Source organism: Myzus persicae, unplaced genomic scaffold, assembly GCF_001856785.1.
Source record: "Myzus persicae strain clone G006 unplaced genomic scaffold, MPER_G0061.0, whole genome shotgun sequence".
Taxonomy (NCBI): domain Eukaryota; kingdom Metazoa; phylum Arthropoda; class Insecta; order Hemiptera; family Aphididae; genus Myzus; species Myzus persicae.
In genome coordinates, this window is record NW_019103278.1 from 1 (window position 1) to 223,775 (window position 223,775).

At 29.7% G+C, this 223,775-nt stretch overlaps 20 protein-coding genes across 44 annotated transcripts; 8 read left to right on the forward strand and 12 right to left on the reverse strand.

The window, feature by feature from the left end:
- Positions 1-2,200: 2,200 nt before the first annotated feature.
- LOC111034156 (eukaryotic translation initiation factor 2 subunit 2) lies at positions 2,201-6,084 on the reverse strand. 2 transcript variants are annotated; one of them, XM_022315227.1, is made up of 8 exons: positions 5,934-6,084; positions 5,290-5,440; positions 4,791-4,933; positions 4,592-4,709; positions 4,490-4,522; positions 3,813-4,020; positions 3,473-3,746; positions 2,201-2,656 (listed from the first exon to the last, which is right to left on the reverse strand). In XM_022315227.1, exons 1-8 carry the CDS (start codon positions 5,949-5,951, stop codon positions 2,612-2,614), a joined length of 990 nt encoding a protein of 329 aa, XP_022170919.1. In that variant the 5' UTR covers positions 5,952-6,084; the 3' UTR covers positions 2,201-2,611. The 2 variants fall into 2 exon arrangements, with proteins under 2 accessions (XP_022170919.1, XP_022170920.1); XM_022315228.1 differs by lacking the exon at positions 4,490-4,522 and having other exon boundaries at positions 5,934-6,082.
- A 294-nt stretch (positions 6,085-6,378) lies between these two features.
- Positions 6,379-14,168, forward strand: LOC111034141 (disintegrin and metalloproteinase domain-containing protein 10). Of its 4 annotated transcripts, XR_002604495.1 has the most exons (17): positions 6,379-6,654; positions 6,710-6,982; positions 8,542-8,742; positions 8,812-9,065; positions 9,130-9,276; positions 9,402-9,597; positions 9,704-9,888; positions 9,950-10,124; positions 10,182-10,359; positions 10,424-10,601; positions 10,659-10,892; positions 10,962-11,078; positions 11,214-11,378; positions 11,441-11,537; positions 11,850-11,931; positions 12,158-12,312; positions 12,437-13,409. XR_002604495.1 is itself a non-coding variant. In XM_022315196.1 (16 exons), exons 1-15 carry the CDS (start codon positions 6,597-6,599, stop codon positions 11,927-11,929), a joined length of 2,538 nt encoding a protein of 845 aa, XP_022170888.1. In that variant the 5' UTR covers positions 6,379-6,596; the 3' UTR covers positions 11,930-11,931; positions 13,718-14,168. The 4 variants fall into 4 exon arrangements, 3 of the variants coding, with proteins under 3 accessions (XP_022170888.1, XP_022170890.1, XP_022170889.1); XM_022315196.1 differs by lacking the exons at positions 12,158-12,312; positions 12,437-13,409 and adding an exon at positions 13,718-14,168; XM_022315198.1 differs by lacking the exons at positions 12,158-12,312; positions 12,437-13,409 and adding an exon at positions 13,718-14,168 and having other exon boundaries at positions 11,441-11,504.
- Positions 14,169-14,930: 762 nt separating this feature from the next.
- Positions 14,931-34,815, reverse strand: LOC111034143 (collagen alpha-1(I) chain-like). Of its 2 annotated transcripts, XM_022315200.1 has the most exons (56): positions 34,299-34,815; positions 32,135-32,447; positions 31,542-32,071; positions 31,410-31,450; positions 31,055-31,136; positions 30,714-30,916; positions 30,523-30,612; positions 29,985-30,083; positions 29,412-29,457; positions 28,905-28,966; positions 28,455-28,518; positions 27,998-28,074; positions 27,740-27,778; positions 27,524-27,587; positions 27,293-27,346; positions 26,971-27,068; positions 26,791-26,845; positions 26,583-26,645; positions 26,372-26,425; positions 26,196-26,240; positions 25,956-26,000; positions 25,855-25,890; positions 25,660-25,754; positions 25,392-25,466; positions 24,768-24,813; positions 23,911-23,955; positions 23,675-23,745; positions 23,528-23,582; positions 23,395-23,457; positions 23,116-23,195; positions 22,965-23,018; positions 22,684-22,738; positions 22,559-22,594; positions 22,148-22,264; positions 21,974-22,045; positions 21,872-21,907; positions 21,703-21,792; positions 21,247-21,326; positions 21,109-21,145; positions 20,879-20,968; positions 20,652-20,730; positions 20,455-20,518; positions 20,053-20,097; positions 19,947-19,992; positions 19,757-19,828; positions 18,811-18,863; positions 18,654-18,743; positions 17,713-17,794; positions 17,395-17,457; positions 17,209-17,262; positions 17,065-17,127; positions 16,862-16,995; positions 16,618-16,807; positions 16,379-16,557; positions 16,096-16,317; positions 14,931-15,997 (listed from the first exon to the last, which is right to left on the reverse strand). In XM_022315200.1, the coding sequence occupies exons 1-56, from the start codon at positions 34,600-34,602 to the stop codon at positions 15,851-15,853; spliced, it is 5,244 nt and encodes a 1,747-aa protein (XP_022170892.1). In that variant the 5' UTR covers positions 34,603-34,815; the 3' UTR covers positions 14,931-15,850. The 2 variants fall into 2 exon arrangements, with proteins under 2 accessions (XP_022170892.1, XP_022170891.1); XM_022315199.1 differs by having other exon boundaries at positions 31,542-32,447; positions 34,299-34,814.
- A 5,322-nt stretch (positions 34,816-40,137) lies between these two features.
- On the reverse strand, positions 40,138-48,490 carry LOC111034144 (serine/threonine-protein kinase PAK 2). Of its 4 annotated transcripts, none has more exons than XM_022315203.1 (11): positions 48,312-48,490; positions 48,065-48,173; positions 47,785-48,001; positions 45,728-45,739; positions 45,088-45,247; positions 44,554-45,010; positions 44,293-44,479; positions 42,407-42,599; positions 41,805-42,001; positions 41,596-41,733; positions 40,138-40,269 (listed from the first exon to the last, which is right to left on the reverse strand). In XM_022315203.1, the coding sequence occupies exons 2-11, from the start codon at positions 48,118-48,120 to the stop codon at positions 40,186-40,188; spliced, it is 1,701 nt and encodes a 566-aa protein (XP_022170895.1). In that variant the 5' UTR covers positions 48,121-48,173; positions 48,312-48,490; the 3' UTR covers positions 40,138-40,185. The 4 variants fall into 4 exon arrangements, with proteins under 4 accessions (XP_022170895.1, XP_022170893.1, XP_022170897.1 ...); XM_022315201.1 differs by having other exon boundaries at positions 47,785-48,007; positions 48,312-48,489; XM_022315205.1 differs by lacking the exon at positions 45,728-45,739 and having other exon boundaries at positions 48,312-48,489.
- Positions 48,491-53,046: 4,556 nt separating this feature from the next.
- LOC111034152 (leucine-rich repeat-containing protein 45-like) lies at positions 53,047-57,462 on the reverse strand. Its single transcript, XM_022315219.1, has 5 exons — positions 56,906-57,462; positions 55,123-55,386; positions 54,854-55,032; positions 54,348-54,476; positions 53,047-53,334 (listed from the first exon to the last, which is right to left on the reverse strand). Exons 1-5 carry the CDS (start codon positions 56,998-57,000, stop codon positions 53,177-53,179), a joined length of 825 nt encoding a protein of 274 aa, XP_022170911.1. The 5' UTR covers positions 57,001-57,462; the 3' UTR covers positions 53,047-53,176.
- Positions 57,463-58,006: 544 nt separating this feature from the next.
- On the forward strand, positions 58,007-60,427 carry LOC111034157 (TGF-beta-activated kinase 1 and MAP3K7-binding protein 1-like). The gene is made up of 8 exons (XM_022315230.1): positions 58,007-58,103; positions 58,163-58,406; positions 58,477-58,609; positions 58,682-58,925; positions 58,981-59,140; positions 59,197-59,296; positions 59,377-59,581; positions 59,643-60,427. Exons 1-8 carry the CDS (start codon positions 58,007-58,009, stop codon positions 59,810-59,812), a joined length of 1,353 nt encoding a protein of 450 aa, XP_022170922.1. The 3' UTR covers positions 59,813-60,427.
- A 1,601-nt stretch (positions 60,428-62,028) lies between these two features.
- LOC111034139 lies at positions 62,029-63,517 on the reverse strand. Its single transcript, XM_022315194.1, has 3 exons — positions 63,361-63,517; positions 62,281-62,744; positions 62,029-62,208 (listed from the first exon to the last, which is right to left on the reverse strand). Exons 2-3 carry the CDS (start codon positions 62,739-62,741, stop codon positions 62,094-62,096), a joined length of 576 nt encoding a protein of 191 aa, XP_022170886.1. The 5' UTR covers positions 62,742-62,744; positions 63,361-63,517; the 3' UTR covers positions 62,029-62,093.
- A 346-nt stretch (positions 63,518-63,863) lies between these two features.
- LOC111034138 (acidic leucine-rich nuclear phosphoprotein 32 family member A-like) lies at positions 63,864-70,190 on the forward strand. Its single transcript, XM_022315193.1, has 7 exons — positions 63,864-64,403; positions 66,213-66,356; positions 66,426-66,545; positions 66,651-66,766; positions 66,831-66,898; positions 66,964-67,281; positions 68,807-70,190. Exons 1-7 carry the CDS (start codon positions 64,356-64,358, stop codon positions 68,848-68,850), a joined length of 858 nt encoding a protein of 285 aa, XP_022170885.1. The 5' UTR covers positions 63,864-64,355; the 3' UTR covers positions 68,851-70,190.
- Positions 70,191-72,184: 1,994 nt separating this feature from the next.
- LOC111034137 (hydroxyacyl-coenzyme A dehydrogenase, mitochondrial-like) lies at positions 72,185-73,579 on the reverse strand. Its single transcript, XM_022315192.1, has one exon. It carries the CDS (start codon positions 73,306-73,308, stop codon positions 72,379-72,381), a length of 930 nt encoding a protein of 309 aa, XP_022170884.1. The 5' UTR covers positions 73,309-73,579; the 3' UTR covers positions 72,185-72,378.
- Positions 73,580-74,328: 749 nt separating this feature from the next.
- On the forward strand, positions 74,329-79,351 carry LOC111034149 (nedd8-activating enzyme E1 catalytic subunit). The gene is made up of 3 exons (XM_022315213.1): positions 74,329-75,188; positions 78,466-78,643; positions 78,723-79,351. Exons 1-3 carry the CDS (start codon positions 74,580-74,582, stop codon positions 79,259-79,261), a joined length of 1,326 nt encoding a protein of 441 aa, XP_022170905.1. The 5' UTR covers positions 74,329-74,579; the 3' UTR covers positions 79,262-79,351.
- On the reverse strand, positions 75,806-76,901 carry LOC111034150 (39S ribosomal protein L23, mitochondrial). Its single transcript, XM_022315214.1, has 4 exons — positions 76,698-76,901; positions 76,358-76,563; positions 76,200-76,279; positions 75,806-76,137 (listed from the first exon to the last, which is right to left on the reverse strand). The coding sequence occupies exons 1-4, from the start codon at positions 76,709-76,711 to the stop codon at positions 75,973-75,975; spliced, it is 465 nt and encodes a 154-aa protein (XP_022170906.1). The 5' UTR covers positions 76,712-76,901; the 3' UTR covers positions 75,806-75,972.
- A 3,786-nt stretch (positions 79,352-83,137) lies between the features above and the next one.
- Positions 83,138-125,898, reverse strand: LOC111034140 (desert hedgehog protein). The gene is made up of 4 exons (XM_022315195.1): positions 125,590-125,898; positions 122,902-123,298; positions 99,939-100,188; positions 83,138-84,984 (listed from the first exon to the last, which is right to left on the reverse strand). Exons 2-4 carry the CDS (start codon positions 123,241-123,243, stop codon positions 84,263-84,265), a joined length of 1,314 nt encoding a protein of 437 aa, XP_022170887.1. The 5' UTR covers positions 123,244-123,298; positions 125,590-125,898; the 3' UTR covers positions 83,138-84,262.
- Positions 125,899-151,752: 25,854 nt separating this feature from the next.
- LOC111034153 (ring canal kelch homolog) lies at positions 151,753-157,621 on the reverse strand. 6 transcript variants are annotated; one of them, XM_022315221.1, is made up of 12 exons: positions 157,387-157,621; positions 156,039-157,294; positions 155,748-155,976; positions 155,494-155,669; positions 155,324-155,420; positions 153,628-153,702; positions 153,119-153,275; positions 152,935-153,047; positions 152,586-152,879; positions 152,392-152,517; positions 152,073-152,328; positions 151,753-151,991 (listed from the first exon to the last, which is right to left on the reverse strand). In XM_022315221.1, exons 2-12 carry the CDS (start codon positions 156,146-156,148, stop codon positions 151,804-151,806), a joined length of 1,821 nt encoding a protein of 606 aa, XP_022170913.1. In that variant the 5' UTR covers positions 156,149-157,294; positions 157,387-157,621; the 3' UTR covers positions 151,753-151,803. The 6 variants fall into 6 exon arrangements, with proteins under 6 accessions (XP_022170913.1, XP_022170914.1, XP_022170912.1 ...); XM_022315222.1 differs by having other exon boundaries at positions 151,755-151,994; positions 155,494-155,639; XM_022315220.1 differs by having other exon boundaries at positions 151,755-151,994.
- Positions 157,622-163,233: 5,612 nt separating this feature from the next.
- On the forward strand, positions 163,234-168,154 carry LOC111034160 (E3 ubiquitin-protein ligase TRIM33-like). Of its 6 annotated transcripts, none has more exons than XM_022315233.1 (9): positions 163,234-163,442; positions 163,932-164,095; positions 164,186-164,352; positions 164,419-164,511; positions 164,685-164,833; positions 165,338-165,448; positions 165,507-165,701; positions 165,769-165,890; positions 165,950-168,154. In XM_022315233.1, the coding sequence occupies exons 1-9, from the start codon at positions 163,282-163,284 to the stop codon at positions 166,063-166,065; spliced, it is 1,278 nt and encodes a 425-aa protein (XP_022170925.1). In that variant the 5' UTR covers positions 163,234-163,281; the 3' UTR covers positions 166,066-168,154. The 6 variants fall into 6 exon arrangements, with proteins under 6 accessions (XP_022170925.1, XP_022170930.1, XP_022170926.1 ...); XM_022315238.1 differs by having other exon boundaries at positions 163,327-163,438; XM_022315234.1 differs by having other exon boundaries at positions 163,329-163,642.
- LOC111034162 (dnaJ homolog subfamily C member 9-like) lies at positions 167,995-171,062 on the reverse strand. Its single transcript, XM_022315239.1, has 5 exons — positions 170,735-171,062; positions 170,465-170,617; positions 169,171-169,296; positions 168,896-169,107; positions 167,995-168,832 (listed from the first exon to the last, which is right to left on the reverse strand). The coding sequence occupies exons 1-5, from the start codon at positions 170,826-170,828 to the stop codon at positions 168,644-168,646; spliced, it is 774 nt and encodes a 257-aa protein (XP_022170931.1). The 5' UTR covers positions 170,829-171,062; the 3' UTR covers positions 167,995-168,643.
- Positions 171,063-171,298: 236 nt separating this feature from the next.
- Positions 171,299-184,240, forward strand: LOC111034159 (nuclear pore complex protein Nup214-like). Its single transcript, XM_022315232.1, has 19 exons — positions 171,299-171,602; positions 171,674-171,806; positions 172,558-172,766; positions 172,825-173,015; positions 173,079-173,290; positions 173,346-173,469; positions 173,531-173,712; positions 173,771-173,955; positions 174,296-174,357; positions 176,148-176,239; positions 176,317-176,546; positions 176,617-176,804; positions 176,873-177,025; positions 177,097-177,285; positions 177,357-179,939; positions 181,114-181,247; positions 181,318-181,413; positions 183,687-183,879; positions 184,083-184,240. Exons 1-19 carry the CDS (start codon positions 171,564-171,566, stop codon positions 184,108-184,110), a joined length of 5,223 nt encoding a protein of 1,740 aa, XP_022170924.1. The 5' UTR covers positions 171,299-171,563; the 3' UTR covers positions 184,111-184,240.
- Positions 184,241-186,366: 2,126 nt separating this feature from the next.
- LOC111034151 (helicase POLQ-like) lies at positions 186,367-191,992 on the forward strand. Of its 3 annotated transcripts, none has more exons than XM_022315216.1 (15): positions 186,367-186,891; positions 187,501-187,799; positions 187,876-188,054; positions 188,112-188,403; positions 188,473-188,675; positions 188,735-188,883; positions 188,960-189,087; positions 189,149-189,261; positions 189,538-189,678; positions 189,886-190,341; positions 190,560-190,655; positions 190,805-190,978; positions 191,399-191,527; positions 191,601-191,735; positions 191,801-191,992. In XM_022315216.1, the coding sequence occupies exons 2-15, from the start codon at positions 187,625-187,627 to the stop codon at positions 191,906-191,908; spliced, it is 2,478 nt and encodes an 825-aa protein (XP_022170908.1). In that variant the 5' UTR covers positions 186,367-186,891; positions 187,501-187,624; the 3' UTR covers positions 191,909-191,992. The 3 variants fall into 3 exon arrangements, with proteins under 3 accessions (XP_022170908.1, XP_022170910.1, XP_022170909.1); XM_022315217.1 differs by lacking the exon at positions 186,367-186,891 and adding an exon at positions 187,161-187,372; XM_022315218.1 differs by lacking the exons at positions 186,367-186,891; positions 191,399-191,527 and having other exon boundaries at positions 187,159-187,799.
- A 1,447-nt stretch (positions 191,993-193,439) lies between these two features.
- On the reverse strand, positions 193,440-197,998 carry LOC111034147 (clathrin light chain). Of its 5 annotated transcripts, XM_022315208.1 has the most exons (8): positions 197,681-197,978; positions 197,286-197,444; positions 197,093-197,155; positions 195,677-195,721; positions 194,295-194,393; positions 194,116-194,227; positions 194,015-194,026; positions 193,688-193,900 (listed from the first exon to the last, which is right to left on the reverse strand). In XM_022315208.1, the coding sequence occupies exons 2-8, from the start codon at positions 197,431-197,433 to the stop codon at positions 193,711-193,713; spliced, it is 669 nt and encodes a 222-aa protein (XP_022170900.1). In that variant the 5' UTR covers positions 197,434-197,444; positions 197,681-197,978; the 3' UTR covers positions 193,688-193,710. The 5 variants fall into 5 exon arrangements, with proteins under 5 accessions (XP_022170904.1, XP_022170900.1, XP_022170903.1 ...); XM_022315211.1 differs by lacking the exons at positions 195,677-195,721; positions 197,093-197,155 and adding an exon at positions 194,499-194,528 and having other exon boundaries at positions 197,681-197,998; XM_022315210.1 differs by lacking the exon at positions 197,093-197,155 and having other exon boundaries at positions 197,681-197,993.
- Positions 197,999-205,057: 7,059 nt separating this feature from the next.
- Positions 205,058-209,611, reverse strand: LOC111034145 (tuftelin-interacting protein 11). The gene is made up of 12 exons (XM_022315206.1): positions 209,503-209,611; positions 208,290-208,509; positions 208,081-208,234; positions 207,924-208,017; positions 207,668-207,860; positions 207,305-207,494; positions 207,013-207,228; positions 206,692-206,942; positions 206,170-206,366; positions 205,869-206,090; positions 205,504-205,796; positions 205,058-205,391 (listed from the first exon to the last, which is right to left on the reverse strand). The coding sequence occupies exons 1-12, from the start codon at positions 209,609-209,611 to the stop codon at positions 205,140-205,142; spliced, it is 2,391 nt and encodes a 796-aa protein (XP_022170898.1). The 3' UTR covers positions 205,058-205,139.
- A 318-nt stretch (positions 209,612-209,929) lies between these two features.
- Positions 209,930-210,761, forward strand: LOC111034146 (mitochondrial import receptor subunit TOM7 homolog). Its single transcript, XM_022315207.1, has 3 exons — positions 209,930-210,186; positions 210,437-210,485; positions 210,601-210,761. The coding sequence occupies exons 1-3, from the start codon at positions 210,084-210,086 to the stop codon at positions 210,614-210,616; spliced, it is 168 nt and encodes a 55-aa protein (XP_022170899.1). The 5' UTR covers positions 209,930-210,083; the 3' UTR covers positions 210,617-210,761.
- Positions 210,762-223,775: the final 13,014 nt, after the last annotated feature.

Here is a 223,775-nt window from a genome sequence, read left to right on the forward strand (position 1 = left end):
ATTTGCAAAATGAGTACATAATTTTCAAAAAAATCGGTCATGGTGGGGGGGCCAACTTCACGCACGTGATAATTGTTGATAATATTAAACTCATATATATTTATTTAAGATAATTTGATACAAAATATTTGACCACAAGAATAGTTAGTAGAAATATAGAAATTAGAAATATATTCAAATCAGACGCGTACACAAAATATTATTTTTTGGAGAAGTTTTGGCAGTCTTAGGTTATACATATTTTCTGAAATTTCGAGGGAGTGGGGTGCTTCAAAATCAAATCAGTACCTAATCAGTGCCATATATTATACCCACATGGTCACAGTATAGCCATCGTTAATCTTATTATTTATTTAATTGTGACAATTGCAAAAATATAATATGTACGTGTAAAAAATTATTAACTCTAGAGGATCCATTAAACTAGACTTTATTTCAAGAAAAAAAAATTTGAATTACTTCTTCTTCTTCTGTACATTTTTCAGATTTGTTTGTCTTTCCATTGGTTTTGCCACATTATTAATCCCACTCTGACTTCTGAGGTTTATTAAAGCATTTTCATACATTGATGAAGCACTCAATATGGAATCATTATTGTATTCCTTAAGATTTCAAGTGCTATGACTTATTTTAATTGTTGATTAAACCTAGTTCCTAACCTTAAACCTTGTAGTAAAAATGTAAAATACTATCAAGGAAAGAAATAAAAATTGATATTTGGTAGTATTCTTCAGGACACATTTTACTTAGTTGTGTTTAATCTATAAGTTTGTCTTCCACTTACAAGTGGTATTTTTATTTCAATATTTACTTTAGTAGCAATTGAAGTAACTCATTAAATATAACTTTGAAATGGTTGCCAACATCTTCCGAACAGCTTCTTAATCTCCTTTTACTACAATGATATCAGCTAAATAATTAGGTAAAAAAGTTGATATTGCCGATGGGGGGTGAGGCCCATTCTCCCCGAATGGCCCAGTGTCTCACCATTGAGTATCCAGTAAACATATTTAAAAAAATGATGGACCCCTAGAAGTTTTTTTACAAGTTATGGCCTTGACCACTGTGCTCAACCAGATTGTAAGTCGTAATGTTGAAACAGATTTTTCCGTGACAAATGATTCACACCTAACAGCTTCAAACAATTTCTCTGAACACGACAGTCGTCAAACTATTATTAATAAAGATAATTAATCAAACAAATTAGAATTATAAATAGTGAACCTAGAGCACCTATCGGAAAACCCATGTATGTACAACACAAAAATAAAAGATGAAGAATAATGAGAATTTGCAATTAAACGATATCGAGTAAAATATTATATAATATACAGACATACAGTAATAATAAATATTATACTAAATAGTTTTTTTTTTCGATTCTTGGGGTGCATGGTGTTCATGAACTAAGATCAAAAACCAAAAAGTTCCAACAAATGAATAATATTGAAATTGAATTATAAAATAAAAAATAGTTACCTATACCTTTACATGAAATTTAGGAATCTATTGCTCTAAGTAGATAGTAAATATGTAATCTACATAGTATGAATTAAAATTAGTTAATTTTCTACTGCCAAATTGGGCATAAACACCAGAATAAAAAAGAATTGTAATTAAAAATGTCGGAAACATTCTACTACTATCCTTATCATAAATGTAGTAAAATCTTGAACCAAAAAAAACAAATACGCTACACTGTCCTAAAATAGTTTTAAATAACTTAAGAGGACACCAAGTCCACATGTGTTGTCTCCATGTTACAAATGTAAGTATGACATATTAAATAGTTTTCAAAAGTTCCAATATTGTGTAATAATTATTAATAGAAATAATTGTCTCATTACGAAACTAAAAGATAAGAACATAATCTATAATTTTTTCATTGTTTTTTTACAATATTTAAAATTTTTTTTAAATGTATGAACATTTTTAAATTGATGAGCTTAACAATTACAACAAATTAGAAACCTAAAAATAAAAATAAAATTAAAGATAATATTCTTACCTTTAATTTTTATAATAGCTCAATTTACTCAATCAATAAGTTTAATACACAAAATTAGAACTGATAAACACAAATTTAAATGCAGTCTGTTGTACATTTGTAAGACAGAACAATTATGTGGGTGTAACCTCTAAAATTATTAAATTCCAATAAAAACAAAAACAAAATTTATTTCAAAATGATCTACTATAATTTTCACTCAAAATAAATACAAATTTTAATTATTTCTCTGTTATTAGTTCAGTCCCATTTACAAAAGTTTTAATAATAATGTAGTTTACATAAATATTAAACATAGAAGTAAATTATTGAAAGACATTAGCTAAAAAAGCATTTAACTATGTTTAATTTTTTTGTATAATATAATATAATTTTAAAATGGTTATAAAAAGTCTGTTTAAAAATGTTTAAACGTGTTTCAGTAAACATATGGAACTAGGCAATATAAACATTTGGAAAACAAAATTTAGATTGTTTTAATATCTGTAGGGTTTATTATAATAATAATAAGAACATGTTTTTGAAATTTGTAAAAATGTGATATTTATTTTATTATATTTTGCTGAACTAGTATAGCACGCAAGAGAAAATATATTATAAAATTTATGCAGTTTTTGCTCTGATAGCTGCACGTTTTCCGGTTACGGCCTGTAAACAAAATTAAAATATTAAATAAATAATAAATAATAGGTAAATACACGAGATATTTCAATGAATAATTAATCAAAATTATATAATTTAATATTTTATTTGGTAGATATTATAGGAAGGAATTTTAGGTATTCGTTTTGAGTATGACCAATTTAAATTCTGTAAGAACTGAGTTGAAAATATATAAATTCCTTTTAATATATAAAGAAATATTTTGCTGAGAGTACTATACTAGTGAATGAATGAAAAATCAGACCATTTAAAAAATATTGACTATATTTATTTAATTGTCCATCATTTGGAAAATTTTGTATTTTCTGTAAATGGAGCAATTGAATTTGTATGATCAATATTAAAACAATAAAATCCAAGATCTTAATAAAAATGCATGTAACTTATAGAAATCAATTGACACACCATCAAGCTGAATAATTCTGTTCGATTATAAAAAACCTAACTGCTCTATAACAAATTCTAACAAATTGTTCATATGTTTTATAGAAGATATAAAAAAAATGTATACTTAATATATTATAGTTTATGTAATGTGATTTTCAACACATTTTAATTATATATTCTTTTACTACATTTAAAACTCTAGGTAGGTCACACACTAAATAAAAGTCAAATTGATAATAGCTTTTGACTTAACAACTTATTCCATAATAAAATAAAATATTATGTTCATTTTAAAATTGAGGTAAATCATTAAGTTTTGTACTTATGAAATAGATCTAAGTGCTTAACAATATAATTTTTAGAAAAAGATTTACTATTAAAAATTTTTTTTATAAAAATATGTTTATTTCTTACCTGGAAACCAGATTTAATACTGGCAACAGAACATCGTGAACCACAAGTTTCACACTGCAAGAAAAACAAACGAGTGTCTTTCTGCAAGATGGTTTCAGGTGAACGACATGTATGACAGGTAACATATTCTTTAATATATCTCCTGAGTACATTTTCAATTTGTTTTTGCTGAAAACGACCTTTGATTATAAGCTGGCTATTACCGTCCACTGAACCACTGGTACCTAATTCAGCTAACAAGAAATCTAACAAATGTTTTGGCTGACGATGCAAACTAAATAATAAATAAATTATAATAAACATATTATCTTAGAATCAAGTGTTTACAATATATTCTTACGTTTTGCATATTTCTGTAAAGTTTGCAAAAGATGTTTTTTTGGTACCTATCCGAACTACTTGTGGAGGGCGCATAACAAATTTTTGTTTTTTACCCGCAACCATATCAGGATTTTTTTCTCGCATTATCTCAAATACTCTAGTTAAAAGTTCATCATAAGTGTAATCACGATCAGAACCAAACCACGTGTGGCTTTCACCATCAGTTGCTAGAAAATAAAAAAAATATGTAATACCCATGTTACATAACAGTGACTGATTTAATTTATAAATTGTTTGCTTTTGTACAATAATTAACAACCTACAACATATACTGAACATACTTGGAAATTATCTCAGAGAATCTTATTAATATATGAAAAATCAAAGTACACTATATTTATTGCGGAACAATAAACAATACATGTATGAAATCGTCATTAAATCTTATGGGTTTTTGAGCCCAATTGGTCTTAAAAGGTTTGTTAAATTAAGTGTAGAGTATACCCACCTAGCTTATAGTTTACTTAACTATTCAATATTTACGATGCATATCCTAATTTTGGGATATTGAGGAAGAATATATCTACAGTTTCCAAAACGAACAAAATTGGCTGTAGAAATACTATTAGATAGTTGTTTCAGATTAAATAAAAAAAGTTCTCTACACAATAACTTTAACCTCATCAAAACCCTTACCAGACTCAAAATTCCACTGGCCATCGTTAAAGCATGTAAATTTGAATAAAATCATATAATGGATTGTCAACCTTATTTAATGAAAAAGTAGAAAACACTTACTGTCATCAAATCTGTCACCTTTCTTGTCCATTTCTTCAGCAACTAATTCATCTATATCCTTCTTCTTCTTCTTTTTTTTTTTTGTTTTTGAAAAGTCCATATTTAAATCAAAATCATCCTGCAATATAAACAATAGTAAATAAATAAAACATTTATAAAGTGAAAAAGACACTTTACTAAGTATTTTTTAAGAACTTACTTCCATAGCCTCTCCCTGGCCATCACCATTTTCCATTGCTGATGATGTATCAGGTAATGCACTCTCTAAATCATCTAAATTTATGGTGACCTTTTTTTTCTTTTTCTTTTTCTTACCGAAGTTGTCAAGATCCAGGTTTCCATCTATATATAAAAATTACATAAACCTTTTTAAAAGTATAAATAACATTATTAGTTAGAACAGAAGCATATGAAAAAATGTACAAATTATAGCAAATGTAATGGATAGAATTTTCACATAAATTATGTCAATTCAAGTAAAAGATTACTCAGATTGCAAGTTTCACTAGTAATATTACAACTATAGATATAAATAAATACAATGTCAAATTAAATGGAAGTGTATACTGTTATAATATTTGAGGATATCTTTCTAGTCCAGCTATATATTCACACACAATAGTTAATAGTTTCAAATTTTTGTTATAAATGAAATCCCAACATACAAATTTGAATAGTTATAAATAATAAGTAATTACCATCATATTCATCAGGATCTGGCACAGGTTCTTGGTTTTCTTTATCTAATGTTTGTTCATTAATTCCATCAACACCAGTTTCAGAAGCTAAAGCACTGTCCAAGTCAAACTTCTTCTTCTTCTTCTTCTTCTTGATGGAAGGATCAAATAACTAAAAATTATAAATAATATATTTAATGAGAGTCAACAGGAGTTAATGTAAAGAATTTCAATGATAATAAAATAATTATGATACAATAATACACACAATATAGGTTCATATTTCTCACCTAAAAAGTAGAATTTTACAATTACATTCAAATTGTAAGAAGTAAACACTACTTTTAAGGTCAATTAAATATCAATTTGAATATGCACTTTCAGAAAAATATTTTCCAAAAAGCATACTTACACTTTATATAAATATTAATTATTATTGGTATTTACCTAAACTTCAAAAAATATTAGTTCAAATAACGATTATAGAGGCAAGAATGAACATTATCATTAAGTTGTAATAAATCAAAAAATAACACTCATGCGGTAGTTCGTATTTAGATAGTTTAGATTTTTGGCCAATGATTAAATTATTGACAACGTTTAACATAGAGAACAACAAAAATTATAAATAAAAACATTACTTAGGTACACTTGATGATACTTACAGCTTCTTCTTCAGTCATTTTGAATATTCTTTACTTCTTTATTAATATTAAATATAATATAAAATTTAGACTTAAATATTGGACGAGTTAAAGAAATAATGTGGCAACTAAATACTGATGTAGTGATGTGTGTGGAAAAATGTTGCATCAGCCCCAACTAGCCAATGTGGCCAATGGAAGGAAATCGTACGATATGTTTTATCGATACAACTTTTGAGGTATTGATAAAAAAAATCTATATAAATTATAGACTGAAATTATTTCAACACAAATGATTTGGTTGATAATTAATGAAGTTTAAAGGTGAAAAACATTTAGTTAAAACTTAAATTGTATTATAAGTTTTACAATATTAACAATATTCAAATACAACGTGATTACATTATTATTGTAATGGCGATACTGTACAGTTTTATCTATTTTTTTTTGTTATTATCGCAAAAAAAGAATAACAATAAAACAAAAGAATATTTTCACTGGAGGCCTGTCAAAATGGAAATCCGGAAATTGTCATTTTCTTGATCATTTATTAATTGTATTAATAACTTATCTTAAAAAAAAAATCATTAATCCATTTGATACCTCAAATATTTTAACTTCTTATTAAATGTAAAAAAAGCCAAATTTTATGCCTGTGATCAAATATTTTATTATTCTATTAGCATGTATACCCTCAGCTATATGGCCGTTGTGCTCTTGATAATCACCAGTAATATTCAAGGTAAACTGTTCATATCTGTTTCTATGATTTGGATTACATTTATTTTTAACATTAGGTAAGCGTCTCAGCCAGTATGTGTCACATTATGAGCCTGTTACATATGATCCTCAACACTTGGCCCAGAGTCATAATAGGGCCAAACGATCAGTGACTAATAGTGACAGTAATGTGCATGTAACATTTAAGGCGCATGGCCATCACTTTCGACTTAGACTCCGTCGAGATATTGAAACATTTTCAAATGCCATGGAAGTGTTGGATAGTTTTGGCAATCAAATACATCCTAATAATATTGATACTTCACATATATACCATGGACACATTGTTGGTAAGTTGATATTTGATTATTTCTATTAATTTGAGATTAATATTTGTTCCACAGTAGTGTTAATCCTATTAACCTAATTCTAAAATGTCTCATTTTAATTTAAAGAAATTGTCTAACTATGTATAGATTTTTACTTAAAGACTAAACCTCAGGTAGCTTATAATTAGCTACCTATAAACAATATCCATACTATAATCTCTATCTTACATGGATACATATTAATATATTATCAATATTGTAGGTATGTAGAATAGTTGAAATATGATTGTCTTAGAAATAATAGGTTATGATTTTACAATTTTTTTTTAAACTAATTGTTTTTAGTTTTTATTGGTTACTTAAAAACAAAAATTAATTTTAGTTTAGTACTAAATTTATGTTTATTTATAATATTTTTTAAGGGCTTAAGTAAAATTTTTAAGTATGTTCCCACTGAAAAATGGTAGTCATACGGCATAAGTACTACATGTAACTGATAGAGAATGCTCTTTTATTTGACAAACAGTTTTGTTTGATTACTAAATTATTGAACTGTTATTTATATAGTTCTTTGTTTTTTTCAATTTCGATTTTAAATATTTTAGACTTATGTCACTACTCAGTTGTAATATGAATTCATTTTTAGAGCGAACTGTACATTTTATCCATTAAATATTCATTAGGTACCCAATTTTTTATTAAATAAAAATGTATGTATTACCTTTGTTATAATTCTTCAATAAAAAAAAATACCTTAAAAATTACAACTATTTGTAAACATCTAGAATGTTTACAGCTAGCAATGTAAATAATTTCATATAAGTACAATATACCTGTTACTAATTATGTTATGATAATTCATAATTGTGTAACTTAGTGGATGTCACACCCGGGAGATATGTTGTCTCTGTCTTAAAAATATACAACCCAAAAAATGTGCATTTAACAGTGTAGTTAGCTTTAATATAAAAGCTGATTTTTTATCCAATCGAAGTAAGGAAATTGTGTTTTACATTCGTTTTTGCTTTGCTTCAATTTTTGAGTAAGTTACGGTTAAAATAATTTAGCAGTTTAAAAATGCTCATAACTAGCTTAAATATAAAAACTGATGACAAAACATAATGAATATTCTTACCTTTAAGTTATATAATAATTAATAAGTCAACTAACTTTAATCTTAAAGCTGACCATACAAAATTGGTTCTGTAAAATGTACATTTCTTATGTTGTTCCTTATATTAAACAAACATTCAGGTATTATGTGTTCTAAAATTAACACAATTTTAATATTTAAATAGATCGCAAGGTTATATACAGTTATATACTTGTGCAATGTTAAATGGTATAATTATAAAATTTACTAATTAAAACGATTATAATTTGAATACTTAACACTTAATAAAGACTTGATTCTTATTTGTTAAAAATCTAGATAACAGAAATTCTAAATTCTCAACTACTTATTATATTATTTTATTTCTTTTAATTACTACAAACTTATTAGTTGTAACAACTTAACTCGTAGTAGGTTTATGATGTTTGATAACATTTACCCCAATTTTATTTTTATTTCTTAACAGACGAAGCCAACAGTGTAGTATTTGGGTCAATTATTGATGGAGTTTTTGAAGGAAAAATTATATCTCCGAAAAAAGGAAACTATTTTATAGAAAAATCTAGAAAATATACTCATCCCCATGGTCACCTTAAAGACAGTGATAGTTTTCATTCAGTTATCTATAAAGAAAATGATGTTGATAATCCATATCATAACTCTTCTAGTAAGTAGTATTAATTAATGTTATTAAATTTGAATATGAATATAACCTTGTATTTCCAAAATATTACAGGTCATTTTAGCGGATGTGGAGTTACAGGATCTACAAAACAAAGTATGGAAACTATCCAATATTCTGGTAGTCCATGGAATATTCAACAACAAGATGAAGAAAGACCTGCCTATAAATATACAAGACAAGCAGCTGACAAACACCATTATGGACCTGTTAGAACAAAACGTGCTACTAAACCTAAAGAAGAACGCAACACTTGTTCATTATTTATCCAAACTGACCCTTTATTGTGGAAACACATAAAAGAACAAGTATTTAAATTAATATAATTATATATTTTTTTATATTTTTTTCAAATAAATACATTTCTTATAGGTTGGCTATGATAAGACAAAGACAAGAGAAGAGATATTATCATTAATAGCTCACCATGTAACTGCAGTGAATTATATCTACAGAGATACTAAATTTGATGGACGCATTGAACACAGGAATATTAAATTTGAAGTTCAAAGAATAAAAGTAAATATTTGTATAGCCAAATATTTTTATTTATTTTTATTATAATATGCATTTTTAATATCTATTAAAAGGGTTTCTGAAATAAATAATCTATAAGTTACTATTGTATTACTATTTTTGTTTAGATTGATGATGATGAACCTTGTGACCACAAATGGGCTGGAGAACAAAATCCATTTTGTATGGAAAATATTGATGTTAGTAATTTTTTAAACCTACATTCATTGGGAAACCATGAAGACTTTTGCCTAGCATATGTTTTTACCTACAGAGACTTCACCGGAGGAACCTTAGGTCTAGCTTGGGTCGCTAGCGCATCTGGTAATTGAGTTTGTTTATTGGTAGATTGTTGATTATATCTACAAAAAAAAAAGTTCGTTTTTCCGATTTGAGTTGATTATATGAAATGTATTTTATTTTTCATTAGGTGCATCTGGTGGTATTTGTGAAAAGTATAAAACTTATACAGAAACTATCGGTGGTTTATATCAATCAACTAAACGTAGTTTAAACACTGGTATTATTACATTTGTTAACTACAATAGCAGAGTGCCACCCAAAGTTTCACAGTTGACCTTGGCCCATGAAATTGGCCATAATTTTGGATCGCCGGTTTGTATAACACATTTAAATAAAAAATGTCCATGTTTTCTAAAAATGTTTTTATTTACAGCATGATTATCCTTCAGATTGTCGACCCGGTGGTTTAAGTGGTAACTATATCATGTTTGCATCTGCTACTAGCGGTGATCGCCCAAACAACAGTAAATTTTCTTCGTGCAGTATAGCTAATATCAGTAGTGTATTAGATGCTATACAAGATAATAAAAAAAGGAATTGCTTTAAAGGTTCATATAAAAACTTTATTTGTAATAATTAAATATTAACTAAAAAATTTTATACAGCCAGTGAAGGAGCATTTTGTGGTAACAAAATTGTTGAAAATGGTGAAGAATGTGATTGTGGATATGATGATGATGAATGCGATGATAAATGCTGCTATCCCAGGCAAGTTGCTGATCGAGATAGATTCCGTAACATCTCAGCTAGAGGTTGTGCCCGTCGAGCTCAAACTGAGTGCAGGTATGTGAAATAGAGACTATTAATCAATAACAATAGTTGTACTATAATAATATTACATTTTTAGTCCATCTCAAGGTCCATGCTGTTATGCTGATACCTGCCGTTTCATTCCATCTAATCGAATGGTTACGTGCCGCGGTGAAGATGTTTGTAGTTATAGTTCTAATTGTGATGGTACCACACCAGAATGTCCAGTACCACCTCCTAAGCCTAACAAAACCCGTTGTAATGAAGGGACACAGGTTAGTAAATAAAAATGATTACAAGCTTAAGTTAATTTTTTTTTTTGTTATGTTAAGCTTTGCATCAATGGTGATTGCACTGGATCTATTTGTTTGGAGTGGGGTCTAAACGAATGTTTTTTGACCTCACAAATCATACCCAATATTGACAAACGCAAATTGTGCGAGTTGGCTTGTATGAATGGTACTGATTTACAAACCTGCAGGTCAACTAGTGAATTTGCTGCTGCGGTTAACTTACCTCTCGGTGGCATTAGTTTAAGGCCAGGATCACCTTGTGATAATTTTCAAGTAAATTATCAATTATCATAAATGACTTCATAATTATGAAAATGCTTAGTAATGTTATAATTTCTTTAGGGTTACTGTGATGTATTTTACAAATGTAGAGCAGTTGATGCTGAAGGGCCATTAGCAAGATTAAAAAATATGCTCCTCAACAAACAAACACTTCAAACTCTCCAACAATGGGCTTTAGTAAGTGATCATTTCAAATGTTCCTAATTAAAATAGAAATTTTATGAATTTTAATTTGAAGGACAATAATATTAACTAGAGTTACAAGAGTGACAAGCAATATCAAATTTAAATTGTTTTTTTTTTTATTTTTAGGAAAATTGGTGGGCTTGTATGCTCATGGGTGTTACATTTGTAATTATAATGGGAGTGTTTATAAAATGTTGTGCAGTACACACACCATCTTCAAATCCTAAGAAAACACCTGCTCGGAGATTTAGTGAAACATTAAGACGACCCATTACAACCTTACGTAGAATGGTAATTTATTGATATTTTAACTATTATATTGTACTTGAAACTAAATCTACGTTTTTATACAGCGACACAATCCTCAGACATATGTATCACAGCCCAGATCAAGTAGAGTTCCAGCTCATGGATATGGTGAGGGTAGAGGTCATTATTATGCACCAAGAGGTAGTACATAACTGGAATAATTTTGGATATTGGTTTTTTATTTTGATATATATATATGTTTTTGAGCTAGATACACTATATTTTTTCTGACCATTACAATTGCATTGGCAACAAAACCATAACTAAGATAATTGTTTTATACTTAATAGTTATATAAATTAATTATTTTTTGATTATATAAATTATTTTCTTAACAGTTTTGCTTTTCCAATAACAGCAACCACCAAAGACTATATATGATTGAATGTTTTACCTTCTTTTTTCTACTTTTTATGGATGTGAGAAGATATTTTATCTTTTATAATTTTGCAGCTTCTGCACCCCCTGCACATGGTCATTCAGATCGCCGTAATGCATTTCCAATGAGGCATCAGCCGCAGCATAAAGTGTGATAGTAAGTTTATTTATGCATCAAAACTACTTTTTAAATTTTAAGTCTTATTAGAGATGGGTTAAACAATTAATTTAACTATATTTTTAAAAAATCTTGAAAAAAAAAATATGTAGGTAGCCCAATTTTCTCATATTTTTAAACGTATAGATTCTTTTAGTTTACATGTTAATCTGTAATGCAAGCATGTTTTTCAATTGACTTTTATTCTCATTTTATTTTATACTAGGTATATCTGCTGTATGGCCTGTATTGTTGGCGAGAACAATTTTAATTATTCTCCAACAACTATTTCCATTCAAATTGTAATAGATTTTTTAATTCTGAAATCGGCTGTTGAAACATTATAGTCAAAACACCAGACTAAAAAATAATATTCTTAAGGTATTTGCAACTGATTGTTGTCACTATAGATTCTTTTCTTACTTATATATAAAATATTTATATAATACATTTAAATATGTATAATGTATATAATTGAATAAAAAGTATTTGAATAATTTTCCAGAGATAAATTTAATTTGGGACTAAATTAAATAATTCAGTCATTCAGATGTTTATCCAATGAAATAATAAGATTGACCCATCAAACATTACTATCTAGGACAAACTGTTTGGAGCTTTGTGAGGGAAAGGCAGTGATTCTTAAACTTTTCAGATTATGGAACACATAATTTTATAAGATTTTTGCAGATCACAGATGTAAAATAGTACTTATATGATATTATATTTAAAATTACATACATATCAGTTTACATATTATTCAATAGAAAATAAAATAATTGTAAAGTACTAGCAACCAAATAACAGCCCCTCGGTTACTCTCAATAACAAAACTATCCCTAGAGAAAATTCTGTAAAATATCTAGGTATTCATCTAGACCAAAGATTAACATGGGCCACTCACATCAAAACCAAAAGAAAATCAATGAAAATAAAACTTCATAAACTTCGTCAACTTCTTCGTTCTAAAATATTACTTAGTGGCAAAACCCTTGTATACAAACAATTAATTTGTCCTGCATTGACATACGGTATAGAAATCTGGGGCTCAACCAAAAACTCAAATCTAAATCTTCTCCAATCCTTTCAGTCTATCAGTCTCCGTCTTCTGACAAATGCACCTTGGTATGTTAGTAATCATACAATCCATAAAGACCTGAATATTCCAACTCTTCTCACCCTCGCTTCAACACACTATAAAAAATTGCATTCCAAAACAAATAATCATCCAAACCCACTAATTTCTAACCTCTCCTCTAAGACTCTTCCGGATAACCCTCCCCGTCGACTAAAACAAAATTTGCCTAGTGATTTACTTCGCTAAATAATTACAAAAAAAAAAAAAAACCAGTTTGAAGTAGTGTCAATGGACGCACTCTTCAGTCAAGCCTCCAAACACATTTACTTATTGTTTTATTTTATTACAGATTGTAAATTTATTTATATTATAAAAAATTATTTTAATAAAAAAAAAAAAAGTACAAGCAAAGATGATGAAACAAATATTCCTCTTTATAAACGTTTTATTCTTAAACTAGTTTTCAAATTTAGGCAAAATACTTTTCTCTAAGTTCACTAACATCAACAGAATACCAGTTAAGAACCACCTAGAAAGGCTTGATTAGAATTTCCTCCAATAATAATTATTTCCTTAGTTAAGATCCGATTATGTTTAATACATAATACAAATTTCATGATTGGGGTACTAAACGCTTTATAATGTCTACTGTATTTATAAACTAGATAAATAAAATATTTGATTTATTTATATATATTTTTTTTTTAGTTGTCAAGTTTGGCAGCCCTAAACCAAAAAGTTGATAACGTCAGTCCGAAATATTCGGTATTCTTATCATCGTGGTTAGAAACTATTAAATTTATTTATTTATGTATTATTATTATTTTTTTTTTTTGTACATAGCCGAATGGAACCAAAGTGATTGAATATTTATATAAAACTTTATAGTTGTACAATCACCCTGTGAGAGGTGCTGATCACAAACAAAGGCAGATTATAATTTGACATTTATATATTATATATTTTTTTCATTCCTTACTATAAGCATTTTTTTTTTACAAATTTCTATGACTTATGTATCTCATCTTATATCAAGATTGCACATATTATATGATACCTCTTTATAAAGTTCCTCAAGTATGAATCTAGAATCATGTAAATTATAGTGACACTTAACAATTTTTTTTTGTTGGGTTTATTCTTTTTCTTTTAATAATAACAATTTAACTTCTACAATTTGTTAGTAGAAAAAACATTGGAAAAATTGGTACAAGTTTCATTCTTTTATTTGACATGTTGTTTTTTTTTAATTTTATTTTTGCTCATTATTTTATTATGATTATTGATCATATATCATGTATATTTTTTATACTATCTGCCTTTGTTTGTCTGATATTTTTCCCACCAAATATTTTATTTATATAGAACAGAAAAATATTTATATAATTATAAAATATCTTCCTAATATTTATGTAACACTTGAACAAAATATTACCTACTTAAAATTATTTCGTTTCACAACTACTCATTAATTTATCATAATAATTAATAAATTAGTCTAAGTGTATGACAAATATATGTTTTATTGAAAAAAAAAGACATTTTTTAATATATAATATTTATACATACATATAATAATTATGAATTAAATGTGTAATGTGTATAATAATAATAAAATGGGGCGTCCTTAAAATATTATGGTTGTTTATCAAGTAATTTATTTATTAAGTTAAGTTATTTCTAATACTTGTGTTAAAACCAATAGAATTTACTCAATTTAGTTATATAAAATTCTCTTTTATGGGCGCCTTAAAAATTTGACCATAGTTTAATTAAGTTACTCATAAAAAATTTTGTTTTCCTACGTTAATAAGCTTATACATAATTTTAAGCTTCTATTGTTTCATTGACCAAATTTTAAAAAATGTTAACTGCCCTACCATTTTAGTTTTTACTTTATTTTTACTATTTTATATTATACATTTTTTTTTTAATTTTATGACAAAAATGATTGTGTTTAACTGGTTTGTTGTGCTATTTAAAGAAAACTGGCCAAATGATAACTGTTTTTTTATTGGTACTAAACACATTGAACTCAAACATATGCTAAAACTTTGACCAATTCCATAATATCATAGAAAAACATCTATTATTTGAATCCAGTTGTATATAAAAAAAATTTTTTATCCATTCTGACCGAATGTGTAAAAAAACAATTACAAAAGATGCTTATTATGACAATTAATTACAATAAATGATACACATTACCTTGCATTCATCTCTGATACTTAAGTTTTGAATCCTTTTTGGAGTAATATATTTCCATCATTAAATCTAATCTTATGAAAATGTATTTTTATTGAAATATAATAAGTACTGCCAAGATTATATTTGCTGTAAAATTATGATGTATAGTTTGTTGTGTGTAGGGGAAGTAAAGCCACCCGCCACTAAGGTTCTTAGCAATAAACAATTGTATCGGGGCGGTACCTAATGGATTTTTTTTTACAACTTTAAAAATGTACACCAGACAGGTAATCCCTAGCACATTACTTCAGCAGTACCATTATGAAACTTGAAATGCTGATAAATGGGTAATTGTAGAATAGAAAGAAGATTAAATATTCTATTTTTATGGGAATATGTGTTCTTTTTGGCAATTGAGTAACTTATGGGTTAAAACTTAGAACAATAATTCTCTGTACTGGGGTTGATATTGTATATCAATTTATATATATTGCTAAATGATTTATCATAATTTATAAGAAACATTTTTTTAAAACATTAAATGCAACCTAAAATTTATTTTTATATTTTGATGAAAATGATTGTATTCAATTATTTTGATGTGCTATAGATTCTATAGAAAAAAGTACCCATAATTTATGTTTTTTTTTTTATTCATACAAAACACACTGGACTCAAATGTATACTAAAACTTTGTCCAATTTCATTAAAGTCTCGTAGAACAACATCTACAATTGGTAAGCGAGATGGGCGATCAGTGGTATAAGAAATTGTAGTTTTTCTCCATTCTTCTGATCGAGTCTACAAAAATAAATAAAAAATTATGAGATATTAGATAAAAAAAAATGTATCATGCATTCATAACTATGGTGCATTTTTACAAAATATGATACACTTGCCTTGCATTCATCTTCAATAGCAGTGTATTTCATTTTTGGATTTCCTCTTGGAGTAATATCGGCATCATTAAATCCAACTAATTTCAATCCTTTTTTGTATGATCTGTTTTCAGCATCAAAATAGCCAATTGTTTTTTTACAGTGGTATGTTAAATTCTGACTTGCTGATTCTGACAATAGTTGTAAAAAACCGATTTGATTGCTATCAGCTTTGTATGATATCTAAAAGCAGGCATTCGATTTAAATTGGTTTTATATTTTTTTACTATTAGATATTTACAACCTGTCCAGTATATCCAAATTCAGATAGCCAAATTTCTGGTTGAGGATTTCTATTTTCAAAATCTATTGGGCCTATATGATCTGGTTGAGGTTTTACGCATGTGCTCTTCGTAATATGATCACATCGTACGAGTACCGCGTCACGAACATCTCCTTCATTAGGATCTACCCAATATTCTCCTATATAAAAATAATGGCATTTTATTAATTGACCCAAAATTATTGAAATCATTTTCCTACCACTTTCGAGGTCGGGATAAGCAGCATATAAATCTTTACACGTCTTGGCTGGGTTATCCTTTTCGCCGTTTGGTTTCTTAAACTTCTCAAATGACGTTTTCAATTTTTTATATGCATTGAATATCAATTCGCGTCTCTCCGTTTCTGTCATTTTGTCAGGTTGATCTTGATGTGTTCCATCATTTGGTCCCTATTTCAATTCTATGTTAAATATCTTTAAAAAATAGTTTATTTTATATCTTACCTTGCTATGTCCTTGTGTTAATAAAGCTGTTAGTGCAGCCATGTCATATGCCAATGCTTCACCTGGAGGACCAGGCGGTCCTGGTAAGCCAGGTGCTCCGGGTGTTCCATCAGGACCTCGTTCACCAGTTAGTCCTTAAATATTTTTTATGTTTTATTACTTCAACATTTAAAGAACTATATCTACAACAATGAAATACTAACCCCTGGGACCAGGTTGTCCCACTAAACCTTGTAACCCAGGATTTCCATCTTGTCCAGGGGGTCCTAATTAAAATTGCAAATTATTTTTAACTGCATTATATGTTTATATTAATTATACTCATAAAAAAGTATAACTTCTATTACCTTTCGATCCTGGTTCACCAACAGGTCCAGGAGGTCCAGGATACCCAATATTACCTAAATAAGTAGGTAATAAGTGACTGCATATTGATAAGTCATACAATATTTTTTTTTTAAATATTATAAAGCAATGTTGATCTACAGTTGTGGCTTGTGTTTTACATAAGATTTAATTGTTTAATATCTTACCTTTTTGACCATCAGCACCTGGGGCACCTGGTAGTCCTTGCAAGCCCATTAAGCCCTTATGTCCTGTATAAATTATAAAGTCATAAATAGTTACATTATGTAAAGCAAACTATATTACTTAGATGCTTAAAAAATGACCAGTGGATGTCTTAAACATTGTTTTAATATTGTAATATTCTTAATTTTTTAATTCTCACGCAGTTAAACACATAACTACTTTAACTTAGATAAAAAAAATACATATCGGTAGTTTGGTATCTATATTCTTTATGTAATCTTACTAAGTGTAACATAATATTCTGTAATGTAACTTATTACCTTTCATTCCTTCAGGGCCTATGTCTCCTTTATCTCCTTTTTCTCCTTGAACTCCTGGCGGTCCTGCTTTACCCCTTTGGCCCTAAAATTAAAGCATACTAGAGTAATGAGTGCATGTATGTAGAAACTAGAACTAACTAAATTGCAAAGGTGGGCAAGTTAATGAAAAAAATTAACTTTTGCAAGTTAAGTTAATTCAATAAAATTGCCTTCAGTTAAGTTAAAAGTTACCCCCCCCCCCCAAAAAAAAAATAACTAGTTAAGTTAAAAGTTAAGATGCAAAATAAAATTAACTTAACTCAGTTAAAAAAGTTAATTTTTTTTTCAAGTCACAATAATCATAAATTCATAAGCCATACATTTACCTAGTATTTTGATTTATACAAACATTTACCAAGACGCTTAATACTGTGCAAACAGGACTTAAAATTATTATTATAAATTGTATATTGTATATATTATTGATATCGCCATAAACACTATGATATTTATTTTTAAGCCGGTTTTTAGATCTATGCTTGGAGAGACGAATTAAAAATCGGATTATTCAATACCGAGTAGATCATTATAAATAAAACTCGTGAAAATCGCCAGTCCAAACAATATTGTCAATTATCATTTATCAGTATTCTAATCATTACTATTTAATAGTGTAGATTAAAATATAATCTGATTATTATGAATTGATGATATTATAACATTAGAAAAATAAATTACCAAAATCGAAAGAATAAGTTTTGTATGTTTGTTCCACGTGATATAAAAAAAATTAAAATTAACTTAACTGTGCCATAATGATAATTAACTTTAAAAAGTTAAGTTAAGACAATACAAAATTTAACTGAATAAGTTTAAAGTTAAACAAAATTAACTTTTTAACTTAACTTTAACTTTTTAACAAGTTAATGCCCACCATTGCTAAATTGACTTTTTAAGCTTACAGGAGGTCCTTCTACACCTTGTGGACCATTTTCACCACGTAAACCTCGTTCACCTGGGGTTCCGGATGGACCGGGTAAGCCTTGTGGACCCTATATTATAATATATCATAATGTAAAAACACTTGTGTTTATTTTGCTATAGTAACATATAACTTACAATCATTCCTGGTGAACCTGGACTACCTAGATTACCAGGTGATCCAGGTGGACCTGAAATTGTATAAATTAAACAAAGAAATTAATTTGTTTCATAAAATCATATTTCTTTTGATAAAAAAAAAGTAATAAATAGATATAGGATTTTGATACATTTCGCACATTTTTATTTTTATACCTAACATCATACAATCAAGAAATTCTTTGGTCCAAAAGAACTCAAAGAAATATATATTGCTGACTAGGCTGTAGGTTTTTTTTATTGTAGGTACAACGTTAAAAGAACGTCACTTTTATTTTGAATTTTTCGTTTTTTATATGAATTTTTACATGATTACATGATTACATACAATTTGTACTTTGGAACTTTAAAACATAATATATTATATATTTATATACATTTTAATACATTTTAGATTCTATGTGGAGTGATAAATGTATTGGTTTTACGTATGTGTTTTATTTTCTTATTGACATTTCAACTTTTTTAGTTTTTTGCGATTTATGTTTGATCAGTGCTGTTTTTAAATCAAAAAGCTTTAAAAAATAACAAATTTTTCCCTTATATTATTCTTATAGAAATTAACAGATATAGAAAGTACAGTCACAAATAATATATGTTAGAACTTTAAAAGCGTGTTCAAATTTTGAGATTGACAATTCTAAAAGTTTATTTTGATTATTGTCTAAGGTTTGAAAATATAATACAAGATTTTTCATATGTTTTTTAACTGACATTAAAATAAAAGCTTGACGTATAATCTATTATATTCGTATTACCTATAATCTCAAAAGTTGCAGACACCTAAAACTATCATTTAAAGTATTCTTAGTTATAGTTAATTTGATTTTTTTAATTTTTAGGCCTGGTGATGCAATTTTTTTTAATTCAGCAATTTCATATCTCTAGTTAGTAGTTCTAAAATCTGAATTTATTAAGACTCTACCTTTATCTCCTGGTCTTCCGCTGATTCCTGGAGTTCCAGGTAAACCAGTAGCTCCATCTTGACCTCTTTCACCTACAATATATATAGTGATTACTTATTTTAATTATAAATAACGTACTATTAAAAAATATTTCACTATTATACTTAATTAATTGTTAGGTAGATATTAAAAAGTTTATAAACTACAAACCTTGAGGTCCCGGAGAACCTGGAGGACCAGCTAAACCTTGAACTCCCTATAAATGATAAAAAATTTGTTAATTGCAATTCAAATGAATTTAGTAGTTGTGTAATACCTGTGAACCATCTGATCCTGGCTTTCCTGGAGATCCTTTATCACCCTTTTAATAAATTTAAATAAATTTGTATAATTTGTTTTTAGAAAATATGTGCAATGATTAAGTATTTGAATATATTTAGATATAATGTATTTATTATTATTATTATTGATATTTCATCATTCATATACTAATAGACAATTTTTAAGGATGTATAAACTTGCATATAGCTTATTTTTATTAAAAAAGTTAAGAATTATGTTTAAAAAATGTTAAAATAATATTTTAAAATGTATTGAACAAAAGTAATAATATTAAATATTATACCTAAAATAAACAAAGTAGTAATAAAATACAGCTTAAATATTATCTTCTATACTGAGCAATGCAATAAAATTGTAACATTATTATTTTGCTTACTGGTAGTCCTTGTGTACCTCGCATTCCTATCGGCCCTTGACTGCCTGGAACTCCTGTCAATCCCCTGAAAGAATATAGGAAAAATACATTCTAAAATTAAAAGGTTATGCTTAAAACCAATTTTGTTTCTTGATTCTTGTACGAGATATATTTTATGGTTATATTGTATAAAATAAAAAATTATAATACAATATTACCTTTCGCCTACGGCTCCCTGAGGACCAATTGGTCCTACTGGTCCTGAAGCTCCATCTGCGCCAGTTTCACCTTTGGGGCCTAAAATTATCGAATTAACATAAATTTAATATTTATTTATTTTGATCGAGTAGGTATACCTGATAGATTACAAATTGTAAGTTATTAACTGTTACTATCAATTTAACTAATATTTTTAATTTGTTTATTAGTCAAAACCGCATATTACCGTCTAATCCTCGTAAACCTGGTGCACCGACATTTCCTGGCACACCCTGTTTTCCTGGTTCACCTTGCCATCCTTTTGCTCCAACCAAACCTATATTAAAAATAACATATCATGTGTTTCCTACAAGGCTGTAAGGAACCTAACAGTCCATATATTATATTAGTATCGTCCAGTATTTAAGATTCGACCAAAAAACCACATTATTATTATGCTACACTTCGATGTAATACCTGGTGGTCCTGGTGGTCCAGTCGGTCCAGGATATCCCTAAAACCATTAATGCAATTATAATAAAATCTGTGCTTATAGTTATTTATAAATGTACAAATAAAGAGCACATTAATTTATTGATGAGTAATTATTTTTACCAGTGGTCCACGTTCTCCAACTCTGCCTGGTATTCCCATTAATCCCATATCTCCTTTATTACCTTGATCTCCACGACTACCTAAAATTAAAATTACATGTATTCGTAAATATCAGGTCCATTTGGTGTAAACTTTTTTTGTTAAGTATATGGTGGTTTTTTGACAGATAAATGGTTTTATTCAATACCCATGTATATATTTATGGTTACCATGAACCAATAATTGAACTTCGACTTCATTGAAACGATTTACAAAGTGAATGCAATGCCTATCATTTTGTATTTGCTATAATTTTATACTAATATATTAAAGTTAATTAAAGTATTTCGATGTGATAATGGTCACAATATATACTAATATATAATGTATATTTTACGTCATCCAACGGTAAACAAACAGGTAAATTTTAGAAACAATATTATTTATTATTATCTTTGATTTAATTGAAGCAATCACCTTTTGGACCAATTAAACCCATGGCACCAGGAAGACCAGATTCTCCCATTTTTCCAATTGGTCCGGAATTTCCTTGATCTCCTTTCATACCTGCATAAAATATATTATTTTTTAACACTGCATAAAATTGTAATTGTAATTTTTATTTATAATTAGTTATGGTACTAACCTGTATCTCCTCTATCGCCTTTTAGACCTGGCATACCTGTATAATATTTTAAAATAATGTATTTTTAATAATTTCCTTTTATATGTTGTAATATGCTCTTACCAACTGATCCTGGCGACCCAGGGAAACCTTGAACACCTTGAGGTCCAAATGACCCTCTCTCACCGGGAGTGCCTTAAAAAGTAATCGAAGAATTTAAAAAAAAAATACAAATCTCCGTATGAACCAGAGTTGTCAATAAAAACTATTTCATAATTCTGCGTTTTGATTACTAACCTGGTGCGCCGGGCTCTCCTGGAGGTCCTGTAGATCCGGGCTCACCTCGTTCGGCTGGTTCACCAGGTGGACCAATTGGACCAACAAATCCTTGAGGCCCTCTTTCCCCAGCAGGACCTTCATTCATTAATTTGTAAGTTGTTAGTTGTTACATTTTACTTTCAAAATAAATTAGAACTTAACTGAGACAAATTAAATAATAAAACATAATATACATGAATATGATACTTATTAAACTTCTATGTTCTATAATAATGTCGAAATAATTATTAATCCATATAAATTATTAGATGTGACTTATTGAAATAAATAATATTTCTTAAACAAATAATATTTAGTCTGAATTACCTAAACCTATTAATTATTATAGCGTGGGACATTAGATATTAATAAATAATTGTAAAAATTTACCCGGTGAACCCGATGGCCCTTGCGTTCCAGTAGAACCTAAAGTAATAGATAAATTAAACAAATTTTAAGACATAAAGTTTACTATGAATAATTTAAAAAAAAAACCGTTAAAATAAATTACACACCTCTTTCTCCTTTCAAACCAGGTAGTCCTTGTTCACCTCTCAACCCTGGTATACCCTAAATTTAAATTATGTAAATTACATTTGTGTTATACATATTTCTTTAAAAAAAATATATATAATTATAGATAGTTAAACATTATATAAAAATCTTGTACCAAATGGTCTTTACTCGTTGATTACAAAACATAAATGATGTTTGTGATAAAACAACAACTATATAGGTAGTCTATAAATCTACACTTGTATAAATAAAAATTGTCAGAAAATGTATTTAAATTTACCATTAGACCTGGTGATCCTGAGTGTCCTTTGTCACCTCTAATACCTTGTAGTCCCTAAAATGTATAAAATTTGTTTAATTAAATTTAGATAGCTTATATATACTGTTCACATTAAGTTGTAAGTAGATAAGTTTTAAAAATAAAAACTTACAGTTGGTCCATCGGGACCAGCAACTCCTGGTTCTCCTTTAACTCCTTGTAGTCCCGAATGACCAATAGGGCCTCTCTCACCTAAAATTTATTTTTTATACATATTTTGGTAACAAATTGTATATAAATATTATATCAAAAAATAGTCAATGTTTACTATTAGGTACTCGAAGGTTGTTGTATTTTAAATTAAAATTTTTTGAGACAAAAACATAATATACTGCTAAACCATTATTTTCAAAATTATTATTATTATAATTTATAAATGTCAAATACTTACCAGGAAATCCACGTTCGCCTCTAGTTCCTGGTTCTCCGTGTTTTCCGGCTGGTCCTTGTTGACCTATATAAATAAGACAGTTAAAAATATATTTGGTTATTGAACTTGAAATAAAATTATTCAACAAAATTACCTTGTTCACCATCTTTACCGGGTTGACCCGGATTCCCAGGTACTCCCGGTACTCCCTAAATTTAATAAATGCACAACTTATGTATTAAATACGTTCTGAATATACTATTAATTTAAATTTGAAGTATTCTGAATATAATGTACTAACTTGAGAACCAATGGATCCTGGTGGACCAACTGCTCCTCTTTCACCGTCTAATCCTGGCTTACCGGGTATACCTTCAAATATCACATATTTATTATATTATGTTAAATAATAATTTAAAGTATGTATACGGGTTTTAAGAATTTTATAATTTATGTAACCACTAAGTTGAAAAATTCTACAACCCAATAAACTATGTCAATTGTTTTTCTAAACTATACCAAGATATAAATACTAACCAGCATTGCCTGGAGGTCCTTCTTTTCCTGAATCACCTCTGGGACCTATAATATAAAATTTTGAATTAATATTATAACATTGCGTTTATAACTAATTTATGATGAATAATAGAATTGAACCAATAGCGTATATGTTCTCATATCCAAACAAAAATATTCCTTCGACTTTCTTATTATGTATGTTATGTTTAATGAAGTTCCTGTAATTATAGGTATTTCTATTTTTTTAAAGTTAGAGATCAAAGATTCAAAGCTTATATTATTGTGTAATAAATTCGCAGTTTTGAGAGTTGCGTACGCATCTAACACTTACCAATATTATTTTCAAAATATTACGCTATCTACAAAATAAATTAAAATAATAATATTAGTATAAGACTATACGTATCTAACGCAGCCAATGCACTGTGGACTATTATGACAAACATTTTAATGCATGCTTGAGTGGTAATATTTGTTTTTTTTTCAATAAATGTTTCCGATTATATATACGGTATACCAGTAGTTTGTTTTTATATCAGTTGTCAGCTAATGGACAATTATTGAACCAATTTGAAATCAATTACTCATAAACGACATCGACACAACTCTAATTGTCCACCAAGTTATCTTAACTATAATTATTAAGTATCGTATTATTATTTATTATTATTAGAAATGATTGGACGGCGTTAAATATAGGCATTTTAGCTACATTGCGGTATAGGTGTTTTAAGTGTTATACTTAACCAAGTATTGAACAATTATTTTTGTTTAACATAATTTTAAAATTGTGACGAAAAAATGCTTAAACTAAATGTTTAGGATTTATCTGTTCAACTCGATTTTTACAGTAACATAATTAAAATCACACAAACCTGGTGCACCCGGAGGTCCGACTTCGCCAGCTGCTCCTGTTACTCCCTGTTTTAATAAAGTTATATATTTCCATGAGATTATTTACATTATAGTTCTAAAATGTTTTTAAACACAACGTTTCTGTCGTATTGTATATATTATATACAATTAACTATTTAATATATACAAGGTGATTATTTTATCAGTATTCAGCAAATGTATGAGTTTATTAAAAATATTTTTATAACAAAATTTTAATTAATTTTTTACATATTTTTGAAAAAATTATTTTTTTTACGAATTTTTTTCATTTTAATCTTTAAACCTTTTAGTTTTTAATAACAATAATTTTGCGTTGTAATTTGTAATTACTTATTATGTGATGTAATAATAATATGAAAAATACTTTAATTGATAGAGAAAATAACTGTTGAAACTTGAAAGAATAAAGAATCACTCTATATGTATGATGTCGTAATTTATAGACATATTTTCTCAATATTTAATATATAATAACTAACGTGCCAGGAATTATATTATTTTACAAGTGATTTTCATTAATTTCATAATTTACGACATTGACGGTAACATGTAAACAAGTCTCTACCAAACTTTCGTGTTTATAGAAGTAGGTATATACTCACAGTTAAGCCTTTATCACCTGGTGGACCTATTGGTCCTGGTAAACCTTGTAGACCTGGTGATCCTGGTTCTCCAACCTATTAAAACAGTGTTTTAATTTTTAAATCTTTCGTTTAGTAAATATTATGGGTGCATACATTCGCATGATAAAATTCAAGGTAACAGGCATTTTTATGCATTATAATATATAAGTATACATCATTACCTATCTGCAATGTTTTATATAAGTTGTTTAAAATGTTTTAATATGATATAATTAAATATTTTTACCTTCCCATCTGCACCAGGTATACCGCGTTCGCCTGGCGGCCCAGACTTTCCTGGAGGTCCTGGCTTACCTATAGATCCACTCAAACCTTGAAGACCTAAGTATTTGGATAAAATAATTTAATAATTAAACATATAAAAAGAAATATTAAATAATCAAACACATTATAAAAAGTTATAGCTTATAAAGCTTCATACCTGTCATGCCCGGCCTTCCAGTATCACCAACAGCACCTAGAAAATTTACAATTATTTTAAACTTGTTAATTCACCCAAATCCTATATCCAAAAAATAATACCTTTTGAACCGGGAGGCCCTTCTAATCCTCGATCACCAGGTGATCCTAAAAAAATATTAACAGTATTATTTTTTACACGTGTAAAATATATTACAATATACATAAATATCATAAATGTTGACACTCTATAAATATATGTATAGATACTTGTAAACTGTATATACTATACATCTGTTTATTATTATAATTTGTACATTGAATATTCATAATTATTAATAATATTTCTATCTGTGTCAATACCTTTGGTGCCTGGTGATCCGTCTGGACCGGGTAATCCGCGTTCACCTGAAAATAAAAATACAATCAAATAAAATACAAAAATATAAAAGTATGTACATACTATGTATAAAAGGAAAACATTCTACAGTACTACAGTAGTAAGAAATAATAATAATTAGTTAAAATTTTTATATTACCGGGAATACCGCGTTCGCCTTGAATTCCAGTGAGTCCTCGAGGACCTTCAGAACCTAAATTCAATTAAATACTATTTTCAGAAATATATTACAAATACTTGAGGTGTTTTTTAATTAAAAATAAATTTGATAGTTTATTTAGATAACACGTATTTTCCGCAATCACTACAAACTAAAATCATTTTAAATAAAAGTAATTTATATTATGTACCTTTTCTGCCTCGTTTTCCTTCCGGCCCATCAATGCCAGGTAATCCTCTTGGTCCGGGTGCTCCTGCGTCATACATTAATTTGAGTATTTAATTTTAAATTATATTATATACTAGAAACGAATATGTTATCAAAAATAATAATATTGAAGTATGTACGCACAAAGCATTTGAAGTTGAACACACTATTAACACAATAACATATCTTACCAGTTTCGCCCTTTATTCCTGCTTCTCCTTTATAACCACGCTCGCCATTTAATCCCTTTAAGAAAAAATAGGTAATAATATAAGCTATAAAATAATTTTAGAATTAATTATATATTTTTAGAGTATTTATTAATAATTAAAGGGAACATAAAATTTAAAACAAATTAAAAATAAACTTACGTCAGCTCCTTTTATGCCAGGTGGTCCGACACTACCTGTTTCTCCTGGAGCGCCTCGAGGTCCTGGAAAACCAGATGGACCAATGGGCCCACTAGCTCCTAAAATGTTTACTCTCGGTTATTAATTTTGTTTTCACTATTTATATGAAATTGTATTGTTAGTTGAATTGTATAAACTTTGTTGATTAATAAATAATTCTGAAATCTGTACTTAATAAAACATGATGTTTACCGATTTAAAAATAATAATTTTAGCATTATTTATGCATAATATACATAAAAAATTATTAATTAGGATACTTTATCAAAATAATCATGTATACCTGGACTGCCCTTTTCTCCTGGATTACCATCTTTTCCTGGTGTTCCCGGAATACCTACATGTTTTATTTGGTATTAGTAAATGTATATCAAGTTTGTTGTTTGTCATCATTATTATTTCATTACACATATTCATACAAAATAAAAGTATTAAAATAATTATAATAAATATTATTTATAATTGAGATACAAAGTTATAACAATATAGTAGGTATATTGTATCACGTACATACCTGGTTCACCTGATTCACCAGATTTTCCAGATTCACCTCTTGGTCCTTGCAAGCCAAAACTACCCTATAATAATTAGAGGAAATATATTGTTTAATTGGTTTTGCGTTTATAAAAATAATTCAAACATGATCTTTATCCTAAAATTTTAATTTAACCGTGAAAGAGATATAATAGAGTAATTATTATTAATTTCTATAATTTCTATGAACACATACCTTAGGTCCTGGTAATCCTACATCTCCTTTCGCACCAACCTATAATGTAGATCCATTCAAAATATAAACATATTTATACTTGTATAGGAAAGATTACATGTTTTACTATAATACTATTATATGAGAGAATACAATACAATTTAGCAAAAATATTATTTTTAATTAAAATATAATAATAACTTAATATCTGGTGGTATACATATCTAATAAGTTAAATTAAAATAAAATAATTATTTTAATAAATATATAACGACATACCGAACCCGGAAACCCTGGTGGACCAGCTTTCCCAATATTTCCCGGAGGACCAATAGCTCCGTGTAAACCATCAGCACCTACATTTTCAAATATAATACGTATACATTATAATTCACCAGTAAACCTATAAATTATTTAATCGATTTGACAGTATTGATGACAGATCTATTATTAAATAAAGAAAAGTAAATACATTTATATATATTATATGTACCTAATTATAATAGTGATACAAACATTAGGAACCTAATTTGTAAGAATACATTAAATTTGTTTTACTAAAACAATATTATTTATTTAAAATGAAAGTTTTCAAAACAATTTTAACATTTAGAAAGATGAAAACTATTTATAACGTTTTTTCTTCTACAATTTGTAATCCATTGCGTAAAGTATCGCAGAATAATTATTTGAATTTTTTATATTAATTATATTATATTCATATATAATAGCAAACCTCGAATGCCTGGTGGTCCAGGTGGTCCTTCCCTGCCTCTTTCTCCCCGTGCGCCAATTGGACCCTATAACAAAATTAATAAATGATGTGGTATGTATATGCTTAAAAACGATATACCAAATTCACTACACAATACACATACTTTTAATATATAATATAGTTAAAGTTAAATAATTTTAGCTATAATTTTACGGATCATATAAAATGTAAAATTATAGTCTTATTAAATTGAATACAAATTTTAAATCGCAATTCATTTAATGAATTATAATAACTAATGGTTTTAAAATTATGTGTGTTTTTTTTCTGTGTCTTACATCAGGATGTAGTAGGGTTCAAGTATAAGGGATTATGAGGATGGTGTTTGGTAGCAAAATTTGATTTAGTTTGTACTTAGATACGCTATGTCAAAAGTGAAAATTTGCAGACAAGCAGACATATAATACTTACTACTGAACCAGTAATTCCGGGCTGACCAGGAGAACCTATAGATCCTTTTTCACCGATTGCTCCTACAATATTAAATTTAAAAAAATTACTAAAAGTATTTAAATAAGAGTTAATTGAATGTATATGATTTAATTTGTATACTAATGTATTATAATGGAATTCAACAACAAACTGTCAATCGTTTTTTACTTTAGGTAGTAGATAAAATTATAGTTATGAATTAATTACAATTTATTTATTTTCATAAAATGCGGAAGTTTCATACATACTCGTTGAGCTCTACTTAAACTTTTAAAATGGATAATAAAGTATAAGTGTATGATTCATTATAGCTTACATATTACATAGTATATAATATAACATATATAAAAGCGTTTAAATAGAAATTCATACGGCACAAATATTAATGTGAATGTGATAAAATCTCCTTAAAAATAAGATGAACAATGGTTAACCATATAGTCTAAATACTATATTATAGATACAATACTATGTATATTATATTACCTTGTTCGCCTTTTCCTCCATCGACACCAGGGAAACCTATATGACCCTACAATATAAAAATATCAATAAGTACAGTTTCTTTAATCTTGACTTCATAATTATTCTTAAAGTTATTATATAAAGGGTGCCTCTCACAGTGTTTTTCCATGTCAATATTTTTCTTTTCGGGTAACAATACTTTAAAATATAATGATAGGGAATTATTTCTTTATAAGCCTTAATTTATTATTAATTATTATAATATTCATGGAAATTTTTTGTTCATTCAAACTCAAACTAAAAAAAAAACTTATTTTAGGGATTATTAAAAACCTGGGGGTTAATTTACATATATATAATATGTAATAATGTATGCTAATACATGACAATTTGAAAAATTATTTACATTTCATAAACGGTTAAAGAAGTATATTGAAATAGTTGTTTAAATTTTGGCTAGTTTGGAGGGGGTGGGTAAAAAAGTTTCTTTATAGTTGGATGGGGTATAATTATTAAATTCATGGTTGGACACTCTGAGTTCAGTAAAATATTATACGAAACATATTAACTTATATATGTGTGTGTGTCAAATACCTTCATTCCTGGTATACCTGGCATTCCAGGTAAGCCTCTAGGTCCAGCAGGACCAATAGTACCTGGTTGTCCTGGTTCTGCATCATGGCCTCGTTCACCCTAAGATAACAATTATATTACATAGTATTTTAAGATTTCTACCGCGTAACTCATTTATCATTAACCTATGGTTACTTTAGGGTTGATGGTATTGCGGTAATAGAATTCGGTGTACCGAAAAACCACCAACACCTTAAGCATACGTTATAACTTCGGGATTGAACAGTACTTATCGGTATTTTGCTATTTCGGTATACCGTTCAAGCGGTATTTGAGCAATAACCGGTGTAATACCTACCGATATAAGTCAGTATACAGAGAAAACCATTAACCCTAGTCTACTTGTATACTATATTATACAAATTATGATATATTATGAAATAACAATATCAAATACCCAGATACCAATTAATTATTTTAAATGTATTAAATTTGAATATAATATATTATTATAAAGAATTAAGTATATACTCAGTATATATTCGCATTATATACTTACATCCCTACCAGGTAGTCCAGGAATACCTCTAGGCCCAACTGGGCCAGCAGGGCCTGGTGCACCACCATCACCAGTTTCTCCACGAGGTCCCTTACAAAATATAAATTATGTTTTAAATAAAGGGAATTTTAAACAAATATTTTAGTACATAATATAATAAAATTAAGAATTCAATCAATTTAAATTCATACTTGGAATCCTTGGGGTCCAGGAGGCCCAGGAGGGCCAGGAGGTCCTCTCGTTCCAACCGGCCCAACTTGTGCTTGCATAGTATGAAATGCTTCTGGTGGATAACCGCTATTGATAGGACCTTTATCTAAATTTCCGTGAACTTGAGCTAATTGCTGGTAATATGTGCTAACATCCGGAATAGGTCCGGGAAGTCCAGGCATTCCTTAAACATGTGTTGCTTTTAATTAAAGGTGGTCTATACCATAATTTACCAATATAAATGAAACGATTTTAACGTGAAAAAAAATTGTAAGTAAATAATTAATATAAGGAATGTTATATATTTATATGAATTATTAACCTGGGACTCCCGGTGTACCCGGAACACCTCGTTCGCCATATTGTCCAGGTTTTCCTGGTTCGCCTTGAAGACCTGGTTCTCCCTATACAATAATATCATACAAATAAAGCTAAATATTATTTGCTTGTTCCATAATGAAATTAGTTATAAGAAATTAACATGCATTGGAAATTTAATTTATATTATAATATAATGTAAAAACGTTCTCTATTTTTTTTAACTATCTCTTTAAGCCATTAATTTTACTTTTATATTTGCATAACTTTAGTTCTATTAATATTTTAAGTAACTAGTAAGTATAGCACATTTTTCATATTTTTAAATATAAAATCATTGAGTTCATGCAGGTACTTACTCGAACAGTTGGAACTGAATAGAATGGTGGTATTGTTGTATCTATGAATAAGAAATAAGAATATACAATTATTTATTTATTAATATCATACAGAACAGTGAATACAGATTAAAGTTACTTTGTTAAACTTACGTGTTACTTGCTGGAAATCACTGCCCATGTAAACATGAGATTCTTTGAAAACTTCTTGTTTTCGGTTTATGACGGTTTTATTTGGCGTTGACCTAAATGGTGTAATTTTTATTGGTTGTTTAAATGGTGGTTCACCAGTAATTTCTTCTACAGGTCGCGGTGGAATATATGAACTCTTAATTATTGTTTTATACTCATTAGTCTCTTTAAATTTTGTTGTATTGTATACTGGTGTTCTAGATGTATATGGCATTTCAGTCAAATCAAATCTTTGAGATTCTTCAGGTATTTCTTGAGGTTTTTCGGTGGGTTCTTCTGGATTTTCAGCTGGTTTTTCTAGGATTTCAGTGGGTTCTTCTGGCATTTCTATTGGTTCTTCAGGTATTTCCGTGGGCTCTTGTAGCCTTTCTGTTGGTTCATCTGGTCTGTCTATGAACTCTTTTAGACTTTCTGTGTGTTCTTCTGGCCTTTCTGCTGGTTCTTCTGGTTTTTCTGCGGGTTCCTCTGGCCTTTCTACGGGTTCCTCCGGCCTTTCTACGGGTTCCTCGGGCCTTTCAACTGGTTCCTCCGGCCTTTCAACTGGTTCCTCCGGCCTTTCTGTAGTTTCTTCCGTCCTTTCTATAAATTCTCTTTGTTTCTCTATAGGATTTTCTGTCCTTTCCGGGGATTCTTCTGGTATTTCGGGTGGTTCTGTTTGTCTTTCTTGAGATTCATCCAATTTTTCTAATGGTTCAACGGGTCTTTCAGGTTCTTGATCAGATCGTTGAGTAGTTAGATCTTGTATTATTTCATCTGGGTACTGCTCTGGTCGTTCGGGTTCTGTGCGGTGATTGTCGTAAGGTGGTTGTATAGGTGTTAGTGAAGTTGAGGTATAAGAGTCTAATGAAGATCTGTTCATTATTTCACCTAAAATAACTACATTTTAACACACAATATTTAAACTATAACTATTTTAAAAGATGTTTTCCTCTTTATTCATTAAATACTAGGGTATATCCCTCAAAAAAATTGAATATATAGTAAAATCTTCAATAAATAGTAACTATTTGTAGGTAGGAGAATTTACTGCACAGTGTCGTTGACACCATAGGAAAAAAAGGTAGGAGAATTTATACTTAATTTAAAGTAGATACAAGATTTTGTTAAGGAAAACCAAGAGATACATGAAAAAATCATGTTTCTGTAATCCTGTCCTAAGGATTTTAAACCAAAAAATCGTTATCTCCAAACATTATAAACGTTGAATATGATGTATTATTGTGAAATTTAATTGTGTAGATTGACAATCGTAATTTAAAATAGATTTACATAGTAGTTAACGATGATTTGATTTTTAAATATATAAATTAGTTAAAATACTTTTATTCGAGTAAGTTGCTATTAATAAATCTATGTATATAACAGTAGAACAATTGAAGTTTAAAAATACCTACTAAATTTAGAGTAAATTGTGTCACTTCCATGCACAAATTAAAAATTAGACTTATAAGATAACAATATGATAACAATTTCATTGAAATGACAATTTAAATATTCATGTTAGAATAGGTATGACGTTAATATAAGTCTAAAACTTTTATTATTATCAATATTGTTCAACATATATTAATTAAAATTCAAATAAACCGCATTTAAAGATTTGAATTGATTATCAGCTAAACTATGTCATTATTAAAACACAAGGATAAATTAAGTCTACGCACAATCGATATCTGTATGTATAGGTTTTAAATGTCTTAAAAATTGTTTATTTCCCATCTCATAACAAAGAATGACTATCCAATTGTGGAAATAGCGTGATGAAAAAAAAGTAAGAACTATTGACAGGCAACGATTTATGATAAAGTTGTACCTACATCCACCAATTTACCTAACTTGTGCTAGGTATCGAATATTTACAGAAACGTTTTTTACATTATATGACATTATGTCATCCTGATTCATGGTGCACAGATTGAAGGATTATTAAATCATAAATGTTGGTGCCTATAAATTATAATATAAAATTCATGAATATTCTATCTACAACAAGGAAGTGTTTGAAACGGAACATCAAATACCTACTCGGAAGTTCTACCAGCATTTAAGCATTTAAATGTCATACAGTAACATACCCAGGATTTTGCTTTGGGAGGGGAGCTAACAATAATTTATGTATACAAGAGTATACAGATTTCCTAGGATTCCTCACAACTTTGATAAGATGATGCTCTGAGTATAAATTTATATAATTTTAGACACTTACAGCAATATTTATACAAATAACAATTTTAATACATGGTCGTTTCTTACGTAATACATTCACAGAACTCTGAAAACATTTTTTAATTTTCCTGAAATGCCCATTTGCCAGTATATTTTACGGTGTAAAAGCAAATTATTTGACACATAAATTATGTCACGGGCGTTCTATCGCGAGTCATAAAATCACCAAATCACATATTTTCGAAATTTACGGGAGATAAAAAAAAATATAATCTTGCGTACTCTATCGCGCAAGACGTACGTATATTAATATTATATTTGCGGAAATCACGAGGTTTCAAAGACAATATTTTGGGCATCGCACCTGTATACTTATTCATACCTATACCCACCAACTTATTCATGAGTTATTATTAAAACGAATTCAAACGGAAAATGTTGTGATTTGTGCCATTCAGGGGAACGCCCATGACATTTTTTGGCGTGCCATACACTTATAATATAGTAACTATATTAATATACTATTATAATAATATAACAAAAGTATCGTACGGTAGTCGGGGGTGACTGACGCAGAGGTTTTCGGCGGCGGTGGCGGCGGTGGTGGTGGTGGTGGCCGCTTGTGGGAATCTCCACTGTCCTCGTAGTCTTCGTCGTAGTTGTCGCGGTCGTAGTCGTCGGCGTCGATCGCGGCGCCGGCGGCGTTGTCCGAGGACCGGTCCGCGGCCACCGCCGACCCGGGCCTGACGCGTCTATCGTGACGGCGGGTCCCCGGAGCGGCCGCTTCGGCCGCCAGCAGCAGCGCCACGCAGGCCAACCACAGCGCGCAGGCCACTGTGCTACTCGGGCCGTGCATGGGGCGGCGGCGAGCAATCACAAGCCGTAAAACAATATATTATTGTTTAAATACGGTGGGCGGCGCGCGAAGATATACGTGGGACGCGTGCTGCACTTGAACAAGCAGCAGGGACGTGCGTATAAGCGACGGCGACGTTATGGTAAAGCGCGCGAAGCGACACGTGCAATCGGTACGGCGGTCCGCGCCAATGTGAAAAAAAAATCGCCGGCGCGCGTTCGACACGAAAAACCTAATGTGTGCGCGCCGCTTCTACGCAATCAATTACATCTATTTATCGTATTTTGTTTCATTATATTATTATTATTGTATTCCGCGGTTATAATCATCGTAAATATTAATCTATATAACTCGTGTGCGCGTTCCGATCGCGGATCATGCCCACACACGGAGCCCGACGGGTACCAATGACCCCTCTCAGCCGCTGTCTCGGGCGTCCGAAACTCTGCAAACGGACCGACTCGCGGCGACTTCCGGTAGACTCGCGGCGGGCCGCTGCAGCTGCGTCGGCGATAAATAATATATTTTATGCAAGCTGCACTCGTTGCGATCGTAATTATTGTGAGATTGACGTGACGCGCACCGAGTACTTACCGTAATATATGTATATATATATATAATCGTATGACTCTATTGTCACATTATACTCATTTGTATATATGGTGTACCTTGTGCTGCAGTTTGCATGGCCGCCTGCATTGGGGTGATGAGAATGCATATGTGACGTGCGAAATTAATCATTTCTTTAACATATTTACCTACACTCCAGCTTGTACCCGCTGAGTTTTCGGTAAGTTCTAGTACTTAGTAAGTAGGTACCTATAGCAGATAAGCATGTAAAGCTGGCTGGAGAGCAATGATTATTGTAAATCGTATAGATTCAAATTTCAAATCCAACGGTTTAATATAGTTTTTTTTTTCCTTATTATAATATTGGATATCCATATAATTTTTTCCTACCAGTCCCAGCCTTGCAGCTCTACTTTAGGATAACACGATTTCTTAACAAAAAGGTTAGGTAGGTTACTTAGGTATAAGTACCATCATAACTATAGAATACTAGATCCGTCTTGACAAAAGAATCACATTTTAGACCAACATAGTAACCACATAGAAAACAAAAACAAATAATATCTCAACATAGACATTACTACATTAGTCCTCACAAATCCCAACACCTTCTCAAATTGAATATCCTACTCCCTAAAATTATAAGGAATTTTTGAATGGACACCACCTTTACTCAAACCCTGCCTTTGTATATTCTATCATAAATGTACTATATTTTTAGATTGTAAGTACACCTATTCGTTTTCTAATAAACAAAAAAAATACGTCGGACATTTTAACCATGATTGATATACCATACGTGATACGTGCGTATGTATTTAATATATATTATGCGATTTTTTTAAAAATAAATATCGAATGAAATAATAACCAAATGTTATACTGCTATAGGATTTACTATTCAGTTGTTAGTTTATTGATCACCATTCACAAATATATTGTAATCAATTATTGTACGTTTACGAGTTTTTATTATACCTAAATTCTAATTACACAACTGTTAAATTCGTGTACAAGTTCAAAGTCCAATACATATGAAATGCTTCCCAATCCTAAATAATATATGCTTCATATCGCAGATTCGTGTTTCCATTTCAAATTAATATTTTTAATTATTTCAAACCTTATCTATAATTCCATATATTGTCAGTCTATGTGTTCCCTTGCAGTGTGTGGCAGTGTATCTTAAAGCGAATATATCAATCATAATTCCTCCTTCATTTGAATTATTTTATCGAGTTCGAACTTTGAAACCTTCCAACTAAACTTTAGTTATCAATTACCTATAAGAGAAAAACGTATATTCGAGGGGGACAATGACACACTATAATGTATAATATATTTATGAATAAGATTGACGAATATTTGGCCTAAATCGACATAGTAAAAAAACAGATTTCTACGCATCTTATTAACAAACACCCTATAAATCGTTTATAAATCCAGTTCAATGACTTCCCTCTAATCATACCACATTATTTGTGATTTGCGTGCTTGCGAGTCGCAATCGAACCGACTGTACATCATATTTTCCCAAGTCTTTAAAATTGTCCCAAAGAAAATTTTCACAGCGGGAATGAAGTAAAATAAGTATTATTAAATTAGGTAAGCATTCTCAAAATTAAAAAAAAAATACAAAATATGTAGAAACTAGATATGTACTTTTGATTAGCAGTGTAATAACCTGTAATGATAAAAATAATTCATTGATTATTTCGAATTCAAATAATCAATGGACTATTATTTTTATCAAAAACATTTGATCAAAATACTAGTGTTATAATGAATAAGCACACAATAACATAATTATTTATAATTAATGGTTTCAGTTTCCAATTGATTAGTTACGTATTTTAAAACGATTTATATTTCCTAATGTTAGTCTTTTAATTTGTTTGTGATTATGGTTTAACTTAATAATAAAATTTAATAAACTTATTTTAACCAAAAGTTTCGGCTTAAAGTCAACAACCATACAACTTAATTTTTTTTAAGAGGAGCGATGAATGAATTGATCAATTTAATTTGCCTATATATATATATATATATATGTACAAACGGACAATAAAAACTGTCTGTAATCACATTTTGAAGAATTAAAAATTTGATTTTCAACTTAAGGGTTCTTATAATATATTTTTACAATGGCGACCTTTTTTTCTTATAATGAGGATTCAATTTGTTATAAACAATTTATCAAAGGATAAATTAAATTTAAAAATATTCAAAAATAACATAATTTTTACGATACAGGTACTCGTAAATATCGAATTCTCATCTATCGATTTTTGATATTTTGTTGTAATTCAATACACTTGAAATTCTTACCAAATTTTATACTGGATTTTCGATGGATCGTAAAATGTTCAAAATATTTTAACCCTTTTTAAGCTATTATTATACTTATAGCCATAGCCCATAAGTAATGTTTGATTTTTTTTTAATTATCATCGATAAATATATTTTGACGGTCCGATAAAAAAACTTGAATATTTATTACAAGGTTCCACATAAGATATTATAATAGATAATAAAATTATTAAACATACATATACATATATTTGAAGTAAAACTGTTCACTAAATTCTCAAAAAATACTTAGAATCACGAAAATTTGAAAATTATTTTGTTGTAAACATAGACATAATTTTAGACAAATAACGAAAAAAGGCAGTTCACCGACACATTCCACCAACCTACACATATATGTACCTTAAGTTAGTACGGTTTAACACTTAGGATCTGCACGTTTTCAATAAATCTCCGCTATTATACGCCTATACCGATAAAGAATACTCGGTATCTACATAATTTGGGAGCCACTACAATTCTAAATGTTATTTCCAAACACAAAACAAATCTGTTCAAAGATTTAATTAGTTGACCAGTCAGCATTCACTACTCAGTTCGATGTTGTTCACAATTGTAGGTACCTCTTAATTACTGATTTTCAAATAGTCATTTTACTAATGATTTGAATGATTAGAAATAAGAATAGGCTGGTAAGTAAAACTATAAGCTTATAGCAAAAGTAGGTAGGTATATAATATAGGTATAGACTCGATTTGAATCAGAAACATTTGTCATCAGACATCAAATACCTTATTCCAATAAAATATAAACCTAAACTATGGACGCAAACAATGTTTGAGATTTGGGCCCCTCAAATCTGAAGATTTTTATGAAAAAATAAATATTTTTCATATATTCCTATTGTTTTGTAAAATCTTCAGATTTTATTTTAGGGAGGTTGTTATTCAAAGCTTAGAGGATAGCCCACCCTCTTCCCACTTGTTGCGCCTATTACAGTATAACCTTACCAAATACATTCGTTACGACGTTACCTATTATTTATTTATGTACCTACTGTCGTTTACTTTAGTCGAGTGACGAAAAAAAATGTAGCCTAAATTCTCCTTTGAGTAGGTAACAAATGACATAAAATACATATTAATTTATCTACCTGCCTGTTATGATGATGCTGAATATTGTTTATTTGTGTACACGAAAGTATTAAGTGCCAAGGTAGAAATATAATAAAGTGCCTGTTAGACCGTATCGATTTTATTACCTAGTTGCTAGTTATTTTAAATTTTAAATGCAAGATAAGATTAGTTTTAATTGTTTGTCTTGATAGTAGATAGTAGAATACAAATGTATAACTTTATAGAACATTGAAATCGACATTTTTTATTTAATTCGTTGAATCAAATACTCTCCTAGGCAGCGAAACAGTTATTGTTATTTGTCACTAACAGCGGTAGCTAATGGCATAGAGCAGGTCGTGCAGATATGGTGAGTAGGTAGGTACTGTGTGTTTTTGAGGGCTACTACCTATGACGACTACAAGCACTGATTTGGCGACGACTAAGGAGTGTCGATCGACAGCTGTAACAACTAACAAGTTTGCATACGAAATGCTTGAAAAATCTTTAAAATTAAATATAAAATTAGGTATTCAACAAGACATAAAAATATTAGTAACAAAACGAGCAACCACTAGCAAAATATCATAAGAATCAGCCATACTAATGAACTTTGTTATTATCATAAGTCAAGGCACTGTATTTTATTTCATTCGAATATTGTTATAACACAAATTAATAATATTGCGAAATATATTTGTTTAGAATCTTACTAGGATAAAAATAATATTAAAACAACAATCATTTCCAGTTGTCTAAAATATTAAGTATACAAAATTATATTAATCTAAATATCAGTTCCCTTTTGACCTGTTGAGCAATATTGTGTGCTAATGAGTGCTAATGCTTTGGGTATATTTAAGAAATACACAAAGTTCAGACATCTGTTTTTGTGATTATTTCACTTTAATGTCCTGCTGTTATCGAACGTCCGGTGTTTATTTAACATTACAAATGATCTATTTCTATAAATATATGTAATATAGATATTATTATACATGCATGTATAAAAAAATTAAGGTTTCAATAAAATAAAACTTAATTTTAAAAATTGAATAAATCTAAAATATATATTATGTAAATGTAATTCAGTACGGAATATATAATAAAGCTTTGATTAGATGAGAATAAATAATAAAAAATACTATTAATTTAACAATTAAAATTATAAATAAATAAAACTCACAAACAATACCTAAAAATAAAATAAATAAAATATTTATGTACTAGAGTGTGTTTTAAACACTTTTGTACATATTATTTATTATGTCAGAAATAATGGTGATTTAACACATAGTCTGAAATGTTAATTAAATTACCAAATAACAAAAAATTACTGTACAATAATACACGTTCAAAATGTTTTTAGAAAGAGAAGAAGAAGATAAAGCACCACAGGCTGAAGATATGTAAAAAATAGAATGTATTTAAACATTATTTCTGATCATAACTAATAATAATTGTTAATTAATGTTACATAAGTATAAAATAATAAAACGATCAATACAATTTATAGTTGACATTGTTTCATAAAATAATATGGCTGGATTTGAACCAAAGAAAGACCGTTAATATTTGACCATACGTATCAATGACCTTTGGCGGCTTGTTTAGCTGCCATTATTAAAGGAGTCAGACTGGCTAAAGGTCTGGAAAGCTTCAAAAATGGGTGCTGTGAACATTTATAAAATACAAATTGCATAAATAATTTTAAATGTTAAGTTTTTAGGTATATGCAATATTTAAATAATTTAATAGGTAAGTAATTTTTGCTTTTAATTGCATTAGGTACTTCAGACATAGTTTTATCAATTAACAATATTGTTTTTATTAAATAGATTTTCAATAATATGAAAAAAGGTTAAATGTTATCAAATATTGGTAAAAGTTAATCTTAAAACATTTTTTCGCTATCTATTGAATATTATAAAACATGTGTAAAAACTGTAAAATGATTTTAATTGATAATGATAACTCTAAATTGTGTTCTAGATTATTAACCTACCAGTTCTCATCAAAAGATAAATTTTACTACTATATTTACTAGTATATTTTATTAGTATATAATTTACAGGGAAAAAAATAAGAAACTATTTATTTACATATTTATTATTAAAAGTCTTTAAATTTTCAGTTTAAAAATATAAATATTATTAATATTAGACAATACTAATTTAGAAAGAAGTTAAAAATCATAATTTCCAACTAATAAATAACTATTTTAGTATCAAGACTTAAAAATAACCTTAACTGTTGTTCGAAAATGTCAACAGGTTAACAAAAGTCAGCATTTATATGAGGGTTGATTTTGGATAACTTTATTTCTATTAGATGACAATATTAAGTTACAGATGTTTTCAAATATTTGTTGACATCCAGTCCATTTTAACACAAAATAAATCAGCTCACTTAAAATACTTGGATTTATTGAAACATGAATAAAACATTCCAGAGTAAATACCTGATTGTATTGTTATAGACAACAAACCTATAGTAAGGCAGTTCGGATTTATTAATGGTCTTTCTAATTATGAATTTATTGTCATTGCTTTTTTTAAAAACGACTCAAATCATAAAATTGAAATTTACGCAGACCATGAATAACTTAACTACAAGACATTGACTTGTGTTTCTTTTGCAGTGATTTGAGTTTCAGATATTTTTATTAAATATAAGTATGATAAATGTACTTAATTACACAAAATATGTAGCTGCACATGTCATTTATAATTTGACAGTTATTTTTGAAACAACTGTGACTTATGTTGTTTTTGAAACGATTCAATAATGTAAATGTGAAATCCTAAAGTGATTTGAAATATAAAGAATTTCAATTTACAGCTTGTACGTTTATACAACGGTTACCAAAAACGGTGGCTTACTACATTTAAGAAACATTCATTGTTGATAAAATTGTTATAATAATAAATGTTATATTAGCTTTACAGAATGTAAATATCTAATGATTTCAAATAAAATACAAATTTCATTAACTTACTTTTAAAAGTTCAGAGGCTGATGCACGGTCTTCAACCTCAACTTCAAGGCACTGATCTAAAAAGTCTTGAAAAATTGGAGATAATTTTTCTTTTTCTTTGATCTCTGGTTTCCCATTAGTTGCAATTAAATACAACGCCTAAATAAATATTTGTATTATATTAAAATACATCAGGCAAATAATGTATTAATTTATAATTTATTTCATACCCTTAAGGGATTTTCATTCAAATACGGTGGTTCACCTTCAATCATTTCAATAGCCATTATACCTAATGACCATATGTCTACCTTAGGACCATACTGTTTACGTGTAACTACTTCTGGTGCCATCCAATAAGGTGTACCGACCATTGTGGTTCGTTTAGATTGCTCAGGTGAAATTTGAGCACAAAATCCAAAATCAGCTAATATAAAAAATATATAATTAGAATGTATCATAAATTAATTTTAAAATTCTTTAACTGTAAGTAGCATATCCATATTTCTACAAATGAATTTATTACTGTTTGATTTTTAATCGTTTAGACTATCTAATATTTTCTTTTGGACATCAATTAAAGTTTATGGAAACAATATATTAATCCAAACATTTAAATTTTATCATTTAAACATACATTTGAGTCTCAATAACTAAAATAGTAAAATCTAAAGAAAAATAATATAAATTTTAAATGAAAATGAAAATAATAAACTAAATAAGTATTGGATTCAAATTGTTAAAAATAAAGATTTATATTTGACTATCTACAAATTATCATTTATAATTTTACCAATAAAATGTCATACATTTACATTTAATAAGTACTTACTTAACTTAACACTACCATCTAAACCAAGTAAAATGTTATCAGACTTAATGTCTCTATGTATAACTTGGTTGAAATGTAAAAACTGAAGGGCTTGAAGTACTTCTCGGCATACAGACGCTATTTGACCTTCGTCCATACAAGTTTCTGTGACAACATCTGTTAAGCTACCGCCTGGTAAATATTCCATTACAACCTAAAAAATAACACACAGATTATATTATTTGATTATATATACAGTACACTTATTATTTTTAAAAAAACATTAACTTTTATGAAGTAGATTTTAATTTGGAAGTATTCAAATATTATAATTTAAATAAGATGAGTATCAAAGATACCCCATTACAATTTGTGGAGGACTATTCCACTTACCGACCAAACATTTAATTTGTATCAATAAAAATTATTTGTTCAACATAGATAATATTTTATATTAATACATCAACATTTTTAGCAAAATAGCTTTTGATTATAAAATCAATAATAAGATTTGCCACTTAAGTATTAAAAGTTGAATTATCATTATGTCACAAACAAATATAAGGATAATTAAAACAAATAAATAATTAATACATCCAATGATTTCCATTAAATAAAATTGTGAAAAAAATTACCTTGAATATGTATATTAGAAAAAAATACTGGAGAAGTCGCTTTGCTGGAAGCAATTCAAATTATTTTTATTTTGCATTTTCCCATTTTCATGTATTTTTTTTTCGATTATGTCGTTTTTACATATATTAAGTACACTTTGAACATTTAAACTTCAAAGTATAAATGATATCAATTTTTTATATTAAACAAAAAAAGGACAGGAAAAATGTATAATAGGTGTTGAGTGTTTTTTCTCTAAATAAGTCTCTAGAATGGATATGTTAAGGGGATGTCACACTTGCATGTATTGACTCCATCTCGCTAATGTACAACATACCAAATTTTACATTAAAAATAATTCATTTTACTTTTTTAATATTAATATAAAGGTTATTATGAGCATTTAAAAATGTACAATTTGGTCTGTCTACTTATAGTAATAGGTTGATCTAATTTATCCAAAAACAAATTAAATAATAAATAATATAAAAATATTTATAATATTATTTCATACATAAGGAGCACAGGGAGTAGCATCTAGAATATGCAGCTATCTAATTTATACCCCCAAATGTAGAACCTTAGTGTTGTAGTTGTGTATAGTGTTATTGTTGTTAGTCAGCAAGGTTCTTTCATTTAAAGTACGATGTTCAATTTAAATTTCATTTTTAATACCTATAATTGTTTAAGATTGGTCTAAATTGTGTTAGGTATTGAAAAACATAATTTCAGTAAACGTGGATCATTTCAAAATTTTACAATTAGATAGTATTTTTCAAATTATAATAAATTAACAAAAACTGACTGAGAATAAATTGTCATTGAATGTTTGAATATCAAAATTAGTCAACATTTGAAGTTCAACGGTCATGAAAAATGTATGAGGGATGTATACAAAACATTTTTTTAATTTCCAAAAAAAAACCTGAGAGGCATCTTATAAAGCTTTAGGAGTTAAAATCAAAAATTTTATGAATTTGTAACTAAAAAATAATAATATAAATATCTTTATGATTTTGACAAATATTGTAAAAAGTGCAACTTTAAATGCTTACAAAAAAAAACTGAAACAATTCTTAAAGTTAAAGATAATATCCTCAAAAGGTAATGGACCCCCCTTCTCCCCCCCTCCAAAAAAAAACAAAATAAATCCAGTACAATTATTGTTCTGTTCAGAAACTAAATCATGTTTTTTTGTTAAATTAATAACATCCTTTCGATCAGCATCCAATATATATACATATACATATAAGATAACTATGAAGATATATTCAATTATTTTTAATTATTACCCAAAGTTCATCTTGTACTAAATAACTATCTAAATAGTTCACAACATTTGCATGTTTATTTTCTCGCATGACTAGTATTTCATTAATAATAAGCTCTTTCTTTGGTTGTTGACCTAAATTCATTTGTTTTATAGCCACTTCCATACCAGTTGACGTTTCAATAGCCGTATACACTGTACCAGATGCTCTGTAATAGTTATAATGATTATGCAACTTATTATTACAATATATTCTACACAATCCAACAAAATTGTAACTTACCCCTGTCCAATTTTTTCCATCTTGGTATATTTTCTATTTGGATCACCTACTGTTACAATTGTTTTTAGTTGTTCTAATATTTCATTATCAGCCACTTTTTTACGACTAGTGGCAGTAGTGTTATTTTTATTTTTATCCAATACTGGAACAGTTCCATTAGTTTGACTAGGCCGGTGAAGTGGAACCGGTGAAACTACTTTAGGTTCTTCTTGGGTGATGGATCTAGGCTCATCTTCTTCTATTGGTTTGGTATACACAGATTTTGTACGTTCGGGACGTACAGATACAGGTGGTGGAGGAGATGTTTGTTCATCTGTTGTGGGCGTTGTGGTCAGTGAGGGACTAGTGCTACCTGTCGATGAAGAAGGCTGGCTACTACTGACACCAGAGTATGATGAACTACCTCCACTGTGTGCACCACGCACTAATACTTCAGTAGGGGGAGTACTATTTTGTACTGGATAAAGATTGTATAAAATATAAAATATAAAATTACTATTCAAAAATATTATCTAAGTAGAATTCATTAATTACCAATATTTGTGGCTGTGGTCATATACTTGGAAGTTTTCGATTGCTTACTGGAGTTATCAAACCAATTAAGCACATCAAGAACAGCTTGAGGATTCTTTTTTTGTTCTTGTTTGCTTATATTGGATGTTATTAAAAGTCGAGCCCATGCTTCTGGCATACCCTACATCAATAAAATTCATTTTTAAAAACAATTGAATATATTTTTAATTTTAAACAAATAAAATGTATAAATTCACAAAAACAATTTATATAAATATGTCCCACTATTGAGTATTAAGTAAAAAGTAATAATCAAATAATATACTCTATTTTGGTAAACATACAAATAATAAACAATGTTGATAAAGAGTAATGAGAAATTAATTTTATAAAGTAGGATTTTTTAAAATTTAATTCATTTTCAGAAATTATTAATTAGCTTATATTTTATAAATTTTAACTCATTAACTAAAAACTATAAAAAGAGCTCATAGTTTAAATTGTCCATAATAAATGACTTCATTTTTTTTATTTTTTCCACAGTAATAATTATATTATTAAATGTATTAATAAGCAATGTGATTTTATGCAGTAACTACTAAAACACCAAACACATTTTATGTCCATCTATGCTACTCACAAAGCTGTTGATGTTACTCACTTTATATGGCAGCTTGAAACAAGAAAAAACAAACACAGAATTCTAGAGACATTTGTCTATTTATCAGTATTAGTTGAGTGATTTAAATTGATGCGTGCTAATAATGTTATCAATTTTTCCAAATATGCAATATATTTATCAATTATTACACTATGAAATAGTTCTAATCATAAAATTACAAAATGCACAAAATACACTCATTTGAATATTTTATACATGTCCTTATGTAAATTGTATTTATTTAAGATGTAAATAAGAAGTTAAGAAGCCTATCATGTAAAGTAACCCATCAAAAATATTTAATTTATTATAATAAGCAATTGCATTTTAAATTTTGATTTAAGGTATATAACATCTAAGTATTACAATCAATTAGATTAACAATAAACTAATTTATTGGTAATTCCTTGAAAAGTTTTCTATTCTATGTTACATAATAAATGTGAAAACACAACAAATAATGGAAATACCACTTTACGATACTCCAGCATTGATTAAAAGATTTTTGACCTTTGACATAACAAATATGAGTACAGGATTTCAGTTTAATAAATAAGACAAGTAGTCAAAAGAAATCCTTGAGAAAAGGTATTTTCGAGTCTTAAATATTAAATTTGAAACATGGTTCTGGCATTATTATTTCTGGTATTTGTTACCTTTGTCATGCATAACATAGTAAATTAAAAATATTGTAATAATTTATACAGTTTTGTTACCTAAAACAGTGGCTAATAATAAAATATCAAGATATTATCTTTATTTTTTTATGAATCATATAAATTTTTGTCGTAGGTTTTTTTTTTAATCTACTATATTATTAAAAATAACTAAATTGTTTCGATTACACTAAAAATAAATATTTACAATTGTATTATATGAGTTGCCTATGGACAAAGTGAATTTTTGATCAGAATTCTTGTCATTGTTAGTAATAGTACCTATAATGTGAGACATTCTTACTTTTTAGACAGTATATATTAGAAGATGAAAAAACTATATCATTATCAGGGTTTAGATCATTTAATATTTATTTATTGTTATGGCATAAAGATAAAGAAAAGTAATCTGTAAATTTGTTTTAAACATCAAGGGACCCAAATATAAAATGTTCTTTTACATATTTTAGGAATTTTGGAAGATAAAAAGTGAGCAAAAAATATTACATTACTCATTGTTTTAATTATAATTACAACACATATGCATAAAAAATGTATTAATTTAATGGTTCAATAAAATTTAATGGACCAACTATGGGCCACTAAATCATATTTAGAGGACTATTAGCTCACTATTGATTAGTTAAATGTTTAGTGATTGTTCATGCAACCCGGCACCAGTGAAGCAACATGGTGACCTCAATGTTTTAACTTTTATTTAGATACTATTTTCTATATTTGAAAGGCATGTCATAGGGGAATAGTGCATCCCAAGATTTATTTAGTTACACTATAGCACATATTATAGTACTTTTTAATGCTAGGTAGAAAGTCTGAGTCCTAATCAATACATTGTAACAAAAATTTGAGTCAGTTTACTAGGGGATCTTCTAACAATTATAACACATTACTCATCAGATAACAATGTTAAAAAAGAACAAAACTTTTGTTTTAACTATTTAAAATATATTTATTAACACTCTTGCATGAAGTCCTACATAAATTCAAATTTGTACCCCTTCTAACAAAAATAACAAGTAAAAAATCATGACTGAATTTGTTAGGTATTTCACAGTAATACTACATTTTGGAAATTACTAATAGGTTAAATTAATTACGATTGATTTATTTTTACACAATCAGTTTTAAAGTAAAATTTGTGATCAGTCTTAGCTTTTCAGTAGTAATATAACCATACATTTTTTTAACACATTTGTATTCTAAGAATCATATCTAATGGTTAAATTAATTCTAGTTTTTTAATATTTATATTTTTCAATTTGACTACATAGCAAAGCATATCTTAGCAAAATTGTAAATAAAATGTGCAAATTAAACTATACATTAGCTTTCTTTTATCCATATGACCATATATTAACATTTAAGAATGATGATACTTACAGTAAACTCGCCTGTATGCGCATCAAATCCTACATGCATGGTATGTTCAAAATTAGTCGGATAAGATATTTCGGGTTTATCTTCAGATCCAGTACCCCGTGTTTTCAGTTTACCAGTAACACGGCTTTTAGAAGTTTTCTTTTTATGGTCAGAATCTGGTTCTTTAGGTAAGGGCCGCATTATATCCAAATTTGGTACCGAATCTCCACGAGCAACTCTAAAACTATTATACATTGTAAAATATATAATTCACAATAATCAATTTTATTATTATTATTACCTGTTACTCGTGAGACGGACCGGGGGAGCTGGTGGCTTGTCATCATCATCTGACATTTTTAAGAATTATATAAAAAAAATGACTACTAACTGATTGGCATTAGATTGTTCTAAAACAATAGACAAAAAAAATTACAAAACATTTTGGTGAAAGACATAATTAGTCTCCAATGATAGTTATTTTTTAAATATTTATTGTTTCTGACTCCACCTAAACAAACATTAACTATTCACTATTTTTAGATTACCTTAAACATGAAAATTCTTGGGCCCATAGGTGTGTAAAAATGTAAAATAATCGTTTAATGACAAATTATCAACCATGTTATGTCGTAATTATGTATTAAAACTATTTAAATCTAGCATAAATTATAATAAAAATTTATTATCTAGTTAAAACGAATAATAGGAAGCAATATAAAAAATGAAATAAATATCATAATATCCTGTAAAGATTGCTGATGAGTGATCCTAATACCCAAGATTCATTATCGCAAAAAATCATATCATAATTTTCGTGTTTTGTTGGTTACACTGAACTATGATAGATGCAAAGACGTATTACAATTGGGCGCCAAATTTAATTTAATTTTTACTTCCAAGAATGTCAAGAAAATAAGATTTAAAATAATTTAAAATATAGGTATTACTATACATGTTGTAGGATTGTATAAAATGTATAATAGTATAATATTATATTGTACTATAATAGTTTTAAATGTATTTATTATTATACAATAATTAGGGCTTTAAGGGTTATAAATAATAATTATCTATGCATACAGCTTAAATACATTGAAGCAACTAGGTACCAAGTGATCCATTAACCATTTGACGAAGACATTAATTATTATTCCAAAATCTAGTAACATTTTCAAAAATATGTTTAAGTCTATGACTTTAAAAATGTTCTTTTTTAATACATTTTCTGCATTTTTTTAGCGTCCTAACTTTTTTATTTTATTTTTTTACTTTGTTTAATGACAACCGCAACCTACCTACATTTTCAATTCCCAATTCCAAAGCAGAATATATTATAGAGTACTTCGATACATTAAAATTGAATTTTGAGTCATGACTTGTAAGTACTTAAGTTTTAGTTAAGTGATGTGAACTTGTAAATTGAAACAGGGGTGCCCTACAAAGTTCAAACTACTGGTCAACTTCTGCGCTCATCTAAACTTTAAATACTTAAAACTAATAAACTAGTTACTTGTCCAAAATTCGATTCTTATAGATCAAAATACTCTGAATAATATTCTGATTCGGAATATAAAATATATTGTCATTCAAAAAAGTAAAAAAACTTACAAGTAAATTTTTTTTCCTAAACATTAAGTTTCGTAACGACTTAAAATGATGTAAGTACCTGCCTAACAGATAAATAAAATTACCTAACCTAATAAAATATAATATAATAATAATAATAATATAATAATATAATTACCTCACCTAACGTTTGAACTAATGAGTGTTTTACGCTAAATGGCCCACTCTATATTATTCTCTAATACTATCTATCCAGGTCCAGGAGTAGTGTTCAAACAGATCCTCCTCTACTGTCGGTTTAAACGGAAAAAAATAAAATAAAATACTATCTATCCAATGAAAGAACACACCAATTCTACAAGTGATCACTATTCACTATAGGTAACTCGTCATCGAGATGAGTTCCAAAAGAAAAATGAAACTAGTTGGTTCAATCAAAAAAAAAGCGCGAAAAGTGGGAATTTTTACGCACAACCAATTTTTAACAAAAACAATTTTATTTTTTCAGTATAACACAAAAACATATAACCGTAGTATACAAGTATACCTACTTAAAATTTTCACAAAATATTTATATTAGTATTTTCCATACATGATGGTTTCTATAGATAACTTTTTTTAAGCTATTTATAGCTATGAAAACTTGAATAAAGAATACAACCTTATAAGTTGTTTTAAAAGCAATGCAAAAATATTAAAGATACATATGCACAATTATTTTGTATAAACCTACATTTAAAATTCATATTTTGACAAAATTCATCAAAATCTTAAAAAATGTTTAATTATTTTTCAGGTAGAAATTCATAAAAGTTTAGGAATTTCCACAAGTTTTTCTACCTTTAACAAAGAAAGAGTTCGTCGGAGTGTTATTCTAATTATAGCCATGAGATATTTTCAATTTTTATTAATTTTTTATTAATAATTATTAAATTAGATCATTTATACACATACCTATGCTAGGATGACACATAATCTTCGCTCAGAATCTTTTTCGGCATGCAATGACTTATCAATTATCATCAAATTCAACTATAACACATCCACATTTTTAATAATTGTAACCAATGAAATAGTGATGGGTAACAACAATAACTAACATGTGTAACCTAGTACTTACTAAATATTAATTAACACAATCGTATAATAATGGTTATAGGTACCTGCATAAAATATTTCTATTTCATTTATTACAGCAAAAAATTTAATATTTTCATTTTTAATAATATAAAAAAACTAAATGATATTGTATAAAGATTTTTATAGATTTAATATCTATGCAAACATTCTTGCTTTTTTTATTTTTAAATGGCAAAATATATAATTTTGCCTTTACATTTTATGAAAACTAATTTTTACAGAAAAACAAATGTATAAAATATTACAATAATTTTGTATAAAAGATCATGAAAATAACTGATTTATAAATATATGTTCCTTTTACTTATTATGCTTGTTATATTTTTTGGATTTTGATAAACTAATCAGTACTTATGTTTTCACTGTTTTCAGAGTCATCACTTTTCAATTTAGCAACATGTTTTTTAAATATTGAATACATTTCTTCAATTTGTTTTTGATTTTCTTTCCTATGAAAACATTATTTTTAAAAAATCTACTTTTAAATATAATGTTAGATCTTATAACATTGGATATTTATAAGAAAGGTTAGTATATTAAATTTCCACAGAAAAAAACATTAAAAAATGTTAATTTTTACGATTCAGGGGGATGGTTCTCTATATGTTATAAAAGCAATTAAAAATATTATAATTTTTTTTAAATAAACATTAAAAGTTCAAATGTTGAAAAAAATTGTTGAAATCACGAAAATGTGCAAATAACATTATAGTTAGACATTTATACAATTTTCAATATTTGTAACTGAAAATAGAAAATGTAAAAGAAAGTTTCTCATAAGTAGTTCAAACTGTTCACAGATTCATACTGTCACCAAAAAATCTAAAAAAAATATATAATGATAGTTTTTTTTTATAAACACTTTAATTTCAAATTTGGTAGAAATTAGATATTTCATTAAAGAAAAAAGGATTTTTGTTATTTTGTTGTAATTTATAAGTATTATTTGTGGCAACTTGAAACTTTTTAAGTATATTATTATATTTTAAAAACAAATGACATTTTCCAAAAATGAATTAACTCTATTGTATTATTATAAGCTAATGTATAATAGTAAAATAAATTAGGTACTTTAATAGTAGAAATATTATCATACAATGTTCTTGGTATTATAGGCTGATGTCTGCTCAGAACCGTTTTTCATTAACAGTTAGTTTAAATCATTGAAAAATTCAAAATTAATACATTCATTTCAGTGACCCACCACCCACACAACGCTTAATGTATATAGTAGTCTGGTACCCACTTGCCTACTTTAATTTAATTTCAATTTATCAACTTCAGACTATAAATTAAATCTATTTAAACTTTAATCATTTATTATTTGTTGACTATAGTTTTTCTGCCCAACACTGGTAGTTAATGTTCTTTAATTTATTTTAGTAAAATAATCTTTGAAAATAATTAAATGAAGTATATACTAATATTTATAATCAATGGTATAACTATAAAAATTACTAATTACTTACCTTTTTTCTTTAAATGTTTGATATTCCAATTGAAATTTTTTTTCAAGATTTAATAATTCAGTTTTATGATTCATATTAATTTCATCTATTTCCATTTTACAGAGTTGTAACTGGTGTTCTTTTTCAACAAGATTATTTTTTAAAGTATCTATTTCTTTCATTAATTTATCAGCATTTAGTTGTGCGCTTGTTGTTTGAGCTGCCATATTGTTTAGATGTGTTTCGTTTAACTTTATCAATTCATTTTTAGCTAATTCTAAATTATTTTGAAGTACTCTCACTGTCTGAGTAGCTTCTACAGAATGTGTTTCTGCTTCTGCTAATTTAATTTCTAAATCTGTTTTTTCTTTATGTAAAGTCTTTATCTTTGTACTCAACAAAACTAACATCTTTGTCTGAAATAAATCAATGTTAAATCAAATGTTTGAGTTAAATAAGTACATAAAATAAAAGTATACAACCTGTTTATCAGAAATATTTATTTCTTCTTCTTGTGCAATTAAATTGTTCATATTTATTTTGTGATTAATTTCATTTGATATTTTAAGATGAAACATATTTGTAAGAAATAATTTTTTAATACCTATTAATTCATCTATAAGCAAAAGTATTAAATAGTAGTTAATAGTTAATAATTTGTTTTTAAGTAAGTAAATAATAATTGTAATTTGTAACCAGAATAATCTTTTATATTTAGTTTCGTCGAAGATTTCAGATTTTCCCATTCTCCTTTTAATATGTTTAATTCATTGGTCAACTTTGGGAAGGCTTCTAATAATAGTTGACTTTCTTTTTTTTCATGTAAAATTTTAATAGTATAGATTTTTTTAATTTTTTTTATAATATAAAAAATTTTTTCTAAGTCCTGGATAAAAAAAATGTATGCATCATATTATTAATTTTTTAAGTGATATCTAAAAATCTAAAAACCTCCAAAGAATTCATGTTTTCCATATCAGAATTTGGAACTTCATTGCTTATTTTTTTTATAAGTAAGTTTAAACTTTGTTTATTAAAAGACGCCTCAAATTTTAATTTTTTAACTTGGTTTGAAATTAAAATATAATTTTCTTTTTCTTTTAAACTATTGTTTTTTAATTCTTCAATTTCCTGTTTAAGTTCTTGATTTTCTAATTGAAAAAGTTGTAGTTTTGATTGTAATTCACTATGAATATTTAACATTGGTATAATGAATTATGCTGATTTTAGTTTTAAGTATGAAATAAATATGCATTTTACTCGACACTGTTATGGCATTGATTGTTAAGAATTTTCAATTGTGTTTGATAGTTTTTATCAACCGATGCTACGTGTTCAAGCAGACTTAAATTCCTGATCTGAACTTCATTTTGGTTAATGGAATTAATTGATTCATTTTGTTTTAATTTATTGGCTATAAATAAAAATTATCATAATCATAATAATTAAGTTTACAGATTATTTATTATTATTTATAATATTTTATATGTAAACTGATGCACTATAAATAAAGTGTTAAAAGAAAATATAAATCATACATAATACTCGTATAGGTATACAAATATATAATCATTAACTTATTTTAATAATTATGATGCAAGTACCAAAAGTTTTCAAAATGCATTAAAAAAAAATTAACCTATTTTGGTGCACAATACACAGAGTTTCTAGATTACAAATATTTAAGATTCTAAGCAAAACAAAATATTTCTTGTATTTTTAAAAGGATATTTTCAATACCTAGTACTTCCCTATTACTATTGTTATTTGGATAGGAATACTTTAAAATTTTCACAAAGGTTAATAGCACAATTGATTGGCAATAGTATTTAGTAGATTTTTAAAAAGATATTCTTTTATTTTCTCAAAAGCTATTCTAAACTTAAGAGGACATTGCACTTGTAATCTGCATGGGTTTTCTCCGTCTTACACACAAATGACATACCGAATTTTTGTTCACCGATTTCAATAGAGTGCTGTTAGTTTTGATATTAGAGTGAATTTACCTATTATCATCTTTTGAGTAAGAACATTATATGTGTTTTCTCTAGGGTTTCTTATGATATTTTTATTTTTAAAAAAACTTATGAGTGTCTAAAATATTAATAATTGAAAATGCTCATAATTCACTTAAAAATTAAAACATTGTGAAAAACCAACGAGAGTACTCAAATAATGATCTTATTAAAAAGTTTGATAGTAAAAATTATAATACTATAATTTATTCATTCTAATATCAAAACTAACAGCACAGTTTATTGAAACTGTTGAATGAATTTCCTATTTTATATGTGTGTAATACGGAGACAACATTTGTAGGTGCAATTTCCTCTTAAGATACAGCTACCAACATTTTGTAAATTAAATTTTCAATAATTTGTTTATAGATTTGACATATTATAGAAAATACTATTATTTTTGACATACCTATCATAGAACACATTTCCACAGGCACAGAATTTCCTTGAATGCTTAATTCTATAAGAATCTCATTGTTTTTTAAAGATTCCAATAATAATGCTGCTCCAGTTTCACCTATACAATTCCAACTTAAATCTGAAATGAATGTAGGTATCTTATATTAAAATGTAAAACTTAAAATAAAAAAAGTTCAAAACCATATTTACACGGGAACTTACTGGAAGTAACTATATACTGTATAATTGACCTGGTTTGAACAATTTTAAAGGCTATTAATCCGGTTAAAGTATAAAAATGAAGATTTTAAAGCAGGATTATCTGCTGTATATTAATAAGTATTAAAAATTGAATATAATATTAATAATAAACATATAGCAATTATTGTTGTAACATAAAATTTAAATTCCAACCAAGTTTTGAAAAATATTAATACATGCCAAAGGCCAATAAATAGTATAATGCATATTGTATACTATTATGTATGTTGATCAAAAAAATTTGATCATATTTACCAATATTCTTTAAGCATTTATTTATGGTTATCATTTTAGCTAAATGAAAACCACATGTTTGACACAGGTTATTATTTGCCAAATTTAAAGTATTTAATACTGTATTTGACATTAAACTATGACATAATTGGGAAAATGTATCTTCTGAATCACCAATGTTATTCCAATCCAATTGTAGTCTAAAATTATTTATAAACAATGCCATTTCTATATTTTATTATCTTATAATATAGTAAATCAAGCTAATAAAATGAAGAAAAAAAACATACTCTGTAATATTAGTATTATTCAATAATATTTTAGAAATATATAGCGTTAACTTATTTCCAATTTGATTTCCTTTTAAATATAATTTCTTTAAGCTTGTTAATTTACTAGCCAAATCTAAAAAGTTCTTCAAACCACTAGCTGGTAGTAAGCAATCAGATAAATTCAACACTCTTATTGTCGGGTTACATTTTATCGTTTCAACTATCAGCGAACAAGAATTTTCTGTTATTGTAGTACTTTTTAAATTTAATTCACCATGAACACTAAAATCAAAATTAATAAAATTAACTCGTTTTTTTTCAGATTCTGAGCGGAGCGATGAATTTATGGATTTTACAATGGTGTGCGTTTTTTTATATGTTTAATTATTTGTGTGTCTGTCATCACGGTTTTGGGCAGTAAAAGTATTCGATTTTCTGTAACAGCAATTTTTCTGGTAGGAAAGTAAATCTAGTTGGTGCATTCGGGAGGTCAAATTTAATATTTCTCAATCGTTTTCAAAAGCGATAAGAAAAACTGGAATTTTTACGGTTGACCAGTTTTTGAAATAATCGATTTTGGTTTTTAGTGTAACTCAAAAAATAACTTAATGACTGCAGATGCATGAAACTTTCATTGAATGTTTCACTAGTTTGTGTTGACATTTTTTATATAACATACAATTTTCAAAATATTTTGACTTATGTTGAACTATTTATAGGCATATGAAATTTTCGATTATTATTTGTTTTTTTCAAACTAATGTCGATAAAAATTTGTTCGGTCTATCAAAAATCTTGTTAATGTAATACAAGGTTCCTCATAAGTTGTTGTTAGTGGAAATTAAAAAAAAGTTGAGCGTAAATATCCACAATAATTCAAGTAAAAATCACGAAAATTAGCAAATTATTTTGAGTTAGAAATACATAAACATTTTTCTTTTTACAACTAAGATTTAAAAATGTAATACAAGATTCTTTATGAGTTTTTCTACTTTTATCAAAAACAAAATTTCTACCTGAGTCAAATTAAATTTTTATAAACGTTTGAAGTTGAAATTTTTACATCATTAGATGTTCACTCGATTTCCTATGTAGCGATTTTCTCATTTTGTCAATTTTATCGGTTGGGTCAAAAAGCATGAAAATTGAATACAAGACTCTAGAATCTCTAGATATATTGTAACAATAGCAGTTTAAAAGTATTAAAAATATATAGGTACGATTTTTTTTTTTTTTAAAGCATTAGAGTTCAAATGTTGACAATATTTTTCAAATGAAAATTGAAAATGATTTCGTAGTTAAAAATGAATACAATTTTCAATTTTTATATCTAAAGATTGAAAGTTTGAAACAAGGTTCCACTTAAACAATTTTTTTCCGTACCTAACTAAAAATTGTAAAAATTCTATAAATACAGTTATTTTTTACAGACATTTTAAGTTCGAATTTGGACAAAATTGTATATTAACGCAAAGAATAACGTTTATCATTTAATACGGTTCAAAAACAGTCCAATATTACATAGGTATATTAAATTATTTTCCAGCATCACTGATAATTTAAGAATAATATTAATTCAACTTACCAACTACCTATCATATAAATAATAAGTAATAACAATATAAAATATCCTAGACTAACAAACAGCCTCGGCTAAGAATCATTTTTCGTATACAAATATACAATGATATAATTTCATTGAATCCAAACTTAATACCATCTATTACAGCGACCTTTTATATGATATACCACCTAATGTACAGCAGAGTGACATCCACTTACCCGCTTTTTTTTTTTTTACCTTGCATTGTATAGACAGGATTCAATAAATTGGTCAGCAGATATTTTGTTTTTTAAACATAATTTTCGATAAATATTGCAAATATCTGTATTCATAATACTGGTGTTATAACTTATAATATATATCGCATACGTCAAATTAAAGTTCAATGATTCATTTAAGAACTTTGTTAATTTATAATTTATGATTATACAAAAGAAACACCAAAAAATGAATGTCTCAAAAAATAATAATATACCTATTACAATTATTAATTTATATTTAATAAATATTATAGTCAATATTACAAAAATAAGTTCGAACTTTAAAAAATAAGTTATGATAACTGCTATTTAGTAGTAAACCACGGGGCACGAATCAAAAGGATCTATATCCATGGACCATGATTTATAAATAAACATTTATTATTTTTATTCTATGCATAAACATCATTATAATTTATAATGTCTATGATTCTATACCGTTGTTCTCATAATAGCACAGAATAATTAATATCCAATAATTATAGTCCAATTTATTCGTCTAATGGAAAAAAAGTTTATAAGACTATTTGGAACATTTTAAATAAAACGAATATAGTTGTATAATATTATAATCGGTCAGTATAATATGTTAGTATTGAGTGAAAAATAAGTAATTAAAAGCATAAAATCTACAATTCACATATTATATCTAATATACCTACGAGTCAGTTTGGTGTAGAAAATCATGTCAACCATGAATACAATTATGATGAAGTTTATTATTATAAACACAGTGATTTTAAACAATAATAATTTTTAAAGATTAAACAGACATATAATTTTATCTGTATCTATGGTTTTCATTCTGTAATCAAATTTTTAAAAGCAATGATAATAATTGATAAAGCATAAATAATATGTATAAATGTATAATATAATATAATAATAAATATTTGTAATTTATATTTTATGTTAATTCAGAGAAGTATAGAACTAGATATTCAAGTATTCAACTATTTTTTTTTATGGTTATTTATCATGAATACGTTCACGTTGTTAAACTTTTCAAGCGTTTTGTAATTTAGAATTTACAAATAGTTTTTAAAATATTTTTGGGTTAATAGATTTTATTTCTAAAATGCCCACCATACTTGAAGGTGGTCCAGAATACAATAAACTTATATTTAATTACGATCGTAGTTGGACTGATGATTTACCAGTTTGTAAAGTATCAGGTATGTATAAAATAAATATTTTTTTCAAAAACACCCTATATCATAAAAGTATATTTTAGGTGTTGGATACTTAACTCGTCAAAGATATGATGAATTAGGTCAACGCCGAGAGGAACTGGAATCCGAAGACATCAGTCTTCGATGTTGTTATGATGATGCAGGTGTTGTATGGTTGTATGGACTATTTAATGGGCACAATGGGGCAGAAACGGCTCGGTTTGCTCGTGATCGTATTGCTGCAGAAATTTTATTGGGCCAGTTACCTGCTACTGAAATGGATCAAACTGCAAAAGAAATAATTCAGTAAGAAATAAACATTAGTATTATAAACATAAATTTAAATACTTTTTAATAAAAAATTATAAAATTATAGACAAAGTTTTCTTTCTGTTGAGGGAACTTATCTTGAAACCATTGATAATAAATTACTTCAAAGAGCAAGTTTACTACTTCAACTTCCTGAAGGGATATCACATTATGATGCTTACCAACAATATCCTCAAATTGTAAATTTTATCTTGATAATATTCAATATTGCTTATTGTAAAAGTTTTAAGTAATAAATAGATTTTTTTCAGATAGAAAAATTAAAGGAACTTGAAGAAGAATTATCGTGCGGTACTGGGGCATCTATAGCAATACTTAAAAATAATCGTCTGTATGTTGCAAATGTCGGAGAAAGTCGTGTATTGTTGTGTAAAACTGATAAAGACGATGTATTGAGAGTGATACAGCCTACAGTTGATCATAACTTGACAAACTTAGATGAAGTGACGAGACTGACAAATCTTGGACTTAAAATTGCTGATGGAAAGATCAATGGTTGGATCATTAAAAATATATCTAAGAATAGGCACAAATTGATAAAACTGTTTAGGTAATAGAACAATTGGAAATCAATCATCAACAAGATGTTTATGTAATTACATGATAAAAGGTGCCTATAAAGACTACGAAGAACTTAGTGCAGCTTCAGCTGAACCAATTATAGCTGAACCTCATATTGTTGGAGGTATTTCTATTGATTCATCATACAGGTAAAATGTTTCAGTTATTTTAAAAATGAGAAAATTAATAAACATGACATTTACAGATTTATGATGATTGCTTCTCCGGGTTTACTGAAAACTTTAGAAGAAGCCACCGGCACTAATCAAGTGAACAAAGAGTTAGCACTATTAGTAGTTGAACAAGTAAATACATTCATGTGTGATTCAACAACCAATATTACAATTATTATATAATTTATATTTACCATATTGTATTTCTTAAGTTACGAGTGCAGTCTACATTAACTGGTGTCGCTCAAGCTGTTGTAGATCATATAGCTAGAATATATCATGATACTTATGAAGCACAAGATAATGCTACTGGAGCTACTCGTCCAAATATTATGTTAATGATACGTAATTTCAATTTTGCAATGCCTAATGCAATCACCGAACAACAACACAGCTGGAATGGCTCATATGATCAAGGTTGACATCAACTGTATAAAACATTTAAATTGCTTTGCTTAAAATATTTTTTTTTCTTCAGATACTGCTGTAAACTTGACTGAAACTACAACATCAACTTCATCTGATCCATCTAGCGGTTCAATCAAAGCTATACTGCCATATGTTGATTTCAGTGAATATAATACAAATGTTGATAAAGCTAAAGCACAAGGCAAGCTTCCTTCGAATATCAACTTTTTCTATGAATAGATCAAAATATCATTTGGATTCACTTTTTAGTTCAGTAACTAAATAGTGACTTGGTTAATGTTATTATATAGATTAATTTTATTTTTGTATGCTGTTCTGTTCCTAACATAAAAAAAATATATTTAGGTTGATGGGTACTGGTTTAGTTGACACCCACCGAGAAAGTGTTCTCCCACCACTCAGGTTTAGTTGATGTCCACCACCTATATCACTCGTATTTTTGATGTTCTACTAATTTTTATTTCTATTGTCACATTAAGTTAACTGTAATGTGTATATCAATATTGTTGGTAAGCATTGTAATTTGGCATCCCTTCAAAAAATGAAGTAGTAAACTTGCTCTTTGGGGTAGTTTATTATCAATGGTTTCAAGATAAGTTCCCTCAGCAGAAAGGAAACTGTCTATAATTTTATAATTTTTTATTAGAAAGTATTTAAATTTTTTGTCAATTATAAAAATGTTTTTTTGAAATAAAAACTATTTTCCACAAATGTTTAAGATACTATGTAGTAATATATTCTAAATGATAAAACTCTTAAACCTAAACGTGTATGTATTTATAGTTAATAGTTCTATAAAATATGAATCACAAATAAATATATTATATTTATTAAGTATACTTTATCAATTATTATGATTGATTTAAAATCTGATTACAGAATAAGAATCATCTATCTAAGAAAATATAATATTATAAAGTTATAACTGTGTTATTCAGAAAATAAAACTATAACTATTTACTCAGTAAATATTCTCCCGTACATGTTTGTATACACATTAATCATTATTAATTAATAGTTATGAGTTGAGCAAGGACTTACATGCATTTGCATGTTTTTTCTGGTTTAGTTAAACGAATGCAGAGTAAGTTCACAATACTTTTCACAACGATTGTGACCAAAAGCTAAAAGTTTTTAGTGCATATTTGGACATTTTTGATTGTAAGAGCATATTTTAAGCTTATAGTGCATATTTTGACGGTTTATTGAAAATCGAGCACTTAGGTGAATATTTTCCATGAATCAAGGTCAACAATTTGTTATAAACATATAAAGACGATAGAGATAAATTTTATCTTGAAATAATAATAATGGTCAGTATTTACTATGTCTATTTTTGTATTTTTATTTAATGAATAGTAGGTACGTGGGATAAAAACGATAGTATAAAGTATCTTTTGTCAGTGGATAGATTAGATTAGTTCTAGCAGATTTGCCGCGTGTGTGTAAGCTCTGTGAGTTTTTGTCACTATTAATATGTTAAAAGAAAAATCGACAAAAGCTTATTGTTTGAGTAATTTTGTAATCGAGTTTGATGAATCTGTATTTTCAACAGATAATAATTAAGAAGAATGGGATCCAACATTTAAAAAAAATTACAAATCAATTTAATAAAATAAATGTAGTTAAGACTTATAGTGAATAATAATAAAATTAATTTTTTAAGGGCATATTTTTAATTTTTTGATGCATAAGTGCATGTTTTTAAATGCATTTTTGATGATTTTTTAGTGCATGAAAGTCTTTGCTCTAGTTATAAAGTACCTAATTAAATAACAAAAAATTATAATTTTATTTTATTTAATATTATTTAATTATTATTCATTCATAGAATTACATAATATTTGATATTTTATGTGTAGATAGTTAATTATATTCTAATAACTACATTAGTACCATTTTTAGTTTAACTTATGAATGTAAATATATGCACTTTTGTTTAAAATAAAATGTAAGTTTTCTGATTGCAGAAGTTTAATGTTGAGGTCTGAACAAAGTTTAATATTTAAAATGCTAGAACTCCTTAGCTCCCATTATAATGTATATATTGATATATTAAAATGTTAGAATTGTATGTCTGTTTGAAGCTTTAGCAGCAAACTTAATGGACCAAATGTGTTTGCCTTTAGCCCAAATTGGCATTTATAATTTTCTGGTTTGGTTTTTACTTAGTATTAACCTTTGATTTTCTATCATTTATAAAGTAGAAGGCCTTTCTTCTGGAGTTTAGAACGAGTGGTTTGTTATTGGCAGAGGTCCCATGTAAGGTGTTGCAGTGTTGGTCAAGAATAAGTCATAGGTATTCAGCACTAGATGAAATAACAATAATTTGTTAGCCTAAAATAACACATTTGATATACAAAAATGTTAACACATTTTTTTTTTTGTAAGAATGTTTTAGATTATTTATTAACACGTTATAATATATACAAATATGTGATTGAACTTAAATATTTATAATTTGAAATTTGGATAAATATGATTAACACTAGTATTAGAATTATTTATCATCCTCATCTTCTTCTGGTTTTTTTGAAGCTTTATACTCTAATACTGTTATTTCTTTCTCTAATGTATCAAACGCCACTGAAAATTTTAACATAAGTTGTTCGTACCTATAATAATCATACAAAAACAAACATAAAGAGGTATTGTAAAGTGCCAATGATAAATATTTTTCATTTCACCTGAATAATAATGTGTGTATGTGTTCAGTTTGTTCTTTAATTAATTCACGTTGTTTGCGTTCGTTCTCAACCAATATTTCAATTTCTTCAGTATGTTTGTCTATTTCACTGTAATACTTATCATTTAGAGATGGCCATTTTTCGTTAAGCTGTTGGAGTTGTTGGGAGTATCCAATTATTTCAGCTTCAGCAGAAAGTATAACTTCTCGTTTAGATAATTCCGGTTGATAGTCCTCATAGAAAGGATCCATCAACTTGTCCAAAAGTCTTACATGACTGAGCAAAGCAGTAGCATATGGATGACCAATACATGCATTACCAATATTATTGTCAACTTGTTTGACTTCTTCAAGAAGGCTACCACTTGGCAAAGAAGCTTGTGCATCTTTGCCTACACCGTATACTTTCAATTCTAAAGCAGCAACACATTTTTCTAAAATTGAAATTTTGTCAGTTTCCATAATCTGAAATTTTTTTAAAAAAATCATGTTATATAATTATACATGCGGCAGTTATATACTACAGTCTATAGAGACTAGAGAGTTAAGGTTATGAGTGTTATTCAATTGGTTTATATTAAAAGAAGTAGTTAAAACTAAAACAAGATTCCACTCAGCTTTGAATGTAACTATTACCTACTATATATTTCAATGATCTATTTTAGTTACTAGACTAGATTCAAAAAATATCAAAGAATTCCTAATCTTTTGAAGCTAATTGATGGCACAAGTGGTAAACATAAGTTGTACGAAACCAGGGGCGCCTGCAGAGAGGGTCCAGTGGGTGCATTTTTTTAATGAACCAAAAAATCAGTGTGTAGTAATGCAAATATGTGATTACTTATGTATGTATCACAAAAATTTAACTTTGCAACCACTGAGCTGATTTTCTGCGGGCGCCCCTGTACGAAACAGTAAACTTAAATAAAATATAACATAACTAAATGCAATAACGTATCAACGGACAACGATGGACATATTATTAAATTCGTTAAAATTGTAAGCCAACCTCGAATATCGACAGATAAATTATTAATCAATTATATTAGACGTTTAATAATAATAATCATTTTTTATTTACCTTTGAATGTTCTATAATAACTACGTAAAGCTGAAATGTCGACGTCCAGCAACAACCACCAAACAGAAGAAGTCCAAGCACAACTGATAATAATATCAGAATATCACTGAATAAAAATAATATTATTCACGACTTGTCGCTTATCGCCGTCGGTTTCGCGGTTAACCACACAGCGTGCGTGTAACCATATTAACCGTTCGCCCGTCCGCTACACGGGATTCGGCAGCAGCAATAATATGCACAGACTGCTGTGCCGGTATCACGAAACACGATCCACGACGGGTTTCCGGTGTAGTGTGTGTAACACACGCACAGTGTAGCGTGTACGTATTTACGTGAGCGTTGGTGCCACAAAAACTGCGGTGCGCGTAGTGCGTACGCCTGCGCCCCGACTTGTTTGCCCGTGTGCGTTGTAGTTGTAGGCACCACAGGCGCTAGTGGCTATAGTCTGTTGTGTGTATTTATGTTGATGTGTGCGTGTGACGCGACTAAGCGAGTGAACGTCGTGTTTTACGCATTCGCACTTGCTCTGTGACAGTAGTAGGTATCGCATTATTGTTATCCCTCTCCCGTGTGTGTGTGTATGTGTACGTGTGTTGTACTGTTGTGCATTGCTTGTTCTCCGACCACCGTTTAGGGCCGCAACGATTTCGCGTTTTGTCCACAACGGTTCAGAGGAACGTTTTTTTATTCGTTCAAATCGACCGGTTCCCGAGACCGGAAAAGCGCCTGTCCACTCGTCGACCGACGAGGCGTGTGTACTTGTCGTTGAGCTTTTCGATCCATCGGCTTTGCCGCTCTCGCAATCATAATTCCGTCGTCGTACCCTAGGACAACGGTGTTTCGACTTTCGAACGTGTGAGACTTTATACACCCGCCATCCCCCCCTGACAGCCGTCGTCCCGTACGTGGATCGCCGGCTTTCGTGTTTTGCACTTCAGGCATATAGTAAAATAATCGCCACGACGGACCCCGACGCCGACACCGACACCGGCATGGAGAAGAGAATCGAACTGGAGAAACGCGGCCGGAACGCCGAAGAGGTAAAAATGAACTTAGTTTAAGTTTTTAGTCGTGTTCGTCAAACATGTATTTTTCAAATTCGTACAACGCGCGCGCGATCTCTTGCCGCCGTCCGGCATGCTTGTATGCGTGTATGCGTGTGTGAGTGTGCGTGTGCGTGCTCACTGCTGGCGGCGTGTTGAACTTGAACCGCGCGCAAATCGATTGAAATGGTATCGACGGCGGGAATACTTTCAATAATAAGAACACATTACAAGTCCTTCCGTTCAATTAATAATGTGTAATATCGAGACACTATGTGTTATTTATCTTGGGGTGCGAAAGTTTTTGAAATTATTAGCGGTTTGGTCTTCGTTATTTATCTCCAGATGTTTCTGGTCGGAACGGTGTTCTACGCCGTTTGAAAATTGTCGCTAACTGCCGCGCGGTTAAGTGTACGGCGTAACCTCCGTTTTCGTGTTATACGTATTAATATATTTTTATTTTTTGTTATTATAAAAAGATATTAATCGACGATGCGCCTTCGTCGAGACGGTTTTAATTAAGCTATCGACATAACGACGAAAGCGATTGGATGGACAGGTGTCTGTGTGTGTGCGCCGTGCGCCGTGCGCGGGCGCGCAAACGCCATCGAGCATTCGAGTCGAGACTCGCGGGTGACCGTGTACCTACTACTTACTGTGTGCGCGTCGGCGCGTGTGCTCGCATGTTTTTGTGGGGGAGCGGTAAGGGGGGTAATTTGGCCGGCGGCCATGTTTAAATTTTAAATACCTCGTCGCCCAGTGTTTTTTCACTTCAAATGCGTTTATTGGATCGATCGATCTAATATTCCGAATTATTGATAAATTAAAAAACTACACGACTATAATAATATTTATTTGTACATATTATATTATGCGTGGCGCTGACCCTCAATAGTAGCGCAATATTATAATATTTCAATCCCCTACATCATGTTTATCCGTTCAATTTTTCACTGACTAGTGACTATAGTGTAGGTCTTTACATTTTTGTGTACACTATTATCTCTTGCATAATTTATTGTCCGAAGATAATTAAAATAAATTATAGTTGTTCAAACTCACTTAGAGTTGTTAATCAATGTCTGAAGAAGAATAAAGTCTAGGTACCAATAAGTAACTTGAAATACTTTTTAAATGGTCACTATGAGCAATATGGATAATACATATGTTTTGATTATTATAGTTGATTGGTTTTAAAATTTGGTGTTTGATAATTTTTAGGTGTATTCCCAAACAAAAAGTTTTCAAGTTTCCCAAAACATCTAAATAGCGCCTTCTTATAAGCAAAGATTTGATTGAATTAAAGTCTTTAGGTAGGGTTGAAAGTAAAATCAATAAATAATTTTAATTGTCGGGGTCTAGGCCCCCTTTCCAATGTTTGTTATTAATTGGTATTGTATAAAAATAATTCATTGAATTTCTGTGTCATTTTTTTTTAAACTGAATAAATTGTTCTCAATTTTACTTTTTTATAAGTGAATCCTCCTTTTTCTTCAAATAAACTGTGATTTGACACGCTACTTTTTAAAAATTACCATCAGTGTTAGATTGCCATCTTAGAGATATGCCTAAAAAATCATTTTATGCTTTTATGCTATTTTAAGTATTTTATAACTAGTCCCTCAAAAATAAATATATATATTCCATTTAATCATTAGGTAGTAACTAGTAGGTACTGAATAGTGATTATTTTTTGTGAAATTGCTCAAAGTATAGCATTATATTGTATTCATCTATACTGAGATTTTATTTAAACATTTAAAACTTATATTTTCAATAAATTGTGTATTTTTTTAATTTGTTTAGATAGATCAATTGATTTTGGATGATTGTCGTAGCACTGCAATTGTTGGCCTTACAGATGAATATGTTGGTTTACGCAGTCTTAGTATAATCAATGTTGGTTTAACAAGCTTAAAAGGTTTTCCAGCATTGCCTTCGCTTGTTTTTGTAAGTTGTACTATTAAATTAAAATATTATAATTTGCCATTTATTTTATTGTTATTAAATTATTTTTAGTTGGATGTCAGTGAAAATCGAATTTCCAATAGTCTTCAAAACCTCAGTCGTTGTACTAATCTCAAATCGTTGAATCTCAGCCAAAATAAATTGAAAGATATTGAATCAATTGATCCATTGGTAATATCATTGATACTAGCAACAACAAAAAATTTTACCAACATTTGAAATTTAATATAGTATATAATATTCTGTATTTTTTTTGTTATATATATGTATATATAGAAATCTTTAAAACGTCTTAAATATTTGGATTTATCTAACAATGAAGTAACTAAAGAAGAAGGGTACAAAGAATATGTAATAGAATATTTTGCCAAGTCTATTAAATGTTTAGATGGGTATGATTTAATTATTACTATCCACAGTTTATATCATGTTGAATTTAAATATTTATAATTTTAGAGATACTTATTTCAATGGAAAACATGATATGGCCGGTGACAGTGATGAAGAAGATTCAGAATCTGAAGGTAAAATTGACAAAGTGCATGTTTATTAATAATGTTTGTATTAAGATGGATAATTAATTATTTAGCTGAAGAAGAAGGTGAAGGTGACGATGACGACGACGATGATGATGATGATGATGACGATGATGATGAAGATGATGATGTTGTTGACCGTGATGAAGTTGAAAAGGAAAATTTGTATACTGACGATCAATCGTCTGATCAATCTTCTGATCAATCATATGAAAATGGTGAAGCAGGTTTGGAAGCTTTGTTAAAAGATGATATTGATGAAGAAAGCGAAGGAAATGATTATGTATTAGATGAAGAAGATGGTGTAGATCAAGATTCTACTGATGAAAGTGATGATGATGCAGGTGAAGCCGATGCTAAAGCTGCTAATGGTACGTATTTACTTTTTTATTAGCTAACCTAAATTTGTCTTATTCGATATTTGTATAGGCATGGACAAATGTTTTCAAACAAGATGATAGATGGACAGAAATTAAATCAATATATATTTTTTTATGAATATGGTGATATTTATTTCTTTTCGATATTGATCACTATACTGCACAATAGGACTTAATTAATTTTCCCAATAATCTGATTTTTAACTTACTAGTGAAGAAAATTATATCATTATTATGTTTTAAAATATTGTATTTTGTTGCATTCTGTATTTATACAATATTTTATCATTGCTATGTAGAGCATATTTAATATTTTTATTCCATACAATTATAGCTAATTATATGTTAAAGTTAACTTGGCATAGCTTTAACATTGATTTTATAATTGTTGTGTAAGATCAGTCTATAGAAAAATAAAAAAATGTTATACAGTAGACACCGCGTGAAAGACTCAGTCGCTTCTAAGACTCAAATTTTGTAAAAAAAAAAATTGTAGAAAATATACTTTTTTTAATTGATTATTACTGATTTCTAATCATGCCATATACCAGTGGTTTTCAATTGGTGGGTTGTGACGAGTTTTCTTTTTTAAAAATAAAAATAATACTAAAAATTATTAATTTGAATAAGTTATGAATGGATTGAACAACCATTTACAGTTAAAATGTCTACTGACATAAAATATAAAAATTGAACTTACTTGTGATTTTAAACCTAAACAAATGTTAATTGAAACTTCTTTGGAAATATTTTGACCATACTTAAACGTGGGAAATTACTAAAAACTAGCAGCTAAATCCTTTTTTTCATTCAAAGTTGACATGGGTCTTGAACATTTATTTATAAAAAATTGTGGTTTATGAGTCAAAAAAGTAGAAGATCACTACCATATACTATTTCATACAACACATTTTATTGCATTTTAAATTAATTGCATTTATTATTGTGTATGTATCTATGTATTTTATTTAATTAATAATGTATACTAGTAGCAAAAAAAAGTTGGTTAAAAATTTTTATTTTCAGCATTTTGTGCTGGTCTCAGTGTGAGTCTTGTAAGCGGGGTCTACGGTACTGTTATAAGGTTTTAAAGTAATGAATTTTAATCCTCCCAATTATTTAATTGAGGTGTTCTAAAATACCCCCCATAGTATTGATTACACAAAACAATGTTAAACTACTTAAAATTGTATATTAAACAATTAGGTATTTGCCATTAAACATTTAAATTATTTAACACTCACTCATAAGCTTTTCACAGTAGGTATATAATTTTATAAAATAATCTGCACTAGTTGCGGCAGCCTATTCTTAACAATACTATACTGTTAATAAAATCAAATAAAAATTTACTTAAAATATCTGTCATTTAATGCTGTTCATTTAGGAACATTTAGCTAACTTATTATGTCATTGTCCTTATGTTCTATGCATCATTGTATTATGTTTTACATATCAATCCATTATTTAATAATCATAAACATTCATCAATCATAATAAAAATTAATATTTACAGATTCACAAGATACTAGAGGGAAAAAGAGAAAACTTGATGATTAACCTATTGAACGTTTTTAATTATTGTTACTTGAAGTGGAACAAATTGTATGTATATGTCCCCACATTTATTTTTAAGTACCAACTTAAAACCATTTTATTATTTTATTTGTAAATTGATTGTTTTAATAGACATATTTTCATGTTGTACCACGCAAAACATTTAACTTTTTTTGAATTTAATAATGTTATTATACCTTTCAATTTTTTCTCAACACAGCTATGACTTTGGATTTGCCCAGTAAAACTTTATTCATTTACTTGGGTTGGCTTTTTTTTTTTATTTCAAAATTGTTTTAAAGACATATTTTTTTAAGTCTATTTTTGAACATCTATGGAATGTTTATACAACTTGATGATCCCGTTGTAATTCATATTGTATCTGAAGACCAAATAATAAGTTATTTGTGTGTTTATAAATATATATATATTTTTATTTGTCACAGTTAAGTTATTAACTATTATTATTATTTTTATTTTTTTTTTTTTTAACTTTATGTGACTGATTATTTTTGTTGTCAGTATGAATTTAAAAATTAAAATTCTCAAAGTAATAAAATAATATAGGTAGTGTTGTACAGGGTATAAGAATTATTGAGTATTTAAAAGTTAATAGTTACTGGTTGGTGGAATAATTATATAATACATTTATTAAATATTTCAACTGTTGATAACTACCCTTTATTTTTAATTTTTTGAAAACTATCACTTGTATTAATATGTGAGTATAAGTTATGTTTAAAATAATTTTTACTGCAAATAGTATTTAAGAATGGTAAACATATATAGTTAAATTAAAAATGTATGTTATAGATTTTTTATAACTGTTTTAATATATTATATATTATATCAATGACAATTGTTTTTATTCAAAATTATAATACGTTACTCATTCATTTATAGTTGTAATATGTGTCATATTTTTGTTTTTCATTTTTCATTAATTCCTCAATAGTGTATTTTAATTGTAAGACTGTTGCATCATAAATAATTGTTCATAATTTTTGGTAATAATAATTGTTTATTTTATTTATTGTTACTGATATTTATACCTCAATATTTGCATTCCAATAACTTGGCTTTTGTACATTAGTTAATTTTCAATAGTTACATATACATTTTTAACAATGTTATCAAGAATTAATAATTTTAAAACACAATTTAAATAGTGCATAGTATTCCACCACCCCAGTTTGTACATTTGTATGCTCTATATTTCTTACGCCCTATGTATGAATTATTTACATATTATATTGTGTATTAAAATCAAACAAATTATAATATTAAAGGAAGAAGTAAATCTTTGGATGTTCTCGAGTGTAAATAAATATTTTTATAATATATTAGATGAAATATTATTTATGATCTTATCAAAAATTCTAATATTTGAATAACATAATATACATGTTTTTGTATACAAAGCTCAATAATACAATTATATTTTAGTGAATATAACCTTTTGTTAACACTTCAACAACATATTAACAAAGTATCAATTATAACATGTTCATCCCAAGTTGTAAATTAGTAAAATTTACAATTTCTTAAAATATCTAAAGTAAAATATATGGTGCAAAATGTTTTTTAATGATTTGGATATTGTAATAATGTTGATTCTATTGTAATGTATGTGTAAAATATTTACAGTTTACTGTCAACAGTTACTTAACATTTTTGATGTTGTTTTCAAACACTAACAGTTAAATTTAAATACTTAATGAACGATGGTTTGTAAAATAATAACATACTTTTTGAATGTTTTTTATGTGTGGTGCAGCAGTGTTTGCCAACCAAATTTGGATAGCAAAATTTTCTTAAGGGATTGCAAACATTACAATACAAAATGTTATGATTATACTAGAACATATTACAGTATAACAATACACCAAAATTGTTTAATGGATATTCTGGCAGAACGTTCTAATGACAGGTTACCATATCAAAAAGGTTGGGAAACACTGGTATTGCATAGAAAATAATTATTAAGATAGTCATGTTAACTTGTAATATGTTTGTTTCATTTGATTTTTCTGTGTGTAAATTATAAACAATATTACAAGAATTCTGGTCACAAGAGAATCAATGTGTCATCTCATAAGCGTTAACAGCACATCATTTTATTATATTTTATTTTTAACTATTTTAATTTACCACTAACTACTTTATATTATGACAAACCTTTTTGTTATTGTTGTTATAAAAGTTTTAGTTTAATTTATTTTGGTAGACATAAAATAAAATAAACTGTTTATACTAGATTACAATATATATATATATATATATTTATATAACTATTTTTTAATGCATTCAATTGCAATCTTCAGTTGTACATGTGTTAAGTAATATTATTATTCAAATTAATATTTAAGTAATGTTTATAAGACAATGTTTATTATACATCATTGTTAAACTTCTTATTTAAGTTATTTCTGTTTAACTTTGCTTCAAAATTGTAAAGTATTAAAATTATACATGAAAATGCTGTTTTACAGCATTAAAAAAAAAATACTGCTATGTTGATTTAAATTTTTCCAACAAAATATGTTTAAAAAATGTAAGGTAAAACCAATCACCAAAATTTGCTCATTGTTGTGTTCTTATTCAAGTTACATATCAAAGAAAAAAATGAGTATTTATTAACACTTAGTGAATAGATGATAAATGTTCTAATCTCGTGTCAGATGATTTTTTTATTTTCGGCACCATGCAATCATTTTCCACAAATCAAATAAATATAAAATCATACTAACAGATGACCACTTGATTTTATCCAAAATAAATGTTGAACTAAGCATATTGTGGCGTGGTCTCAAAAAAAATTAATTCATTCAGGAAATTGTTTGTATGAATTTAATACACATAATTGATGAAAATAATATTCCTTATTAATTTTTTTGGTAACTAGAAATGTCCATTTTCTGGTATTCCCAGATTTTTATTCTCCAATGGTAACTGGTGTTATGATATTAGTATATTTTTTCAGTTAATTATGGACTAATTTTAAGTATTAGTTGAGTTGAGGAATTAAGTAATCAAAAAAAAAAAAATGTATAGTATTCCAATTTTAGCTAAAAATATAATTGTTTGGCTAGTCCGTAAGTAGAAATGAATCTATAGTAAAAACTACACGTGCAATCTCTTTAGTAGTTAAACAATTGACTTACATGTCAACTATTCATTATTATGCTGATGAAAATTACATTTAATTATTATTTACTAGTTTTCACTAATCATACTTGATGCATATTTTTCATAATTTCAATTGTATACATAAATTCAGTTTTAAGGTATAAATATTCTTAAAAAAACAATGCAAATCTATTCATTTAAAACAGATATATATATATTTAAAACTGATGAACATATTAACATTTTGTTAGATTTTGCTTTATATTTAAATAAAACAATAGGTAAGTGCCAATACAAAAATAATTTGATTTTTCAATCATTACTACAAATTTAATAAGTATACAAATAAAATTAAAACAATAATATATTTCTGCCCCCAAACAATAGTTATAAAGAAGAATATTATTTCTTATAACAATAATATCCTTCGCCAGTCTTGACACCCAATTTTTTTTCACCAACCAATTTCTGTAACGATGGTAGTGGGTTGAACAATGGATTCTCAGGGAATTTTTCATGCCATCCGCCTAAAATTGAATTAGTAGTATCGTGTCCAACATAATCAGCCAATTCAATAGGTCCCATTGGGTGTCCTGCACCTAACTTCATGGCTATGTCGATATCTTTAGGAGAAGCATCACCTCTCTCCATCATTCTTATCGCTTCAGCTATCAATGGAACAAGAAGTCTGTTGACTACAAATCCAGGAGTGTCCTTACAAGTAATGGCTGTCTTACCAATAGCTTTTGCCCAAGCCATTAATTTTTCATAAGTTTCGTCAGATGTTTCTGGAGTTCTGACAACTTCTAATAATTTCATCACTGGTACAGGGTTAAAAAAATGTAAACCGGCAAATTTGTCCTTCCTCTTACATACAGCTGCAATTTCACCGATAGACAGTGATGATGTATTGGAAGCAAATATAGTCTTTGCTGGTGCTATGTCATCTATAGACTTAAAGAGTTTGTGTTTGATAGATAAGTTTTCAACAATGGCTTCCAACACCAAATCTGAACTTTGTACTACATCAGCTATGTTTGTGGAAGTACTAATTCTTGATAAAGTTTCTGAAACGAAATTCTCACCTTCTTGCGGTTTTTCCTTGTAAACCTTTTTAGCGACTCTTTGTAAGCTCTGTTGAATGCTCTTATGAGTTTTGTCTAAAACTTCTTGGTTGAGCTCAACAATTGTCACATTGTGACCAGTTTGAGCAGATATTTGGGCGATACCAGAGCCCATTAAACCACCTCCGACAACGGTAACATTTTTAATAGCTGCACGAGCTACAGAAGAACTTGAGAAGTTACGAGAAATTACACTTAGACACGACATTTTTATAACTTTTGAGCAGGCTTTTTGAGAAAATATAATAAGATGTAAAATACAAACGAACCCGGAAGAAGGAAATATATGATAAAATTTACCTTGGCACAATGTCACCGTCGATATAGGTAGTGACTAGTGAGACTTGAATGTGAACAGTGAACACTAATACACTATAATTATTACTTATAGTATTAAACTTGAATAAACTCGATAAATTACCAGTGTAGCTTACTATTAAAAAAATAGTGTGTTGCGTGGTACAGCTGCGACTTGCGAGGCTACTCCTGTAGATTATGACCATTGACCATGATTATGATGTATACTTATCACGGTTTGTCTTCCGGTCAGAATATGATAACTGCAATACTGCATATTTAATTGCCTATTTATTACTTATCAAGGGGTTTTAATACAAATTGTAAAACTAAATTAATAAATAATAATATGTACTTATTTTTTTAATAGCCAAAAATTACCAATTTATTATTTGAATTGGAAGGTATCAGTCGGTGTTCAAATCATAAATAGTATCAGAATAAAAATATTCAAAAATAATACGATTTAATTTTTTTTTGATTTTGTAAAAGTAGGAAGCTATAATTAATAAATGATAGAATTATTGGTCTGTTTGAAACATGGTTCATGATTTGAAATGCGTAATATGACAAAAACCAAAATAGTTTATAGTTTAAAATTTAAATAAATTATGTTAATATAAAATATTAAGTAGCTGCACTGTTATTTTTATTCTGTCCAGCCTAACCGTTTAAAACGTTCAATACAAATAATAATATCGTCTATTAAAGAATAAATTCCAAATGCAATTTAAATTAAATAATTGGTTGAATATTTAAGAAAAAGAAATTTATAAATCAAGTTGCATGTACTTGTATCGTACATAATGAAAATAAAAGATTAATAAATGTAAAAAGAAAAACCAGACTGAAATAAATCCCAAGTGTTTATCAGATAATTCAAATATTTTTTATCAGTAAACACCGGCTTTGAATTATTATAATATCACTGATTAATATATTATAAACACGATTGAACAGAATTAAAGATTAAAGAAGTTGTTTATAATCGTAAATATAAATTATAAACTATAAACAATCACTGACAGTGATACATTGGACTTCAATATATTATACTTCATGGTGCTTTAAAATATTATTTTTTACCAATTTCCTTCACTTCTTCTGTTCATAAAGTATTGAAATTATTTTTAAATTATAATTACGTGAAGAAATCTAGCAATTCAATTCAAAAATATCACAATGTCTGACAGTGATCACAAAAGATGGAGTCATTTGAAGAAGATCTTGGAACGTTCCAGTCCGTTCTGTCATCCTGATTTTGAACCTGGCACAGGCATATTAGAATTTTTACAAAATTCATGTAAACTGCTTGTGGTTGGCGCTGGTGGATTGGGCTGTGAATTACTTAAAGATCTTGCAATGATGGGATTTGGTGACGTACATGTTATAGATATGGACACAATAGACTTGTCTAATCTAAATCGTCAGTTTTTGTTCCGTAAGAAAGATGTAAACAGTTCCAAAGCAGAGGTTGCAGCAAAATTTATAAACGAACGTGTTCCTACATGTCGTGTTACACCTCATCATTGTAAAATACAAGACAAGAGCGAAGATTTCTACAGGAATTTTCATTTTGTAGTGTGTGGTCTTGATTCTGTTGTTGCTCGTCGATGGATTAATGGAATGCTTATATCTTTGCTATCATACGATGACAACCAGGAACTTGACAATTCCACAGTAATACCATTGATTGATGGCGGCACTGAAGGTTTCAAAGGCAATGTGCGTGTTATAATACCTGGAATCACACCTTGTATTGATTGCACCCTAGACTTATTTCCACCTCAGGTAATATGTTTTATTCAAAATATAATCATTAGTTTTTAAGTTATTTCGTTTATATGTGCAGAGGAAGCTCAATTTTCAAGTAAATATTTTTCTTAATGCTGGCTGTAGCATGTAAATATTTTATAATTCAGTTTTTTAAAAAAATTGTTCTGATTGCACTATCTTAATCCTTTAATTCCTATTACAGATTCTTATACAGTAAATATAAAACTTGTCCTTAGACCTTAATAAATACTTCCTTACCTTAAAATAGAACGTTTTAATTAATTTTAAAAAAAAATTGGGATAAAAACACAACTATTGTAGTTTAAAATAAATATTGATAAACATACTTAATCATCAAATCATTTTTGTGTACTACATTTTATGATATTATATATAGTGTATACACCTAATACTACTGTCTATTGATGGACTATAGTTGTGATATTGTGTTATAAATATTAATTGGAACACCAATATTGTTAAAACCTTGTCAATGATTTAATTTTTTAATTGCAAATATGAAATATTAATATAATCACTATAATATTAACATTTACTAGCAACATAGCAAATTCCAAAATTTGTCTTGACTAAAGTGTGTACCAAAGGAAATTAGTTTATGAACAAACAAATTAATGTTGATATTATTTAATATAAAATAATCTGAATACATTAATTTTATTCTATGAATTAAAATTACACATTTTTTAAACTATTAATAAAACTGCTAATTCTAATAATTTCAGAATAGACATAGGTATGCTATTTATTTACATGGTTACAAATGTATGAATGATTCTTAAAAAGAAAACCAGCCAGGTAATCCAGGACGGTTCCCTTGTTTCTTCAAATAGTCTTTGTACAAATCTTGGCTAGCTTGGCTTGATTTTTCATCCTCAGAGGCACGTTTTTTAAATTCTTCTGAAGTACATACTTCAGGAAATTCAAATTCTTGATCTCTAGGCTACAAAATTAAAATTAAAATTAACTTCTAATAATTAAATTTAGTTTAAAGTTGTTGCTTGCCATTGTAACAAATGCTCGTCTGAAGTCATCTTCCTTTACAATAGGCCCGTATTTGTTCAAAATTGCTCTTTTCATTTTACCTGTTACATATTTTATTATAAACATATAAACATATTGGTGTATTTTCTATATTAATAAATATTTCATTAAGATTTTACCATTTTCAATACTGGATTCAACTTTAATAACTTTAATTTTATAAATTTTTTCTAAATAATTCTCTATATCATAATTTGTCATTCCAGTGGGTACCATAAATTGAACTACATTTTTTGGTTGTTTTTCTTCCGGTCGCACTAATTTCATCCAAAAATTTGGCAAAAAAATACGTAGTTGAGGATTGCCTCTTTGATAAAGTGGATACCTGCAACATTTATTAAATATTTAATTCAATTTTATAAAACTAAACCAGCATTAAAATAATATATTGATTTATTTTACCAAACACTTGTACTCATATAATTATCAATTTATTTCTTAATTCTATTGTATACATACCATCTGGTAGACATGATGTATAGTTTTTAAATGCACCTTTTAAGATAAAACAAACTCCTTTTCTAATTTTATTAAAAATTTAATTGCTATAAGCCAATAAGTAATTATTATTTTCTAAACATTTAAAAATTATTTTATACCTAGCTTGTGTTTTATATTGTGCACCCGCCACCCAGCAATATGCATTCATGCAATAATGCGTGTGATAATGTGATGATAATATTAGATTTTTTAGCTGATACGTATTATCACTTATCAGTAATTTAGGCCTTGCATTTTGTATATTATATAACCTCCTTGAGCAGTATTATTACTAAATGCGGCAATTTTGAATTTCCCTATTTCAATTCAAAATGCACACAGGATTTAGTAAAAATTGTTCAGAATAAAGATAGACCACTAAAGTTATGATTAAACATTTATATCTTCAATTTATTAGTTTAATTATTAAATCACCTACAATGAAAAACTTGCCTTGGATAATCGCTCTCGCCAATTACGTTATCTTCTCACATTAACTTAAAAAAACAAGCTACTATTATACAAACTCCTACTCAAACCGATCTAGACATACGGTATCCAACTCTGGAGTGCAACCAAAAAGTCCAACTTAAACAAAATCCAAGTCTTCCAATCAAAATATCTCCGCCAAATACCTAAACCCCCCCTACTATGTATCTAACGTCACTCGACAAAGAGATCTAGCCATTCCAACAGTCCAAAACGTCGCAAAAACTTTCTGCAAACTCCAAGCTCCACAGCTATTATAATCCCCTGATTTCCGAGCTATCCACTAACGCTATTCCTAGTGACATCAAAAGGCATCTTAACCCAGGTAGGTGACCTACTTAAATAAAATTGTATGTACCTCTATTTCCCCTTAATTTTGTATTCAATCTCACTCTCTCTTGCTAGCACATTAAAATAAACTCCCTACCCTTAAGCGCCTCCAATGGTCTGCTTCTTATCTCCTGCCACTCTAGCCATGTCACCTCCATCATATACCCTTATTGTATAATAATATTTACAGATTGTGTATTTTTATAATAAATTATAAAAACAAAATAGTTTTAAATAGTCTCTTTCCTCATGTTATATTATAGTTAATTTATTGTGTACATTGTAAATTTATCTCATTTACTTCTCATGCCGATATACACATATTGTAAATATTCCTTGTATCCAAAAATTAATTGTTATTTTTTTTTAACCCCATTAGATTAACCTTTGAATATGGTTTCTGTTGAACACTTAAATTTTGTTTTTTAAACTTTTGGCTGTAGGTATCTCTAATCTTTATCATTGTTGAATGTTTGATTCAGTACACTTGCAAGGTATTTTATGAAGCCATTTGTATGTAGTATGAAATTCTGTATCTATTAAAATGGTTAATACATTTTAAAATGTCCAAAGACATATTTGATTTATACAGTATTAATCTAGGACCTAGGTATCCATTGTTTGAAAAAAAAAATGTACAGGTTTTTAATATAATTTTTATGAGGATTTTATACTTAGTTGTGGTTATAGACTGTATCGGGAATGTCTACAAAGAATCAATTCAAGTTAAGTCTGGTGTCTTTTAATTCAATAGATTTCAATATTGCACCTTTCTATTCCTCATTAGTTAAAAAATTATTCTATAAAAAGGATGTTGTCCTTGAATTCAAATTCATGTATACAATAAATTTATAAATTTGTTTGTAATTATTTGTTAATGGGCAGAATTTTAAAAAAGCAGTAATATTAACCATACATTTATTTATAGGTGACTTATCCATTATGTACCATAGCAAGTACACCTCGTTTACCTGAACATTGTATAGAGTATGTGAAATTAATACAATGGCCAAAAGAAAACCCATTTGATTCTAACATTGATACAGATGATCCAATTCACATTAGTTGGATTTATGAAAAATCCCTTGAACGTGCTGATGAATTTGGTAAGTATTTAAATTTTAAATTAATTATATCTAAGTAAGTAATTGATTATTAATCATAAAATATTTCTTTGTACATTAGGAATAAATGGAGTTAATTATCGATTAGTTCAAGGTGTTATTAAAAATATAATACCAGCTGTAGCATCAACAAACGCTGTGATAGCTGCAGCTTGTGTTACGGAGGCTTTCAAAGTGGCTACTAGCTGCTGTCCATTATTAAATAATTATGCTGTGTTCAATGATGCTGATGGTATATACACCTACACATATGAAGCCGAACGCAAACCTGATTGTATTACTTGCAGTCCATATAAAGCCAAATATCTTGATATCGATGACACAAATATGCGGCTGGAAAAAATAATTGAAATACTTGGTGAACACCAACAGTATCAGATGAAGAACCCTGCACTCACTGTAGAATTGGATGGGAAAAGGAAAACACTGTACATGCCAAATGTGCCTTCCATTGAATTAAAAACTAGGCCAAATCTAAAAATGACACTTGAACAATTAGGCATTGCTGATGGATGTAAATTATTAGTTGCTGATATTACAAACCCTAGAGCTTTTGAAATTATTCTTAAAATCAAGAACAACTGTGTTAGTATGGAATAATATACTTGTTTGATTTTTTACTTTAATAATATTCTGTAATAAATATTTGAATACAATTATTATAAACATTAAACTTTTCAGTATATTACAGATTTTTATCATTATTTACTATTTATTTAAATTGTATACTGTTAATCAACCAACTATTATTATTTTAAAATCCAATTTTTATATAGGAGTTGTGTTCCATATTTCATCTGGTTGTTTTCTAACTATCAAAAAAAATATTTAATGACAAAAATAAACATTTTAAAGTTTGAACATCATGCATTTGAGTATATTAATTTCTAAAAAACATCTCGTTATATATCATTCAGTTCAAACTATTAATTATAAAAACCAAGATAATGGCCAGATTTACTGACTTGATTACAGTAGACTATTATAATAAGTAGTATGATGGCATTACATTAGGACATTTTTCCCCAGAAAATATAATAACATAAACCTATAAAAATTAAGAAACTGTTATATTATTATTAAAATTAAAAATATTATTTTTATTATCAACTAGCTGATCTTGCACGGTCGGTGCTGCTTGTGGCAAATTAAATAATGCCAGTGGATATACTCTGTCTCAAACTCCATTATATCCAAACTATATATATTTTGAACAGTCATTTGGGTGGTTCTGACCAAATATAAAATATAGGTCTGAAATTTCATACTAGTTCAATAACTTTTTATAATAAAATTATATAATATAATTATATAATATTTTCATAAATAATGACAATCCTATATCAACAAAACAGTATTTATTTTTATGGGAAACGTGAAAAATGTTGTTCAACTTTTTGTGGGAACATTAATTGTCCCTTAAAAATGCAAAATTAAAAGGTTGACTTTGAAATACACATCTTTGGGTATAGAATTGTCTATGTACCAAATTTTAGAACCATAAGTGTAATAAACTTAGATGTGGAAGCTTATACTCACACTAACACAAACATTGCTTACCTATTATATTTTATTTATTAATATACATAACTATTCTAATTTCAGTACCTTGTTTCAATAAATTATTATATTTTTTTCTGATTTTTGAGACAAAGTAAACAATTTAGGTTTATTATCAACAATGTAGTCTTTTCTGGTATTTTTGTGTGTAATGGCATTCATGTTATACATCAATATTTGCTTTATCAAATAATCATATTGCTATTTTGATTTTGATTTTTGAAGAACCGCTATGAATAGATACCCAAATGTTCAGTTTGTTTAAACTATTCAAGTGTTAGAATTTGTAATGCCATTTATAAATGTATTTTTTACATCAAATTAATAAAAATAAATATTACGTGTGTATATTCCAAAATGTCCTTTCTCAGACAATATTTGTTCCTCCTATAGTCATATAGTTGAGTTTCGAACACATATTTCAATAATTTGAATGAATTAATGTGTGTAAAGTTCGTTGGACATGTATAGAATAATTTAAATTATACATGTCATAGTTTCCTGTGATTTGAATTGAAATATTTCAACACAATTGCTGCATCTATAGACTCTAGAGACTTTCATTTCGAGGATAAAAATTCCGTGGTCCTAAAGTCTACCGTGTGGTAGGACTGTGGGAGGGGGGAGATATGCATCTTTCTGATAAGCATAATATGAGTTAGGTAATGAATACCTATAATGTGGCTAAAAAATCCAGTGTTTGCCGCTCGCGGATCTCGGGGCTCAAAATTTAATTCGTTCATGTTTACATTCAATACATAAAAAACGAAGTCTTTAACGTTCGCTTTTTTTTTAAAATAACATGTTTATTTATGTTCACGCTCTTAAATAAAAATGAACATTCATTGAGTTATTCATTTAATTTTTTATTTTATAAACCGTTGAATAAAATGTTGAGAAAAAAAAATCATTTTTAAAAAGGCAGAAAGTAGGTGCAAATGTTCCTCGTGGCTCATCATTGAATAGGTACCTAAGTCATTGTAATGTAGGTGCCTATATGATAAATTTGAATTTAATATAAATCATTGTGTACGAAAAACGATTCTTAGTGGTTACTAATAGACAACAGTCAGTCGATATTTCTAAAGCGGCGCATCCCAAACGGCTCCTATCCATTGTTTGCTTATTCCCAATCAGCTCCCGTTCTAAAGATGTATTACTATATGTATTCTATATTCAGATCCGTATTTAGGAATTTGTCGCCCTGGGGCGGGATTTCCCAGTTTCTGCCAAAATTTGAAATGACCGATTCCGCCAATTTAAAAAAGGTTCGATTGCCGTTTCCGCCAATCTACCGTCTACGGCGGTAAAATTATTATATATATTATTCCATATTTTTGGTTCTGATTTTCTATAAGAAACTTAAATACATGAAAATTCAAAATTTTCTCCATCAAACAGTTTTACAAATCACACCCAAATATAAGTATATTTTTAAAAATGTTGGTTAATTTGAAATTTGTCGCCCCCTCATAATCAGCCGCCCGGGGGAACAACATCCCATTAAATTTCCCCCTCCCTCCTAAACACGGCTCTGCCAATAATATTTATGTAGCCTAGACTTCGCGTTCTACTTCTGGCCTCACTGGAGGTCATGGCTTTTCTGCCACCTGCCTGATTCCCTCCTCCTCTGATTTGTTCATGACGATCTTCTCCATCGTTTTGTAGAATATCCTGAACGGCTCTTCAGCTTCTACTCGAAAGAAAGCTCTGTCTTCTTGGTTCTCTGGTAGAATTGTTAGATCCTCAAAAACCGAGCCGCACAGGGTATCGGGGACATCAGCGAACCCTGTCGAATGTTTAGGTCCACTCTGAACCTACCCCAGAGTGGGAAATTTAAACAGTATGCGTTCAGCTGCAGTATCCTCCACACAGCAGCAGTATACATTCAGTATAGGCTGGTCATTGCGATAGAGGTTGAGCTGAAAACACAAATACCCAGTGAGCACATGTTTTATGGCTGATTTGTGAGCCGTGAGGTATACGAATGACATTTTATCTAGGAATTTTCGGAATCGTCCTTCCATCCACCGAAGAAGATGGAGTGAGGCCTGAATCATTGTTTAGGTAAATAACTGTATCATGTATGTGTTAAAATTGAAATCGATAACATATTATTGCATACATACCATTATAGGAACCTGTGTACGAAAAACGATTCCGAGCAAACTTGCCTCAGCCAAGACGGTATGTCGGTCTGTCAGCCTATATAAATAATTTACTTATGTTATAGTTATAAGTAACTATTGTAAATTTGTAACTATATAAGTAAGGATTTTTCATGATATTTGCTATTCAAGTAATTAATTATCCTATAAGTATCTACGGACTACCGTACTACCGTAGGTTCATTAGTCATTACCTAAAGTATAACTTTATTATAAATTATATAAATATAATGAATTTCCAATAAAAATTATGAGACTTAATAGTTATTATGTTAAGACTTAACATGCATTATATAAACACCAATATGAGTCTTATTTTAGAATCGAAATTTTAAGAATGTTCAAACATCATTAATAAATTAATATATATTTCATTATTTTATCAATTGGTTGATATAATAACATTTTAACATTATAATGTTCACGTCGTGTTGTTTGCAAAATATGGATTAAATGCGTTCACGATTGCGTTCTGTATAAACACTGTTGGAAATATACGAGTATATCAGTAAATTAAAAGTATTGACTTACCTACAAAGGTGCAATTAGGGGTGACTTCGCCTCCCAGACAAATGTCCTTGGCTGCACCTATGCATACCTAGTATAATATAAAGGTAGGTACCTACTATAATAAATAATACAGTATTGCACATGGAGAAAAAAGAAACTGATTTTTTGTCAATGGAATGACAATATAGCGAGGATTGCAGTAGTGAGGATGTAATATACAAAAATATCACTCGTCAAATGCATTTTATTTTATTTGTCTATACAACCATAAAGGCACATATTTTTACATTAAAAGTTATAATATTTAGTAAACGAACCTACGATGATATTGAGGAAGCTAAAAAAATAAATAGTCATATGATACAAAACAATTTACACGTATACATACAATGTGTAATATAAATAACAATGCGTCCGTTTATACGACAATATATATAGTAGATGCTATACCTAAACGTACAAAAGGTAAAAATAAAACAATTTTGCAATAAATATTATATTATTAACTAGTACCACTTATTTTTAGATATTAGCAGCGGAATAATTGACAATCGTTTCCAAGTAGATTCGACAAACAAAAAAAAAATCACTAGAACGATACAAAAAAGGGAGTAAATATTATATATCCGGAGCGTGATATTCGATTCGATTGACGTGATACGAGCTGCGGGGTGAAACGTTACACGTAGGCACATGGGCGCGAATAGCCCAAACATTTGTGGAGGATTAAAGTCTGCGCCGTTTTCCACGAAAGTTGCATTTGACACACTTTCAAAGAAATGTCGGTGGGTTGGGAGTGGTTTATATCCCGAAGTCCCCAGACGTTTTCCGTCCTGTTTGAGCCCGCCGCGCCGGTAGGAGGGCTTGTGCTGAGTGTACTGAACGGTGCATATAACATACAGCTATAGTCATACGAATATACTTAAATATTATATACTACATTATACGATCTATGATGTCCATATAATGTAGTATTGTACCTAGACGTGTGTTTCCCCCGGGATACGTTTCAGAAACAGTTCGTCGGTAATAAATTATAAAATACTTACGATAACTAATATTACTATATACATTATACACAAACACACACACACACACACACACACACACACATACACACACAATAACATGTACAAAAGTGAAAAAAAAAATAAAAAGTTCAATAATTTTTGGCATACAATTCGTTTGAAGACTGTTTTTGGGTCATATAGGTACATCATTTCGAGGGCCGGAATGTCACTAACCAGTGTTAGGGTACGCGACGTGCAATGGACGTAAACATAAAAAAAAAATTGATAAATCACAACAGTTCGAAAACTATATAATATATTAAATATATATTATGAAGAGCACGCGCGATCGATCAGTTCGTGTCCATCCAACTGGCCGGTATTGCGTAGTCGGATATGGCGTACAGCATCCGCGGGTACCAGTGTATGCCGTCGGCGGGCGGTACCGCTTCGATCGCCGGCGACAGTGACGGCGCGTCACGCAGCGGATGGCCCAGCCGCCAGACGAAGCTGTACAGTGACGTCCGGACGGCGGCCAACGCGCGGACAGGCAGGAACGCCAGGTGCGCCAGCCACTGGCTGTCGAGGACGGCGTAACACGACGCCACGACGTCGTCCACGACGACGGTGCCGTCGACTGTCAGAGGCGCGTAAAGTCCGACTTTCTCGGTGTGGCTCACCGCGACCACGCGCTCCGCTCGCAGTCGTAGCTGGCCTCGGTCGCCGGTGATCACCGTCAGCAGCGTGTCGTTGACGCGCACACTTTTCGCGTACACCGGGTTCGCGTATCGGATCTGCGACCGTTCCGGTTTCTCCCACCGGAGCACCAGGTGCGTGGGCGTCGCCGTTATCGACTTGCCCGTGTCCGTCACCAGCGTCACGTACTCGGTCCGCGCCGTCACGCTCCGGTCCAGGAACAAGAGCACTTCGCTAGGCCGGAGCAGCCCGTCGTTGGACAGCGCCAGTACTGACTCGCCGACCCGCAGGTCTTTCATCTGCTTCTTCACGCCCGCGGCTGTCGTCACTACACTGTCACCGGGGAAACAGCCCATCGTCCTCGTGTTGATTTTCGTCTCTGCAAAACACAAAATAATGTTATTATTTCGATTAGAACTTGGGTCAGGTTTAGGTATACTTATAAGTATATTATGTACAGGGTGTAAAGAGAGAAAAAATTCCAGAGGGGACTAATGTCTCCAAATAGTTTTAAGCGTTCCATGTTATATAATGTCTATAATGTATAAAATCCTAATTTGTTAAAGGGGGCGCCTTTTAACCGTCGTCAGAGGTAGGGGGACTGAGTAGTGAGTACTCTTGCGTCCCCCCCCCACTTTTTAACCCCTGATTATATAGGTATTATGTAGGTAAGAAGTAGGTATAAGTTAATGTTGTATAGGTAATTATTCGTATCCCATATGCCGTCGTTAAAGCCTCGTAAATCGCGAGAAGTAACTTGTAAATAATTCTCAACCTAAAATATTGCGATGATCACGTACAAAAAGAGCGTTGTCGAGTTTAGCTGCAGTGCAATATAGGTACACACGCGATCCGTTTGAGCTTGGCGGTAATCGCGCGGTAAATTAGCGATTCAAACGAGTGAAAAATAACTGCTTATATATAATATACTGTTTGCCTTCCCGGTGTAGATTAATCGCTGTATACACACACGCGCGGGAACGAGAAAAGATCGTAGCCACTGATTTGTCTGGTTTTTAAACGCCATTAAAAAACACTAATAATAAAAAAAAAAAATAATAATAAATGATTTGGAGTGGTAGTAGTGGTGGTTTGTTTGTTTTTTTTTTTAAACATCATCTCTGTTTCTCACTGCAGCCGTCGTGCGACCACGATAAATTAGTTAATGAGATAAAAAGGGCAATAATTCTTTTCCGTCCGTGCGGCGTGCACCACTATTATATTATACATTTAAGTATGTATATATATATATATATATATATATACATTCATTTATACCTCCATGTAGGTATGTATTATTATATGTATACGCGACGACCACGACCATGTTCACCTTCCACGGCGTATGGCCATCACACACCAACATCTGTGATCTAATCGCCCTCGGGACCCGCCGCTGCGGGTGAAGAAGTATACCGATGCTAATAGTAATAATAATAATGATAATAATAATATTAGTAGTAACAATAGTAATAATATATAGTGTAACGATATTCATTTCTGAGTTTCCGAAAAACCGGATTGTCTCGCGGAGCCGTAAACACGAGGCGTTCGGTGTAGTTCGGCTTGAAGAGGGACATCGAATACTATTATATACGACATTAAATACGTGTTATTACAATATTATATTATGCTATACAGCGACGGATAGTTCACGGGTGCCCTAGGGGGCAATAAACATAAAACGGACACTTGCAGCGCGACGCGTCGAGAGGGACGGATTTAGAAGACGGAGCATAATATTATACACCGCACTGCGGCAACCGGGCGCGCGCGCTCACGCTTAATGATACGACGCTGTTGAGAGGAGGCATTTAAGTCTTATTTTTTACGAGTTTTCTCTTCTCCCGACGTTCACATAACATTAATAAAACGATACGTTATTATGTACGTGTATAGTATTATTATGAGTAAATAAGCATAATACACTGTAATAGTTCATGTATATAATAGGCAATAGCCACTATCATATAATGTATAATAAAGGTATTGTATTTACGCTCGACGTGCATAGAACAAAAAATAAATGGACGCATTTCAACGTTTTCGTGTACTGGACATTTTCTCACTCGCAAAACGTACCCAAACGTAAATTGCACGGTTCTTGTATTTACGAGCCTAATGTACCTACATAATATTATACATAGGTTAGGTTAGGTTAGGTACCTACTGGGATATACGGACGTGCGTTTTTCGTCCGACGAGAGAATCGTATATTTTTTTAACTTCATCCGATCAAGTAATTCAGGGGCTTCTCTATCAGTACAAATTACAAACAGGCCACCACTTCTCACGTCGAATGTATAAAATATGAACTCATATGGGTCATTTGACCTTCTGCCGGACCCCTCGCTGTACATAATATATTATATAGATCCGCCACTCCCCAATTCATGAACATATACCTATATATTATAATGGTTAATAGGTATTATATATATATATAGGTCTTTGAAACCGATACGTTTTATACGAGATAATGCGTATATTACTTATTACCTCGTCCGTCCTCCGATGTATAGCATGCAGTTGTGTAGGTACTCACATAAGGTATACCGTAAATCGTCACATACGAAAACGAAAATTTAAACATTCTATGCCATCTATGCCTATATCGTAGGACTTATCTACATTATACAGATAATGTATTTCTTAAAAAACTGACTAGAGAAGAAACCGACGAGACATATCACATTAAATAGTTGTGCCAGTTGCGGCTGTATAAATTATTATATAGGTATACTACTCAACGCTTTTGACGTTCTTGAATGCAACTATATGTATTGAATTCCGGAACCAAATACCAATCGCTGTCTTATGAGAACTTAGTTACTATATAATCTATAGTATAGCTAGATTGTTGTAATGTTCATCAGTGGATGTATTGAAATTAATAGTACATTTATTACATGTATGTATACGCCCGGTAAGGCGATAACGTTTATATGGTTGATTGAAAATATTGACAGTTTTCCGTACACAATTTTCATAGATTGAGTGTTTTCGGGAAGTATATTTGAGTATTATGCATAGGTATAAAATATTACACCTGTCACGCATTTAAACTTTTCGGTGTTAACAGTTTAACAGCATTTTTTCTAAAACAAAGAATCTGATATTCGAAGACGTTCTATTTTTTTTTAATGATATATTATGCACTTTGTGTTCAATAAAGCTGCAATTACGGCTTGCAAGAGATAATTAATGGTTTTTGTTTGTACTACAGGCATTCAATACTGCTTTTTCCTCACGTACAAAAATACATCGAGTGCACATATGACATAATACATATATTACACGAATATAATATGAACCATGAACGCACAGGCGTTCTAATAGCTATTTCAATACCTAGTACTGTAAAACTATGAATATATCGTGTACAGTGTACATCGAATAAAGCATAAACAGTTGTTGTTTTAGTTATCTTGAATAATACATATCATTAGTAAAAGCAACTGCGGAGCTGATAAACGAATATGAATGATTATAATGAGTATTTACAAAATAAGTAATAATTTTTATTTGTTTTTTTTCCAGTTTGTCGGAGAATGCTTAACAGATGAAACAATAAATTAACCACACAGCTTGGCGGCCGAAACGCGAGTATATACATAATATAGTATCAGTGTATTACCTACCTACATAATATATAAATAAATACCTACATTGTATATCTAATATAAGTGTTGTAGCAATAATAGTCATTATGAAGAGAAAATCCAATTTAAATATTTCGTTTGGAATTTTTGTGGAGATTATAATATTATTATGTACACACCTATTATTATTTTTTCTCTGTAAAATTGAAAATCGTGTAAATATTTATCTTTTGTACGGCGATCAAAACACGTGAAGCATATAATAATAAATGTAATAAAAACATTATACATATTATAATGGAAATGTACTGCAGTGCGGAATTCTGGACCGGAATATTATTAGGTATAAACGGGTGAGCATGTGCGAGAGTGACGACTGAGTGCACGGGCGTGTGTATATATTATACAGTCCTCACAGTACGCGGCGATGGAAATCCGCGAAAGGATGCATCAGATTGTTATTATATTATTATAATATTTTATAAAGGGTAATAATATACGTGACGACAAACGGCGGGGAGGCGCGTATACATAAATAAGCTATATACATGTATTATATATTGATGTCCATTCACAACGCTATTATTATACGTATGTAGTGTCGGTACCTATATTATGTATAAAATGATGGCATTGTGTATTTGTGTACGCGAGGTAGGCAGTCAGACTGCAGGTAGGTATGAGATAGGTTGGTTGGCAGGCAGGTAGGTAGTTACCTATATCGTCGTTATAATAACGTACACAGCGAATAATAATACATATATAAATAAAAATACGCATGCACAGGACACGGGTACACCGCGATGGTATATTTATAAATATATGTGTAAGCGCATGTATGTATCGTACGTGCGGTAATAGTGCATGTGTTATTATTATTATTATTATTATTACGCTAGTACCTATGTATACCTATTACCAGTTATACCTATTACCAGCCATCTACCAGCGAGCGCGCGCGCGCGCGCGTGTGTGTGTGTGTGTGTGTGTTATAGAACATATAATATACGCTCGCTATGGGTAAACACGGGATAAAACGAAAAGGTTAATCGTATGCACTGCGTATATATAATATTATTGTATACACATGGGCAGTAGGTACGTATAAATATGTACATGTGTGTGTGTATATATATATATATATATATACACGGTAGGTTTAACGAGTTGTGGGATTCTAGTTTTGGACAGGTCACGATCGCCTATTATTTGATGTTTGGAAAAAAATAGAGGATAAAAAAGAACAACAAATTATGCACCATCATCCCTTGTACGAGTTTGTTCGGAGTTTGCTTTACACTCACCGCACGAGTCGTGTTTACATAAACATACGCTTCTCTCGCGTCGCCGTCGTATACCCGTGTATTTATATAATAGCGCGAGTATACACGCGCGCGGCGTGTACGTATATATATATATATAGGTATGTATATATTATTATTATTTTATATAGGTATACACAATATACACTCGTACAAGTCGTACATAGGTATACGCACTGTTTGTTCTCCAGTAAAATAATAAGTATCGGGAGGGGGGGGGGCGATGGAGGAGGAGGTTTTGAGAAAAAGTGATTTTGTTTTCGGTCTCCCCCGTATTAAATTATGTATAGTACGCTTTATATAGGTACACACCGCCGCCGCCGTCACCGTGTCATGCCAGACGGCCCTGCACAGAGACGGTCTTGTGGTCGTGTATGTGCACGATGCAGTGTAATCGGATCTTGGCGTGACATACAAACGAAAGCCGGACACCGATCCGCATAGTTGTGGCCGAAACAGATGAACACACACACACACACACACACACACACAGGACTACAACAGGAGGGATACTTTGTGTACAGAATATATTACTATACAAGGCGTATAGTCATAGTCTTAATAGCAGTAGCGTATCTGTGCGGGCAGGGTCCCCTCCCCCTCTCATAGATGGTGTAAATGTATACATTATTAAAGTACGTTTTTTAATCATACCTTTTCTGTGGAATATTGTCACATTATGGGAATAATCAGTTTTTATAATATTTAAAAAAATGTTCTTCTGGCAGTAAAATTTAATACCATTTAATTGCATGCTGGCATACAGTATACAGTTTAAATATTATACTTTTATGAGTTTTAAAAGTAACTAAATGCTAATAATTGGTTTTTGGTGTTTCTATGTTTTAATTTTAATATGGGATTTGCTAATTTTTGTATAATTAAAAAATATACAATTTTCACTATTTTTAACTCATAATATTGAGTTTCAGTAAATCAATCTTCACTATTTACATTTATTTATTTGTGTACGCTGTAGGTACATTGGAAACCTGATTGTGATCGAGAATGGAAAAAGAATGCTGATGTGGATGAGCCATATTACATATTTGATAATATCAAAATTCAAAATAAGGAAATGGCAATACGCTTATAGTCTATACTCTATACTAGTGAATGCCCAACACAGCAAAAATTTATTTCTAAAATATTTTCAAGATTTTGCAAGAAAAATTGAAGTACTGTTAATAATGTTAAGATAGTATTACAATATTGACGTGGATAGGCTTTACAAATATTCTGATAATAAGTGTCTGAAAATACTGTATTAACTAATATTTTCACAACGTTATTTTCAAAATGTTTTATTGGAAATATTGGAAAACCATGTATTAAAAATATTGTAATAATATTAATATTTCCCAAATTATTGCTGTGCATATGTAATAGTGGGCATTAAACTATCAAACTATTAACAATTAACCGATTGTGAAAAATGAACTAACGATAATAAGATTTGTTCAATAACTTATTTTTTATATTTTATATTTTGTTTCTCATTAAATAACTGGCTTTAGGTATTAGGTACTTGATAAATTACAATATCGCAAATAATGGGTACATACATGCTCATAATGAAGCTACACATTTATTTTACTTTGATTGTTTAATTCTTAAGTAATAAATAACAACAGGTTACCAAGTACAAGGTACTAAGTAGGTATATTAAAATATTTTAGTCATTAATATAATATTATATCCATAATATATTGAGCATTGCATTATTGTGGTTGTAGAATTGTAGAAATGATTTTGGAACGAAAAATATTTCAACCTCCTCCCCCTTAAAATTGTCTGGGTACACCAGTCCTAATTATTAGTATACTCGTATTATTTAAAATGTACTCTTGTAGTGGTTCGAGTACGATAATGCCCTGTAACGTATGAATAATATGTGTATTTCGAAATGCAAAGCCCGTGAAGATGCGACTCACGCGACATGCGTGTACCTTGAACGCAGAAGACGTCCGCCCTCGATCATCGTCGCTGATTCTGCGCCAGTCGCTCGGCAACAGGTAGGTATACTGTCGTACGACACTGCACACACTGCGAGGGCGGCAGACGTGTGAGAAAAACGTGCTCGGCGCATATCGATTTCGAGCAGACTCGTCCGGTGACTTTTAATTTATATAATATAATATATTATATTATATTATGTATACAACGTGTGTGACAATATTATATTATATACGAATGACATGTTATAGCCGTATAGGTACTTAAGGTACTCCACGGATTAATCTACAACTTGATTCTTCCGTTTTAATTATTATTTCTATTTTTTTTCATCGCGTAATCAATTACTTATTTAATCCTATAACATAAATATTATCATGGTATAAAATACATAAATGTTTTGTACGTCGATGTACTGTATACTAAATCTGTAATATTCAGATAGCGTAATAAATAATATTATTTTATCACCCATCTCCCTCTATACCAGCAGTCATCATTAAGATTTTGGAAAGGGCCATATTTTATTTTTGAAATTACTTGTGCACAGCATGCATTTTATATTGAAGATATTAGTTCGTATAATGATAATAAATAATAATCAATTTAAAAAAATTTACAATTGAATAGCATATAATATAACAACAAATAAAAATGTATTAGGTATCTATTGTATAAATGTGATTATTGGTGTTGATTTTATTTTATTTTGACGTCGACGTACATATATAATAGAAACTCAAAACTTTATTAATTTTATTTTTTTGTCCACTTTAGAATGTATAATTTAATTAGGCTACACAAAATTTGTGGCATTGACATAGTGTGCTGCTCTATACCCACAAATAGACAGCGTGGCTTAATAAATCTTCGTAATCGATTTAATCACATATATTGTTTAATCTTTTCATTGAATAATATGGTTTTCTCTGCATATTTACGTATAATATTAATATATTTCACGCATGGGTGGCCAAGAGTAGAGGTGCACTCCCTATATTTAATTTTGCCCCTTCACATAAATATTGGTCATCTGCAGTATACTGACAAGTTAAAATTAAATTAAAATGTTTAAAGCATTTTTATTTGAGTAAATTGTTTGATTATATAATATATTCTTATATTCTTAATAATCTAATATTATATATTTCATTATTAGTGTACACAATGACTTGAAATAATGTTGTATTTTATTATCTTAAATTGTGGCCTAAATCTATTAAACCTAACCTAACCTATATTAATCAAAATATTTAGAAGGTAATTAATTTTTATTTATCTACAGCTGTAAATAATAATATTTTAAGAGAAATATATTTATCAAGTGGAAGGATAACGACAATATTCAAATACCATGGACTTCGACACCCCTAACCTCCCAACCCCATGACCATTGAAAATAAAATATCTATTGTGTACTATAAAAGTTTGGCACCGCCACTGATAACACGATTTATAACTAATAAAGCTATTATTTTTTGATTTTCCAATAGCATATTTGACATATTATTATAAATTTCATTTTACGTTGCATTGCAATCATAATATTATATACAAACTGTATACATTTGCAGGTGTTTATTTAAATATCATTATGTATATACTTGACCCTTATGTGTTTTTTATTGAGGAAATTTCACAAAAACTCGAAAATCGTGTAACATAAATGTATTCGTTTTTTAAAATTAGTTTTTATAACATTTATTTAATGCTTGTAAATAAAAAAAAAAATATTTTATAAATGCATGTTGTTTATATAAAAAGCAATAAGGTCAATAAATGGGCGTATATAATATGATATAGATAAGTCATAGTATATAATATTATATACCTAATATAGATTTATTTTAAGTATTTAATTTCATACATATTTATGAAATGTTTTAAGGGCATTGGAAAATCCTGTGATCTAGTTATGACTGATTTGGTACTGGTTTTGACTACCTACCAATTTTAACTGATTTTATGGTAAATACATTATGGCATTATGCATTAGGTACATTATATTTAACGATTTCGGTTGAATGCTTCGTTTGTGAATAATCGTGTATATAATTTATTTATATACCTAGGTATTATTTACTATACCTAATATATTATGAGTAATATACATAATATTATAATAAGATTACAGTAGAAATTATAATAAAAATAAATCTTAACATAAGAAGGCTATGATGACAATTATTAGATCATAATTTATATTAAATTATCTTCTTGAAGAATAAAAAAAAAATTAATAATAATAATAAGTCATAGCAAATTTTAATGCGAATATATTATGTTTTATATACATTATTCCTAATCATCAATAGTTATTATATTTATGACTGATATCCTTATAAATTAAAGTTATTATTGACACAATTTAATTAAAATTAGACATGCCATTTATCTTCTATCATTTTTTGCGCACATTAAAATGTTTAATCATGACTAAATATTATTTTGATTAAAATTTAGTATTATTATTAACCAGTGCAGTGTGCTTTTACTATTGAACATTTGTTCTCTGACGCTAAATATAAAAAATATATCATGATAATAAATCACTGCCTTCTACGTTATAATTGTTATAACTTAAAATGTCTAAATTTCCAGAGATTTACCTATATTTTATACTATCAAACTAAAATCATAGGCGGTCCTACGGGTGCAGTCTCTGCAGCCTGTGCTGCACCTGACATTACAACCACCACTTTATTTTATTGGTTGAAATCATATAACTATTCATAACTCATAAGGTAGATATTTTATAGTTTATATCTTTGTTATTTCACGATATATTGTTCTGATCATGAACTTAGTTGTTACTTTGTTAGTTTCAGTGTTGGATAGTAACGTAACGAAGAATACAAATTACTATTGTAGTAGCCAGTAACGCTGTAGTAATTTTATTATATATTATTTAAATTAACGCAATTGTAACCAAATTTCTTATAAAAGTAATTTCTTTGGAGCAACGTGTTATTTTCCACGTTATTAAAATAAGTTATGAATGTAGAGTCCATGACATAGACTAAGGGTTAAGATATTCGAGAAAAATTAAAAATCGGTAAAATGTATTTACCATTCTGAAAATTTTAGATAATAATGATGAATATTATAAAATATGCAGGCATTTTACGTATTTTATTCATGTGTATTACATCCATCCATTATCAATATAGTGTACCTACATAATTAATGTATTACATATACTACTATACAATTTACATATAATAATTAATAGTATACCTACTTCTTATTACATTCGGCATTCGTTATAGACTGAATTTGTCGTTAAATTTTGAAAAAGTAACAATTCATTACGCATTACTTTTTGAATGAAAAAGTAACATAACGTGATAAAAATAATGTCGGGAAACGCGAATTATGTAATTTAAATAAAAATATTTAATGTAATAAGTAGCCAAGTAGGTAACGTAATTAGTTTCTTATCGAAAGTAATTTACCTAACACTGGATAGTTGTTAGCTCGTAGATCTGATGATCAAGCCAGAATTAAAGGGAGGAAGACCCTAGGCTAACAGTGGTATCACAGAATAACCTAACCTGGTGGTATTTATAGTCACGCGCGATCACATCTATAATTATCATAATATGAAGAAAAACCAAGTTCGGAGGAAAGGAAATTACTATTTTACTAGTTTCAAAAATTATATGTAATAGTCTAAAGTAAATTATGGTTCATCGATACTCAGTAAATCTAACTTCGTACACATTCCCATTTCCCAATACCCCTAACATTTAGAAATTAACCATCTATGCTGCACGGCTGCACCTGAAGTAAAATCCTGGGACCGCCTATGACTAAAATTGACTAATATATTGTTTTACAAATTAATTTGTTTCATAAAATTTATATATAAAAAACATGTTTTTAGATAAACCATATTACGATTGTTAAGAAGTTATAAGATCATTTTTTTTATAACACATTATTATATATAATATAATATTATCATATCTTATTATTTTATTTGTTAAAAACTATTTTTATTATATTGAAATAATTTTTAAAAGTATTGTAAACATTTGGCATATTCCACTATTATTAAATTATTTTTTTCCATTTAAACACTAACAATTTTAAAATATTTAAACTAACTTTTATCTATTGATAAGAATTTTGCAATTAAGATTTTTACAATATTTTAAATATTTTTCCTTGGTCAAGAACTTTAAAACTGAATATAATAGAAGGTTCCTCAATTCCTCATCCTATTGTTTAACATTACATTAATAACAATAATTCGATGGTTCCTCCTTTCGACGGCGTTTGTTGTTATAAATTGAGAGTGGCTACTACTATTATGTCATTGTTCTCATGTAAAACGCTAATAAATATATAATTATAAAAATAATTGCATCTTCAAGTATATAGGTACCTACTTATAAACGAGTATATAATCATATGCGCATATACGTGTATATAATTTATACTAACACATAAATTAGAAATTAAGTTCCACACTTGCACAATAAACAACATATATTTATGTATTATACTTTTTACAGGGTTGTTTATTTGTAGTATGACTTGTTGTGACGCTACCAGACTATATATTAGTAACCAAAAGTGTCACAGATTATTATTAAATAAATGTTATTAGTCATTTTATAGTTATTTATATAACTATAAAAATTTTTTTTTTCTTGTTCACCAATGATTATTTGAATTTTGAATATTTATTTTTCAAATACAATTTAAAGAAATATATTTTTTTTGTAACAATCGTTTTAGAACGTGTTGGATTTCGTGAAATGAATATCATGTGCACATTTTAATTACCTATTTAATCCAAGTATCTACGGCTTAACGAACGTACACCGCATTGTTTTTTATATATAACTTTCTGTGAGGTTATAAATGTAATGAATATCCGATTAAATTATAGCAGATCCGTTAGGCAAATGATGTAAAACGCAATGGGCAACAATAAACTAGCTTCTTGTTTAATTGGGTTCGCGAAACCACGCCGTTTATTATAATTATCGGCACTTTGTTATTCAATTACTAATTTTTTTAATTTAAAAATAATCAAATCGTGTGCGGGAACCGCTTTATGCGATTTGCGATAACGTTTACTACCGACACGTTGCAGGGCTTGCACAGTTACACGTAAATAATATTATAATAGTTTAGGTTTAATATTATATACGCGTAGTATGCGTCCACGTATCGTAACACGTTTAGTAGGTACTCGTTTTATTTAGGAAGGTATACTAATTGTTTTTATAACTATTATAAGCCATTTTTTTTTTAAATCGTGTTTAAATACATATATGCAAATAAGTTTTTGTACGCACGTTATCAGACATCATCATTATTAAACACGACCTTGTAATTAAGAAATGCGATATCGTTTTAAAACAACGGTGCCAATAACAAATCAAATGTTATGATTTACTATGTTTCGACGTATTTAACTAAATACATTATACAAACGTTGAAAAATAACGCGATCACATGCATTTTTCGAAATATACACTATTATAATCATATGCAATATTATAAGCTATACATAAAAAGCATACGTTGCCAATTGTCTTTACCCACGTCAGCGGTTTCGGAGAATGCAGAAGACTAGTGGCCCCCTTAACACTTAAAATCTCCTCCGAAAATTTTCGTAAAATATACGGATACACATTTTTAGTTTTAAATTTAAATTTACCCAACCTCCAAGCTTACGAGTACAATGCGTAAAGCACATGGTATTTAATGTTATACTATATAGTATATGATGTCTCCTTATTTCCCTTCACTCTTTGTTTATACATACAAATGGTATTATGTTAATATGGACTACTATAATAGTATGGTATGATTTTCAGGTATACACTCGATATTTTTGTTTCTGGCGATTTCGTTAACATTGAGAATACTACATTATGTATAATAATAATGTAACACAGCGAACCGGACGTCCTCTTTTTCGTCGTCTCGTCGACGTCACGCCGCCGCCGCCGGAGACAAGTGTGCGTGTGCAATGTGCATGATGGATAGCCGAGGTGTACGCGCGGCAAGCGATAATTAATGAGACCCGTCCGCACCGCTGCGGCGTGAAAACGATACTCGGCCCTTTTGTCGGACCAACGGAAAATAATGCAACGCGTGATGAGAGACGTACACGGACGGACGGGGGAGACTTGTTGACCGATCGACCACTAAGACGAGTGTGTATATTATACGTACATGGGTATTATTATTATTTTTATTATTTTTATTATTATTATTATTATTATTATTATGTCTATACAGGTACCAGTGACGATGTACGGTCGGAAACAATAATTTCCGAATATTTTAACACGAACGCTCGTGTACATAATATAGGTACATAGGTATATATATATAATAATGTATTATATACATAAATAATACTACAGTCGTCGGCCGTCGCTCACAAAACGTTTTATTTACTGTTTGCTCGGCGCAAACATTTTTCTATCTCTTTTCGAACCTCCTAAACGAGACGATTTTACCGGAAAGTCCCTTTGCCAGACGGACGCGGCGGCCGGTTTATTTTTTGTTTGTACGGATTTTATATAGGCATAATAGGTACGTATGTGCACCGCCGTCATCATCGCGGCAGTTGTGTCGTTCACACGGTCACCCGGCGCGAGCTCACTCATATACGCATACCGATATTATATATAATATGTACTTATGTATATACTACAATACATCATATATATATATATATATATTATTATTATACGTGTTCCGCGTTTACGACACGACGTTTGGTTTTCTCACACGCTCGTTTAGAAATTCGGCTAAACAAACCACCCGGGCTAAATGACTGCATAATGTAATATAGTCTCGTCGGAGATACCTCTCTACTCATATTGTATACCTATTTGTATATATTATTTATATCGACTTTTCGAGTGAACGGAAAAAAAAGATTATTTCAAATATGTACATTATGTTTTTCTCATCACACACGCATATATATACAGTGTCTTATATTATAATATTAGAGTGTTTTTTCCCGTACGAATGACGGTTATGAATGTTCAAAAGACCAATATAGTCTCGGAAGTTGAAAATAAAGATCGATTAATTATATTTAAAAAACGTTCAAAACGCGTTACATATTTGAACGTTTTAATTATATCTAAAATATGTCATCTATAACATTTAAGTATTATTAGTATTAATAAATGGAATTAAATGCATTTAATACATAAATAGTTTCTTGGTGATTTTTTTGACAATGAACACTCATCACCTAAAAAAATATTGAAGTTTTTGAAAATATTTTTTTTCTTAATTTTAAGGTTGTAACCTATTGGTAACAAAAAACATGCTTTTTTCAAGTCCTGGTTTAATTTTAAGGTAAATGTAAGTTTTAGACTTTAATAATTATTTTTTTAAATTTTTTATAAGTAATTCATTGTAAAAGATAGCCCACGATTTGGACAACAGCACAACTCTCACGCCTCATATCTATAGGCATAGAAAGGGGGGGGGCTAATGGAGCTATAGGCCTTCCGAAATTTTTTTAAGGCCCCCTTCTTACATTATTTAATTATCATTTTTAGAATATATGTCATGTATTTATGTAGGTACCCAAAACATTATAGGCTAAAGCTCCTCCCTCCCATAAGAATTCAACACACTACACCTATCCTCATACATATTAGTATATTACATAGGTATTATAGTGCAACATAATTTAATATGTATGTTCTTTTGTATTTGTGACAAATGACAATCACTACCACTATATCACAGTAAACACTAAACAGTATATTAGTTAACTTTTGAAATTTGAATATTAATATTATGACGTAGGATATAGAACATACGTAGATAGTATTATGTGAAGTCTGAAGCGATGAAATCTGTAGTATACCTACATATATTAATTGTTATTATACGATATACTTATACCATATAATTACTGAATTTATAATTTTAATGTTTTATATAGCCTAAAGGTAGCTAGCAAGAAACGAATAAACGATAATCTACATGCTACTGTATAGGTAATTTGCAATTTATTTTTATAATATATTAGGTACCTAAAGTCAGCCGATTTATACGCTAGCTATATTACCTATACTATTAATTGGGCCGTTGAAATGCACGCGATTTATTTATACGTAAAAACGAATTTTAAGTTGTAACGTATGTTTGAGTAGATTAGAAATTCGAAAATTATGCTTATGACAAGTTCAGATGTAAATACTAAATATTGTACAGCGATTACATTTCTAATACATACACTAACACCTGACATCCTAAGCCTCACACACCTGTATATGTAACAAATTTGAATATGAGATAGCCTAGGTATAATATAAGTTTACTCATTTAAATAGAAGTAAATATGTTATGTACAATTTTAAAATTGTAGAAGTGCATTTAAAAAAAAATACAAAACGTAAGTAATAGGAGCCTATGGATACGTATATTATTTAGTTTGATCCTGGACTCACCTGATTTGCAAGAGCAGTGAATGTACCGACGATTGTAGTTGACCCAATCAAATCCTGCTTCGACTGCCAGTCGGGCCAACATGCCATACTTGGACTTATCCCTGTCTGACGTGGTGATGTCTACCGCCCGTCCCTCGTTGTGCAAGCTGCTGCCGGCTCGGTCCACCCAACCGTCGATCACTCGCAGTCGAACGTTCGGCCATAAGTTCATCACGCTGATGGCTAAGGTGTTGAGCTTTTCTTTACATCTCTACAAACGAAACAAAATATTTATTATAAGAATGACGTACCAAGTTAGTGCATTACAATATTATACATATCATACATTATTACTACATTATTACTACATGTTACAATTATATTATATTGTGATATAACCCTCAAAAGTTGGGCGAAATCCTTAAAAAATGGATTTTCAAAGTTCGATTTTAAAGTCATGTCCATGCCGCAGCAGCTGCTGTGTAATAATATCATGCAAAATTGTCAAAAGTGTACGTCTCCTCGTCACTTGGACATATAAATGTACAGATTGCATGTTTAAACATAGGAAATAACGCGAAATATAATATTCAATGAGAAAAACAATAACGGCCACATTATAGTAATATAATAATGTTACAGCCGAAAATGCAGCGCCGCGTGTCGTAATTTCCCACAAGAATGTGAGGTGGAGGCAGGTTTTTTTTTACTAAGTACCGTGTACATTATACAGTATACCTATAATATATTATACACCATTTTCACACCGCGGCGTAACAATCGCCGACGACTAGTTTTTTTTCGTCGTTAATGACGGCGACTCGTCGCTACTTTCCGGCAATACCAGTTAAACGGAATTATGCTCGCGCGAGTTAGTTATTGGACGACTATCGCATTCTGGTTATGCCTGTTATTATAAAGCGCGCGCGCCAGCCAGCCGATATAACTTATACACACGTCCGGATGTTCTAGGAATCGTTATTTAAGATAACTAACGACAAATTAGCCCGGCAGCAGCAGCGGCCAGCCGCGCGCCGCATGAAAAATTGCACTCGTTATTTGCTCGCAACCGTTTACCGAGAAATCTCCGCGTGATTGTTTATAAATACGTTCATAATAATATTATTATACAAGCTAAATATAATTATTTTTTTCTCCTACACCGAAATGTACCACATAGACAAGATTTGTGGTACACCAACAACTACAGATCTAAATTCGTAAAACATACAAGTCATGAATAAGTATATTTTTTTAACGCTTGAACAATGATTTTGTTTACGTTAGATTTGCTTATTAATTATTATTGTTATTTTTTTAATCGATTTCTGTCGTCCGATAACGAATAACTAAAACATTATGATAGGTGTATACTGTGTATTATTATTATGCATATTTATCACATTAATATACATGTGTTTCAATCGAAAATATTGCGAATTTAAATCACAGAGATCTGAAAGGTCCACAGTCTACACACTCTATACCACTATACTGAAAAATCTCACAGAAACAGCTTTTGATATAATTACGAAAATCCTATAGAGATTATTAAACATCTTTACTTGCTAGATGAACAAATATTACACTACATTTACAATATCCATAGAAGTGGGTTAAAAGTAAAAACCATGAAAAATAAACTCGGAATATATTCAATCTACGTAGTAAGTACATGAATACGAGAGGCCAGATGATGGGGGTGAATATTGAATTTAAAGAAGAAGCCACCAACCATAGTTCATACTCCATAGTTCATACGTGACGCATTTGACCTTGATTTTTAGTTATAACATACATGGTTACAGTTCGACGGCTATAGAAATACCTAGTCACATGAAGGTATTTAAGAGATAGCACCATGAGGTACCCAATTAATATCAAAGTTCATACACAACATAAGATTTAAATTGTTGAATGAAACGCTGAAAATAGCTCAAAAAACCACTCCGATATATTTAAAATAGGCACGTCGTAGTCTACGGTTAAGTTAGACTCGTAGATGCTGACTACCACCGGTATGTGGAATGACCGTTTCATCCTGTACAAATATATAATATTTTAGGCACACCGCGGCGGCACAACACACAAAAACCCGAAATCGATATCGCACCGAAGGGCCCCCCATACAGTGCAGCCGCGGTTCACCGTCCGGCATCCGCTAGGTCCAAGCGCCGCGACCGCCGCCACGAACGCGCGACAAGCGCAGTCGGATTTTCGCCCGAACGCGTTTTCCGCGCGCCCGCTCCCAACGGTTCCCGCTTGCACCCATAGCGATGTAGCTGACCCGATGCGCCGGCCGCCGACGTCGCTGCCATCGCCGGGCGGCGCGGCGAAACAACACACGGCACAGACGCGGAAAACAAAAGATGAGACACCGGCGCTGCACGGGGGTGCCGAGGTGGCACCGTTGGGCGGGGCCAGGTGATCACCGCCGGCGAAACGTGTATGTGGTGTTGGTACTGCGGCGGCGGCGAGGTCAAAAGCGGCAGAGAGAAAACGAAGAATGTCGTGTCCGCCTCGCCGCAGCGTTGGGCGCGAGCGCAACGGACGGGGCTGTATATATATATATATATATAATATTATGTATTATATATATATATAGGTACACGCGGCGATATATATATTACATTATGTAGGTATATGTACAATTATATTATGTACAATATAATACGAGAGCGGTCTCAGTATTATTACATATATTATATTAATATAATATAATATTATAGAAAACGAGAATGAAAATAATACGGAGACGGCGGAAACGTCGGGGAAGGGGAAAAACCGAATTCGCCGCCGCCACCGCAGTCGACTTGGTGAATGCGTTACGGTGCGCGTTGGTATTTCCCTCTGCCCTGCCCCCCGCCACCACCCCGCCCACGCCTAATATACCCAATTGCCGACCCGACAAGCGGCCATTTTGTTCGGTACGGCTTGCATTCCGAAAAGCATTGTCTTAAATAATAATAATAATAATAATGAACGCACTCACCGCGGGGTGAGCAGCGGCGGCAGTGGCGGACGTGTATACACACAAGATTATGATCTGCCCGATGAGCGAGTACACACATCATACATAATAAAATAATAATATATTTAATATTATGCGCATGTATGATGCGTATATATCATATCCGTCGGACGACGACGGCGACGACGACGACGACCGGGACCCTAAAAGAGCGGCTGCCCAACGAGCCGCCCGGGCGGGGGGGCCGGTGATGGTGTCCTTTGTGGGGACGGCGGCAGGCGCCTGCCGCGGTTTATTTTGACAAGCAATTTGATATAATGGGCATTCTGAACGCGCCGCGGCGCGCTCGCGGCCGCTCTCATACAAACACCGTCGTTGCACACAAACGTGCAGCGCACCTATATACACATAATATGTTAAACTCGATGTGTAAGCGGTGGCCACACAATGAATCGTCCGCCTCCGACTGGCGATGCACCACCGCCACCCGTGTACCGGTGCAGCGTGCAGTGTACTTGTGTGTACCGTCATGTAGCCTGTGTGGGTTACGTGTCGGGCTTGTTAGTCTTTTGACTTTACACCTTGTCCCTGGGATGCCGGGCAGGTGGTGGCGGTGTCGGCAACACACACTTTCTACTAGGGTGGTTCTTTTATTGTTATTATTATTATTATTGTTGTTGTTGTAGAAACGTAGTATTTTTGTCAAATTATTATTTTGACGTAAAATAAACCAATGATTTAGCACATCCCTTTGTCCCTATAAGACCGTGTGTGGTTGTATTATAAGTATACATTAGGTACATGTTGTGTTGGAAGAATACCGCTAATCAAGTTGAAAATATCTTTTAAACGATTATTTTGAGATTTTATGTAGGCCTCTTTCTCTCCCGGCTCATTTATTTATAAGATGATTCTTAATACTAATATAATATTATACTATTATACCTACTACATAACTTTTATTTTTATCAGCAATTAAAGCTAAATATTTCAAATGTTGGGCCCACACACTTTTTAATTTAATTTATAAACCTTGTACATGATAAATGAAAAATGTTAATAAATAAATTGTAAATGATAAATTTATAAATTATGTATAAACATGCAGAGGTGAGGCGCAATATTTTTTGTCGTCATGACTTCGCAGTAAAACATTTAGAATGAAATATTTAATTTATGTGTAACTCGCGTTAAGCTATTAAATTAAATTTTAAATTTATTATTATAAATAAAAAATACGGCTGGAAGTATTTCTTTTTTTTATACCTAATAAAAGAGTACACATTATATAATACTACAAGTAGGTAGGTAGTAAGTGAATTCATTATTTAAACATCATAAAAATTTGTCAAACATGTTGTTATAATATATCATATAGGAAGTATGTACAATGTACATGCCAGTTGCCACATATTATGTGCACTATTAAAAAAAAAATAAGGTCGTTTTCTCCTGCCTTCTAGAATTCATCGAACAAAATTCACTATCGATTTCACCAAGAACTCGTTTTTGTATCTTTTTTTTTCCATACCCCAGCGTATTTCTTTAACAAAACATATTAATACCTAATATAATACCCCGCGAGTATACCCAGCCGACCTTTTAATTCATGCGTACTTACGTACAATCTAGCGTGTGTATGTATGTAGTAAAAAACGAACCGAGATGGGATCTCTCTACTAGTGTTGAGCAAAAAAAAAAAAAAATGTTTTTCTCAAAAAAAACTGTCAAAAAAAAAAGAACCGCGTGGCGCGAAACGGGAGACTCAATTGTGCGTGTATACAATAAATATTGTAGTGTGGCGCGCGGTCGTAAACTATACACATAATAGCGGTATCTATATAGTGTTGTATGCGCGTGGTGCCGTCAAAATCAATTTCCAAAAAAAAAATTACACACAACGTATACAGGGTGAACGGGAAAAAAAACAATAATAAAAAAAAAATACACACTGTGTTCCTATCGTTTACACGATCCCGTGGGGGGTTATAATCGAATAATATTATTACTATTATGTAGGAGATTATACAGGCACCTCTCCCGCCTCCCGGGCGTCCGTCCGTCCGTCCGTCCGCGCCTCCTCCGCCGCCGCCGCCGTCGTCGTCTTCCCCGCGCGCGCGCGCGTGTGTAATGTGCGCCGCGCGCAAGAGTGTCGAACGGGACCCGGTTGGCCTCCGACCGCCGTCTCGGATTTCATCGATACACCCGATTGCAGACACGGCCGTAAGACGACGACAACGCGCCTCCACCCCCGCCGGCCAAACCCCCTCCGACCGCCGCGGTCGACTACAGCCTCCGCATACCAGACCCGCGCGGGTACACTGCATTAATTAGATGTTATCGATAACCGTTATCTATCCGGTGCGCGGCGTCATATGGACCGCGTGCAGTATACCATGTTTCAGGTGTTTATAGGTATATACCCGAATCGTCGGGCGTACACACTACACAGTATCGGGTGTGTGACTCGTGATGAGTATACACAATATTACAACAATATTTATACGCGTTTAGGTCTGCCGGTATATAATATAATGTGTACAATATGTAGGTACCACGACGATGGGATTCGGTTCACGGATGCGACACCGCGTCTGTATATAATGCACATTATACACGCACCCCGTGTGTGCAGGGTAACCTTATTCTGCGTTGCCAGTCGGCTGTGATGTGTGTGTGTGTGTGTGTGTGTGTGTGTGTGTGTGTGTGTGTTGTATTATTATATTATTATAGTCAGTCGGCTACTTTATGCCTTTTCGGTAACAACGCGGTGGGTCATTTCGCGGCGAATTCCGCGCCGCGTCTCCGGTATAATGTATAGGTAGATATTATTATATTACTATTATATAGGTACAACAACGATCCGTCAGCCTGCGCAGCGACACCTGATATTGTATATAATGTGCGCACGGTTTAAGGCTTACATATATACATTATACATACATAATACATAAAACACATATTACAGTATATCTTAAACCGTGGATGTTCGTTACAAAAGTGTCCGTACATATATATTATTATATATTGCAATAATAATTCATTACTGTTGATTTTATGATATGTTTAGTTTATAAGTAGGTATATTATGAAATCAATGGCATTTGAGCATTTCCTATTAGTTTTTACAATTTAATAAAACAGTAGTAGGTACCTATAATATTACAGAATTGTGAGTATTCTATATTGACCGTTTTGATAAAATACGGTATTTCGTTTGAAAAAAAACAAGACGAACAGCCCCAAAGGGATAAACTATTAAACTATAATATACAACCACATAATATGTCCTCCATAATATACGTATGTAATAGTATGTAATGTGTTGTGTGTGCTACATTATTGTGTAGCCGACACAAAATATTCATGCACAGGTGAATAGGTGATGTTCACAAAGACGTGTCATAATGGTCCATAAAAAATAAAACTCCTCGAGTACGAGTTCTTCGAAGTGATAAAAATATATATCGTTTAATTTCCACTATTTATCGATTAACGTTTAATTTCACATTTAATGATTCACATTATAGTCATAAATTATATGCTTAAAACTGTATAATATTATTTATTATATTATTGTCGTTGTCCACCAAACAAATTATTTGTATTTTTGTAGTTGAATTTAATAATTTATGTTACAGAAAGTGATTTTTTCATGTTTCTTAATAACAAATAAGACAATTATTTAAAAGTTCACTTAAAAATCATTCATAGCATAGAAATTATCTGAATGATGATTTTACCTTGAAATGAGTTGAAAAAAAGTTAAATTTAACAATTGATTTGTTGAGGACAATTAAATTGGAGATGGTCGACAGTCGTATACAAAAAAAAAAATTCGCTTCAGTTCAGTTGAAATAATAGGTGTATAATTATTAATTTAAAAGAGGACCTCATGGTACCTACCTACTATGACTACTAATTATTTTACTGAACTATTTCCTGTTTTTACTTATGTGTTATTAGTTATTTACTAAATGATTTATATTCAAAAAGCATTATGAGCTTTAACTAAGAATTATACAGTGTTTACCTATTATACTTACTACAACTATTATTACAGTTTTAGTAGGTACCAAGGTTCGATTATCAACAAATTTTGAAATTAATAGTTGAATAAGAAATACTTTTATAATTTATATTTTATAACTTATGAGTTGTGTTCTAAGTTAACTGCTAATAATACATATAACAGTTAAACATATTATAATATCTACAGTAAATATATATTTTTTTTTCATGGTAAAATACTTTGGTTTATTAATGTTAATTTGTGTAATAATCTTTTTATGTACCTACGTCAATACTTTTGACCAAAATAATTAAATAATATTTTTATTGCTGATGCACCCAAACGGGTTGTCAGTTTAATGGAAGTGACTAAGTGATGGTTTGTAAATTTTAAGTAAAATATCACAAAAATGCATGCAAATGGTTAAAGCTCATATAAATCCTTATTATAAATGTCAACAACGATTGTTGTGGTGTATAATATGTACATTTCAAGTATTGATGGGGGTTTCAATTTAATCCGGTTTTACGTCACCTCAAAAAATCATTACGATGGAACCAATTAAAATTACTGTACCAAATATTTGGAAATGTACTTTTTCAAGTAAAATAATAAGTCATATTTTATGACACCTGAAAAATAATTTTTAAGGATAAATATTTAGTTTAAACATCAGACATCAGTGACCAATTATTCTAAAAGAAATAAAAATATTTTTTAATATTTATAAAAGATTATTTTCCCCTTTCAATAGATAATTTCGATGATAATCGAACTGAATTCTGCATTTACAGATCGATCGTTCGCCAATGACCATAGTTGAGAACAATGAACTCAAACCAGTTGCTGAACGACTTCTCCTTAGTTGCCCGCATTGTTAATCAAACGAAGTCCGTGTGCCCCGGACTAGGTGAAGTTTGATTTTTTAAACGTGATAAAAAACGTAACAACGACCAAAATTAAATAAACCGGTCTTTGAAAAACAGAAATTAGTTAAGATATGGAACCAATTGGCTGTACAATAATATTATGTGTTAGCTGAATAGGTTCCTTTTATAAGGAGATTAAATTTATTATGATTTGTCAAATTTAAATTTATAATTAAACATTAGTTTGAAACATTGTTATGGGTGACACTTTGTTCGTGTTTACGTTGACCAAAAACAAGCAGCATATTTTTTAAATAATCAAAAACCGTCACGAATAATATATGAACGGTGACAATCATGTATACACTAATACACTGTACTATTTTTTTTTTTTTTTTTTAAAAGCTTTTAGTATCAACTATTATATACTATTATATTATATTGTTATACTTTTATAATTTATAAATATGATTTGATAAAATATAATATTTTTGGTGAATTTTATTCGGTACCCCTTTAATCAAAATCAAAATTCCATGTACCTACCTACACATAAAATATTTTTGAATGCATAAAATGGTTTCAAACCTTAAAATGACAAAGGGAAAAATAGCATTTTTTTAAAAAAAAATATGTAATGAATATATTGTACGAAATAAATTTAAGTAGAAGTATATGGTAAAATGTGAATATCTATAAGCTTCATACTGAAATATCTTGTATAACGTCAATAATATATCATATACGATGGAAAAAAATAGCCAATACCTACATAATATTATATTCTAATAATATTTCATCGTATGCGGTTTGTCGTCGTAGAGCATTAAATCGTGTTTACAGGTGTATATTTTATAGTGTTTAACGATCATATTTATATACATATATTATAATATATGTTACCATTGCGTACAAGAATACTACCGGACCCATAACCGTTCTGGTTGACCGCTCCGGTTCAGTTTCGGGTGTCAAACGCCGACAACGGCGGTGGCGGGACGGCCGAACACAGAGACACGGGCGCATTAAACATAATATTATATACTACGGTTACTACATGTATAATACGTGTGCATAATATTATGGAGGTAAGAGGTATACATACATACGTCAATACGTGGTTTATATATAATACGATTGTGTGTATCAGTGTGTATATGTGTGGGTAATATATTGTATACATAATATAGTGCAGCAGTCCAAACAATGCAATTAATTGTTATGAGCGGTTTCATGGTACGCGTTCGAGCAATTTGACAGCCTTTGACCCGTACAGGTCGTCGGCAGGCTCTCATTCTTCTCTCTTTTTTCTTCATTTTTTTTTTATTTTTTTTTATTGCCCACAGTCTGAGCACGTTTTACCTCTTCGGCATTGTTATCATATTCACACACACACACACACACACACACACACACACACACACACACACACACACAAGCATACGTGTGCGTTACCGTGGTATAATATAATATGTTTAAAAACGAATTAACACGCGCCCATTCGAACGTAAACAAATGATCGTATAGGTGGATGTAGGCCGATGCAATAAGGGCTTGTTCGTAGTAAAAATGAAATAATATTGCGTCGAAAAGTATATGTTTTTACCTAAAGTAAGTACTACAATGGATGCCTAAAATAACAATTATAATAGCTGTAAATTGTAATGTTAAAATTTGTCTAAAATTATAATAGAGAAGTGATCCGTACGCTTATTATTACGTATATATTTCATCTCGTTCGGTGTTAAACGGTATTGATCGGCTTATTCGTTCGTGTGTCAAAAATACAATGATAATGATTATAAATCGTTTCTCTTGGTCGAATCGTTTACACCGTCCATTGTTCTCGGTACGTGACTTTGGATTGATTTTCACGGCCGACAAATAAAAAGGTGTGAAAACCTGCACTATGAAGAGCAAAAAATAAGAATGAACCGACAGACAGATCTGTTAGCACTGGCGCCGGCGCTTAAACTAAATCCAATGATACAGTGCTATCGTCACGAAATCATGTACCGAGCACGTATGGGGGATCATTAAAGAAATCTGAGGTAAAAAGCAAATATTTGTGGAAAATGAACAAATAAAACACACGCTGAATCAAAATGTTGTTTGATGATTTTATGAGTTAAAAATATTATATAATACATACAGCCATACAGGTATATATATAAATATTATATCTTGGTTATTCGTTTCCCGTTTTTGTTTGTTTATTCACGTCTAACAAAACAATGTGACATTCAATTGAAGAAATGTATTTTTTTTAGACATATTTACGTTTTTGCCCGAGGATGAATTATGCCGCAGGAAAGGGGTTTGTTTTACGATCACTATACACATATTAACTATAAGTAAGAGATGAGGACATGAGCATCTAAAAAAAGAAAAAAAATTGTATATAAGAGACGTGTCAAACTGAGTAATAGTGGCGAAGAAATCCGTTAATGAAATTCTGATGTAGGGATTAACATAAGCCTAGGATCCGATAAACACAAGCTCGTGTGTAATTAGAAACCGACGAAAAACAAGTTAACGTCACTCTAAGACAAACACGAGGAGCGAGAATGAGAAAAAACCCACCAAACATCTATTTAGCTCGCTGATGCAAAAGGTGATGTTTTGATATGAGTTCGGGTATAATTTATATAATCCAAGAAAAAATTTGAGTAGGTGAGAAAATGTATTCCGCAAAAACACTATAATTCATAAAAATTATAATATTTAATTTGTGGTCTTACACACTACAACACGGGTAAAAACGTCTCAAATTTCGAATAATATATAGGTAGTTGAAACACGTTTATCCAGAAGTGTTCTAGATCAAATAATAAAAAAAAAAACCAATTTATTTATTGTTTAATCAAATAATGTGAAACAGTATTGTATATCATATTATCATAATGTCATGTACAATATTACATGTATTAGAATATAAAAAAGCTGGACAGGATACGAAGACAAGGCCTTTCATTTCACTTGTTCATCTCAACACATTAAGGTATGTCGTGATTTTAAATTCCAAAGCCATAAATAAATCATCTCATTTGAAAAAATATTCTGAGTGGAACCCTTTCAAAACTATGCTGCTTGACTTTTTCTATTTCTTGAACATTTTCAAACTTATAAGTGGTTTTATTTATGCAGTAATTCTTATGCGAGAAAACAACTGTGAAAATAAAATTGCAAATAACTTTTCAATATTTCAAAATACCAACAAGACAACTCATGACGTGTCATGTAGGTACTACTTTGAAACTTCACACATAAATATTTGTAAAACACAAAGTTGGCATTTGTAAATAATTACTGTAATATCCTCACTAGGTAATTAAATATGTTTATATGTCTACAATATAATTCACATTTCATTGATAAAATAATAACTAAATTTTACTAATGATTTTAATTAAACGCTCTAAATACCCAAAAATATCACTTATTGTTTTACATTGGGTTTTATCATTATCGGTCTTTCACTCCTTCTCCTCAAATATATGATATCATTGTTCTTTTTTTTGTATGCATTAATTTAAATTATCTTATTTGATTATTATGTCTTGAAGCCATAAATTAGAAATATTTCTTTAATAAAAAAAATGACATTTAATACATCATATGTACAAATAAGTTACTATTAATTATTTTAAAATGCTGACCTATTTTTTTTTTATCAAATGTTTATTAATATACTCGTAATATACAGAGTGATTCATCAAGCATGCTTGCCTCCTATTTTCTTTAGTAGGGCAGTTATTCAAAATCTGACTTTTGGAATATTTAAATGTACTTACTTAATAAAGACTATATTTTCAAATGATTGATGTTTCTTTTTACTATTTAAAGAGTAACCTGTGGAGATATAAATGTCTGTTTTTTAAACGAGAATCCTCCTTTTATAATGTAAATTATTAAAGTATAATTAATAATAATTATTAATAATTATTAGAGTATAATTTTTCAAAAATGTTAACATAATATCAAAATCAAAATTTGATTAAGTAATTTTTGAGTTATTTAACTTTGTGTACTAATAGATCCACGATATTGGGTTTAGTAGATATATGAACAATGGCAACTATACAATTTTTAGAAATTAAAGTTAATACTTAAGAGAACCTTACAAGCACATTTTTTGACTCCGTCTTATAAATGTGCAACATAGAAAAAGCCGTTTTGCGTGGAATAACTATACTCCCTCTGTAATTATAGTAAAATTACTAAAATTCCACAAGTCACAACGCATAGGGCAGAACTTTATCTGTGTCATACAGTTTTAATTTTTTTTTTTTTGATACCACACTAATCGATAATTATTAATAATAAAATGAAAAAAAAATGAATGTTCTTAAACTGATATTTTTAATTTTATTCATATTGTCCAAATAATTAAAACGCTATGACACAGAAGAAGTTCTTTCTTTTGCGTAGTGGAATTTTAGTAATAATTATACTATTAGCGTCCTATATTGATGATTAATCTAATAATCTATCAGACGTTAGGTCTTACGATCTAGTTTCAGGTCTTGAGATGTATTTGAAATTTCCAAAAATCTGCAGAATTTAATAAATACTTTATCAAACGATAAAATGGGGGTGCTAGTATCGTTGATGAATTACCCTGTATATTATATATTATATTGACCATAAATTATTTTCTTCAAAATTTATTTTACCAATGGGATATCTACTGTTTAATAGCATACCTATCTTTTAAGCATATAAATATAATAATATGTAAAAAATAAAAATAAATACCTACACTTTTCCGAAATCGCACTAATAAAAAATAAATATTGGCATTTAAGGACCTGTTTTGATTTACTTAACTATTAGATGACGATATACAAAAAAGGTAAAGCGCAGTTACATGTAATTAAAATTCTCACGTCGGCCGTACGACTGTGTATTTTTAATTACCTTCGCGGTCTCTGGAGTCTATAAAAGAATCACTGCTGCTGCAGTTGTATACATATAATATAATATAACTCCCGGCGGCGGTGGTGGCGGCGGCGTCTAGCGTACGCATGTTTATAAATATATAATTGATAGTGTTGACACGAGCGTGTGCAGCTAATATAGAGAATCCAGTTGACATTACACACGATGGAACGCGCGCGAGCGCCTGCGAGCGCGGTGAAGAAGGTGGAAGGATGATGAAGTTTAGGAGGACGGGCAAGGGTGACGAGGAGCAGGAGGAGGAATTGAAAAAAACCAAAAAACAACAACATACAACAACGATCTCTCGTGACGGATCTGTTGGGGAATTAATAAAAAGTGTTTTATGGCTGTTTAAATGTCATGTTGTCAGTGTATGGTAACCGGTAAACTGGTCTCTCCCCCGAGAGAGCCGGCGGAATGCGTATTTAATAGCGCGTTTTAACTTATGCTGTCTGTGTGTCCGACGACAATTAGAATTCCGAGTCTGACAAAATGAACTGCTGGTGTGTTTTTTACAAGTTGTTACATGGTCGACCTGTGTGGGTTTTTTACCGCCCTCCCCTCAGCCCCCGTCGCGGCTACTACCCCGCAATGCCCCCCTCGCGCATGTTTGTCCACAGCCGCAGTCACCGCCGCGATGCTGCTGCCGTTGCTGCTGCCGCTGCCGCTGCCGCCGCCTCTGCCCCATTCACTGCGGCTTTGATTTATTTACTGTTCAGATGGCCATCTCCCTAATGTGCGTCCAATATGCTGTCGATAGGGGAGAACAACAAGCACAGCCGTAGAACAGATTGAAAAGAGCAAAAGAAAAAACACACAACGACGGCGACCACTATCTCTTTCTCATTACCATAATAACCCGTCCATTAGGAGAACAATAGTTGTACTTAAGAACGTTTTGTTTCGGTTTTTTCTTTACGATTTAAACATTTTATTATTATTATTATTATTATTATTATTATTGTTCAACTGCATCCGATTCTCAATGTCATTAATCTCGTTCGGAATATTTGGCACGGGCGCCCCTCAAATGGTTCGAATGTTATATAGATATGGTTGACCCATGTTATTGAGCCCACGCGGTAGTCACGGACGTTTTGTGCTCGACAGTCGACATAAGCGATTGATAACGACTATTATACTTGATATAATTCATACTTTCAATTTTCTTAAGTAAATTATGGATAAAAATATAAATTGATTTAGGTACATCGTAGGTATTATACATATCAATTATTGTTTACACATTTTTTTACACTCGCAGACTGCAAAGTAAGACGTAAAAAAGATTTTCGAGTATTTATTTATACTGTATTACGATTAATTTATATTTACAAACAAAATTAAGAGAAAAGCAAATGGTTAGTCTATAAAAAGTGCACTGTAATCACACTATTATTACTGATAATTTTTTTATTTATGCAAATGAAACCATAATATCATAAATCGGCAAATCGGATTACACATTTATTTATATACCTAATCATATAATAGGTGCTTCTTAGGAGCTAATTACTACCTATAAGGCTATACAGCTATATATTACACATTCATTTATTTGGGTATACCTAATCATATTATAAATAAATAAATGTATAACATATAAATATTAAACATACTATACAGCCATATATCTTTATGCGTAGTAATAAGTTCCTAAAAAGTATATGTATGCTCTTAAAGATGAGAATATTGTATAAGGTAGCCATAGCGTTTGTTTTCCAAAAATGTCAATGTTTAAATTTTAAATATGGGCCTCTATGCTTGTATACATATTATATTGCCGTCAGATACTGGGCTTATGTAGGCTTTACAATATTTAAATAATTGATCTGATCATCTTACAAATTAATAGTTATTACATATTATACCAGCCAATTTACATAGTTATTTTCAATCGTTAAATCTTTAATTACTAATAATAAAGGACCAGTCAACAAATATAAATAAATAATCTTAACTTCATGTTATTTGGATAATTTTCTGTCAAAAGTGTTTTAGATGTATAGTTGATAAATATTATCTGATCGCCCACCTGGGTTTTATAATGATATGATATTTAAAATTAATTTTTATTTCAAACAATACATGTCTAATGGAATAAAAATGCATAGTTTTCTATCGAGTTATAATAATATTATTAACATAAAACATCAAACATTTTTCAACACATAAGTATTTATTGAATATAAATTTATTCAAGTGCCTATGACTAAATCAATATATATATATATTGAATGTTTGATTTTTAATTTTTTTTTTAAAGTCAACTCTATACAACAACATCCCTAATAAAATCTTTATAATACAGAAGTAATTTCGATATGGAAGAATAAATATCACTTATGTTCTATTGTATAACCAGACCGTTTATAATTTCTCAGTGTTTGAACTCTTTCCATCACCCGGCCAAGATATCAGTTCCAACCCCGTTTCGTGTTATGGATGAGTATGAGTGTAAAGGGGAATAAAGAACACGAGAAGTCGTATTTTGGTAGTTAAGAACCGTCGTAGCATCGTTCGTATAATGTGCTCGAAGGTCGCCGAAGACATTTATAATTTTATTAATGTTCCGTAAGAAATCGGAGCTGACCTTAAAAACGCATTGTCACAACATTTTGGCAAGAATCGCGTCGGTCAGCGGGTGGGACAGCAATGTAACGTTTCATTGTCCCAGACCGGCCAGGTCGGACACACACTGTTGTACCGGAACGAAAGATGCTCGCACTAAAGGCATATTCCAATTGATACGGTTCGCCAAGTTTTAAAAATATTATTATTATTTCGCCTTTTTTTCCGATATTATATTTTCTATTACATAAATCGAATGGGTATAACACTATACAGTTAGCGTTTTGACTTGCTCCTCCTCTCCTTATAAGCCCCCTCGGGGTGACGGATCGAATTTCGATTTCACGATTGATGCACCCACGGGGGAGACGTTGCACCTGAGTTGCCCCACGAAAACTTCATTCTACGTTTGGTCCTTTAGTGTGAAATAATGGTACGTATAAAATATTTGAAAATATTTTGTTAACAATGGACTTCAATTTCGGATGTTTTAATGTAAAAAAAAATACCTTTATTTGGAATGAAAACAAAATTAGATTTCAATATGAGTGTATAATGTTTATTTACCTATTTCCAGATACTTTTGGAAGTATAACAATGAATGTAACAAAGTAGTTTTTCAGTAGCTGCGTTTTTCTTTATCAATGATATCCAACTGACAATACAAAAAGACAGGGGGCTACATCTTTACGATTTATGGACGTAGGTACCTACCTACCTATACTTCAATTGTGTAAACACATAACGGTACATATAAATGTACAGCATTTTATTTGAATTATTGCTTATTAGGTTACCTTTTTTCCTCTTCACTTGACGTTTAAAATATTTCTTACACATTTACAGATATTGACTTGCGTCTGAAGTGGTAGTTATTGTGTATGCTACGACCTAATAATCCATTTCAAAAACCAACTTTGATATTTCTTAACAAAACTGCTATATATATATATTATAATTACCTAAGTGAAATCAATTATAGCAAATATACGATAACGGCGTCTGACGTATTACACATAGTATTACAATATGGTCTTGTTTTGGGTAAGTGGTGCACCTATGAATGTCTTAGTTGATGTACCGAATTAAAATTAAAAACTTCTAGAGGCCGACAAGTAAATCGGAGGAAATTATACTTATAATTTATACGCACAATATATATGTATAGTATTCTGGAGTCACACAGGCGATAAAACCTACTTATATATAATACGAATTCATACTTAAACTTGAATCATTCGCACTGGGTATACGATAACACGAGGTGCACTTAATAAAGTGTTTGTATAATTTCGTGTATTATGGCGACGAGTGTGTGACTAAAAAAGAAAAATGTGTGTTCCCAACATATTATATTATCAACCGTTTCTATGTGTGTGTATAATATGTGTATGTTATAATGTATGTATATAATATATATAAAGCTGCGGTGGACCATATACATGTAGATTGAATATTTTGACTGCACGAGGTGTTTGACTCGTGACCATCAAGATGGCGGTATCGATTTACCTCATCCCCGCCTCTACCCGATGCCCCCTGAAGGGAAACTCGCGCTGTACGATCGGTCTATGTAATAAAAGGTACACGAGTCTCGCGGCGGCGGCGGCGCGCTAATAAACGCACCGCGTATAATACACGGCCCGCTTTCTGTGTATATACGTATATGCTTATGAGGAGCTGTTGCAATAGCGACCGATCTGGGAAGGGGAAAAAAAGAAGAGGCAACCGGTTCTCTGGTGTGGTTTTTTATTTATTTATTATATTATTTTTTTTTTTATTTTTACGACTTCGCCGACGACTACGACGACTACGACGACGACGACGACGACGATCATCGATCCGCGTGCGTGCGTGCGCGTCCACGATTTATCGTGCAGTCGTTCCCACGCCCACGCCCGTGTGTTCACGTATACTATAATATAATATGCCCATCCGAGCCACGACCGTTGCCGCCGCCGTCCAATATGGCCGGTGAAAGCAGCCGCGACAGTCGAGAGTCCTGACCGAGACGTATAGGTACAGGTTCGGGCTTGCTGCGACTGCGACTGAAAAGCGCATTGCTCGCAGGCGATGTCATCACACGGCACTGCAGGCATGTCAAAAGTTTCGATCTTTCGCACAGTACATATACTTAAGCATATTGCAATAGCAGCCGGTGCCTTTTATAATATTGTATAGACCTTGTTCGTCATCGAAATAATGCTTGGTAGAATTTTACGTCTACCCAATATGCAGAGCGGGTAATCCTGATTTCCCGTTACTCGGTGTTATGCAGGTTATGCTATACAAGGAAAACCAAGAAAACACGACGGGCTCGTTCTCTATGTACACATAAACACAAAGGGTGTTCCAGGGAAAATGTGAAATAGCTCTCAAAGAAACAAAAAAATGTTTTTACATGTTTTCATGGCATTAATATTGAGTTCAAAAGGTTCTTGTCTTGAAATTAATGCTCTTCAGGTGGTGAAAATTTGTACGTATACGAATTATTCCTGAAATCGAACGCTGATATTCTGATATGGCGCTTTCCATCATCCCACTCAGCGACTTCTCTCTGAATTGGAATTTTCAACTCGTCAATTTCGTTGTAAGATAAGTGAAGTGGTGTACCGTGTACACATTGTTTTTGAGATGGTCCCACAAGACAAAAATCGCACCCGTTGAATCTAATTATCTTGGGGGGGGGGGGGGGGACAATGTATGTCGCCAAACCTCGAAATAACACCATACGTACGAATGGTTTCCATCTTACGCAAATGAATTTCAAAACATGAAATTGTTAACCATTGTACTCTTAATGTCATAAAATTCTGTTTTCAATAAAAAATGTTGTTAATACAGTTTTTTATTTGTTTAAAAGTTACTTTATATTTTTCCATTTTCCTAAAACACATTGTCTAACTATATACGTAGCAGTAGACTGTAGTCTAAGTATATGATATTATAATAATGTAGTCTTTGGCCATTGCGAACTAATGTGTAAATACTTTAGCTTCGAGCATGTCTAAAGAGATGTTCCTGCACACATAATATATGAATATATATGAATTATGAATCGTATATAAACGAATTTTGAATATTAACACGTAAACACATTCGTTATAATAATTTACGATACGCTGTATGCCTATATAATATTAGACTATACATAACTATATAGGTATATGAGAGTAACTTCACCTACCTATAATATCTATTACATAATACCTACATAATAAATACCTATGTTATGATATTATTTATGCCATATATTATCGTCTTAGCTGTTTCTACAGGTATTAATTAATACCTATATGTATATTTGGTATTTTACTAGATTTAAACTTATTCGTTATGACATTCTTATTCGGTTGACGACTATGTATATTTTTAATTCATTAAAAATGCACATAAAAAAAAAATTTAGAAACCTAATCGACAAAAATACTATATCTCATACCTCTGATCAAGTCTACCTATAGACTATAGTATGTAGATATTCGTTATACAACACGGACATTATTAAATTATTTTAATACCTGGTGTATTTAATTTTTGAAATTTAAAACTTTTATGTATTTAATATATAAATATTATTATAGCGTAAACGGTATAAGTTTTATATATACCTTTATGTATAACTACTATATACTAACTCGTATATTATGGAGTTTAAACTTTAAAACGTACTTAAATCGTTTTTAAATACATAAAATAATGTGGGTACTTGTGTATTATTAGGTACATATATTTTTAATCAAATTAAACATTTCGGTATGCATCATGCATGACATACATAATAATAGCGATTTATGCTGTATATTTACTTTTCTATAAACAATAGTATATTCATTTATAGTTGTTATAGCCATAAAATGAAAAAAGTGTTAAGTCACAAACATAACATTCATACACCGAAAAAAATATTGTAGGTATATTATTGAATTTAAGAACCGTGAGAAACGAGTCAATCACTTAATGCTATTTATGGATTCTTGTCAGCTATTGAGCTATATGTGGTATTCGAATTCATTAAATAATACATTTTATTAATACATATATAGGATATGAGACTCTGTTCCCGTGGACTCAATTACAATGCGTCCTGTATGAATTCAAACGAGGTACCTATATATTTATATCCATTTTTCATTGAATCTTTTCTTTTTTTACGTTATTTTTCTTTTATAAGTATTTTATATAATCCATTAATCTCTATAGACATATTTTCTTCTCTCAAAACTCGATGATACCCACTTATATATACATAATACATGAAACATTTAATCAACTTTTTAAAATATAATATAATTCCATTTTCGCTGTCATTATAGCATTAGTCATTATAGTCATTGCTGTAATTAGTAATAAACTACATGCAGTTATCTATGCCTATCAATATTATACGTACATATAGACTATATAGGCATGTTTGAATATAATATAATATTTATTTAAAAACCTATAGTTAACATCATCGGCTTCTCTTTAAACTTTAATAGTATTCGATATCTTTGCTATACACACACACGCATAATATATATGTATATATTAGGTAGTAGATACCAATGAAAATTAATATTATGTACCTAATATGTAACTATTCAATGTGAATGGTATGTCGTTATTGCATACTATGAGTATATATTTATATATAGTGTTTATTACGTAGCTAGGTATAATAAAAAAAAATTAATGAAACATTTTTTCTCAATGAAACTCGACACCACGCTATTTCGTCTTATTATGATATAGAGTTTGAATTTCATTTCACGTCCACGCAGCAGCTACATATACGTATAGTACGTACATGGTACATGTACTTAGTGAATATAAACATTATATTATAATAATAATATATACATACCGCAAAAGTCACAAGAAACATTTTGACGTCCAACGACGGGAACGCGGTGGTACATTTGAACACGACGAGCGGTTTATTTATTTTTTTTTCAATTTCAGTCTCTAGTCGTAGCTATGTGCCGGTGTAGGCAGGTACATGTTGTTATTATTGATTATCGGGTGGAAAAAAAATAGAAAAAAAACCAAACGTCGTGGCACGCACGAAACGAGATGGATATTATGTTATGTATTATACACACGTGATACGGACGCGATTATATTATATATTATATTGCCAGGAGATCCGTATCTGCTGCATGCTGCAGCGTTCGCCGCCGTAGCTGTTGCTGCACCGTGCAACCCCGTGTGCACTTGTGCATACGTAACGCGTGTGGGTATTATACGCGTGTATGTTACATGCATACACGCACACGCACCGGACAGAAGAGATGACACGCGGAGCCCGGCGCGGCGTGTCTAGACCGCGTCCCCTGCTGCTGCTGCCGCGCTGGCCTGGCCACAGGTGCGCGGCGCGTTGGTGACGCATAAACGCCAAATACGCGATAGCGAAATAACGAGACCGGACAGCCGTGAACGCTGGCGGCCGCGCGACGAACGAAAATATCATATTATTATTACTATTATTATAATATTGTGTATAGGTACGCGCCGTATGCCCACAATATAATAATAATATTATATTTTAAACGTACCCACACCGGCGGCGACGGCACAGGCGGCGGCGGCGGCGGCGGCAGGGTTTATACCTAATAATATTATAATGCGATGCGATGCGATGTGCAGCGTGCGGCGGACAGAGACGGAACGAGGAACGTGTACGCAGGCACAGACAAATGAACAAACAACGCGTAATAACAATGTTATCGGCTTGTCGGTTCGCATTGTTGACTAGACACAAACATGGGCACGAGCCCGAATATTAATTTATTATAATATGTATATAAATAATATATTGTATAACACACATACGTATAATAATGTATATATTATTATTACTATTATGAGCACTGTGCGCGACGAAAAAAAAAATATCCAATTAAATCCGTCGAGGGGGTGGAGGGGAAACGCTTTTTCTGCTGTCCTATGCGAATTACGATATTTTTTCACCTAATTTAAACGAACAATAGCGCTCTTATCTTTCGTTATGATAAATCGTCACGCGTTTGATAAGCAAACGCGCTTATAATAAAATGTTATAATATAATATTATGTTTTTATTCGTCCGCGTCCGTGCTTCTGCTAAATCGTTTCGAAAACAATGCGGTGTGCCCCTTATGACCTCCTCAGCGACTTCCAAAGATCGAATTACACGCGTATTATAATTATACCTATATAATGTGAACCAAATATAATATTGTTGTAATACCTTTCTCCTTGTCGCCCACGTCGAACGACCTGCCGAAAACCGTGTGTCGTTATTATAAAATAAAATATACGACATAACGTAGGTACACGTCTTATAGTTAGTGTATAACGTCCAAATAATATTGATATAAACTACATAACACGTAATATACGCTGCAGACGACGGCTAGACGGTCGGGCGTCGAGAGTCGACGACGAGAAAAAAAAACTCGCACTCGGTGCATACTGCATAGAAGTCGATGTGTGCATACAAATAACGTATAACAGCACGTGAATAATAATGTGCAGGTCTCGAAGCGTAATATTTGCGATATTTGCTGTACCCTGACGCTGAAAGCGTTTTAGTGACAATTAATAATAAATGATTACGTGTAGGTAATAATATGCGGCCTGATTTTACGTAAAAAGATTAATTCTCATAATAATCAGCCGATAGTGACGATGTATACATTCGTGACACCACACGTATTATTTAATATACGTAGTACAATATACGGGAATATTATCATTATACGGATATACGATAGCACCTTATACCTATTTTGTATTGTTCTATATCTAGGCATATACAATTTCTCTTAGTTAATCGTAAAATATTCACGTGTATATAAATAAACGAAGGATTTCGTTGCTGGTGTTATTTCTTTATGGTCGTGCACTCGACGTTATCGTTCCGGGCCGATAATGTGTCATTCCGTCGTTATGATATCGCCCTATATACATATTGTATAATTATACCATGTACATGTTTTAATATTGGGAACCGCGAGATGTGTGCAGCAGTCTGCAGAGGTGCTCAAGGAACCCCAATGTCTAATATTATTACGCGAAGAACCCCCGATGAGGCGATGAGTTGTCACCGGGAACACGGGGGTGCGAACCCAGCTGACAAATTTGGGTCAAGGTAAGTGACACTCGGCGCAGACACGCGCAGGCGGGTGGCTCATACCTATATTTCTAAATATGTATCACTTACATAGAAGGTCGCGGAGCGGACTATAGGATTGTCGTGGAAAATAAAGAAAACAATATGTAGAATACCTACTATACCTGTACAGTGCCTACTTATCCAGTCATATATAATATGCGTGTGTTTATGAGTACAAAATAATATGCCCGCAGCGACCGGAAGTGTGTGTGTACACAAAACCCAATAACAGCATACGTCGAATATGAGGAGCTCGTGAAGTACAAAATAACATTTTACAGTTTTTAATAGACGATGTAAATGATATAAATCTATATTTCACTATTATACAATTGGCAGAAAACTGGGCACATGATGGTGTACTATATATAGCATGGTATAAAATAATAATTATGTTAAATTATATCATTATTACAATAATGAACGGTACCTACTACGTGTAAAATAATGGAATGGTAAATATAAAGCGTAAACCTTACCTGGGTCATCAGCCGATCGGCACCGGTGCCCTCGTCGTCTTTGAACTCGATGTCCGCATTGTAGTTGGGTACCAGCTCCATGAACCTGGAGTCGTTCCGCTGGACCCGACCTTCTGGTGGCCCGCTGGCGGTGATGGAGTACTCGCTGACGTTGGGCTCGTGTTGCTGAAACACCAGTGGCTTCATCTTTCGAGGGTTCCGGAACTTGGACGGGCCACGCAACGGGCCACAGCCCTCTACCCCGACCGCCGCCATCACGCACACAACCAGCGTCAACGTGTACCTCCACCGGTATCTGGACGCCACCGCAACAACGCCACCGCCGTCGCCGCCGTTCCTCATATCCGGCTGCCAGACACCGCATTACCGCGGCCTTTACTCATACAGCAATCGGTTGCTACACGTCATTAAAAGATTCGTGGGGAAAAAAACAAACAACGAATAGTTTTTATATACATGAACATCATTATTGACCACTTGTTGAGTTTATACTTAATAAAAAAAAACTAGACTGCAGGTTTCAAAAACTTGCAGTGGATGTTATCTATGATAACCAATAGTAAATCATCAAATAAAAAACAAATATTTTAGCTGAATTTTATACACCACGCACTTCCGAATATTTTTCAAAATTATTCATCTGAAATCTGAAGTTTTTTCTTTCAATACAATATAAACAGAAATATTTTACTCCGTATGTCTCGATCTTTTTTAAACAGTGAACATAAACGGAAAAATAATTGTATCAAGATATACTATTAAAATTGTTATATTATCCTGCTCTAAGGTGAATGAAGCAAGACGAATGAGTGGTATAGAAATAATTTAATGCTCTGTTTTTTTTTACTTCTATGTTATTTTATTTGAAATTTGATACTATCCAACAATTTTCTTGTATCACATAATTTAACGAAGTATAATTTGGTAGTGTATAAAAATAACAGCTTATAATTAGACGATAATACAAAATATTGGCCGATCTGTTCTCCTGTTTAATACATTTTATACATTTTATACTTACCCACCATTGTATACAACACTTAGAACACGCAATATAATGTTTTAACATTTATTAAAGGTATTATGTGATGTTATAACGTTTGTACAAATAAATATACATTATATTATATCTACAGATTGCATCTTGCAAATCTCATCAGACGCAATTTCGCTAATATTTTTACTTTGAAAAAATGGAAAAACCTTAAAACTTAATTAGACCCTCGGATTTTAATATTTAAATTGAAAAAACACGTCAATTTTTAATTATAATATAATAATAATATATATTTATAGTACAAAAAACATAATAATACTTTTAATTTACCAAAATACCATTTTTGTAATAAAAAAGTTAAAGTATTTAAAAATGCAAGAGTCTATTGATCTATTAATTGTACTTGTTTTACCTTAAAATCATATCAAAATTACTATTTCTTTCAGAAAAAAATTATTCGTATTACGTTATATATATATATATATTATTTATAATTTGATTTGCTTTGTTTAATAATAAATTATTATTTTAGCTGTGCGTACCTAAATATTGTATTATTATTTATAACAGCATAATTGAAATTGAATATTTTTTTTATTTTATTTAAAAAATATGTCTAATCTTTGAATTATGTGTATACCAGATATAATCAGATTCCTATATATATTTAATTGTTGTGCGTGTATACTGCATAGGTATAGGTACTGTAATATATTCGATAAAACTATATGAGGTTATACTCGTATGATATACAGTTGTATGCAACATATGTTTGAAATAATATTAATAAACCTATGAACCAATATTAGGTAAAGATCGTGTTTTTTTACTATACATTATTCGAACTATAAGATAAGATAAATGGTAACATTTCGACCCTGCCTATACCTATACATTTAAGCTACGACTACCTACCTAAATGTTTTAGGCGAAATCATAATATAACGTGTTATATGTAAAAGATTAAAAAAAGGAAACTGTAACGGGACTTTACTAAGAATCGTATCCACAATAAAAACTCTGTTCCTGCTGAGAAAGGTTTTTTATTTCATCTCTTGTCCGCGTATGCAGACCTGCAAATAGTTACCCACATAGAACCGTAAGCAGTAGGCATCTGTTATATATTTATACGATTTTGTGATCTATAATATTTGTGATTAGTAAGAATTCCGCTTTATCAGAAATAAAATTGAATTTATTACATCATTAAGAAAATAAGAAACCATAAGTTTATTATTTTATCATAATTACTGTGACCCGTCATCAAAGTTAATGAATGTATAATGTAATTATTAATTGTAATTATACGAAAAACAATTAATCTTGTTTAAAGGAAATTGATGATGAAAATTAATAATACAGTATATTAAAACTACTGTTCAACTATATCAAGTTAATTACGAAAGTGATAACATATTTTATGAATCATATAATATATCTATTAATTTGAATTAATTTCATACATTGTTAATTTATTAAATGATATTTTTTCAATATTAAAAACTCGTCATACTTTATTTAATTAACTTCTACATCATAATTTATAGTTAGGCATGCTGGAGGAATAATAATTTAGAATTTAAATGATTTTTTAAAATGTACTCTATAAGTATTCTTTATAAATTACATAGAATATTTAATTTGATCTATTATATTGATGTATAATACTTATATTTTGATATTACACTTACCTTGTAAATGCCGATTATTGGTATTTTGTAAATATCAAGTTGGAAAAAATGAAATTAGTCCTGGTTGTGAGTCGCACTATAAATGCGCGTTCGGCGACTAGCCGTTACCGCACGTTACACAATTCGAAATAACGAGAAAAATCCGATAAACTAATTAAAACTATTAGCGAAACTTAAACACGATGTCAAACTGAAAATGTGTAGACATTTTTTTCAAAATAATACTTTTCAAAACCGATCTCAGTATAAAAATGATGGAAAACTTCAAATTCGGTACACCGAAGTCGCGCCGAACCGATTCTGGTAACAAGGTCAACGAATTTGAACCAGACTCGGTGATGTTGTTGTGGGTGTGAGCCACAATCGTTCTCCCACCCCAGTGTACGGAGCTCCGCCCATATCGTGGCCGCCTCCATGTACACGAGGACTGCGTCGCGTGCGCCGCCGGTACCCGATCACCGACGTACGCCGAATAGTCAGGCAAACCCGACTGGCGCTCTTGCGGTCTTGTGGAGCCTTTTGTGCACTTCGATAGACAAAGGTGCAACGTTCGTTGATCGCCTTGCATGGTGATCCCGTGAATTGTTCTCGAGAAACCGATCGCTTCCGGATCAAGTCACTGATATCGTTGTGTCAAAATCCTTTTCGGTCATCTTAATATAAAGGTAAAGGTGTGGCAAAGTGCATGATGTTGAAGTACACATAGGTAGGTATACGGCCTTCTTTCGTGTACCGAAATGAAAATAACAATACCTATTATAAGCAAATATTTCGTGCAAATAAAATCTGTAGACTAAGATTATTTTTACAATAACTTTTTGATTTATTTTATTGTATAAAACCATATACAAAAAAAAAAAAAAACGTTGCTTCGCTGGTCACATTATACTAGAAAATACACCTATATATAACACTTATGTGTATCATGTAGAAATCTGGGTTTGTACCTTTTATCTTCTTTTTATTCTTGTCATGTGAAATTGATTTCTGACGTTTCCTGCTCTTATGATGGCGTCTTTGCAAAACTATTATACTTGTTAGTACTCACTACTCGGTATACCTATAATCCTTACCTACAATACTGACCTACTGCAGGTATATTTACAGGTACTTACCTGCTAAAATATGGTTTGAGTATTAATGTGGTAAATTTAACAATATCATATAGCCCATATAGGATGCCGTAAGAAAAGGAAATCAGATCAAAATTTTACATGAAAAAAGAAAGTAAGTATACATGGGTAGGTACTATAGATAAAAATTACAAGTGTTAATGATTCGTAGACAACTATTACTATTATTTTAATATTAATTAGATTATTATGTATATTTTATAGTTAAGGGTAAGAAATATATTTTAAAATTATAAAATTATAAAATTGTTAATTTGTGTTGTATATGTAATGATATACCTACCAAATAATTAACTGTTAATTATTTTAAATATTTGTTTCCATTGATTGCAGTTTGTCATTTGAGCACTTATCAATCAATAATTTTACACAAATTAATTTTATATAAATTGAATTTGAAAATGCACATTTATATTAAATTGCTAATTACTAAATAGATATTATGGTTTTAGCCTATGTATGTATAGTGGACACTAATATATTATTATATATAATTAGAAAAAGATAATTTACAATAAAAAGTTAACACAGTAATTTATATCGAAAGATTTAATAAAGCAAAAAGACAGATCGACCTGAGCGATGGACACTACTCCAAAAGTGCGAAGACTTATAGATGTTAAGGTGCATATAGTGTATACAGTGTATACTATATAGTATACACTATACTGCATGTTTATACTTTTAAAGGTGATACGAAATATTTCTGTCCAGTAATATATAATCGGGAGGATAATGTTGAATATACTGAAATAGATACACATTTTTGACGATTTTTAAATTTTTAACCTTCAATCTTTTCACCGTACTCATAAGCATACAACATAATATTACATTTTTTTTTAAATATAGCAACATCTGTTTTAAAAACAAGAATTTGATAGAAATAATTTCTAGTTGTCATCTTGATCTTTCAACCATGGCTCTAAAACCAAAATTTACTGAATTATAACGAGTTAAAATTAGGTTAAAAATACGCAAAATCATATGAAAATAATGTGGAAAATCATAGGTATTCTGTTCTATTTCAAAATATATATTAATTTAGTCTTAAATATAGCGGTTTAAGTAATTTTAATAAGTGTACACTGAGCCCACAGAGGTTTTATTTGTCAGACTTGTATTTCATTTGAAATCAAAAAACCAGGAAACATATTTTTGGACGTACTTTGTAATTAAGTAGATCACTGTTATAATAGATAAGTCAGAATGATTAGTTCAATGATGAATCAGTGTAGGTACTTTTAATTTACGAAAACACTATTCTGAGCGATAGAGATGCGCGGATCAGCTTTCGTTATCTCTCATGAAAGTATATACCTTTTTTTTTTTTTTTTCCCCTTCTGAAACCGGGAACGGGTGGGAACTGTTTAGCACAATACTGCCACCCGAACCCGTATCGTTTATTCACTAAACTTTTTTTTTTTTTCCCCTTCTGAAACCGGGAACGGGTGGGAACTGTTTAGCACAATACTGCCACCCGAACCCGTATCGTTTATTCACCAAACAACATCACAAACAAGCAAAAAAGTATACATACATGGGGGCCTCTAACCACCCTAGGAATTCGGCCTTCATGAAAGTATATACCTAAGAATATGCTATATTATTATAGGTACTTTATAATTATTTTTCTTAATTCAATAGGTTCAATCAAGACTGGGCATTAGCGAGTTAATAAGTTAAAAGTTCAGTTATTTTTAACTTTAAATTAACTCATTTTTATCTACGTTAACTGAAAATCAACTTGTATTACTTGTAATATTCCCAATTAAGTTAATTTTGAAAATTCATATTATCTTGAAAAATATTATTTATACCTATAAGTCATAAAAGTATGATAAAATATTATTAGAAAAAAAAGTTATATTTATGAAGACTTTTGTATATATTTTTATAGATAAAAATTGATGTGTCGTATTAATTAGATACTAATTAATAATAATATAAGGGTAACAATATAACATTAGTCGCCCGTATACAGACATCAATAAATTACGAGCCCACGAAGCCACGATTTATTATAATACCTACTCAATAGTTATTACTTATTATTTTATAATATGTAATTCAATTATTGGATGATTATCATGATTTGTAACCATTTTGATTTAAATATTTCATTTGATATTTTAATTTTATTACAAAAATAGTAAAAATACCTACCTACCTATATACTGATGTATTATACCTTTTAATGCATTTATAGTTCATACAGTTTACACCGTTATAAAAATGTAATACATATTTTGAATGATCTAGTTGTAAAATACAAATCTTATATATATTATTATACCTATAATATTTACCATATTCGCCATTCAACCATTATACAATTAACTAATTTTTGACAAAAACATTGAATATAAGTATAAGTACTACCTATAACATTAATTATTATATGATGGGGTGTGACTAGGTTCGGTATGTAATAATATTAGTAAAATAGAACTAAATATTTTTTTTTTAAATTTCATTAGGTACCTTAAATATGTAAGTTACAGTAAAATATTTCAAGTCTCTACGGTTTATATTTTATGGATTACAACAGGATAACTACTAACTGATTAAAAACATTTTGCTATCTAATTTTGTCGAAATTTGAACATCAAATACTTTAAAGAAAAAATTGGGACTTAAATACTTGAAAAATCTATGGGGAACTTCTTAATATTTTTCAAGCTTTCGGACTAATAATTAAAAATATTCCTCCTGATACAACTCATAGCTGCAATTGTAGAAGCAAATCGTTTTTTCCAAAACGTGATGATATAGACACAAAAAAATATTAATAATAAATACCCAACATTAAAACCATTATGTATGGTGTATCTATATTATATTTTAATAATAGCTATTGTAGTATTATACAATTTAAGGCATAATTTAAGTTTGTATTATATATTTCAAACAGAGATTATCGATGGTGAATGAATATGTAAAAGGCAAAATTAATGGAAACAAATAAGAAGGCGTATATAATATATTGGAAGCCATACTGGATTTTTGCGTCAAAACATGTGGTACAGAGGGTGTATTTTTTTGTATATGAAAATAAAAAATATAATAATAAAAAATGGCAAAATTTTGATCTTACTGTATTCCATTCAAAACAAGTTGTATATGTTATTTATGATGACAGGTTACTTCCGGAATATTAAATTTATTGCTGTTTCAAGATTTTTCCAGTTAAACAATATTATTTATATTATTTTCTCATCATCTCGTGTGTTGAGGTAATATAAAAATGAAGTAGGTAATGTAGTTTAAAATGTAGGTACTATATTACCTATATAAGTCCTAATAAGTCATCTTTACACCATATTATGATCCCTACATTGCAAGGTCCTAAATTAGGCAGCAAGATTTCATTTGAGATACATCTTGTTAAAATAATACCTGTATAAAATGTTATTATATAAGGTTTTTTCAATTAAATTTAAAAAAAGGTCTATACGTATCATCATTTAATTTATATCATTAATCACTCATATCGTATTTCTGTTGGAGAATGGACATTTTATAAAACCAGTAAGTGAATCACAGTGAATCACTTTCCATGGGTTAAACAATTATAATATGTGTAAATTACGAATGCCCAATTTCTAATAATATATTGCCATAAAAGGGTATGACATTAAACGCTATGGATTTCTTTTATCCTCTTGTCACACAGTTTATTACGATCAGAACTCGCAAATACCTACATATAAAATATACGTTATTATTTCCACTTTGACAGAGCCTACGTATTATAATAGGTACAGGTTAAGAGGACGTTATACGGATAATTTTCAACGGTAAAAACACGTTAACTTAAAACAAACAAAATACTAAGCAGCATTAAAAAGTGGTTTCAGCGTAAAAATTATTTCTATGAAATGTATAGATAACAATACTTAGGAGACAACCTCATCGGCTTTTTTTGAAATATTAATTCTGAAAAAAGTTAGTTATTTAAAAAATGTAAAAAAAAAATTGTTTAACGAGCTGCAGGTATATCAAGAATATATAACAAAACCCCGATGAGGTTGTCTCTGAAATATTGTACCTAATTATAATAATATTATACCGCCGGTGATGTAACTACAAGTCTGCAGGTACGCAGACAGTATAGTACAGAGCCATGGTACTTGCACACTGCAGTGGTATAGCCGTACCGGTAGGCACACGCACACGCACACACATTACGTACCTATATACGAAAAGTATACATGTATACAACACCATGTGTCTGTGAGAACAGAGATCGTACCCATGGGATACCATGACGGCCGACGTACACGTACCTACAGGTGCCCGCTATATAATATGATGTTTCTACCATAGACGATAGACGATATACCTTACATATTATATTAAACTACCTTAAAATATGACCAAGTATGAGGTCTATGGTTTCTACACCCCCTCCAAATTTTACCTGAACGTAATATTATTATGTATTTATGTATATTATTATGAATACAGTGTATACACGCACGTACGGTACAAACATGCACAAGAAACGTCGGTCTCTCACTGATGTTATATATTAGCCGACGACGGCAGCGGGGTACGTAGTCTTCGCCGTCGTCGTCGTAATCGTAGCTGTATAGCTATATACTAGGTACAGCTGCATAGCCGTCGTCGTTTTTACAGCGCGCTCTCGCGCTCTCCTTCCTCCTCCGGGCGGTACAGGTGTGCCGCCCGGTATCATACCATTTGTCCATTGGAAGCTGGGCGTGGTCCAAAAGTTTCTCATCATCATCATCATCATCATCACCGTCATCACCATCGTCATCATCATCATAATCGGCATCATCATCATTATCATATAATCATCCTCGTCACCGTCATCTTCATGACCGTCATCGTCAACTGTGCCGCCACCGCTTCGTAAACGACCAGCAGAGGGTCTCTTCTACAAATATATTGTACAATTTATACACTCGTTCAAAAGAAAACTATACACTAAAATAATGTTATATGTGGTTTTTTTTAACGAATGAGCTAGAGAGCATACAATGTTTTCATCCCGTTTTTTATCCACGCCGATCACATTTTATGGGATTTAGATCGTGGTTGGTGCGCTGTTTTTACTCAACATTCTCCGAAAATTTTGTTGGTAGGCATACGCACGTATTATTGTGTGTATCTAACCTGCAGGTTACCTCAAAAAAAAAAAACTAGTTCTTATAACGTCGTCTTAGCTGTAAAAAAGTAGGTATTAAGGAACTATAGGATGATTGTCTTAATGGAATTATTTGATAGTACGTCTATTTTTTAAACACTAAATAATTTAAATAAACCAACATTTAAAAATCCTAATTCGTTAAAAACATAACAGAACAATATTACGCTATAGTAGTTAGATATATATATATATATATATTTAAGTTTAAATACACACAAGACTTTTTGACAAGCGCTTATATTAGATGAAGTAACGAAATCAGTCATCTCTGCTGTCATAATATAATCGTGCAAACAGTATAATTTAATTCAATACCTCTTTCTTAAGCTTTAAATATTTGTATACAATTTTGGATAAAATATCGTCTACTATATCGGTTATAACAATCATTATTTAAGCAATTTTTAGGCATAAAATAAGTATACAGTTAAAAATAAGGAATGACAATGAGAGAAATCACTCTGCATCTGTGTAAAATATAATATTTCAACGTATTCCGTAAGAATAGTTTTTTTCCATACTATATAATATACTATAGGACCAATAAAATATTAAAGTACATATAATAATATAAAAGTGCTAATTTAAGTTTCATAATATAAACATGTATTGAGCATCTTATGTTTATAGGAAGTTTTAATAAATAATAATAATTATGAAGAAATCAAGTTCAGTATAACCAGTTAAATTTGATCAAGGAGCTCAGAAATATTTTTAAAAATTAAGTTCCATATTTCAACATAATATCTAATATAGTTTCCATAATGTCAAAATCATAAAGGACTTGCGCTGCCTTCGTCTGGACCAGTTGTACAGCTTGATTCGACGGCCTTAATATGATTGTATAGTGTGTGTGTATGTATATTGTAATATATATACTGTATACAGTATATACACACGCACACACACACATTATGTTACACAATAATGTCGAGATTCAATTATCACTGTTATAGTCGGCCTGCATAATAATACGTATATAATAGACCATTGAGGAATGCAGCAGGTGTAATGTGGGACAAAATACAATTTGTGTATGTTTGGCTTCCATACTGCGTAACTAATTTCGGTCAGGAATCGTATATAGAAATACATTTCAAAAGAAAAAGATAAAAAAAAGGAGATGAAAAAAATAAACCATAACTACATCCCTATGTTTATGGTGGAGTTCCGAAATGTTTACATACCACGGTCAAAATGTAAGTTATTGCAAAATTGTTTTATGTAATTTATAACAACAAAAGGCACCGACTGAAAGATAGGTTTAATATGCTTATAGGTGCACCAAAATGTATTCATAAAAGTCTAAATCTTTGAGTATACTTCAAATCTACCATACTGTATACTTATAAGTTATAATGCACGTCGTGCAATAAGGCTATTGGTTGTGAACGTAAATCACAAGTTGATGCACACTGTAATTCAAGTACGTACCTATTACGGTAACACTAATTTTCTGCTGTAATCAATAATTATTAACATTTTTTTTTATTGTTTTTGTTGTGATTAGTTGTGCATCAACAAATGACTGCTGCTAAAAAAAATAACCGTAATCCGGTACAAATGTTAATACCTGAAACCACCTCAACCATAGCTAGTCGAAATGAAATTTTAACAGACATGTGTTATGCCTTGGTAGCCACAAATATTCCTTTCAATAAACTTCAGTCGACACCATTTAAGAATTTTTTACAAAAATATGTTAATCAGAATATTCCAGATGAAAGTACGTTACGAAAAAAGTACTTAAAAATATGTTTTGAATCTACTCTTATAAAAATACGGGAAAAATTAACTAACAATTTCATTTACATTATGTTAGACGAAACGACTGATTCTAGAGGGCTGTATATATTTGTAGTTTAATTGTTGGGATACTTCATCCAGAAATAATGCCTACTTCATTCCTAATTTCTTGCAAAGAATTGAAGAAAACCAATTATGAATCGGTTTCTCGATTTGTGAATGATAGTTTAATGGAATTTTTTGGAGACACGTTATTTCAAGACAAAATTCTGCTGTTTATTAGCGATGCGGCGCCATATATGATAAAAACTGGAGGAGCATTAAAAATATTTTATTCTAATATGATTCATGTAACTTGTGTTGCCCATCTTAAACCGTGTAGCCGGAAAAGTTAGAGACATTTTCCCGGGTATAAATAAACTAGTAAATAATGGAAAAAAAATGTTTTTAAAAGCACCTTGTCGTATTACTGCTTATAAAAATTTTATGGACTGTCGCCTTCCTCCAGAACCTATAATAACAAGGTGGGGAACATGGTCGGAAGCTGCTTTGTTTTACTCTGAAAATTTCAGTAAATTTAAAGAATTGGTATCTAATATAGAAGATGACGCCCAATCTGTCCAAAAAGTAAAATCCATTTTGAGTACTACATCAATTATATCTGATTTAACATTTATTTGATCACATTTGCCCGAGTTGCCAAATTCAATTACAAAACTGGAAAAACAAAATTCAACTTTAAATTACCAAATAAATGTAGTTGAAACAGTAAGAGACGGACTTAAGACAATTGAAAATGAAAAGGGACAAATACTATATGAAAAATTCAAATCAGTATTTGATAAAAATCCCGGATACAATATTTTAAAACTGTACAACAATTCAATAAATGGAAATGATGTAGATTTAAAAGAAGATCCTGCTATTATAAGCTGCTACAAACAATGCCCGATAACAAGTGTCGACGTAGAACGTGTGTTTTCGCAGTTAAAACATATATTAAGTGACAGAAGACATAATTTTAAAGAAAAAAACTTGGAAATGTACATGATTATAAATTTTAATCAAATATTGTAAAGTTAGTTATATACATATTGTCAGTTTATTATTATTTTAATCAAATATTGTAAAGTCAGTTATTAGTTATTACTTTATTAGTTATTACTTATTAAAATTAAAATTTGAAGTACCTATAATGAAAATTTTGTTTTTGCACGTTTTTGCACATTCTAACATTTTAATTGCACATTTTTTAGATTTTAGCTGCACAAAAATCCGGTCTTTACTTATAACTTAGTTTTAAAGTGGTTACCTATAATAGTGGTTGTAATAAGTTCGTGGATCTCGGTATTAGCACTACTCTAGTTCAAATATTTAGTTTGGAAATATTTTTTTTTAAATAAAATAAAAATGACTAATCGTATATCTACTCAATAAATTTCCAGCGGAATACAATTTCACCATGGCAGTTAGTTGTCAACTCTTAGGTTAGATATAATAAATAATGGGGTTTTTTAGTAAGTTAAATTGGATCGTTATAACGACTATTACTAAAAAAAAAATGATTTAATTTATTTTAGTATAGGTAGTAAACGTATTTATATTTTATTATATAAAATAAAGTGTACGTACATTTTGTGTTTCTTTGTAAAAAAAAAAAAAACAAATAGTTTATTTAACATGATAAAAACCAGTTATATAATTTAATATAAGTGATAATACATCCACCCGGAAATGATCTCACCTAAAACAATTTATTTGTGAGCAAAGAATACTTTTATGTTGAAAAACAAAGGTGAAAATACTGAATAATAAATATTGTTTGATTAAGTATAAGTAAAAACAAAAAACATATTAATATTAATTTAATGTTTTGTAGTTCATACGCATAATATGTTTATGCACACATTGGATTGTATAATTAATAAAAATGTTGTATTATATCCAGAAGAACTGTTATGTAGAGAGCCGTTTTAAGTTCCAGTCCCTGTGGGTTTATACAAGTAGCCTTTAACATTCTTGGGATCAAGGTAAAAATGTCGGTACTTACCGTGTATTTCATCATTGTTTAATCTAACCGGCCTCCATCCTATAAATACAAGCACACAGCGTTGAACTGGTGAAGAGCATCTCTTCTTTTCAATTTTCTGACAAGTATTATTGATTTTGCTCTGCTCCTCTGCTTGTTGACTTAGTATTTGATTTTTATGTAGTTTTAGTTATTTTTCTTTTTACACATATTTACAGCCTGCAGGGTTTTACATGGGGGACATGTAGGTAAATGTACCTCTATAGTACACCACTCGAAAATAGGATATTCATAAGCTGAATGAACGAAATATAATGGTACCTATATAGGTAGGTATATAATGATCAATGAATGATATTACCTATATTAATATTGAAATCATTATTTTGGTTCTGGTATCCAAAACTAATTTCGTTCAACTTCAATATCAAGTCACCTATACATTTTTAAGTACAAAGCATCAAAACATATAACTTCTATTCATTCAAAACCTCATTTACATGTTGTATAGCATTATAGTCGATATAGGTGTTACTTGTCCTTTCGGTAGTGCCAAGTGTTTGTGTATTAGATAATTAAGTAAAGTTAGAGACCACTGTCGCACTCTGTTTTTCCCATTCGTTGTCTCTGCTGTTATATTATTAACTATTATTTCCACTTTATTTTTCAGAAAAAAAGGACAGGATTTAGAACAAAATAAGCTCTTTATAAATTTAAAAAAAAACGTAAAAGGCTCGGGAAACATTGTTTTGAGTAGAAAAACTCTATAAGTGTTTAATGTTCATTCACATTGTTCTTAAAATGGCATAATTTATTATTTCATCGAATTTATAGTATTATTATAATATAATACTGTCTTGCCTGGAAGTAAGCTCATATGATCCTGTCTATCCGAAATATATTTTTATCATCTATACAACAGAAACCTATAATACAACTAGTTTGTTTATTTCCTTTGTTTGTGCATGTTATGAAGTGTGGGTAAGCTTACTGACATGTGTAACTGTTATCATTATTAATATAATATCAGGAATATTTAATGCTTATTGTATAGTAAAATGCGTGTGACATAACACATTAATGCTATGTTCAGTAGTCTGATAAGAGCTATCACCACATCGGCACAGCTTATAACAGTTGTTATAACTAGTTACTGGAACTGGACCATAACATACCTATACCTATACTTTGTCAATTGTTTGGTCTATACGAGACCCCAGCGCTTGCAATTACAACCGATTTAGATAATATCGTGTACTTAACGTATACAGCAAGCAAAAAGGGAAAATAACAATTAAAATAATAAACCATGAACTCGTGGGCCGTGAAATTATATAGCAATTGAGATAATGTAATTTGTTAGTCAAGTATTGTATGTTGTTTACTTAAAACAGTATAATAAAATTTAAAAAACGATAGCGTTTTTTCCTTTTCGACACGATTTAGTCCTAAGCGCACTGAAACGTTGAGTTATTAAGTTTAAAAACAAATGAAACCGTGTGAATATTCAATATACTTCATTAAAGTTTAAAAAAAGTTTTTGTCAGAAATATTCGTGGGTATTTCAGTATATTAACGTTCCAAAGACGATGGGTCAAGAACAAATTTTCGGAAATCATTCGTTGTTATTGTCTTTTTAATTTACGCATAATGTTTGTATGAATACTATATACTATTTTCATATTTTCACAAAACTACTGAAAAATAAATGTACACTCTCTTGGACTGTATGAAGCCAATACATCCCTTGACCGTCTTGTGTGGCTGTGTAGGTTGTAGGATAAAAGCAGGGGCGGCTTGTTATAAAAATACTAGGAGCTACTGCTCCTGTCTCGAAAATCGGGAAACAAAATGTTTTAAGTTTAACATGCAGGTTTACTTATAATTCATAACAGGAGATCATTCAAGTAAAAAATAAGTGTATCTATATCATAAATTGTAAAAGTTAATGAAAAATTTAACTAAAGAAGAACCTAAACATATTACATAGGTCCTAGTAAATGTAGTTGGTGGGTGGGTTGTTTATAAGCTTGCTCCTTGAGTTATGAAGACTCAAGCCGCCACTGGATAAAAGCAATTGTTTAGTCGGCACATTATAGAATTAGGGTAACCTGACCAGCTGGATCACTTGTTGGTTAGAAACTTTGGCAGCATTTCCAGACCAAAATATTATATAATATGGTATTAGAATTTAGAAATCTCGGGGCAAAACTTATTGGTAAATTTAAAAAAGCTTGAAGAATAATGTAAAGTGTCTAAAAATATTTTCTTATAGCAATAATTTTAAAATATCAAAAATTTTTTTTGTATAAATTTTTTAAGTTTGAATGTTGACAAAATTTAACAAAATCTCGAAAAAGTATAGCCCAAATTTATACAATTTGTATTTTATTAGCCTGCCTAAATTTATATATACATATTATTAGAAGAAATATTATTTAAATGAAAAATAAATTAAAAAATTGTTGTTTTTGTTGTAATTCAAAAACTATTAATCGAATGGACTTGAAACTTTTTGGTTTTGCAACTTTGTATATTATTATTTTCCATACACTTGTTTATTCTAAAATGTTTGTACTATTCTCTTGTAAAGTTGTAAATCAGTAAACACATGTAAGTACATCATTATAAATAATTATTATATAAATATACTATGGTCAATAATGACTAATTTTCAATACATACTTTAAATAGATCGCACATATAACTTAATAAATTTAACTCAAATCTATATATAGTATAAATTTAAAAAAAATGATATTTAATCAATGGTCCTTTAGAAATGAAAAGTCCTTTTCATAATTATATTTCGAGTTACACCTATACTCATAGACGGAAATAGGGTCCTCAAATACATAGAAGTTCAGCTTGAGCTTGAGATTTCATCAAAGCGAGTAGGAGATTCGTCTTCTACTCACTACATACTCACAATGCTATCCATGTTACCATTCAAAATCATTAAAAATTAAATGTAAATGAATGTATTGTATTATTCCATATATTTAACAAAAAAAAACATTATATACATACTGTAGTTATAAAATATATTATATATTTTCTAACTTCTTCTTTACATATAAAATAAATCTTTAGTGTGTGTATATAACGATGTATTACTATAAATCAAGTGTTAAAGTCACCAAGCTAAGTTAAATTATTTAGCAAACTATTTTAACATAAATGATAATATGATATATGTATATATATTTATAGTTCAAACACTTGGTTATAAAATAAAACCACAACTTTTAGAGCCGTTTTTTTACACTTAGCGTTTTTTTACAAGAAGTTTGGCGGAGTGTTTCTTTGGGGTAGGACTTCACTGAAAGCAGCCTAGAAGTGGTATTGTACATTTTCAAGTTATATTGAGTTATTGTTATGATACAATTTTTTCAACAATAATTTAAAGAACAAGTAAAAAAACATGTTCAACAATTCAATAAGTTGTAATATTATGGTATCCACGTATTATTTATTAGGTATATTTTCATTAAAATATTCAAATTTTAAATGTGGTCAAAATAAAATGGTACGTAAACCCTAAATCCATAATATATTTGGACTCTAGAATATGGGTATACGTTACGGATGTGGTGAAAATGATAGCCTCTTTCCCCCAGTCCTCACATATTGTTGTACCGTGGTATAACATTCCGCCGCCGTCTCTCATTGATCTCATTGAACGCGGCTTCCTCTGGATAACTCGCCCTTTCTTACCACGCCGTTTATATGCAACAATTAATGGCGTTAGTAGTGCTACCTTGGAAGACGTTGTATGTATTTGAATTTAATTTCCCATTGGCTATATAACGGTGGAGGGGTGATACGCGGATATGGTGAGTTTTTGTGAAAGAAGAAGCCAAAAAGGCGGCGCGGCATCGTGTGTATGCGGTTTCGGTTAGAAAAAATAAAAACGAAGAAAGAGATGAAAACCGTTTAAACAATATTATTCTTGTATTTCTTTTTATTATTATTATTTTTTGTGAAACACGCGGCGTGTACAAGGGGATGCCGCGATACTTATCTGTTCCTCCATCCCACACCGTCTTTCTTTACACAACAAACCCAATTTCAAAAACCCGCAGGTTCAACATGGCAAATAATAATTTTAAAGGGTCAATAATAAATGGACCGCTCGCAGAGTCTGTAAATGATTTTTTTCCCTTCCACTTGGTGATCGTCGGAGTATGTTTGACAACATTCACAAATCACATTACCAGGATTCTCCATTACGTTGTATTTGTGTGTGTGTGGGTAAGCGCGCGAGCACAGGTCTCAGACATATAGGTGTATACGGATGAGTCGTCTTCCATTTTTATTATTATTACTTTTATTGCTATTGCTATGATTTATTATGCGGAGTCATAATATTGTCTCTGAGTCGTATTCGCTTTTATATTGTCTGCAGTTGCAAAATGTACGTAGGCGATTCGTTGAACAAAATAGCTCAACAGGACAAACACCTGTACAATAATGAATGTTCAAATCTGCCACACTCATAAATAACTGATGACATAACAACGATTAGCTATTTATCACAACAAATGGCATGGCCCATGGGTATGTGCTCAACTGATATTATGTTTAATAGAAGTTCCCGACCTATTTATATATATATGACATTATATTATAATGTTAATGACTTAATATCCACAAATACAAGTGCAAAACGATATTATTATAAAATATTATATTGTCACATTACAATGTAATAAGTGTTGTAGGTACATTTGTGTATTTGTGCATCATTATTCATTGTAGGTACCTACTAGGTTTAGTTTAGATAGTTAGAAACTTAAAAACATTTGGTTTTGAACGATAAATAGGTAAGTACTTAACTAAATATTTTGGAAATATGCTTAAAATCAAGATCATATAAATCAAGAATCTTTTTATGTGCGCCTACTGCGTCAGTGTAGTGTTCGATGTGCGTAGACTAATAAAAACTAATAAAACTCCACATAATAAATTCTTCATAATTTCATTTGATGCGTTATTATGTTGTCAACTGTATATTATATAAATGCAATGTACATGCACTCCGTAATCTATAGGTACTGATTTATTCATGTAATCAAATCTGTAATGATTAATGATTATTAAAAATATAAAACGATTATCTACCTGCAGGATGCATAGAGCTTACGACGTCTATATATGACTGTATATAGTAATCGAATATGAACCTAAATATTTTGAAATTTTCATTGTGAATAGTCTACACGTCTATACCTAAATAATAATACACAAAGTGGCTAAAAGTTTCAAGCCCTTAAGAAACATATTTTTAAAAAAAAACATTACCTGTAAATAACTCAAAAAGACAATTGACATATTTTTTGATTTTGATACATTTTATAAAAATTTGAACTGTATTTTTGATGTTTTTAATAGTTGTAAGAAGGAGTTATGAGGATTCTAATATTACAATTTTCGAGATTTGTACTCCCATACAATTGAATCATACATAAATAAAAAAAAACCAAATAAATCAAAAATTATAAATTTATATATATATATCATGAAAAGTGACAAAATCTTTCGCAAATTATATCTTATCTAGAAAATGCCAATTACACTTCATGTTTGATAAAATATTCAATTGATGTGAAATTTATGTAAATTCAAATGTAATCAATGTAAATTAATAACAAAATCGGTCTTATCAATAAACTACCTTTGCCCTTATTGTGTTATTGTTTCTCTCGGTACTTTTGGAAAGTACTGAAAAATGATGCCAAATTACCAATAACTAGATCAAATTTATCACCCTCTGAGCTTAAGGTTTAATAACTTATACTGTTCCAGTAAAGATAACGAAAGACACAAAAAAAGTTGGATAAGTGGGTACCGTACTGTTTAACTGTAAGCGTCAATTGGGTCAATGTAAATTTTAATGGATGTGTTAAATTTGAATTCAATGCTTACGAAAACTAATTACGAATGTGGATAGACTGTCGACCTATATTAAGTATATTTCATGAAATGTTTTTTGATATTGCTATTAAAGTAATTTATTTTACTATAAGTGTTAATTGCGACATAGGTTGATTTAATTTTTGCCGAAAACATTGCATTCATTTTATTAATAATAATTTATTTATTATCTAGTAGATGAGAGTATTTCTAACATTTTATTGTTATTCACTTTGGTGTCAAATCCCCTTTACAGTAGAACAGTGTGAATAGGTTCATGGTATAAATAAGACATTTATTGGTGTAAATATGAATCTAAATATTTTTTAAATATCATGTTAGTAAAAGGAGCCTTGCGGGGCAGGGTGGTTGGCGACAAGTTACTCACTTGTACTGAGGTCAAGCATGAACTATTCTGAGCGAAGACGGTTTGTCGACCTATAACATTACAAATAATTAAGTTTTATGATATTATTATGATTAAAGTAATTTATTTTACAATATTTGGAGTTATTATACTAGAGACAAAAGGTTAAACTGATTTTTGCCAAAAAATTACATTTGAAAACGTTATTTTAAATATGAAATATAATAATCATAATGTACTGTAAAAGTCTCAAGCACCTACAAAAAATAACTAAAATCGTTTTTCTTGGTTTTACTATGCCATTTCTTCCAAATTTGAACTTAAATGTTTGTAAGAAATAACTGTGTTGATATATTTTTTAGATTTATTGGTTACTGTACAAACTATATTGATGAGAATACTAGGTTTAAACTTCGGCACAACGAATACAATTTTATTGACAGTTGTAGAATAAAAAAACGGAAAATATTGAAAAGATCAAAAGTTCATAAATAACACAATAAAACGAGGATTAACTACTTGTATGTAACCTTATTTTAAATTTTCGATTCTTAGCTATAAAAGTTGAACATTTTATAAATATTTAACTACAAAATTATTCGTGAATTTTCAATTTGATAATTGTTAGAATTTGAACATTAAATGCTTATAAAAAAAGTCATGCCTATGTGTTTTTAATATTTTTTAACTGCAATAAGTTCACCTTTTTTGACCCAACAAATAAAATTTTATTGATATTTATGGGAAAAAAACTAAAAAAATTTGAAAATCTAAAATGTCCATAAACAGCTCAAAACGAGTCAAAATATTTTGAAAACTGTATCATGTATAGAAAATGATAAAATAAACATTTGATGAAAATTTAAAGTAGGTACCTAGGTTTATTAGTTTTTGAAAAACAACAAATTAAGAAAATCGTTGATGAAAATTTGTTAGTTTAATGGTGAACATCCAATGTAAAACTTCAAACACTTGTAAACAATTTTCTTATGCCTATAAATTTCTAAAAAAGAGTCTCAATTATTCGAGAATGTTATGGTGCATAGAAATAGAATCATATAAACATTTCATCTATCTGCGATTCACTTTTCTAATAGAAAAGATGCTGTTGAAGAAAATCGAATCATTTTTACTATCCTAAAATCTGTTATGGAAATTGATAAAATAAACATTTCGTAAAGTTTTTAAGTTTCTTCGGTTATTCGTTTTTAGTTATTACAAAAAAACAAAATCAATGCTCTAAAAATATCCATTTTTCCTGATTTTTATTTTTTGTTTTTCCCGACGCTTTTGAAAAATTCTAGAAATTTTTTCTTTCTCCTCCCTCTCTCGGTGATTCAACTTCCTACCAGGAAAGATGCAGAAGTATAAAAAAGAAGCATTTCTTACTGCTCTAAAAGGTATGATGGACTAAAAATAAAAACATATTGTAAAATCAATACATTCATCGCTCCGCTCAGAATCTAAAACACATATTTATGTGAGACCAATAAGAATCTAAAAAAGTTATTTTCTTAAAATAAAATTATATAAAATGATAAAACAATGAAATATTTCGGCAAATGCTTAAGCATGCCACATACAATTCTTTGAAAATGTGTAGGTACCTATATATACGTCTTTGATTTTCCGTTAGACAAAAGAAGAGGGATTACTTAACAATAATAGGTCGCACTCAAAAATATATGTATAATATTGGGTTCCATCACACAACAATCACACACACGCACAACTTGGCATTTACAGAAACGCCAACGTGTCTATATATTCTAACTAACAATTTATAAATATTAATTATTTATATTCCAAATAATTTATTCTCAAGTACCTACACATTATTATTATTTTTAAATAATTATAAAAGTACAAGACCTATATAACCTCAAAATAGTGGACACTTCCAGGAGCTGAAGAATGGAGTCTGATTTTCAAAATTGGTTCAATTTGTAGTGGAGGTAATTATTTACAAATTGCAATAAAGTGTATTTTGTATGTAAATAATAACTAAATAATGTATTAAATGGCTTAACGTAATGATGATGTATGTATTTGTTTTTATTGATTATTGTAATTTAAATTATTTAATTATTTAAAATGCATGGAAAGATAAATTTTACAAGCCAGTCGTTCATGATGCAATCCATAATATACCTAATTATAAACTTATGAGAACAATTATCAAAATCAAAAGTTAGAATGCTATCACTTAAAGGTAAGTGAACGTTATTTAGTGATTCGCATTAAGGGGTTTTACTAGAAAAAAGTTCCAATGCCCAAAAAAACGTCCACTTTTTAAAGGTGTTCGTTAAAGGAGATCTCGATGTAGTTATAATTGTATACACAAAAAATGTCACCTTACCTAAGTTATATCGAGTTTACTCTTATCTTTGGTCTAGAGCAAAAGTCTTCAACCAGCGGCCCGGTCTTGTCTTTATTACTTGAGGTCTGCGAACACAGTTGAAGACACTTTAAAACTAACAATAATAGATAGCCCGCTGCCTGTAACGATTTTAGACACCCCTGTTCTAGAGATTTGACCACGAATAGGTCATCGGATGTCAACAGGTCGTAGTGAGTCCTAAATCCTAATTTATTTGATAAATAAACATAATAATACGTGTGAAGTATTCAGATATCCCCGACGGATGTCGATTCACACCGCGGGGTCTGCTGCAGCTTCTGCGCCGCCGCCGCCGCCGACAAGTCCGTTTGTATGGGTGCACAATGCGTTTTTGGAATTCTGGCTGTATGCAACAATGTAACTGGTATAAAAATACACACGTTTACGCCCGTTTTGACGTTTTGTGTATACGAGTTTCCTTTCGGTTTTGCAAAACACTCGGCGATGACCTGTCAGACCCTCCACGTAGCGGTGTTGTCGCGTCCCTTTTACGCACTATATTCAATAATAACTCATATATGCATGCAGTATACACACGACACACGCACATCATAACGTATATATATATATATATAATATTAATATATATACATATATATGGACACTGGGAACTAACCTGTGTGTACACGTATAAAACAGGTACGATGAATAATATATAATACCACGAGTCACAGAGCCATTGTGATTGTTATACGCTCTGCACATTGTTGATTGTTGTTGTTGTTATTACAGTAGGCATCAGAGGCCGAGGGGAAACCGCAGGGTTTGGACACATATTATTATTATTATTATTATTATTATCCTATCTTTCTATATTATACGTTAGGTTATGTGACGTACATACAACGTATAGATCAATATAATATGAATATACACGCATAATATATAGGAAAACGCCACCGATCGATGATCCGAGACAAACCGTGGACCCGACCGACCGCCCTGGGCTAAATACCGCCGATATCTAGAACACAATGTAACGCGAATATAATACGCGCGCGCGGCGGAAGGTTTATAAAATTGATCTCCCGTGTTTGTGTAGGAGATTTAACATTTTTTTTTCTTTTAAATTGATCGAATGTACCTATATAATAACATCGTGTATTATAGTAATTCTATTGACGCCGACCCGAGTTATCGGTAGGCTTGATTTGGCGCATTGTTAACTCCATCTATTCTGCAGAAATTATTATAAGATTTTATGGACTCTTATTACATATAATATCATACCCATCCGTGGAATTCCGTAAAAGTTATTTTAAAAGAATAATTGTGCGAATTGTGTTCTTTTCTTCGTCGATCGTTCTTACATGAGTTAACACACATTACAGACATAATATTACGCCGCCTGCACCTACACACAATCGTTGAATCATATTATGTTTAGTTTAAAATGTTTAAATGATTCTGCACCATTTAAAATTATTTCAATCGACTCTCGCAAAAAGTAAGCAAGTGGTATAGGATTATATAGAATACCTAAAGGCTATGATGATAATAGTTTTGTATATAGGTTAAGTATACAATATATTATTATTTATTAACAATAATGAATGAACAAAATTATACATATTTAAAAGGGACTTGATTTTACTTACCTGGGTTACTAGTTATATTTTATATTTGTAAAATTGTTTTGTTTTCCTTGTAATCAATAGAAAAATAAGCAAATCAAAAAATTCAATTTTCGTATTTTAAGACGAAAATACGAAATTCAAGTAAATTCAAGCAATAAACATAATATCTTACATTCAAGGATTTATGTGTGAGATAAAATGAGATCTTCTTGAGATTCTTTAAAGTTTAAATAATGTTGAAACCCGAATCCAAATCTGTCAAGTCCATGGTTATCGAGATTTTTGTTCACATACAAACGAGAAGCGTTTTCTTTTTAATAGTCTTTATATAGTAGCGGGATTATCATAATATTATACCAATATGTTTATAGGTACATTTAAGTTACCTGTATAACTCTATTAGTTTTCTACATCCACGTTTGATAAATTGTAATGTATCTTATAAAAAAAAAATTAATAGTACTATACACTCTAGGTAATTATAATTAACCTGTACACAAGCAAGTTTAAGTGACGACAGCAGCTCAATGACGTCATTTCAATTTTTTTCCAAATGTGTGAGCTTTTAGGCAGGCGAATTTTAACATTTCGCCGGGCCGTTTAATATATTATATTAAATATAATAATTCATAATATATAAATGTTCTCTCCTTTCCTTTCATAATTTTAAGTGTAATTATTATTTACATCGACTAATTTATTTTTCAAATATCTAGTATTGAAAGAATTAAAAGCGATTTTTTCGATATTTTAATTTTTTAGAAAGAAATATAAAAAACCTACGCCCAGATAATGTTTTTACCTAAGAGTTTAATAATAGGCCAATTCGCACTAATAATAATAACAATAATATTTATTTAAAATTTTAAAACTAATTGCACGTAATCAAAATTAGTGAACTAAAATTGTATAAGTACCTGTGTTGCACGTTTGTATTACGGAGACAACAAAATAACTAATAAGTAATAAACTAAGAGATAATAACACAAGAGACGGAGCCACACTCTACATCACTTCAACAGTCCGCTTGTAGGATGATATTATATGATTCAGTATCATGATAAAAAAATACAAAAAAATAATTATATAAATTAAAATTAATATTCATAGTCAATAGTAATAACATATATTTTGTAATGCTCATTGTCATAAAGCCTTGATTCACCAGAATACTATATTACTACTTTGGTGTTTATTATATTATCTGCTTTACACATGCAAGTAGTTGATGATTATTATTTTAAATCACATACCTAATCAAAATACACTTGCTTCATCTAGACTTAGTGGTACATTATACAAAGTGGTAGATTATATTTAATCCATTCTATGGTACTGAGATCACTTCCTTTCTTAAATGCACCACTACCTATTGCTGTGAGCAGGGGCGTCATTTCAACTTTTGAAAGGATAGGGCAACTGATTAAATTTGCCGACTTCATAATATTTAAAAAATTATGGTTATCTACATATATTTAATATGTATGGACGATAGACCATCAACAAAATATTTTTTTCGGAACAAAAAATGTAAGGGTTAATGAATAATGATGTCATGAATCATGATGATAAACAAATAACATGAAACGTTTCAATTTACCCAATTAAATAATAACATTAAAAATAGTAAAACGTTAATTTATTTACTTATCCTATAAGTTACCTATCAAGTATCATTAGGTTTAATGGAATAATAATATAAATCATATTAAATAAATACAGGGTGGGGCAGTGGGTTCTGACGATTTATAGAGAACTGTGGGGAGGTACTAAAGTATATAAGATAAACTAGTTTACCGCCAAATTAAAGTTCATGATGTCTAGTTTTACTGTATCCAGTAATCACGGACAGCCGACAGGTGGCCTGTCAATCAGCGCGTTTTTGTCGTTACGGCATTTATTGAGGGTAATAATGGAGATATTACCTGGCCTCAACATTCTCCTGATTTGACTCCACCTGATTTATTTTTATGGCGTTATATTTTGAAATCTAAAGTATTCACTAATAATCCGCATACATTATTAGAGTTAAAAGAAAACATTAGACGGGAAATTACAGCCATCGATCTGCATATCCTACAAAGAGTTATAGACAGTACCTTTGAAAAAACGGATAGCCGACTTTTACAAAATGGCCACTCAAGTAATGTAATTTTTAAAAGTAAAGATTTTTGTTGACAACAATTAGAAATAATCTTTATGTTGAATAAAATACAATATGTTTCATTACTTTGTTTATAATACTTGAATAATAAACTACGATTAAAATTCGTCAGAACCCATTGCCCCACCCTGTACTTAAAATTGTATTATTACTACATTTAAAACTTTGATGAAATTATAATACCAGTTAAAACTAATAATACTGGTTAATGATTAGATCGCGGAAGTCGGCAACGGCTATTGATGTTATCAACACAAACAATTTGTTGTATACCTATTTTTAGAATTTTTCTAGATATTTCATAGAAGTATTTCGCGTAATAACGATTGTCATAAGTTGAGGAGGAGCCAGTGTTTCCCAACATATTAATAACCGTGAATGCGTATTTAAAAGAGAATATTAGAATAATATCTGATTTCTGAGTATAAAATAGTAAATACAAATTTAGTATTTACCGATTTTAGCATTTGATCATCGGACAAAGAATTGCCGACTTTTTAAAAATTTTTAGAGTGGGGCATTTGCCATAGTGTGCCCCCCCCCCCCCAAATGACGCTCCTGGCTGTGAGCTAAAATACAGTTATGGTCAAGCAACTTCCTATTAGATACCCATCATAGGAATAATTGGGCATAGGCACTAAAACAATTATACTTAATACTTGAATAACCTCACAAGTTTTAATCCTTAAATAATACTTTAGTACAAGGATAAGTTATCCATAATCATTATTTTTTTCTAATTCTGTAATTCCTATTAGGTATTTATTAGTGTTGATGTCATCATAATTATTATAAATACTGTTACCTATTTATATATCTACATCTTATTACTCGTTGGTGTCATATGCATAAATAAATAATTAATTTTAGCTCAAAATCTTTATTGGTTTCAGGTTTGTTCTGACTGTACCTATATTGATACACAAATGTGTAAGTTGTTCTTTATGTGCAGTTTCCCTAGTTAATTACATACTGCTATCTATAATTGTCATCAATTGTATGATATATTTATATTATAGATACTGTATAGGTAGGTAATAGGTAGGACACATACGTAAAATCTCAGGTTGGCGCAAGGGCTCGTTTCCATATTTTTCAGCGGGTCGTACACTCGTACTTATCACAGGTTAGGTTAGGTTTCTCCACCTATAATAATTAGGTAATAATCAATTATTAAAGTACCATTTTATTTATTATGATATTTTTACTAACATTTTAGACATAGGTAATATTCAGTCTTACCAGGATTGGTCCAAGTGTAAGAGACATCCTTTAATTTTAGATTCTTTCCAAACTATTTGAATGCATTGAAATTTCAGTCAGCAAATACATTGTCTGGTGATAATATAAGCCCTCGCCACTTTGAACACTTAAGTGAATAAATACTAAATGCTTTAGTACATGTTTGAGTTTCTTTATCGGGAAATAAAAAAAATTGTTCCTTATTGAAACGTACCATCGACATAAATAGTTTACATTTTTATTAACAAACTAATATTTTTATCACAAGAAAATAATATGATATTATTTTGCCTGTTGTTGACTGGGACAAAATTTTCATTTTCAGCTATAAGTACAGGGTTCTCTTGTAATAAATTGTGTAAATATTCTATATTTTGGAATTTTTGGTAGGATTGACCAAGAGAATTATTAAAAATGTTTTTCAGAACTCAATTTATATCATTAACTGCAAATTTCATAACTTCATCAGCACTAAAAATGTTGGATGGTTTTGTGCTAAGATCCGATAGGCTTTTTTGCTTTGCAACATAATACTTAGTATTGGTCGGTTGAGATGAGTGGTGTCTGGATTATGATTATGTGAAGTAGCACGAGAGCCTGAGGATCAGGGACCGAACATTTCCGGTGCACCATTCCCTACCAAAAATGCCATGAAAACCGAGGAGCGGAAAGTCACCATCACCCTGTGGCAAGCGAGATGATCCGCCTCAACCAAAGCGTCGTGAACGCAACTGGCAATCCCGGATGTAGGCAGGTGGCTCGGGAGGATCGTGCCGATGGTACCTTTGACATACCACATGACCCAAGTACTGACAGGCCATGGCTGCTTCCAGCACTACCCGCACTAGATGGACAGGGCAGCTAGCTCGGGCTGCTATCAATGCTACGGAGAGCCCGAGACTGCCAATCATACCCTATTCGAGTGCACGTACTAGTCTGGACACAGGAACAATCGAGAAGTGCGCCTCGGCCGCCGGTCGAGCTTCGCGGATTTGCTAGACATCGTCTGCGGACCGGCTTTCGAGGGTCTCCCCGCCGACGCAAAACACAAAGAAGCAATAGGAGACCTTTAGAATATACTACAAGATGGTCAAAGACGTGATGACGATAAAGGAGGAGGAGAAGAGAGCGAGACAAGGTGCCGAGGTGAAAGGGACCCCACGAAAACCGTCCTCCATCCTCAAAGGTCACTACCGCAATCCTCGGACAGAAGAACGTGGAAGACGAGTCCACGCTGCACAGCAACCGTCAAAGGTGTCACCGACCCATGTTCTTCTTACACCCTTTGACCATATGGGCGGGTACAGCGATCACGGCACCGCAGAACTACAGCATGAGAGAAACCAGTGACGAGATTCCGGGGCGGCGGACTTCGGTCTGCCCGTGAAACCGATAGCAGTGAGCCAGTGAACAACGACGCCCTAAGCGATATTTTGAATGTGAGCCCACCGAGCACCACTTCCAGGTGGATACATACCCAGTGCTAGGGAAGGTCCATATGATAGCGGGGCGGGACGCATCCTAGGTTGCTATTGCTGTAATAATTACTTTTGGTTTTGTTGCACAATAAACGATGGAGACCGTGGGAGAAGCAATGCCAACACCAGTTCCTCCCCCGGTTCTCGATAACACGGAAAAAAGAAATGACGGCCTCTTTAAGAGATTTTAATAAAAGTATAATGTAAAATATGTCCAATGGCATAACCAGGAAGGGGGGGGGGGCTAAGTCTAAGGGAAATGGAAATTATGACAAAGCTGAGACAGTGTGGACGTGTGGTAATAATATAGTAGATTACTGTGGAATAATTTGAGTAAGATAGTACTTAAATATTTTATCAATGTGTAAAAAATATTAAAAACATTTAAAGAAACTTTATTTTGCACTACAATTTTAATTGAAATTATTAAGTTTATTTTGTTAAAAGTGTATTAATACAATGTAAATAAAATATTTAGTTGATAGAATATAATTTATAATTAATTTTATTACATATTTGTTTGATTCAACAATATTCAGTTTGGGGGACGGAGTGGCCGAGTGGATCGCGTCGGTTGCAACGAGCACCGTCGCCGGTTCGAACTTCGAACCTCGGTCATGGGCGACACTTCTCGCGGGGCAGTCACGGACCACGGTGTCCGGAGAGAGGCCGCCATCCCCCAACCGGGCATGGCAGAAACCTACGGATGCCCACTAGAAATTCTGCCAAACAAACACACACGTGTTCCGTAACCCTACAGTTCCAAAAACCCTACAGTACCACAACCTACAGCTAATGGCCTCAGTTGTCAAAGCTTAAATAAATAAATAATAAAAAAAAAATATTCAGTTTAAATTATACAAAAAACTTTTATTCAAACATTTACAAAATTTTAAGCTTATAAAATAACAAAACATATTTTATCATTAAATATATATACAATTTGTATGTATTATAATTACTAACCATGATATTATATTTTATACTAATCGCTTACAAAATGTGGTGGCCTATCAACAACTATTGCTGCATCCATTTCATCAGTAAAATTTATTGTATTTTCCATTAATTTCCATGTATCAATGCTGGGGTTATACATTTCCACAGAATCCAAAATGTTTTTAACTTTATCTAGTCCACCCATAACATACAATAAGCCATCCAATGCGACTACTACTATATTAAAAATGTAATTTAAATTCAATACAATTCAATACAAATGATAGTCTTTGAAATAATGACTATAATATTTACCAGGATTGTATCTCTCCAAATTCATATCAGCAATAGTAGTCCAAACTCCAGTATTTGATGTATAGGCCTCGACAGATTTCAAATATGTTGAACCATTATTACCACCAATAGCATACATAACACCATCTAAAATTCCTATACCAACACTACTGCGACATCGGGACATTTCTGCAACTAGAATCCATGTGTCAAGACTTGGATCATAACATTCGACAGATTTACAATGTTGGCATGATGAACCATCATAACCTCCTACCTATACAGTAAAATATGTTACGTATCAAAAATAAAATTGAAAAAATAATTAAACATAATTTACCACGTATATAAGATTATTGAGTACTCCAATACCAAAATTAGACCTCGTAGCAGACATACTAGAAACCATTCGCCATTCTTCAATACTGACATCAAAAACCTCGGCACTGTTTGATGAACCACCAACCTATAGATTTTAATATAGTATAATATTTTTCATTTAAAATATAAAATAACTAATCTAGTATAACTTACAACGTATACACAATTACCTAATACACAAACTCTAAAATGTGTTCGACCAACTAGCATGTCAGGCATTCGTACCCAATAGGGTGTTTGTGAAGATAAATCAAGCATTTGAACGGAATGACTTTTTGATTTATAACTTCCTACAGCAAATATAAATTGTTCTGCTATTGATGCAAGGTGAGAAGGCCGACAGCCCTCCCTCATACTTAGTACACACTGCCATTTATCGGTTTCAATGTCATACCAGTTTAAAGAACTCTTTTTCATGGAACCAGACCAACCTAACACAAGAATAGCCTGGAAGAAATATTCAATAAGTTTTAAATATACATCAAACAAAACTGAATCATACTTTTTGTAAATCACCAAACTGTCTAGGTTTATTCCAAATTGTCTGAAGATTGGTAAAAGGATGTACTGACTTGTAAAGATGAAAATATAATGCTTCACTAACATAATCTTTACCTAATAATTTTAAAGTAATACAATGTAGGTAAACTTATAATAAAAACATTAGTATTTATGAAATAACATACATTTAGGACTATTTTTAATAAGAGGTTCGTCAACTACTTTTTCCAATATAAACTGTTTTGAAACTAATGACAAACGTACATGTACCATTAATTCGGGCAAAAATATGTTTCTACATTCCAATTTATGTTTCACCCAATTGGTAACACATTCGAACACCTATAACAACAAATAAATACAATGTTATTAATGTACAACAAAATGCAATGATATAAAACAAGCACCTTTAATTTTATAAATTTATTTGTTGTACCAGAAATCATAGATGGAAATTCAGAACTATTAGTTATTTATTCAGCCAAAACAATCACAATTAAATAATTACAATAAAATACATTGTATAATAGCTGATATGTATACAACCTGAGCTGTAAGCTTATATCTGGCATACGGAGTTCAACGATATTGCAGTTTGTTTTAAAGTAAAAACGTATACAAATAAAAATATGATTTCATTAAATAAACATAACATAATAAATAGATACTTTAGAAACAATATTATTACTATTACTTTATTTTTTGAGATCAAAAGACTTGAATGGCTGGCTTTGTAAAATTGAGAACATTGGTAGAAGCTGCAAAGCGCCTAAATGGCGAGGGAAGCAAAAAAAATAAGTAATAATTGTCTACTGATTAAATCAAATGCTTATTCTAAGTCCAAGAATGAAATTAAAATTTTTTTTAGCATCCTTTTTGGTATGTAAATAGTTATTGATGTCAACTAAAGCGGCTTCTGTTCCCATTAGGTAGATTAACTAATTAATATTAATGAAAAATTGTTCATTCTTTACTTAAACTGTTATTATTAAAATTTCAGTACTAGTAATGTTTCAAAATTCAAATAATTTTCAATTTTAATACTTCAGGTGTGAAAATATGATACATACCCTCCTTTGAGCTACAGCAGTTTAAAAATATTGAAGATATTATTTTACTTAATAAGCTCATTAAGTTAAAATTCAAAGAATTGTTTTTCGTGCACTTACCTACAATAATTTAAATATTGATTTTAAACTGACCATGTAACAGAAGCAAGTTCTCTGGTATTTAAATCAATCTTTTTAAATAGTTGTGTTCAGTTACTGTTTACAAGATAAAATTGATAATGCTTCATTCAAGCTTAAAGAATGTTTTATAAAGCTAGTTCTTATAATTAATATCTATAGCAGTGGTTTTCAAACTTTTATTATACACGGCACACCGTACACCCTAAAAAATTTTCACAGCACACTGACCTTTTTTTTAGATGAAAAATTCAATGCAATCGGTAATTTATGGAAAAACCGCGGCACAATAAGTGGTTATTCGCGACATACCAGTGTGCTGCGGCACCCAGTTTGAAAACCACTGATCTATTGGCTACAATTTTTTATCAGAGCATCTTTATACTGTTGGGTAGTGGGTACTTTTGAAATAGCAAGTCAAAAAATATTTACTATAAGAATTTTATATTCATAAAACAAATTTAGTTTTAATATTTTTAATTTATAGCTTCATAAGTCATAAAATAGTTTCTTATACAAAATGTAAATATTGCAGACGAATATTTGACAGAAATTAAATGCTTAAAGCTCAACTTTAACCTTTTCTGCTAAATCAATGTGACCTATATTTCTGCAACCTTTTTAATGATTCTACAATTACTTTAATCAACTGAAAAAATTAAAATTATATTATTATACAGATATTAAGATATTACACAAATATTTATGTTGTATATTTATGTCCAAACATGGGACAACCTATTCATTTTGTATTATGGAATATGTGAAATTGTATAGCCCATTCAATTTTCTACCGTATAAGATTATAAGGTGCTTATTCGGTATGCGCTCTACAGACAAGTTTCTGACTCGGTATGTGGTCTACATACCATAAAATGTGGGTGATTAGGGTCAATTTCAGAGGATTTAGGCTATATCTCTGTACGTTTTTAAAAATAGTTCAATTTTTTTTTTTCAAATGAAAGGTAACATATCTCTCGATGGTATTGTAAAAATCCCATTTACCTAAGTAGTTTTTTATATTCAACATATAAAAACAAGGCAATATATAACATAATATTGTCCAACATCCCCGTATAAAACGCAGACTGAGTGAGGGTGGCAAAACCTGTAGAGTGCATACCAAATTAGCACCAATTATAATTAGAAGTGTAAATTTATATTCCGTCCGATATTAAAATTTAATTATAAATTTTAGCTCACTTTTTCTTCTAATGGAACAAAAAGGTTATCAGCGGAAATTAGCTTGATCACTTCTACAGAAGTTAAAGATAGAAACTCATCATATTTTACTATTTCTCTGAAAAATAATAATCACCATGTATAATATGTATTATTAACGGAACCAGAAAATCAAGTTGTTCATATCATACAAAAACTGTTTTTTTATGTATGCTTCAGAACTTGAAAACAATTCTGTACAGTTATGTAAATCAGCAAATGCTTTGATACCAAGACAATTGGAAGGATTCAGTTGTGATTGTAGAAACTCTACACAAACACTTTTTACATAGTCTAACTGTAAGAAATTTGCAGCTGATAACAAAACCTTCAGAAATTAACAATAATATATTTAAATAATATCTGTGCATGTCTAAAAAAAATCATTAGATAATTGATTGTATACCTTAACATTTTCTTCAGTCACCATGATTTCGCCAGTATAAATATAATTTACTAAGAGTTGTAAGACAGGAGAATCTAATTCTGATATAAGTATCAGATCTTTATTAGTTTCTTCAAAACTAATGAACACTGCACGAAAATATGGACTAGCTGACACTAAAACAACTTTATGCCCAAATATAATTGTGCCATCGTTTGTTTCAATCCTAATATCACACAACACTTCATCTCTAAAAACAAAAATTTGTATTAGTATTGTTTTACTAGCAACTAAAAATCACTCACAACTTACTTGCGTAAAGATTGTAGGATTTCAAATACTCCAACCATGTGAGAGGCATTTATGCATTTTTTTGGTTCACACCTTTTGAATGTGAGAACTTCTTTTTGTACAGCATCCATCTTGGTTATGGATATAATACCTTTTAAAATTTGTTGTAAATGGTAGGTTACAAAATGGTAGATACATTTTTATATATAGTTATTGTGTGAATGCCATAGCCATGCACATCGGTGGCACGGGTGTATCTGGGCACCTCCACATTTTATAATTGGGGCTCTAATATTACTCTCAAAAGTCCAAGAATTAGGGGGCTATAATTTATGTAATTCTACTAAATAAAATATAATTTTTACTAAAATAGTGATAAAAAAGTCTTACTACTAAATAGGAATCATGTACCAAAAATTAATTTTTCTGAATATTTAAAAACTATGCTATCAAAATAAATATATGTACCTACCTATTGCACTTGAGATTGATAACTTTTTAAATATTTTTATATCACAACTTGCAATTACTAAATTATTTATATTTGGTGGTATATTATATTATACTAAATATTATTGAATTTAATATACAGGGTGTGGCACAAGTTGGTTCCCGCACATATTTAATTTGCTGTGTTAATTGGGGAACCAACTTATGCCGCACCCTGTAGTTGTATTTGCTTACCTATTTTTGTATATTGTGTCCTTTTATATAACTTACTTCAAATCTTTGATATTACTGTCAAATGGACCTGATTATTGATAATTCAACAACCAATTGATTTATCTATAATGTTGGGAATCAAAATGTATAATATATTCATTTTAATTCATATAAAATTAAATGAAAATTATTCTTGTGACATAGAAATTATTGAATGTTGATACTTCTTCCACCTTATGCAAAGGTCAATAATTATTAATCCTAACCAAGACTCTTTGTGAGAGAACCTTTCTGAGTAGGTAATGATTGATTGATACTAAGTTAATGTTAGGTTAATCCACACTTTCACAGTTACAAATGTTTTGTTGATATTAGTGCCGTCTGCGAAGTCTGCACGTCTAGTATATTTATATTTATAAGACCAAAAATATTTAACACATCTAAGACGAAATTGTTTTACTGCAGTCAGCTAAGTGTGAAGAGTGAAGAGGAAGACAAACTAACAGAATCAAGATGGAAATTCGAAATCTGAGCACTAGTAATAACTAATTTAGCATTTACCTATACTAAACTTCCAATCCCAATTAGCTGATTGCCCTGAACAGTGGATAACACTATAAAAAAAGCAAGTAGCAAGGTTAGCCAGGTTAGGTAAGGCTAACTTAACTAGTAAGTAACAAAGAATACACTTTTTAGTTATACTTACGTTCTATGTTAATACCATATTACCATTTATATTTATATATTTTACTATACCCACATGGTACTACAGTGACAAAGAAACACAGACATCAGCCAAACGTTGTAAGAGTGAGTCCACAATACAATATTACAATGTAAGCGTTATGATTTATGGCTGTTAATTATTATTATAATAGCCAAAAATTTTAACGTGCACTTAAGAAACAACAAACTCAAAACTAAGTGTGACCTAGAAAATTACTAACCTAGAAAATTACTATGACACTCAAAGACTCGCTATATTTGATACTTTGGTAGGCGATACTAACACGACGAGTGGCAGTTTTTCATAGAGGCTCATGAATGTAGCGTTCAAACACAGAACAATAATAAATCGGTGTAAATAAGGCGGGTAATTTTAAATTAAATATGAGTTTTATAACCTAACTTAACTAAGAATCAAGATTGCCAAGAACTAATATAATAATTATTATTTATATTATTAATATTAATAATTGCTGACAATGTTGATTTGGGAATTTCAAATTTCCCTGCGATTTTTGTTTTCAGCACCTAGTGAAAACTGTACCTTTTTCTACTTCCACTAAAATGAGTTAATTAGTTTTTTGATCACTGATCAATAGACATTTGGGAACTTTGTTATACTTTCTCGAGCACCCTTTTCAGGTAATTATATGTAGTTTTATTACATTGGGATTCTCATATTTAAATTAGTATATCTCAACAGTGAACACAGCGTAGAATTTGGTACAAGAAAAAACATTTGTAAATAAGTTCCACTCCTAATTTTTTTAACCCAATTCTACTATTCTAGTATAAACTTAAGTATACATTTGATAAATCTTATAGAGCAGTAGAGGGACAAGAGCGCGTGTAGTAGGTCATCCTGAAAACGATGTTAAGTTAGAATTCGGCTAATAATACCTATAGTTCGACAAAGAGTCGCTTCCCGTGCTGTCGTCTCTGGTCACCAAACTTTAGGTTCTGTAGACCTCTTATAACATTGTCATTTTTTTTTTTATTATTTAAACTTTGTTGTTTAATTGGTTTCGACATTTAGATAGGTATTAGCAAAAAAAACCTAGAAAAGAACATCATTTAAAATAAGTACCTTATAGTGGCTTAGTCTTACTTATTTGCACCGAACCCAAAAACATATGTTAAGAAACAATTAGTACCTACAAGCTATAAACAGTAAACACGCTCACAGTATAATATATAATCGATATAATTAAAAAATAAATGCAGTTCATTGGAAATCACATCATAACTAAACGACAATAAAATATGTTATGCTTCTAGCTCGAGATAACAGGGTACACATTTAAAGAACCCATTTAATTGATATATAATAGTAAATAGGTTATGTTAAAAATATAAGCTTAAATAAACAATTATAATTTAATTTGATTTTTGATTTTCAATGTATGTAAATTGCTTCATAAGCATTGTTATATCATTTCATATTTATGAATCGAACATGAAAATGTCAGGCTTGTTGGCTTGGCGGCTTGCTACACGAAGAAAAAATTCATTATAAGTATTTTTAAATACATCACCAGCACTTGCATGCTTACAAAAACAAGTTTCCATTGCTTTTAATATTTTATAAAAGTTACCTACCACTAGGATGAGTTAAACATCCTTTATTTTTTAAATTTACCAACTCTGATTCCATACTTAAGTTACCATCATTCTTTAAAATTTGTATAAATCAGAACACCAAATAATATTTTCCTAAACATTAATCATGGTTTTAGGAACACCAAATTTAGATGCAGCACTTTGACTACACCCAGGAACACAACACTTGTTGGAAACCATATTGGAATAAATAAAAAATATTAAATTTATTTTGTAAAGTGTACAAAATAAACTACTAAAAAGTAAAACAATTTAAAATGGAAATTGGTGCAACACTGCTAAAAAGCAAACTATAGAGGATTGTGTATTGTAGCATTATTACAAATCCCAAATATCTATTATCCAATGATGAAAATTCGAGGGTAAATGTTTAAAAATAACAATGATGGTTGATGATAAATAATATTATTTTTGGCTGTAAGAACTAGCTACCATTCTCACACAAACCATCAGCTGTTTATAATCGAGAATCTCTGGGCATCATTTCTGTAGTTACTTTTAATGTGTAGTTTCGCTTTCGTAATCTTAAGCCATGGTCCTTAGTAATCGTGGGAGACGAACATTATTATTTATTATTCATTATTTATATAAACTAATCTATGTTATTATTACATGGACGGTCGTTCAGAAAGTTTCGCTTCTATGTATTTGACTGTTGAGTAAATTGTTGACCATGTATTTCCTAAGCACTAGAGCTCGGCGCGGGGCATCTATCTCACGTACAGCAACCCAATTATTAATTAAAGCTCCTGTTTACTTAAAAGTATAAACCAATAAATAAAGAATACAAACTATTATATGCTAAAATTCGATTTTTATGTCTAACCTAATTAAATTATTAAAAAAGGTACATGTAAAATAATAATTTCATTACGATTAATAAGATCTTTTAGTAAATGTACCAAGTTTTTTACGTAATAACTAACAAGTGACTCGAAGTAATTTTTGTGATATAGTATAATCTATAAATGTATTAGTATAACGTTTTAAATAGTTTTGTTAATATAAAATATATTTTAAACTTATTTTTTTTTAAAACAATTTAGGAAGTTGATTGTTATACATGATATGGTGTCGGGAAAGTAGCGTCCCCATCGCCCAATGTATCCAACGTACATTGCAATAGCTCTACGTTGACTTTTGGTGGTTGGGGTAGTCGGGACCTTTAGGTAGGAGGTTAAGCGCAGGGCTAACAACCCTGCCTTGTAAAAAAACAACATGTTCAGGAATCACCCTCCAAGCCTCGGACTGGAAAAAATGGAAAAATGACTGAAAATTGGAAATGTTTTGAGGTATATGGAATATTAGAACTTAGTACAAGCCCGGAGCAGCTTTAGACCTAGTAAGAGAATTAGAAAAATATAAAATGGAATGCATAGCCCTACAAGACGTTAGATGGGAAGACGTTGGAACAACAAAGATAACACAAACAACTATATTTAATGGCAAGTGTCAAAACGAACACAGTTTAGGGACGAGGATTTGCTATACATGAATTGATTATCCATGCAGTAAAAGACTTCAAAGATATAAACCCAAGACTAAAAACTTTAACTCTAAAAACAGATAATGTCGATATTGTATTAATTAATGAACATGCACCCACTGAAGAAAAGGAAGAAGAGGAAAAAGAATTTCTATGCCACACTAGCCAATGTGTTTGACTTCTCTGAGGGAAGCCTTAATGGCTTAATATAGTGCTGGGAGATTTTAACGCAAAATTATGCCAAGAAATAGAATATAGGAGTTATATTGGAACCCAGGGCCTTCATACAATAAAAAAAATGATTAAAATTAAAACCATGGTTAAATGAAGTCTGCGAGAGTGCTGTACGTAGAAGGAATTTAGCAAGGCAACAGTGGTCGAATGACACAAATAATGAAGGCCTGTTCACAAGTTTCAGAATTTTACACAGGGAAGCAAGCAATACCATAAGATGTGAAAAGAGAAAATACGTACAACATATAATGAATAAAGCGGAATAGAATCACAAAGCAAATAAAACCAGGGATATATACAGTTGTATAAATAATCCAAGAGGAAATTACAAAAAGAAAGAAAGATTTCTGAGACACGAAGATGGTTGTCTAATAACAACTGATGACGAAATAGCCTAAAAATAGGGGAAATACTTTGGAGATTTGCTAAACTGTGAAGAACCTGAAGAAACCTTTCCTTTTAACACAGGAAATGGGGACGCTTAAGATTGCGTTAAACCTAAATTAGTTAGTAGTAGAAAAGATTCATTTCGGTAGACACTTTTAATGCTGTTGGGTAACCATACTTCTTTAATCGTAACCTACGTGTATATTGTATACCTATCACCCACGACCCACTATGTGTAGCAAAATTATATTTTTAGTTTAAGACCACGATTAAAGATAGAATGGTTGCCCGACGAGCTGTCATAAGTGACATCATTTTTAATTGAAATTACTTTCAGAATCAGCTTCTTAACTAACTTAGTGCGCTCTCTATCCGTATAAATAATGTTAAATTAAAATATAATGTGATAAAAAAATGCAAAAAAAAAACACTTAATTATTTACAAATTTATTTAATATTTGCAAACATACATATGTTGTGAATTGTGATTTGCGAATTTGCGATTGCGAAAACAATATAAAAGTATAATATTATAGTTCAATGGTACTTCAATGTCCCGCTGCTGTTATCGATAGCTGCTGGATTGATCTTATCGTGAGAGTAATAACATTGATCAATGGTAATTTTTAAGACGACAATTCCATGCTCGTTGGGCAACCATTATATCTTGTGATTAAGATTGAGATCATCTATACTTTTATAATTGGTTGCCAACTTGAATATATACTTACCAAAGTGGTTAGTCGAGGAAAAAAGGTTGGGTATTACTCGTTTATAACATCAACCCCAAACCTTCAGCGCCCAACTATCAAGTAGTGTACTAGTGTCGTTACTTTATTGTTCTATGGTATTATTTAATATTTATTTCTTTGTCCATTTTTAAATATTTTTCCATATAGCATATCCTATGAGATTAATAGTATGGCAATATTATATAGTTATAAAATTTAGAAACCAGGCGCGGATCCAGTCAGGGCGGTAGGGGCGACTGCTCCCCTCCATTGTCCGTATTATTTAAATTTAATATTTTGTGTTATCCCATGTAAATGTGTTGTAATATTATTCAGCCACAAATCGTATTTTATTTTAAAAACACATATTTATAAATTGTTGATAATAATATTATGACCGATTGAGGGTAAATAATTCAATTTAGCTTAAGAAAAAAAATATTCATTATAATTAATAAGCAATTATTGCATATTTATAATATATATACATATATAAATATATAATCGTATTTACCAGCAGGTAAATAGTAAATATATTTAAATATTTATAATCCGCCCCTCCCGTTAACGTTGGCTGGATCCGCGCCTGTTGGAAAGTATATATATTCCGTATCAAATAAGAGCGTACCCGGTGGCAGTCGACAACCGGTTGAATGTTGAAACTCGCCCATGTCTCTCCACCACAAGTAGTCACGGCCACAGTCGACCTGTGACGACCAATTACAGAACGATTAGACTCAGGCCTAGGCCCTAGCTGACCCCCTAGGTTTCTTGAATCAAATAACAGAGCCTCTCGACTCTGTACAAAATGTTGGTTCCGAAGTCCGAACTGTTACTATACAGTATACTCAGGTCTGAGCTAGGGACGTAGAAAATTCGCCAAGTTTCTACCCCTCTCCGTCTCACTAAGCCACCAGTTGGTCTAGCAGAAGAAATCAGTGGTCGGCAAGACCCCTCTAGTACTCTTTCTGTTTTTGAGATGGAACCTGGTTGCGATCGTACGAGAGGCTATAAAAAATCCGAAATTATTGTAGCCGACATAACTTCGGTCGAAAATATTTCATCCGGCAGTACTTAAGCCGAAACATATTTGATCAGAACTATATTTAATCCGATCCATATCTCAGCCGAACGGTAAATGTGCATGCCACATGGTAAAATCATTGTGGTAACCACGGTTATAGATCTTATATTTATACCGGTGATCCAGCAGTGTCGCCAACGTGTAAAAACATCTTAAATTATTTACAGTGATGCACGAGTGGTCATTCGCTTGCTTCAGACCTGCGCTCGTCCAAAAACGAAATATCCCTCGACTTGCTATGCAACACTATCCCAAGTTGGTCACAATATTAGTTGTCTGCTAAAATACGGTTCTGCGAATTTACTTGTCTATGTTATTATTTTAATCGCCGTAATGCAGTTTTACTTTTATTCGATCGTGGTGCCGTCAATTGAGTCGTGGTGGGGAAGTTTGTTTGCCGACGCAGCTACAACTATCCGCCATATTGCTAAAAATAAGTCTTATGTGTTTATTATGTATTGGCATTCAATTTGTGTACATTGTATTATATGTTGGTAATATTATTATTAACTAGTAATTCTTTAATATCGCTTTTGTACGCTGTATGGTTTTAATTAATTATAAATTGGTCTCCTGTTGCTGATCATTTCTTCAAGTCACGGTAAAGAACTACCGAACTCGTAAGATAAGTCACAATGCATCATTCAGTAACGATTTCGCTTTTTGATTTTTCTCGGGTGAAACCAGTTTCAGTGTAAGTACGCTGTACATGTTAGATATTGGTTCTTGCCCCTGTAATATAATAGGTATAATTCAAATAAGTAGTAAGTAAGCAACTAGTAATACTTAATTTTTTTAATAAAGTCTAAATGCATCTTCTATCTTCTAGTAGATGCCTAACATTAAAAGTTTTAACTTTTTAAATAGGTTAGATTTTTATCATTTTTTACTGAAGCTACCTCAGTTAAATGAGTAAAATATTAAAAATTAAAAACTAAATTATAAAAAAAACCTAATTTATGAGAATATGTTTTTCATTCCAGCTTTAAAATAATGAATTCAGACAATGGTATCAACGAGAACGTCGATCTTTGGTCAGTAGGAAAATGTATATTTTGTAAAGGAAATGTAGAGGAAGATGCAAAAATTCTTAATTGTCTTCATATTATTTGTGAAGATTGTACTAAGAGAGAAAGTACTGATTTAGGTAAAATTAACTCATTATTTTATTTTTTGTTTCATTAGATATTAGACAAGTTTAAAAATAATCAAATCTTAAAATGTTATATAAATCTAGGTGTACGGTGTAAATGTAAAATAGTAACTGAAGGTGAACTCATCGATTACTCGATTGTGCTACCAAATAAATCACATTCGAAGATATGTTCTGAAAAAAATTGTCAACTCATAGCAAAGAAAATCTGCATGCATTGTAAAAGCATATATTGCAAACCATGTTCAAAAGTAACTTTAAATTTCTTCTGCACAAATATATTTCTCTAGTCCAAAATATATTTTTTTTATTAATAGACACATCCAATTAAGAATGTAGATCACAATCCTGTTTTAATGAAGTCTTATCCATTAAAAAAAGAATTTGTTTCTTGCACACAATGTATAAAGGTAAGTTATAAGTATAAAAATAAATTAAAAAGCATTGAATTTCAAAATTGTCAAATTTATTAACAAAAATAAGATTTTAAATAAAAAGTAAATTACATCATATTTTATGAACTTAACTTGGTCTGTTATAAGGTATTTCTATATGATTAAGTAGCATTATTATTTTGTTTCAGAATTGTGTAGAAGTATTTTGTATAATATGTTCAGTAATGCTTTGTCCTCTTTGTCATTTAATGTTTCATAAGGAACATGCTTTTAAACTTCTTTCCACAGTGGCTACCGAAACTAAGACAGAGTTTCAATCGTTGCTGTTTGACTTAAGGTATGGCAAAAAGATATAATATATAAATGTTAAATTACTAAGTACTCTAAGTTATTTTATTTATAGCATAAATTATGTTATTCAGTTTGGTGATACCAAAAAATAAAAAAAATGAATTCAACGGTAAAATAAATTTTCCATGTTAATTTTCAGTAAGGTTTCTTTTAGTGATAACCAAAATGCATTAACTGTTTTTTTTCATTTCATTGCCTTGATTGTATTAATTTAAAATTTAAGTCTATATATTATATTTTTTTATTTCAAAATATGGTCTAATAATGCAACTAAATTTATCATTTGGAAATATTAAAATATAATAATAAAAATAGAAATTAATGTTGACACAAGGTAAGGTAAAAAGTAGGCGATTTTGTTCTTAAAAGTGTATCAAATATTCGACTTATAGCTAAGGATTGTATGATGAGAATTTTGGTAACCAAAAATTTATCAATGGAAAGACTAATAATTTTTTAGGTATAAAAACTTCAAATTTTTTTTTTGCAGCAAAGATAACAATCATTTAGATTTTTTGTTGGAGACGTCGGATGAATATATCGAGAAACTAAAATCCGAAAAGAAGAAAATTAATGACAAAATTGATGAATGTATCAATAAGTAAGATTTAAACCGTGTAAATAAAATCAAAACTCTTTTAATTATTGTCTCATTACAGGTTACATGATGAAGTTCATAAACGATCAAATGTACTAAAAAAATTACTTGAAACAAATGCCACAGATGCTGTTAATAGTATTCATATGAATAAAAAGGTTCTTAACGGTATTATAAAAAAAAATGAATATTATTATAGGTTAACAAGCTCTGTTATCAATGACAATCATACAATTAGATGTATTACACTTTCAAAGTATGTTACATTTAAGTGAAATATATAACAATGATTAATGTAAATACATAAAATGAATGTGTTTTAGAATTATTAAAGATCAAATGGTTATTGCTAGGAGACAAGTCCAAGAGCTGCCTAAAGAAAAAGCAAATTGTAAAGTTAAATTGATATTCAATGAGGAACAATCTTTAAAAAAATGTGTAGAATGTAAGTTAGTAGCGAACACAATAGGTATATTAATTATATAATAATACATTTTTTTTTAGCTATTCGAGCAATGGGAAATATTATTTCATCACAGATTGTTAATTTATCAACATTTAAAACCACAATTGACTCAAATAATGTTTTCCCAGCTCTTAAAAATGATGTAAGTAGTTAAAATATTAGAATAGGTATTTTTGATAATTACATGCTTATTTTACTTTTGAGCCTGTACTAATTATTAAGATTCAAGTTTCAAAGATTTTTTTTTGATTACATGCATATTAATTTGTTTAGCAATCTTAAATTAGCATGTTAATGATATTTAACTGTAGCTATCAGTTTTATGATTATTTATTAATGGTTTTTAATAAAAATTTGAACATTGCATTTTGCAAATGTGCATTTTTTTTTTTGTTAACAATTCTTAGTTTGGTTCAATTACCTCAATGTACCTCCATTTTTTCCCATCCATCACCTTTACTTTCTATTCTTTTGTACTTGATTTTTCCTATGTCTTCTATGATTTGTTTCATAAACAGTATTCTTGGTCTTCCAGCTTTTCCATCAATTCATTACATTTCTAATCCATTTAGATCTCCTTTCTTTGTTTTTCATTATGATTTCTGCTGGTTCATTCTTTTGTGTACTTCCTAATTTATAACTTTTTCTGTTCATAAAATTTTCTATGTTCTTCTCCAACACTGTGTTTCAAATGCTTCAATCCTTTTTTTCTGCTTTGATTATTGTCTATATCTCAGGCCCATAAAAAGCTATACTGCCTATACTTCAGTTTTTATTGTTTTTAGACTAACAGTGTTTGTCGTGAATAGGTTCTTATCGCATGTTTGCTTGTGCTATTCTGCTCATTGTCCATCTTGCTTTTTCTGATACAGTAGAATTCATTAATCTGAACTAATTAGGGTTCTAGTTTGTCCAAAAATTAAACTAAATAACCAAGAATCATAAATCATAAATTTAAAAAAATTGTATTGGATATTTTACTATACTTACAATACTTAAGTCTATCAAATACATATATCTAACAATATTAAAGCTAAACAATTGTACATAGTTGTATAATTGAACTTGTTTTCATGTTTATTTTAATCTACATCATGAACTAGTGTGATGAACGGCTGATTAATGAGGTTTAACTGTATATTATATTATTTTGCTTTCTAAATTATGTAAAACATTGAAACAGTTTGTAGTTTCCCATTTTCTATTTTTCTGTTCAAAAACATTTATTGTTTGCAGGATATTAGTATTTATGTTTTGTTTATTTTCATTTTGTATAATTTACAGCTCTCATTTAATCTTATTAGCATGTTACTTAATTCCTCTTCACTTTTGGCTATTACTATTAAGTTGTCTGCAAATCGAAACGTTTATACCAGCAAACCATTTATATTTCTCCAATACCTTCTTTCCTATACTCTGTATAGAATGATGAGAATACAACTCGTTTGCGCAATTTCCCGCCATGAGGCTAGGACCTCTAGCGTTGGGGATGCGCAAGAATTGTTTTCTAGTTTTGGTCCCCGCCCAGTTGCATTCCAATCATCAACCAGAGTAGTTATATATGTATGACATGTAAAAATTATTTTTAGCAATCTGAGGTGCCGTTGATGATAAAACCTAGATATTTACTAGTCAAAATCTGAATACTAATAATATTGATGCGTTTATTTAAAATGATTAACATGTTATGCATGTTTTTAGGTCGATAATTTTCTGTCTAAAGAAGTCTAATTTCAACTACTTATCATGTTTTTATGGTGTATACATAACAAAAAAAAAAATTATCGCTTTATTCAGAATATAACGCTACTAGTCTATGTGGACAATGTTAATGTCAATATATAAAAATGAAATCATAGATATTTACAACTGTTAAGTTAAAAAACAATAATAGTTCTTATAAATAGCATTAATGCATTATTTTAAATTACTACATATATGAACCACTTGTTAGTGAAAAGCTTATTATCTTATAATTTAAATTCAATTGTAAATCTGATAACACATTGATAACTAAGACTACCTCACAATTATTTTCATAATAATATTAAAATGTTAACAAATGCATTCATATGAGCTTTTGAGCGAAACATATTTTATTTTCTGCAATTAATTTTAAAAAAAATTAGAAATGTCTTATTTTGACACAGCTAAGTACAAATTAGATAACATTTCCTACAAGAAACCTGAAGTTGATAATTAGAACATACATAAATAGTGTATTTTTACTCAAAAACAAAAAATACATTATAAATCATAAAACCAATGTATTAACATACGTATAGCCCTGCTCACAATCCAATATGACAAACATACAATTGTAAATATTTAAAAAATTACAATGTGACCATTTGAAAATATATTGATGTACACAATTAAATAAATGTCTTCTTTATTAATTAAATTATTTGGAATATAAAATTAAAATAGTTTTGTAATTTCTCAAAAACAACCAGTCTTCAACATTTGTAAAAAAGAATGATGTATAGGTGGTGCATTGCTTATTTTGAGATAGATATGGAATAATTTAAAATATATAATAATTAAAAATATAACCATTCATTTACAATTTCCAATACCTGTTCATTAGAATTGAAGTAATTATTAAAAAAGTTTTTTTCACAATTTCTTCAAAGGTCTTATATAGAATAAAATAATATTCATGAGATATTTAAGAGTCAAGTATATACATATTATACAGAAAACTATCTATAAGATAATTTATAGTAATATTACGTCTTTTTGACATTTTTTTTGGTTTTTTTCGGTGTACAATATTTAGCTTCCATTCTAGCAAAAAAATTATCCATTTGTTGTTCACGTTCAGCTGATCGCTTTTTAATAGCCAACATTAAATCATGAGAATTACTTTTTTCCTCATTTTTTACATCTATTTTGCACTGGGCTTCTTCTCTTTTAGCCTAAAATTAAACAAATACATGAAAATTAGAAATAACATTTTTCAAAATTAATGTTTAACTCACTTTTGCTAATCTTTTTCTTTTTTTAGAAGGAGGTTCATTACTAAATGCTTTAAATCTTGGTAAATCTTCTTCTTCAATAATTTTTCCTAAAATTTCTCGAAGGCGATCTTCCTCATACACTGAACTAAACGGAACCATGTTTATAATGAATTCCATGTCCCCTTTCCCTGCTAAATATCCTTTTTTAAGATCCCTTTTTTCATCATCAGAACCTAAAACAAGTTCAATATTTAAAATAACATTAAATTTAGTTAACAATTTAGAATATTATATACCTTTATACTTTAATTCATAATCTCTAATTTCGTTGTCAGTAATTTTTCTGAAAATTGAACTCCAATAGGTTTCCCAAGGGAAATCTTCTGTAGCAGAATTGGGGTCGATATCATCACCAACACATCCTATAAAAATAATTGTTTAATTGGAATAATTTGCACATTAAATTAACTTAAGAAATATGTTCAAAATTTCAATAATTTTTATTAAATTAATTGTCAATTTTCTTTTACATACTTTACTAATTCATAAATATTTTAAAACATATTATTGAGTATCACCATTTGTACATTTTAAGATTATGTCACAGTCAACGAAAACAGCCATATATTAAACAATAAACATGAATATTCAACAATATCGGTATATTTTTGGTTTGTATCTTGTATTAAATTATATTTATTCACAACTGAAGACAGGTTCCTTACTAATGGGTGATAGCAATCGGATTTTAGTAAGTTTTTGGCTGCAATTGTACCCAAATTTAACGAGGAAACCAAGGTCGGTAGACCAACAATAGAAAAAAATATATAAATAAATAGGGAGGAATCTCATGAAAGGAAAAGATACTGTTATAAAAAAAAGGCTATTCATTTTCAGATAATTTAATTATATAAAGATTGGCAGACACCTTTCTAAAAATTTGGAATTATTGGCTTTAGATGTTTCAAATAAGCTCCAATTGCAGTTGATGCGAAATGCAAGTTTAGCAGAATATTCTGAGACCTAATAGGCAACATTTAACAATTTAAGGAAAATATATATATTCAATACAACATATTATTCGAGTTAGAAATTACTCAAAATTATAAAATACTCTTACATATTTATGTATTTTAATTACATTTAAGTTCATTCCTTAGTACTAACTATTTAATGATCTCATTATGTTAGAAATATAAAATAGTACCTGTAATAGGATTTTCAATGAAAATCATGATAACAAAGTGATCAAAGACTTAAGGGTAAGTAACCTAACCTTACCTTAAGTATTCAAATGATATTGATCAAGAAGTTTTTGAAGTGGAAGTAAAACTTTGGTAGACACATTTTCCCAAATGTGTTCAAACTGCTTAATAATATATATGTTATGTATAAATGTTTTATTTTATTTTTATCGAATATTCTATCATAACATAGTGGTAGATGATTTTTTAGAGTCGAGCAAAAAAACAAAAAAAAAGTAAATTTGTGTACATTATGAAGAAGTATGACACCCCCCTTAAAAAAATCTTACGTACCCATTGAATCTAAGTATGATATAAAATTGAATCACTACAATCCAAAACTTACCAGCATCATCATAAAGCTTTCTCTTATCAGCATCATTGAGCAGAGCATGAATTCGACTAATGACTTTAAATTTTTCAGTAGCATCAGTTTTTTCGTTTTCAGTAACTTTGTCAGGATGGTATTTCATCGACAACACATAATATGCTTTGCGAACTACAACAAACCACAACGGTTAATAAATAACATTAAAATATGTACCCACCTACGTAGATTTACATGTAAGTTTGAAATAACACTAATCACATGGGAATTAGGAGCATAATATCTAACCTTCTTTGTCCGTAGCGTCCTTTTTCGTATTCAACACCTCGTATAGATTGTCAGTATTGAAATATTTACGGCAAAGCTCTAATAACGTGGTCATGTTGAAAACGTGAATACAATTTGAAAACCAGAATTGCAAGCGATATTGATAACTTGTATCGAACGCGTGTGTATATCTACTGAAACAATTATGTATGAGCGAATTAACCAACGTTAAGATATAGATCAAATGATTTGAAATTAACAGTCAAAAGTGAGAAGTTCAGTGAACAACGAGATACGGGGTCGGGATTTGAGGATGACAAATGATTATTATTTGTTAGGACGATGATGATCAAATGGATTGAAATGGCGGGTAAAATTGTTAAAGTAACATATGTTTAACAAGGGTTTCATGATCTCTTCCATGATGACAAATTGACGAATCATGTGTACCGCCGAACTGTTCTGTGGTACCACCACAGATATATAATAAAGATAAATAAATCGTGAAATTCACAATCAACTACTAAACACGGTATACCTTTTACCAAGTGTATGTTCAGACTATACAGTGTACAAATTCTGAAATATTTTGATAATAACCGGCCGTGATGATGATGCCGATGATGGTTGTGTCGTTACGATTTAATTTTTAATATCTTCAACGACTCAGCGTGCTCTTTAATTTTTGATTAAACATTGTCCGTAGCTAATGTTAGTCATAAGTAATTGTCTGTGGCGCAACTCATGTTTTGAACAACTATTTCCATTAATACAGTATCTATGTAACATGACGCTCGCTTAATTTTTAGTTTCTTTTTTAGTGTAACTAAATTTTAAGAACAACATCAAAATGAGTACACACGTTAAAGGATCATGTGTGGACGTTTTGGTACGAACAGTATAATTTTTACTTGAATAAATAATTTTTATATTATTATGTTATTATAATTTTATCCATAGGATTTTAAGTGTTCGGCATTCTGCAATCTTCGTGTTTTCAATGAAGGACACCAATTTGATACATCTACCGCCATGATCATCAGTTCCAACCGATTTGGAATAACTATTGTTGCTTCTCCCAATCAGCTTTGTAGTAAGATATTTATTTTTATTTTATATCTGAATTAAATTTTAGATGCAATTAGTTATACAGTACATTTTTTTTTTATTGTAAAATACATATTCGTAGTACCTTATACTTTTTCAAGTTTGGTTTTCATGGCTTATCTATTATTAAAAGTGTTAGTTTCAATGTATAGTATTGAAATTATCTAAGTATTACTTTCAAATAATACCTGAATTTAGTGTGTAGATTGATATAAAAAAATCAACTTAATATCTAATGTAATTTTTTTTGTTCTAGTTTTTAAATATCTTTGCGTAGATATCATAATTTCTTTAATTAAATCTAATAACTTTCCTTTAAGTAGGTATTCTTTATGAAATGGAAATTATAGGTTTTTTAAAAGCAATTTCTTACTTTTGCATTAAAATTAAAATCTACTGATATTTTATACAGTCATTCATAAATGTATGATTATGTGAACTTTGTTATAACTATTAATAAATTACCTACTATTAATTGTTTTTATTGGCCTTACAATCTAATTTATTTTTTGTAACTGGCCTCACCAGAGTTAAATTGAATTCTTAACTGTCAAAATACTTCCACTAGATTTAATATTAATGCCAAATTGCGTTATAAGTTGATTAATTTGTTGGTTTCTAAAATGTAATGGATCAGTCTATTGATTCATTAAATGTTAAATGTTTGTTTAAGAAACTCAGCTTAAGAGTTTTTTTACTTTATTCAATACTAAAATGTATATTTCAATTTTGTTTAGTGATTTCAATGAAACATGTTCGGCATCTAGTTGGTGATTTTGGTGTTGAAAAAAATACATTAACAGATTTTTTAAGGCGTGAAATAGCATTAGATTATTCCCCAAACTTTTTAGACCTTAGCTGTGATGAAGAATATATAGCAGTTGCAGGAATTGTGAATTCAAAAACTTCAATAACTATTTACAATGTTGAGGATTTAATTTCAAAAGTAAAATTTAATAATAATTACTATCATCATCATAATCATAATCAACACTTAATTTCAGAATTCCATTTCTCCATTAGTATGTGTTGAACTTGCAGCTATTCAGGAATCACATGTAATAGACATGTCATGGAATCCAGGCGTTCAAAATTCTTTGGCATGTTGTTTGTCAGATGGATCCTTGCATATTATAGACTTAAAAGATGGCGGGGTGTACAATGTTGTCAGTTTACCACCACAATCAAGTACACTGTATGTAAATTGACCGACAGTAAGTTTATTTTATGTATTTTACTATAAAAATATATCTTCTAGATGTTTGAGTTGGAGTCCTAAAGGAAAACAAATAATAATTGGTAGTTCAAATGGGTCTTTAACACAATATAAACCTGAACTCAAAGCTATGAAGCAGTATTTACCACCAACCGATGTAACGGGAAATGTAAAACCTATTAAAATAAAATGGATATCAAATTTTCAATTTGCAGTCGTATATGATTTTGTGGATAACACAGATAATCAATTAAGTAAGTTGTTATATTTTGTTTAAAACGTTTTCATTTTCATTTATCTTGTATATAGATCTGTACATTCTCAATACACCAAAAAATGCACCAGTGGAATTTATCAACTTTGAACAATATGTTGTAATGAATTCTGAACAATATAGGTTAAATCAATATTATACAATATTTCAGCAAAATTGGTAAAGTATACTGTATAATTTAGCTCTATATTTTGGCATTATTTATTAATTTATTTTTTAGGAATCTTCTATTTGTCGCTTCTTCAAATTGTACAGAAATTGGTGTAATGGGAATAAATAATGAAAATCAATGGCAATGTTGGATGTTAGAAACAAGACCAGAGTTACCATACAGACTTGATAAACAAATGTATCCTTTAGGAATGTCATTAGACCTTTCTTCTCAAATGCAAATAAAGCAATGTAAATATATTTATTATTTAATTTTTAAATAACCTTATTAAAATGAAAACTGTTACAGTATCTAAATCAAATGAAGAAATATTTCTTGACCCAATGCCAGTATTATGTGTATTATCAAGTGATGGTATATTATTTATGTATCATATTGAAAATCAGTTGGCTGATTACAAAAATATATGTAAACCACCAACAGAAATATCGGATGATATAATCTCGCAGTTATTTACCACCAATTCTAACATAGTAAGCATACATAATGATTATCAAATATTTTAATATATTATAATTTCTTTAAAAATATATTAATTTTCTTAACCACCTAATCATCCCTCACATATACTTTAGTATCTAGACATAAACATATTAACATCAAGTTTATCACTAAGATTACAGTTTGAGATATTAATTGCCGTTGTTAATATATTGTTAGTTTATTTTTACAACAATATTTTTTCCAAAGTCTAATAGTAAAAATATTAAGCCCCAATCTAGAAAAAAAAGGTCCTCACTAACTTATTGTACTATAAATATTTTCAAAATAAAATATTAATTTATCTTAGTTATTAATATTATTATTTTATAGAATAATTTTGAAGAAATTGAACAAAATGCTGGGTCTAAAATAGAAGAATTTATAGAAGTTGTGTAAGTAAATAGCTAAATATACAATATTTATTAAAATAGTTTAGTTTTAAGGGTTCATTTTAGATTCTGTGTGAAGCAATGAATGTATTTGTTTTTGCCATTATATATATATATTATTATTTTCTATATTTGGTGACAATTTCAAAATATTTATACTATGAACTTATTCACACTGTTCAACAATTATAGCTTAACGATTAAAAGGAATAACAATCATACTGTAAAATTAAAATAATTCAATGTCATCTAAGTAAATTAGATGCTAAAGCCAGCCTCCAATATAAAGGCTATGATTAGGTTTATGGCTACTTCTGAGTTTGAATTAAGAATAGAAAAAAGGTTGGGGGTGATATTAAGAGCTTTGAGGGAATCAAACAGAGAAATGCATTTTGTGTGCAAAGAAGGACAGTCGAAAAGGATGTGGGAAATATCACAAAGACTCTGTTAAATGTAAAGTGGAGAGTCATTTAAGTTCAGTTTATAGACATGGGCAGGTGCAGGTAGGAGCGTGTGACAAATTCTGCTGGGAGATCAAGCCGTTGTGTGGACCAGAGGTGTTTTATGGTGTGACGTATAAATGGAATGAAATCAGTGTATTGTCTATTTTATCGACTAAAAATACACTTGCGTTTATCATTTTTAAAGTGGAAAGTTGAATGTTCATTCTAGTTGCATTATTGTTATATTTAATTTTAATACAGTTAAACCCTTATTATTGTCCAAACAGTGATTATTTTTTGTGTTATTGAATTATTTATACTTAATAGATTAAAATCAAACATGATAGTGGTTTGGATTGATGTTAGGTAAAGGTTCTGTTCAATATGAAATGGAAAAGTTAATTCTAGACAATATTTTTGAATTTGACCCTCCTCTAGTTTGTTGATATCAACTTAAAAGTTCATAATAATAATAATTGTATAATACATTTATACATGTGATATTATTATCAAAAATTAGTCTTGAACTATTATTTATGTAACTTTACATAAAAATTAGCATCAGTGACATAAATAGTTAATAGTGATCTTTAGAAATAGAGACATTCATGTCGTTTGCACACAAAAATGTTTTTCTAATACAATAATTTATCATTGAATTCAAATTTAAGACATTCAATACTACAGTGACATACTCAATCATTTATTTGTTTGTATTGCCCTTTTACAAAATATATATGTACTATTTATATTTATTTATACACATACATAAAGCAAGCCCAGCACAATAACAAACAGTATGATTAACTTGAAGGTTAAGAATAGGACTAAAATTTAACTAATGACTAGAACCTAACTGGTTGTTGATATAGAAATAGATCACATATAATAGGTGTCAAAGATTCATAATTATTTTTAGTGCTCGTGAATCAGATTAATCGGGGAGTAATTCAAGAAATTATTTGTGAGAAGAGGATATAGAAAGTAACCAATATAGGAGTGTGGTGGGAGAACTTTGAAGACAATTTGAGATAATAATACAATGTATACAGTCATCTGACAAAAATTTTAACTTCAATCTATAAATGAATAATATAAAATGTAATAATGAATTCAAGATAAATATGATTTATTATTATGTAATACCAATTTTACAAATATAACAAATAAAATAATAAATACAAACAAACAAATTAAATACATATTTTTTGTTATATTCTGAGATACATTTGAAACCTGCCATAATAGCATAGCTTCACTGGTATTTTATTTTTAATATAACTTTAAACATTTTTTGTATTGAACTCATCTTAGTTCATATTAATTAACAATTATAATGTTTTTATACAGTGATGAAAAAGCCAGAGGAGATAATAATGAATCGGTTCTTGCAAGCTATTTAGAAACATCAACTACTTCTCAAGTTGAACAACCACAAATATGTAATCTTTTTTTATTATGATTATTCTGTTTGTATAAATGATTAATGATTATCATTCATTTTAAAAATTAATATTAGTGGACACGCCAACAATTTCAGTTGCCAAACCAAACGTTCCCGAAGTGTATACTGAAACTGTTCCACCTGTACAAAATATTCCAAATCAAACAAATCTTCCTGATAAAAATACATCAACAGATGAAACTGTAAGTCAAGCAATGTTAAAAGAAGTGTTGGAAGATGTACAAATATTCCAATTACAATTAGAGGATACCTTGAAATTATCATTAAATACTAGTAAGCTTAAGGTAAGAAAAATCTCATGTCTAATATAATATTATATTTATTGAAGTGTCTATTTTTCAATAATATTATTAGATTGGCAATGAAAAAGATAAAGAAATACTTATGAAAAAATGGACATCATTAGACTCATTTTTCAAAGAATTGAACGAAACGAATCGTTCACAGTGGGTAGAAAGTAAAGCTCTTCAAAAAGCGGTGTTGGATTCTATTGCTTGGGTCGAGGACTCAAAATCTCGTATATTCTTTTTAAAAAATCCAAAGTAATGAATTTTAAAATAAACCTTTTACGCTTTTTAAGTTAAATTAATATTTTAAATTTTCTGTTAAGATTTAAATGTCTATTGAGAAATGATAGCGATGAACCATTTAGTAAAACACTTTTTGACAATATAGAACGTACATTATACTACATCGAAACTCAATTAACACATGTTGATGATCAATTGAAAGCTAGATATGATAGTTATAATCCAAATAACAAGTAAGTTGTAGCTTTTATTAACTCGAATAACTACAAACCTCCAAGATCATTTAATTATTTATTAATTTTAGGGAGTTGAAAATACCTTGTTTGGAAACTATATATAAATCATTGGTTGTAAATACAAATATAGTGAATAAACTAAAGGAAAAGATAAATTGTCTATATAATACAGTAGAAGAAATGAAATATAGAACATTTAAAAAATTGTCATTAGCCCCTGATGTTGTGCAAAATACTTCTAACTTACATGAGTCTCGGTTAGTTAATGTTTACTTTTATAATTTTCATAATCTAATGTAATATTATATTTTTTAAATTTATTCCATAGTGATGTTGGCTTATCAAAACTTTCAGAACAGTTATTAAAAATTACTTTAGACAAAGACGGCGTGTCTGCTATTAATTCATATAATGTTGCTAAAAAATATTCTGTATTGTCGGCAAATCAAAGAGCACTTTCAGATTCCAAAGTCAATAAACTTCAAGAATGGTTGAAAGATTTTAAAACAAGACGCACAAAAATAACCAGATCTCAATATGCAAATATAGATCTCAGCAGACCTGTGTGTAGTACACCATTAAAACCTGTATCAAAACCTAAAATGAATGAAAAAAACATTGATTTTATGCCTTTTGTGACAAAAGATAGTTTTGTATCTACTTTACCACAACCTTCTACATTGAACAAGAGCTATAATGCTAATGAACAGAATGTCACAGATATTAATTTACAATCAACATCGCAACTCGATTTGACACAATTCCAAAAACCTTTAACAATACCAACCACGCAGCAAATAAATGGAGTAACTCCTATAACTGCAGCTACTTTTACTCCAGGATTTTCATTCGGGTCTAAACCTTTACTCACAAATACTGTCTGGAATCCAATGAATAATTCATCAACTCCTAAACCAGTTGCATCAAATGATTTCTCAAATAAGTTTGATTATAACGCTTTCACTAAAGACCCTGTTACTTTTAGTTCTGCTAATACTGCTCCATTGTTTGTTAATAATGTGACATCTACTGCTATTTCTGGTAAAGATCCTGTAGATTTTAGTTTAAAATCATTAGCAGCTACACCCTTAAATTTCAGTAATTCTAGTAATGTGGCGTCCACTAAGTCTACCTTAGATGTTATTTCAGGAACAACAGAAGCAAAAGAAAAAGTGCCGTTTAATTTTGCCAATGTATCTACAGCAAAATCAGAAACAACTATACAAAAATCTAGCGGTACAGTGAACTTTAGTTTTACTGATTCCATTAAAAATAAAATGGACAATCCGAATGATAAACCATTAAGTTTTGAAACACCAAAACACTCTGAAACTTCAAGTATTTTTTCTGGATTTGGTGCTGAAATCAAATCAAAGAATAAACAAGAAACAGTTTCAGAAAAAGATGCAACATTAACTACATTTAAGTTCAGCTCAAAATCAGATACAGCATCATTTTCAACATTTAGTTTTAACACATCCAAAGATAGTGTTTCAAAAATTACAGAATCAGAAACCAAATCCTCTTTTACTTCTTTACCAACTACCACAGTGACAGCTTCGTTTAATTTTTCACACCCACCAAAAGCAGTTCCTATAGTAGTTAGTGAGCCAGTAGATTCCTCCACGGTATCGTCCAGCTTTGGAACTGTTAAAACTGCACTTGATTTTAGTGCTATATCAACCACTGTAGAAAGCAGTGTTACTGAAACCACTCCCCAAGTTTCTGAAAGTCCGACTCCAATTATATCTGAACCAATTACCCCAGAAAATGAAGAGTCTCCAAAATTTCCAGTTACTGCCAGCAGTGCACAAATATTTGAAATTCCATCAACAAATATTTCAATTTTTGGTACACCCGTCAACTCAACAAGTACTACAAGTATTTTTGGAAATTCAACTAGCACAGCAAGCCAAGCATCAATTTTCAGCAATCCTACTAACAAAACTAATGCCCCTTCAATTTTCAGTACACCTACAGTAACAACTAGTGCTCCTTCAGTTTTTAGTACGCCTACAAATACAACATGTGCCCCTTCAATTTTTAGTACGCCTACAAATACAACTTGTGCCCCTTCAATTTTTAGTACTCCCACAAGTACAACCATTACCCCTTCCATTTTTGGTGCTACTACAAGTACAACCACCGTTTCTTCAATATTTGGATCACCAAGCAATACAAGTATGGCTCCTTCAATTTTTGGTGCCTCTTCTACTACAACCTCATCATCAATCTTTGGAAATCCAATTAAAAGTACTTCGTCTATATTTGGTACACCATCTACAACTACCGTGTCTTCTATGTTTGGATCAGTTACAACAACAAATACTACAAGTGGCTTTGGTTCTCAAGCTCAGACAACAGCATTTGGTGCTTCTGTTACAACAACTTCTTCAATATTTGGTAATCCACCGGCTCCTGTTACAACAACTTCAATATTTGGTAATCCACCTGCTCCTGTTACAACAAGTTCTTCAATATTTGGTAATCCAGCTGCTCCTGCTACAACAAGTTCTTCAATATTTGGTAATCCAACTGCTCCTGCATCGTCCAGTTCAATATTTGGTTCAGCATCCACAAATACATCATCTGTTTTTGGAGCGCCAGTTACAACTAGTACAACATCATCTATTTTTGGGTCTCCATCAACAACAGCTGCATCTAGTGGATTATTTGGATCAGTAGCTGCTGCAGCTAACCAATCATCATTTGGTCAGCCTTCATTAGGGTTTAGTTCTCCTGGATCAGCATTTGGCAATATGTCACTTTTTGGCCAACAAGCATGTAATCCATCTCAACCAGCAAATAGTTTTGCCCCAGCTGCCAATCCATTTGCTGTTAACAAAGCTCCTTCAAGTACACCATCATTGTTTTCTAACCAAAAATCTGTATTTGGACAACCAGCTGCAAGGTAAATACAAATTTCAGGACTTACACATTTATTATTTTAGATGAATGTACTTATTGATCCTACAATGATGTGTGTTTTTTTTGTCTGTCATCTTTGGGGTAGTAAAAAAGCTTCAATTTTCCTCAACAGCATCTTTTCTGGTAGGAATGTGAAACTAGTTTTTACTTTGAAGTGTCAAAAGTAAAAAATTCCCAATAGTTTTCAAAAGTGGCAAGAAAAACGGGAATATTTACAGAAAACCGGTTTTCATCAAAATCGATTTTGGTTTTTGACGTAACTCTAAAAAAAAATACCGTAGATATGTGCAATTTTCACTATATGTTTATATTCAAATTTTTTATACACCATAAAATATTTTGACTTGTGTTGAACCATTTATAAGCATTTGAAATTTTCAATTATAATTAGTTTTTTTAAACTAATTTTGATGAAAAATGTTTTTTTCTGTCAAAAAACATGGAAATATAATACCAAAGTTCTTTGTAAGTTGTGAGTAGAAATTAAATAAAAAGTTGAGCATATATCCACAATAATTTTTTATGAGCGATTGAATAAGAATTTGTCTAAATATCTAAAAATCACAAAAATTTGACAATTACTTTGAGTTAGAAATTCATAAAAAATTTACAAATTATTTTGTAGTTTAAAATGTATAAAATGTTTAACTTTTAGAGCTAAGGATTGAATACTAAAAACAAGGTCCCACTTAAGTAGGTCATTCTGTAACCATAAAATCTAAAAATATATACAAACAGTTTTTTCAAATATTTATTTTATGTTTAAATTAGGAAAAAATTACATATTAAATAACCAAGATTAATGATTTAAGTTATTTTGTTGTAATATTAAAAGTATATTATTATATATTATATTCACAATGACTTTTCAAATGCACTTTTTTTGGCAAAAATGAATTTAACCTTCTGTAGTACTAACGCCTAATAGTAAAATTAATTATTTAAATCACAATAATATCATCCAATATTCTAAGTAATATTATAGACTAACAGACCATTTTCTCTCAGAACCATTTTTTTTGTTATCAATGATTTTATATTTGAAATCCAGTGCAATAGATTTTATGTTTTATACTCCAGTTACAAGATACTTAACATGGCTTTAAATTTTGGCATTACCCGTTAACATCCTATCATGATAATGTTATATGTTCTAGTACACCCAATACAGGTTTTGGAGTACCCAATTCAGGATTTGGTGCTACTGCCAGTACAGGATTTGGTAGTCCCGCCATGGTTGGTCAATCAAATAATTTAGGTTTTGGATCTCCCCCAATGTTTGGTAGTATGGGTATGTATTTAATATTGATTTTTCAATATTTCATTGTGCTATTCAATTATTATTTTAATTTTAATTTTAGGAACTACTTATGATAAATCGTCTAGTTTTAATCAAACACCTGTGTTTGGAGGAGCTGCAACCTTTGGATCAACAGCTCCAACATTTGGACAAAACGGTACTATAACTTCAAACGTATAACTTGCATTTTAGTTTACTAATCAATATATCTTTGGTGAACATGGTATATACATAGTGATTTTTTACTTGGTATCGCGGTATGGTGGCCAAATTTTATCACTAAACTTGCCCTCATGTGGCATCATTTATTCATATTATAATTTGACTGTTTTACCTCACTTATTGTATGATATATCTAGTAATTGTTTTTTTTTATATGTCATATTAAATCTGTTATATCTAAATTCTCAATTAATAAGTCAATTGGTCTTGATGGATTATCTGGTGAATGCCTACATTCTGCAGTATACCCATTATGGCTTTTATTTCTTAAATTGTTGGATGAAGGTATGTATCCTGAAATATGAAAGATTAGCATAGTTGAACTTATCTTTAAATGTGAAAATAGTTATAATATTCCCAACTATCGACCAATTTGAATAATAAGTCATATATCTAAATTATTTGATTCATTATTCTTGAATTAATGCCATCCGTCAAATTCAATGTTAAGCAAAAGTGAACAGTATGATTTTCTCCCTGATCAGTCAACAAACATTTGCAAACTTGTTTTTCCAATTACATATTAAAATTCTATTGCGTGTTGATGTAATATACAGATTTTACCAAACATTTTATTGCATTGATAATACTTTCCTAATGAAACTTTTGTTAAATTCTGTTTGGTAACCATTATTGTCATGGTTTTAGTCATTATCTTCTTTATTATAAACAGATTGTTGATGTTCACGTTGTTAAACCTTATGACTTTTATAACTTCTGGTGTTTCTCAAGAAGATCAACTCTCTTCTTTATTTTTTGCATTATTATTAATGGTATTATAAAAATCATTATGAACAGTAATTTTCTTCTCTTTTTTCCAATGATCTAATATTATTTTTAAAGATTAATTATTTTATAGATTGTTATTTATTGCAAATAGATATTAATTCATTAGTAATTTGGACAAATGTTCATGGATTTAAATTTGAGATTTCTCAAGATGTCAGACAATGTATTTTTACAGAACTCAAGAACAATTTGATCATTCTCATTTGTATACAATATGTTGTGTAATGCACTAAAAATGTTATGTTTTGTGAAAATACTGTTCAATGCGCTTAAATTAGTTTCTCCTATAAAGTCTATATTGTGCCTTTGATAGGTCTATTTTACAATATACCGTTATTGTTTTAAATCCATCTACTTCTTGTGGTAGAAATCAATTTGAAAGGATATTGCTGAAATTCCTTAACTATGCAGTATTTATTTAAATTATTGACTAACCGTCTCGTGATTATTATCCAATCATGAATAAGCTAGTTTGAGTACTTTAGTTGGTGGAAGGCAAGTTGCTAATTTAATTTTTCTCAGGCAACTAGTAAATAGCAATATTTACTTTACTATACTACTTTAGTACTTTCCATAATAAACTTTAAAATTCCTTTCACTCGTATCCATTTTCACAATAATTTTTAAGACCAACCAATAATTAGAATGATGGGTATGGAAAATAGTGGTCAATCATATTCATACTATTTTTTATTATGTATAATATTATAATTTATTAAGTTAGTGTTTGTGATTACGTTTTCATGTAATTAGGCTTCAATTTAAATTGTTATTTAAAGATAAAAATAAGGGTTATCTTCTGATATGCAGTTAACTAAAAAATAACAGTATAGTATGCTGTATACATTTAAAATTTAATTTATTAATAAAAAAATATGAAAAATAAATAAAGTATAAAAAATATATATTTACCTATGCTATTTAGAAGAAAAAAAAACGCCGTTATGTATCAGTATATCAATTTCATAAATCTTAAGAACGAATCAGAAATATTTTCCCTTTTATTTAAACCTATCCACCAATGCTCGGCTAAGTACCTCTCTAATAAGTACTATTTTATACCATTTTCTTTACCTTTAATTAATAGTCTTGGTTTTATCGATAATAAGCACTGGGAAGTACAATGATAAAATGGTATAAAATACAAATGCAAGTATTTTATCGATGATAGAACACAAAACATTTGTAGACTTCATTCTATACTAATATTTATAGTTAGGTAGAATACAAAACAACGGTAGACCGCATATTGGGAGTATTCTTAAAATTATATCCCAGCTATCAAAAATTCAAACTAAAATAAATTGTGTAGATTTATGAAGATTTGAATCAATTAATAATAATAATATTTATTTGGTTTAATTTAGTTTATTGAGAATCTTCCATTTTCATTAACTTTGTAATAAATTGTTATAATAGCTGGAAATTTTGGATTTGGTTCAGTTGCTCAACAACCATCGACTGCATTTGCGTCTCTTGCGACCCAAAACACTTCCCCAAGCTTTGGTAATATAGCTCAAAATCAAAACACCGGTTTTGTGTCTCCAACCACTCCTGGATTTGGTCAACCACAACAAACAAGCCCATTTAAACCTCAAGGAGCTACATTTGGGTAAATAATTTTTTTCTACCATCTTAACATCTTAAAAATACTAACTTAGTTAATAAAATAAAATCATATAAATTTTTTTATGACATATTGTAAAAAAAGATTTTATGAATAATAGTGGTTTATCTGTTACAAAGTATAAAAAAAATATCTATGTTATATATATATGTGTCTATATCTTATATCTATGTTTAATATGTTTTTAGGGGAACTTCATTTAGTTCATGGCGCTAAGAATAAATATCTAACATCAACAATGAACAATATCCAACCATTCAATTATTTTATGTATATTCTAATAAAACATATATGTTACAATTTATTATATCCAAATTTGTAATTATACTGTACACATTTGTTGAAAAATAAACTTCATTTTTATTTATATAATACATTATTTAATTGTTGTTTTATTATCAACATTAATTATTTTAACTCGTAAGTGAGTTGTAGCTAGATATTTAATTATTTTTATTGGTATTGAAATATAGAATACTTTATTTTCAAGTTCCTATTTAAAGAAAGTAGTTAAAATTGTAAAAAAAAATGTAATAAAGATATTTAGAGTACTTTTTAGATTTCGAGCGGAGTCTGTCTTTTTAACTGATGGTTATTTGCCATTTCTGCATACAAATATATCAGTGGTCTAACCGGAGTGTGAAACTTGGTGGTCCTAAAGTCTAATTGATACAGAAACCATCTTTAACATAAATATAACACATTCATTTTTTTCTAATTATTAAATATTGATTCTAAGAATCTAAGGGCTAATAAAAAAAAAATATATATTTTTTATAGAGAGGTACAATATATTATTTGTGGCTTGGTGTGGCTTGGTGTTTATCCTTGCCACAAACTTGTTCTGAGTACAAGCACTGTCCAATGTCTTTAGTGAAAGATTCCAGTCAGACTTCACAATCCCATATGTCATAGGCTTGTCTACGGTGGCAGCCTAGGCTGTCCCTGCAATTTTCGAAAGTCACCGATCAACCGAGTTTTAAGTCTACAGATGGGTTACAAGTTTTATTTTAAAAAAACAATTCTTTTTATGAATTGTTATTAGTTGATTACTATTTACTTATAAAGAGTTGTGTTCCCAACTTCGGAAAAACCTGTACTATGAAGACTTGAGACAGACGACGGTCTAGTCCGCATAATCTATCATTGGATATTATATTATTGTGGTGTTATTTTTTTTTATTTGTAGGTTGGGCGTGCAATCCTGCAAGGCTGTAGATGAATAATTTTTTTGGATTTTAATTTAATCTCAAAAAAAGGTACTGCAAGTACTGTAGATTACTAATTGTAGATAGATGATACAGAATTTTTTAAAATTATATAAAGGGTTCATTGTTACGGTGGAGGGGGGGGGGGGGGGGGGGGCAGGGAGAGTGTTTCATTTATATGGCTTTATTTGATTCATTAAGGTAGCGCGGGCTATTAGCTAGGCTGCCGCTGCGAATGAAGTCTAGTGACGCCTAAGCCACATATTATGTACGTTTTCAAACCAACTGTACCCTCCCCCACAGTAAAAAACGAACTTAAAATAACCTTCACCTAATAGCCTATCCTTCAATTTTCATGCGTATTTTCTGTAAAAAATTATTTAGATGTTTGACATTTGTCAGGCGTCCAGCAACGGCTCACTTTTTTTTTAATTTCACTAGCAACAAGTAACAACTTATGAGGAACCTCAAGTTTTTTGACAACGCAAAATTATAAAACATTTTTGTTTTATCAACAATATTTTTTTTTTAAAAACTACCTACATTAAAATCGAAATGTTTTTATGCCTATAAATATGTACATGGTTCAAAAGGAGTCTAAATATTTTGAGCATCTTATGACGTGTAAAAAACGTTAATATAAAATTATAAACATTCGGTGAACACGATGATTTGGTAACGCCGAAATGTAATTTGTCAAAAACCAGCTTTGCGTATGATCTATAATCCTTAGATAGTTAGATGTACAAATGTACAATGAACTGATGATCTGCGGTACGATTGTTAATACTTAATCACAGATCTGGCAGTCAGGTTTGTCATTATAGACGAGTGACGTTATGTAAGACATATATTCTGCATTTCGTTTTCTCCGTCGTACAAAGTGCCAATAACATGTAAAATGTACAATCGGCAGAACACGGTTAGTTTCGTTAGTTTAAAAAATCAACACATTCTGAAACTTGATGGTTTAACCGTGTTTGAATGTGTGTCTTTTTACGATAGTTGGGTGTTTTAGTAAATTATGCGTAAATTAAAAATGCTCATAATTCACTTAAAAACTAAATCGTCTCAAAAAACCCAAGTAAAAACACAGACCGTCAAGTTTCATAAAAGATCGATTCCTTCTAATTTGTAAACTAAAAGAGCTACACGTGGTCTGCTGGGCGTAAATTTGCTATGATACGCACTTGTAGAGTTGTAACTTGTAAGAAGAGGAGACAACAAATACGTCAGTGTAGCGTCCTCTTCAATCAAAATAATATTTTAGTTTTGCGAGTGACGTTTGTGCAAACTTTAACCGAAATATGGAGTCCGCATCATAGATGATACAGAAAATTTGTTATATTGTGTTTTGCTGGACATTCTTTTGTTGTGTTTAAACCATGGACATATAATTACATTCATATTTATTCACATGCGTATGGTTCGATCGTGCTGTAAACAACGATGGAGAAGTCAGAATTTGGCGGTCGAACATAGTTTTGAAGTATAGTCGTTTAAAATTCGATGCCCACGCAAGGTGGTTTCACATAACAATAGTCGAGGGATGTTTTCGATTTTGTCTGAGCGAGCGAGTGACCACGCCGGGTGTATGCATATGAAAACACTATAAATTTGGAACTGAGTCCGACCGCCAAATTTTGATTTCACTGTCTTTTAACCACCAGGTTACAAAAAAAAAGGGTATCCGCCATCCGGTAAAACAAAAAGTTTCCAACATTTATCATGAACATCCAACCTAAGATCCGGATTTTTACAATCATACATGTGTATTTAGCCGTGAATCGTATGTTTATATTATCAATATGAGGACGTTATATCACAGAATATTGAGAACTTGTTCTGTGGTTATATCCGCATATTGTGTTGTCTTCGTCTTACAAGTACGTAATATAGCAATTTTTACGTTCGACAGATTACGCTTAGCTCCGTTAGTTTAAAAATTAGAGTGAATTGACCTCTTATGAAAATTAAAGGGAAGATTATTACATAAGCCTTGTCTTCGGCTTTTTATTATATTTTAATTTTAAAGCGAGTTATGATTATTTTAAAATTGTAAATTGTTTGTACATCTTCAAATACCCATAACTCGCTTTCAAATTAAAATATAATAAAAATCCGAACAAATGCCCTAGTTACTAATCTTACCTTTAATTTTTATAAGAGGTCAATTCACTCTAATTTTTAAGCCGACGGAGCTGAGCATGATCTGCTGAGCTTAAAGTTTACGATGTTACGCACTTGTAAGACGGAGACAACACATGCGGGTATAACGTTCCCTTATCGGTTATCACGAACCATTCCTATTTCTTATATTTTCAAATATCAAATTCAGTTGACAGTTAATAATCCGTGCTTCCGGCTCAATAATTTTTAATTTTTATACCAAAAATAGGATGTAGGTACAAAAAAGGAATACCGTACTATTATTTGGAATGAGATCCTTAAATACCGTTCGGTTTTTGTAAAATCATTTGTAATAACATCCGATAGAAGTATTAGATAATAATATTTCTAAGATGAAAAATACTAGTGTAATTTCGGATGTTCCGTCGCAGAAACGACAATTAGAAACAACGTTCGATGGAAACTCTCCAAAACGTCTTCACGTGGACGATAATAGTGATTTTTTTGGTTTGCCACACAAAGTAAAACATTTGTTCAAAAAGCACAAAAGAATTACTCAGCTTTATGGTTTGAATTGTTTTTATTTTTGTGTGTTTAAAATATAAGTCTGTTTGTTTGTCATAATATTACATTTTATATGTAGATTGGCAAATTGAATGTTTGAATTTAGAAGCGATAAGAACCAGAAAAAATTTGATTTATGCTTTGCCTACAAGTGGCGGAAAAACACTTGTAGCAGAAATTCTTATGCTTAAAGAACTCATAGTTCATGAACGTAATGTTATATTTATTTTGCCATATGTTGCACTAGTCCAAGAAAAGGTATGTAGTAAATTATGATAAGACTTTAAATTGAGTTAAAAACCAAATTTTGAGTAGGTGCAATCCTTATGTCCATTTGGGCTTAATTTGGAATTCAATGTTGAAGAATATGTTGGTGGCAAAGGGAAACATCCTCCACTTCATCGTAAACGTAAATCATCATTGTATGTGTGCACTCTAGAAAGAGGAGCTGGACTAGTTGATTGTATGTTAGGTGATAATGGTCAGTTAGGTGGACGGAGTGTTGGAATGATTGTTGTTGATGAACTGCATCTTCTCGGTGAACAAAAAAGGGGTGCTTTGTTAGAAGCAACTCTTACAAAAGTTTTAGATTCTAAGCAGTCCAAGCGTAAGTATTACCTGAACTATAACGTTGTACTTATTATTTTTGAATACTTACCGTGAATATTAATTGTAGATAACATTCAAATAATTGGTATGTCAGCTACAATTGGAAATATGCAAGAAATAGGTGACTTTTTAAATGCTCACGTGTACACGAGAGATTTTAGACCTGTTAAGCTCACCGAAACTATAAAATTGAATGAAAAAATATTTGTGATCAATAAAGATATTGATGGTTCTTTAAAAAGTAAACTTGATAGAAAATTACATTTTGATGTAAGTTTAAACTCTTGAACATTTATTTGTGATTAAAAATAATAATTACTTTTAATTAGGATTATTCAACTGATATGAAACAATTAGATCCCAGTGGTATAGGGCTTCTTGTTCGCGAAATATTACCAGATGGTAGCTGTTTAATTTTTTGTCCTACCAAGAGCAGTTGTCAGAGTATTGCCAAAATGATCTATAAGACAATTGGGCAGTAAGCATTATTCACAATATGATATTGTTATCATTGAAAACTTACAGAAGGTAGTAATATTTTATAAATCTAATAGTGAAGAAACACAAGTTAAACTTAAACAAAAAGAAGAATTGTATAAAGCATTGAAAGAGGAAGGCGACGGTAAAGTATGTCCTTTATTATCCAGAAGTATCCTTTTTGGAGTTGCATATCATAATTCAGGTAAGACCCTAAGTACATTTTAAATAAATAATACCTACCTAAATGCCTAATAAATGTATAGGGTTGACAAATGCTGAAAGAAAACTGATAGAAGAAGCTTTTCTGGATGGTATTCTTAAATGTATTTGTTGTACATCAACATTGGCAGCTGGTGTAAATCTTCCAGCCCAAAGAGTAAAATTAAACAATTAATATTTTAGAACTAGACCTAAGTGAAAAACCTATTAGATTTACAATACGTAGAATTTATTTTATTTTAAACCGCATTTGTGACAATAACTGCAACATAGCACTTCTATTAATTGAAAATTACTAAAAAAAAATTTTTTTCATAACAATTTTATTTTCAATAATTATTGTTGTTGAAAGAAGTGTAAAATTCCAGGTCCTTGGTCCACCCATCATGTAATACTGCTCGCCTTTATTAAAATTAAAGTTTCTATTTGTTAGGTTATAATAACATCGCCATATGTTGGACGAGACTTTATGAAACAAAGCACATACAGACAAATGGTAGGACGTGCTGGTAGAGCTGGTCTGACAGAAAGTGGCGACAGTGTACTGTTGTTTCAAGAAAATGATAAAGAAAAGGTTATTATTAGTTTTTGAATACATTATAATTTTACAAATGGGTTTTTTATTTTATAATTTTTATAACAATTAGCTTAGTTCACAAATATAATGACATACCTGTACATATTTTTATGGAATTGATGATAAAACGTATCAGTATAAATTTTAATAATGAACAAATATATTCTTTTGATTATATATTACTATTACTATTTTAATTTTTAGATAAAAGTATTACTAGAAAGTGGTGTTGAACATATTGACAGCTGCCTTGGCACAGAAGAAAGTGTAGTTTATTCAATGATATTAAGCTCTGTAAGTACAGGGTGTACGTCTAGTCAACAACAACTGGTCGACCTGATGAAGCGAACACTTTTTATTCAACAAGCTGAGAAACGTAATGCCGAATGTACAGTTGCATCAGATTTAGTAGAATCCTGTTTAGATAAATTAAAATCAATAAATGCATTTGATAAGCCAATTGAAGATAAATTAAAATTAACAACAATTGCCAAAGCTGCAGTAGCTGCCAACTTGGACATATTAGAAGCTCAAAAATTATATACAGAATTATTGGAAGCCTCAAGTGCATTAATATTGACTAATAAACTTCATTTATTATACTTAGCCGTCCCTTATACGGAATGTATCACAATAGAACGTCAAAATGTTTTAGATATAGTAAGTATTGCAATAGGTCATATTACATATTCTATTCCAGCAAAGAATCATATTTAGTGGCGGCCAGCAATCAGGCGAGACCCTTACATTACCTTCACTGAGTCTACCATCTGTATTTTCAGCTTGATTAAAATACACCATTTCTGCTGCCTATTAATTTTCTTGATTTAAATGAGGCATAAGTGTAATAAAGGTTTTTAACTTATATTTTCTTACAGATGACAAATTTACAAGGAGACCAACAAGCATTAGCTAACCGATTGGGATTAAACGAATTATGTATATCACAATTCATTAGTTATGGAAAAATCAAAGTAAGAAGTTTTCTTTAATCAAAAAAAAAAAATGTCATTCTTAATATTCCATAACTATTGTATTAACTTGGTTATGCTCAAGAACATACTATCAAATATATATTACTAAATTATATTAAGTTCAATTTTTTTCATGTTTAAACTATTAGAATGTACCTGAAAGTATTTGGAATAAGTTTCTCATGAGTTTGATTTTGAACGATTTATGGAATAAAGAATCTATTTGGACAGTGTCTAAAACATACAACTTGCCAAGAGGAACAATATATTCATTCTTATCAAGGACTGCATCTCATGCCTCTTCCATATTAAGATTTACTGAGGTAAATATATACTACCTACATTTAAGGTTTTACAATAACTGTGGTGCCCGAGATATTTTTTTCAGGCTTAGCAAGATATGATTTTTCCAACCAATTCTCAAAAATTTAGGTTTTGTAACTATAATTGTGTAAAACAAATTCAATTATATTTAAGTCTACTTTGCTCAATAAAATGAAAAAGTAATCAAGTTAGTTTCACTTCCCCTAAATATTTTTTTTCTATAAATTTACTTTCACAATTAATTGCTCATAAATATTAGTAACCACGGGCCATAAAAAAATTATCAGCTTGTTTGACATGCCTGCTCCAATTTATGCCTACTGGTAATGTTCTATCAAAGGTGTGACTGTAAATAGGGTTGGGCATTACTCAACTAAAATAAATAATGTGGTTGAAGTTAAATAAGTTGTAAATTTTAGGCATTAGAGGATAAAAAATTAGATCATTTTCCAATGTTATTTCAAAATATTGTTCCTAAACTTAACATAGGAATATTAGGAAGTTCATCAGATCTTGAATCATTAATGAGTTTGCCATCAGTAAGATTTGTAAGTATATGATTTTTTTATTACTCTAGACATTTTTGTTTTTAAATCAAATTAATTTAAGTGTTTATTATAGGGTAGAGCAACTCAACTGCATAAAGCAGGCTATAAAACATTGAATGATGTAGCTAAAGCAAATAAGAAAGAATTATGCAATGTTATTAATCATTTACCATTAAAAGTAGCTCGTGAGATGATTGCTTCTGCTAAAGTGATTTTTTGAACTATAATTTTATTACTTGAATTATTTTTTTATAATTATTTTTTCTTACATAGCTTATGTTGTTGTCGGAAGCAGAAGCACTAGAAGAATTAGCTGAAAGTTTGCGTGCAGATCTAAACCAATCTATGTCGAAAAGTAAAGATAATTCGTTATGGTTCTAACAAGTTTATCCTGCTTCAATTGCTTAACCATTCCATCAAGAGGACAATTTTTACTCTAGTCTACATATTAAAATCTACACATTTACAAATGAAAACGATCAAGTGACAATGAATTATAAAGAAAACTTATTTTTGTATGTTTATTTTTGTTTAATTTTAGTTATCAGATTTAACAATTATTTATTTATTCAAAGAGATAAATTCTCTTTTAAAATATGTCTATATTTATTGTTTAAGTTAAGTTTTTATTAATAATTTTTTACCAAACAAGTTGTACCTTTATTACTAAATTATTAAAATACTATATTTTCAGTTGATGAGTTATGATCATTGATTACATGTTTACATTTTAGAATAAATAGCATAAATAATGTCCACCAAATTGCACCTCCACTGGGAAGGCCTTTGGGTTTTGAATCAATTTGTATTTTTAAAATGCAGCTTTTTGAGTACAACTGACCATGATGAACAACATGGTTTACGTCAGCATCTAATATCTATTTGTAGTTGTTGTTAGTTTTGCCTTGAAGTCTTTAAGTTGTCATTCTCAGTTTGATGTTATTATTCAAAATAATTGTTTATAGCATTTGATATGGTGTATCACAATTGTTGTCTTATTCATTACAAGTCAGTTGACATCAAAATCATGGTTTTGTATCCAACTAAAGAGAAGAAAATGGTGTGTTAAATTTAATGGTGTACGACTTGATAACATCCATGTTACTTTTAAAATTTCACAAGATTGAAATTTGTAAATGTTTCTGTTTACGGTTTCACAATGAAAATTGTCCTCAATATTATCATATTGTTCCTTATTTTTACAGACGTTGAGCTTCTCCTTAAACAGAATTATTTATTACACGATTGGATGCATCTTCAAGACACTAATTCTATGGTAATGGTAGTATTGTAGGCAGGCAAGTAAGAAGTTGGGTCTTTATTTTAACGTATGGAAGAATCATACTATGTCTTATCTGAAAATTTACTATTAATGGTTTCAATCTGATCGATGGGCCTTATGTACTTATAACTAATATAGAGGTGGCTGATCTTAACTGCATACTTAATAAAAAGAATAACAAGTTAAAGAATATAAGTTTCTTTATTGTTCTATTTTGGAGCATGAGTACGAAGTTGATAAGTGTCAACTAAAAATCTGAAGTAAGAAGTCTAATATTTTTGTATGAGGTTTATTATTCATTTTGTTTATTTTAAATTGGTATCTCTTAATTAAAATACTTTAATGAAAACATTTAATTTACATACTATATATTATAAAATCAATTTGCTTATTCAAAGCTGCCAGGTTTTAGATTTCATAACATAAACATTGTTTTAATTCAGCAACAATTTTATAATTTCAATAAATACATGTGGACAAATTACAAATAAATGAAACCATTATTCATTAATCATTTACTTACGCTGTAATTTACACAAATATATAATTAAATAGAAGTTCACACACCTATAAATTATAGTAAAATACCAGTCAGATAACCTCATAAATGAAAACATAGTATATATATAAGTTTAAATATTTGATATTTATTGCAATATGGTATGATATTACAAGTAACAGAAAAGTTTTCAAATAATTTAATTTTATGAATAATACTTTATGAATAACAAATGAATAATACAATATAATGAGCATAAACATGCAACAAAAATTATTATATACTTATTACCTCTGAAATTAATATAATATTTACTATGTAGCAATGTTATAAAATAAAAAAACTCAATAGAATAAATATTTTACTGTATAGGAATGACAGAAAGGAAATTATAATTACAAATTATTTTGCAGGTGATACAGGTTTTTTCAGTGGAGTCTGTTTAAGTTGAAGAATGATAGATCTCATGCGTGTTACATCTTTACTAGCACGACTGGACTTTGGGTTAAAATCACAGAGTTTTGAGATACGGTCCCATTCAGTGCCTGGCTCAATTTCATCAGATTCAGCAACAAATTGTTTCTCTGCATTTCTAGATAACAATCAAACAAATGATAATATTATCATAAATAATAAAAAAAGTCAATACATTTTCTAATTGAAAATCATCATCAATCTATTAAGTCTGAATTGTTGTACTACTCACATTGCAGATTCTCTATTCCAATGAAGCATTTAAAGAAAATATGTTTATAATATAATAAAATTTAACATAATGGTATATTTTAAAATATTAATTTATATTACCGATTCACGTCTTTAGTTTTTGCAATTTGTTCTTTGTGAATCTTATACCATTCTTCCAATTCACTTTTAGCGACCAATCGTAATTCTTCCTTCTTTTTTTCTTCATCAGCATCTATTGGCATATTCACAAAATACATTAGGTAAAAGTCACACAATTTTCAATCAATATAATACTATACCTTTTTCTTCTAATCGAGTCTTTTGTTCTTCTCGCCATTTTTTAATTTTTTCTGGTTCTTCTCTTTCAATTTTTGGAGCATTTATTGGAGACGATGTATCTGAAGAAAAATAGAGAAACAGATAGTTGTAAGTCATTTAAATTATTAAGACTTATTATATTTTTAACATTTATTATCATAGCCTGAAAATAATAATTTACTCACAAACTTTTTTTGGTGAAACCAATTTTTTTACTGCACAGACATGTACAAAATATAGAAAAACTATTTTTTTAATTCTACCGATCGTTGATTTTACAATGAGTGTTTTTTATTTTAATGAAGCAGAAGACACTTCTGTTAGTAGAGAAATGCTCTGAAATCAACTTTGAGAGGGGTTGTTGGTAAAACATTTGGTCTAATATTTTGATGGGTTAAAAATAAAACATTTCTCAGTGCTATTTAAAATAAGACTATGGTTAGTATTCTTACTCCCCGCTAGAATTCTATTAAGTCCCTTCGGACACAAAAAGGTCCGGCAAATTTTGACTAGGTGCAACCGATACCTACTGTACAGCAAAGCTGTTATCTGTTATCCCTCACCTACTTTTTAAATGTTTGTAGATATAAAATATACTATCATAACTTATAAGTAGGGCTCTTGTACATGAAGTATGCACTTAAAACTCCCAAAAAGTTTTAAAAAATATGCATTTATGTACTAAAATAGCCAAAGATAATATATTATTTAAAAAATATGAATTTGATTTTGTATTAGTATAAAACAATATACAGCAATTTTTTATTATTATTGTATAATCACGAGTTGTTACATTTTTATTTTTTTGTTATTTTACAGTTTTTACTTTAGATTAATATAGTACGACATACCATAAAAATCAAAATGAGACCTTAATATTGCAAAATATTTTCTAACCGTTAAATGTTGAAAAATTAGAATTTTTAATAACACATTAATTTAATATATTATGTGCTTACATCTCAAAAAATACTATCATTTACTAAAAATATACAAATGTATCCAACCCCTACTCATAAGCAATAAGTATTTTGAAATCGAAATCACATGAGTGTTATTTAAAAGAATCAAGTTATAAATAATTAATAAAATATATATTATGGATTTTAAATTCTTAACTAAAAGAAAAATTGCAATTAAAACAATGTTATGAAATAAATCTCTTAATATTTTCTCTACAATAAATGTTAGTAATTTGTTTTTTGATTAATTTATTTTTAATGTGATTGAAGCTACTCATTTATGTTTTCATTTCAATTACATAATATAATAAATATTTAAAATAATCATTTTAACATAATGCAATAAACCAAAATAAATTTATATCCATACATGTATGGTAAATTTGTAGCATTTTACTTACCATCATCACTATTTGTAGCTGTAAAACCATTGGTTAATCCATTTTCTAGGTCAAAGGAAAAAAAAACAAAACAATAATAAAACAACACTTGCAAATAATATTGGTAGAAAAGCATTACAGAAATTGGCCTAACTAGACTTCAACTAAATAGGTGCTTAGGGTTTTATTAAATAACACAAATTGTTGATTAAAAATAAATGATAAATGTAAATAAGAATTTGGATTAATCTCAAAGGATAATATTTATAACTATAGTGTTCTATTAACCCAAAGCTACCTAGTTGTGCCAATGATTTTATGAATAAAATAAATTATTTGGTACCTATAAATTTTTATTTGTTTATTTTCTTCAAAATTAAGCTTAAAAATTAAATTGATAATGGCTTCAAAATGTAATTTATATTTAACATTTATCACAATGATTAAAAAAATATATATTTTAAAAATTTTAAGAATTTTAATAGGAAAAATTTGTTTAACTATTTTAATCAATTATATTATACTATGTTTGTTTTTTTATTCTACAAAAATGATTTTATTGTAATATATTTGAATAGATCAATAGAAATCAAATATCTAATTGGAAATATACAGCAATAATAAGGCTATGGCTGTGAAGCTTGGACTACCACTAGTACAACCGAAAGACTTAGGACTTTTGAAAATAGAATTTGGAGGACAATATGTGGATCAACTTATGATAACATCAATACAATTTGAAGAAGAAAATACAACCAAGAACTACAAGACGAGTTTGGAATTGCACCAGTTATCAGCTTTATAAAAGGGCAAACGATCCAATGGTTAGGACACATGATGCGAAGAAGCAAGGAAGATATAAATAAAACAATCCTAAATTGGAAACCAATAGGAAAAAGACCTCGAGGGAGACCCAGGAAAAGGTGGCTGGATGTAGTGGAAGACCTTGAAAGATTAGGAGTACGGGGATGGAGGGAAGTAGTTCAGGACCGTGAAAAATGGAGCGATATTGTGATGACGACCAAAACTCTTAGAGAGTACTAAGTGCCAGAGAGAGAAGAATTGGAAATATAGTCTTTTAATAGTTTAATGTTATTAATCATTTTAATATACACAACTTAAAAAAGGTCGTATAACTTATGAGATTATCCAGAAGATTATTGACACATTACAATAGACAATTTATTTTAACTACTAGATGTACAGGGTACACAACTTTTCATTACTACTAAAATTATGGGCTGAAACGTTTAATTTTTTTTTTTTAATATGTTCTATAAAGTAACTGTCATAAAATGTAATACATTTCATTAAAGCTATTGCTGTTATAACCAATGTAATGTGAATATTAATAGTTTAAATAAATAGCTAAAAAGATAAAATTTGCTAAAACTTTGGTATGTTTTATTTGAATGAATTTTAAATCTGACAACTCACCAATCACAGGGTTAGTTAACTGGTTTTCTGCGCTATCAATTATTTCAAAGCTGCTTCCTGAACCTAATTGTACATACAATTCATAACATGCAGAAAAAAAAAATATATAAAGGTATGAATAAAAAGCTTCACAAAGCAGGCAAGTGACAACTAAAATAACTGTATTCTGCTAGTCAAAATTACTAGCTGTTACCATTTGATAATGTTTGGGTGACACCGATCGGTACGTTGGGTGTGTTGAGATCGTCTTCTAAGCCCGCCAATTGAGTCTGTTCTCGAGCCAAAAATTCTGCGGCTGGATCGACGTCTCCATCATCGAAATTATCACCAAAGTTGTCCATCACTTCTATAACTGTACGCAGAAAAAAACAACAATTATAAGCTAAGTAGATAAAGTTTTATAACAATAAAGCAGTTGTAGTAAAAATGATGAAAGGGCCGAGCTGACTGAACTATAATATAGGTAGTATTTAGAGATAAGATAACGACGACAAATGCATCGGAATAAAATTGCCAATAAAGGCGTATTTCGATATCGAATTCCCCTGTCGAGTTAACGATGACGTGTAAAAATAGTTGCAGACTTACGTTCTGAAATTCGTCCTTCGTCTGAAATAGAGGATTAGCGCTAAGTAACTGTTCGCAGTTACCCGTATGGAGAGCCTTTAGAAAATCGGCAGGAAAAAAATAAAACAGAGAGCTGCTGATTAGGCCGGGATTTTAATGATTTAATGACAAAATGAAATGTGAGTGTCGGATGGCAGAGTGTGGCACAGTCACTGAACACTGGGTAGTGGGCAGGAGTGCAGCAGCCAGCAAGATTAGACAAGTAGCTGATTGGCGATTGCTGATATTACCCAATAATACATGATAAAATGACAAGGTTTGATGGCAACGAACTGAAATATCGTCGGGTCTTGCGCATGTCATTGCACCCAGTTCGTAGCAATAAATACGAAATACCCCATAATATATAAATTATATACATGTTAATCATGACGACCAATGAAAAACGGATAAACTGGTTACTGATGGTTGGTGGGGGTAATGCGTATGCGTATCATTAACTTGCCATCATACCATGTTATTTTACCATGTTATATGTAGTGTACGTCATACCACAGAATAATACGGACGCGGGACGAATATAAATTGTATGTATTATAGGTGGTATTAATTGGTATTAATACCACAGTACCACTATTGTTCAATGGTGGTTCTAGTGTACCACTAAGTAGTCAGTAAGTAGGAACTAACTGTTTCCAGTATTTTTTCCATGATAATTTTCTACTGATAATATTATAAACTGTTTTTTTTCTGATGTGGGTAAAAAATATTTAAAATTTAACGTTTTGATATTTAATACGTTTCTTTATAATATAAAATATTATTAATAACTTATTACCATAATACTTTATGTATATTATTGTTATATTTTTAGTAACAATTTTCAAATTTCAGCTCTAAACTAAAGACTACCATTTTAATAAATAATGAAAACAGTATAGGTTGATGATAATTAGGTACTTGACTTTAAAAGTGAAACTAACCTAACCATGTTGATTTTTGTTCAAATTTAATGCCACTGGACATAATTAAATATTTACTTATCGAAGCTTTTTTCAAAGAAATTAACATTTTATCTTAAATAAATCGAAAAAAAAACAAAAAATTTTATGAATTATGTCAGTACTCAGTAGGTACCTACAGTTAGAACTTAAAAGCTATTAATATTTGAATTATTTTATATTAGGTATTAGGCATCTATTTTTATTGGTGATCGAAATAAAAATACCCAGAAAAAAAATCCCTCGACCAATGACCACGGCAAAAAATCCCCAGACTACAATATTACTCACAACCACATACAAATGGTTGAACAAATATTTTTTAAACGTTAATTAGTATCTTTAATTAGTAATTACCACGTTATTAATATTTAACTACAAATACGTTTAAAATTTAATATGTATACATCTTGATCAAGTAATAACCAGGACGCAATTCGTACTTACTGTTGCGAGATAATAGGGGATGCAACTTAGATGTTGCGATGATTTTTTTCATATTTAGGAACGTAATGTTACGTATACGTATGTGACACTAAATTAATCATTAAAGTTGGGAAATAATTCACTAGTTATAAATTAGAATTGTATTTTATGCATAGGTGGAGATCGGTGGGGGGGGGGGGCTTANCCCCCCCCAAAAAAATAAATAAATAATAATTTGAAGTTAAAGCCCCCCTAAATATTTAAGAAACAAAAACATACTTTTATACCGATTACAGAATGTTTTAGGGATAATTTATTATTATTATTATTATTATTATTATTAAATAAATATACCTAAACTGTAAAAAATAAGAATTTTACATCAAATTTATATGTAAATTTGTTTTTGTTTGGATTCAAAAATTATATTTAATAATTAATAAGGACTAGTATTTCTTACAGTTGTTATTTCACGAAAAACGATAATAACTAGGCTGATGCCAGATATCATAGTGAGCTATTCTGGCTATTATATACATTGAAAAAGATTAAACTAAATCGTTACTAAATGACACTATTTTAAATATATTTGAAAAAAAAGTGTAATAGGTTAATACAATTAAGTTAAAAATGGCAATTGTATTATATTCATTTTTCCTTTTTTGTGAGTATTCTAATTAGTAGGTATAATAAAGAGAATTTTTAATTATTTTAATGAGTTACTAAATATAAAAAAAGTGTTGGGGGTGTGGGGGCAAAGCCCCCACTGGTTTGTTTGCTACCAACTATTTGAGCCCCCCTCAATATTTCAAAGGATCTCCGCCTATGATTTTATGACTATTATCATAGAATAAATTATTATACTTGATATTATATTGCGATAGTATTTAATTACGTAAATCCACAAATATATTATAAATTACAATACGCAACTTTGCATATCAAAGAGATACGTGTTTACAAATTGTTTATTGGAATTTGATATGACAATAACCAAAAGAGCTTATAATTTATAAATTCAAGTCTTATTAATTTTCTTTAAATTTTTGTCGATAAAAAAATTTTCTCTGTTAAAAAACTTGAAAATGTAATGTGACAAATGATAATGGTCTTCGTGAGACACCTAAGCTGTCAGCGGAAATTTAAAAAAAAAAGTTAAGTGTAAATCCATGATAATTTTTTATTAGCGTCTGAAATTAAAATGTTTTTTTTTCTTTATTTGGAATAAACAATCTGTACCTATGAGGCACAATGAGTACATGCGATGAGAGATACAACATATACAATTAACATTAGTACAAAATACTAACCTAATATAACCATATATTTACATGAATACACGGGTTGTGAGAAGCCATCCATTAATGACACTCACTATGGGTATTTATTATTATTATTATTTTTAATATTTTTTTTGTTGTTTAAATTTGGATGGGGGTGATGAGAAGGTCACGATACCAATTGCGTTTTAGACGCCTAGGAGGATCGCCAGGAATGGTCGGGACTGCGAGATCGCGGATTAGTGGATTACTGTTGGTGGACAGACGGTTATGAAAACGCTTATAATGTGCTTTGGCTTCTTCCTGGACAGTTTTCATTTTTAAGTCAGAGTGGATAGTTCTGTTCGAGATGTAAGGTGGAGCATTGAGGAGTTTCCTGAGGGCTAAGTTTTGAAAGGTTTGGATTTTGTTAAGGTTAGATTTTTTAGCATTACCCCATAGCTGGATGCCATATGTCCATATACAGGCTTAATTAGGGATTTATAGATGAGTAGTTTTGTATTTAGGTTAGTGTGTGTGTTATTAATTTATTATTGATAAATGTTTTGAGCAAACGAAAACGAGCATTAAGATTTAGACGCTTAGATTTTATATGATGAGCCCAAAGTCTAGGATTAAACCGAGGTATTTAACCGTTTGAGATTTGGGAATTTGGGAGCCAAAGATGGAGACAGCAGGGCAAGGTAATAGTCTAAGAGTGAACGTAGTATGCACAGATTTCGTTTGATTTATTTCTAACCTCCATTTAGACATTTAGTGTACCCATCTTCCACGAGAGATAGATGATTTTGTAGGTAGCTAGAAGCTGTGGGGTGTGATAGGATGGTCTGAAGCATATATATTGTAGAGCAATAAACCTAACCTTGACAAAAATTATCAAAATAACGAAAACTTTCAAATTGAGTGTAATTAAACAATTATTAAATGTTAAATTTTTATAGCTGAGGGTTCAAAATTTAAAACAAGGGTTCTCATGAATAGTTCATACTGTAACCAAAAAATCTAAAAAATACATAAACACCGTAATTTTTTACAAACATCATAAGTTCAAATTTGGACAAAATTACATAATTAAAACCAGGAATAATGATATTTTTTTGTAAATCAAAAATTCTATTCGTAGGTATATGAACATTTTAGAGTACCTATATATTATATTTTATAGGTACATACTGCAATGACAATTTCAAATTTAATTTTTTTGGCTAAAATTAATTTAGGCATTTAGCCTACTATTGTACTAATGCTTAATAGAAAAATTAATTACTTTAATCACAATCATAATTCATAAGTATCAGAATCGTTTTTCATGTAATCGTGCACAATGATTTTATATAATTGGATTCAAATTTAACACTATCCATTACAGCGACTCACTAGAACCTACAGCACAGCAGAGTGATATCCACTTACCGTAGAATGGCCTTACTTGGGACATGTGGGTAACTTGAATACAAATGATATAGTATTATCAATGATAAGATTTGAGCACTAAAAATGCTGTTATCACCTCCGTATAATCACACATTTGTTTATCATCACTTTCACAACGATCTTCTTGATGCGCAGACGTTCTCACATTTTAAGTACTTATTATTTAAATATAAATAGATATGTAGATTATTATTTTTTATAAAACCATGTTAAAACTTAGTGTATAAAAAGCTTGCTATTAGTTGAATGTAAATGTGGGTTACAACATTTAGTTGCAGCAACCACACGTGAATAATATACAATATTTCATTGTTATCAATTATATGTAATTTTTGCTGTTATCGTGAAATTTTGAAAATAAATAGTTTTTATGGTAACTTGGGACAACGTCCCAAATTAGAATTAGTGTCCCAAGTTAGGTAATTTTGATGTGACATCATTTTATTTTTCTTGATATAAAATTTAAAACTATTGATATAAAACTTGATTAGGTATCTATGACATATAAATATATTTTTTTTATTTAGACATACAATAGGAAAGTACAAAAAAAAAAATTGGAGGTCGATCATATCAAAATTATTCCCCCCAGTCGTTACAAAAAGCTATTAATGATGTTATATCCAAAAAACTTACATATCGTGATGCAGAATCGAAGTACGGGGTTTCAAAATCAACCATTCAAAGAAAAGTGAATGAAAAAAATATGTTGAAAGTTGGTAGGCATAATGCTCTTTCAAATGTTGACGAGGAAAGTTTAGTCAATGGGATAATTTTATCGAGCAAGTGGGGTTTTCCGTTCACTTCTCTCGACATAAGGCTAATAGTGCAGAGAGTTTTTTAAATAATAATGGTGTCAAAGATCCAATATTTAATGGTAATTTACCAGGATACACTTGGGCTAAACATTTTATAAACCGTCACATGTCTGTTCTGAGCGAAAGATTAGCTGAAAATATTAAAAGGTCAAGGGCAGGAATAAATCCACATATAATAAAGCAATATTTTGACAACCTTGAATATTCATTGGCTGGAGTTTTACCACAATTAATAATTAATTATGACGAAACTAATATGACTGATGATCCTGGAAAATGTAAAGTTATTACAAGATTGATTTGTTAAAGAAAAAGAATAATATTTATTTTACCTATTGTTTTATCTAAAATATGTACTTATTATTCATGTTATACCTACCTTAAAATTAAACCATGTGATATTATTAAATAGGCAACTAAAACCAAGGAGTGTTTGAATTGTTAGGTATTGTAATTGTAAGTGAAAAAAGTGACTGATTTGTTAAAGAAAAATAATTATATTTATTTTATTGTTTTATCTAAAATATGTACTTATAATAATAATTTAAAAAATTAAAAATTGTAATATTTTAAAAGCTGTTTTTTTTTTTAAACTATATATCTGTCCCAAGTTAAAATGTGTGTAGCGTAACATTATTTTTTCATATAAAACAATAGTTGTCCCAAGTTTGCCAAAATTAAGGGTAACTTGGCCCTTGGGACAAGCATATTTTTTTTAAAAAAAATGGCGAGGGGGAGAATCAAAAACATAACAACATATGGGTCTTAAAGGTCTAAGCTAAGACCATAATTTTTGGTCCTTACTATTATTATCATATTTTGAATACTTATCGATCAGCATTCATCTGAAGTTCAAAAGTGTCCCAAGTAAGGCCATTCTACGGTACCAGCTTTTTTTGTACCTGCCTATTGTATTAAGTATAATTTGTCATTTAAACTAACAAAGCTATTACATATAACTGATATAACTGCAAAATTAAGCAACAGCTATTATAATAATATATTAGAGGCAAAGTGCATCGTGAATAAGGTTTTCGTACCAAAAAAATCCTGTACCGATTTTCGACAGTTTGTAGAAAGTTTAGATAATAGATTAAACCAATTATTTTAGAGTAGGTAATTATTACCTAACTATATTAAATTGCATAATATTCGTTAATTAATTAATTCTACTCGGAATTGATGCACATAAAAGTAATTTATTAGTATCTGGCACAGCCGCACAAGTGGATTTTCCATCTCGGTTTCATTTATCCTAGGGTAAAGCTTGTCACCGGGTATGTATATAATATATAGGTATATTGTTTTTATGTATATTGCCGCTAGTCATAACTCATAATATATTATTACTTACTGCAAACGCATATGTGTTGCCCGGCGTATTTTATAGGCAAAATAGGTACATTATTGAAGTGTTCAAAATATTGTCCGTTGTAACATATTATTAGCTCATTTCTACCTGTTCATCGATAAGAATATATATATCAGGTTATATAAGCTGGAGGTCATATAGGCAGTAAGTACTGCAGTAGTATAAGTTAAGACTGCAATGTAATATGATTCTTAAGCCAAAAATATGACACGCAATAATTATTAGTTTATTAACGAATGATAATTCAAAGGTTTTCCTGAGACAGCTGGTAAAAAAGCTGTAAAAATGTTTAGCCAGAAATAGTGGCGTAGCCAGGATTTTTTTCGGGGGGGGGGGGGGGGGGGGCTGCAGCCCCCTTAGCCTCCCCCTGGCTAGAAATTAATTCTACTTTAATTACCTAAAAATCAATTGGAAAGGGAACTTAGGTGCTTGAAATCAAATGTATTTTAAGAAAAAAAAATTCAAATCAATGCAAACAGTATGTACCTAAAATGAAGACGGTAGACTATAATCTCAAGATTCACAAATCTAAAAAAATACTCACCATAAATAGTTCTTACATTTGAGGTCCCCTGGAGGCTCCATGGGATAGCGGGTCAAAATTAATAAAATATTAACAAAATACTTATTTTAGTAAAAGAAATAAAAATAATTGAGAGGAATGTGGGTAATTGCAAGAATATGCATTTTAAGGAGAAAAAAAAATTTAACTACATAGTAGGTACAAACACTGAAGGCTACAGTCTATAAATCCCAGTATTATCAACCTAGAAAATCATTAATTATAATTTATAATTATTAGTTCATTAATAACATTAATTCAGATGATAATATTATCAGGTGGTCAATATTTTAAAAATGTATACTAAAAAATTAACACAACCTTAATAAATGATAAAAATAAATTGGGAAGGGAATGCGGGCCGCTGCCAACCACATTTAAATGTATTTTAAGAATAGTAAAAAAATATATTAAATTTAAAATTGTGTTGTGATGGTAATATTATGTATTTGTAATACATTTTCATTGAAAATCCATAAAACATATATTGTACAAAATAGTTCATGTATTTTACATTTTATACTTCATAACTTAATTATACACATTTTTTTCAATAATTTATCATTAATGTAAATAAAATAAATATTTTATTCACATAGTTCTAACATTGATTGTACAGACATTGGAGAAAAATTTATTCCATCTTGGCAAACAAATAAAACCCCACGGTCAATAAATGCTTGAAGCCGTGCTCCACATCTATATACTTGTTTAGCTTCTCTAAACCGACCTGAAATAGGCATCCATAAAATACCCCGTTCCTCACAACGCTTTTGCACTAATTCTTTAAAGCCATGTGGCATTTGTGATGCGGTACGTACAGCTTCAGCTAGACCACCCTAAAAACAAATAATGTAAATTACATATCAAAATCTTTAAAATTATGATGATTTTCCATAATAACTAAACAATTGTCTTATGTTTGTCCATCTTATAATATAAATTATTTACATGAATAGTAGGTGGTGGAGGTGGTTGTGGCATAGATGGTCCTCCAACTGCTCGGCTCATTATGTCTAAAGCAGAATGAAACCTCCCTTTAATAGTTGGATGTTCTACAATAACAGCAGGCATTAAAGACTTCCATCCTGTATACCAGTTACTTATTTGTTCATGGTTAGGATTCATATTTATCCACATAGTAAGCGTTTTAAGCCAATTTGGAAAAAAGTGTTGGTCTAACAATTCCACTAATGTGGGTAATGGTAATACATCTGACCATGCATTTACCCAATTCCAATTGTCTAAAAAAAATATAATTTTTTTACAATTTTAAAATCGCAAAAATAATTTTTAAAACTTTGAACAAAAGTTACCCAATTGTTGATGATGTGGGTTGATAACAAAAGTATGTAGAGCAGCTTGTAATTTAGGAACAATATTGTTTATTAGAAAAGCCTCCATGTAGCCTTGCTGAAACACTTTTATCCATGGTTGGAGCATCAACTTAGCAGAGTTGTCAGATGGATGCCAAGCATTTAATGCTACACTTAATTTTTGTCTCAATGTAGGATAAACAATTGTTTCAAAATGTTCACCTATTTATGTCAACAATTAAATGATAATATTATTTGAAATTCTTAATCTAGTTAATAATTAATATTGAACTTGACTTACTTAAATATGGCAACCAAGGGTGAATCCACAAATGGATTGGTACAAGATCAGTCAACGGATCCCACTGTTCCACTTCCAGCTGTATTTGTGGTAAAATCATATTTTCAAGAACTTGATTAATTATGTTTGATGGTATCAATTCAGTTGACTGTTCGATAAGTTTCAACATACTGTGACAATCTCGACATTTCCATCGTCTAAATAAAAAATGCAGAAAATTTCATATTACATGGAGAACTTTGACTTTATATAATAGTAAGATCACCAATTCATATATTTAGACGGCCACTTTAGGAATCTAAGAAGTTTTTTTACATGTTTATCAAAAAAGGAAGGAAAGGGAACAATAAAAATATAATGAAAACTTAATTTAATTCATCATCAAAAATTTATTTCTTGACTGCCAGCCAGATAAAGTTTGATTACAATCTGCATTTCGGCTGTCATTTGGTGACCTCATATAATGACTAACGAGTTTAGAAAAAAAACCATTTCTTCTTCTTTAGTCAATATTATAATTACCTGCATGCTTTTTGAACTTGAGGTACCCATTCCTGCCAAATTAATGTTTGAAATTCATCACTGGCTTGAAAATTAACTGCACATGGCTCATTTAAAGTTAATAATTCTTTCCATTTATTGAGTTCATTGAAAGGCATAGTTGGATCTTGTAATGGGTCCCATGTAGAAAGCATTTCTTTAATCAATATTTGAGAAATAGATAGAGCGAAAACTGATCCACCATTGAGCCGATAATCTGAGTAGTAATTTTCCTAAACAAAAAAAGACTCAACTAAGCATCATGATAAAGAAAATATTTATCATAATATTTTCATAACTTACTTTCATTTCTGTGCAAAGTTTTATAGCTTGGCTACTATCTAACATATTTTTTTTTAATGCATCATTCATAGATTCCATGATTATTATCATTTTTTCAAGAGATTCAATTGCATTATTTTTTTCATTTATATTTTCTCCTAATTTTTTAGATTCTTGTTCAATGACAATAAGCCTATCCTCCGAATTACAAAGTTCTTGATTGTTGGTAATAATGTTCTGTAATAAAAATAAAACTTAATGTATTTATTATATCAAAATCAAATAAGTAATAAAATGATGAAATTGTGTATACTTGTTCGGCTATTTCAACTAATAGGTTGAGATTGTGTAATAATTCAGGTAGATCAAAATTTGAGTATTTTTTATCTTTTCGAATTTCCCACTGGTCTATTGGCTTTTTAACACCCGATATAGCATGATATCCAGATAAAATTCTTTGTTCTGGACCAGTCATATCAATTACTTTTACTCTACTTAGTTCACTGAAAAATTAGAATAAATTTCATAATTATATAACTTATGATATAGTATGATTTGTTAATCATTATTATCAATACATATAAATATATAATTAGGTTGGGAGGTTGATTTCATCATGAAAAAATGTCCATTACAAGTTAACAAAAATAAAATAAAAATTGTGTATTAATTGTACTTGAATTCTCGTTTTCTTTGCCCTGGTTGTTTGCTTTCTTCAATGACTTCCTCAGCAGTTTTATAATTATATTGAACTTTTTCTGCTTTAAGTGCTTTTCTCCAACCACTTACGAGAACTTTGTTATCTTTTGATTTTTCTGCTATTTTATCTATTTTCATTGGTTTAGTTTTAGACTCAGGACCATATGCACCTAAAATTAAAATGATTGATTGTCAGCATAAAATACATATATTAATTTATAATTATTTATTACCAATTGCTCCTCTTCCTTTTCTTAAATTTGCTTCAATTGGAGCCAGAATACCTTGAAGTTTTTTTCCTAAACCATGACCAGGTTGGTAACCCATCTATAAAATGATAAGTTGTGTTAAAATACGATAAAATTAATTAATAAGGTATTTATAAATTACTCCGAGCAAAAGTTTTGCACCAATTCCTTTTGTATGTTTTTCCCAATCTCCTAATCCTTTGTTTATTAGTCTTGAGTTTACTTGAGATCGTTTCTTTCGTAATCCTGCCAATTCTTGATCAATATCAAAACTAAATGCTGGTTTTTCTTCATCACTGTAATAATATATTAATAAAAATATATTTATTATTTAATATTCATCTTTCAAACCTAGATGCGGAGATATTATCTTCCAAATGGTGTGACTCAATGCCTTTTTTTTCTTCGGGTTTAATTTCTTTTTTATCTTTGCCAGCCTGTTGAACTCCTCCAGCCACAAATGAAACTGGCGCAGTGTAGTTTTGTTTATATTTCTTATCTTTGTTTCTACGGCCTCCAAAACCTGAAGGTTCATCGTCACTATCATTACCTTCTTCATCAGCCCAAATTCCTAAATAATAAATGTATAATATAATACAAAATTAATTTATATGGGGTTTATATTTATCTATAAAATACCATAATTTTACAGAATATATATTTTACTTTTAGTTGCTTTATGTATTCAAAAAATGCTATACATAAAAATAATGTATGAATTATATATCTAAATAATATTAAAAACAAGGCAGTATTTATATAGGTATATTGCATAATTGCATAGAACAATTAATTATGTATTTGTCAAATTTTAGTATTTATAAAAATATTTTGAGTTTCTTTAATTTTGAAAATGTTAATTTAGTTTTTAGTTTTTTGTCCATAAGTGATCAAAAATGGTTCCATTAGTATAATTATTTATAAGAATACGTTATGTATTATTGCTGTATTTTATTATCTCCATTTAAAAAAAAAAAAAACATTAATCAACATTAAACATAAAGAGTTGTATGTTACCTAATATACCTGTTGATGAGCCAATATTCATTCACAATTAATGCAAAATTACTGAAAAATTGGTTTATCCACAAGACTAATTTTGTTAACTACAAAACTAACCAAAGCCAAAATATTTAAAGCAAAATTAAATATCTTCAGCATAAATATTTATAATATAATCTTAGATAATAATGAAAATAAAAAACCTTTAAATAATATAAAAAAAATAACATAAATCATAATTTACAATTCTTGGTCCACCAAAAAAAATTTAATGCACAACGTTCTAGTCCAAACTGATGAAAAATTATCCCTGTGGGATTTTTTTCACTCTGGTTTGCGTGAGACCATTTTTAGATTCTACATCAGTAGTTTGCAAATTAAACAAATCACCTATCAGTGAATATAATATGATTTTTAATTCATATTCAACAAGATTAATTGTCTTAAAGAAATATTTATTTGTATTGGACGTTTAAAAAATAAAATAAATTATTTCATTATAAGCTGTTTATTTTATGTTAATTATTAGTTATAAAAATAGGTGATTAATAGGATAATATACCGTAAATTGCTTGATTTTTGGTTAGTCGTCTTTGGGGTCTGTTCATATTAAATTCATTGTCCAAATCAAAATCAGTAATTTCAAATTTTTCCATTTCATCGTCAGACATTTTTAGTAGAATAAGTTTTTACTTTTTAGCTTTTAGTATAATAAACAATAATTGACTACTTATAATTACTATTTCAAATGATAATTTACAATAATATATTGAATAATATAATATAATGTTATTAATTCTTATGTATTTATAATTTTATAAAGTTATATTATTAATTATTATCATTTATCAGCTATACGTTTTCGGGGGTTTATAATCAGTTGTAATTCGTTATCATTTTTAATCTAGCGTCTTACCTAAACCTTGGTTGAATCACAGCTCTACGGGTTGATGTCAGGAACGATACTGTACATCGTATTGACGTATTATTTTAATATTAGAAGATTAGAAGATAATCTTCAATCGTGATTGAAACTTGAAGAAGAAGAACCTTATGTCATAGTCGAAACTACATTGTGCAGTGCTTGTATTTTTACAATAACATTTTACATACTATAATAGTAAAATTATAAAATAAACCAAAATGGGATTATTAAAACCAGGAATAAAATCGCGAATGGAGGCTGTCACTGAGTTTGTTAAAACTTCTTACCATGTTGCCTTTATTCCATTTGTTATATACATGGGTATGTTGTTTTTATAGTACAAATCATAACATTTTGAACTATAATAGACTTAACAATTGTCATGATGTTTCATTAAGTTGTATAGTACTTCTTATGGTTATATTGTTCTGGGTTAAGGAGAATAAAAATTTAAGGTTAAAATAAAATTATAATATGTTTTCATAAATAATAATATAATATTATGTTTGTTACTATCACATTTAGTAAATAAATATTTAAGTTGGGTACTTATTATTATGACATTTTAAAGGTTTCAAAAAAGGACCAGAAGTTGGTGGCCCAGCATTCGGACTTTTAAGGTAATATTTTCTTTTACATTGATTAATTTCTTTATGGTATATTTTATAAGTGAACATAAAATTATGTTTTTTGTTCAATAATAATAATGATTTTTTATAAAATATTAATTTTCAGTCTCCTGTGGCAGTAATTTAGAAAAAAATCTTCCTTCAAGACACATTTATGTATTATTTCAGAACAACAATAATGTATACAATAATTTGTGTTTTATATAAACTAGTTAAATATCATGCTGCTGAAGCTTAATGTTGTAAAATAAATTTGTGAAAATGTTATTAGTGTATTATTCAATCATTTTTTTAATTGATTATAATTTGTAAGTATGTAACTTAACTACGTAGGACGTTGGTACTCACTGTCTCTATATTCCTGGTGAATATGGTTTGACATATAAAATCTGTTTTTTCCTATGTTAACTGGTGCATGCTCTTAACAGAGTACACAGACTATAATATTATTCTTCAGAATTTGAGTGAATATAAATTTAAAAAAACTTTTTTTATATTAAGTAAAGAAATAAAAAATGTATTGTTCCCAACAATTATTTAAAACATGAATATAATAAAAAAAATTAAATACACTGGAAATATTATGCTGCTTAAAATTAATTTTCAAGATTTAATTTTATAAATTAACTTGAAAGTATACACTTAAACAACAACTTCTAAAGTTCAAAATAAACTTTCTATTTTGCTAGATTTTTTTTTATTTAAAAACATTCTGCTTCTGTAAAATTTGGAAAAACAGAGCTGTCTGGTAATTATTGCACTGATGCTTCATCGCAATGGGGGTTTTTGTAAAATATTTTGATTATTATAATACTCATCTTAAGCAATACTTTATTATTTTAATAGTATGGAAATATTTGCAAACTTATCCTGTCTTTTGACAAAATTAGACACGAAACGAAAAAAAAAAATTGTTTAAAAATGAACGAGGGTTAAATACTGCAATGAAAAATGGGCTGGAGAAGGGTGGTAAATTGTCTATTTTCCTCTAGATTAGAAATGTTTAGCTATCCACTGTAGTATGTACAATTGTCTATACCAAAGTAACATTGCTGCTAGTATTTAAATATCATTTTATGTTTATATTGATTAAGTTATTACAGCTAAACAGTACAGTACGTGTTTAAATTTGGCATACGTAATTTATCATAAGATATTTGATGTTACTTCCTTTGGATTCATGGTATCACATAACTAGGTTTCACAGGTGCGTACACAAAAAAATTATTTTAGGAAGGATTTTGGCCGTTTTAGGTTGAACATTTTTCCACTTTTACTCTATAAAAATATACTTAATAATATTCCTGACATTTTGGGGGAGGTTGAACCCCTACCCCCATTGTGTACACGCCTGAAATTTCATTACATTCATTAATATTCAAATCCAGTATGCTCTACTGTATTAATTGGAATTATATCTTCGTAAATCATATTACATGTTGCCCGCGTAATAAGATCACTTCGATGTTTGTCTATCCGACGTATTATTGTACAAGCTGATCATCATTCAACTCTCATCCACATTTCTGATACCTATCATTATCATAACAACAAACGTGGATATATTAGGTAAGTCCATAGTCGTGTCCTAAAATCATATTAGTGTATATGATCTAAGTCGTGTCAATCGTGGGTATGTCATAGATATTTTTATTTTACTGTTTATGGTATATAACACGGCTTTGTATTATTATGTGATTTTATCTAAAGTTTTTGTCAAGGGGGATTTCGCTTTGGCCGTGGTATATACTATATAGGCATATAGCGTATACTGTATAATGTACACTTTGCAAACAAACAAAAGAAAATTAAATACTAAATAACAGCTTTACTCTTTAGGCCTTTAGCACGGTCTTAGAAGATCTTCTAAGACCGTGCTCTTTAGTAATATTGGTATCATTATTCACCACGGAACATTAATGTACATCATAATCAATTGTGTACACATATTATATATTTGTTTTGTGTAACATTTGAAACATCTAATCCAAGTAATCCAACCCGTCTACCCATCAAAAATACCCACCTAAATATATTGTGTTGTGGTAGCAACAGATAGATAAGGGATCGGCGTCACTGAGCTGATGCGACATTAGACCTACGAACCCTTTTTTTATAAAGATAATAGGCGTCGAATTTGAAGAACTAAAATAGGAAGTTGATGGAACATGGAAGACTGCAATTTGAATTTGAATAGTCTGGATTAACCTCGGCATTAACATTGAAGATATCAGAGGAAATCTGTTCAGAATTATCTCTGTCTTGGTCTACAAACTGTATGACTAGAATCACTATCAATACTCTAAATACATGTTTGAATAGTACAAAACATAAGGATTCAATCCTATTTAAGTCCAATGTTTACAATTACGTGGTTACTAGTTATGAAAAAAATTATATTTTTAAGTTATTAAGTTATTAATATATTTTTATGATTGTGATAACAGTAAACCTGTAAACCAGTTACCACTTACCACTTACCATTATGCTCAACACAAAAATGAAAAAATATATTATTTTTTGAGAAATGGCTTGTTATTTTTTCCGGAAATCACAGTTCACGAGATCACGGAGCAGTGTGATTACTGATTAGTGTGAATCCACCTTTAAAGGCAGGTTTCCACTTCACGGGTGCCGTGTACACGAAAAATGTTCAGCAATATCCAACTACAAGGTAACGTGGTTAATCGTGTGGTAACTTAAGCTAACCAACCAATCACAGCAAACAATTTAAGCGAACGTATATAGTGAAAATCCGACAAAAAAGAGTCAATTCTTGGTATAGACCTAGCTTATACTCCGTATAAAATCTTAAGTTACAACCTGGTTATTAAACAGTACTAAAAAAATGTGCGATTGGATCACTATGCGATTGGATCGACATGGAACGAGCCATAACGCTTAAAGCCCATTTCAGGTTTTACCTCATTTATAACCTAACCCGCTTACGTTACTACACCGTCACTTCCGTCTATAACTTGCTACTACTAAATTAAATAATAATTATACCTGATAGTTACCGCTGGTATCACTTATTAGGTACCTAACCTAACCTTGCTATACTATTTTATTTATACCGGGCGTACGACTTAGTGTATTTTTTTTAACTCTAACAAAAAAATATGAGTGACAGTGATGGTATAAAATATGACAATGAGCAGACTTTTGCAAAAAAAGTATAACTACACTTTAACACACAATCAAGTGATTCAAGTCAAAAGTAAGTAAATTATATTTTTATAATTAAGGTGTACACAAGTGCTTCCGCATATACATTATAAAGCGTACTTAAAGGTTATTTTGAGTACTTAGTCAATTCTACATACATTTGAGCTTTAACCTTGCTCAGGCTCCAATCAGTAGCTTTGACTCAGCTATGTAGTGAGCAGTATATAATCATTTGTTATAACGTATACCTTTATGGTATAAGTGTACTACAAACTTCTAGGATAGTCTAATTAAATAAAAATGTTAGTACAATTTAACTTCATAAAAAGTATAGTTATAATTATACCACTATATGTTATCTTAACGATCGAACTTAACTACCTATTTATTGATTTGGTTGTTAAAATGAGTAAAATTATCTACCAGGCTCGGAAATGAAGGAAGAAAGTCCTCTACTATGGATTTCTAACCTAACGCATAACCTATACTGATTCATTACCTAATTTTCCAATTTTTAGGTAAACGTTGTCATTTAAATGGAGATCTAAGACCTATCTATAATTTGACCACTAAATGTAAGGTAAACGGTTTACTTGTATAGGAATTGACTCCCGATGTACTGTTTATTGTTTTAATTTTATCGTTAACAATACGACAGTTTAATGAGATTACATATAAGATAATTTAACATGGGTATATATATTTTTTAATAGTAGTAATTTTGACTCCTTACTTGGCAGAAGTTTTAAAAAGTAAAAAGATACTTTTTTGGTTTTAAATGGTGCCCGATTTTAATTTATAGAAATCACAAGACTTTTTTTTAGACTACAGTATAGTTTCTATTGAATGTATAACGAATGCATTAGAATTATATTAGAATAATTATTGCAAGATCTCACTAAAACATTTTTTAATACCACTGGATGCAAAAGCCATCTACACGCTGATGTACCGAAATTGCCTATAGACCACGCCGACCTTAGGAAATAAGTAAATAATCATAATGTGATTGACACGTTAGATTATAATAATTATAATAAATTATGATGATTATAATCTACCGTGGTGATTGATATTTATGATAAATTATTACAACTATTGTAAATGGTTTTCTAAACAGAAAACCTCAGGCACACCACATAATTTTTTTTACACCCAATACTCGTGGCAGATTATTCCATATTAATATTACATTATACTATGATCCAACCGTGATCTGTGCGATTATTACTTGTCTTATTTATAGTCTATTTGAAAAGTGTCTTAGTACTTTTTCTGCCGTATATGTATTATGTATATGGAGTATTTAAAAATTGTATGAAGTAACTTCTACTAACCTAACATACTAATGTCTAAACTGGACAATTTTTAGTTTATAAAAAGTGGTAACACTTTTGTTAAAAAAAAACTTTCATATTATTGTATTCAGTAGATTATATATTACACCTAACGGAAAATAACAAAAAACATACTTTAACAACTCGTACGTTATAGAATGTTTCTATTTATTATTGTAGTTTATTTTTAAAGATATTTTATATATTTTTAAACTTATCAATTTCTTGTCATAATAATAGTTCATTGTTTCATAGTAAATCAGTTTTATTTTCCGTCCAATTTATTGTTATCTAATTTTTATTTTTGTTATCTTCTCACGGGGCAATACAGTTTGCTATAATTATATAATATTCATGTATTTTTAAATAAAACTATTTTATTTTATTTCGAAATTATTTAGATTTAATTAAATTATGAATGCATTACAAATTACCGGTTTCATAATTCATTTGCATGTATATATTTGAGATTTCAACAGCGAAATACAGTTTCAGACCATACAATAGAGAAAGAATAATAATTAAATTGCATTAATTTTTGCTACCTAGTACCTACCTATAGATTTTAAGTATTATAATAATATTATAATAGTTTATTATACTATACACATTACTCTCATCTCTCATAAAACATAATAAGTGTGTATTTAACCGTGTACAGTGAAAATTTTATAACATATTATTTTTAACGTATTGTTAAAAATTAATTGTTTTAATAATTCAAATTTAACGAGTTTCCTCCGTAATAAAATTAACTACAAATTAAAAGAATTAAATAAAAAAAAATGTGAAGTTCTTTTGTCTTTTATTCCACATTTCATTATTGCTCTAATTGAGTTGTCTATAGAGTACACAATATAGTCTTAGTCTTAGAACATGGAAATCAATCAATTGAGCATGAATATCTATCGTATGTCTGTTTGTATGGCTCATATAATATAGTGCATTGTGCATATATAATATTATAATGCTGTACTTACCAGTGATAATTAAATATTATGCTCACGAGATGATCCATTTGACGTAAGGAGTTCGCTGGCTCAAAGAGCTTGAAAATTAAATTCAAGGACTGTTATAAAAACAATTTAAAAATACTAAAGATACATAGGCACGATTTTTTAAGCATTCAAAGTTAAAATGTTAACAAAATTAGTCAATATCACAAAAACTTAAATCTGCATGTTGTAATTTAAAAAGTAAAAAAAAAAAATTATAAAGATAATAATAGTATATAAAATATATAAATTGTTTTTTAATGACTTAAAATGAATTATTTCTAAAAATATTTTCAATAACGCCAATAATTTTAGAAATAATGAATATCAAGTTAAATGGACTACCTGATAAATAATATTATACTATACAATAAACAGGTAATTTTCTTTGGCTATAGAATATGAAAAATATTTTTTAAACAATTTAAAATTTTTAAATGTAAAGTACAACAAATAAACCCAAATAATGCACAAACGTTATGTAGTTATTATAAAACTAAGGTATACTAATTTAATTTTTAACACTTTCAGATTGATTTTTGAATATTGTTTAGTATTAACACACATTAAGTTTTTTTTTTTTTTTTTTTTTTTTTTGAACTTAAGCTTCGGCAACTGAGGCCATTAGCTGTAGTAGGATTTGTATTGTAGTTTGTATTGTATATTTTTTGGAACGGTAGGGGGGAACACGTGTGTGTTTGTTTTTGGCAGAATTTCGAATGGGGCACCCGTAGGTTTCTGCCATGCCCCGGGGGTGGGGGATGGCAGCACTTGTTCTCCGGTCACCGCGACTTGTCCGGAGAAAAATGCCGCCCGGTAGCCGAGGATCGAACCGCGACCGGCTGCGTCGCAGCGGACGCGTCAGACCACTCGGTCACCTCATCCCCCACATTAAGTTTTGTATACACAGGTTAGCTACCTTATAGTACTATTATTATCATGATTTTTTTTTAAATAAAAGTATCTGTCATACTTAATAGTTTCTATCTGCCAGGGCCATCTCAAGGTTTTTCGGGGTCAGGGGAAAATTAATGTAGTAGCCTTTCGTCTATCATAATAAGGTATGATAAACAAAATACTCATTGAGATTAACACAATAGTTGCAAAATGTATTTTTCCAAACCTTAACCTTCCAAGCTCATTTAAATTCATGTAATGCATTACATTTTCAACAACTTCTTAGCAATGTATTACCAAATATACTAAAAACAACAAATTATCTTTAGATAATTATTTATGTTCATAGTTCTCGTCTAAAAGTATCGTCTACGCCATTACCTACCGCAGCAAATCGAGTCTCGTTATCGCAATAGAGCTACAATATAATATAAATTATACTTACAAATTAATCGTTCTCGAAATTGATGATTCATCATTGAATTCAAATTTAATATCGCAATATTACACCAACTTATGCAGATGAGAGGTAGAAGATTAAAACGAGTACCCAATGCGGAAACACGCAGTCGTTGTACCCTGTTTAGTTTTTTTTATAGTTAACATTTTTGAGAGAAGTATATTTTATATTTTACATTCCATTTAAGACACTGTACAAACATTATTTCTTGTTTTCATCTTATGCTCCAATGATTTTATAAAGTCGTTGAATAATACTCATAATTTCGTTTATATCATGACTTTAGAATTTAATACCCATTAAAAACTGAAAATTAATTCATTGAAAAATCGTCTTAACATTTTTATACTTTAAGTTTGTGTTATTATTAATTTTAAACTTTTGTTTATGTTTTATTGTAAAAAGTAAATACTGATGTATTATATTGGTGGATATGCAATTTTAATTCTGTTCATTTTTTGATGGATATAGTCGTTTACACTGTTGAACCGGTATCTGCTGTATTTCATCTCTTGTAAATTTTTTTGGTCGTTAGAGCTGCCGCCCCTCCCCCCTTAGTGATATGCCTGAGTATATTATAAGATAATACTATAATAGGTACTTTTATCAGATTTACAATATTATTAAGCAACACATTTCCAATAATACCAGAATTTGGTTAGTTTAACAGTTCTTAAATGCAAAAAATATGTAAAGTAATATAATATAATGTTATTTATAGTTTAACCATAAATTAACAAATATTACTATGTTTTTATGCTTTTATGCTTTTATATTATTTATATTTTGAAACAAATATGTAATTATATATTGTGATGCTACAATATATTTCTTAAATTTTATTCTGATTAGCACACTTAATAAACAAGTAACTTAAAAGCGTTTTGTTGAAACATTTCTTAAACATGTTATCATTATGATTAATCAGTGATGTACAAGACCATTGTTATAGTTCATAACTCAATAATTTGGCAAAAAAAATCACTTTTAAAAATAATGATTGGGTTTCTTATTAACAACTTGGTGAAACTAAAAAGTTAAAGTAAAAGCTTGATATAACTAACTTCTCTCAAAGTCTTTAAAAAAGACTGTCAGGTATTTGAAATACTGACTGTGTACCTTATTCCAATACCACATTTAATTTTAACTGAAGATTTACTGTTTAAATTCTTTTAACTGCACACAAAAATAGCATGATCTATTTCTATGAATAAATATCAAAGCCAATTATTAAAGGTGGATGCACTTAATCACGTCACAGTATTATTTGTCACTGATACACCGTACCAGAGATCGACAAATTTTTAGTAATTACCACTATAAACCACTTAAAAAATATTACCAATCAGTTACTTTAATGATAAATTATGATTTTAACAATTGCACATATATTTTTTTAGTTTTTCCAATTTTTTTAAAATAATTAATAATTTTAAGTTTTCACCTCCCGAAAGTACCAACTAGATGCAATTTGCTAAAAGAAATTTCTATCAAAGCATTTTATTCTACCAGAAAAAATGTCTTCTGATATAAAATTTAAACAAAAAATAAAAAACATATATCATTGAAAAATCATGCATCCATTGCTACGCACAGAATCTAAAATCATTTAAATTATAAAATTATCAGTGAATATCATAAGATTGGACTTGAAATCGAAATTATAGTTACATATATTTATCTAATTTTTATATTATATAAAATCAATTAGATACTGCTTATTTTAAATTGGGGAAAAAATTATTATTCACTTTATTTAAATAAAATCATTACTTTAAAACTTGAAAACAATTTTTGAATGGAATTTATTTTCATAAGCTACTTACTATTATGTATCGCATTAATACAATATTAATTATATTATCAATAACAAAATACTTAATACATTTTAAATAAATAAAAATTTACAAATGGAAATTGGTTATTAACCTAAAAATACTGATTTGTAGGAAACGTCGAATAATACCGATCTAGATATCTAGCCCTATCATTATATATTAATAATTAGTAACGTTATGCAATATTTAGGTTTTGAATTTTCATATTTTTTGGTTGATCGTATGGTGTGATAACTGGTAAGTAAGAAGTAAGAGCTTATATAATACTTTCCATACAGTTGTTAATACGAATACAAAATTATAACTATTTAATACGTATTTAAAATTTTTACTTAATTTTTTTTTAATATTTAAGCTATTTATAGTACGTTGTAGAAATTTAATATCGCGTGTAAAAGAGACGATATTTTGTGTGTTGTATATTATAGAATATTCGGCCAATGTAATAACTAATAAGTAATAAGATATGAGTTCTGCATAGTTATGTTTAAGTTTTTATTATTACTACCTATTATATTATATTAAATAATTATGAAGGACATTTTTAAGATAATATTAAAGTACTTAATTTCAAATTTTTTCTTATTTCGATTCAAATAGTTAAAAATAAGTGATAATTACAAACAATATTATGATTGAAATTTAATTTAGTCAAATCTATCTAGTTTCTAGTTGTAAGATATGTTTTAACCTATAGGCTATAAGCAACTGTATGAGTCCATATCTGCCCTAACTTATGAGTCATATATCTTGAGTTCCATAAATTGTATTCTAGTTGTTGGTCTAAAACGACTACAACTAATTGAAGTTATGAATATAAAAAAGGATCATATTATACATAGCTAAACAAATATGAGAGAAAATAAAGTTTTGCGCTGTACTTGATTTGACTTTTGTGCTTTGAAATAGGTGTTTATACAGTACCTAAATTGTATCATATATTTTTGAGTTTAAAACCTAATACCTTGTTAACTGATTGACAGTTTACAATAGTGACCTACTTATACTTATGTAAGGTTAGGTTAGGTGTTAACTTTAGGTATCTAAATAGTAATGGAGTAATTATCTTTTTTTGCCATAACAATGATATAATAATATCTTTAAAACAATTAACATTTTTTCAACTTAAAATGTATAGGGTAATTAATGTAAAATTAAGTTAGGTTGAGTATTTGACAATATATACTACATGTTATGTATTCACTTTGTGTACCTATTAAAAAAAAAAAATGTTATTTTAATAAATGGAATTTAAAAAAAGTATTCTCTAAATATTAAAAGGAATTTTAAATTTATATCAATTTGAATTTATTTGTTGAAAATGTGCTCAAATAAATAAATAATTTAATATGTATTTTTTAGAATTAAAACTACAAAACAATGTAATTTTTAAAATATACTGCTTAGGAAGTTCTTTATAACTTTATTTAATTATTATGAAACCATTTTTAATATCAAAGAGAGTGTTGTATCTGCTATCTGTCATATAAATAATAAAAACATAATCTTTAATCCATTTTTCTTTTTGACACAATAAAAGGGGGTTTTAACTGTAAATAAATACATGTGCTTTTTCTATGCATTAAGTTTTTAATTCTTATATTTTTTTTCATCCGAATTCAAATATAGGTCTTCTCAAAATTGTCTTAATTACTTTATAAGTACTCACAGATGTATGTTTTAATTTTATCTTGCAAAGTAAAATAAAATAGATAATGGTTTGATATTTCTTGAAACATTTTTGAAGGATTTTCCTATACGGAAATTAATATAATAGGTACCCATATTGGTTGGTTAAATAAAATAATAAGACGAAATTATTATTTTGTGAAAAGACTAAAAAGTAAAAGGGTCAAGTCAAAGCCATTCATTGTAGATAGCTAAGAAATTCTTCTAAGAGTGTTTTTAAGAAGACTGAACTCAATATCCTTTGTTTAGTTTTCTATTACTAGGTGTAAATAACTTGAAAACATTTTGTAAAGTTAATAAAAATCGAGAGCTCATATTATATTTTTTATACAAACAGATAAAAGCATTTCAGAAATTGTTCTTATATTGTACTTTTATTATTTTATTACACTAAAATAAAAATAATATCTTGTTATTTTAAAATTGAATGTTGATATAAATAATAGTTGAAATAAATTGTTAAAAATTAAAAATTAAAAATATGAATTATGTTTGAATTGGAATATTTTATTATTTTGGAGTTTAATACTTAATATATCTATATGTGAGTAATTTATTGTAAGTTACTTATTCGTAGTTAAAATTAAAAATTTGAACTGGTTGAGTTAAACGATTAAACTAGGTATTCAATAATTGTATGTGCATTCATATAAAAATTATCCAAACAGGTAATTATCTAGCGACTAGCATAATCATAATACAATTTACTAGTTGAACTTTATTAACTTTGTGATGGATATTTTTCTTTTCTTCATCATATGGTGCTATTGATTGTTAGTAAGTCAAGTCAGCCCGAGTTCAGTCATCTAGTGACAGACATTTTTGATGCTTAATAATATATGTTTTTGCCATCCCGAGGGATCCCATATTGTGATATATTTTGTGGCTAAACCAACTTGCTCTGACAGAGTGACCCCTTGTGATCCAATCTGGTTCAAAATCACTGTTAGTTTAGTCCATTTGGCCATTCTTTAGTTGTGGTGTTTTTGACTAAAAATATGCCTAATAATTAAAATGTAATCATGCTAAAGGTCTTGGGTAATTTAGAAATAATTTTTGAATTCTTATTTTTAATGTTCAAATTTAATTATTTTGCTTTAAGTTTTAATGTAATAAGTAGGTAGTAAAAAAACCCAATATATAAGTTATTTAAGTAATTAAATAGCGTAGAGGTACTATAACTTAATTATTGTTGTGATGAGTTGTTCCGACTGTTTGCAATGTTTGCATACTATTTTAATTACATCTAAATAGTATTTATTTGGAAATTATTTATTAGCATAGTATTATATAATATTTAGTATTTGATGTAGGGCTTACATGTAGATTGTAGGGAGTGGTTTTTTTTAATATCTTATTATTATTTATCATATATTAATATCCAAAGTTATAGAAATAAATTACAAGATTACAAGCGAAACCTCATAGCCAATATAAGTCATACGATATGTCTAACTTAATTGGACAATATAAATTAATAATAATAAATTATAGATATGAATTAATTTAAAATATAGGGATGATAGAAGAAGGTGTACAAATTAACTATTGATATAGGTACAATGGTGGAAAGATTCGCTATCTTTATAATGTGCAGTAGAAATATGGAATAGATTGGGAGGTACGACAATTTTGAACTTTGAGAAGTATTTTGAGTAAAAGAGTTGGGTAGTTTGTTTTAACGTTCGGGATTGTATTATACATTTATATGGTTTTAATATCATATTGCAGTTAATACATCATCATCACTGGTATATATTCCACTTGAAAAATTTTTTAGAATGTGATGATTAATTGTTGTCGGATTAAAGTGTAACACAATGATAGAAGTAGGTACACGCCAAAACAATGAACACGTATTTTAATCACCATTGTTTTTCAAACTTGATTGAAACGAAACAAATAATTTTAAAAATATACGTTAAAGGTAGGTTTATAATAATTGTTTTTCATAGTTTTGTAATAAAATAAAGTTGAATAACATATTTTGGGTACATTTTTCGTAATTATAAGGTTAAAAAAAATATGTCAACGGATATATACGAGCAGAACTAGTTGCGTTAATCCGTTCAAATGTATAAATAAAAAAAAAAAATAATAAATTAGCTCTGTTGTATAATCTATTGTAATATAAAATATTATTGATTAGGTTAATCTTTGTATGAAATCTATTCTGAGCGAAGGAGATGAATGGGTTCTTATTTTAAGGGTAATTTATGTTATATTATTATGTTTCTTATTGTTATCGGTATTTTTTAAATTCCGAAATACTAAAGTCATCGCATATAATGATATGACTAATGCTAATAGTCAATACAGATATAGGTTGTCGTAGAATTGTGTTGACATAGGGTGGTGGTATATAAAGTTTAAAATAAGTCCAAATATTATGAAAAAAAAGTATCTATATATTTGATGTAATACTAATCTTAATATTTGGTGGAAATTTCAAGTTTTTAAAATTTAGATTTTTTCAATAATTGGTATTGCATAAATATTATTACTTTAACCGTTGCTATTGTTAGTTATTATTGATTATTGAGAAAAGTCCTTTTTTTAATAGTTATGACTGGAAGAAGTGGCCACTAGATCTACCGACTAAAATATCAACAAATTATGAGATTGAATCAATTTTTTTTGGTCTAAGGCACAATGACAGATACAACAAATCCGTTGTCACAATTATATTAAGTAAAAACCATAACATTGTCAACGTGTGAATTCTTAGTGGATACAATTTTGATACTGGCTTTTTTAACACTCTTTCTATTTCTATCGGCTAATAGCAAAACTGATTGCAAAACTCACATAACTACATAAGTACTTATACATACATGTAGTAAGAATATCCTGACTACAACAAATTGTGATGTCCATTTGGAGAGCCTACACATAAT

What these genes read in the sequence shown, in the direction of transcription:
- LOC111034139 (XM_022315194.1), bottom strand. Translation starts at nt 62,741, where the DNA reads ATGGAAACTGACAAAATTTCAATTTTAGAAAAATGTGTTGCTGCTTTA. An exon ending in ATACACACATTATTATTCAG is followed by an intron (nt 62,209 to 62,280) that starts GTGAAATGAAAA and finishes TGATTATTATAG; the next exon opens with GTACGAACAACTTATGTTAA.
- LOC111034157 (XM_022315230.1), top strand. Translation starts at nt 58,007, where the DNA reads ATGCCCACCATACTTGAAGGTGGTCCAGAATACAATAAACTTATATTT. An exon ending in TGCTGATGGAAAGATCAATG is followed by an intron (nt 58,926 to 58,980) that starts GTTGGATCATTA and finishes AAAACTGTTTAG; the next exon opens with GTAATAGAACAATTGGAAAT. An exon ending in GAATGGCTCATATGATCAAG is followed by an intron (nt 59,582 to 59,642) that starts GTTGACATCAAC and finishes TTTTTTCTTCAG; the next exon opens with ATACTGCTGTAAACTTGACT.
- LOC111034147 (XM_022315208.1), bottom strand. Translation starts at nt 197,433, where the DNA reads ATGGACAACTTTGGTGATAATTTCGATGATGGAGACGTCGATCCAGCC. An exon ending in CACCCAAACATTATCAAATG is followed by an intron (nt 197,156 to 197,285) that starts GTAACAGCTAGT and finishes ATGTACAATTAG; the next exon opens with GTTCAGGAAGCAGCTTTGAA. An exon ending in GACTCGATTAGAAGAAAAAG is followed by an intron (nt 194,228 to 194,294) that starts GTATAGTATTAT and finishes ATATGCCAATAG; the next exon opens with ATGCTGATGAAGAAAAAAAG.
- LOC111034143 (XM_022315199.1), bottom strand. Translation starts at nt 34,602, where the DNA reads ATGCACGGCCCGAGTAGCACAGTGGCCTGCGCGCTGTGGTTGGCCTGC. An exon ending in CCGGAATTACTGGTTCAGTA is followed by an intron (nt 28,519 to 28,904) that starts GTAAGTATTATA and finishes ATTTTGTTATAG; the next exon opens with GGTCCAATTGGCGCACGGGG. An exon ending in TAACACAAGGACATAGCAAG is followed by an intron (nt 16,808 to 16,861) that starts GTAAGATATAAA and finishes GAATTGAAATAG; the next exon opens with GGACCAAATGATGGAACACA.
- LOC111034162 (XM_022315239.1), bottom strand. Translation starts at nt 170,828, where the DNA reads ATGACCACGTTATTAGAGCTTTGCCGTAAATATTTCAATACTGACAAT. An exon ending in AAAGCTTTATGATGATGCTG is followed by an intron (nt 169,297 to 170,464) that starts GTAAGTTTTGGA and finishes TTATTTTTATAG; the next exon opens with GATGTGTTGGTGATGATATC. An exon ending in TTATGAATTAAAGTATAAAG is followed by an intron (nt 169,108 to 169,170) that starts GTATATAATATT and finishes AACTTGTTTTAG; the next exon opens with GTTCTGATGATGAAAAAAGG.
- LOC111034160 (XM_022315233.1), top strand. Translation starts at nt 163,282, where the DNA reads ATGCAGTTTTACTTTTATTCGATCGTGGTGCCGTCAATTGAGTCGTGG. An exon ending in GAGAGAAAGTACTGATTTAG is followed by an intron (nt 164,096 to 164,185) that starts GTAAAATTAACT and finishes ATATAAATCTAG; the next exon opens with GTGTACGGTGTAAATGTAAA. An exon ending in TTTAAAAAAATGTGTAGAAT is followed by an intron (nt 165,891 to 165,949) that starts GTAAGTTAGTAG and finishes ATTTTTTTTTAG; the next exon opens with CTATTCGAGCAATGGGAAAT.
- LOC111034138 (XM_022315193.1), top strand. Translation starts at nt 64,356, where the DNA reads ATGGAGAAGAGAATCGAACTGGAGAAACGCGGCCGGAACGCCGAAGAG. An exon ending in GCGGCCGGAACGCCGAAGAG is followed by an intron (nt 64,404 to 66,212) that starts GTAAAAATGAAC and finishes TAATTTGTTTAG; the next exon opens with ATAGATCAATTGATTTTGGA. An exon ending in CATTGCCTTCGCTTGTTTTT is followed by an intron (nt 66,357 to 66,425) that starts GTAAGTTGTACT and finishes AATTATTTTTAG; the next exon opens with TTGGATGTCAGTGAAAATCG.
- LOC111034152 (XM_022315219.1), bottom strand. Translation starts at nt 57,000, where the DNA reads ATGAATACAGATATTTGCAATATTTATCGAAAATTATGTTTAAAAAAC. An exon ending in TCCTGTCTATACAATGCAAG is followed by an intron (nt 55,387 to 56,905) that starts GTAAAAAAAAAA and finishes TTTTGATTTTAG; the next exon opens with TGTTCATGGTGAATTAAATT. An exon ending in AATAATACTAATATTACAGA is followed by an intron (nt 55,033 to 55,122) that starts GTATGTTTTTTT and finishes AAATAATTTTAG; the next exon opens with ACTACAATTGGATTGGAATA.
- LOC111034145 (XM_022315206.1), bottom strand. Translation starts at nt 209,611, where the DNA reads ATGTCTGACGATGAAATGGAAAAATTTGAAATTACTGATTTTGATTTG. An exon ending in AAAAGGAAGAGGAGCAATTG is followed by an intron (nt 207,861 to 207,923) that starts GTAATAAATAAT and finishes TTTTAATTTTAG; the next exon opens with GTGCATATGGTCCTGAGTCT. An exon ending in AACTTTGCACAGAAATGAAA is followed by an intron (nt 206,943 to 207,012) that starts GTAAGTTATGAA and finishes TTTTTTGTTTAG; the next exon opens with GAAAATTACTACTCAGATTA.
- LOC111034156 (XM_022315227.1), bottom strand. An exon ending in AGGTGACAGATTTGATGACA is followed by an intron (nt 4,523 to 4,591) that starts GTAAGTGTTTTC and finishes TCAAATTTACAT; the next exon opens with GCTTTAACGATGGCCAGTGG. An exon ending in TTTACAGAAATATGCAAAAC is followed by an intron (nt 3,747 to 3,812) that starts GTAAGAATATAT and finishes TTTATTATTTAG; the next exon opens with TTTGCATCGTCAGCCAAAAC.
- LOC111034141 (XM_022315196.1), top strand. Translation starts at nt 6,597, where the DNA reads ATGTATACCCTCAGCTATATGGCCGTTGTGCTCTTGATAATCACCAGT. An exon ending in ATACCATGGACACATTGTTG is followed by an intron (nt 6,983 to 8,541) that starts GTAAGTTGATAT and finishes ATTTCTTAACAG; the next exon opens with ACGAAGCCAACAGTGTAGTA. An exon ending in CGAGCTCAAACTGAGTGCAG is followed by an intron (nt 10,360 to 10,423) that starts GTATGTGAAATA and finishes TTACATTTTTAG; the next exon opens with TCCATCTCAAGGTCCATGCT.
- LOC111034149 (XM_022315213.1), top strand. Translation starts at nt 74,580, where the DNA reads ATGTCTGACAGTGATCACAAAAGATGGAGTCATTTGAAGAAGATCTTG. An exon ending in TAGACTTATTTCCACCTCAG is followed by an intron (nt 75,189 to 78,465) that starts GTAATATGTTTT and finishes ATTTATTTATAG; the next exon opens with GTGACTTATCCATTATGTAC. An exon ending in TGAACGTGCTGATGAATTTG is followed by an intron (nt 78,644 to 78,722) that starts GTAAGTATTTAA and finishes TTTGTACATTAG; the next exon opens with GAATAAATGGAGTTAATTAT.
- LOC111034150 (XM_022315214.1), bottom strand. An exon ending in TGAATCCAGTATTGAAAATG is followed by an intron (nt 76,280 to 76,357) that starts GTAAAATCTTAA and finishes AATATGTAACAG; the next exon opens with GTAAAATGAAAAGAGCAATT. An exon ending in GACGAGCATTTGTTACAATG is followed by an intron (nt 76,138 to 76,199) that starts GCAAGCAACAAC and finishes TTAATTTTGTAG; the next exon opens with CCTAGAGATCAAGAATTTGA.
- LOC111034153 (XM_022315220.1), bottom strand. Translation starts at nt 156,148, where the DNA reads ATGGATGCTGTACAAAAAGAAGTTCTCACATTCAAAAGGTGTGAACCA. An exon ending in TATTAAAAATAGTCCTAAAT is followed by an intron (nt 153,048 to 153,118) that starts GTATGTTATTTC and finishes TAAAATTATTAG; the next exon opens with GTAAAGATTATGTTAGTGAA. An exon ending in TTTGGAGAGATACAATCCTG is followed by an intron (nt 151,995 to 152,072) that starts GTAAATATTATA and finishes TTTTTAATATAG; the next exon opens with TAGTAGTCGCATTGGATGGC.
- LOC111034137 (XM_022315192.1), bottom strand. Translation starts at nt 73,308, where the DNA reads ATGTCGTGTCTAAGTGTAATTTCTCGTAACTTCTCAAGTTCTTCTGTA.
- LOC111034146 (XM_022315207.1), top strand. Translation starts at nt 210,084, where the DNA reads ATGGGATTATTAAAACCAGGAATAAAATCGCGAATGGAGGCTGTCACT. An exon ending in TCCATTTGTTATATACATGG is followed by an intron (nt 210,187 to 210,436) that starts GTATGTTGTTTT and finishes GACATTTTAAAG; the next exon opens with GTTTCAAAAAAGGACCAGAA.
- LOC111034159 (XM_022315232.1), top strand. Translation starts at nt 171,564, where the DNA reads ATGAGTACACACGTTAAAGGATCATGTGTGGACGTTTTG. An exon ending in AGTTGAACAACCACAAATAT is followed by an intron (nt 176,240 to 176,316) that starts GTAATCTTTTTT and finishes AATTAATATTAG; the next exon opens with TGGACACGCCAACAATTTCA. An exon ending in TAAATACTAGTAAGCTTAAG is followed by an intron (nt 176,547 to 176,616) that starts GTAAGAAAAATC and finishes TAATATTATTAG; the next exon opens with ATTGGCAATGAAAAAGATAA.
- LOC111034144 (XM_022315201.1), bottom strand. Translation starts at nt 48,120, where the DNA reads ATGTCAGATGATGATGACAAGCCACCAGCTCCCCCGGTCCGTCTCACG. An exon ending in TAGTACAAGATGAACTTTGG is followed by an intron (nt 42,600 to 44,292) that starts GTAATAATTAAA and finishes GTTATTTTTTAG; the next exon opens with GTTGTAATGGAATATTTACC. An exon ending in TGAATGAAAATCCCTTAAGG is followed by an intron (nt 41,734 to 41,804) that starts GTATGAAATAAA and finishes ATATTTATTTAG; the next exon opens with GCGTTGTATTTAATTGCAAC.
- LOC111034140 (XM_022315195.1), bottom strand. Translation starts at nt 123,243, where the DNA reads ATGAGGAACGGCGGCGACGGCGGTGGCGTTGTTGCGGTGGCGTCCAGA. An exon ending in CCGATCGGCTGATGACCCAG is followed by an intron (nt 100,189 to 122,901) that starts GTAAGGTTTACG and finishes TTTCGTTTGTAG; the next exon opens with AGATGTAAAGAAAAGCTCAA. An exon ending in TCACTGCTCTTGCAAATCAG is followed by an intron (nt 84,985 to 99,938) that starts GTGAGTCCAGGA and finishes TGTGTTTTGCAG; the next exon opens with AGACGAAAATCAACACGAGG.
- LOC111034151 (XM_022315216.1), top strand. Translation starts at nt 187,625, where the DNA reads ATGAAAAATACTAGTGTAATTTCGGATGTTCCGTCGCAGAAACGACAA. An exon ending in GTCAAAATGTTTTAGATATA is followed by an intron (nt 190,342 to 190,559) that starts GTAAGTATTGCA and finishes ATTTTCTTACAG; the next exon opens with ATGACAAATTTACAAGGAGA. An exon ending in TTAGTTATGGAAAAATCAAA is followed by an intron (nt 190,656 to 190,804) that starts GTAAGAAGTTTT and finishes TTAAACTATTAG; the next exon opens with AATGTACCTGAAAGTATTTG.